Source organism: Trachurus japonicus, chromosome 22 (genome assembly GCF_045865225.1).
Source record: "Trachurus japonicus isolate A0001 chromosome 22, Traja_1.0".
In the NCBI taxonomy this organism is placed as follows: domain Eukaryota; kingdom Metazoa; phylum Chordata; class Actinopteri; order Carangiformes; family Carangidae; genus Trachurus; species Trachurus japonicus.
In genome coordinates, this window is record NC_140928.1 from 17,870,146 (window position 1) to 18,158,503 (window position 288,358).

General features: G+C 42.1%; 9 protein-coding genes across 12 annotated transcripts; 3 read left to right on the forward strand and 6 right to left on the reverse strand.

Annotated features, from left to right (window-relative positions):
- Positions 1 to 2,749: 2,749 nt before the first annotated feature.
- On the reverse strand, positions 2,750 to 45,165 carry LOC146963881 (transcription regulator protein BACH2-like). Its single transcript, XM_085766477.1, has 5 exons — positions 45,037 to 45,165; positions 20,626 to 20,905; positions 12,576 to 14,009; positions 5,993 to 6,199; positions 2,750 to 3,348 (listed from the first exon to the last, which is right to left on the reverse strand). The coding sequence occupies exons 2-5, from the start codon at positions 20,887 to 20,889 to the stop codon at positions 2,908 to 2,910; spliced, it is 2,346 nt and encodes a 781-aa protein (XP_085622603.1). The 5' UTR covers positions 20,890 to 20,905; positions 45,037 to 45,165; the 3' UTR covers positions 2,750 to 2,907.
- Positions 45,166 to 47,359: 2,194 nt separating this feature from the next.
- LOC146963882 (mitogen-activated protein kinase kinase kinase 7-like) lies at positions 47,360 to 62,445 on the reverse strand. 2 transcript variants are annotated; one of them, XM_085766885.1, is made up of 14 exons: positions 62,241 to 62,445; positions 59,617 to 59,727; positions 57,682 to 57,747; positions 56,728 to 56,773; positions 56,394 to 56,532; positions 56,106 to 56,230; positions 55,842 to 55,970; positions 54,980 to 55,110; positions 53,988 to 54,072; positions 53,728 to 53,858; positions 53,508 to 53,646; positions 50,653 to 50,714; positions 50,293 to 50,408; positions 47,360 to 48,683 (listed from the first exon to the last, which is right to left on the reverse strand). In XM_085766885.1, the coding sequence occupies exons 1-14, from the start codon at positions 62,304 to 62,306 to the stop codon at positions 48,512 to 48,514; spliced, it is 1,518 nt and encodes a 505-aa protein (XP_085623011.1). In that variant the 5' UTR covers positions 62,307 to 62,445; the 3' UTR covers positions 47,360 to 48,511. The 2 variants fall into 2 exon arrangements, with proteins under 2 accessions (XP_085623011.1, XP_085623010.1); XM_085766884.1 differs by having other exon boundaries at positions 53,728 to 53,864.
- Positions 62,446 to 64,921: 2,476 nt separating this feature from the next.
- On the reverse strand, positions 64,922 to 87,988 carry daam1a (dishevelled associated activator of morphogenesis 1a). Its single transcript, XM_085766943.1, has 26 exons — positions 87,492 to 87,988; positions 77,648 to 77,865; positions 77,189 to 77,278; positions 77,023 to 77,094; positions 76,715 to 76,809; positions 76,416 to 76,635; positions 76,135 to 76,248; positions 75,261 to 75,371; positions 75,069 to 75,172; positions 74,856 to 74,922; positions 74,425 to 74,542; positions 74,217 to 74,355; positions 73,269 to 73,327; positions 72,881 to 73,080; positions 72,541 to 72,798; positions 71,432 to 71,539; positions 71,165 to 71,262; positions 70,064 to 70,148; positions 69,735 to 69,841; positions 69,151 to 69,239; positions 68,895 to 69,063; positions 68,000 to 68,107; positions 67,472 to 67,532; positions 67,252 to 67,386; positions 66,004 to 66,174; positions 64,922 to 65,911 (listed from the first exon to the last, which is right to left on the reverse strand). Exons 2-26 carry the CDS (start codon positions 77,831 to 77,833, stop codon positions 65,714 to 65,716), a joined length of 3,162 nt encoding a protein of 1,053 aa, XP_085623069.1. The 5' UTR covers positions 77,834 to 77,865; positions 87,492 to 87,988; the 3' UTR covers positions 64,922 to 65,713.
- Positions 87,989 to 101,508: 13,520 nt separating this feature from the next.
- gabrb1 (gamma-aminobutyric acid type A receptor subunit beta1) lies at positions 101,509 to 156,719 on the forward strand. Its single transcript, XM_085767522.1, has 9 exons — positions 101,509 to 101,991; positions 102,081 to 102,172; positions 102,258 to 102,325; positions 135,962 to 136,182; positions 146,189 to 146,271; positions 151,626 to 151,769; positions 153,727 to 153,879; positions 155,025 to 155,278; positions 156,194 to 156,719. The coding sequence occupies exons 1-9, from the start codon at positions 101,912 to 101,914 to the stop codon at positions 156,533 to 156,535; spliced, it is 1,437 nt and encodes a 478-aa protein (XP_085623648.1). The 5' UTR covers positions 101,509 to 101,911; the 3' UTR covers positions 156,536 to 156,719.
- Positions 156,720 to 163,490: 6,771 nt separating this feature from the next.
- commd8 (COMM domain containing 8) lies at positions 163,491 to 168,600 on the reverse strand. The gene is made up of 5 exons (XM_085768339.1): positions 168,464 to 168,600; positions 167,002 to 167,157; positions 165,972 to 166,124; positions 164,907 to 165,062; positions 163,491 to 163,751 (listed from the first exon to the last, which is right to left on the reverse strand). Exons 1-5 carry the CDS (start codon positions 168,506 to 168,508, stop codon positions 163,731 to 163,733), a joined length of 531 nt encoding a protein of 176 aa, XP_085624465.1. The 5' UTR covers positions 168,509 to 168,600; the 3' UTR covers positions 163,491 to 163,730.
- Positions 168,601 to 169,079: 479 nt separating this feature from the next.
- Positions 169,080 to 207,197, forward strand: atp10d (ATPase phospholipid transporting 10D). 2 transcript variants are annotated; one of them, XM_085768340.1, is made up of 23 exons: positions 169,080 to 169,194; positions 175,919 to 176,280; positions 177,484 to 177,678; positions 182,981 to 183,185; positions 184,018 to 184,103; positions 184,415 to 184,521; positions 185,437 to 185,568; positions 185,667 to 185,779; positions 186,971 to 187,223; positions 189,043 to 189,260; positions 191,307 to 191,492; positions 194,948 to 195,605; positions 196,522 to 196,628; positions 197,890 to 198,016; positions 198,159 to 198,343; positions 199,814 to 200,120; positions 200,779 to 200,855; positions 201,889 to 202,014; positions 203,095 to 203,295; positions 204,368 to 204,448; positions 204,568 to 204,672; positions 204,755 to 204,936; positions 205,976 to 207,197. In XM_085768340.1, the coding sequence occupies exons 2-23, from the start codon at positions 175,994 to 175,996 to the stop codon at positions 206,172 to 206,174; spliced, it is 4,137 nt and encodes a 1,378-aa protein (XP_085624466.1). In that variant the 5' UTR covers positions 169,080 to 169,194; positions 175,919 to 175,993; the 3' UTR covers positions 206,175 to 207,197. The 2 variants fall into 2 exon arrangements, with proteins under 2 accessions (XP_085624466.1, XP_085624468.1); XM_085768342.1 differs by lacking the exons at positions 169,080 to 169,194; positions 175,919 to 176,280; positions 177,484 to 177,678 and adding an exon at positions 180,677 to 181,212.
- A 936-nt stretch (positions 207,198 to 208,133) lies between these two features.
- On the forward strand, positions 208,134 to 220,385 carry dapp1 (dual adaptor of phosphotyrosine and 3-phosphoinositides). 2 transcript variants are annotated; one of them, XM_085768344.1, is made up of 9 exons: positions 208,134 to 208,310; positions 210,527 to 210,649; positions 212,405 to 212,538; positions 213,444 to 213,574; positions 215,046 to 215,093; positions 215,232 to 215,294; positions 215,378 to 215,463; positions 218,578 to 218,665; positions 219,650 to 220,385. In XM_085768344.1, exons 1-9 carry the CDS (start codon positions 208,252 to 208,254, stop codon positions 219,671 to 219,673), a joined length of 756 nt encoding a protein of 251 aa, XP_085624470.1. In that variant the 5' UTR covers positions 208,134 to 208,251; the 3' UTR covers positions 219,674 to 220,385. The 2 variants fall into 2 exon arrangements, with proteins under 2 accessions (XP_085624470.1, XP_085624471.1); XM_085768345.1 differs by having other exon boundaries at positions 219,656 to 219,688.
- Positions 220,386 to 221,399: 1,014 nt separating this feature from the next.
- lamtor3 (late endosomal/lysosomal adaptor, MAPK and MTOR activator 3) lies at positions 221,400 to 226,126 on the reverse strand. The gene is made up of 7 exons (XM_085767520.1): positions 226,012 to 226,126; positions 225,731 to 225,773; positions 224,764 to 224,798; positions 224,608 to 224,666; positions 224,367 to 224,500; positions 223,412 to 223,475; positions 221,400 to 221,751 (listed from the first exon to the last, which is right to left on the reverse strand). The coding sequence occupies exons 2-7, from the start codon at positions 225,737 to 225,739 to the stop codon at positions 221,678 to 221,680; spliced, it is 375 nt and encodes a 124-aa protein (XP_085623646.1). The 5' UTR covers positions 225,740 to 225,773; positions 226,012 to 226,126; the 3' UTR covers positions 221,400 to 221,677.
- Positions 226,127 to 235,928: 9,802 nt separating this feature from the next.
- Positions 235,929 to 238,024, reverse strand: rdh14a (retinol dehydrogenase 14a). Its single transcript, XM_085767452.1, has 2 exons — positions 237,679 to 238,024; positions 235,929 to 236,835 (listed from the first exon to the last, which is right to left on the reverse strand). Exons 1-2 carry the CDS (start codon positions 237,919 to 237,921, stop codon positions 236,218 to 236,220), a joined length of 861 nt encoding a protein of 286 aa, XP_085623578.1. The 5' UTR covers positions 237,922 to 238,024; the 3' UTR covers positions 235,929 to 236,217.
- Between the last annotated feature and the right edge of the window lie 50,334 nt (positions 238,025 to 288,358).

The following is a 288,358-nucleotide window of genomic DNA, read 5'->3' on the forward strand; positions in this document are numbered from 1 at the left end:
GATGTTTGTCTTATCTACAGTACGAGGACAGTGTAGCTAAATACATGATTGCCATAGGTATTAAACACTTAATCCTTAATAAATTTAAGACAATAAATAAATGGGTGACAAAGAGCACTTATGATTTTCTTTCAATGACCAAACCAGCATGTTGAAAATTTAGCCCATTTAAAGTGGATCATATTTACTTGACACCACCACCATCCATTTTCCAAAGCATAACGCAGTGTTTTAGAGTTCATCTAGCTGCTGCTTTCTGTTCATTTCACCCCACATACAGTGGCTTCAGAGGGGATTCAGATCGCTCTCACACCTGTATTTTAACACTTTACTTGATGGGTGGGTGCGTAGCACATTCATCATACATCGGGTTACGTTGCTATGGAATAACAAACTGAAAAATATAAGCACCTGGAAATACAGGAACAAAATAACCCTGTTCAGCGTTCTGTTACAATGGTTCATGAAGGCCTCATAAAACAGTCACAAATGCATATGTGTGTTACCCAGATATTTCATCAAAGTCCCTTTATTGTACCTGGAAGTAGGCCTACTGGGACAAAATACCAACTCGTATAAGGGCTTCATTAAAGTCATGTATGCAGAATTGATGCAATGTTTGCTTTGTTCCTGGCACACAAAGTTGCCCAGACACCGAACCTTTCCGGTGGTAGCATCATTTGTAATTCAGTTATGAATTCTTCGCTACCTAAAGTGACATGCAAAGTAACATTCATTAACCATCCATGAAAGATTTACAAATAACTCTGAGCCTTTATGAAGCCTGATCCGAATCCATTACAGTAGAATGCTGAATAGGGGTGTTTTGTTCTTGTATTTTCAGGTGCAATATGGGGACTTTTATTTTGACAAAAATTTCTAGTTCATTATTCCATAGCAGTGTAACTCGATGTATGAGCCATGCCATGCCTTATGAAACCGTTGTGAATGCATTACGAACACCTTATAAAAGGTCTTAGTAATGTGCTATGCACCCCACCGTCAAGTCAAGTATTACCAAATAGGGTGTAGTTTTACTGTAAATGAAATCAAGAGATAAAATTGGTAATTAAATTGTCAGACCCTAGATCCAGTTCTTTGTGCCCCCCCTTCAGCAGCAGGTACAGCTTCACTCTTCTTGGGTTTCTGTTAGTTCTCCACACCTGGATGGGGGCAGTGTATCTCCCTCCATAGATGTGTGGTTGGGTCTGGGCTTTGGCCACTTGGCTGTGGTCTTGGTTTCTGGTCACGGTCGTGATGACAGGGGAATTACTGGCCCAATCTGTAGATCGGTGCACTTCCCGGACAAAATATAATTTGCAAAAGGACATTACATGGAGAAAATCATGACGTTTACTCCCAGTTCCTTTTTTCCAACTTGATAAAATACTGTAGAATGCTTTGGAAAGTGGTTGGAAGCAATGCCAAACTGGCACTGGTACTGTCCTCTAATGGATTTGGGCAGGCTTGCTCAGGTTCAGTGCCAGACATGACCTCTCAAGAGGAGCTGGGCAGTGCTTCGGTTCTGTAGCCTTCTCTTTTAGGACAGATATGAAAAAAGGCAGAAGAGAAACGTGTAGAAACATCCATCTGAGTACAAGAAGAAGTAGAGGTGAAGTTTTTCAAATGAAACTTTGCATAATGAGAATTCATTTGAGCTTTTTCATCTAACTTAAAATTTCTACAAATACATACCTTTGGTTACATTTTACTTTAAAGTCCTGCTGAGTGACTCACTCAACAATTACTGGATCATTTGAGATGTGATTCACATCACAAAAGGTGGGTTTGGTAAATTTTGTACCATGTACTGAATAATTTTAAGGATTAGTTCCACATTTTGGAAAACAAATTAAGAGGAGGTGTGTTGAGTACAGAGATGAATCAGGACATGGTTAGCCTAGCTCAGCATAAAGAGCAGAAGTGAACTACACCTCTAAATCTGACTGAAGAACATGTTAGATCTCCGTTGTTTAACCAGCTACACAATCGGAACAGAACAGAAGCTCTTTCTGTCACATCTGCCTCCCGGTGAAAACTACTAAATTAGCATTCACAGGGTAGAAGCTAAATCTACATACTATGAATTCAATACAATAAATCCTAACACTTAATGTGGCTAACGTGAAAGGAGCTGTGCACAGTGTGGATGTGGTTTCACAAGTTAACAACAAATATCCAACCTGACAAAAGTCACTCATTCTCCTAGGTATGCTAACATCTTAGAATCATACCTGAATACAAACACTGCAGTTCTGCTAACACTGTGAGAATGCTGCACTACTGTCAAAGTGAACCTGCACATTTGAACCCGAGACTAAAACCCTGACTGACCCTGTCTGGATGGAGGAATACTGTACTAAGGCTGCAGCACAAGCTTTTACATTTCTCTTCATGTTTTGTGTATATAATCTATGTTCAAAGTTACAGCTAGCTGCTGTTAGCCAGCTTCCAGTCGTTATGCCGAGGTCAGTCAAACATGTTGAGTCAGCGCTGAACACACAGACTTCCTCGAGACTAAAATAAATGTTAAACTATTCCTTTAGTCGACTCAAATATGAATTTGTGTGTGCCAAAGTAATTATTGAACTTGGACAGGACTCTAAAGTAAAGTGTGTTAATGTGAACAGGGACATGACTGAACATTCTGTGGAATTCCTGAGTTTAACCTCCCGTGATGCACGAGAGAGCTGGGGAAGTTGACAGGAGGAAGTCAGGATGATAGAGAGAGAGGGAGAGAGAAAGCTGCCAGTGTTTCTGTTTTCTACCAGTCCACAAATATCTGTTGAACAGTATTGCTGATAAGATAATGCTTGTGTCATCCTTTACAAAAAAAGAAAAAAACTTCAAATATCAAGGTATAGACAAGACGAAGTGTGCCATAGACCAAACAATTCACCAACGACTTTAAGGACAGTCCTGTCTCTTTTGTTCCTCTGTCGTGCATTTCTCAGTCATTTCCTGACAGAAATCCACTGTTACGGTGGGGCTACGTGTTCCCTCAGTGGACCCACGCAAAGGTGGACGCTTTGCATTCTTTTGCCCCACATCCGACACCTCGACCCTCCGCTGCCTGTCCTCCCCTCCCCGACCGAGACCCACATCATCAGAGAGACACGCGGCTCCGCTTTGCTGCGACGCGGGCGACCTCGGCCGGGACGAGACGTCATCGGAGGAAGGCGACGGCGGTATGGAGGTGAGGTCGATGCTGGCGGAGACGGGGGGCGGCTGGCTGCCCTGCACCTCTCTGCACACTTGCTGGGAGAGGAAGGAGAGGTTCTGCCACAGCTCCGACATACAAACCTTCAGCTGGTTGCGCTCGCTCAGCAGCTTCTCCTTCTCACACATCTGGGTCAATAAGACAAAGGTTTCATTCAAGACTGTCAGCACCACAGAAACAACCGTATACAGTATGTGCCTGAGGTCACTGTGTTGATACAGTAACACGCTTCCTCAGACTATAACAAACATGTGTACAATGATTTCAGACTCATTCATCTATTAGTCAGTGAGTCACTGGTACACTGCAAAAACTCAAAATCTTACCAAGAATATTTGTCTTATTTCTAGTCAAAATGTCATTTCTAGTCAAAACAAATCTCATTCTACTTAAAATAAGACTCATCACATTAAAAAGTAGCTTGTTTTTAGACACGTTTTACTTATTTAAAGCAGATTTTCACTTGAAATAAGTAGAAGAATCTGACAGTGGATCAAGTTTTTCTCTCCTATTACAAGCACAAAAAACTTGCTTTGACTGGCAGATTGTTCTACTTATTTCAAGTGAAAATGTGTTTGAAACAAGTGAAAATTATCTAAAAACAAGTTCATTGTTAGGTGATGAATCTTATTTTGAGTGAAAAGAGTTTAGTTTTGACTAGAAATGAGACAAATATTCTTGGAAAGATTTTGAGTTTTTGCAGTGTACCTGTAGCCACAGAGACACCAACAAACTCCACTACATGAAAGAGCTGCTGTTGACCCATATGGCCACCAGAGGGTGTCACCTCACCTACCAGCTTCACTGAAACTAACGGGGTGTTCCCACCAAACGCGATGACGCTTCATCGCGCGTCGAGATTACATGTAAAGTCAATGCAAACACGCGATTAGTCGCGTCATCGCGCCGGGCGATGCGATGGACGCGATAGCGCGGCGCGATGGACGCGTTGGCCGCGAAAAATCGCCTCCATCGCGTCGCCCGGCGCGATGACGCTTCATCGCTCGAGTTCAAATAATTGAACTTTTGCGGCGAATTCGCGTGAAGACGCGCCGCGACAGCCTATCAGCTTTGAGATCGTCACCGACGTGCTGACGTACGGACGTACTGGTGTTCCCTTGGCAGTTTAGTCAGAGCGAGTCTATTGACAATATTAGAAGTTTTCTGGTTTAGATTAGTTTATTATTCAGATCCCCATTAGCGGCAGCAAAGCCACAGCTCTTCACTGTTGCTTTTCCGGTTTGGAGATTCGGACCTGAAAGCCCGTTATCACTGCTGTTTTCAACCAGCGGGCGCTGCGAGCCGGCCGCCCCGTCCCAAAGCACTCAACAGGCGGTCAGTCACACAGTAGTTCACGGAGCTGTCTCCTCCTCCTCCTCCTGCAGCCAGAGACCCACACCACTGGTCCTGTCCCATCTACAGGGACAGGACCAGTGCAGCGACGGTGGTTATCTCAGCCAGAGAATGAAATAGTGGGAGAAATGTTGTTGTTTGGGCGGGCTCGTCGCGCGACGCGATGCCGCGACGAGGCGTTTTTTGCATATTGAACCAGCGTCAAAACTGGAGCGTCTAGCGCGACGCGATTTCATTTGACGCGCGATTCAATCGCGTTCATCGCGTTTGGTGGGAACACCCCGTAATGGAATAATTTGTTTTTCTCAGTCGCTTTAGTACATTTCTCGAATCATCCTCAACATTTGCTAAACAGTGCATTTCTCAAAACACTTTGTACAAATAACAAAACGCCATGGATTACCTGCAAAAGACAGTCTCTTGCTCAAAATCCTTAGTTCATCTCTCAAAAGTAATATCTGTGTCGATGAACATGTCAGTGCCATCAGAATGACAAGTCATTGTGGCATTGTGTCAGATAAGACAGTCAACCTGCTTAGTCATGTTGTCAGTATGACAGTGTGCTCTGGAGGGATGTTCTGATGTAAACCTTGGCTAAAGTTTTGATACTGTACTGGTACTGTAGTTTGTTGACAGACCGTGTCATTAGGAAACAGAAAGGAAAAGACAGCACTGCATAGCACAAAGAAATAAAACAAGTAGACATGTGAACATGTCTACAATCTCCTTAGGAAAAACTGCACATGCAGTGCTGTAGTCCAATTCCTTGTCCTTCCATTGTCAAACATGGTAACATACGTATTACCATATATACCTATGTAAATAAAATTGCCTTGCCTTGCCTTGCCTATACTTGCCAGTTGATGGTTGATGAGATGCACCTTTAAGCTATTTCAGAAAACTGGTTCATCATTGGTTGATCTAATGCTTCACACATTTCCCTTCATCAGAGAAAGTCAAGATTCACTTGGGAGCAATTTACCAATTCAGGACAGATTAAAGAACAAAAGCCTGGAAATGGAAATGCATAGAAATATGCTTGACATTATGACAACTTGTTCAACCATTTTGCATGTAAAGACTTAAGCGATGAACTAATGCCTAAATGTTTGACCCATTATACTACATTTTGATCAACATGACATAAGCAGTTGATGATGTAGGAAACAGAGAATTGTACATAATCATTTGCATGGATGAACCAAAGCATTTGCACCTTGTTCAAAGAAATGGGAAACTGTTTTTTTTGAAGATTGAACAAGTAGTTTTGAGAATTTTAAGTCTGATCTGAGAAATGTACCAAAGCCACTGAGAAGAACTGTAATAATAAATAATTAAGACCTGCTAAATTACTCTAATTTGTGTGTGTGCATGTTTGTTTGTGTGTGTGTGTGTGTGTGTGTGTGTGTGTGTTCGCACCAGTTTGCAGATCTCGCCCTCCAGGTTCTGGATGCAGTCTAGCTTCCTCTTGCGGCAGCGCTGTGCGGCGATGCGGTTCTTGCTGCGGCGGCGGATGTCGTGGATGAACTCCAGCTGCTCTGAGTTCAGCTTGTGCATCTTGATGAGGATTTGGAAGTCGTTGCGTGGCAGGTTGGTTATCTGGTCCACAGGGAAGGGCAACTTTACCTAGAGGACCAACAAAATCAAAAGGTTCCACAGAGATGTCGCGCAGGTTAAACACTGATATGTGACTGAATGTTGTATAAAGTCATATTTCTATTTTTAAATCCAATTTACTATAACATTTCTGGAGACACAGTGCCTTGTTCCATTGTAATGTCCTAATGTGACTGATATAAACAAATACACTTACTTATGCAAACTTTTAGTAATGCACTTGCAATGGAGAATTTCTATTGTTTAATGAAGAATTTAAAACTTGTTATGAAAAAGTGCATTCTGCATTCAGTAATGTGGTTAACTTAACATTAGTTTAAAGCTGCCTAATGGACAGCAGTGTGGTGTAACATCCACCAGGTGTCAGTGTTGAGCAGCTGACTAATCCCACCAGCTCTGACACAAAGAAAACAGAGGACCAGCTCTTTGTTTCAATCTGGAGCTCATTTTAGTGAGAACTGACACGTTTAACACTGTCTTCCTTGTTATCCCTGTTTATAATGTATTTCAGTTAGATTATTAAAATATTTATACTTGGGTCTTCATTTTTGCATTTATTGATCTAAGAATGTATTGATATCTTAGAGATATTGCTGTACAAATACAGTAATGCGAATTTGCTGGACCCTTTCTTTGTCATCCAGTCTTTGACTTGTTGATGTGCTGTGCATATGTGTCATTTAATTGATTCACTTTTTTTTTAGCTGTGGCCCTCTGAAGCTAGGTTCTAACTTTTTTAAATCTGGTTGATTTTCCGTATCAGAGCGCTGCTGAGTGAACACTGTTTTTACTCTGTGTTCCCTCGTGTTACGTTGCATCAGAGCAGTCTGCTGCAGCAGATCTGAGCTGTTTTCATCATACCAAGAGTGTTCAGTGCAGAGTTGCCAGTATACAGCGATGACATCATTCACAGAGCAAAGGGATGTGTGTGTGTGTGTGTGTGTGTGTGTGCATGCGTCCGGTTTTGGTGCTGCCTGTCCCTTACTCTATAGATGTCTATATATAGCTCCATGACTCTCAGCAGTCACATAATAAGGTTGGAATGACAAAGTGAGCTGTGGATGGTCGTAAATCCCTCAACCAATCTCTCTCTCTCTCTCTCTCTCTCTCTCTCTGTCTCTCTCTCTGTCTCTCTCTCTCTCGTGCTCTGGTTTCCATTTTTAACAGTGTGTGTATCCTCGGAAACGTTTGGTCCATCACTCTATGGTACTAGGACAGAAATTTGTTTCACATGCTCAACATCAACACTTTACCACAGGATATCTGTAAGAGTTCACGAGGACTGTTGTTGAGTATAATAACTGATTAACAGGATGTGTGAACCTGCAGAGGAGGATTAGAGCCCGCATGAGTTCTGAGATTAGTCTACAAGACACACAGACACAATAATCCCAGTGACACTACAGCCATTAGAACGCTGCTATGGCCACAGGGATGAATACTGGAATAGTTCAGCATGGGCATCCAGTGCGTTGAAGTATCCCCACCACCACTGCTAACTTAACTTTGGCTAACAACTTAACTCATGTTTAGATGAAGTATTATACTGGTATAACATTCAGCAGTAGCTGATCAGCCAGAAGCAGTGGTTTCTCTTTTTATAATCTCTAAAATAGATGAATGCATGAATTTCAATTTAATAACATTAATGTTTGATTTATGCTATCAGATGTGTTATTGCCAGTCTCTAACTCTCCCCTTCACTGCTTTTGTTTAGATCTTATATGACTATATCTACTTGTGTAATTTATTTATGTATTTTAAATGTAATGTTATTGTTTATCTGTCTGTATTTCGTTTACTTACTTTTTTTTAATCAATTCCTTTTTAATTATTATTATTTATTTATTCTTTTCTTTTCTTTTCTTTGTCTTTCTGATGCCTTTTTTTTACTTTTGGGGTAAGGACAGTCATGAGCTAAGTTTACATTTGGGTTTGGGTGGTGGCTTGTTTTTCTTTCTGTATTGATATGTGAATACTGAGAGCACTTGTATGTTGTCGATGTTTTGTTTGATAAAAATCAATAAAAATCTATTGAAAAATGAAAAAAAACCCAACAACATTAATGTTTTCAAGAGGATGATGCCTGACTAAAGTAGTAGGATGCCACAGAAGGTTTTTTTTCCTGAAAAATCAAATTTGAATCCCACTCTCTACAGAAGGGTTAGGGATCACTGAGTGACAACAGAAACACGCGTTAACCTCTGAGGCTGACAAATAAGGCCAACACTAAAGGGCCAATGCTGCAGTTCCTCTGCTGACCCCTGGAGTGTGTTTCCAACAGTAACAAGGCAGGTTTGAATACACTGGTTCAGCAGTGTGATCAACAGTGTCTGGTGTGTTGGATGGAGCACACGGGTCAGCCTTCTCTCCCCACGTGTGGCCGCTTCACCACTCTTCCTTCCTTGGACCACTTTGATAGATCCTGACCACTGCAGACCGGGAACAGCCCACATGAGAGACCCAGTCCTCCTTGGAGAACTGGATCAGATCCTGACACTGAACATTGTTCCTGCTTCTAACACATCCACTTTGAGGACAACATGAATGATGCCTGATATATCCATCTACTAACAGGTGATGATGAAGTGTTATTCACTGTTATAAACTTCAGCTGTCAGGGGTCAGAACGTTAGGCCTGATCGGTGTAAGTTCACAGTTCTGTGCCTTTGTCTTTCTGTGGTACTTTCATCAAAATCTCATCTGCATGTTGAAGTCAACATGATTTTCACAGTGGTTTAAAGTTTCACTGGTATAAGATTTATCTGTTTGGTTTGTTTAAACTCAGTATCTTTTACTTCACTTTGTTGTCCCTTTTGCTGAAAAGATCAAAATCTCCCTTCAGCAGTGGAAATATACAACCCTGCAATACTAATGTTGTGAATACCATAATATAAATAATATTTAGAAAAGAAAATTAAGAACAATTTTAAAAGAAAAATTGCTAGGTTGAGCAGAGAGAGGGTTTCAACAGGCTGGTCTAATTGGAGCGGTCAGATCTGGGGTCAAGAAGAACAGATGGTGGAGGGAACATGGCGAGGACACCGTCCACCTGCCTACAGGGCAGCCTCTATGGGTGAGACAACTGGGTCAGGGCAAAGTGGGACAGACCACACATACACTCACATATGCACACAAAAATACATACAAAGCAGTTATATGTGATGTGGGTCTACACTCATCTAACACTAAATTAAAACAAAACTAAAACAAAACAAAAATACATAGCTGAGCAGCTCCGAACAGTGTCAGCTCTGCTAGGAGAGTGATGCACCTCCAACACAGCTGCAGTACTTTTTTTTGCTGCAGTGTTGCAGTGGTTAAGGCGGCCGCCCCATGTAGAGGCTACAGTCCTCAACGCAGGCGTTTTCCCGGTTCGAATCCCGTGTCGGGCAGACCTTTCCTGCATGTCATTCCCCCTCTCTCTGCTTCCCCCTTTCCTGTCTATCCCTTCTATGGCTATCAAATAAAGGCATAAAAAAAGCCCCCCAAAAAGTGAGTGTTTGGTCTGAAACACGGGTCTGTCAGTCACTCTGCTCTGCTGTAAGCCGAGGAGAAAACTTTCCTTGTATCCTACAACCTTTATCCAATGAGGAGAGAGAACGGCATAAAGGGGCGGTCCTCTCTGTGTGTGCAGCCAAGGGGATGGGCGTGAATGTGGCGACGTAGGGACGAGGGCGGGGACTGCTAACTCCATCAGCTGACAAGAAGTTAGCCAAAACACCGGATCGCTTACTTCTGCTTTAATCAAAAAGTCATCTCAGCCTCGTTTTTTTAACACGACAGCAACTTTGGTAAACTTCAGTTTCTGCAATAATGCAACAGAAAAAAAACAATGGCAAAATCCTGTTGTCTTTGTGTGGAGGGACTTTAGGGTTGGTCTGTATTAGCAGAACAGCATTTGAAATAAGTGGTCTAGATCTGTAGTGTCAATCATGTTGTATAGGGGAGAAAGGTGATGATAATTCTAGGGGCCCAGTAGGGCCCACAGAAAACCCCTGTGGTCTAATCTTTGTATGACTGCACTATGCTGCACAAGACCCTGACTAATACTCATAGTAATGCTGCATTAGCATCAAAACAAAGTAGGCTAAATAAAAAATGATAATATATACGTAGTAAGAAAAAAAGTGGAGAGTCAGGGGATAGGTGCCCACTTTAGTATTCTTTCAGGGGCCCCAGAATTCCTACCAACGGCCCTGGTGTCAATTCCAGTAACTCAACTCTACACTCTAGTACTTCTCTTCACCAACAAGTTGAAGGAGAAAATGTTGGACCTTTATTCTATAGAAGGTAGAAAGGTGCTGCTGTTGTGTCACGTCCCTGATTTCAAAACACTGACATGGTGAAATCACACACAATCTGTAAACAAGCAGAGCCACATAACAAGGGACCTTAACGGTAATGCAGTGGGATCTTTGTTGACTCATTCACAGGCCAGAGGCCACAACCACTCAACTCTAATAAAGCTTATTTCCTGTGTGTGTGTGTGCGTGTGTGTGTGTGTGTGTGTGAGGGAGCGAGGGAGAGAGAGAGAGAGAGAGAGAGAGGGTATGCAGTACGAAGGTGAGCTCATGTCTCTTCAGATATTGTATATCCTTAGGCATCACAATGACAACCATACAGTTTTTTTTCTCAGTTCTGCTGAGAGGAAAACTGTCTAAGAATAGTTCCAGGAGTAACCGCTGCTCTGGTCACGGGAACATTTAGGCCAGTTATTGGTCAGAAATGATCAATACTTCACCACCGCCATGTAACAATATGACACAGAAGGAACGTGAGTGTTGAGACTAGATTCTACAGAAAGCATGAATAACTTGCAGGTATGTTGATGGGTAAATTCTAACTAGTCTGGGGCCATGCTAACAGCTAGTTAGAACTATATTTAGACGGATGCTTTGGGCTCAGTGTTAACACCAGCATCTCCAAAAAGTACAGTTTTACAATGTTTAGCATCTGTGGTACATTAGCATGGAAAAGTGAAGCAAACTGAACCTATTTTTGTTGTTTTCAGTTATGAAATATCAAGGCTCACCAAATATATTAGGTTATTTGTGAAGTGGTAGGAATGAACAGTTTGTGGCAAATAGAAGAAGTGTGAATTTAATGCAGGGAGAAAAGTCTAGAAATATATCATCTCATCTGGGAACCATGGATACATTGACCAGAGTTTGCATCCATTGATCAAACAGGTCAGATACAGACCTGTCGTGGCAATAGAAGAAATGTAAGGTAACCTAAGCTGGTCCCAGGTTTCATGAAACTCCGTCCAGTGGATTTGCTAAAAACAAAGTGGTGAACCAACAGGAGCGTTTCCCATCAACCCTCTGGGTAAACAGGATGTGAAGTGTTGCCATAGAGTCAGTAGATGAAACAGATTACACTGAGCTAGCTTGTATTTGTTTCCATTCTGGTAAGTCTGCATCATGATGATGACCACATCAGCTGCCAGCTGGTGATTTCAGGTGTTACTAGATTTAAACATGTTTGTCCTGAATGGACAAGTTATCCTGATACAGTGGCTGTTTGATGTGTGTGTTCTGACTGAACTGAGTTACGACAAGGTGGGACACACTTTGATGTAAAATGATATAGATCAGATACTAATGGGTTAAATAACTATATAAATAATATATTCTCCCTCTTTTTCTGGACTTAAAGGAATAGTTCACCCAAAATTGAAATTTCACTCATTATCTACTCACCCTCATGTCGACTAAGGGCTGGGAGAAGTTTCAGAGTCCTCCGTGGCTTCTCTGAGTTACAGGGGGTCTCGGCATAGCAGTGCATGTCCATATAACGGTTGCAAATGGATACCAACTGTCTTTGTAACAAAAAGACACACCAAAAAACATCCAAATTCATCCATGCTGCTCGTATGTAATGTCCGTCTTGTATTGAAGCCCCGAAATGCGGAATTGTCCCGAAATTTTTTTTGGACGAACCAGGGTCTGTCCTCTTCGGGAAGAGGAGCTTCGAGAAGCTTCTGCTACAAAACAAGCTTGAAATATAGACTTATTTAATTTTTTTCGGGACAATTTCGCATTTCAGGGCTTCAATACAAGACGGACATTATATACGGGCAGCATGGAGGAATTTGGATGTTTTTTGGTGTGTCTTTTTGTTACGAAGACAGTTGGTATCCATTTGCAAGACCCCCTGTAACTCAGAGAAGCCACAGATAACTCTGAAACTTCTCCCAGCCCTTAGTCGACATGAGGGTGAGTAGATAATGAGTGAAATTTCAATTTTGGGTGAACTATCCCTTTAAGAAAGACAAACATGAATATAAATCCCAAACCATGATAACTCTAGCTAAATGAACACAGACACAAATGCAAATGATACAGTATGCTGTTTAAGAGAGAGAGAGAAGCTCACAAACCTCAGGGCCAGAGGCTCTCGAGATGCCACTTTCACTGTCTCCCTCTGAGAAAGAGCCTGATTCATCAGTGGAGTTTCCACCACTGGCACCAAATCCCTGTTCACTTTTGATCTTGGTGCAACCCTGAGAGAAAACCACCTCTCCGCTGTGGGGGTTCCTCTGCTCCATCACCCCAGTCAGGCACTGAGACAGTCCGGAGATGGAGCCTGAGTTGGGGGACGAGGAGAAGTCAAACTGGGGCAGGCTGGAAGGTGAGCTACTACTACCAGCGTCCTCTGGGTACGAGAATGAGGAATGAGAGCTGGAAGTCTGGGTCCGGGGCTCGAAGGGAGGGGGGGAGTGGGCCGATGTTTTGATGGGAACGGGGCAGCTGCTGGTGAGGGACGATCGACCGGAGGAAAGAGGCTCCACCTGCATAAGGGTCGAGACTTTTTCTCGGAATTTCTCATCCACGTAAGACTGGGCCAGCACTTGTCGTTCACCGTCTGCCGAGGAGAAAATGACGCTGCGTCTGTCGAGCTCCCCCTCGTGTTTAGAGGACGAGGCTTTGGACGCCGGCCTGTCCGTGTTCTCGCTGGTACCGCCCAGTGCTGCTGGTATTGCATCTGCGAAGCTGGTCTTGAGATCTGCTTGGCCGACAGGTTCTCTCTTGTCCCTCTGCCTGTCTTTGACCAGTTCCCTGTAGTGATTAAGCGACAGTCTGTTGGTGAGGAGCTGCTGGATGGTGGTGCCGGGCACGTGGCTGAGGTCCAGGCCGCCTCTCTGGAGGTAGGAGCGCAGACAGGAAGAAGGTGAGCCTTGGCTAGGCGAGTGCTCGGCCGCTACTGGGACTCCTTCGACCTCCAGCTCCATCTCCAGGACTTCCTCGGTGCACAGCTCCGGGTTGCAACCGTCGCTTTTGTCCCCCTCCTCAAACACCAGGGGCTCCTCTTTGATCCTGGAGGGTGCAAGTAGAGTTTGCGGAGCAGCGCTGTCGTCTGCGAGCTGCGAGCTGGCAGAGCTGACTGAGGTACAAGCGGTGAAGATGACATCGTCGCTGCCATGATGGTTTTCTCCATTGATGTGGTAGTTGTGGTACTTCCTGTATTTTGAACCTTGAGGAGGCGGCGTGATGCTTGCTACATGATGCCTCGTGTCTTCAGACTCCTCCACAGACGCCGTCTCAGCAAACACTGCATCCTTGGCTGTGATATCATCATCATCATCGTCGTCGTCGTCGTCGTCATCAACGTTATCATAGTCCACCTTGCCGTTACTGGCGTGTAGGCTGTCGTTCTGTAGCTGCTCCTGAAGGAACCGGAAGCAGGAGTCCTCCAGGTTGTGGACGCCCAGGAAGTCGGCGCACAGGATGACATCATGGATGTTGTCACGACTTAAAACCAGCTTGGCTGTGTAGGCAAACTGTAGCAGTGGAGCAAAACCTTTGGCTGTCACCTGCGTAGGAAAATAGATGACAATAATGAATGATAATGTAACAACAATTTTTATTTTTAACACCTTACTGTTCTTAGTTTCCTTTTTCAATGAATGAATGAATGAATTTAAAACAGGGACAATGCACAAAAAACATTAATCTTGTAAAACAAGAAGAGATACTTTGAGCCAGGTTATAGCAACAATTGCTAATTTCCGCCTGTAGTCCCTGGGCAGGTAAAGTGGGAACAGATACAATATTAAGATTAATTGAAATAAGACATAATAACCATAATATTTAAAAAATTGACAGAATGCACTAATAAAAGCAGGGAAACAGGAGCGCCAAATCATAAAGTGCACAATAGGGACTAATAACAGCACATACACTCTCTCTCACTCTCATCACACATTCAAACACATACACATTCAATACACAGATAACAATCATCCTCCTCTAATAACCACACTCAAAGCCAGACACATACACACACTCACATAATACTCAACAATGTGTGCAAACTTGCTTACTTAGTAACCAGCGCTTTGACAAGCATGAGAATGTGTGAGGATTTGTACATCGAATAAGTTCTGTGGGAAGGACATTTCCACTGACTCATGGCCACACAGGAAAAAGAAGAGCTGCCAAACTGAGTTCTACGTTGAGGAATACAACACTCACCCCTCGTAACAGATGTAGTTAGACGTACTATGTTCAAGACAAGTAGTTTTCTCTCATCCCTTTTTGTTGACGGTTTCAGCGTTTTCTTCCGCCTTCATCAGAACTGTCACCGTGATGTCAGACGGTGACGTGCTATATCAGCTGGTGTTACGGAGGCGTGACCTTCCTGTCGGGTTTGACAGGTGGGTCACACCTCCTGCTGTCGGGTTGCGGCTGCAGGACGGTGCTCCAGGTGTGTGACAGTGTGTAAGCCCCCTCGTCCCGTTTCATGGTCCGGTGGGCCCGTTTCCTAATCTCCATAATCCGCCTCCATAATCCATTGTTGATATCTATTGTCAACGATGGACAACGATCACGCCTCTGTAACACCAGCTGATAAAGCACGTCACCGTCTGACATCACGGTGACACTTCTGAGGAAGGCGGAAGAAAATGCCGACTCCGTCAACAAAAAAGTATGAGAGAAAACTACTTGTCTTGAAAAAGAAAAAAAGGAAACTAAATATTCCATACGGACATAATGAACTTTCACAGTACCTTACTGTTCTAATCTATGACCTTTACACCCTAAAATGTCTAAAAATGACCAGACCTAAGTTCTATAATTGAGATATTCCATTATCCCAAATGTTTCCATCAACCAGAGTTTCATTGGATTGCCTGTAATGACATTATATTGAATAATTATATATATTTTTTATATGTCAAACAGTTTTTTGGGTGCTTCAACCTGTTTTTAAGATGTATAAATGATGCCTCTGCAGAAAACCACTACTGGTGATGTGGTTGTTACGGTGGCCTGGAGGTGCAAATCAACATTACAAAACATAAAACACTTTTACAAATTCTGAAACAAATTTACATTTCAGAAAACAAAACTACAAGTCTTAAAACAAAGTTACATTTCAGAAAACAAATTTACATTTCAGAAAACAAAATTACATTTTAGAAAACAAAATTACATCTCAGAAAACACATTTACAAGTTGCAAAACAAAATTACAATTCAGAAAACAAATTTACAAGATGCAAAACAAAATTACATTTCAGAAAAAAAAATTACAAGTTGTAAAACAAAATTACATTTCAGAAAACAAATTTACAGATTGCAAAACAAATTTACATTTCAGAAAACAAAATGACAAATAACATAACACTTTTACAAAGACCAAAACACTTTTACAATATCTGAAACAAATTTACATTTCAGAAAACAAATTTACAAGACACCAAACACTTTTACAAACACCAAGACACATTTACAAGTGGCAAAACACTTTGACAAACTGCAGAAACAAATTTACAAAAAGGCCAACATCAACCGGAAAGGGAATGTACCAACCCCGGGGTTGACCCGGAAGTGAACGAGGAGCGGTCATGACATCATCTCCGTTAGCTTCTCCATTGACGACGAGAACTCGTCATGACCGCTCCTCGTTCACTTCCGGGTCAACCCCGGGGTTGGTACATTCCCTTTCCGGTTGATGTTGGCCTTTTTGTAAATTTGTTTCTGCAGTTTGTCAAAGTGTTTTGCCACTTGTAAATGTGTCTTGGTGTTTGTAAAAGTGTTTGGTGTCTTGTAAATTTGTTTTCTGAAATGTAAATTTGTTTCAGATATTGTAAAAGTGTTTTGGTCTTTGTAAAAGTGTTATGTTATTTGTCATTTTGTTTTCTGAAATGTAAATTTGTTTTGCAATTTGTAAATTTGTTTTCTGAAATGTAATTTTGTTTTACAACTTGTAATTTTTTTTTTCTGAAATGTAATTTTGTTTTACAACTTGTAAATTTGTTTTCTGAATTGTAATTTTGTTTTGCAACTTGTAAATGTGTTTTCTGAGATGTAATTTTGTTTTCTAAAATGTAATTTTGTTTTCTGAAATGTAAATTTGTTTTCTGAAATGTAACTTTGTTTTTAGACTTGTAGTTTTGTTTTCTGAAATGTAAATTTGTTTCAGAATTTGTAAAAGTGTTTTATGTTTTGTAATGTTGATTTGCACCTCCAGGCCACCGTAGGTTGTAGCCACATAGCGCTCCCAGTGATCAAAGATCTTATCTACTGATGCTTCAGGAGGCAGCAGGAATCTTCTGGGGAAAAAGGGAGCTGCCTCAAATTCCCAGAAGAACACTGAGAAATGATGCCTTCCTCTCTCTCAGCTTGGCCTGGCTGAACAAAGCTGTCCAGGTTTCAAGGTGCCAGTTACAGCCCTCATCTCCTCTGTTCCTCTGTCCAGGCAGAATGGATCATACTTCATTCTTAGATGAGTATGCAATGGCCTGCATGATATAAAGTTCATCATCAATGGATGTACATGAGTGCAAATATTCATTCCTCTAATTAGTTGAGTCAGTGCTAGACTCAACCACAACAAGGGCGCTAACTTCTCTTTTCTGGCTGAATGTTTCAGGACAATATTGTGTTTGACCATAGAGGATAAAGAGGTGGCCAGGTGGAAATGAACAAAATGTTCCTTCCTTCTCTCCCTCCCTCAACCCTCACCTCTCCTGCTTCAATCTTGTTCACTACATGCAGTGTGGCTTTTGTGTGTGTTTGCATGAAAGTGTGTGTGCATGTTTTCTCATATTCCTTTGCAGAAGCGCACCTACACTTTGCTCGGTGTGACTCAAACAGCTGATCAGCTAATACAGTGGACACCATGTACTTCTCTGTAGTAATATCCTAGTTCGAAAGTTCAAAAACTGTAGGGTTAGCCCTACAGCTCTAACCCTAGTTCCAGAGGAACATGCTGTTTGGCAGCAGACAAAGCAGTGCAAATTAAGAATAAAGTGGCACTTCAACTGATTGTAGCTCTTTAACTCTAACTGGGAACTGCCCTGAATCTACTGCAGGTAATACACTGAATGGAAGTACTCACACAGCCCCACATCAAATGACCTATCACTTTAATATAGAGCTGGATTTAGTTTTTTTTTTTTTTTAATTGTGAAAAAAAAACACGACAGACAATACAGTGAACATGCATTGATGACTTACATTGACATAAAAGGTGAAATTCTGTGTGTGTGTGTGTGTGTGTGTGTGTGTGTGTAAGCCAGTTATAATATATTATATAAATGGTGATCATACTAATGATGAAAAAGAAAATGGGTGAATATTGGGGTAATATTGACCTTGGTCATAATAACAGTATTGGTGAAAAAAGTAATACAAATTTAAAAAATAAATGAATAATAATAATAAAAATAAATAAATAACAATTGTGACAGCAATAACGACAAAACCAACCAAACAAACAAACAAACAAACAGAACAAAAAAAGAATAATAGTAACAACGATTATTCTAAGTACAGGGGAGAGATAAGAACCAAAGGTACAGGAGCAGTGTGGGAGTGGAGGATAAATTAATAAAATTTTTGGACAGGGAGGAAAAATAAATAAATGAAATATAAATAAATGATAAAGTAAGTAATGATAATAAATTAATTAATTAATAACAATGACAATAGTGGTAACAATAATAGTAACCATAATAATAGTAATAACTAAATAAAGAGAGAGAAAACATCAATTTGATCAGCGGGGCATGGATTTAGTTTAACTCGAAGCAAAATGGCTTTGAGTTAAGTATAAATTTAAAAAGTTTAAGCATAAATTTAATTAATAAATAATGAACATGTGTTTGCAGCCTGCAGTTCAATACATAATTGTTCTCATAGAGGAAGTTCACTAATTCTAAAGCATCTTAACAGATTCCAGAGCGGGTGAGTCGATGGACAACAGAAAGGATCACTATGGGATTGAGTTTGATTTGTAAAGTGGTGCAGGCCAGTGTGAGTTTACTGTATGAGCTACAGCAGAGACACATTCATCAATATGACACATTTGGAGCATTAGAAGGTAAAGCAGCCCCTGGGATCAAGAGCTGATCCCTGATCAGCCACAGTGGATAATGAAAGCAGCAGCAACTAGCAGGGTGATAACATTAATATTAATGACCAAAAGATTTTCATAAACAGGTTTGTGTTAACCATGCCCCCCCTCCTCTTTAACTTTATTTATCAAAAGAAGGTCGAGGTATCTGAGCAGTCTTTCCCCATGTCCCCCCATGTTCTGCTCATGGACTAGAGTGGACCTCAGTCCAGCTGGATCTAAAATGTAGTAACCTACAGTATACAGTATTTCGGTCTAGGCAAAGTTCAGTTCTGTTCCCTATATCCCTATAGTCTTAGCAGTAGTTTCATTACCTTTAATTAGTGCAAGCTGTTTTTAGATCGGCGGGGCAGAGACGTGTGCATGTTACACAATTATACGTTATTATTTCATAGCGTGGTGAATGTGCAGGTCATAACTTGTCCACCAGAGCGTTTTGGAGTTGTTGGATTGTGTATTTAGTTTGATGAGGGAAACGTGGAAATACAATGAGCCTCTGTTGCTCTAGCTGATCAGCTCGTGCCTCTGCCCCGCCGATCTAAAAACAGCTTGCACCGACAATTAAAGGTAATGAACCTACTGCTATGACTATAGGGATTATGGTGAGAGGAGAATTTACCAAAATGTTGAAATATCCCTTTCAAAGAAATAAATCACAGCATCCCTGTAGTGTAGAACACACAAACAACACAACCAAGAGTTTGTGCACTTTCTAAAATTCTTAAGGTATTTTATGTATTTAGCTACATGACAGTTTAGGTCTGTTGGCAGCATTCCCAGTGGGGTAACCATCTCCATGTCTTTCATACTGAAATGAGACCCCTGCTTTGTTCTGTTGCCCTGTAACATTTATATTTTTGAATGACCTCAGCAGGGCCGTCGCTAGGAATTCTGGGCCCCCTTAAAGAATACTAAAGTGGGCCCCTCCCCCTAACTTTTCCTTTTTTTTTCTTAGACTACGTATGTATTATCGTTTTTTATTTAGCCTTCTTTGTTTTGATGCTAATGCAGCATTACACTGCAAAAACTCAAGTATCTTACCAAGAATATTTGTCTTATTTCTAGTCAAAATGTAATTTCTAGTCAAAACAAATCTCATTATACTTAAAGCAGAAGTAAGTGATATATTTGTGTTAATATAAGTCTTAAATAGTTATATCTTCCGACAGCAATCACTTACATAGAGTGTTTGGACTGAAACACGGGTCTCTCAGTCCCTCTGCTCTGCTCTGAGCCGAGGAGAAAACATTTATCGTATCCTACAGTTTTTATCCAATGAGGAGAGAGAACGGCATGCAGGGCTGTGTGTGCAGCCAAGGGACGCCGTGAATGTGGTGACGTAGCGACGAGGACTGTTATGGTGCGTTCAAGGAAACTCGTATTTTTCCGAGTGGCCGTTATAGTGACTTTCACCGGTAAAACAGGTCGGAAAAACACGAGTGGGTTGTCTGGAACGCTACAAAGTCGTAAGTTGTGACTTGAAGCTGTAATTTACGATTTCAAAAGCCTGCCTGGAACGCAGCATTAGCGAAAACGACCGGACCACTTACTTCTGCTTTAAAATAAGACTCATCATATTAAAAGTAGCTTGTTTTTAGACACTTTTTACTTCTTTCAAGCAGATTTTCACTTGGAATAAGTAGAAAAAATCTGATAGTGGAGCAAGTTTTTCTTCCTTATTACAAGCACAAAAAACTTACTTTCACTGGCAGATTTTTCTATTTATTGTGAATTTAAGTGAAAATGATCTAAAAACAAGTTCATTTTTAGGTGATGAGTCTTATTTTAAGTGGAAAGAGATTAGTTTTGACTAGAAATGAGACATTTGGACAAGAAATAAGACAAATATTCTTGGAAAGATGTTGAGTTTTTACAGTGTACTATGAGTATTAGTCAGGGTCTTACGCAGAATAAATCAGTCATACAAAGATTAGACTACTGGGGTTTTTTATGGGCCCCACTGGGCGCTGGGCCCCTAGAATTATCATCACCTTTCTTCCCTATACAACGGCCCTGGACCTCAGACCGCTCCACATGGATGTGTTGGCGTGTGCTCACTGTGCTCACCTTGTGTGGCAGACTGATGATGGGCTCTGCTTCACCGGGCATGTTGTGGCCCAGGAGGGCTTGCAGAAAGTAGTGGCTGCTGGCGGCGAGAACGGCCCTGTGCGCCCGCACCTCCCTTCCCTCCACCAGCACCGTCACATCGCAGAGTATGCCCTGTCGCCGCTGCTCCTCCAGGCTCAAGAGAACGTTGGTGCAGTGGACCTTGGATTCATACACATACATGGGCGCTGCCGCCTCACTGTCCTGCTCCTCGCCTGCCAGCATCACTCCCTCTGAGATTCTGTAAAAGGAGAAAGAAGGACACCACATCAGCCTGCTGCATGGCTACTGTTCACTGTGTCAGGTCTGAAGAGACACAACGCACTGAACCGTACAACATTATTGTTAGACAGTCTCCAATGAGGTGTTTCAACATAGACAATCTGTCTACCTGTCAGTCACAATATTAGGTACAGTATGATAATTTGTCATACATTCTGTGACCACTAACAAATTTAATCAGTTGTTTAGAGACCACACAGATGTTGAGATATTTGAGTTTGAAATGTTTTTGAACAATTTGTGAATTTACATCAAGTTAAAACTTTGAAATATCATGTAAAATGGATGATATAGGTATAAGGCAACTCCAGTACTACTGAGCTACATGCTGTAGCCTACTACAGAGCAGTGACTGATCAATTAATCAATTAGTCAGGCAGAAAATAAACTGTCAACTCAGATGAGATTTGATATTTAGTAAAGGCCAAACACTGTCAGTTTGTCTGTCGTTCTCTTAGTCTCACAGTGGCACAACACCATAGACTGTAAAACACATACGTAGCATCCGTGACATCACCCATTGGTTTTGGGGAGTTGTTTTTGTGACTCAAACATGGCGGCCTGAACAGCGCCATGTTGGATTTGGGTGGGCGTGTACTTTCCATATTTGAAGGACAGGCGGTAACTCAACGGGTCAACCGGCCGAGAACCCGTCCACTGGCCTCGTAGCAACTGCCAAACTGAGCTAGCCCTGCTCCGGACCTGTCACTTAACGTTTCCATGCCCTAATTTATGCGAGAATTTGAAACCTAATAATAGTAAAACGGTAGAGTTAAAAAAAAAAAAACACCCCCCTCAGAGTGTGTGCGGGGGTAGAAACTATCAGTTGAGAACAAAACGCATGATGACACCAGGCTTTGATCATGTTTATTGAGGATGTAAAGTCGGCGTTTTTAACATGGGGGTCTATGGAGAATGCTGCTTTCTGACACCAGCCCCCAGCGGCAGCCATGGTTGCAGTTTTTTGAACGCAGAAGTGAGCTTAACTTCTCAGACCGACAACTCCCCCCTCGCACAATACCTTTGGATTCATGACTGATGATCAAGGATCGAATGAACTAGAATTACGACAAGACCTAGGCCTACATTTTGTGACTGTTCATTTGTTGTAGAAATAAGGAAAAAACACAAAATTAGTCAAAGCCAGTTTAGTTCATCAAGGACTCAACATCAGGAAAAGGAACATTGCTAAAATTCAATAACAAAACTGAAACAAACACCCATATTACAATGGAATTTTTGTTCTAAGTAAAAATGTTAGAGGTTTAGAAAACATCTATCCATCTTGAACATGCCTGTATCACAAATATGCATAGAGTGTTTTGGAGTTGTTGGATTGTGTATTTGATGATTTTGATGAGGGACTGTATGTACTGTTAGCTGAGCGGCTCGCGTCTCTGCTCTGTGGATCTCAAAACAGCTTGCACCAACAATTAAAGGTAATGAATCTGCTGCTACGACTATAGGGATTATGGCAATGGGCCAATTTGCCAAAATGTTGAAATATCCATTTAACTTAAGTATAATATATGATATATATTCCTAACCCCATTAATAGTCCTGGAATATTTTGAAGTTCACTGATCATGAATTTAAATACTTCTTTACATGGTGCTGTCTGAATGTTATCTGTTGTATGATTTCTGTTGACAGACATATAAGAAGCTCCACACTACCTGCTGCAGCTCTACCCTGAGGCTTTTCATTGTGTTTTATTTCAATACTGCAGAACATAAAGCCACAACACAGACAGCTGAGCATGCAGTCTGTCTGTCTCATCAGCCACAGGCTCGCTCTCTCTCTCTCTCTGTGTGTGTGTGTGTGTGTGTGTCTGCAAGAGGAGAGGGGGCTGCTTTCTGCTGATTCATGACTTTTGAATAGGCAGAGCCCAGCACTGGGGGCTTGCTGAAGTAGTGTTCTGGCTTTTCTCCCAGTGGCCCCGGGGCCAATCATCTCAGTACTGTAGATCATCTTCTGCCTCCCCTCAGGAGCACTTCAGGCTCTGACCATTCTCCCCTATTTTTTTTTATGGTGCTTGCAAATTATTTACAACCTTTGTTTTCTGGCTTCTCTGCTCTGTCGAGCTGCTAAGAATGAAAACTAAAGATCCACTAACACTGCTCATCATCTGTTCCTCCAAGAAGTCACTTAGTTTTACCACTGCAGCCTAACTGACCTGACAAGTCATCTTTGTCACACATTGGTGAAATTTTGGATCATCATCATCATCATTACCCTCATAATTGCACGCCTAGTACATCATATCAAAATACTGGATAAATAAACATAAACATTTCCCACTTTCCATAGTTCCCCCATGTCTCCTTCTCAATCAGCAGTCTGACATATAAAGAGGTGTTTCTCCATGTTTTTGTTTTCTTCCTTCCCAGAACCACTGGGTAAAGAGAGACAGTTGAGGGCTTTTAGTAAACAAGATGTTGCATGTTCTTTCATCATCTTGCCTGTGCTTTAATATGTGTGGGAGGGGGCATGTTGGAGTATCAGACAGGCTCACTGCTCACTGCCTGTCACCCAGTTATCCATTATATATAGACATATATTCTTTATATGTATGTATGTGTGTATGTATCTACTATGTATGTACAAGCACATTCTTTTTGGTTTTAGGCTAAAAATTTGTCATTATCATCATCATTATAAAGCAAAAACTACAAACTAGGGATGTCACGATTATAGATTTTCTTGGTACGATTATTGTCAGAGAAATAATCATGGTATTACGATTACCACGATTATTATGCATTAATACATTTCACAACACTATGAATGTTTAAAATCAAATATAGTCAAAATATAATTACATTACTAATCTCTAGGACCAGTTATTAATCCCCAGCGGGAAGTGTTTGAAATATTTATGTCATTTAATTGTCCTCTATACCAAATGTTTACGTTTATTTTAATCATTTTTTTCACAATACAAATGACACGCTAACATTTAAATTCCTACTAATTGAGTGTTACTTTAGATAAATGGACCAGTATCTGTGCATTTACCTTTACTTTGGCGCACAACTTTAGATATGGTTCCAATATAATCTTTTTCAGAAAGTGACGGTATTTAGGAATCTTTACGATCAATTAATTGTGGCGTTTAATACCACGATTAATTGTGAAAACAAGTAATCGTGACATCCCTACTACAAACCAAATGAAAAATCCCTGCAGAAACTAAAGTGAAAACAAAAGGTCATACCAAAATACAAAACTTATATAAATTCAACCTTGTGTCTAGAATTGTCTCTGTTGTGTTGAAAGCTTTTACAGCACATGTTTCTAAATGTGTGTGCTGTGTGTTTGTACTGTGTTAAGCCTTCATGGACCCAAACACAACACTATCAACCACCTCCAAACCAGTGTCTAAATAGAGATCTCAAATTCACCATCAAAAGATTGAACCCCACCGGAGCAGAGCAGCAGGAGCGTCCTCCTGTCCAAGTGGCACGGCTACTATTTCCCATAATGCAGCTCACTGTGGCCGCTCAGCACTTTCTCCTCATCAGTCAGTTGCTCTGTTAGCCTACATTCAACCCAGGAGCACCATCAATCACACATACCCATCTAAGGACTTTTAAAGCCCCTGAGACACTAACACACACATACTTACACATCTGTCTTTGTGGGGACTCATCATTGACATAATGTATTCACCAACCCTCCGCTACAACCTGAACACAGCTGTGTGTCGGCCCAGTCTGAACCCTCAAACCGCCTTTAAAGTGGTGTCCCCACAAATGTAGAAACACACACACTCACACACACACACACACACACACAGTGCATCCCAGCAGGCAGTGTAGAAACATCCAGGAGTGAATAATTCATCACAGGAGCAGCAGAGCCCAAGGTCAGGCAGGGATCTTCCCCCAGAGCTGCAGCTCCACTCACAAATATTAATTAACAAACACTAATAATTCACCAATTCCACTCCACTGTGTGTGTGTGTGTGTGTGTGTGTGTTGATGTATTTCTATGGCCTACTTTCCTCCACACCCCCTGCCCTGATTATGTCTTGTGTTCATGTGATGGTGTCTATGGGGTATTCTGAGAGGAGCTAATTCCATCAGTACAACAAAAGAGTCATGTTCACAGCTCCCTCCGCAGCACCGCTCCAACATCACACATCATTTTCTGAATGCCTTGCCTTCTCCTCGGATTTTTTCTCCATCACAGCTAAATTAACATCAGTCACACCTCCCACATCCTGTACACTTTCACATTAAAGATTCTGTACGGCAGAAAATTGTCAAGAGTTTTTAATTTGTCTCAAAACAGAAAAATGAACCATAAAACACCATGCCGAATTTGAATGAATAAAAATATCACCAAATACATAAAATGGTTGGAAACATAAGTAGTATTCCCCCCTACTGGAACGCTGGGGGTGTGTCGACTGAAGGCACTGAAACCACACCTGATGTCAGGGACCGTTCCACATCCCTGTCAGTGAACCTCATGCTAAAAGCTAAACCTGACTTTTCTCAGTCTGTGACAGATTATTACATTTTTTCCTGTGGCACCCAACACAGGTGGAGCAGCAGGTTCTCAGTCAATCCCACCTGTAAGCGCCATTTATTATTGTTTTGCTATTTACGCTCAGGGCCGGCCCTAGGATTTTGGTGGCCCCCTAAACAAGATTTTCGTTTGTGGCCGAGGCTACTCTAAGCACAAACACCAAATCACTGGTTAAAACTGAATACAGACATGTTTATCCCTTCTGAGGTTTGAGGCCATTTTCTCAACTTTTACATATTTTCTTAAATTTATCTTTTTAAGATACTTGCAGATGTAACAATACTCAAGTGTTTTATGTCTAAATATTAGAACCTCCGCTGTAAGCACTCTGAGGCCAATTTCTCCTAGAACACTGTATAAAGAAATAATTCAGGCCAAATGCTGGAAATTTGAGGTCTGCTTTTTGAAAAAAATTCAAATCCCTTGTGAAAACACTCCTTCAATCATGAGAATAAACTGTTTTGGTTCTTGAAATAGGATATGAATACAGTAATAGATAAGTGTAGAAAACAAGTCTAAAATTAAATTTTGTAAGATTGTTTTTTGAGCACAAATGTTGTCATTCTGCCGTTCTATTTTCACCAAATGTCTCAAATGTGAGATAAAAGAAGCTGAATATTGACTTCAAATTACATAAAGCTCATAGCGTGCACATGCAGACCTCAGGATGTTTAAATGACTTGAATGAACCCCAGTACCTTTCTGATCATGTGGCCCCCCACCTAACGGCTGTGGCCCTAAACAACCGCATAGAGTGTTTATGCCAGGGGCCGGCCCTGTTTGCGCTGATTTATACTGACAAGGAATAAGTTTTGAGTGTGCTTTGAGTTTTGAGCCATCTGTGTTACGGTTCGGGCTTATTCGGCTTCCGTAGAGAAAGCAGGAAGTGAAGTGTTGTTGTAAAGAAATGAGCATGATCCACTCCCTTCAGAAACTGTCCAACATGTCTCTCCAGATCTAAAACCCCATTGAGCATCTGTGGGACATCCTCAAATGGAAAGTGGAGGAGCACAAGGTGTCTAACATCCACCAGCTCTGTGATGTCATCGTGGAGGAGTGGAAGAGGTTTCAGTGCTGGGAAAAAAAATGGTAGCCACACAAAAAATTGACACTTTGGGCACAATTTGAACATTTTCACTTTTGTTGCCAGCGGTTCAGACATTAATGGCTGTGTGTTGAGTAATTTTGAGGGGACAGCAAATTTACACTGTTATACAAGCTTTACACTGACTACTTTACATTGTATCAAAGTGTCATATCTTCAGTGTTGTCCCATGAAAAGATATAATAGAATTTTTTTTTTTTTTAATGACAGGGCTGTACTCACTTGAGATGCTGTATGTTCGATCAAGCACAGAAAGTGAAACTGATGGCAAAATCATGGTGCAGAGCTCTAGCTCCAGAATGGGGGGCTGCTGCTAAATTTTGGAAGACCCTCAGATTAAATTAGCATAACATCCCATTACTAGTTAGAATCTTGAAGTCAAAAAAAGTCATATTTTTTAACCAATATTGGCCAAAATATAGCAATACAATAAAAAAATGCTTTTTCAATTGTTTTTTTTAATCCATTTCCCTAAATATAAAATCTTGAACGTTGAAAAGTATGCATATAAACTGTACATTTTGACAATTATTGTGACCATATGCATGAATTGAGTATTTGAATGTTATAACGCTTTTAGTGGTCACCAGCAAATCCAAGATGACAACACCCCTATTATTCCTCCTAGGGGTTCCTTCTAACAAAAAATTAAGGTTGGCAAACTTTACCCAGAAGCGTGAGCATAGTTAGCAATCTTAGGTGTTTGCCCCCTGACTAATTGAAGCCAAACTCAATCTGCTGCATCCTCTTCTCATTATTTGAAAAATGATACATCAGTGTTAGTGCTGTCACATCCAGGGAAGACACACTTTGGGAGAGAAGTACTTGGTTGTTATTTTTGTTAGTTTTTCAGAATAGTTGTGTAATGAGGAAGGGTCAGTACATGTGGAAATGTAGCTTATTCAACATAAAGAGAACAAATGAACACAATAGTTGCAGTGAGTTTGCAATAATCAGATGAGAAGAAAAACTGTTGATCTGGAAGAGGAACAAACACATGAACCACGCTAGACTACTTCCACTGAGTAATGTTTGAAATATTATCAACACAAATAGTGGTAAAGGCTGTTAATTAAATTAGATTAGATTAGGTTTTAGTAAACACACCCCGTTACTCTTTGTTTTTATTTTGTCTCATCTCTCCTCTGACCGGTGTGTGTGTGGATGATGATGATGGTGTATGATGCATCATCAGAGAGGCAGCTCTGTCTTATAACTCTGTGCTGCAGTAACACACTGATACTCATGTTTTTTTTTATGCTTCTCTGGAAATTCAGTTCCCTCTTGCATGGACCTGCTGATCTGATGACCGCGTTTACTTGGCAAGCTGTGCCACTAGGTAAGAACTGGACCATTGTGCATTCAGGAGGTCATCAGCTACGTAATTTATCAAGATTTCATGTGGATCCATTTGATACTTTATGAGATGTTTTGCTCATCTTAATCTCGATGCTGGTGCCAGAGGAAAAATCAGAGGTCTACACAGATGAATACAGAAACTTTATCTCAGGGACAACATCACTCTCAGCTAAAGACAATGCTCAGTCCCGGCTGCGTTGCTGAGGCCTTCCCTTGGGGCTTCATGAGCTCCGGAAATACACCACCATGACATCAGTGTCTCCCATTCAACAATGAGGCTTTGTTGAGAGAAGCTCTCACTTGCACTGTGGTTATTGACACCCTGATAAATGACCTGAGGTCAGTGGCAGACAGAGCAGCCGTGCATCACTGCATGTGTGAAGGGCAACGGGCCTGCTGCTGGAGAATGGACTTGTGGGTTCTGTACGACGGATACGTGAGTCTATGCAGCAGTGTGTGTGTGTGTGTGTGTGTGTGTGTGTGTTTATCCAGTGATTAAGTTACAATCCATAGATGCTGAATAGCTGACCTCAGTGCTTTGTGTCTTATCACTCTCCATCAATATGTTAACCTTTTATCCTATAAGTGCACACACACACACACACACACACACACACACACACAAACACACAGAAAACTAATCTGTTTAATCAGGAAGCCATTTGTGGGAGGAGTTCCCTCCCTAACATGTTCATGGAAATCGAACACAGATGTTTGACAGCTTTCACACGCACCACCAGACCAGAACACTGCTACAGAGGGATTCTGTCAAACTAAGGTTTTTTAAATTATTATTATTATAATGATTACTATTAAGGTAATAATAATGGTTCATCCAAGCAATATCTCTGTGTGTTTAACTACAGGGTAGGTTTGGTTGGGTTGGATTGGTTTGGTTTGGGTTAGGTTGGGTTAGAGGTGGGTTAAAGGTACATTGTGTAAGAATTCCTCCCATCTAGCGGTGCGGTTATAGATCGCAAGCAACTCAGTCATATTTTTCATGCTGCATTCACGTGAAATCGGTTAGACGGCAGACGGACAACAGCCGCTGCAGGTAACGGCTTAAAGCAGAAGTAAGCGATCCGGTCGTTTTGGCTAACATCCTGTCAGCAGATGGAGTTAGCAGTCCCTGCCCTCGTCCTCATGTCACCACGTTCAAGCGCATCCCTTGGCTGCACACAGAAGCTGTGTCTCAATTCAGGGGCTGCATCCTTCGGAGGGTGGATTTGAAGGCCGATTACGTCACAGCGCTGCGCGAAGGCTGTCCCAATTCATCCAAATTCGAAGGCTCCTACAAATGCGTCCTCCTTTCCCCTGCATTCGGAGGATGCATCGCTACTATCCTTCGCGGCCTCCCGTATCCCAAGATGCTTTGCGGACCGTTGTTGTTATTAGCAACCTAGCCGCTAGCTATTGAACGGTAGCAGCTCTGTGCTGTAGCCACGGTAACCCGGCTCTGCGGCCGGCTCGGAGGCGCGGTCGCTCGCTGAGCCGGGCTCTGCTGGCCGCACAGGTGAGGAGCAGAGGCAAAGCATCTGACTCAAATAATAATAAAGCTATGAAAACATATCACTCTGCTCTTTATTCTCTATTCACTTAATAGCCTAGCCCCCTTGGCTGCTGTTCAATTGTTTGTTTATTAGTATATTAATGATAACTGCCCTTGTATTTATTCTACTTATTAAAAAAAAAGAAGTGACAAGCGGAGAAGCGGAAGAGCCGTTGCAAGTGTCACTTTCAAATGTTTAACGTTAGCGTTGGGCCCTCCGAAGGCTGCAGCCGCTGAATTGAAACACAGCTACAGAGAGGACCGCCCCTTCATGCCGTTCTCTCTCCTCATTGGATAAAGGTTGTAGGATACAAGGAAAGTTTTCTCCTCGGCTTACAGCAGAGCAGAGTGACTGACAGACCCGTGTTTCGGACCAAACACTCTATGTAAGTGATTGCCGTCGGAAGATATAACTTCTTAAGACTTACTGTATATTAACACAAACATTCTGCTTACTTCTGCTTTAACACAGAACGAGGTGGTTGTCAGCAGCAGTGCAATTATAGCCCAAAAGCAGCGCATTATTCCAAAAAACGAACCATAGGCTATTATGAATCTTCTAACGTTAAATGCTATAAAAATAAGTTTTATGCAACAAGACAGGTAGGCTGTAGTGCAAACAGTCAGTTAAACAGTAGCTACAGGTGCAAGCAGGGGCGGTGTGTGTGTGGGAAGGGGGGTGGGGGGGGTCCACTTCATTCCCTGTAATGTCTGGCAAAGCAGATCATTCAGGGAACGAATATGAGTCAGAGCCTGACGCCAAACCTGCTGCAGCCATATGCTATCCATGCTGTGCTTCAGCTTGCTATGCTTGCGCTCAATAAGTGATTTCTTCTCATTCCAGAGTTGTCTGATTGAAGTGACACTTGTCAGCGGCACAAGTCAACAGTTAATGTAAACTGATCTTTTTACTTCCTTCTCCACATGACAAACAACTGCATCAACCACTCACCAGTCCAACCACACAAAGATCACTGTGCTTTTGATTTTGAACAGGGGCCACTGTAAACACACAGCATCTATTATGGGCTACAGTCTGGTCCTACCTGATGCAGGGCTAAAAACTGTAATAAATGAATCCGTTTGAGAGCGAGCAAAAGCCCTCAGATGCTGAATGAGTCATAAAGGCAGAAATGTCGAGCACAGGATTATTTCATCTACTTCACAAGGCAACACAGTGTAGGCACGAAAATGAAAGTGCACATGTGGGGCTGTTAGACGCCCACAAAATTTTCCACAGAGGACAACTGACAGACTAACATCTCCCTGATGAAACACACTGAATTCTTTCAGTGTTTCTGACATTGTGGAAGAGCAGATTTATGCTGTTGGAATTACAACACACAAAGTGGAGTCACAGCACAGTGAGATGTTTTCAGTGACTCAGATGTTGATGTCATCCATTGAATCAGGGCTTCCCTGAATATCCTTCTCCATATCTCTGTGCAATATGTTGGTATATTAGTCTCTTGACAACACTTCGGTGACGCCACTGCCCTGACCGACCCACAAACCATTGACGAGTCGGACTCAGTCCACAGGATTTTATTTCACCTGCTTGACAGTTACGGATGTAGCAGATATAGACCCTCCCTCCCCGAGGGAGCTCCTCCATGGTCATCTGTGTTTCCTGACACTTCCACTCCCTCCTTTCAGCTGGGAGGCTGGACTGACATCACTTTGCCTTAGGCTGCCATTGAAGCGTAAATTGGATCAGGCTTGTCAGGTTTCAGGGAAAGTGAGGCTGGGGTTTGCTGTGTGAGTCATGCCCAAGAAGAATACTGCAGAAATTAAAAAGCTCTACACTAGCAAGGAAGCCAAATCATACTCAAGTAATAGGATCAAAACAAAAGGAAAGGAAGCGCTTTAGCCAACAGCCATTCAGCAACAAGGAACAAGTTTTGACTGAGCTTCAGACACGTCTTTTAATGAACACTGGTCTCTGTCAGAGAAATCACACAGCTCCTCATTTAGAACTGCTGTGAGGTGGAAGACATGTGTAGATGCTGACTCTGAGGGTATGTCAGATGGAAACACCACAAGGCTAGTTGTTTATATTGTACACACACAGATTGATATTTGTAAGGCATCCAAATGATCCAAATTCATCCTATTTGCTGATAATACAAAGTATGGCTACTACATACAAAGTATAATATTTGAAATTGATAAAGAAAAAAAATCTAGTTAAAATCAGGATTCATAAAATTGTATTTGAATGTTATTTGAACATTTTTTTAACAGCAATGAATTAATTCTATGCTAAAAGCTTTAGAGAATATCAAATGAGCTTTTACTAATTTCCTTCTCTTGGTCCTTGTACGTGTGACACTGGAACTCCCAGTCTTACCTCTTGTTCAGGTGTGTACAAGAGGTAAAGCTTCTTCCTGTTTTAAGAATTACATGAAGCTGCTGCTTCATGTAACAAGAAGGTGGGTGGAATCTACAGCTTCAACCTATTGGTGGGTTGGTAACAAGGGTCCCTTAATTAACGTTAGTTAGTACATTATTAAGCATTAATAATAAACTAATGTGTTAATTAATGCTAACTAATGCATACATAATGATAACTAATTACATTATTCAACTTTTAATTTCTTAATTGACTTTGAGTAGTAAACATTAATTAACTGCTTACTAATAGGCTACATTAATTAATGTGTTTCCTAATCCTAAGTAATACATAATAATGATTGTTAATATATCTGTAAACAGTTAATTAATGCTTAATAATGTACTAAGTAACGTTAATTAAGGGACCCTTATTGTAAAGTGTTACCGGTGGGTTTTATTTCTGTTATGTTTTAATGAGGAACACAATTGGGACAAAACTAAGGGTGACTGAACAGTAGTGGAAAAAAAAGGCATCATTCTGACTATGTGGCGGTGCTCACTGCTGGAACATCTGATTTTACATAGAATTTCATTGTTTTCTAATAATTCATGGTATACAGTCTATTTTGACACAAACATCAGCCTCATTTCTGTTAATAAAAAACTGACAATGACGTGTGCTTTTATTACACATGAATAAGTGTGTTTTTACACATTGGACCAAGGCTGCACACCAGATGCAAAAATGACTTTCACATGTTTTTTTTTTAAATGGTCTAATCACTGCACTTACAGAGTGTCATGTGTTATGACGACTGACCAGAAAAAGACACGTGGTATGTCATGTTTACAAGGTCCAGGCAGTTGGAACGGATCGAGGTCCAGCCGTTTTCACATAACAAACGGACTGCACCAGAGTTTGACTGGGCCTGACTGTGACTGTGTTCACACTGAGCCAACGCACCACCAGTGTTGAATTACATTTAACGCCGTTACGTAATTTAATTACAAAATTTGCATAATTGTAATCCGTTACATTACTGTGGGAAAATGTCTAATTAAATTACAGTTGCTTTTATAAATGTCCATGATTACAATTTCAGTTGTAATGCGAAATGCGAAATTGTCCCGAAAAAAATTAAATAAGTCTATTTTTCAAGCTTGTTTGTAGCGGAAGCTCCTCTTCCCGGTTCGTCAAATTTGGACGAACGAGGGTCCGTCCTCTTCCCAGTTCGTCCAAATTTGACGAGGAAGAGGAGAAGCTTCCACTACAAAACAAGCTTGCGCATTTCGGGGCTTCAATACAAGACAGACATTACATACGAGCAGCATGGAGGTATTTGGATGTTTTTTGGTGTGTCTTTTTGTTACGAAGACAGTTGGTATCCATTTGCAACCGTTATATGGACATGCACTGCTACGCCGAGACCCCCTGTAACTCAGAGAAGCCACGGAGGACTCTGAAACTTCTCCCAGCCCTTAGTCCACATGAGGGTGAGTATGAGTAAAATTTCAATTTTGGGTGAACTATTCCTTTAAATTAAAAAAAAAAAATGAAATCATGCATGTCAAGAGAGAAGTTTGATGCATTATTAACCAATGTGACCGATGTTGTTCTGTGACCTGCTCTGAGTGGGTTTCGATACTAACCGTTTCACCAAGAGGTCAATGACCACTTAGCAAGTGGGTTAGCACGTCTTTTATGGGTGAGTGAGTTTAACTTCAGTACAGCTAACCGCCACACGCTGTCACTTCTCCTTACTGGTACCTCGTGACTGTGACTATACCCGCAAATATACTGTAGGCTTCTGTTTCAAACAAGTTCAAACTGCCATGTGACGTCTTGTACAACAACAAAGCATTATATTTTCATCCTCTACTTAGAAATTAGAAGTGAGTAGAATTCCATCACTATAGCACATTCCAGAATGAAAAAATGCTTTCCTAAACTGTAAGAGTTTGCTGACATGATTGTTTCACAACCTGAGACTCAGGCTGCCGACCTGAGGACCTGTCAGAGGTGTGAGGCATTAGCAGTTCACTGATTAACTCTGTAGTAGGATAATCACGGCCTGATAGAGGAGGAGGAAGAGGATCCTGAGCTGAAGATTAAATGTAATTGTAAGCATTGCAGGGACATGACTCCACCATAGCACCCTGCACTGTTCTGCTCTGGTTCTATATTCTATCCACTGCTGTAATCCTTCATAGCGCACAAACCCTAATTGCATCACATCAAAGCCACATCTGTGTCTTCCCTCAGCAGCAGACATGGAGATGAATGTGAGAGCCTGTTAATCTGTCTCGACAGGTGGAACCTCCACAAGATCCTGCAGCTTTTGCAGCTATATTGGCATTGTTACATCAGCCCACAAACAGCTTCAGTGGCCCACACAGACCAGAGCACCATCAAAGAGAGTAAACAGGAAACCATTAATGCTACCTAGTCGAGGAGGGGGGGGGGGGGGGGGGTTGTAAATATATATCTTTACAACTACAAGGATGTATATATAACCTGTGACATAACTACAGAAGTGTCAGGATGAAGACTGGCGTTCTACTGTACACAGTAAAACATGTACATTTTTCATCTCTGCCTAGAAAAAACACATTATTTAGAGTAAAATCTGCCTTTGAATCATGGGATAGTAGCCCAATGAATATAACAGTTGTGAACCTGAGCAATTTTACAGATGTTTTATCACAGGTAGGTCCAGGCAGAATTTGACCCTTCTCTGATACCAGACTGGAAAACTAATTATATTTAACCCCTATATGTCATAATGGTTATTCACTCCCTCAATATACAACTGTCTTTGTCTCATTTTAATTTCACACAGACCTCTTCACCTTTCCCCATTCAAATAAGATCAGAAATGAAGTTTGACTCCAACTGGAGCAGATATTTTACTCATAAAAAATATGCATCGATATTTGAAATATGTAAATAAAGTGAATATATAAGCATAACATAAACCCAAATTTGCAATAACTAGGAGTAGATGTATATTTGTAGTGTCAAACTAAGGCAAAACTGTTTATTTATATATATATATATATATATATATATATATATATATAAACATATATATATATATCAAGGGGGCAGTTGTCGGTCTGAGAAGTGAAGCTCACTTCCGCATTCAAAAAGCTGCAATCCCCTGGGCTGTCGCTGGGGGCTGGCTCCAGAAGGGAGCAACTCCAATTGAGCCCCATGTTAAAATAGCCGATTTTACAGCTTAAAAAAACATATTTACAGCCTGGTACATTTTATTTTTTTGGTCTCAACCGATAGTTTCTACCCCCGCACACACTCTGAGGGGGGTGAATTTTTTTAAAACTCTACCGTTTTACTATTATTAGGTTTAAAGTTCTGGCCAATTAGGGCGCAGAACCGTTGAGTGACAGGTCCGGCGACCGCTGCTACGAGGCCAGTGGGCGGGCTCTCGGCCGGCCAACGGCCGCACCGCTCCAAATATGGCAAGTAGAATCCAACATGGCGCGGCTCAAACCCCCGTAGTAGCGGCACAAAACAGACTCCCCCAAACCAATGGGTGACGTCACGGACGCTACGTCCATTCTTTTTACAGTCTATGATATATATATATATATATATATAAATATATATATATATATATATTATATATATATATATATATATATATATATATATATATATATATATATATATATATATATATATATAGGTAGGCCTAACAACGCCACTGCTGCTGGATCCTGCTGAGGTTCCACAACATAAAATGTTATCACTATGGAGATCCCTCTAAATCCCTTTTTTTCTCCTGATTGGCTGGACCACACTGAGCGTATCAGTGAAACCACTGCTCTTCTCATTATGCCCCTTTTCACACTGGGCAAAACCACACCGACACCTGCTAGTTTCTGTGGTTCACTGCAGCAGTGTAAGGTATCAATCAGCTGCAGCTCTGAGGACGTCACACTGATCTCTGCTCCCACATGTTTCAGAGCATTTGCTTTCAGACATTGTGAACTCGCTTGTCGTTGGGTTGGTCTGGGTGTGAATGAACTGCTACCAGTAGAAAAACATAATGAGATTTCTCAGACAGCTTGTAGTTATGACCTTATTACAAGTTTCTGTTAAATATTCTATCAGCTTCCTTTTAATACAACAACATTGATATGTATGATTCAATATCAGGAAGATTCCAACCAAGTCTTTAATATTAACACTAGCTTTAGACCAGGGCCGTTGCTAGGAATTCTGGGCCCCCTTAAAGAATACTAAAGTGGGCCCCTCCCCCTAACTTTTCCTTTTTTTTTTCTTAGACTACGTATGTATTATCGTTTTTTATTTAGCCTTCTTTGTTTTGATGCTAATGCAGCATTACACTGCAAAAACTCAAGTATCTTCTTAGCAATAATATTTGTCTTATTTCTAGTCAAAATGTAATTTCTAGTCAAAACAAATCTCATTCTACTTAAAATAAGACACATCATATTAAAAGTAGCTTGTTTTTAGACACTTTTTTACTTCTTTCAAGCATATTTTCACTTGGAATAAGTAGAAAAAATCTGATAGTGGAGCAAGTTTTTCTTCCTTATTACAAGCACAAAAAACTTACTTTCACTGGCAGATTTTTCTATTTATTGTTAATTTAAGTGAAACAATTTAATTTTTAGGTAATGAGTCTTATTTTAAGTGGAAATAGATTAGTTTTGACTAGAAATGAGACATTTGGACAAGAAATAAGACAAATATTGAAAGATGTTGAGTTTTTACAGTGTACTATGAGTATTAGTCAGGGTCTTACGCAGAATAAATCATACAAAGATTAGACTACTGGGTTTTTTTATGGGCCCTAAGTGGGCGCTGGGCCCCTAGAATTATCATCACCTTTCTCCCCTATACAACGGCCCTGCTTTAGACAACAGGATCCTTTGGTCAGATTATCAGTTCAGACTAGTGCAGGATGGTTCAGTCATGAGTGGCATATTGGACCTAAAGTCTTCCTAATACTCCTCCAGTTGAAGGCCAGCTTAAATTTTATACAGTCTAACAATGCAGGAAAAAACCAGCCAGTCATGGGTACTGTATGTATCTGTTGCTTTCATCTGTTCATCTCATTCTGCATCAGCTGTGTCCAGACACTCTAAAGCTCTGTAGGTTAAACAACAGATTTAGCTTTAGCGTGTCCAAATCTACACGGAATATGTTGACTGAAGCAATGCCCAAAACAGCTGACCATCATCTCACCATCTGCCCCTCCCAACCCCAGTCTGCACTAATGACCGCCAGCCATGCCAGATGGGTTGCCAAATCTGTGGCGAGATTATGCACCAGATAAACCAGAAACAACAATTCAGGAATTCAATGTGTCTCTCCGGAGTCCAAACAACAGCTCCTCAAATCTGTTCAAAGACACAAATATGCGTCACCTCACACACTGGGATGAGATGATCGTTTTCTGCCATGACACTTTTCCTGGTTTCTAGGTGTGAACAGATGGTTCCATCAAATATTGAATGAGCACTGGCATTGTTTCCAACATGTAGGCCAGGCCAATTTCAAACCAAAAGTTACATTTTAAATAGTTTAGATTTTTAAAATTAAATCTTAATTAATAGACACATTCCAATCTGCTGCCCTATTATCTCCTGAACAGCGTACAATCAAAATGTAGCTTCAAAAGCACATGGCGGGCAGAAAAGAAACTAATCCATAATATATAGATATTTCAAAGGCTGGTTTAATGAATCACAAAGTGATCGCAGTCTTTTTCAAGTGGTAAATAAATAAAACGAGACGAAATGGAGGATGAGACAGAAACCTCTGGTTCACACCAGAACACACAGAAGACACACAACTGCATAAAATGTACACAGCTGATGGAGAGAGATGAGTAGACAGAGGGAGGTATGGACAAAAGACAGACAAAGAGAGAAGGAGATCCACCAGACAGTCTAAGCTCAGTGTCTCTGTCTGCCCTCGCGCTGTGCTGTGTCTCCTGGGACAGTCAGTGCTCATCACCTGTGCTGAGGCACACGGTCAGGCTGCCCTTCATCAGTTCCTCTCCCCTGCACACAGATACAACCAAGCCGTTGGTGTGAATTATGTAGCAGTTTGTCTTCAAACAGCCTCCTACACAGACAGCAGCAGAGGAGAAGAAACCCACCGGTCTTCATCTAACTGAGCTGTGTGTGGTGGATCAGTTTGGTGAAGCAGACCACCGTTTGCAGAATAACAAACAATCAAGTACAATACATCCTTAATGTGCTGGCTGAGTATTGATGCTGTGATCTGCATCACTTCATTCACTCCGTTAGCCAAGGTTAATCCATCTGCTCCTTATTGGTTATTACACGCTGCCATAGTCTGTACACCCTCCCTGTGTACACTGCTTTACTGACACAGCACGTCCTTTTCCCTGATTCAGTTCCTCTGCCACGTCCACCTCTTGCCTTGACAATTTATAATACTGCCACTTCCTTTCCTGACAGGAGCAGTTCCTACAGGATCCTAACAAGGACAAAGGAGTTACAGTGACAAAAAAGACTATTGTTTTTCTGTGTAAGTCTTGACATGTGTCCACTCTGGTTTTAAAACACAGCTTGTAATTAAAGCAGAAGTAAGTGGTCCGGTCGTTTTTGCTAATGCTGCGTTCCAGGCAGGCTTTTGAAACCGTAAATTACAGCTTCAAGTCACGACTTACGACTTTGTAGCGTTCCAGGCAACCCACTCGTGTTTTTCCGACCTGTTTTACCTGTGAAAGTCACTATAACGGCCACTCGTAACTTCCGACCCGTGAACTCGTACCAGATCGAACTGGTACAACTTCACAGGTCGGAAAAACACGAGTTACAAGTTGCCTTGAACGCACCATAACGTCTTATCAGCCGATGGAGTTAGCAGCCCCCGCCCTCGTCATGGATCCATTGGTCCTCGTCCCTAGGTCACCACATTCAGGCGCATCCCTTGGCTGCACACACAGCCCTTCATGCCGTTCTCTCTCCTCATTGGATAAAACTTGTAGGATACAAGAAAAGTTTTCTCCTCGGCTCAGAGCAGAGCAGAGTGACTGACAGACCCGTGTTTCGGTCCAAACACTCCATGTAAGTGATTGCTGTCGGAAGATATAACTATTTAAGACTTATATTAACACAAAAATATCGCTTACTTCTGCTTTAACAGAGGAGAGCTTATCACAAAATAATAGGGATGAGGAGGTTCATGAAAAATGTGCATCGTTTTCTGTTTGTCTGTCTCACTTTGGGTGATGTGTTGTTCAGTGCTGTGCAAAAAAGTCTTGCACCAGTAAACCAGAGATGCTTTTTTTTTTTTGACTGGCACAGAGGTGGAGGAGTTCCGTGTGGAGTGCAGCAGCCAGATCAGATGTGGGAGCGGGCCCAGAGGTTGATGAGAGAGACAGTGTGTCTCAGTCTGCTGTGGGAGAGCATGCTGGATTTACTGCAACCACTGATGTTGACGGCAGCGGGAAAAAAAGTAGTGGATAAAACCTATGACACTAATGGCTCCGGCAACACCTCCAATATACTGACTCGTTTACAGAGTGTCAAATTCTAGGTGTCCTGTCCAATAGATGCAGGCGGCTTGCAGGGCAGGGTGTGTGTCTGTGTGTGTGTTGGCCGTGCACACAGAGACAGAGTGGTGAGTAGAAGTAGAAACAATAACCTGAACATTACCAGAGTGGATGGGAATGGCGCTCGTAGTTACTGCAAGTACAATAAAACCTTTACATTACATGCCAAGGCCAAAACTTCATCAACAAGATGAGACAATCTAATACAGGGTTCCTACACATTTGAAATTTCCAAATTCCATACTTTTTCCAGACCCGAGTTTCCAGACTTCTCGGTAAAAAATGCAAATAATTTGTGACATTGAGTAAATAGTTGTGCATTATATAAAAAAATCATGCAATTAATCATTTGTTTTCATTATTCTGAATGTGTATGCCATTATGTAACCAAATCATTTCCAGGAGATTGTAGCTATAGGTACAATAGCGCATACAAAAATAATTAACCCAGATAACTTCAGATAAGACCAAATCCAGATAACTATTAAGATAAATATATTTCCATACAATAATTTCCATATTCCATACTTTTCCAGACCTGGAAATGTACAAAATCAAATTCCATACTTTTCCATACTTTCCACACTTGCGTAGGAACCCTGCTAATAACAGGCCACAGAGATGCTCACTGTTTGTACTGACTAATGCATTCTATCATATTAGAGAAGCAGCACTATCTTTACTTTAAATAAGATTGCAACCTCATTGTAAAACCATTTGTGATACAGTTTTTGCATGACTACAGACTTTTAAAATTGTAATGTAGGCGAAGTATCTATGTCTTTATCCATCTGTATCTATATATCTATTTTATCTGGCTTAACTGATGCATTCAAGTCCATACGACTGCATGTTTGCTGGTCCAAGAGCCAGTCTAAGTCAGTTTATGTGTGTGTGACGCGGCACTAGTCTTCCCAAGCACAGATCATAAAGCAATTTGCTGTAGGTCACACAGTCCATCAACGTCAAGACAGACATGACAAGATTAGCAACATTCAACAGGGACAGGTACAGAGCTGCCCATGGCACCCTGATGTCCGTGGGGTGGCCTCAGCGTGCTCACACACACACACTGGGTTATTGTGCAGCTAATAAAATGAGTGGGTTGACCTACAGTAAGGTCCCCTATGTCAGAGACAGAGACCTGAGACCCCCATAGCCCTGGTTCAGGTTGAGCTGGTACTTGGTTGCTCCATTGTCTCTGTCGGCTGTGGTGTCTCAGTTGTAACACTCCCACATGTCCCTGCACCTGGCTGTCCATCCTGAACTCCTCCACCTTGGGATTAAGTGAATAACATCATGTTCAATGTTCTTTAGCTGCCCACCTGTACTGGTTTCTTAGTCTAATAGCTCTGTGATGGCCCTCCTCGTCTGATCCTGCAGGGGACTCTGTCTTCACCTCTTTGTAATGTTTGGTATTGTCTCATAGTTGCTGGAACTGGCAGTGTTGCATGGCATTAAAGGGATAGTAGCATTTTTTTTAAAGTGGGGTTGTATGATCTACAAATAGCCCCTAAGTACTTTAATTGCAGTAGAAGACTCTCTGCACTCCTCCCGTTAGCAACGCCAGCCCATAGCCCTGCCCCGAGATTTACAACATACATTGTTGTGAATGGACCCAAAGAAACAGCCTATTTTCGTGGCCTAAAAGAGGTTTTACCTGAAAAAAAATACACAGTTCCATTGTTCACTATAATACAATTTTTTCCAGCCCCCCAAAGTGCAGGAAAACCGCAGTTTTTATTTGGACCTAACCAACTCACGTATCCCTCTGGCCCAGGGTTAGCGCCCGCCGATCAGCAGTTGGTTAGGTCCAAATAAAAACTGTGTTTTTCCTGCACTTTGAGGGGCTGGAAAAAATTATATTATAGTGAACAATGGAACTGTGTATTTTTTTTCAGGTAAAACCTCTTTTAGGCCGTGAAAATAGGAGAGTCTTCTACTGCAATTAAAGTACTTAGGGGCTATTTGTAGATCATACAACCCCACTTTAAAAAAAATGCTACTATCCCTTTAACATATTTTCAAACCTTTATTCAGGGGAGCCAATTGAGAGCAGGCTCTCTTTTTCAATGACACCCTGATTGCAGCGATAAAAACAACAACAACACAATTATAAGGTCCTCCACACATACATGATTCTTGCAAGGACTTTGTCCCCTGCTATGAGGACTGTAGTATTGTTTTCCCCTGGCAGCGCCCTCTTTGATTGTCCTCATTTTCACAGGTTTGCACAGCTTCATGGGGGTGTCACCTGGAATGGTTTTCAATTTACAGGTGTGCCTTATCAAGTTCATTTGTAGAATTGCTTGCCTCAGTTTGCATTTAGTGGGACTATCATTTGTTTTTCAACAGGACAGTGACCCAAAACACACCTGCAGGCTATGTAAGGGTTGACGAAGATGGCCTATACACAATCACCTGACCTAAACCCAGCTGCGATTGTTTGGGATCCTTTGGACTGCAGAGTGAAAGCAAAGCAGCCAACCAGTGCCCAGCACCTCTGAGAATTCCTTCAAGACTGTTGGAAAACCGTTCCAGGAGACAATCTAAAGCTGACTGAGAGAGTGCCAAGACTGTGCAAAACATTTTAACACTTTGTTCATTACATAATTCCATATGAGTTATTTCACACTCAGTATTAACCTACAACTAAGAAAAACTATAGAATGAGAAGGTGTGTAAAACTTTTGACTGGTACTGTGTCTCAATCACATATAGGCTGTAGTCTTTCTATTTATTTCATTTAGAGTAAAGATGGTCATGCTTCTCTGTCATAAGTTTGACTGCATTTGTTGATATGTGCAGTCAGAGGGATGAAGCAGCAGTGGTCTGTCAATGTCATCACATTCAAATATCTCCTTCTGCATGTTCACATTTCTGCAGGGTGTTTACGGTACTGACAGTAACAATGGGCATCATTCACATTAACTTCAGTAGTTTTCAGGTAATCTGTTTCACTTTCACTACCTCTGTGATGCAATACACCCTACAACCCTGCACATGAGCTACACTCAATGCACGTGCAAACTTGATCCACTGCAGTTAATAACTGATGCAGTCTATCATACTAGAGAGAAACATGGTTATTTTTACTTTGAATTTAATAAAATAAATAAATATCTTACTGGTATTGGTATTTCTGGGCAAACCACCAAATTGAACCAAAATCTGTGATTCCAAAACCTTGTTGCCTGATTGGATTTTGTGTATCATTATATCTCTAGTTATCATTAGGTCGCACTACATCCAAACTGTCCCCACACTGTAGAGTGAGCTACTGGTGGACTCTCCTCTAACTCTGGGCCTCCTCCAACTTTTCCACAACTGACCTGGCTGCTGTACTCAACTCTCAACCCCTCTGCTCATCCAAATGTAAAACACTGGCACAAGGCTTCTTTACACACACTCTGAACTGAACAGATACTATACAAACCCTACGGGATCGATTTATACTGTCATACTGTTCATGTATCATGTGATGCCTCAGATGTTTGTATTAAGATGAAGTTCAACACATTTTATTGTATCTTGTGCAGTGACAATAAAGGCATTTTATTCTATTCATTCTATTGATTCACAGGTGCGTAAATGCACCTTTTCCAAACCCACTCACTCACACACACACACAAACACACAAGCTCTGCCCTCACCAAACACAGTAACACATTCACTAGTTTTCCTGTTTGCAAACCTTGTTTAAATGAGTCAAAATCCAGATGTAACCAGCACCTGGTTAGGGTTAGCACTGATATCTTATTTCTGATTACCATTTTTATTATGGACATAAACACAACCATACATTCATGCATGACAAGTAAAAAAATGTCTCTCTTCACTTCCATCCACTCATCTTTACAGTCACATCTTTACTTGAATCCATAGCAAGATATCTCAGCAAATGACCAGCTGCACTCCTCTCAGATATGGCCGATTATCTGAGACCTCTTCTACATTTACTATCAACAAAGCAGTCACAGTATCACATTACTACTAGCCTACTAATAATAAAGTACAATCATCTATTTAAAGCCACCATTTTGTGTCTTTATTCTTACTTTGGTGCCATCCAGAGGCTGTAACAAAAATGACAATTAAATACTGAGCATGTTTTGTTCTTTTAACTCAGTGACGGATTGTGATTTAGCAGTGGTTCTGCCTTTTGAACCCCAGTGTGGGTCCATGATGCTGCGTGCTACTCTTCCCACAATTCACATCAAAATCATATTTTACCTGATCTTTCCCAACAAATAAATGTCTATTGATGATCTGAGCTAACCATGTTGGATTACTGGATGGGTTATTTACTGAGAATGTAACAAAGCTCCACAAATGATAACTGGTGCACGTTGGTGTGTCCGTATCATCTTTGTGTAAGTTCAGTGTGTAACCTCTTTCTGCTTTAAAACCCTGAGATCTGTCTTGTGTAGCTATGCCTGGTCTCGTCTGAGCAGCAGAGCCTTACACATGCTGTGTAGGAATATGTTGTTATTCAACCAATATTTCAGTGATCCTGGCTTAAGAGCTGTCTGCAAACCAAAGTGCTGCTGGTAAATATTTCATCTGCCTTAGTCAACTCTCATCTGCTGTGTACAGCTGAGCTGTGTGTGTAAACCCTGAGAGTGGAGGTCCTCCCACCCATCACAACCAAGTGCTGCAAACACTCTCATTTCCCCCCATCAGAGGAGTAGTGGAGTGGGAGAGAGGGGAGAGGGGCTTCAAGGCCTGGAGGATAGGAGGGTAACAAAGAGCTGAGGTGTTGGCAACAGCCATTGTCACAAAGGATTAAACAAGTCCCACACACAGACACACACAGTCATCCAGAGGATCGAACCGAGGCTATTTGTACAACAACATCTTCCTGTAGCCTAACACTGCTCAGAGCAGCGCAGTTATTCACGTGTCACATCACGGAGCTCGGCTGATGGAGGTGAAAGGCAGCTGATTCAGACGCTTCATCATCATCATCACCATCACCATCATCATCATCATCATCACCCCCTCCATGTCCCGAGGTGGGTGTTTACTGAACCGATTGTTCAGCATCTGAGGGCGGGAATAAGGGGAATGCGAGGCTGGCTCCTTTGTCCCTCTGCAGCCCCGGTTGTGACAGCGTTTATCTCCCATGCAAAACATGTGCCACCCCCACCACGCGCGCACAACACACACACACGCGCGCGCGCGTTATCCGTCCGTCCGCAGCTGGGGGAGCGTGATGTAAGGTTCGCGAAATGATACAAAGGAAGGGAACAACTTCCACTGGAGCAGACGTGTGTGTGTGTGTGTGTTGACACATGGCAGCGCAGCGGCCGGACCGGGCCCGTGGCACCGGGGCTGCTGTGTCTCCATGTGTCTTCCTGTGTGTCTAAGTTCGCCTCGGCTCAAACAAACACTCCGTTACATTGCTGTCTCGTCGTGATACCGAGACACCTTCATCGAGCTAACAACGGGATAACCGTGAACCTGAGCCCCCAGCAGCAGCACGCAGCAGCACGCAGCAGCACAACAATAACCGCTGCCACCGCGGTGCTTTAACCCGACCAGTGGTTCATGAACCTGCGGCTGCTGACAGGTCGGCTTATCCAGGCGTAGTAAAGAGCGATAGGAGCTGGTTCATTGTGACTCACCCTCTTCCTGCTCTTCTTCAGAAACAACAGCGGCTCCACATCGTGCTTTTCTCCCCGCAGCCCTCCCTCCGACTGCCGCCGCGACCGCTACTTCTCATGGACCGTAGGCATCAGCCCCGCGCGTGCTGCTGGATAGGTCCTCCTGTGTGTGCATGCGCCTGTGTGCAGGCTATGTGCGTGTATGTAAGCGTTGTGTGTGTGCGTGTATGTAAGTGTTGTGTGTGTGTGGATGAGAGAGAGAGAAAGAGAGAGTGTGTTAGGATGAAACGCCTTCTCTCCTCCAGGAGCTGCATTGTTGACATTGGCTTTCTGACGTCATGCTGGCCCTCATTCACAACAACGACTACCCCCCCCCCCCCCCCATCCTGTCGCCGCCCCCGCCTATGCAGCTGAGATGTTTGTATTTTTACTACAGATTTACTACACAGTTCATCTTAGATACATGCATTATATCATGTATATCAAACACCAGTTCTACTGCTGAGGATTTTACACCTCTTCTACACATTAATGAAAACAATCTCTATGTTGTTCATAATACTCTTCCAAATACACAAAGTACGTATTGCATACAGTGTTAACATCCAATCCTGTATCTGTGGAAAATATTATATTATATTATATTACAGGATATATTAAGGACCAATAAACAGTCAAACATAGCAATGAATAAAAACAATAACCAGAGCCACATGTCACATGGAAGTTCAGCATAAGGTTTTTCAGTAAATGTATCCATTCATACTGACTCATGTGTCTGAACACTGCAATACACAACATAAATTAAAACAGAAAAATCTAAGACACAGATTTGAACAAAGGTCAATCACTCACAATGAGAGCAGCACAGTCAACAACCAGCAGCTTGTTCCCTCCTCATGGCAGGTGAAGCTCAAACAGACAGTTTGTGTTTATCTATTTTCATACCTATCTGACATCCTTTGACACAAAGCTAAATTAAGCCCGGACTGGTCCAGAGCAGACTTGTTCATCCAACAGGTTACCCTGGTAACTCAGTGGGGAGTTAGCCAGACTTAAAGCCTGTCCTTTATCCTGCTTCAGGAAACACCCCCCTGCTCACCTCTGGATGTTTGATAGGAAACAGTGTTGAGTGTGTTTAGACGAGCACATGCTTACCTTTGAGAGTGGGCAAAAAGTTCTTCAGCATCAAGTATGGTGTCTGTTGTTGTTACCACCATGGTCACGTTTTTGACAGATTTGGCAGGTCTGCATTAACTCAAACTGCTGCAGTTTGTCCACCTTTGGTTAGGAGTTAAAGCCCCAGCCTCAGCTGACAGAGGAGCTGTACTGTCTGTTTCTAGATCCTCACCTGATATTTTGGGCATCAACAGCCTTTTGTGTAGTTAACATGGACAAATTGTACCAGTGTGACATTGTGTAAATGCCCTGCAATGCGTACAATACACTTTTGACATACAGGAATAATTTTAGGGATTAATTTTTTCTATGTAAACCCACTGTATTGTTGCCTAAGTGCTCAAATAATCTGTGCCACCATTGTTTCACTAGAACAGCAGAAGAAATTCGAAAAAATATGAACAATAGACAAAATACTACACATTTTTTTACTTTCTAAAAGTGTATAATTACAGTGTGAACATTTTAAAATCACCAGAATTCTACGGCATAAATTAAAAATATCCATGAAATGAACTGACAGAAAAAAATGAGCTGTACAGGAACTAATATAATAATAACAGTAATAACATGATATAAGGCAATGTTTGAACAAATGCATTGAAACATCCACCCATCCCAAAGTAAAGAGAGTCTACTATACATGCTGAAGATTTCATCTGACCCAAATAAGTGCAGTGCAAAAGAATGTTAATATAATTCTGTGAAATGTGGCTGTGTGCAAAAAGTAGCTAAAGAAAACAGAAATTCAACAGATTATAAAAACTGTGCCAGGTTCATTATTCTACAGTTATTTCCATTTCAAACAAAGCTTTTCTTTTGCTCTTAGGCAGCATGTCTCTGCAGCAGAATGCCTTTGGTAACACATGTATTCACAGTAAAACTGGTTTCAAATGGTACAGCTCACCCTGCTGCTCTCTTTTTATAAATCATAATCAAAAGTAGCGATAAACTGCAGATATAAAAGTTGTTTACAAATTACAACTGATAGTACTTTTTAACAATCCAAAAATGAAAACACAACAAAACAATCCTCACTGGCTCACCAAGCTTCTGTTTTTATAAGTCCCTTTCATAATAAAAGTCCCTGTTACCTCTCCTGTCCCCCCACCCCACTCCCCCATCCCAATGGAAACAACTGGAATGATTGGGACTGAATAATCACGGTCAACTCCATCACTAAACGTATGTAGATCCAGAGAAGACAGGGTAGCTATATTTCAGACCAATTATCTCATGACTTAAAATCTCACTAAAATTCTGTTTTTAGGAAATGTGTTTTATAAATATCTAAAATAAAGCATCAAAAACCAGAAATGTTTATTATAGTAATACGTCTGTTGTGCTGGTTAGAGTTTTATCATATACATTTTTGGCACAGGTTTATGATGCTCGTATTGTTATTTAATTGGTGTTGGCTCTAAAAAGTTGTATTGCTTATTTTCCAACAACCTAAACTGGAAATTTGTGTGAACCAGTGTGGGGGTCCACTGGTGTTCTCAGTCAGTCCCTTACATGACCTCAGCGCTCTCCTCACTATGTAATTCACATCACAGAATCAAGTTCTGAGTGTGGTCTTGATGGTCACTGCACACTGAAATGTAGTCATTGTGTTTGCAAGTGAAGCTTACTCGCTTCTGCTTCAACAGTGGAGTGCTGGAGTATTGGTCGTCCTCACAGTGAGTCAGACAACCTTTGTATTAATCATCTTCTGCAAACATGGCTGCTGTATATCAATGCTTACTGTGCAAGCTTTGGCTGACCACAGTTAGCTAGAGGAGCTAATCTAGGGAACGACTGTGCTGCTCAGATCAAACATAGAGACTAATGTCTGAAATGATTTATGTAAAACTGAACCTTAATTGGAAAACTGAAGGAGGCACGCAAGGTTTTTTGCAGAGAAGTTGTACAAATCTCTACAGTGCACGTAATACACAGCCAGAAAGGCCACAATTATTAGATTACCTTTAAACTACAAGGCAGGTGCTTTCAATAAAGCTCCCACTCAGTCATGTCATGGAAAAACCCACTCGGGTGTCAAACGTGGCTGTGACAGCTGCCTCATTATAGTTTCACTGTCATTTCATTACACACAAAATGACTGAATCATCGTTTATATTTCAGTCACACTTTAACACTTGTAATTCAAACTAGTGATAATTCTACTGCCATCTTGATGGTAGTTTGCTGGTCACTTAAATGTCTTGTTTTCTCAGATGATGAGCTTCCGTACAGTATAGTGAGCTGAGTGTTTCCCTCTCTCCCTTCAGAGAAACATGAGAGATGCAGACTGGTTGCTGTGGCCCGGCCCCCTGTCCTAGCTGTGGTGCTGGTTCTGACTCTTGATCAGGCTCAGTTTGCTCTTCAGGCCCTGGTGGTAGGCCGACAGGTGGCTGTTGTCCTCCAGCAGCTTGCCGTGCTCCTGGATGAGTCGAGACGAGGTCTGCTGCTCTCTCTGGTCCTGCTCCAGCTCAGACATCAGTTCCTGTCTGGACAGAGGGACCAGCACACAGCTGCTTTTACTGGCAGTGTTACACTTTCAATCTGTGCTGCTCATCAACATCAACCTCTCTCAGCCAAAACTCCATGAGCTTGGTCTGAGTAAAAGTCAAGACAAGACCCAGAGTGGATTTCCAGTGGATTTTTTTTTTTTTGGGCTAACTCTATTTCAAATTATAAGAAGTGCTCAAGTCCAGCTTTCCAATGAATGCCACCAAGAATACAGTGGAACTAGAATTTGCTTCTTGTTTTAAGGATTTTACAATACATCACTATTTCAACTAACTAAATGGAATTTCATTCTAACAAAATATTAAAGCATTTGGAAACGAGTTTTCTCATATTAGACCTCTGTGCTCTTCTTTACACTGCAGGCCTTGATGCCCAATTCTGATTTGTTGCCTATATCTGATGTTTTTGACTGTCTATTTACATGTTCTGTTGTTACATGACGGTGACAGTTGTGCCACCGTTCGATGTTTTTCCTCTCTTGATTTCTTATTGGCTCAGTTCAGTTTTTGCCGGTAGGAAAACGTGAAATCTGGCGTTTATCGCGCGCTCCCTTTTCACACTCCTGCCCTCGATCTGCATAGAAATTAATATTAGGCCTACTATATATGAAAACAAGAACTAGCGAGGGGGAAAAAACAGACGCGCGGACACCACAAAAATGAAACACTGTAACTCCTGTGACAGTAACTAACAGCTGGCCACGGTAGCCCAGGTCAGCCCCACGTGTCAATCACGGGCTACAGAGGTTCAGCGCAACGTGTGGGCATGTGAATTAATATTATCATTGCCATGCGCATTTGTCCCGTTTACACATTCATGTTACAGATCCGATCTGAGCCACTTGAGAGGAAAAAATCGGAATTGGGCCACTTGAACCGTGCAGTGTAACGACAGCCTTTGTCTTTGTGGCACAGCACACACACAGTTGTCTTTCACTAAAGTCCGAAGAAACTTTTTCCCATTATGAGTGAAATATTGTACATTTTCATGTTGTGTTGTGGAGCCTCCTCCACTATGGTTTGGTACAAACTCCCAGGCTGTATTTTTTATTTATTCAACCAGTACTGGTTTATTTCCTGGTGCTTCCCTGTCTTCTTTTGCAACCCACACTGTGGTCAAAGATAGACTGGCAGCTTGAATGAAAGAAATAAAGTGGCTGTTCTAGATTCAAAGCAAATCATTAGCAAGAGACTAATATCACCAGTATGGAGAAGTGGTGATTCTTGTTTTAACAAATTGCAGTCATTACAGCCTGAAGGATCCAGTTATCATTTTAGAAACCAGAGATGGATATTTGGGGGGAAGTATAGGATTAGCATAACATAGCATAAACAATCATGCTCATCTTGTCCAGCCATCCTGATAAAAGTCAAGACAAGCAAAGAATTGTGCAATTCACACGTCAGACCAGACTCCATTCAGACTCGCTGCCCCGCGCATGCTCATACACGTCACCATGACTACCAACTGTTCAGCAGCTAAATTTAATGAACAACATCCCTGTCAATGATGTGCATTGGTAGAGAGGGATGTTATTCATTAAAAAATAAAACAAAATCATGACACACTATGTGTGAGTTGACTTACTTCCTCAGTACAAGGTGAGCGATCTCAGACTGGACCTTGAGGTACTCCTGGGCCATCCTGATATGCTGCTCAAACACAGCCATGGACTCTTTGGAATTTGGACATGGAGCCAGAGGCTGAAAACACAGAGACTGATCAGTGATCAATACACCAATCAAAAACACCCATCAACAGAGTAGTTATGTGAAAAGTTAATCGTATCAAATAAAACAAAAAAAGGCCAGTTTCCAGAATCGTGACCCAGCGATACACACAACAGTCAAAAAAGTTGTCGAATGAATAATAATAATAATGAGTACAATACACACTAATATACACAGTGTAAGAATGAATCAGCACCATGGTTTATTTTCACCTTACCTGTAACTGATGATCCAGTTTCAGGAAGGCCATGGAGATGGAGCTGTCTAAACCATTGGTAGCTTATGACACACAGACACAAAGAGACACACACACAGACACACCACTATCAGTGTTGCAGCGCTGAACAACATACAGTGGTAGGTTGCGCTCTAACGCCCTGCAGTGGTTCATAGTGGACAGTGCAACACGACTGTGTTGTACGGATATGGACACAACTGTTAGTACCATTCTGTTAAACAAAGAAAAACCCACAACTGTCACTGAAATGACTGGAAACTGACAAAAGCAATAATCAATCAAAACTTAACCAATGAAAATCAGACATTTCTTTTGAATTGTGGTGCAAGAGAATTGTTTTAAAAAACAAACTAATGAAACTGGCCTGGACAAAAATGATGGTGCCCTGAACTTCATCTGAACTTAAAGCGAAATTCCGGCGTAAGTGTAAACCATGGTCAAACACACCGTAACACCGAGTTAGACCCCCCCTCGAGAGATCAATTTGCCCGACCGCTACATTCACGAGATCCACCAACTTCAGCAAATACCGCAATATCGCCACACACGGCGCTGTCCGGATCCACTGTCTGACCGCAACCAAAACGCCACCATTTGCCCAAAATAATGCTCAGAACTGCACCAAATGTCATCAATAGTACACACAGGGTCCCAGCACGTAGTACGAGTTGTCAAACATCTGCTAGCTTTGCCTGTTTTCTTTAGCAAGGAGATGCAACTCAACTCACCTACTTCTCCACCGCTTGTTGGTGAGGAAGCCCTGACGAGTCGATCACCGAGTGCACCGGAGTTCCGCAGCTCAATCAACAATTACCTCATGGAAATACAATCAGAGTTTTTTTTTTTTATATCTTGCATATCACTTTATAACTATTATTATCGAGTGCTGGCCACGATATAGGCGCAAATGAGCATTTTTAAGAGCTGCGGAACTCCGGTGCACTCGGTGATCGACTCGTCAGGGCTTCCTCACGAACGAGCGGCTCCCGGAGGAGAAGTAGGTGAGTTGAGTTGCATCTCCTTGCTAAAGAAAACAGGCAAAGCTAGCAGATGTTTGACAACTCGTACTACGTGCTGGGACCCTGTGTGTACTATTGATGACATTTGGTGCAGTTCTGAGCATTATTTTGGGCAAATGGTGGCGTTTTGGTTGCGGTCAGACAGTGGATCCGGACAGCGCCGTGTGTGGCGATATTGCGGTATTTGCTGAAGTTGGTGGATCTCGTGAATGTAGCGGTCGGGCAAATTGATCTCTCGAGGGGGGGTCTAACTCGGTGTTACGGTGTGTTTGACCATGGTTTACACTTACGCCGGAATTTCACTTTAATATTGTGTTGCACAACCGTTTGAGCCCATCACTGCAGTCAGGTGATTTCTGTAACTCTCAGTGAGACGTCTGCACCTGTGGACTGTGATCAGACTGCTCCAGCTGTCTCAGGTTTGAAGGCTCCTTCTGCAGACTGCCTGTTCCAGCTCCTTCCACATGTTCAACAGGATTTAGAGCAGGGCTCATAGAAGGCCACTTCAAAACAGTCCAGTGTTTTGTTCTCAGTCATTCTTGGTTTCTAGCTGCTATGTGTTTTGGCTCACTACCCTGTTGGAGGACCCCTGACCTGTGAACTGGGCTGCACATTTGGCTCCAGTTGCCTTGACAGTCTTGAGATTTCATTGTACCTGCACAGATTCAAGACCCTGTACCAGGTGCAGCAAAGCATCCCCAGAACAGACCCGAGCCTGATCCATGTTTCACAGTAGATACAGTGTTCTTTTCTTTGCATGCTTCATTTTTGCATCTGTGTACGATGAGCTGATGGGACTTGCCAAAAAGCTCCAGTTTTGTCTCATCTGTCCACAAAACTCCTGGGAGAACGTCCTTTGGTCCTTTACTATTGTCAGTTTCAAGTTAGTGGCAATTGTGGGTTTTTCTTTCTTTAACAGAAGGTTATCTTGTGTGTCGGTGTGTATGGTCCCACTGTGAAGCACTGGTATGACAGCAATACCCAGAATGAAGAAGATGTTTTATTATTGTTTGAATATGTAGAGTTATTAATAGCAGATCTTTAAATACTGTATGTTCCTGGATTTAAAGGGATAGTTCACCCAACATTCAAATTTATAAAACAAATTTATAAACATTATCTACTCACCCTCATGTCAACTAGGAGCTGTGAGAATTTTCAGAGTCCTCCGTGGCTTCTCTGAGTTACAAGGGGGTCCACGCAGCAGTATTTGTCCATATAATGGATGTCAATTGATACCAACTTTCTTCATCCAAAAAGACACACCAAAAAACATCCAAATACCTCCATACTGCTTGTCTGTAATGTCCCTCTTGTATTGAAGCCCCGACATGAGAAATTGTTCCACCAGTCAGTGCAAATCACGCGAGATTTGCACTGACACAGGAAGAGCAGTGAACTGAGACACTGGGAGCTTCCGCTACAAACAAGCTTAAAATACAGACTTATTTAATTTTTTTCGGAACAATTTCTCATGTCGGGGCTTCAATACAAGAGGGACATTACAGACGAGCAGTATGGAGGTATTTGGATGTTTTTGGTGTGTCTTCTTGAACGAAGAAAGTTGGTATCCATTCACAACCATTATATGGACAAATACTGCTGCACGGACCCCCCCGTAACTCAGAGAAGGCACGAAGGACTCTGAAAATTCTCACAGCTCCTAGTCGACATGAGGGTGAGTAGATAATGAGTTAAATTTGAATTTTGGGTGAACTATCCCTTTAAATGGGGTGTCACTGAGCCTTTTCTCTGTCCAATTTGGACCCACCCAGCTCTACTAGAGCTGGCTCCTACCATGCATGTCCCACCTACCTGGGGGACTGAAGGTCATCCTCAGTTCTGACTGGCCGGTGTTGGTCACAGGGTTGGTGCAGTGGGTGGGGCTTTGGGAGCATCCTGTTTGACTGTCCATGCTGGACACCCTGGACACACCGGTCCTCAGTGTGGCTGTCTGAGGGGGACAAAGGCAGGTTAGCACCCTGAGGCAGGCAGTGTGATGCTGCTCCGTCGGTCTTCTACAGTTTTCATTCACCTTCACTGGTTTGAACTGGAGAGGAAACTTGGCCTCAAAGCTCTTCAGTGTTTCCTCTCTGCCCACTGAGTTCCTGCGTTCTGTGTTGTCGTCACTTCTGTTACTGCTGATGGTGTAGTCAGCATATGACCCTGCAGCTGGCAAAGACACACACACACACACACACACACACACACAGACACACACATCCACTTAATCCATCTGTTGACAATAAACAACAACCATTCATTGACAATAAAAGCTGCAGAGCTGATAGTTACCTGTGCTTGTGGCTGATGAGGAGCCACTTCTGTTGGCTGAGGACTGGTGAGGGAGCTTAAGTGGTTCATCTGAACCTGGAAAGTACTGGAAGACCCAAATACACAGACCATAGTTACATCAGGGGTCCGTTTCACAAAGCAGGTTTAGTGAAAACTCTGAGTCTGTTAACCCTGAAATGAGGCAAACTCTGGGTTTTCTGTTTCAGAAAGGGAGGTAACTCAAACCAGGAAGGAGGAGTAACTCCAGCCCGTTTCACAAAGAGAGGTAACTGAAGCTCGGAGTCAGTTACTATGGCAACACGCTCCGTGAACCTAACCTGGTCGGGAGCAGGTTTTCTCCAACTAACCTTGAGTTTCTCCTTTTTATCCGAAGCCTGCAGACTGAAAGCAGCGGCTGACAGGGCGTGGAAACTCCCTCAACTGGATGTTTTATTCTCTATGAGGATTTGTTTGATCGTTCCCGTTGTTCTGCACCGTCAGTTTATCTGAACAACCCTCACATGACACCACATGGACACTTCTCTCTCTCTCTCCCTCTTTTTTTTTTCGTTCAGTTCAGTTCAGTAAACTTTATTGTCAATCACACAATGTAACTGACAGTTACACAGGGGATCGAAATTACGTTTCTCCAAACTCCAAATGTGCAATTTAAAAACATAATATAATATTATATAATATTATATATTATAATATAATATTATATAATATTATATATTATAATATAACATTATATAATATTGTATTATATTATATTGTATTATATTATATTAATTTTTGTCAACAAATTGTCGGGTTGGGCACAGTGAATAACAGTAAAATGTCACTTCAAAGTTATTTATCATGTCTGGCTCATTTCATACATTCATACAATAATGGTTCTATTAAATCAGAAGCCCATGTTCTTTTACACTGTGACATCTATGCTGACATTGGCGCTGAACTATCCAGGATGTAGTTAGCCTGCTTTATTACTCAGATGACAGCTACTGTACCTTCATGAGATGGCTCATGGTGTTCTTGACCTCCTCCATGGACGGCCTCCGACTGGGATCCTTGTCCCAGCAGTGGGTCATCAGAGTCTCTATGGGTTCTGGGAGGTCTTTGATCAGCGGGGGGCGAGTACCTGTGTCACAGGAAACACCCCGTCAGTCAGAGACCTGTGACTAGGGGTGTCACGATTATAAATTTTCTTGGTACGATTATTGTCAGAGAAATAATCACGGTATTACGGTTATCACGATTATTATGCATTAATTAATTTCACAACACTATGAATGTGTAAAATCAAATATAGTCAAAATATAATTACATTACTCATTGTTTACACAAAATATTTCAAGTATCTATTAATATATGACCAATTCTTAATCCCCAGGGGAAATTTTTTAAGTATTCAGGTCATGAATTGTTATCTATACCAAATGTTTGCATTTATTTTAATGTTTTTTTGTTTCGTTTTTTAATTAAAAACGACACGCTAACATTAAAAATTCCTACCAATTCAATGTTACATTAGTTAAATGGACCAGTATCTGTGCATTTACCTTTATTTTTGCGCACATCTGCCAATAAGGTTCCAACATCAAAGTTTTGTGAAAGTAACGGTATTTAGGAATCTTTACGATTAAATAATTGTGGCGTTTGATACCACGATTAATTGTGAAAACAAGTAATCGTGGTATCCCTATCTGTGACACACATTCTACTTGACCCATAGGACACAAATCATTGTATTGTTCTGGTTCATTATGGAGACGGTCATTGAACCCAGAGACACATTCAGGCGTGTCAAACTGTTGGACACTCCCCTCATCACTGACAGACAGTTGTCATGGTTGTGGTTGGTGCTCTCACCTCTGTGGACGGCCCACATGATGCAGAACGCTGAGCCACCGATCTCGTCGAAGGGTTTCTTGCGTGTGATGACCTCCCACAGGATGATGCCCCAGCTGAACACGTCACACTTCTCACTGTAGTTACTGCCTGAGGACACACACAGCAGCACCACACTGAGACCGTTGCCTACATCGCTGACACAAACCCTTTTCCACTGCAAAAAGGACCTTTTTTTGACTAGTGCAAAAGGACTGCAAAAAAGAGCTGTGTTTTCTGACTCACCTTCAAACACCTCTGGAGCCATCCACGCTGCGCTGCCTTTATTGTTGGTCATGTACGTCTGGATATCACAAGCTGTGCCAAAATCGCATATCTTCAGCACCGTGCCCCGAGCCACAAGCAGCAGACTGAAACGTTGCAGAGGAATCAGAGTTTTAATACAGACTAATACCTCTGACCACATCTGGATATTCTGACAGACGTAGTTGCAATCATCTTTTCTCTGTAGCTCTCCACACCTGCCCAGGTTCTCAAAACTTGAACCTGAGCCTGAACCATCAAGAGCCTTACTTTGGTGGCTTGAGGTCCCGGTGAATTAAGGCCTTTGGCTTCATGGCGTGCAGGTAGGCAACTCCCTGGGCACACTGCAGACACCAGCTCATGGCGTGGGCTGCTGTGTAGTGGGGTTGAGGATCTGGACTGTGCAGGACTGGAGACACAAGACACACACACAAACACACACACACACAGTACTTTCATTCTACTTTTGCTGAATGCAGATGACATCAGTGTGTACTGTAATGTATCAGCTCGTGATCATGGTTACTGTAAACTGTGCTGTACTGGATCACAACACTGACTTTGGAAAATATGTGTTGTTTCACACATACATTAAAAGACTTACGGTTGTATAAAGAACCACATTCTGCATATTCCATCACCAGACACACCTGAGAACACAAACAAGAAACACCTGTTCATCTTTTGTTTTCTCTAAAGCAGTGGCTAAAATAATGTATAATAACAACAACACATCCACCCACATGGATGAAATTAAATGAGTGGACATTAAGGCATCTGGACGCATCCCAGACGTCCAAGGGGATGAACAAAGAGAATGTGGAGTGGAAACCTGTATGTTTCATACACGTTGTTTACTTCATACACATCTTTCAAGCTTCATGAACATGTCGTGTTTCAGTATGAAATCAGAGTCTGTAGAGACTCAACCAAGAAGTCAAGTTATTGGAGACTCTTAGATATTAGAATAGATAGAAATGTCAGTTTCTGTTGGACTTTAAATGACCGCAAACATTGCAAAAAACGTGTTTCCTTATTGATATTTTGGGTTATTTTTCTATTTGACATGAAATACACAACAAAATCAGCAGAAAGTGGTGGGTTGTAAACACTTTCTGTGAAGTTGTTTCTGTTAAACTGGCATAAGAACAGATTTGTACTATCATGTGGTTACACCACACAAGAGCAGTTGCCACCACTACATGTAGCTCTGGTCCTCTGTCATCTTCTCTGGCTGTCAGCTGAAGTGCTGTCTGACAGCATGTGACAGACAGTTAGAGAGTCTCAAGGAGGGAACAGTGGCACACTTTATAAAGAATACTAGTAGGCTAGGCTCAAGTCTTCACCAGATTGAATATGTTGACGCATTTCAGCCAAAAGACCTTCCTCAGGGCATGCAGCACAGCTAGAGGAATACCTCTTTTTATGTAGCATATGACAGACACAAGGCCTTAAATCAGGACAACTTTAGAAGGGCTCTGAAAAAACCTTTCCAAAGATCCTGGTGAATACGCTGCTGAATTCATTGTGCAAGGTTTCTGTCCTTTTGTTCACTTACTGGATTGTCACAGGAACCGTACAGCTTCACAATGTTGGGGTGATTCACCCGGGAGAGCTGGCGCAGCTGTGACACAGGTAGGAAAATTATGTTACTACAAATTCATACCTTAATGTGTTCATGCACAGTGCAGCAGTCTATAGGTGCAGTGCTGTGCAAAAGTTTGAGAAACTCAACAAACACTCCAGACACGTGTCAGATGATCCACATCACAAATGACCTGACCTAGAGCTGAGCCATATGGATGGAATCCATGGAAAACTGAGGAGGAATACATTTGCAGGAATTTCTCTGTCACAGTTTTCAGGCCGGAGCCTGTTATTTAGTTTTTCACTGTTTAAAGGAGGAGCCTGATCAATATGTCAGATTGATACTAAGCTAATAAAAAATCTAAACATTTCTTCGGAGTACTTATTTATATTGGAAGGATATCTGTGTTCTGTTATTGTGTTTATAACATTTACATAATTAAAATAAAGTCTTGATTCTAGAGCTGTTTGATTTTGCCCAAAAATAAAATCCAGATTTTCTCCTCTCAAAACCCGATTTCCGATTACGAATTCTTTATGAAATGACAGAAGGCAAAGAAATTATTTCAAATATGCTATTATTTTTTATTGAAATAAGTTTGTTGTGCTATGATCTTCAACTGCCACAGACTTCAGACAGACTTTTACCCTAGTTAAAGTGAAACATTGTTTTTACGATTAACATGTTTTTAACATTGTCCTGACTAAACAATATGATTACGATTTAAAACCAATTAATCAAACAGGTCTACTTGATTCATTAATTGATTGAAAAGGTCAACAGTGTTTCTTGAATTGAAAAGTACAATCCTTCAGCAGACATAGACAGTCATAGAAATGAATGTTAAAAGGTAAATGCTCTTTTACTTTTTAAGTCATCATTTTCTAGAATAGTAGAAAGTCAGCATTCAACAGTAACTGAGGCATCTGCCAGATGTCTGGGCATCCTTCACTTCTCTCAGCTTCAGTAACTCATTCAAACGTCAGAGACTCATTACATCTGGTCAGGGGGGTCAGGAACTGTCATAAGGAAAGTGTCATTTTCTCTGACTCTCCAAACCTTGGAACATCAACATCCATGGTCTCTGACTGATGATCTGACAGGAAGAAAACAGAGGCCTGAAAACATCTGGCTCAGTCGTAGTTATTTGAAAAACCAGTTCTGTGGACAACTGAAGTTACAAGTCAGCCCTTTAGTCATAAATTCAAAAAAGAGGTTTGTTTGGAGGAGAAAGCTTAAACACTTTGACAGCTGTTACCCATTACATGAAACTGGCAGTTGTCATGGTGGAGTTTTATAGAATTTGTAAACTTTTTATTTTTCCTCTTTCCACAAGGGGGCAGTAAGAGTGAGACTGTTGTGTTGAAGGCTTACCAAACACAGAGAGGTTCAAGCTGTTATGACAACGTGTGGTGGAGTGAGAACCATTTGAATATTTATGGCAGCAACGTAATGGACATCCGACGTACCCTTTGACAAAAACTCTTTTGAACTAACTTGGATCACAAAGGTTATAAACGAGGTTGACCAAATTTGAAGTTGATCAGATGCAGTCTCTATAGGAGATACTAAAATGTTGAGATCAGCTAATCCTAAGAACGGCTCCAAAACTGTATATATAACTCAAAATGGCCAACGGACTGTTTGTTTTAGACTATGGCTGCCTGGGACTTTTTTCAAGGTTATATAAACTCATATAGCCTACATACATTTTCACATATTTATCAGTAAATGGCATTGAAGGCTGCTCTCAACCAACCAAATACACAAAAGCAACTTTACAATTTAAAGTTGGTTATGTTTGTTAATTATTCCAGGTCTAAACAGTCCCTGTACAAAATCTGCCCCTGAAACCCAGCCAGCTGAGGCAACCCCCAAAAGAAAAACAAAAGGTGATCACTGTACCTCAACAAGAAAAGCGTTCCTTTCATTTTCACTCTCAATGGTCTTGATTGCTACATCCTTTCCTTTCCATACAGCCTTGAAGACAACTCCGAATGTCCCTCTGCCGACAGCCTGAAGAGAGACAACATACAACATAATGCATGTTACAAAGGTGATAACCAAAGTGGATGTGTGTCCTGGTAGGTCAAAATCGTATATAAAGTGATATAAGGCTACCAACATTTGGCCATTCAGAATCATCTTACCCTGCATGGTTTCAATCTGAAATGACCTGCTATTGATGCTTTCACCAAAAGTAGTGGAGGTGCACAACAGTGAGTGTGTACTGTTGTTTTCAAAGATCTCGATGTTTCCCAAGCATCATCAGAGGTTAGAAATACTGGAGGTTTCAAAAGATGAGCAATGAGTCAGTCCTATACACTCCTGTGTTAAAGTGTCCAACTATATAACATCTTTACAGCCTGGTACAAATGATAGTTTTAGTCTCAACAGCTACTTTCTTCCTTCATGACAACTGTATGACTCCAGCCATAATGTGTTGCAAACTGCAACAATGTGCACATGGGGTCTCCTCCATGTTGCATTTATGAAGTTCTCATCTGAACAGATTTCTGTCATTCAAACAACTCCAATTTTAGTTTCATTTTTTTATCATAACAGTCAGCGTTATAGTAAAGTACTGGGTTTGAAATCAGGCTCAGGCCCCTAAACACAGAAACTGGGATGGGCCAGGCTAACGGGCAGGCTACTGCAGAGTTTTCTGAAATCTAATTGATTTACAGATTGCTTGAAGGTGTAATGGAAATTTTTATGTTTATGACCCGTGATTGAACTTTGAAGATGTATGGTCATGAACTTTAGATGAACTTTGAAGAAAGCGCAAGTTGCACTTGTCTGCTGTGCATGAGGTAGTATGCAGGTGTCCGACTTGGTTCCTGTTATTTTATGATGATTACGCTTAAGCAAGCAGTTTTCTCCATATCCAAAACCACAGTAAGATGTCAATGAAATGTCAACATGCCGAAGTGTGAAAAAACCACAACAAACCTTAAGTTACAGACAACTACTAGCTTACTGCCTTTACATATGAGTTAACCTTATAATAGTCCAGTGACATGTCATGAGCGCTAAGTGCAAACTTGTACTATGCAAACTTATTCTGCAAGAATGCAATAATGTTATTGGACAATGTATGATGTCGACTCCAAAGAGGAGCACATGGCTCCTTCCTGCTCTTGTGCCTATGTAACCCGACGTTACCAATTTTCAGTGTGCACTCTCATACAGACTTTTGTGTGTATGACAGTCCACCTCTTGCAAGATAAAATAAAGTACTTAAGTGAAACCTCAATTTGCTGGACTTATGATTTTCTCTCTCACAAGTTAAAGGAAATTTCCACAACAAAGGTCACACCTGACTTTGTCCACACAGTATGTTCACTGTTCAGCAGTGATGGGAAGAACAGCGTCATAAAATAACAGCGTTACTAACGAGTTATGTTAAAAGTTACTGTTTCCCCCGTTATAACGCCGTCACTGTTACTGACAATAAAATGCGCTGTTACTTGACTCAAGAAGTCCCGTCACAAAATAATAATAAGTATTATATTATGCACATTTTTCACCAACACAAGCTCCGCAATACGCAGCCTGGAGTTGGTTAGTTCCAGATAAACAAGATGTTAGGGTTGTGGTTAGGGAGTTAAAGGGTTAGAGGGTTAGGGGGGTCAGTCCAAGTAATTTGACATATTTGAGCATTTAACACGATAGTTAATTTTCCTCCGCGTCACGGAGCCTGCTTGTGCGGAGGAATACTGAGTGAGTTGGTTAGTTCCAGATAAACAAGGGGTTAGTGTTATGGTTAGGGGGTCAGGGGGGTGAGTCTAAGTAATTTGGCATATTTGAGCATTTTATATAGCTATATAAAAAAAAAGAAGTAACGCAATAGCCTAGTTACTTTTCCCAGTAATTAGTTACTTTAATAATGTAGGCTTCATTATGCAGTTACTAAATCAGTTACTTAGAGGAAAGTAACTTTAAGTAGGCTAGGCTAATTCATTTTTAAAAGTAGGCCTAACGTGCCCAACAGTAATGTGAGCGGCTGGGCAGAATGAGACAGTGACAGTCAGGAGGGAAACAACACAAACACAGGGCACAATGCACAGACAGGGGGCTGGGGCAGTTAACAGGGGTCCACCCACTCATTTTAGCCCAGGACCCCCCAAGCATATTACTGTGGCCATGGTAAACAGGACGTCAGCCCCAGAGTGAGAGAAGAGTTATAGGCTACATATTAAACTGTCTTTGTCCCGTGTATCTCCCCGGCCCGTCCTCCCGCTGACTGTAGCCACTCAGTTTAACGAGCAGTGTGTCCTGTTCAAACCGGGGCCTTGTTACTCTTGTAAAAAAAATGCCTTCAGAGTCTCTCAGTGTTTTAAAAACGCTGTCATGTTGGATGGTATTTTTAGGCCTCGGTGGTGCATTAAACTCTCAGTGTGTTTCTCATCATGTGCAGTGTTTCCTGTCTTTAACCAGCAGCGTTCAAACCCCTCACAGGAAAAATGTTCAGAGCTAACGTTTCAGAGCGTCTGTCTGTTGTTGCTCAATGCTCACTATAACTTTACCGCTTCAACTTGAATGTCCTCGTATTGGATGTCTTCAAACAGACAGACGGCTGGAGCCTCCACCATCGCGGCGGAGCGGCGAGCCTCCTCGGTGCTGCTGGTTCTGAAAGCCGGGGTTCAGCCTGCGAGCGGTCCGCTTCGGTGTCTGCACTGCAGGCTCCAAACAACGCTCTTGTCTTCATCTGTTGCTGTGAATTCAGGAAGTAGAAGAAGCAGGCAGCAGCACTGTTGACTAATGCTGCTGCTGCTGTGTGGGCTCTGTGCTCTTGAACGCCCCTCCCTAGTCCGTAGTAGGCTACTTCCTCGGACAGTCTGGTCTGGTGCCCAGAGAGAAGAACCGAACCGCACGGAGCAGCTGACAGACCTGGCTGTCCGACCTGAAGCTCCTCACTTCTGAGATGAAGAGTCGGTGTTGGTTTGACCATGCATGATGTGAATGTGTTTGTCATCCAGGGCTCTGCTGCTCTGCTGCTGGAAAGTCCGACGGAGGCTCTTGAATGCAGCTTTGTTTTGTTTCTGCAGTTTCTCCACAAGGGGCGACACAATGTTTCCATTCCAGGCTACTGATACAGTACAGTGCGCGGGTACACACACACACACACACACACACACACACACACACACACACACACACACACACACACACACACACACACACACACACACACACATTATATTTCTTCCTAACAACACCCAAGCAGCATCATTCTCACATGTGTTTTCTGACACTTTACCTCACAATGGGAGTTAGTAGATTTCTGAATTAACTTTCAATAATCCACATAGCCTACACAAAACAAAAATGAACAGACGGAGGAAGTAGCAGTCCGTTATAACCCAGACATCCCACGAAGCTGGGAACTGTCACACCACAGCACATACAACTTTAGACACATGTTCCCTAATCTGAGGGAAGACAAATGTGATGTTCTGAATGGTTCCAGATCATTTAAATCTTCTCTTCACAGACACAGTTGAAGACTGTTGAGTCCAGTCTTTCCCTGAAGATAAATTAATGACACGGTGGACATTTGGTCCATATCAACCAACCAGGAACAATCAAATATCAGTTTTTCTACCAAACCCATTAAAGTCATTAAAGGACACAAGGATGAGCTTCGGTAGCAGCAGCTGAGCAGTAATCCATGTTGTAGCACTCAGTTCTTGTTGTGGTTTATATCACACTTATTCACACAATATATAGCAGTATTAAAGGGACAACAAGGAGTTTGTATTTGGTTATAAAAGAGTCTCATACAGTGGCGTCCCTAGGCTAAAACATTCGGGGCTAAAGCCCCGGATGTTTTTTAATTAGCCCCGAATATTAATTTTCAAAAAAAAAAAAAAAAAAAAAATGTTTTTTTTTTGTTAAGATCACATCCTCAAACTACGGTTATCTTATGTTGATGCTTCGATAAAACAGTGTTTTTTGACAGGTTTGAGTAACAATTAATTATATTTTTAAAAAGCCACTACTTTGGCTTTGGCACACAAGTGGTTAACACCTCCAGGTCGCACTTGACGTCATTCACCCAAAACAGCGGCGCATTTAACTTGACAACAAATACCTGACAGCAGGCAGGTTTGACAACAGCAAGCTGCAGCTGTCTTTTGGTAGCTAGTAGCAGCTAAAGTGTATCAAGATGCCACAAAAAAGATTTCCATGTTTTCCCCCAAAGGTGGTCAGCAATCAAAAAGGTAATGGGAATAGAAATTATGTAAAAATGTATAATTTCGAAAAGAGTGTTGCAGCTGGAACTACAAGAGGGTAGTACAGTAGCTAACGTTAGCTAGCTAGCAGCTAGTTGATATTGCTCTGGTTGATATTACATGAGAAAAAAAGCAATCTGTAATTATTGGCATCTGTAAATGCAATTGTAGGGTGTGAGAATTGTGTACCTAGAAATAACTAAGTTTGGGCTTCTTCTAGAGGGGAAAGTTGCTGAAGTTGATGTGCTATAACATCGAACCATCTTGTTTATTTTCTTTTTCATGCATGATAGCAGCTAGTTAGCAGACAGGGATCCCGCACAGCCTGCCTCTTTTACTGTAGCTGCTAATGTGTTAAATGGAAACACAATGTGTTGTTACGTAGCTAGCTAATGTCAGTACATAGAACTAAATTCAAAATGGGTCATTCATTTGATGATCTGTGGATTGCATCGTTTTCACCTTTTTCACCAATGATGGAGAATGTCTCTATGCCTAAAAATTTCGGCGCGCGCTCTGCGCACGCATATATTGCATGTGTCACTCTTCCGGGCTAAGCCCCGGATGTGTCAAAATCCTAGAGACGCCCCTGGTCTCATATTAATGTGGATGAATCTACGTTACCCACTTGTTAATGGGTCCATTTTCGATAAATATAGCCTATCGTTTTGTCTTCATCGTTATTTTGTTATTATCATTTGCGTCCGCAAGACTTTCGGTTTCACGAACGCTGCCTAGTGGGTCATGGGAATAGCGCTGCTGAATCGCCGTTTATGGTCGGAATGACGACGGTATCTGACGTCTTCCAACCTCCGACTTTCATTCTTGATAAATGAAAACATTCTTGACAAATGTTTTTGTTTTCATCCGTCTTGCACCAGTCCAAGAATTTCACCGTGCGCGCAGAGGCTCATGGGAAATTTAGTGTGAAAAGGCTTTCCAAAACTCCTCATTGTCCCTTTTATACTGATTCTCAATAAAGTACAAATGTAATTATTTTGTAAGGAATAAAAGTTTAAGTGTTTTGTTCAAATTGTACAAATTAAATTCATGACACAATAACATAAGTAACAAGTACAAATCTGTGCAGATCTTTACATTTAAAAATGATAGAATGGATAAATGGACAAGTGTTACAGCAACAAAGACAAAACAGAATAACATTAGTCGGTTTTACTATATTTAACAGGGGTTAATACATGTTTTAGAGGATGAACACATTTTCTTCCTTTCAGAAAAGGAATTTACATTAATAATTAAATCAAAGCTGTGCAAATACACAAAAGATGCCTGAAATTTACATTTTATCTCAGGGTGTGTGTGTTCTAAAACATTAAACATTCAGATGTGGTCTGAGGGAGTTTTCCAGTTATCACTAATAACACAAACTAGGCTTCTGCCTCATGTCAGTGCATCAAACACACACACACGTACACACACAAACTAAGTTAACGTGACTCAAAACACAATCATCCACATCCAGTCTTTCCAATATTATAAAATGATCTTATATATTATGTGATATTGTGCAAAACATCCTGTTCATATACATTATAAGAACAAGAAAAAGGAAGTCAGCAGCACTTATGACACACAAACTCACACATAAAGTAAGTTCTTATGTGTAAGTGCATTTCTCAGCATTGATTCTCCATCATGCAGGGTCAGAGATTGTTCTTTCTCACTGTATCTACATATGCAACCATGACCCATAAGATCGTATTTAGCCTTCATCAGTCTCAGTGAGGTGTTGCTGAGTCCTGTCACTGGTCCAGTTTTGCTGCAGGTCTCTCTCTGCTGCTGTCGAACATGTTTTGTTTCCGCTGTCTTCTGCGGTTCATTTTGGACAGGTCGCTATCAAACACCTCTCCGGAGCGCAGAGCAGACACCAAGTCATCAAACTCACCGCCGCCCTCCTCCTCATCTGCTTTGGCCCTCTTCTGCTCCCGCTCTTTCTTCAGCTACAGACAGTGGAAGTGAGAGGTGATGTAACTGATGTCAGCTCTCAGAGGTTAGTATGAAAATGATCTGGGTAAAGGTATCATCTGCTGACCTGTGCCTCCATGAGCGCCCGTTTCTGCTCCTCCTCCTTGCGTCTAGCCACGTTGAGGTTGTCTTGTTTGGCCTCAGAGAACACCGTCAGGAAAGTGTCAAAGATTCCGAAGAATTCATCAGGCTGCAGGTTGGATGTGTCTTCTCCAAAGTGTTTCAGTGCCTTTACAAACTGCAACAAGAGCCACAAAGAATCAAGCTACTATTTCATTTGGTGAGGATAAACAACAGAGTCCTTCTGACCTATGAGGAATGAGTCCCTGACATGCTCCCTGGTCCTGAAGTCTCTGGTTCTTTAAGTGTACTTTCAGTTGGATGGCTGAAATAAGGTCTGTGTTAACACAAGCCCAAGACATTTTAATGTTTTATTCTACAACATAGAACGCATTAGTTTTTATATCTCTTGAAAGGCTGCATCACTGTGGCAGATGTTGGAGCGACGTTCACACACTGGTTATCAGGGCCAGCCCTAGGATTTTGGTGGTCCTAAACAAGATTTTTGTTAGTGGCCCTGCACTCTAAGCGCAAACACCAAATCACTGGTTAAAACTGAATACAGACGTGTTTATGCCCTCTGAGGTTTGAGGCCATTTTCTCAACTTTTACATATTTTCTTAAATTTATCTTTTTAAGATACTTGCAGATGTAACAATACTCAAGTGTTTTATGTCTAAATATTAGAACCTCCGCTGTAAGCACACTGAGGCCAATTTGCCCTAGAACACTGTAGAAAGAAATAATTTCGGCCAAATGCTGGAAATTTGAGGTCTGCTTTTTGAAAAATGTCAAACCCCTTGTGAAACCACACCTTCAGTCATGAGAATGAACTGTTTTGGTGCTTGAAATAGGATATGAATACAGTAATAGATAAGTGTAGAAAACAAGTCTAAAATGAAATTTCGTAAGATTGCTTTTTGAGCACAAATGTTGTCATTCTGCCGTTCTATTTTCACCAAATGTCTCAAATGTGAGATAAAGAAGCTGAATATTGACTTCAAATGACATATAAAGCTCATAGCGTGTGTGCCCACCTCAGGATGTTTAAATGACTTGAATGAACCGGTACCTTTCTGATCATGTGGCCCCCCACCAAACGGCTGTGGCCCTAAACAACCGCATAGTGTTTATGCCAGCGGCCGGCCCTGCTGGTTATTGTTGGAGTGATGGTGTATGATGTTGGAAAGGCAGAAGAAATCAGAGAGAATTGACTGTGAATAACTGTTACCAGTTGATGTCTGTGTGAACTTACCAGTTCTTTTGCCTCAGTGAAAGATTCCTCAACCTCAGAGAAGCTGAAAGAGGCCACAGTGAGGAACTGATTGACCACAGAGGCAAACCTATCAGCAGTGCTGCTGGAGGACTGAGCCTGCTGGTACTTCAGCTCCTGTAACAGAGACAAAAGACATCAGCCAGAAAGACAAGACTGAGATTCGGAAAAGATTTCCAAGTGTTTTGCTGAGATCACTCACCGCCTCAACACTCTTCAGACCAGATCTCAGATTCCCAATGTCCTTCTCCAGCTCTGTCATACTGCAGAGACACATGACAGGGTGTCAGGCTGAGACGGACCTGGAACTATTTCTCCGTTTGGTGACCGCGCTTTTGCATTGAGTTGTGGCCAGGTTTATTAGCAAAGCAAGCTGCTTCAAATCAATCACCACCCGTGTTGGGCACGTTACTTTTAAAAAGTAATTAGATGTAGTTACTAGTTACTTTCCCCCAAAAGAAACTGAATTACTATTATAAAAGTATTACCAGGAAAAGTAACTATTGCATTAGCCCTAACCCTTACCCCAATATAACATGCACTTTAACAGGTGTATTATTTTGTGACAGGATTTCTTGAATCAGTGAGTAACAGTGCATTTTATTGTCAGTAACGGTAACAGTGTTATAACGGGGGAAACAGTAACAGTTATTCACAAACTGCTTCCCATTAAACTCTACAGTAGATTCTTCATCCTGGCTTATTTTACACTTTATTTACTGATTCTTACTTGACTTTAGCAGCTTCTGGGACATTCTGCAATTCTTCACTGAACACTGCCACTTTCGGGTACTTCTTCTCCAGGACGGTGATCATGTAGTGGAGCAGAGTGATGTTTCTGATGGCACACACAACATACTGTATATTTAGGCCCAATCCCATTTCACCCCTTGGCCCTACCACTTACCCCTACCCCTCCGTTTTGCGCGTTCACATGTAGGGGTAGGGGTGTCCCAATTCCCGTTAGGACAGAGGGGTAGGGGGAAGTGGTAGGGCTACATACCCCTTCAAACGGAGATTTTCCAGAGGCACACTCCAAACAGAGGGGTATGAAAAGTTTCCCAGAAGCTGTTATTACGTCACTTTATTAAGTTTTAATATTTTTTCATGCAAGAAAGTAACTGTTTAGGTCCCAAATGGGTTACCCGCAGGTTTTTAGAGGTTTACTACCGGCTTATTAAATTCTTTTTAGGAGATACATGTTGGTCTCATTGATGAAATCTAACAATTGTGGCAGTAGCATTGTTTGTTTGAATGAAAAGTGAAGCTTCATGTGTATTCTTGGATAGAAGAGCAGCCTGCCTCTGGGCTCTGTAGCCTATATGTACATTAATCACCACATTTACAAAAATAAATAAATGTTTTACAATGAACCGATGAGTCTGCATTAAGTTTTATATATATTTTAAAAAAGAGAAATGGGATTGGGCCTTAACCTTCAATCAGTTCTCTGTGGCTTTAAAAATATTTTATCTAGTGAACAGGGCTTTTTCCAAGAGACAAATAGAGTAATAACATATAACTAAATAAATAACAATAATAACATTGAAATCTGGTCTATTTGAGTGTCTACGTGACAGAGGAGCAGCGCAGACAGTGTCAGATCGACTAGAAGAGTAACCTACTTGTCAGTGCTGGACTTGGTGTCAGCTATCTTGTTGAGACTGGACACTTTAAAACCGTAGGCGTTTCCTCGTTGTCCTTTGTTCATGTAGTTCCCAAAGGCCAGGACCACTTCCAGGAGCTGACGCAGAGTCCCGCTCTGAACCACCTCCCTGGATGCAACACACAGAGCTGAGAGCGCAGAGAGGAACAGCTTCAGGTCAAGACACGTTAATGTTTCAGTCTTTGATGATCGTCTGGGACAGAACAGGTAGCTACCTTTGATTTTAGGTTTGACTTCATCCACTCTCTCAGCAAACTTTTTCTTGAAGAAAAGGGTCTGGAGTCTCTGCTGATAGTGGTTGATTCTGGGTTTGGATACAAAATAGACAGAACTAGAATCACCATCTTGTAGTTGTTAACTCCGACGAACAGCCTGAATGCAGGAAATATAGTCACAATATCTCCTTTGTTTTTCCAGGACTTTGTGAGGTCAGTGAAGTTAACCTTTGATCATGTGGATTAAACTTTCATGACTTCACTTCCAAAACCGCAATCATGACCTTTGACATGTGACCAACTAAATCTAATCAGTCCATTCTGAGTCCAATTGGACATGTACGTATGTCTCATTTTGAGAAATTAAAAGAGTTGTTACTAGACAGCAAAATGAAACTTTTTGCCTAAGTCGTTGGCCCAAGTCTGGCCCAGAAACTTCCATGTCTGGGCAGATTTTGTGTGTGTGCACCAGAATTGGTCTAAGAATACCTGAAGTTGGGGGATGGTATCATAACACAACCCATAATAAAACACGAAAAAGTACCTGTAATCATTTTTAACCCTGCAGAGGGTCAGATATGTACCTGCTCATGTCATACAGGAAGCGATCTGGTTTTGCCATACGGTCCAGCTCATGCTTGTGTTCTTCCAACAGCTCAGTGTCGCTCTTCTCAGGAACAAACTTCAGCAGCTTCACAAATAAAGACAGACACGAGGGTTTTGTATTTGAAAAGCTGCCTTTGTTATTATTGAGATATCTGATGAGCTTATATTAACAAGATGTTTCCATGGTTCCATTATAAACATGGATCCATGGACAACTGACATTAACCCTCCCACTTTATTGATACATTATGTGAAGTAGTAAATATGGAGCTACTGTGTGTTTCTTTGTGTGTGTATGTTTTGCCACCTGCTCCAACATGTCTTTGGGTAAGTCCTCCTGTTCATCCATGGTTAGGAGTGCATGATGGATCTCTTCATTGGTCAGCTTCAGCCTGTAACACACATTCACATTACACTTGTAGTTTTTGTTAAAATAATGAAGGTACTGAAAAAGCCCAATCGTATGGTCAACTTTCACTAAGCTCAAACACAATGTTGCTGCCGCTTACTCTCCTGCCTGTATGGTAAATTAAATTGTTTAGTATGCAGAACAGGATGTTTGGTCGCATTGTCCTGATTGGCTGGAGTGACAGGAGGCGGTTCTTGACTGGGACTCGGCTGTTTGGCGGCAGCTGGCCTCACTCTGCTGTTTGTGGTCTACTGATGGAGCAGTTCTGTTCTCTACTTCTTTATTTGGCCCTGTGCCACTCTTTCGGTTTACCTGTTGTTACCTTTGCCATTGTTGCCTCCATCGAATAAACTTCATTTACTATTTGTTACCGCTGTTTACATCTGGGTTTTATGTTACATCCATCCCCTCCCAAACCTAGCCGAGCCCTAACACACACACACCCCACCAGGCATGTCCTCAGAGGGCAACACAGTTCAGAGATCTAGGACACATCTAAGCAACGTACAGTTTTGTATAGAGCCACGAAACTCATTTCACATACGTGAAAAGTGAACAAATGAAAAAGAAAACACATAAAGACCCTGATAACTGTGATCATATTGTAGCTTTAGTCATATTGCAACTGTGCTCATATTGTAACTGTAGTCAAATTGTAACTGTGCTCATATTGTAACTGTTGAACAGTAGTCATATTGTAGCTGTACTGATATTGTAGCTTTACTCATATTGTAACTATACTCATATTGCAGCTGCAAAAAAAAGAAGAAAAGACAGAGCAGACAGTCTGGTGACCCCCTCTGCCCTCAGATATCAGATACAGATTGTGCACAAGCTATAAAACAGACAGAAAAAATCCCCTAAACAGCCAACAAGACTTAGCCTATAAGACTAAAATAAACAGTAAACTATGCCGACTTCTGGATGGTAGGTTTAGAGACAAGTCTCCAGGCTACTAACAACAACATTGTTTGTGTTGCGCAGTTTAGTTTTTCTGACCGTGACAGCAGGATGTTACAGTTCTGTGCTCGGCGTCCGTCGATCACCGACAACTCCTTCACTTTCTTAACAATACCATGGTCATCTTCAGTGTCCTTCTGTTGATACACAGGAAAATCATGATGATACCATGAACTTATAGCAACTTGAGGCAAATGATTTGAATGCTAAACGTTAATACAACAAACTTATGCTAGAAATAAGAGCTCAGCAGGTGGGTTACAGTAGTTCTATGACATGACGGGGGTATAGAGTGCAGTGTGTTACTTGTGGCTTTTGGTAAGCTGAGAAGGTCCTCTGGAATTCTTCTAGATCCAGAACTTTGAGGACTTTGAGATCATCAATGTTTTTCCAGATGGTTCCTTCTGTCTTGTTCTGAAACAAACAACGATGTTGTTCGTTAACATGATCTCTCTGATATGTTATTCTTGAGATCTGCTTCATCAGCTTAAAGCAGAAGTAAGCGATATTTTTGTGTTAATATAAGTCTTAAATAGTTCTATCTTCCGACAGCAATCGCCCGGCACTTTGGCACAGTGGTTAGCACTGTTGCCTCACTGTTGCCTCCTGGGTTCGAATCCCGGGCCGCCCAGGGCCTTTCTGTGTGGAGTTTGCATGTTCTCCCCGTGTCTGCGTGGGTTTCCTCCGGGTGCTCCGGTTTCCCCCACCACTAAAAACATGTCGGCTAGGTTAATCCTCCAGTCAGTGCCCCTGACCAAAGGCACTGGCTCATAATCTGGAGTTGGTCCCCGGGCGCTGCACCGCAGCTGCCCACTGCTCCTCAGGGATGAGTTAAATGCAGAGAAAGAATTTCACTGTACTAGCTGTATATGTGACTAATAAAGTACCTTTACCAATCACTTACATAGAGTGTTTGGACCGAAACACGGGTCTCTCAGTCCCTCTGCTCTGCTCTGAGCCGAGGAGAAAACTTTTCTTGTATCCTACAAGTTTTATCCAATGAGGAGAGAGAACGGCATGAAGGGCTGTGTGTGCAGCCAAGGGATGTGCGTGAATGTGGTGACGTAGGGACGAGGACCAATAGATCCATGACGAGGGCGGGGGCTGCTAACTCCATCGGCTGACAAGAAGTTATGGTGCGTTCAAGGCAACTCGTAACTCGTGTTTTTCCGACCTGTGAAGTCGTACCAGTTCGATCTGGTACAAGTTTACGGGTCGGAAGTTACGAGTGGCCGTTATAGTGACTTTCACAGGTAAAACAGGTCGGAAAAACACGAGTGGGTTGCCTGGAACGCTACAAAGTCGTAAGTTGTGACTTGAAGCTGTAATTTACGGTTTCAAAAGCCTGCCTGGAACGCAGCATTAGCCAAAACAACCAGATCGCCTACTTCTGCTTTAATCTAAGCGTACTGTACCTCAGGCAGTTTGCTCCAGTTGAAGGACTTCATTGGGTTTGGCGGCTGAGGAATATTCTTCCTCTGTACGCTTCCTAGTGGAGCTCCAGGTGGTGGTGGTGGAGGAGGAGGGGGAGGTGGAGCAAATGGAGCCATGCCAACAGCTGGTGGGCCTCCTGGGGGAGGGGGAGGAGGTGGAGGAAGAGGAAGAGAGGGAATGGGCAGGGCAACACCAGGGGGGGCTAAAACATCAGGTGGTCCTCCTGGAACAGTAGAGGCCTGGGACAGAGGACAGCGCATGTAAAGATGGAGTCTTGCATATATTAATATTTCATAAATGCACAGAGGTGATGATAGATACATGTGAATGTAGAGAGCTGAGCCTCTGCAGCTGAGCAGACAGCTCTGCCACTTGTTGTTTGGCCTGTTTGTGCTCGTTGCTCTCTCGCTCCAGCTTGTCCTTCATCTTGTTCAGCATCACCATCATGTCTTCTTTCTCCTTGTTCTTGGCTTCGCACTCCCTCTCCTTCTTTTCAAAGCGCTGCTGAAGGTTCTGATGGTCTGGAGAAAGGAGTAGGTCAGATGGCTCGCACAAACTGAGTAATTAAAGTGTGTCTCTTGAAGGTTCTGACTTCTGTTAGCTGCTTCTTGTAGGTGATTTGACAAAAAAAGAGAAGTGTGATTGAAATATATATTGTATTGCCTTGCCCATAATATTTTCACACTATGCTACAGTGGTGGCTTTTTACCTTTTCTCATTATGTCAGTTTGGTCCTTCCACTTTTTGACCTCGTTCTCCTTAACCAGCCTATAGACAAAGACACACACGTGACTACAGGCCTGTGTATATTTACATATAACAGTCTGGGAGAGGCTTTTTTGTGACTACAGATGAAGGACATCACTAAAAATTCTGTGCAGAAGGATACCTTGGTGTAAGTGCTAAACATTACATCTATCTAGCACAGTCTGGACTGAGACTGTCATGTTAAACCATATTCCTGGAGGAACACAGTGGCCAAGAAGGAATATAAAGCTTTATGACTGAATTCAAATAGATGGTGCAGACCCAGAAATCACTTTGAAGCCAGCACTAGTGACTTTAATATATATAAGCAGTTACCAGGCTCCTCTACTGTGGAACCAGCTCTCTCCATGGGTCAGAGAGGCAGACACTCTCTCTACACTTTAGTCCAGGCTTAAAACCTTCTGCTGGGGGACTGTTGGCAAGGCAAACAAACTTGCCTTGTATTGAATTAGATTAGATTTGGCCGGCCAAGACCATTTGCTACTAACTATGTCCTGGACCAAGCGGTGACTGAGTCAAGTAAGACGCTGCTCCTCAGTGGTTAGTTCCCCCTTTGTTCTTCACGTTACGTATCCACCAGATGTTGAAACTTTCCTCTATGTTGAAATAATTGCAGCACATCATCTCTGCAGATTTGTTTGAGACGACTTTAGCTTTTGCTGCCACATCATTGGCTGATCAATGACGGATGGGATGAGTTTATGTGTTTCTAATTAAGGGCTCTATTATATGTAACCATAGCATTGGAGGTGAATGGCATCTCTGATTCATTAAGATTTCATGAGTGTAATATTAAACTGATAAAGATCAATATCATTAAACGTGTCTGATCTGAGATGTAACTAATAACTGCCTATTTGTGTAACCTTTTGAATCATTGAAAACTTACATGCGTACAACATTTTTAACGTTGAAGTCTTCGAGTGGAGCGACATCAGGGTTTTCACCTTTGTCCGTCTGTAGAACCAGCTGCTGAACTATCCGGTCCAACAACACCCAGTACTGAATGGTGCTGCTGTTCTGCTTGTCTGCGAACAGAGGACAGAGTCAACAGACAGAAGACTACTGCAGGTAAGCAGAGAGACCTTCCTTCTTACATGGCATCATGAGGCAGTGGTGAAGTACAGACAGCAGGTGGGGGTAGGATCCAGTGTGGTTCAGCTTCTTCTTGATAAGCTCAAACATCTGGCTCGCACTTTTAGTCTCTACATGGACCTGAGGTGCATCAAAAGACATTTATTACATTTGATTTATATCTCCATATTTTATTTGACATCATAAAGAAAAGTAGTGCTGGGAAGTGTGAATACACTAGAATACGCCCCTCATGTTTAAACTTCCAGACTGTGTTAATAAGTTATTTTGGTTTACAATAGTCCAGAATTAGTCCTCTTGAATTTATGTTACCTGAACCAAGGACGTTACATTTGATGTTCATGATCAGAAATGTGTTACAAGAACATGGACAAACAGACAACCTGTTGCCAGCCTGGAGGTGTTAGTATAAAGTTCTGTCTGAATGACTTACGACATCAAAGCGCTTAGACATCACCAGCTCATCTTCATTCCTCAACATTTCAAAGAAGTCCAGGTGTCTGGAAGACAAAATGAACACAGAAAGTCGCTCTAATTCAACATCTATTAAAGAATAGCTAACTTTCCCCCGGCCTGTGACTGATGTCCTCAATCCAGGAAATGGTACATTTGAAAACTCCTCGAGTACACGCTGTACTTTGTCTACCTGTCCAGGGTGGCGTTTTCATGGAGACGTAGTTTGTCGATGACTGGCTGGATGCCCAGCATCAGAAACTCATAGCGCAGATGGATGCGAAACTCCAGACTGGTCTGTGAAAAACACACACGCATACAGAGAAGAAATGAAGTCACACTTTAAATCTCAACATTATAAATGAACTGATGGACCTCTCCTCACCTCTCCGGCTCCTTTGCTGAGAACAGCATTGATAAAGGACATGATGGCCGTCTTCAGATTCACTTCATCTCTGTAGCGGCCTGTAGATCGATCTAAGTCCGTCACCAAAGTCTGCACCAGAAACAGGAAATACATAGTCATTGTGGATCAGTCTGTACAGGTAGATGTTCTCAGCTGCTAATGAAGAGCAGACCGAAAGCTCACCTTAACCTGCATTGGCTACCTGTGTACTTCTTTAATTGTTTTTTAAAGCTCTTAATGGTCTTAGTCCTTCTTATCTCTCAGATTTGCTTTTTTAATTTATGAGCCAGAACTCTCAGGTCTCCAGATAGTGGCCTTTTACTATTACGTAATACCTAAAGTCAGAACTAAAACTCAGGGCGACAAGCTTTTTATTGTTACGGTCCTAGACTATGGAACAGCCTTCCTGAAGGCCTGAGAACAGCTCAGAGTGCTGACATTTTTAAGAACAAACTTACAACTTTTAGTTCCTTTTATTTATTTGGTTTGATCCAGTCTCTGGTGTTTCCTCGCAGTAAACTTTAGAGAGTAAGATTCAGTAGCAGTCTTTCAAGCTCTTTATATGAGAGAAAGTGTATGGTGTGTGTGTGTGTGTGTGTGTGTGTGTGTGTGTGTGTGTGTGTGTGTGTGTGTAGTTGCGTGACTTTGGGTTTTCATTTTGCTTTGTTTTGTTTGCTTTTATGGTGTAAAGCATTTCATTTGATTGATTGATTGATTGATTGATTGATTGATTGATTGATTGATTGATTGATTGATTGATTGATTGATTGATTGATTGATTGATTGATTGATTGATTGATTGTATCACTCCTGGAAACATGAAGCACAGACAAAGAACAAAATGAGAGCAGACCTGAAAGCGGGTTCTCTCTGAGGCGAACCTCTGGTAGTGAAACATGGCGTCTAGAACTTTCTTATGACCTCCTGGCACCAAACACACTGCACCCAGGATCTCTAACACTGCCACCTAACAGGAGACAACGGTCAGACACAGAGGGGGAGAAACAGATTCATGATTTGTTACCGTTACAGAGAGAAGATGGGGCCCCTGGCCTGGGCCCTGTCCACTCTGACAATGATGTAGTGTTATAAAACTATAGAGTACGTACAGTAATGTTACACACTTCCACCCACCTTGGTTTTAATGTTTTCAGTGGTGAGGCTCTGAGCGATGACGTTGATGCTCTCACAGTGACTCAGAACATGAGCTCTGCCCTGAGAGTTGTTCATCAGAGCCTTGATGCAGCCGATCAGCGAGGTGTGGACCTGAGACTCGGCGGTCTCGTAGTCCATCGACTTGAGGAAGTTCAGGATACAGGAGAGGCCGTCCAGCTCAATGAAGCGTGTCACGAAGCTGAGGGAGACGACTCAGAGGTCAGCGTGCTGGTCAGCGGAGCTCAGGAAGGACGGAGACGGAGTGAGACCTGTGTTACCTCATGGGCTGTGTCCGCAGAGCTGTTTTCAGGTCATCTGCTATCTTATGTCTTCCCTGCTCCTCATCATCCTTCAGTGTCAACAGAGTCTTCCTCTGGAATCAGAGCAGTGAAACTAAATAAGGCCTCACAACTTTGCACAGTTTCTGCATGGCTGCAGACTCACTGAGAGACTGGACAAACACCAATCTGTGAGTGTGCGTAATAGATAAAACAATGCATAGGGGATTTAAAAACATCAACATTTTCTTTGATAACAATAATAGTGGTTGAAGGAAGGATGAAAACATCGTTGTTGTGTTACTCACAGCAGCCATGGAGTTCAGCTGGTCAGTATAAAAATCTGGCCAGCTGGTGGCTCCTTTCTCCTCCTCTGCTTCCTGGAAGACACCCAGACAGTTCATAGAAGAGAGAGACAAATCCATGTCATGGAGAAAAAAAAAGCAATGTTCCAAGAGATAAGAAGTTTCTCACCATTTTCTTGCTGCAGTAAATCTGCCACTTCTTCTCTGCTGGTAGAGAAAACATGGCGGCTCTGTGTTCCTCTGTGAGGTCCAGCTCGTCCTGGTATAGGAGGAGACAGGAAGTGAGGATGGGGAAGACAAAGTCTATCTATCTATCTAAAAACGTGAGAGCTGTAACTGTGTAGTGGAAAAGGGCCGTTGGTCTTTTTGGCAACGAAATCCTCACTGGTCTTAGCAAAATGCCGACATGCTTGTTTACAGTGTGTGGGGAGAGCAATGGGAGAGTGTGATGGGAGGAAGGAAGCAGCAGTCATTACGATAATTCAGCGTAGCCCAGATTCATGAACAGGGGCTTACCGTAATTACCCTAGTTAGAGTAAAAAATCGATTTTTACGATTCCAAATAATCGCGATTACGATTTTAAATCGATTAATCGAGCAGCCCTAGCTGTAAGTGTGTTGAACTCACCACCAGCTCAGTGAACATGGAGTCTAGCTCCTGAGGGGGGGGCATGGGCAGGCTGGGCTCCAGTGCTGCCATACTGTGGACGTTGTCCTGGCAGTGGGTGATCTCTGGTTGGTCACGTCCATTGAAGCAGCAGGAGAACAGAGAGGACAGGCCACGCCCCTCTGGCTGCTTCACCCAGGCCGCCATGGTTACAGTGATGATGTCACCAGACCTATCGGCTGGATGAAAATCATCAGTATGAAAAAAAATAAATAAATAAAAAAATCATCAGTATGTTGTTCATCTGTGGCATCATCAGTGGTGGACAGTAACGGAGTAAATTACTTATTACTCTTACTTGAATACATTTCCAAGACAAATATTTTTACTTTTACTCGAGTTAATTTCTAGGAAGGCTGAAAAGTACTCGTTACTTTCAGGTCTGCTCTTTTTTTCTAAAATACTATTGAATACAAGCTGTGTTTGTCAAAGAAGGAAACCCTGACCCCTAAAAGCAGCACATCAGTGCAGCTGGTTTCAAAGAGTTAATTCTCAGAAACAAGAGTTAAAAGGTCCTTAAATTCATTTAGAAAAACTTATAGTAATTCATTGATGTGAAAAATAAGAAATTTACTCTTACTCTTACTTAAAGTAAATTTAAAAGCATGTACTTTTGGATACTTAAGTACCTTTAAAAGCAAGTACTTTTTTACTCTTACTCTAGTAACATGTCGGCTGAGCTACTTTTACTTGTAATGGAGTACATTTTGACCAGTAGTATTTGTACTCTTACTCAAGTACTGGGGTCAAGTACTCTGTCCATCTCTGGGCATCATAGTTGTTACATACATACAATTTACCGGTTCTGGAGGAAGGTGTTGAGCTGATTAATAAACCACCAATGCACAGGTGAGTCATGGGGGCGTGGCCTGATGCTCTTGCATCACGGACCTGTCTGAAGATTTATTCAAGGGTTTGATTGATGATAGAAACAGAGCTCTGGTATGTGGCACCACAGACACTATAGTTTCAGTGCAACTGTGCAGAACTGATACAAAAACCCAGTTCAAGGTGTGTTGTTTTTGTGGCAGGTTATGGTCATGTGTGTTTATTTGCGATGAAACTCTGCACTCATCTCTGTAGATACAAAACTTAACTACAACGGGATTACCCTGATGAGAAAAGTGCTGGTCCACCTGTCCACATGTAGGGGAGAGTGGGGTAAGTTGAGCCACTTTTTGTATTCAGGATCACTACATCAAGACAATTATAGTTTTGTTGCTAACTAACACATCTGCATATATTTCAGGATGTTTTGCATCCCTACAAATTAACAGAATGAGTGTAAATATAACTGTTTTTAAAATATAGCATGTTCAAAAAAAGTGGTCTTGTGACTCAACTTACCCCATGAATGGGGTAAGTTGACCATAGGAGTGGGGTAAATTGATCAACTCCCCCTTCTTTCCTTCCATCCATCTCCTACCTCTCCCTTTACTTAATATCTCATCTGTCCAGGCTACAGGTGAACACAAACTGCAGGGACTTCCTGCTGAGCCACCAACTCACTGAGATTTGGGGAGTTTTGCAATTACATCGCATCTTGGGAAGAATCCCAGATATTTTTCTTTGAAAGTAAAGTTTGGCACACTATAAACAACTTTTCCTGTTTATAGGAACATACTTACTGTAATCACAAACATACAGGATCTTGATTTAATCATTTGGACATATACAGCCAAAATACATTCATTAAGTGTATAGGATAGGTGGCTCAACTTACCCCTGGCCAAATGGATCAACTTACCCCACAGCTACCTTAGCTTGGGTTTATTGCTCTCACAGCTAAAATGGTGCAGTTTCATGCTAGGTTTACTACCTCATGTTGTAGCTCATAGATACCACAACCCATGTATAAAACAAATTTGCAATCATCTCTTTTGGTCTAAACACAATTCTCATGAAACTTATGATCGACAAAATTCACTCTCGAGAGTGAAAAATGATTTTTTTGGTCATAAATGTTAAACCACTTTACTCACGTGGTTCTAATCTTCACAGACTCCATGAAATGATGCCTGCCTCCCAAATATTTGGTCACATGCTAACTTTTTCCTATAGTTTCCTAGAAACAAGGGGTGGGTCAACTTACCCACTGGCTCATCTTACCCCACTCTCCCCTACGCTCCTGTGCCCTGGTACAAACTGTTGACGCCATTTACAAATGAGGTACTTGCAATACAGCATCTACCTGTGGTGACTCCAGCTGACTCCAACTGGTTTTGGATCAGTTCCACAAATATACACATCGCACATACACAAGTCAGAGAAAGAGTTGGCCTGGATTAAAGCAACACTAAAATTATGTCATTTTGATGTTTCATTGACACTCCTGCCATCAACACAGCAAGGCTGACCGGCCTGCTACTGCACTGTATTCCATGTGTAATTATATGCCTTCTATCATGGCTCCAGATCCCCAAATTGAGGCATTTGCCCCTAAAATTTGAGACAGTGCAAGTACATTTTTCATCCATTTGCGCAGGTGCAACCAGTAAATGTGCTTTTTTTTGGGGGGGGGGGGGGGGGGGGGAAATGTGGAAGGGACGACTCAAAGAATCTGGTAGGCTATCTGTCATTGCAGGTGTCAGGCCAATGTATGTGAGGATCATGAATGAAATGGAAATGTTAATATATTCATTGCAAGTCAATTTACAGTGTGCGCCCCAAAATGTTCTGCTTGTACTCCTAAAACTTTAAGTTAGAGGCCCTGTGCTCCTAGTAAAATAAGTTGGTCTGGAGTCCTGCTTCTACAGTTGTTGGTTTCTTACAGATTTTTTAATTTGTATGTCATTTATTACAATGTTGTTCATAAAACATATTTTTACCTCTTCTCATGAAATGATTGTGACAATGTGGTTTATTCCCGATAGATAAAGTGTATATCTTCTCAAAACTTTATTGATCATCTCTTCCGAACATATGACTCACTGTGATAATTAAACTACAATTAACTTTAGCAAACTGTGTATTCAACTTGTAAACTTGGGGGTACTGAACAATAGTTCTGAGGGCTTTGTTTTAATTTTTCAATTCTGTTGAAAATTACACTGCCAGTTCTGAAAACTGAATACAGATTTAAAGCAGGAAAAGGACAACATAGCAAATGTCTTGCCTTTTATATCGCCAAACAATTATTAAGCATGAACTGATTTTACCTGGGTAACTGGGACTCAGTATGTAATCACTGCACTGGTCAAAGGTGATTACCGATGTGTATCAATAGGAGTCTGAAAGTCTGTGTCTGAAAGCAAAAATATCCCAACTTTATGGGCAACAGTGTATTTGTGTGAGTATTTTGCTCATATGCCATCTCATCATCATAATTCCTGGGCTCAGTCTGGAATAATGGCTAAAAAGTTCTTTGTGTGGTCACACTGACCTCTATCTTTGACCACAGACATCTCATCAGGTCATCCTTGAGTTCCTATTCACATTTGTGCCAAATGTGAGGCCATTCCCTTGAACAGTGTTCACAAGTCACACAGGGATGTGGCCATGACCTTTGACCTTGCATGGACAAACAACCTAAAACCAATAAGTCTCCAGTTTGAATACTTCATTAGACAGGCTAAGGTAACATCTATAAGGAGAGTAATTAAGTGTTCCATCAATTTCCTGTCTGGTGTAACCCTTAATGAAATCCATAAACTTGTTGACCCTCGTCTTCAGTTGTGCTTTCTCCTCTAACTAAGCGGACTACTCCCTGGTAGGAAATCAGAGCTGGCACCAGAGCCAGCATTACATAACAGGGTTGAGGCCTGACCGGGCTGATGGGTGGTTCAGGAGAGGCTCGACGGTTAAGTGAGGTGTGGCAGCTCAGTGACAGGTGGGCAGAGACACTCCCTCAGCTGATCAGGACAATGATGCAGTCAGAGGTTATCCAGCTCTAGATCTAGATTCAGATCTAGAAGGATTTTTAATACTTTGAAATGAAAATGTGAAGCTTTGCAGGTGAGACTCATTTCAAAATATTGTATAGCGTTATAGTTATAGTAATAATCATGTTCAGAAACACTTTTTTGTTATGTTATCCTGAGAGTAGTCAATACATCATGTATTCAGAAAAAGGAAGGAAAATAATCAGACCTCTCTCTGACACAACTCTGACCAATCCATGCTTTTCATTCCGAAAAGGAAAAACCAATCAGATGCCTTCATGTCTAGTTCCGTCTACGCCCAATCAAGCTGCCGTCTCTCTCTCTCCTCCTGCCTGCGCGACCAGAGTCTTCACCTACGTCCTCGGTGAAGCCACACTCCAGTCTGATGGGTGGCAATGTAGCTCTGACTATGTGCGTTGGGTGTCTTCATCTATGTCCGCAGAAAGGTGGAGGCGTGGCTTCAGAGAGCAGTCTGAGGAAAGGGGCTGGACTTTTGACATTTGTGTTTTTTTAAATGTGGCCTGATAGAACTGATTTTCCAGAATCTCCAGCTTTGAAGTTGTGGCAGGACAAAGGATGGCCCGGGCGGGGTATGAACCCTATAGTCTCCCGGGTAAGAGTCATGTGCACTGACCATTTGACCACAGGGATAACCCCATGGCCAAGTAGCCAGGGCACATGATCAATTGGAGGCATAGTGACAGGACCGTCAACTGTCACATAAGAGATCATAATAGGACTTAAAGGAGGATGAAAGTGGATCATAATGACAGTAAACTGTTCATACAGAGAAGTTCAGATCGGTAGCATCAAGACATGAAAATCCTCCAGTACTCTTCAATTTTATTTACTACATTTTCACAGGTGGGATGGTGCAGGTTCATAGGTTATGCTTGTAGTGGTCTTTGTTTTTTTGTTTTTTTTAGGAATAACACAAATTAATAATGGAAAAAAAGAAAAGGAAAAAAGGAGAAAAAGCTCCATTACACTCAAAATGCCCCATAACCTGTCTGTCAGCTGGGCAGGTATTGGAGCTCCACATAAACTTCAAGATTCTATAAAATCTTCAGTTTGGATAAAGAGTTCCTTTTGTATAGGACCCCCCCCACACACACACACACACACACACTTTGATGTTTGTGTTCATTTATACTGTAATATGAGGCCTATATGACGCATTATTTGTATCTCTGACTTGGACACTAATAACTCCAAATAAAATTCAAATTCAAATCTGTCTTTCGATGCTTAGTGGTAACATGTTCACAAGCTGGGCAAACTTCCTGTTCTGTGAAGATGATCCAAAAACATTACAGTTTTTCTCAGTTGCTAAAACACTAAACCCTGTTGTCTGAACCAAATTCTCAGTTGCCTGAACCCACTGATTGAATCAGTCTCTTTTGGCAAAACCATCAGCACTTTTCACCTGTTTAGACACAACTTACCAACACATTTTCATTGTGATGCACCTGTGTTGCATAATGCTGAGCACAGGTGGCAAAAGTCAAACACAAGTAAAGCACAAGTTTCACCGGTTGAACACAACAACTCAAAATTGATCACACTTATGTCCAATGATGTGAGGGCACATAAACTGTAAGCTAGTTCAGGATGAAGTCCTGTGGCCTGATCCAGTACAGAGAAATGATGCTGTGGCTGAGTTGTGCACTTCTCATTTCTATACTTTTGTACTTTATTTTTACGTAGGTTTACTGCATACAAGTACTAAATGCACAAGATTTCTGTTTGTTTTTGTACTGTACAAGTACTACGTGTAAATGCACAAGATTTCTGGTTTTTGTACTTTTGTGCTCAGTAGTGTTTTTAATTTTGATTGACTCGGGGCACGATTTGACAACAAAGTTCAGTTTTGGGCACAGATTGAACTGTTTTGAGGTGAAAGTTTGGTTTTGCAAGAAGAGTCTGAGGTTTTGTGAATGTAGCTTGAAAATTGGGGTTTGTGTTCACAGTTTAGAGAAAAGGAGAGAAGCTTTAGAGAAATGTGTCTTAGCAATCGAGAAAAACTGTAAGTGTAAGATGTAAGAAACACTTGAACGGTTGATCGGTGATGTTGCAATGTCACACCTGCAGCCTGGTAGTGTGAAGTAGAAAGTGTGGTGTCTATTTTTTTTTATGTTTTTGTTTCTGTCATATAACATTTTACATAACATCAAATCGGTGGTGGCTGCAGGACTCAGATAATGATCAGTACTGTGTGTGTGTGTGTGTGTGTGTGTATCGATGATACAGTGTTACAATTCATCCTGATCAACCACTCAGCTTGGATTTCGCAGGGTTAATCAATACTTCATTGATCTCTGGAGGGAAAGTGTGTTTTTCCACGGGGTGCAAAGGTCAGTGCTGGAGGTGACCCACTGTCTCACTCAAGGATATTATGTCAGTAAATGTTTTCAGAGCGTGTGTTCTTAACGCAGCTGCTGAACATCTGGAGAAGAATGGAGAAGATGAAGAGTTCGGAGCTGAGGAGATCTGGAGTTTGTTCAAGAACTTACTGAAACAGTCCAGAGACATCAAGCACTGATGACATCAGTTCACAGAAATAATGAAAATAAACTATTACAACCATCAACAAAACCATAGCAACTGGCTCGCACAAGTAGAAACAAACTGAGCTCCTATCAGTGTAGATGGGATGTGATTCACTTCTAACTGAGGCACACCATACGGCACGTCACTTTTTATAATGACGTCCATATTGGATCTCACTTCCCTATAAACAATATGAGTGCATGAAGGAGTTGAACATTTTCTCAATAACCTCTGTTGGTAATGTTGTTCAAGGGTTTATTACTTACATGGAGTAAAAATAATAAGAATCAAAGTCTGGTCTCCGGTTACTGTGATCACTGTGTTCAATGGCAAGGAATGTGTGAATGAATGGCTAAAAATGATGATGAGGAATTATTAGAGCTTATGACTGTTGATCTTAACCTCCTTGGTTAACACTTGTGGAGATTCCACTCACTGCTTTAGCACATTGTCTTTGAAAGTGTGCCAAGACAATAGCAGACAATAGTTAAGGTGCTGATTAGGTCTCTGTATCTGAAGGTCAGTCAGTCCATGTTGGGTATAAACAAGTTCCAAACAGAGTTTCACATGCAGTCCTACAACCAGGATCTTACTTCCCTGTGATCCTAAAGTTTCTGTACTACAACCATATAATAACAAGTGGACGTCCATCTTATCATATGTTAACAAAACACATTGCCCCCATGGGAAAAATCTCATCTGCTTTTTGAGGTCAGTGATGAAAACCTCAGGGATGGTCTATAACTATAAACCTACACCAGCTCTGCACATCTAAATGTCTGTTAAAGCAGAAGTAAGTGATATATTTGTGTTAATATAAGTCTTAAATAGTTATATCTTCCGACAGCAATCACTTACATAGAGTGTTTGGTCTGAAACACGGGTCTGTCAGTCACTCTGCTCTGCTCTGAGCCGAAGAGAAAACATTTATCGTATCCTACAGTTTTTATCCAATGAGGAGAGAGAACGGCATGCAGGGCTGTGTGTGCAGCCAAGGAACGCCGTGAATGTGGCGACGTAGCGACGAGGACTGTTATGGTGCGTTCAAGGAAACTCGTATTTTTCCGACCGTGAAGTCGTACCAGTTCAATCTGGTACGAGTTCACCGGTCGGAAGTTACGAGTGGCCGTTATAGTGACTTTCACCGGTAAAACAGGTCGGAAAAACACGAGTGGGTTGCCTGAAACGCTACAAAGTCGTAAGTTGTGACTCGAAAGTGTAATTTACGATTTCAAAAGCCTGCCTGGAACGCAGCATTAGCGAAAACGACCGGACCACTTACTTCTGCTTTAATTTGAGTCCATAATCTATCGTATGATCCACAACAATGATCATTTATGTATAGGATCTCCTTTCAGCCTTTGTCTGTTGTATCCCTTTTCATCACTTTTATAAGTGGACCACGCAAAAACAAATTTCTCCCTCCCCAGCAGCCAATGCTTCCCCAACAATGAGTGATCCCAATCCCAACTATCTCCTTTTTGTTTCCAACCTCTACCCGAAGAAGGAGAGGGAGATGGAATACAGAAAAATGTTGTTAGTTTATTTCCTTTTCTCTCCCCCTCTTGATAACTAAACATTTATAACTAAAACAGAAGCTCTCACACTAGTCACACAGATCACTCATAATCTAAATGCTACAGTGACTTAGTCAGTCGCATTACAAATTGAACTTGCCTGCCTATACTGTAAAGTAAAATACTGAATAAATGAAGAACCAATTAAATAGTATGTGATCCCTGGTCAGTTAAAGTACAATGGAGGAAAACAAGACTGCAAGGAAGCAGAGGCAGAAAAAACATTGTTGTCTCAGTGTGAATACAGTACTACACAAACACACACAAAAAACAGTGTAAAAAGAGGTGGGAGATCTTCTATGGAGACAATGACAGACTGAGGGAACACACTCCATCACTCCACAGACTACCACATAGTGACACCTACTGTAGATTATATTTTAGTGTGTTTTCAAGTGTCATAAAAATGGGTAAAATATAAATCAAAGGCTTTGTTTTGTTTTTGGTGTCATGGAGATTTGACTCATCGTCATCCTCTAACACTCAACCTGATCATTTAAGGTCAGCACACTCAAACATCCAAAACATCTGAATTGAAACTCACCTCAGACCAACAACAATCTGAGTCATGACTCAGTCAGACCAACGCACACAGACATGATAACACACATTACAGTAACACTACCGCAAAGTAACATCCACTAATCTGATCAGAAATACATCCAAAAAGGAGATTAAAACAGAAAAAATTGTCCAAAAAAACAAACAAACATCCATGGCAACATATTCCCTGACCCTGGCTGATTTGGAGTTGTAGAGTAGGGGAGAGTGGGGTAAGATGAGCCAGTGGGTAAGTTGACCCACCCCTTGTTTCTAGGAAACTATAGGAAAAAGTTAGCATGTGACCAAATATTTGGGAGGCAGGCATCATTTCATGGAGTCTGTGAAGATTAGAACCACGTGAGTAAAGTGGTTTAACATTTATGACCAAAAAAATCATTTTTCACTCTCGAGAGTGAATTTTGTCGATCATAAGTTTCATGAGAATTGTGTTTAGACCAAAAGAGATGATTGCAAATTTGTTTTATACATGGGTTGTGGTATCTATGAGCTACAACATGAGGTAGTAAACCTAGCATGAAACTGCACCATTTTAGCTGTGGGAGCAATAAACCCAAGCCAAGGTAGCTGTGGGGTAAGTTGATCCATTTGGCCAGGGGTAAGTTGAGCCACCTATCCTATACACTTAGTGAATGTATTTTGGCTGTATATGTCCAAATGATTAAATCAAGATTCTGTATGTTTGTGATTACAGTAAGTATGTTCCTATAAACAGGAAAAGTTGTTTATAGTGTGCCAAACTTTACTTTCAAAGAAAAATATCTGGGATTCTTCCCAAGATGCCACGTAATCGCAAAACTCCCCAAATCTCAGTGAGTTGGTGGCTCAGCAGGAAGTCCCTGCAGTTTGTGTTCACCTGTAGCCTGGACAGATGAAATATTAAGTAAAGGGGGAGGTAGGAGATGGATGGAAGGAAAGAAGGGGGGTTGATCAATTTACCCCACTCCTATGAGTCACAAGACCACTTTTTTTGAACATGCTATATTTTAAAAACAGTTATATTTACACTCATTCTGTTAATTTGTAGGGATGCAAAACATCCTGAAATATATGCAGATGTGTTAGTTAGCAACAAAACTATAATTGTCTTGATGTAGTGATCCTGAATACAAAAAGTGGCTCAACTAACCCCACTCTCCCCTATTGCTGTACTGATCTGCAGTATCTATAGTTTGTATGGACCATATTCTCTGAAGCTTTGTGTGAGCTGCTGTTGGCAAACTCTGGGTTTCTTACCTGTGGGTTTGTTGTCTCTGTGCTGCAATAAACACCATGTCCAGCTCCAGCTGTGGGAGTAGCATCAGCCCGGTGTCACACGAGCATCTGTAACAGAGATTGTTCACTCTGCTGTCACCTCAGCTCAGACTCCCGTGTCTCCAACACTCACATCAGCTGACAGTCCCTCTGAGTTGTCTGCTGAGAGTATACCTTCACTTTACAGAGATGATGCAAACGTTAGGTCTCAGAGTTTTGAACTGAAAATATGGCAACAAACTAAAAAGAGACAAAGGCCTGGAAGTTACAGTAAGTCAGCCTCTGGAATCAAAAGGTTCAGAGTCCACAGTCATAATCCACGGGATGTTTTGAGTTGGATACAGAATCCACAAGACGGTGATTCATCCGGAGCTGGTCTCCTCCAGAGGAAACCTGCAGGTGTCCGTGGAAATTGAAATGTTTGCTACAAACGTCCACACACAGTGTCTCTTCCTGTGTCGATGTCACCAGAGTCTGGCAGAGAAACTGACGCATCAGTCTGCAAAACACACACTACTACATTCCTGGTGGAGGCGGTCACACCCAGACCTCACCCACTGCAGTGTGTGTGTGTGTGTGTGTGTGTGTGTGTGAGTGTGTGTGGGGGGGAGAGAGAGGGAGACGCAAAGAGAGAGGGAGGGAGGTGTGACAGTCAGAGCAGTTCACTGGCAGGTGACGCAGTGATAAAGAAAACATGATTCACTAGGCAAGGCAAGGCTATTTTATTAGTATAGCCTGTTTTTACCAACAGTTTGTCTCAAAGGGTTTTACATGGCATCATAACAACATCCTCTGACCTTAGACCCTCACATCCACCAAGGGAAAACTCGGTGAAAAACCTTTTATCTAGTGGATGTTCACTAGTGAGGCTCCTCTGTAGTTATGACAACCAAGAAGTCTGATATGCAGATCAACAGACAGTGGTGGACAGTAACAGAGTAAATTTACTTGAGTACTGTACTTAAAGGGACAACGAGGAGTTTTGGAAAAGCGAAGCGTTTTCACACTACATTTATGAGCCTCCGCGCACCATAAAATTCTTTGACCGGCGCAAGACAGACTCATGTTTTCATTCATCAATAATTAAAGTCAGAGGTTCAAAGAGGTTCACATACCGTCGTAGTTCCGACCATAAACGGCGATTCGGCGGCGTTATTCTCATGACTCGTTGCGAAACCGAAAGTAAGGAAACGCTGGTCGGCTCGACCAGCATTTCCGCCACCACTAATAATAACAAAATAACGATAGAGACAGAACGATATATTTATCAAAAATGGGCCCATTAATAAGTGTGGGTAGCGGAGATTCATCCACATTAACGTGAGACTTTTTTATAACCGAACAGAAACTCCTCATTGTCCCTTTAACATATCCAGAGGATTTGTACATTACTTGAGTATTAGATTTTCCTTGGTACTTATTATTCTTACTTGAATACATTTCCAAGACAAATATTTTTACTTTTACTCGAGTTAATTTCTAGGAAGGCTGAAAAGTAGCCTCCTCGTTACTTTCAGGTCTGCTCTTTTTTTTTCTAAAATACTATTGGACACAAGCTGTGTTTGTCAAAGAAGGAAACCTATCACAGTGCAGCTCTCCACTGGGATCTACGTAAAATCAGAACTACGTCATCCCTCCCCATAAGGATACCGCCAAAGTAGCCACACTATCGACTGCGTTTGTCAATTCAAAACTAAACCGCGACAATGGCTGCATCAGGACACAGCATTGAATTGTGGACAAAGTCATGTCCCCTCCGTGAGGGGGAGATAGAAAATGCCTTGCCTGATGTGTGTGTGGGGGGGCTGGGGGGTGTAAAATGTGAAAATGACAATTGCTGTCCTCTTATGATCCCATTCATTGTATTTGTTTTTATAGGTGTTCTGCAGGTTTTTATATAACATTGTGGTTCTAAAAGCAGCACATCAGTGCAGCTGGTTTCAAAGAGTTAATTCTCAGAAACAAGAGTTAAAAGGTCCTTAAATTCATTTATAAAAAAATATAGTAATTCATTAATGTGAAAAATAAGAAATTTACTACTCTTACTTTTACTTAAAGTAAATTTAAAAGCATGTGCTTTTGGATACATAAGTACCTTTAAAAGCAAGTACTTTTTTACTCTTACTCGAGTAACATGTCGACTGAGCTACTTTTACTTGTAACGGAGTAAATTTTGACCAGTAGTATTTGTACTCTTACACAAGTACTGTCCATCTCTGTCAACAGGTTATCATTAACAATATGACATAGTGTTGTTCAGTCAGCCAGAACCAGTCTTACTGACAGTAACCTCCATCAATAGTATTGTTCCTCTCACATGATCAGACTGCAGCTGACCAGAGTTATGACGGAAATGATCGACCTGTTGAAATTGGTTTCCCCTCAGTGGGCTGGAGAGTGTGATGGAAGTTAAATACTGGAGTCATGATTATCTTTCATGACAGTCAAACCAATTGAAATTCTCCCAAAGACAGTGAGGTGTGATTGAAGCCTCCAGACAGAAAAAGTAAATAGGGAAATTAGTTATAATTATGAAGTAACCAGACGATTCAGTTTGCTTCCTTCTCCAAAATGTAAACAGCCATCCATGGCAACATATCCCCTGTTCTTTCATAAAGTTACCTTGATGTCCGTTAGCTGCAATCACGGCAGATGCCTTGTAAATAAACCAGACATTTGACTGACAGATCTGATTTGGAGTTGCAGAGGTGTGTGTGTGCCTGTGTTTGATTCCGCTACATTAAGCAGAAAGAAAGAAAGACAGTGATATGTGAGAGGATTGAAAGAACAGAAAGTCAACACCAAAAAGAGTTACAACTCTGAAGAATTATCCTGAGCCAGTCCGACAGCTCTCTCCCCCCCCCCCAGGCTCTCACCCCCCAGGCCACTGCAGGGAACAGCTATGGCTGCTTTGCATTCTGCTAATGATTCCTCCTCCCACAGCGTGCTCACCAAACAGCCTGAGCAAAGTCCTTGTCACAATTACTGAAGACACATAGTGTTCCATAATATCTAGACGACGATGAAGAAACAAGTTTAAGTCACACATATGACTGATGGTAATTACACCAATAAAGTTAATGTTGTATAGAGCAGACATACTGTATGCAATATGGTGAGAGGAGGACAGACCAATCTAATGTAAGAGACAAAGGGATTAAAGGACAATTCTGGGCAAATTCAACTCAGGGCTGTATTTTCTTCATTTTAGGTCTAAAAAAAGGATTCTGAAGATGTTCAGTTTAATTGCTCCTGTTTTGCGGTTGTTGTGTCTGTCCCCGCATCGCCACGGCAGCAATGAATGGGAGCGGATTGAAGTTCCGCTGTTTAGGCTGTTTACATCCCTCAAAGACGCAACGTTTTTCCACAGACATCGTCAGGTGGCTACTCAAACATGCACCCAGAAGTTTCTTTACTTCAAGCAAGTCAAGAGTTGATATTTCTGTGTTTATTACACAAACAGGAGCTTCTGACTGCATGTGAACAGTACACCGAGCGTCAACTTGGGTCTCGTGCGAGACTTTGAATTAGATCTAGTTTTACAAACATGTCGGCTTGCTTTAAGTAAACAAATTTCTCGGTGCTTGTTTGAGTCGCTATCTGACGCTGTCTGTGGAAAAACATTGTGGCTTTGAGGGATGTAAACAGCCTAAGCAGCAGAACTGCAATCCGCTTCCATTCATCGCTGCCGTGGCGATGCGGAGACAGACACAACTACCGCAAAACAGGAGCAATTAAACTGAAAATCTTCAGATTCCTTCTTTTAGACCTAAAATGATAGGAAAATACAGCCCTGAGTTGAATTTGCCTGGATTTGTCCTTTAAGTTGGTGTCGATAATGTGATGGAGAGACTGATCGGCCTGGATGAATAAGAGTTCAGTCTATCCACCTTTTTCCGAACGTCAAAAACGCCTGTTTTGCCGGTTTTGCTCTTCCGGTGGAATTTTATGTTCACGTTTCCATGGTTTCGGTAGTTGCGGTAAATGCATGGATTTTTTCTTTTTTTTTTTTCAATGAAAATCTGTAAAACGTATGGATCATTACACCAGCTTTTAACAGTGGATATCACACAAATTGACATCCGTGTTAAAAGCCAGAGTTAATAGATCCATGCGTTTACCGCAACTATGACAACGACTGAAAACCATGAAAACGTAAAGGTATAATTCCACCAAACCGGCAAAACCGGAAGCCGGTTTTGACCATACACCTATGACGTTCGGAAACTTGTGGATAGGAGTCTGCAATGTTGATTTTGTTGATAACGATAACTGATGATATGATTTATCTAACAGCTTCATTTTTTACCCGTTAACTAAAATGCACAGTTCTTATTTCTATGTGAGTGCATTCTCCCTCACTCCCTCCTCCACTGTTGGTATCAACACATTATCAGATATTGGTACTGAGGCACACTGGAGGACACCAGGGTTATGACCTCACACACACACACACACACAAACCAAGGCGCAACACCACTTTGTTCCTGCTCATGTTCAGTCTCTCATGTGCCAACAGTCACTGCAAGTCTTTCATCGTGTTTGAAAAAGCAGCTGAAACCCCGGAGGTAAGAACAGGTCACTGTTATCTCACTCTTACATCACCACACTGAGATCTGATGTGAAAACCCACTGTAGCCTACGTGTGTGTGTGTGTGTGAGAGAGTGTTTGTTATGAAGCAAGGGGACATTCCAGCACTCACCTGGCCACTCCTTATCAGTCAGGTGATGTTCCTTTGTCTCCATGTCACCTTCACTTCGATAAACCATTATTTCTGAACCTGTCACATAACAGTTAGTCTCATGTGCAGCCTTGCAGATGGTGCACTGACTGGAGACAGTATCTCACACTCTCTGCACTGCACTAGTAGCCACAGCGCTACCACCTCCTCCAATAGTGAACAATCTAAACCTGTGTTTCCACCCTGAAGCATCTGTGACCGAACTAAAGTTACAAAATCACCCACTTCTGAAACAGATAAAAACACACTTGGGTCTGCAGTGGTGTTGTGGTTTGTGAATGTGAATCAGCTGCAGAGCAGACGAGATGAGCTGCTCTTGTTTCTCTTTGCACTAAGACTAAGACTCTGTAAAGCATTTCAATAGTTTTGCTGTTTTTTTTTTAGTGTTTACAGTGCATAATGGCTTGACAGCGCTTCTCCTAATCCCTATAGTCATAGGGGTAGGTTCTTTCTTTCTTTCTTTCTTTCTTTCTTTCTTTTTATTTATTCCAACCAAGGCAATTTCACAATTTGACAATATCATCACAACATTTCTTCCGTTGGTTGGAAGGGAGCAGGGAGAAGATACATCTTATATTGCCTGCCCCTCACTCAATATCCAGTTTTCCAAGTAATCTGTCACTGAGCAACATTCTTGATATAAAACATACAAAACAAAGGAAGCAAAATGACAACAACAACCAATCACCATAAAATAAACAAAACAAAACAAAACGAAACAACCACAAAAAACATAAACAGAACTTAAAGTTGTCTTATCTGTTAGTCACTGAGCACACTGTGGTCTTACGATAATGTAAACAAGACAATAATGAAAACTAAAAACAGCATTATAAGAATCATTGGCTACATTTATCATAATTTCTGATTGCTATTTCCTTAAGCATTTTCTTGGCTTGGAATACATTAGTACAAGTCTTCACTTCATTACTTTGAGAGTTCCATAGTTTGACTCCAGCTACAGAGATACACATTTGTTTCAAAGTTGTCTGAGCAAACGGGTGTTTAAAATGAAACTTCCTCCTTTCTTCTTCATCCTCTGATCTAAGAACAAACAATTGTTGTATACTTTCTGGCAATATTCTATTTTTTGCTTTATACATCACAGCCAGTGTTTGTGTTTCTACTAAGTCTTTGAATTTCAGTATTCCTGATTTAATAAACAATATGTTAGTATGTTCTCTGTATCCTACATTATGAATAATTCTTACTGCCTTTTTTTGTAACATAATCAGTGGTCTTATGCTTGTAAAGTATGTATGGCCCCAAACTTCCACACAGTAGCAAAAATAAGGCAAAATAAGAGAACAATACAGTAGTTTCATTACATTACAATTCAATACAAATTTTACCTCATTCAAAACAAAAATATTTTTCGATACTTTATTTTTTATATGAGCAACAGAACCTAGAACCCAGAACAACATGGAGATCTACAGAGGTGACCTGCCAAATGTTGCAGCTTTAAAGCTCACAGACACAGTGACTACAGGACTGTTCCCACTCCCACCAGCAGCTCAGGGCCTCAGAAATGTTGACACGTTGTGGGTACTGATTGTTGTATGCACTTATATTCCTGACATCTCTGATAACATGACACATGTGGTTGTTGATTTCATCTTTATTTGTTGTGATATTTGTCATATACCGTCATTGCAATTAATTACCATTGTCATGGTGATAGCACAATTTTCATGTTCAAACTCTGTTTCCAATGTCAGTGAAGAGAGAGTTTCTGTCAGACTTGTTTCCAAAAGAGAAACTCAAAGTGAATGAGGGGAATGACCAGTCTGCCTTCCAGAAAGAGGGAGGAGAGAAAGGAACTTGTGGCATCCTGCATACTGAATTTTTATACATGTGCAGAAAACACTGGGCAGAGTCCGGCTGATATTTTATAAGGGGTTGCAATAGAGTCAATAGAGGAGTGCTGGTCCATATAGCTCCTCAATAAGATGATTCATTTCTGCTGGGAATAACAATAAAAGTAATTGAATAAGTACATATTTATTTATTGTTTGATTTGATTTGATTTGATTTTTATTTGTCTCAAACAAGCACATCAAAAGACAAAACAATCTATGTAACAAGAAACAAAACAATAATGATACTGTGCAAGTTTGAGAAGGGGCTGAAGGAAGCAAAGCTTATCAAGTTCAGCCCCCCCTTACATTGTGATTCATGTCATATACAGTACATCTGTAGTTCCATTCAGAAGATTAAAAACATATTGCTTTAATATGAAATAAGATCACGATTATAAATAAAAAGAGTAAAATTAGCTGTCAAGTTCTTTATAGCTGTCCAAGAGTGTATGTTTGTACTTACTTTTAAATTGTTTTAAGTTATTGCACATTTTTATCTCCTCATCTAGTCTATTCCACATTTTTACACCACAAAAATAGATGCTAAAACTTTTCAGGGTAGAATGGATGGTAGATTGTTTAAAGTTACAGTTCCCTCTTAAATCATATATGCTTTCTCTGACCATAAACATTTTTTGGATGTTTATTGGTAGCAACCTATTCCAGGCTTTAAACAAAATCTGACCTGTTTTGAATTTGACTAGGTCCTCAAATCTTAAAATACCCGATTTTAAAAACAACGGATTTGTATGATCAAGGTACCCAGCATGATGAACCATCCTTATGACTATTTTTTGTAAAATGCAAATCTTTTGTAAAGTGCTTTTATATGTGTTTCCCCATACCTCAACACAGTAAGATAAGTACGGATCAATGAGTGCATAGTACAGCATTTGAAGTGACTTCTGATCTAAAACATGTCTAGTTTTACCCAGAATTCCAATACTTCTGGATACTTTGGAGCACAAATATTTCACGTGAGATTTCCAGCAGAGCTTGTGATCTATTAAGACACCAAGGAACTTACTTTCGTACTTGCTTGTACCTGAATTATCTTCTTGCTATGGAATCTTCACTCTGCTGCCAGTCACAACAGGTTTTCTTGTTATGACGGGCAGTGACAGTAGGCTGGTATCATTTTCACTTCTCGTGTGTGTTTGTCATCAGATGCCTGCATGAGTACCGTGTCTGTTAGTGTGTCCTAACAAGCCTTAGCATATGTCTCCACCTACTGGTAAGAAGTCCAACTCTTTCCAGTAGACAAACAACACACATAGACACTGCTCCAGAGAATGAGCCAAACTGATAAACAGATAAAGATGTGTAGTATATTATACTCCTTAACGTTCTTAGCTTTAATCGTCATGTATTCTTCTTTGTATGTACAGTATGTGTGCCTTGTTTGGAACTGAAGGAGTGTGTGGACAGATGATCTACTCCATGGGTTCCATAATTTGCTCAGAAGTCATTTGACCTAATGGGATATGTATGGTTCAATATGACTGAATGATCCTGTTGTCTTCTCTAATGGGAAAGAGACATGAGAAACAGGGCATTGGGTTCGTTCTAGCCTAAAAGTTAAAAGGTCAAGGGCCATCTAGACGGGAGGTTCCTCTCTGGCTGGAGATGGGGGAGTCAGAAAAGGTAAGTCAGAGCTCTGGGCCAGTCGCGAGAACTTCTCACATTGACAATAGAGATGTTCCAGGATTCGGCTTTTTTTTTTACACTGTTCTTCTTCTTGTTAATAAACTTGCTTTTTGAATACAAGAGAAGACGTGTCAGCGGTAGGGATGTCACAATTACTTGTTTTCACGATTAATCACGAAAAACGCCACAATTATTTAATCGTAAAGATTCCTAAATACCGTCACTTCCCAAAAAAGATGATGTTGGAACCATATTGGCAGATGTGCACCAAAATAAAGGTAAATGCTCAGATACTGGTCCATTTACCTAACGTAACATTGAATTGGTAGGAATTTAAATGTTAGCATGTCATTTTTAATTAAAAAAAAAAGCAAAACAAAACAAAAAATGATTAAAATTAATGTAAACATTTGGTATAGATGACAGTTTATGACCTGAATATTTCAAACACTTCCCCTGGAGATTAATAATTGGTCATATATTAATAGATACTTGAAATATTTTGTGTAAACAATGAGTAATGTAATTATATTTTGACTATATTTGATTTTACACATTCATAGTTTTGTGAAATTAATTAATGCATAATAATCGTGATAATCGTAACACCGTGATTATTTCTCTGACAATAATTGTACCAAGAAAATGTATAATCGTGACATCCCTAGTCAGCGGTGATCCCTTCTTTTCATCAACACATCAATATACAGTACCACAGATGAAAAGCCCAAATAACGAAGACAACCCTATGCTGTCTGACGTGAAATTTTGCTTCTGTATTACCTACCTGATACAAGGAGTAACCCATAAGAAAAAATCATTATGTGATTGACCATTTTCATGGTCTTGTCTGCACTTGATGAACAGTGAGCCTCTGTGTGTTCAGTGCATCATCAATATGATAATATATATAATATATAAAATATCACACCACAGTCACAGAGTCAGTATGGGACACATTGTTCATTGACACTGACTGGGAGACTGGGGTAAGTTGAGCTACCCCTTGTTGCTAGGAAACCATAATAAAGATAGAGCATGTGACCAAATATTTAGGAGGAAGGCATCATTTCATGGAGTCTGTACTGTAGTTAAGGACCATATATGGTAAGAACCATAAGAACCACATGAGTATGTGGTTTAACATTTATGTCCAAAACATTTTTCACTCTCAAAAGTGAATTCAGTCGATCATAAGTTTCATGAGAATTATGTTTAGACCAAAACAGATAATTCAAAATGTGTTTTACATCCGTTGTGGTATCTATGAGCTACAACATGAGGTAGTAAACCATGCATAAAAGTGCATCATTTTAACTGTGGGGACTGATTAAGTCAATATGGTAGCTCTGGGGTAAGTTGAGCCATCTGCCCAATACACTTAAAGCAGAAGTAAGCGGAATATTTGTGTTAATATAAGTCTTAAATAGTTATATCTTCCAACAGCAATCACTTACATAGAGTGTTTGGTCCGAAACACGGGTCTGTCAGTCACTCTGCTCTGCTGTAAGCCGAGGAGAAAACTTCTTGTATACTTCCTTGTATCCTACAACCTTTATCCAATGAGGAGAGAGAACGGCATGAAGGGCTGTGTGTGCAGCCAAGGGATGCGCGTGAATGTGGTGACGTAGGGACGAGGACCAATAGATCCATGACGAGGGCGGGGACTGCTAACTCCATCGGCTGACAAGAAGTTAGCCAAAACGACCGGATCGCTTACTTCTGCTTTAATGAGTGAATTTTGTCTGTAGCTATATGTCCAAATATCAAATCATGATTCTGGATGTTTATGAGCACAGTTAGTAAGTTCCTGAGAAGAGGCAAAGCTGTTCATGGTAAACCAAGTTTTACTTTAAAAGAGAAAGATGAGGGGTTCGTCACAAGATGCCATGTGATTGTAAAACTCCCCAAAGCTCAGTGAGTTGGTGGCTCAGCAGGAAGTCCCAGCAGTTTGTGTTCCCCTGCAACCTGGACAGGTGGAATAGTGAGTAAAGGGGGAGGTGGGAGATGGATGGAAGGGAAGGAGGGGGGGGTGGATCAACTTACCCCATACACAGGGTAAGTTGTGCCACAAGACCACTTTTTTGGACATGCTATATTATCAACAGTTATTGTTTACACTCATTCTGCTTGTTTGTAGGGATGCACAACATCCTGAAATACATGAAGATATATTAGTTAGCAACAAAACTATAACTGTCTTGATGTAATGATCCTGAATATAAGTGGCTCATCTTACCCCGGTCTCCCCTAATGCATGGCTGTATTGACGGGCTGATGCCAGCATTCTTGAGGTGCTCACCTGCTGCAGGGCATAGGTGCCGCAGGGTCCGCTGCAAGTGGGAGCCACTTGCCCGGTTGAAGAGCGTTAGCTGGGCTGCAGCTGCCTGCCCTGCTGGAGCCACCTCAAACAAAGTTTCCCTTTAAGAATCAGAATCAGGAATACTTAGTTATAGGCTTCATTATTGCTAGAAAATAAATAAAAAACTGTGTGTCTTAACACAACCAGGCCCAAGAATGGCTAACTTAACAGCTGGAATCTGCAGTCAGTTTTCTAATGTGCTACTCATGGGCTTATTAACATTCAGTTGAAATCTACCCTCTCTCCATACTGATGAGCTGCTTCACAAACCTACATGACCACACTATAGTTTTTCTATCAATAATCACAATATAAATGTGCCCAGAGCAGTTTCTGTCAAAAGACCTAAACAGACAGTTGTGTAACTATGCACACTCACTCTCCATCTCTGTTGTATCATTCTTGCGCACTGCAGGGACTCTACCTCACACATGGGGCAATATTATGCTGAGCTTTTCCTGATTATCAATTCATTGGCCATCATAAATTATGAGATATTCATGTTAAAACATAACTAAATAATGAATCTTATATGTTGAGCACCAGCCTGAAAAGAGCTTTGGAAAATTGGAAGAGTCATTACATTTAAATAACTATAACTATAACCAAGAATGAGCAGATCAACAGTAAACTGAGGTTGGAGGAATGGAGCTGGGTGTAAGGACCACCCAGCATGCAGGCGGTGGCCTGCCTTCTTAAGCTCTATAGCTCAATTTTTATTATTATCTTATTCTTATTTTTCTTATAAGGATTATTTATTGTGACTAATTTAAGGAACTTATTTATTTTGATAAACTTAGCAACTAAGACATTGCATTATTTGTTACTTACAAATACTGCTACGTGGATGTATTTTCATTCAATTTCATTGTGTCGTTTTATCAGTACAACAATTAAAGACCCCCTCCCATGAAAATCGTATTTTTCGTGCTTTTCACATGTTCCTGTGGCATTTCTCTTGTGTTAGAGGACATATCAGCAGAAAAAGAAGTGCAAAATTGCATTTCTGAGTTTTTCTGCCTTCAAATTGCTGTGAACCAATGGCAGACGCAAACTGGCCGTTTCAGGGAGACTGGGGTTGACGCGTCACAACCCCAGGGGAGGGCACTAGTGCTACAAGCTCCCGCCCCGCTCTGCATCTGGCTCAGAGGTGAAAGGCTTGACAGCTCGGTGTTGCTGTTAAGGTATAACAGGTATAGCTCACCTGGTAGAGCAGCTTGCACTGTGACCAAGGGCTATGTTCCAGTCTGGGATCAAATCCCAGTGTGCAGTTTTACGCTAAACACGCTGAATCTGTAATTGTACAATGTCCAGCTGTCAGGGTGCGAGGGGTTGACTGGGCAGGTGCAGAGCAGCGCAGTCTCACCCTCCAGAGGTGCATCGCTAATGAGCTGCTGGTGCTGTGCAGAAGACGATCCCTGGGAAATGGCACAGGTTTTGTGATTTTGGCTAAAAACTTCATAATCACAATTTAAAGACCACAGAGAATTGTTGCTGTAGACTTACTAGAGAGTAGAACTGTGGATCAAAATGGACTTGTGTCCCCGAGCTTGGGGCCTCTCTGGGTGGAGTTTGCATGTTCTCCCTGTGGTTAATGGGTTCTCTCTGGGTTCTCCAGCTGCCTCACTGTCTCAAAACATGAACAGCAGGTTGATTGGAGACTCTGAAATACCTTGAGTGTGTGTGTTCATTGTATGTATGTCACTCTGTGATAGACTATAGCAGCATGTCCAGGGTGTACCCACCCTCACCCTATGTCTGCTGGGACTGACTACAGCCCCCCAGCGACTCTGCATGGATGCAAGCAGATTAGACAATGAATGGATGGATGAATGGTTGGATGGATTGTTTCTCTGTTTATATTGTAAATAAATCTTTTGAGGAGTCCTGTCAAAATTGACATGTTAAAGGGACAATGAGGAGTTTGTATTTGGTTATAAAATAGTCGCATATTAATGTGGCTGAATCTACATTACCCACACTTGTTAATGGGTTCATTTTCGATAAATATATTGTTTTGTCTCTATAGTTATTTTGATATTATTAGTGGTCGACTCACCCAGCATTTCCTAATTTCGGACCTGGACGCTGCTTGGCGGGTCATGGAAATAACAGCGCTGGATCACCGTTTATGGCTGTCTCCTACTGTCCTATGGGGACAGAAAGTTACAGCAATGCCAACAACTGTGGTTCATTTGGTGAGAACCAAAGGATGTTTTATCAACCATAATAAACACCACTCTTCTGTGCCAATATTCCATTCATCAACCACAACCTTGTAATCAATAACTGAAAGATGTGTTCTGTTAGCCTTTTGTGACCTTGTCCTGTATGTTTGAGAATCACTTCAGTGGGAGATAAACTTAGGAGAAATTGTAGGTGATGAATAATACAGACTATTGACTCTGGTTGATTTGAAGAAGATAGAGGGAAACCTTCTGTTCTCCCTCAGTTATGCCAAATTCAAAAATTGATAAAAAGTGTATATTTTCAATCGATCAATCTCTTCAAACATGTCACTGTGAAAATTAAACCACGATTAAAGGGACAATCAGGAGTTTTGGAAAGCAAAGTGTTTTCACACTACATTTCCCATGAGCCTCCGCGCGCACTGTGAAATTCTTGGACCGGCACAAGACGGCGTCTTGCCAAGAATGAAAGTCAGAGGTTCGAAGATGATCAGATACCGTCGTAGTTCCGACCATAAACGGCGATTCGGTGGCGTTATTCTCATGACCTGCCGGGCAGCATCCGCGAAACCGAAAGTAGGAAACGACTTGACCAGCATTTCCACCACTAATAATAACAAAATAACAATGGAGACAAAATGATGTATTTATCGAAAATGGGCCCATTAACAAGTGTGAGTAATGTAGATTCATCCACATTAATGTGAGACTTTTTTATAACCAAATAGAAACTCCTCGTTGTCCCTTTAACCTTTAGAATATAGGAATAAAAAGAAGAATGTCGGAAAAGAAAAGTATCCAAACTTTATGGGCAACTGAACTGTGTAGTATATATGGGTGTCTGAGCATACAGGAGGACGTATAGGGCCTGGTTCTGATCAGGGATCAGGTTCTCATCTGGTCCTAAAGCACCAGGGGGTGAGCAGGTCATTTCATTCATTGAGCTGTGATTCTACACTGTGAAAACAACTGACTCGGAATCAGCTGAGTCTGACTAATCAATGTAAAGAAGAAGAGGGAACAGCATTTGGGGGAGCCAGACCCCCCCCCCCCCCCCACACACACACACACAACTTTCTATCCTTCCTTTTTATCACCCCCTCCCATCTCTGCCGATATGCTCTCTCTTTCCTCTCTCTCCCTCGCCTCCCTCCCTCTCGCTGCTCTCTCTCCCCCTCACTAAAGGTGACCGTAGAGTCGGGATCAGCGCTCACTGTTTAAGCTCTTCAGGTTGCGCGGCAGCGGGCGGGAAGACCGGCTTGACGCAGGCCAAGTCCGGACACTGCGTCTGCAGGAACAGGCTGAGAGGGGCGCCGGAGGGGGGGGGGTCTGTGTATTGACATCTAGGATGCTGGGAACCTATATGTGCTGCTTGACGCGCCAGCCTGCTTCCTCCAGGTGAACTCCTCGCCTATAGACGGTTTTTTTTTTTGTTCCTGCAGATTTTTTTCCTCCGGACCCGTGTTGTCTCACCTCGACACCGACGCTTGGATGTTGGTGAAACGACGCGCATGCGTTGCCGTTGGAATAATTTTACAGTCTGAATCTGAGTCCCTGAAGCCTGGTGTCAAAGTCGTCGGAAGGGTCGCAGTAGGTAGTGATGTGGACTACTATGGACCGCGGATGCTCGGGGGTGTTGTGCCTGTCCCTCCTGGTGGCGGGGGTCTTTGGGGCGCAGAGGTGAGCTGTGATGGTAACATAATGTGTCATGTCAGACGGGCCAGTGCGGCTCCTTATCTCTCAACTGAAATGTGTTTTTCTCGCCTCAGCGCCAACGAACCTAGCAACATGTCCTATGTGAAAGCCACTGTGGACAAGCTGCTGAAAGGATACGACATCCGGCTGCGGCCTGATTTCGGAGGTAAGAAGAGCCGCCGCTACGGTCTCTATGATGCTCGGCTCGCGCCTCGCTGCTTACTAATGCCCCTGCATCACATTTTCCACAGGCGCCCCCGTGGACGTTGGCATGAGCATAGACATCGCCAGTATTGACATGGTGTCTGAAGTCAACATGGTGAGTTTCCTCCACTCTGACTGCAGTATGAGACACACACCGCCTCCACGTGACGGCTCTCCAGCAGACAGATGGAGAGGTTAGAAACCGGCGTCAGTCCGGCTCACAGGGCTGCTTGGTGCAGCACCGCTCCTGAAGGAGACACACACACACACACACACACACACACACACACACACACACACACACACACACACACACACACACACACACAGCCCAGCTCTCTCTTCAGTACCATGGAGAGATCCGCAATGTGTCAAACCAATCCGTATGCATCAAGTACTTCCCCGCGGTGTCACAGCGGCGGAGGCAGAGAACTAACAAGAGCGAGAGAGCGAGAGAGAGAGAGAGAGTGTGTTTAGTGATTCCACGCACACACTGCTGGCCCAGCATGTGTGTGTAGAGCCGGTGTCAGAGCAGAGCCTCCGTCAGGTGCAGCAAACAGACCAGAAAGACGCGCTCAGTCCGTTCACGCCGTTTTTTTTTTTTTTTTCCCTCCTTGCCTTAATGCAGTAATTACATAACGGCTGTCAGTGAGTCAACAGCAGGACGGAGGCCCAGAGAAGCAGAGTGTCTGCAGAATGTGATGTGACCACTTCATACAAGCTGTGGTGCAGCAGCAGCAGCAGCAGCAGCACCAAGGTGCCCAGGGAACACGCGCCATCACAGAGGAACCATCTGAGAGGCTGGCGCACGTGCATAGAAAGTGAATGTGTGAGACAGTCAGACTTAACTCAGGCTGTAGTTCTGCATCTATTAACACACACTGCTGCTGCTGCTGCTGCTGTACTGCAGCTTACATAGGCCATCCCAGGGTCTGTTATATATACAGCTACACAAATCTGCCTTTGTATAACTACTGTTACTGAAACTTGCCATCTTAGAATTAAAATGGCATCGTCCTCAGTCATTTAATATAGTAATATTTGAGATGGCTCTACTCGGTTGTGTCCTCTATGTATAGTTCCTATTTTAAAAATGGCTCATAGACTCCCTAAACTGTCTGGGGACATTGCCAAAGTATCAGCACTACCGATACTAGGTCTTGTTTTGAATAGTTTTTGTTGAGTATTCTGGTCTTCATAGAGTGTTGGTCAGTGTATTGATTAGGGATGTCACGATTATACATTTTCTTGGTACGATTATTGTCAGAGTAATAATCACGGTATTACGATTATCACGATTATTATGCATTAATTAATTTCATAACACTATGAATGTGTAAAATCAAATATAGTCAAAATATAATTACATTACTCATTGTTTACACAAAATATTTCAAGTATCTATTAATATATGACCAATTATTAATCCCCAGGGGAAATGTTTGAAATATTCAGGTCATAAATTGTCATCTATACCAAATGTTTGCGTTTATTTTAATCTTTTTTTGTTTTGTTTTGCTTTTTTTAAAATTAAAAATGACACGCTAACATTTAAATTACTACCAATTCATTATTATGTTAGGTAAATGGACCAGTATCTGTGCATTTACCTTTATTTTTGCGCACATCTGCCGATATAGATCCGACATAATCTTTTTCGTAAAGTGACGGTATTTAGGAACCTTTACGATTAATTAATTGTGCCGTTTAATATCACGATTAATTGTGAAAACAAGTAATCGTGACATCCCTAGTATTGATGTGATGCTATATCTGCTGGATCAGTGGCTATCAACTGCCCTGTTAACAAAAATATCAGTTCATGTTTAGAATCAACTCCTCAGCAGAGCTAGCCTAGAAATCTAGACGCACCCTAGCGGCAGCAAATCTCTTTGCTCCGTAGGTGGGTCTAGAAACGAGCCATAGGAACTTTTTGAGTCTCGAACACCGTTTGTGTTCACCAATCAGAGCGCTCTATCTGTTTAGAGAGTCGTTGGGCGGGCTTAACGCGATGACGACATACATTTTAATTGGCTTGTCAGGCTATCGTCATCCTGCTCTTTGCTCTGATTGGTCGTAGCGCTACCCTATTGCATGCAGAGGCAGTTTGAAAGACAGCCTTCATCCCGCCCCCTGGATTGAGCCGAGGTCTACCGGTCGCTGCCAGACTATACTGTACATTTTAATGATATAGTCTGGCTTGTCAGCAGAGCTCTAGTCTGTGATAGTGGATGCATTATGTCACATTTTAAAAGCTAATTAACACCATTACTGTTTATTGTTGTGATGTGTATTTACCTTCTTGCTGATGGACCTGGATCCACTTTCTCACTTTTTAAAGTCTGAGCCCGCTGAGTGTGAGTGTGTGGAAGTGAATGTGTGCAGACTGAGAATCATAGTTAGTTGTTCTTCACTTCTAAATAATAAATGCAGCTCTGCTTATCATATCCCTCACATTCCTGCAGCTGGAGGACTGAGGTGTAGGTGTGGTTGATGTAGATCGTCGAGGGCTGGAAGTGATACCAGGACCCGTGTCTGGAACTGTGGCATTTCTTCGAATACGTTCAGTCTGAAAACACAAAACTGCAGATTCACAACAGAAAGAAAGGGCTGTTTACACAAGTTTTACATTCATTAGTGCAGGTAAATAATATATTTTCATTATTCCACTTCATTTCGTTTGATTATTTGTCAATTATTTTCTTAAGAATTTTAATACAATACAGTACAATAGAGCTGAGTGACGTTTTCAAACTTTAAAATAAATTATGATAATTGATCGATTTCTATGGTGATTATCAGTCTGTCTCTCTTTTTGGGAAATGATATTTTCATATCCTTCAGTGTGAGTCGTTCTAGGTGATTAAGCTGATTGGTGGTGTTATATTTGATCTGTGTCCATGTTACATTCACCACTGTCTGATACAGTAGTTGTAGCTGATAAGACCCAGTCACGAGGAGAGTCAGGTGTAGTCCGTCTACCCTCAATATGAACAATCACAAATAACAAACAATTGCGTGTTCATCATGTATGTAGCTTAAGCTATAGGTCCTTTAACCTCTTGAAATAATAAATACACCAAAAACTCTCTTAAAATTAAAATGAATTATCATTTACATTAGGTATAAGGAAAAATGAAACAATAACTAATAATAACTTTAATTTTTGCCCACCCCATCCCAGCAACAAATGCTTAACTTACATCACAATTGCTCTACTAAACCCTTTTTTGATTTCTAGTTTTAAACCCAACAAATAATTTGTTCGTACCTTTCACTTTTAATTGGCCTTTGTGACTCAGAAATACAGTGTACATCCCACTAATCACTTATAGCAAGCCAGCAAGATAAAATCAAATCAAATCATTGCCAAGCAGGTCGATGCTTGTGAATGTATGAACCGAGAACTTAGTGGTTGCTTAACCACTGGGTGAGAAAAAACAACCATAGGAAGCTTAGGAAATATAATATAATATAATATAATATAATATAATATAATATAATATAATATAATATAATATAATATAATATAATATAATATAATATCACTCCACATGCATCTGTCCATAAGCAGGATGACAGCAATGAGGCATATTCCCAGGGCCTTGGGGTTATCCTGCACTGCCAAGCAGTCCCAGAGCTCCAGTCTCCTAGATATCTGTACTTAATACAGTGAATTCCTCTAATGACCTGATTGACAAGATACAGTATAAGCAAAAACAAATCTTCCACTGCTCATCTTCAGATGTTCACTCCACATTCCATTGTAAATGTCTACCTAGCTCTTACCCCTCCACTCCAGTTTCTTCTCTATCACTCACTGCATGCACAAACAGCTTATGTTCCCACATACACTTCTCCACAAAGCTACCATCATATTATTTAAAGATAAAAGGTGAAATACATTTTAAGATGTTTAGCATTTTTAACATTTGCAATATTTTTACTTGTGAATTTCGCATTCAAACATATATTGAAATCTATATATTTTAACCATTTTACTTTTTAAATGAACCCCATTTATCTATTTAAAGCAGAAGTAAGCGATCCGGTCGTTTTGGCTAACTTCTTGTCAGCCGATGGAGTTAGCAGTCCCCGCCCTCGTCCCTACGTCACCACATGCATGCGCATCCCTTGGCTGCACACACAGAGAGGACCGTCCCTTCATGCCGTTCTCTCTCCTCATTGGATAAAGGTTGTAGGATACAAGGAAAGTTTTCTCCTCGGCTTACAGCAGAGCAGAGTGACTGACAGACCCGTGTTTTGGACCAAACACTCTATATAAGTGATTGCTGTTGGAAGATATAACTATTTAAGACTTATATTAACACAAACATTCCACTTACTTCTGCTTTAATGATCATATATAGCTAATGATACATATTTCTAACTGGGGTACACAGGTGTAATAAGTGTCAAAATCCAGGGGCCATATCCTTAAAAGGAGGAGGTTTACCAAGTTATAATGGGATGTAAAGCCCTTTGAGACAAACTTTTTGTAAAAATGGGCTATACAAATAAAATTGCCTTTGCCTTGCCTGTAACCATAGTAGACTCAGCGGTGGCATTTGGGTAATGGCCGCAACAGTAAACAGGACCACAAGGAAGCAAACCGAACAATGCTGGCTGCAGGGGAATTAACAAACCTGCAAAAACCGGTCTGAAGATTCACCAGAGTAGATCCAAATGTTGAAGGATGGCGACTGAGGGCAGTGCACTAATGCAGTATCTGGTAGGACGAATGAGAGCCCACAGCCAGGAAGCACCCCACGGTGCTGTCAGTCTCTCAGCACTTGAGCTGCCCCATCTGGATCACCTTTTGGTTTCCCTAACTCATTTATCAAGGAAAGAGAAGATCAAGTGGCCCAGATCATCAGACGGTTCTATATCGACGCAGTTCGATGATGACCTAGTTGGCATCCTTGAATCATCCTTGGCAGGTCCCATTCGTAAAAAGATGGATGCACTCTCAGCCATCGTGTACAACCTCGCACAGGTATGGTTTAGCTCGAATGGGCAGAGCAGCCAAATAGGCATCAAATAAGAGGGGAAAGAAGAGCCAGCAGTTTAAAACCAGCCCACCAACTGGAAACAAAAGTATTAATGTCCTAATCAGCACACTGCAGGAACAGCTTTGCAAAGACAGAAGAAAGAGAAAATGTGAGCAAGCACCTCTATGATCACCCAACTAAACCAAGAAGCCAAGCAGAGGGAAGGCGACCTAACCCCTAATCACACCAAAAGTCACAAAGTCTAGATGTGCACAACGATATGATCACCAACTACCTGTGGTTTAAACTAACCCTAACCCTAGCTGGACCTTCCGGAAAAGGGATCCCAACAGGATGCACAATTCAAGTGAAAAAAGTCAAGTTTGGTGATACGGAAGGACACAATCACAAAAAGGTACAGACTCCAAATCCAGGTCATTCCATCAATCTAGGACAACCTGACAGAATGCTTGGGATAATATATAGTCTAGGTCAACACCCTTGGTCCATACCTCTTGCACTGTCATTACTAGAAGCAAGACAAACATGGCTGTTTCACTCCCAGTAGCTGAGAATCAGTGAGCGGTAGGCTAGGCTGGTGTGCAGGCTGCACTCCAAGGTGCTGTTCCACCAACACTAACGGTAAGTGAGGCAGTTTTAACTCATTAAGTCATTCTAGAGAGAGTTACTGTTGGTGACCAGAGTGACTCAGATGCCCCCCAAGGTTTTTCTGATTCACAGTAAGTATTTGTCTAGGTAGGTAACCTCAGTTACGCACAACTTAGTAAGTGGATACTGGTATCAAAGTGACCACTCTATACTATGCTAATATGTTAAAATGTAATTTCACAGATAGCTAATGTTAATTTGATCTCTACCCTAAGTTTGAGTCTTTCCACCTCATCTGACAGTTAAAATATCGGCTTTTGTTTCCGGTTTCCACGCCACAGGCACATCCACCAATTCCCTCAGATACTTCCACAGGGCTCCCACTCTTTTCTTGAAATCACTTTCCACGACTTTTTCAGCTGCTACAGTATGACATACATGTTATTACATCAAACACTAATACATCCACGGTACTTTGGACATTGGAGGCATGAGTGGACTGGGCTCGGGCTCATTGACCTCAAGTCACATTAATATTAACTAGGGCTGTCAATCGATTAAAAAATTGACTAATTAATTGCACAATTTTCTGTAATTTATCACGATTAATTTATCGATGAATTAAAGCAGAAGTAAGCGATCCGGTCGTTTTGGCTAACTTCTTGTCAGCCGATGGAGTTAGCAGTCCCTGCCCTCGTCCCTACGTCACCACATTCACGCGCATCCCTTGGCTGCACACACAGAGAGGACCGCCCCTTTATGCCGTTCTCTCTCCTCATTGGATAAAGGTTGTAGGATACAAGGAACGTTTTCTCCTCGGCTTATAGCAGAGCAGAGTGACTGACAGACCCGTGTTTCAGACCAAACACTCTATAAGTGATTGCTGTCGGAATATATAACTATTTAAAGTCCCCCTCCCGCGACCCTTTTTGGTCATTTTAAAACCAGCTCATTAGCAATGCACATTAGCAATGCACCTCTGGAGGGTGGGCAGAGACTGCGCTGCTCTGCACCCGCCCCGATGACAGTTCAAACTAACAGGACCACCCATTGGTCCGACCTCCTATTGGTCCGACTTGTGGTTGATTTTGTCGGAGGAATGGGAGATCGAACCAATGGGAGGTCAGACCAATGGGCAGTTCCCAGTTGAACACAGCAGCTGTAACTGCCTACTGCTGTTTCAGAAGTCTCGCAAACATGTCTGGATGAGATTGTTAAATGTGTGATGTCTGTTTTGGCAGAGCTCACCATCTTGCTTTTCACAAATACAGATGTTGTAAACCTTTTCCCAATGACATTTAAAATCATGCACAGATCATTATCTGCTGTTCACTGTAATTCAGTTACACGTACGTTCAAGTCTAAACTTACCTCATAGTTCTTGAAACCATCAACCAACTGATCAAAGCAGCTGTCACTGAATGAGTTCATGGAAGTATGTTGCATTCTGCACAATTCATATTTGTTTTTTGATTTGGAAGACCTGCGATTTGCTATCTTCATGAGTCACATTTCATTCCCACCCATCACACCTTTATACCTTCTTCTGGGCCTCTCTCAGTTCCATGCTAGCTACATCATCTGGAGCGATAGTCATTGTTATCATTAAAGAAGGTAGACCACCACAAGAAAAGTGAGGGGAGGACTGGAGGCTCACCACCCTGGACCATAATCTGTCCAACAGTGTGGTACACTCAATTCTGCGCTTGGGAAATCTTCATTCTTGGATCGAAACCATTTGGAGATCCTAGGAAAGAAGGACAAAAAAGAATTGTGCAAAATTCAAGACCCTGTAAATACCATAAATATTACATTTCCATTTGAATATTTTACATTTCAAGTGAGAGTGGAAAATATAAATATATATTATATAAAAGCATGTTTTAAGGGAAAGGGCTATTTCCATGTGTAGTATATGTACATTTACCAAATTTTTAGGGCAATGTCAAAATACAAAACAGAACAAAAAAAAAACTAAGTACATTTAAACACCACAGCACAGTAGTCCATTTAACATTTAGTACCTAACATTCAAATGTTCCACTGTCTTTATAGCTAGCTTTTGTGAATAGACTGAAAAGTTCTGGGCTGGTCCCCTCATGGTCTTCTGTTTCTTAACCGGTGTCTTCATCAGCATCAACCAGTGCATCCCAGGGCAGGAGACAGATGAATAATAGGTAAGGAAAGAATGCTGGAGCACACAGTCAGTTTAAACAATTTTTTAAGGTGCAGTTGCTTCCTCAGAGCAAACAGATCAATTTTATGAATGACAGATTTAAATAGTGTGCCACATCATAAAAAACAGCTCATGTGATAGGCTACCACACAGTACAAATGTTACAAATACAATACAATGTATATGATTCAATACAAAATAACACATAGAGGCAACAGAAGCCACGTAGGGCACCAGTTATAAAAAAAAACAAGACAAATTCATTTCCTTGTTGAGACCATAAGGCTCAAGTTGCCAGTCCTCACTAACTGAAACATAAGACTCCATTGACACAGGAATAAAAAGTTGCCCTGACTCCACTAGCTTTTCTCACTGGCAATGTGATCTTGGCTTTGGTTTCATAGTAACTTAGGAGCAGGTGTTTTTTATGTGAAGTGGCTAAGCGACAGGATTTTGTGTTGCGGCCCCATCGCACTAAACGGGATGAAACCTGGTGTTGTCCATGATGGAGTACATTTGTGAAGCCTTCCCTATGAAGGTGGTCGTTTTCTTCCCTTTCTCAGAGTTGGGCTGGATTGTTGACAGAGTCACACCAATTATTGGCTGTGCTGGGTTTTAATTTTAATGTTGTTGTCAACAATACAGGGTGGAAACAGCTAACTAGCTCGCTGGCCCCATCCCAGTTGCTGTTGTTGTGTCCTTGGGTAAGACACCACCTACCTTGCCTTGTGTGAATAATAATATACTACTAAATACTACTTATTATACTATTATTACTATTACTTCACACACTTTTCCAATACACAGCTCTACTCGGCTCAACTTTTCCATTACAGCTGAGCTCTTCATAGTTGCTCTTCAGCGTTGGTGGGGATCACGGCGGCTATGGCCATGTCGTCTCACTCTCTTTTTTCGATCCTTTCATCAGCTCCAAACTCAGTCATCTGCATCTCAATTACAGACCACAGCGTGGTTTTACACACAGCAGTCATTTAACTCATGTGAAAGAATAACAACAGTCTCAGTACAGATCAGTGTTGCCGGTGTGTTCTTAAAATTAGCGGGATTCCCTCAAAAGTGTCTCAGTCTACTGGGAGTATCAATAAACAACGTTGACAATATTGTCGCCCATAAGTTGGTACCCTTGTTGTCAGTACGCCATAATGTCGCAATCGAGGGTGGGGGTGGTCTGCTACTGTATCAATGAATAATCGTCTGCATCTCGATGCATATGATTCATTTCAACACCTGTAGTCAACAACACTTAGACACTGTGTGCTTTTAGGATTCTATTATTTCATCTTTGCTCAAAGTTCTTGCAAAGCTTCAAAACAAAACTATGAAAGCAAAATTTTGTGGTGCACCAAGTAAGATATTAATTAATTACGTATTCCTTGAATTCTTTTCTAAAGTACTTATTATTAACAGTGAATTTCATACAGGTGAGGGAACCTGGGGATATTGGAGGTGATCCTTGGTTTCATCAGTTTCTTATACCACATGATGGGGCTCAAAAACTCAAATGGGAATGTCTGATGCTCTGGTAACCCAAAAGCTCCTCTGAAGCCAGCTGTTATTTCGTCTCTCAGTTGGTCCTCAGACCATTCTGTGGAAAATGACATCTTTCCAACAAGGTCAGCATGAACTAACTTGATCCGCGTATGGGTATAACAAAAACGGATGCTTGCACTAAAAAGGGCAAACATACAACTTTGTTTGTACATGTATGTTTTGACATGTCTTCCATGACCAAGACTTTTTTTATTAAACATGTGTGTGTGTGTGTCTTGTGTGCAGACGCAACTGACAAATATTTAGGCTATAGACAGACAAGCAACAACTTAATTAATCATCATTTTATTTATTTTATTTTGAAAACTGACCGGATTCTCTCGCCTTTTCTGTGCCCGACTTCCTATCTGGTACGATCTGGTCTATCCTGCTTGACAGACGGCGCTCTCGGCGCTCGCGGCTCGCGTGAAAAATAGAACAGACGGCAAACTGAAGCGCTGCAGCCGCACACACACTGCGCTCCACAGCGCGAGATGTGCGACCAGGCAGACCGGTTAACATGTGCGCCTATCTGAAACTGCCTCCGCTCCAGGGCGCTGCGCTTCGGTTCCGCGGGCAGTGGGTCCGGGCCATAAGCGTCACATCCTGCTTTGAGTCTGACCAATCAGCACAGAGTAAATCTCAAGCTCCACCGGGACTTTTTCAGGGCCGATCCGAGTACCCCAGGCAGGGACTCCATTCGGCCCCATAAAGGTTCCTGTAAATGGCCCTGTGGGGGAGGGTCCTGCAGTGGAGACACGTCTATGTTTCCCGCAGTACACCTTGAAAACGTTGTAATGGTCTGAGGCCTGAAGTCAACAGGTCAGAGGTTTTCAGACCATTTCACCCCATTGACACCATGAACGAGGAGATACTGATTGTAAAATCACTAAATAGGCAGATCAACAGGTCAGCACCGAGTTGTTGCATGGGACCAGAAGATCAGGATGTTTACGATGCTACGCGCCGGTGCTCATGGGAAATGGGGTCTTCCTTCAGACAAAACACTATGCTACACAAACGCTTTGGTCCACTGGCGCCGTCAAACTCAACCAAAACTGAAAGTTCTTAAGTATTGTTTTAACATTTAGACTTATATTTCATGTATAGACATTATAATTTATACATAACATATTGTTTTACATGAATATTTGTCTCAAATGAGTTAAATGTTAGAAAAAAAAGCTAAATACTCAAAAATACATCAGCTTTAAATCTGTAACCAAACCATAAGAGACTTGTTGCAACCATGAAGAGCTAACATGTTTTAGCACTCACTCCTGCATAACTATGTAACTACAGAGGTTAACAAACATGTTCTATGGTCAGGTTAAATACTTTGTCAGTGAATGACTCCACAATAGACGCCACATAAAGAACAGGGTGATTTGGTGAAGCTGACTGCAGGACAGCACTGACTCTCTGACTGTAATCTCTGTGTTAAGGGCTTTATTGAATGATTGTGTTTATTGTATGGGGACAGAGACTGTTGCTCTGTTTACACTCACAGCTCTCATACATAAGTCATCTGTATATGAGACTGTGAGATTGCTCAAGTAAATAGAGACAGTGTTTGTGGAGTTAATGATGTGCGTCATTGTGAGTCCAGGTTATGAATTGTTTATTAGCTTTACTTGGAGCTGTCACAAGTTTTGCTGGGATGTGGAAGGACTCCAGGTATGTGATAACTGTGCTACCCATGCTGATCTTCATGGGGTCAGACTCAACGGGAGGTGTGAGTGTAAAACTATACTATAGAATTGTTTTTATGTTTTCCCCTGATTTATTTGATACATATTATGGCAGTATTTATCAATATCAATATATAAAACATGTTGTTGAAAATCTTTTAAAAACAGTGGCTCTCTAAATCAAGGGCAGAGATTTGGAACGTTTTGGGTCACAGTCGTTTCAGCTCTTTAGAGTGGTTTAAAGGAGCGATTGGTAAGTTTTGCTCCTGTTACATAGCTAACATATTGAAACTGTTTACTGACCAGTCAAAGGTCAAGGCCATTGTGACTTCACCAATCATGGCTTGGCCTTGTGAACATAACATCTCAGTATTGCATTGAAGGATCAAACCAAACAATCTTTTTGTGGCTAGAGGTTAAAGGTCACTGTGACCTCACAAAACATGTTTTGGCCATTATCTATAGAATAAAATGACCTGCTGACATTTCATATTAAACTCAGGAAGACAAGGCTGTTTAGTGCAACGTGACTGGTTGGCAGGGACAAAGAGGATTCTAGTTTTTACTACATCGGGACACACACACCAACACTCTGCTCCAGCACTGCATCAGACTGGAGCAGCTCCCTGGTCAAAGCTTTGTTTCCTAAGACTGTTTGATGAAAGTCATTTTACTTGAATAGGTTTAATGCCCTAGAGGCAACAGTCAGAGATGAGAGATCCAAATGCACCTCAGCCAAGATTCAACATATGTCAGTAGGTGGTAAAAGTAAACATGGTTTCTGTAGCTGTAACAATGCCAAACTGTGAGCCAAGAAAACACTCCCCACACTATACCACCAACAACAGCCTTGACTGCTGACACAAAGCAGGTTGGATCTATGGTTTCACATCTGACCCTTTTCTGTCTCAGCACAATTCTAGCTCCAATTATTTAACCTCACACATCAATTCCAACTACAAACAAGATCAGTAAACATGGGGTTAACAGAGTTTTATTACATGAACCATACATTCACATTAACTCTGACATACCCACTCTGTTCTGCTTCTATTGACCTTTGTTTTACAGCCACTCACAGACAGAGCAGAGTCAGACCAACACCTACAGACAGAGGCCACGGACAGACACCTGACTGCACTGAGACTTATTCATCTAAACTCACATCTCCACTAACTGCCAGACCACACTGACAGAATGTAGTAAAATATGCACTTCATATAACTTTGATCAGATTTGAACTTCCAAAATTAATTGTAATCGTTAAAACACCACAGAAACAGCCAACAATATCAAAAGATTCCAACCATAAGACATCTTCTAAGGAGACTTGCCCTCGCCATTGGGGTTACTTTGTCGTAGGCAGACGAAATTTGGTACACACATTTATCATACTCAGACACACAAAAAAGTCTCTGAACATCATGGTAAAATCCCAACAGGAAGTCGGCCATTTTGATTTGAACTTTCACTGATGGCGTGATTTTGGCCATTTCCACCCGATATATTAACTTCTCACTTAACTTATAGCGCCCCCCCGGTGGTAACAGGAAGTGACCAGTTTTTACTTTTACATGAACTGATGACACATAGGTGACCCCATCAACTTCATTCCACTTCTAAAACATGCAGAACTAGTTGGTGAAGCTACATGATGAATGTTGTGCAGCTACGAGTAATGGCGTCCGTGTGGCGTTGCGGCGAATATCGATCCCTCGCCAAGAAAATATGTTTAGCTTTTTGATGGCTTTATTGAACTCGTATCATCATGAAGTTTGATACACACGTCAACGGTGGCAAGGTCTTTGATCTGATAGGGTTGACGCCCATGGGCGGAGCAAAATGTCTCTATAGCGCCCCCCTTTAATTTTTTAAATACCCCTCACCATAGGGCTTTTTTGGGCTAGGAACATGAAAATCGGTACACATGTGTAAGTTAACCAGACGAACAAAAAAGTCCCTGGCATCAATGGTCTACTCCAAACAGAAAGTCGGCCATTTTTATTTTGACGTGTCATTTTGGCGTGATTACCACATGTTGTATTTGAATAAACTCGTCCTAGGGATTTCATTCGATCGTCTTCAAATTTGTTTTCCAGCATCGAGACCTGGTGGCGTGGGTGAGCGAGGATCCGTCATCGCCACTTGCGGCTTTAATTATGATTAATATTATTATTATCGATAGTAGTAGTAGTAATAGTAGTAGTAGCAGTCATATAGCCTTGTACATGAAAATGTATGGTTACTATTTACTTCACAATGCCAGTTTTTTATATGCTAAATTGACATTTAACATATCTGTACAGTGGTATGTCTGTTGTCGTGGTAACCACTAACGCCGTACCCTCTTCTGTGCTTGTATGTGTTTTTAAAGACATATGTTCTGCTGCTGCCAGAATCAATCAATAACATCGGCAGTAGTGATCAGCAATAATCAGCTCATCAGCTGTTAATGAAAACGCCTGCACTGCCTTCAGCCCCATCAGCATCCATCTGTGCATCACACTGACAGCCAGCTAATGAGATATTAGTCAATGATCTGATTGCTTTGTCTATTAGCACTCATTGAATCCATCTCGATAACAGTTAGTGACCAGCCTGGGAGGCCTGGCTGCAGCTACATTCATCTACAGGTGTCACAGATTTCTTTGTTATTAAAGGCCACTCATATATTCTTGATAGTTCATATAAGTTGAAACCATCCCACAAAGCTTTGTTGAGTCTTCAGACAGAGCTGTGTGCCCTGGTATTGATCAGCTTCCAGACTGGTATGTTGGCACTAGCTCAGGATGAGGATTTATGAGGAGCTGTGCAGATGGTGCCTCATCTCTGCAGAGAGGTGACCGGCAGACACAAATCTAGTGTTTCAAGTTGAATATCAGATGCTCAGGTCACTTGTAGATGTATCTGGTCAAGCAGAGAGTTCAGCCTTAACTCAGAGTCTGCAACGTGACATCTGAAAAATTAAACAGTCTTCCTATTATACCACAGACTACCATACGACTGCCATTATCACCTCAGTATTGGGCTGGTGTGTGTGGTTTGGTTTAGGCTTCTTAACTTAACTTAACTACCCACTACTGGAATGAACTGGTCTAATGGTTCTTTCAGTTCCAGAGAGGCCCACCTATGGCCCAGCGTGCCTGACTGAAGATTTTTTTAGGCTGAATGTTTTAAATAAAGTTTGAGCATGACAACCTCAGACCAGGTCTGTTTGAGCCCCCACCACTGCCCTAGGTTCTTGTCTCATGCAGTAAACAGTACTCCAGGGGGCACTGTGATCTGTTTGAGCTGTCATTGATTTCACTCCACTGCAGTGAATTTAGCTGCTGTGTATCAGCCTGTCTGCAGGACTCACTATTCCTTCAATAAGAAAAGTCCAAACCAGAGCATCTCTGAAATCACTTTCATCAAGACCCCTCTCCCTCTCCTCAGTGTAATCTGCCTGCGTGGCAGGTTCCTCTTGGCTCTGTCTGCACCTCCACACATGTCTTCAACAGGATACATAGAAGGCACTATAGAAATAAAAACAGACCAGCAGACTTTAAAGAGTTAATTTACTTCATCATCACCTCTTCCTGTCAGTCAATGTAGATCAGACTTTTAGACTGCAGCAGCATCAGCTGAGCCATGACGTTTACATAGGAATCCAGCAGCAGGTGAATCAAGTGATCCCCCCAAAACTGACTGACACTATTATTAATGAGTAGCTACTGTCCAACTGTTTTGACAGGATGAAAATCTGCATAGACCTCCAAATTCTTTTTTTCCACACATGAAAGTCGTGGAAGATTGAATGGCACATTATTCTCATATAACTGGCAGTGAAGGAACCCTGTGATTCTGACCAGTTGCTGACTTTTCCACTTGTGTCACTGTGATGCTCACATTTTTTAATGTTCACCCAGATGTCCTGATACAATTCAACGGCCATCGAATCAGCTGCAGATGTCAGTTGCCCTCGGGATAAAGTAAAAACTTTGGAAATCCCTAAAGTTTCCCATCCCACCACTATTTGTAATGACAATACTGCCATAATTCTGCAAAGAATTATTTAATTTTCAATTCATGGTTTCATATACCAAACCCTCTGAACTTCCATTTTATTTGGTTAGAAACAGATTTCATATCAGAATATTCAGAAGATCTGTGGCTTGTAAGAAGTGAATTCTTTTAATCAACCATTTTCAGCAACACACTGATTTAAAGGTAGAGTCTAGAGGTTTTTGCTGAAAAATAAAGGCTAGACTTATACAAATGAGATCTGTCTTAATCGTCACCTATAGGCTTCTAGTCCTGTGTGGTGGTGTCTGCAGAGCCCCCCTGCCTGTATTTTGGTCTTTTGGTCAACATTGACCATGTTAATTTACTGTCCAACATAATACCAAGCAGTTTTGTCACTTCTACCTGTTGGACCTATTCCTTTAACTGAGAAATTTAATTGAGGCTTATTTTTCAATGCAATATTTGACCCAATGATTTTTGATTTTGATAAGTTGAGTGTTAACCCATGTTATAACAGACTGGAATTCTGAATTCATTGTTACTGTTAGATTATTGACTGCTTCTGCTGGTATGTATAAGGTTGTGTCATCTGCATAACCGCTGATGTATGATTTAGAAAAAGTGGCAGGTCAATTGTAAAAATTAAAATAAAACAGGTCGGAGGCAGCTGCCCTACGATAGCTACACCACACTGCAGTTGTCCCACCTGTGAAAAACTGTCATTATAAAAAAAAAACCATAGTGTTTCCTGTTTGACAAGTAGCTTTTAAACCATTCAATGGAATTATGTGTCGAATTGTAGCACCTGAGTCTGTTCAGTAATATGTTATTACAACAGCTGGCTGCTCATGGGCCCAAGACTCTTCTTCATGTTTTGAACTTAACTAACTTCAGGTGCTGATTTCAGTCACATGTAATGTTCATGTATATGTGTATGTGCAGTGCCCTTGTCTGCCATAAAGTTACACCACTGTTGTAACAGCAATGTGCACTACTTTAGTCCTGTGCAGGAGCCTTCCAGCTGCACTTGTTCAGGGCAAAGAGCGAAGCCTTTGTTTAAGCAGCACTTCAGGTTTTGGTTACAGTTTGAAACGTGTTAGGCAGCATTTAGTCTCCCATCTGGGACTGCCCAGCTTCGTCTGAGCCTTTTAACAGCTCCAGCTCTCACTCGTTAGCCAGTCCAGACAGACAGAGCCATTAGACAGGAGGTTAATGGAGCTTCATGTGATCACATGCTCAGAGATGGCATTTCTGAGAAGAGAGATGGCTGACCTTAACCGGGCAGGGAGGTTGGCCGGCTGAGCAGCATTGAAATACAAGGTTGCAGACAACAGGAGGATGTGGCTGAAATATGAGCCTAAAGGTTTTACAGTAAGTGTTATCCTGCTCTATGAAACATCTACTATCAAGCATATTTAAATTCATCAGTAATTGTTGGAGAGCCCCGTATTTCTGTGCATTGTGCTCATACTGGCTGTTTCGGTCCTTCAGGATAATACCACACTTTGACGAGAACAAGTGGGAACTCTGACTGTCCTATGAGGAGACATCTGTCAGAGAACCACTGCTAAAGCTGTCCTCTCCACATGTCAATTCTTCTTAAATATGATGCTTAACCCCAAACTGTCCTTGATGTAACATCAGTGTGTGTAGTAAACCGCTATGTATGTAGAAAAAAAAGCAATGTGTGTATGTGTGGAATGGGAGAAGTAACAGGTGGTGTGAAATGCTATTCTTTTTTCTAAGAACAAACCAGAGTGGACACGCACATCACACCAGCGAGGGCAGGTGCAGAGTACAAAAAATAGGCAAAATAGAAAAAACATTCCTTTTTCTACTCACAAAGGTTGTAATGACCGTCACAGAGCTACAACTGTAATTTCTGTCAAGTCTGGTCAGAGGTTCACCCCTCACTCCGCTGCAGCCTCCATAAGGTCCCCTATGTGTCAGAGAGAGAGACTGCAGCCTGACACCAAAACATGTCACATACAGGACTAATAAGTAAGTGAAGTCCAATTACTATTGCCACTCTTTCCCTCTGAGAATGGTTTCATATTTGTCCATTCCTGTTGTTTGAAGCCCCAGTAGGGATGAAGTGTAATTCTACAGTTAATATTCCAGCAGTCCAAGATGAGACAGTTGTCCTTCCATGTATCTATCCATCCTCTAATCATCACAAAGAAATTAAACATGAGAGGTGAGACAATCAGACAGGTTGTCAACAAACCGCCAGGCCAGAGAGAGAATATAAAGGCCAACATTACAGACATTTCCTGATTTGGCTGACTGTAGCTGTTTGTTTTTTAATAAAGTCGAAAAACAATGGCAAGAAGTTAAAATATGAACTTGATAACACATGATCAATTAGGTATGCAGCTGTTCAACTTCGGAAACCCACTCTTACTGTTACACTCCAAGGATGCAAAGTCAGTTGTAATCCACTCCTAATTTGATGGACTGGAGAGAAAATTTTTACTTCACTCTTGACAGTAGTACGTTTTTTCATATGAGCTTTTCTAATCTGTCACCCAACAAAAAATGTTACGCATAGACACCTTACACACTGAGTATGATGTTTTATTACTATGTGTTTTTTTTTTTTTAGTTTCAAATTTCAGAAAAAGAGACATAAGTCATCAGCAGTGAGGATGATTTTATGAAATGAAAAGAGAAAAATACAATTTTGTCCATCCAAACCTGAGAGGACATCAAGAGCAACAGGACCTGTTTGTAAATGACCTGATCCCCCCATGACCTTCCATACTGCCGTTTATTTCAGGATGTCAGTGGTCCACTTTGTTTAAAAAAAAAAAAAAAACAGACTTGGTGTACTAGGCCCTTAACACTCTGCTGTACTGCCAAAGACATGTAAACAAACCACGGAGTAGATCATTCAGCTGTGAACAGTCATTAGGTTGTTGCCACACTTCTGTAAAACAACTCCCGGTGTGGCAGGACGTCCTGGGTCCTGAGTTGTTTTCGAGGCAAATGTGTAGACAGAACTACATTCCAGACACGGCTGCTGAGTATTTGCTTCATAAGTCGTAATGTTACATAATACGTTATTATCTCATAGCGTGGTGAATGTGCAGGTCACAGCTTGTCCACCAGAGTGTTTTGGAGTTGTTGGATTGTGTATTTGATGAGTTTGATGGGGGAAACCCGAAATCCCCCGCTGATCTCAAAACAACTTGCACTGACAATTAAAGGTAATGAAACCGCTGGGGGGCAACCGGCATTCCGACATCCCTCCAGTTCGACATAGACCTATAATTGTCCAAATCGCAACATTTCATTTTAATCAATCGGAATGATTTTTTTTAAACATCTTGCCCTTCCGACAATTGCTTTGATAGCGTATTTTTTCGCCAAAAGATTTTGCACTAGTTGGGCAATGATGAAAGGAGTTGGTTAAGTTTAGTAAAAAGACCAGGTAGAGGCTGGACAGGCCAGATAGAGAGAGTCCAGATAAGTAGGAGGGAGTCGCACATTTCCTTATTGAAAGCCTTGTCCGAATGGTGGGGCGATGGCATGTCGGAATAGCGGTATGTCGGAATGGTGATATTTATAAATGGTGGGATGTCAGAGTGGTGGGATGTCGGAATGACAGCATGTAACACCTACTGCTATGACTATAGGGATTATGGCAATGGGTCAATTTGCCAAAATGTTGAAATATCCCTTTAAGGCTCTTTCGAGATCAACGGTGGATATTGATGTATTTCTGACGGGCGATGTGGAGGCAGAGATACAGGTTAGCACGGGTGGTGGAGAGCGAAGCTGCAGGAGTTAAGCAGCTGTGTGTTGGAGTACTGCCACTGATGATAGAAAACGAAGGACGGGGCTGTCCAGGCAGCACGGTCCATATAAACACACACACCGGGCAATCTGATCATTTATCAGTCTGGCCAGGGCAGTTTGATACTTTGCAAAAGTTTGTAGTGGCAGAGATCAGACTGCAGAGGCACAGGAGCCAGTTACGTAAAACCAGTAGAAGGTTGAAGAGCAGAGGCAGCGTTCACTTAACTGCAACCAAAATAATAATTGACTGAAGGGACTGTTAAAAATTGCAAGGGGTGAAATTCTTTTCTGTTCTGAAAATGTTGTAGCTCATTTCTAGAATAAATCACACACACACACACACACACACACACACACACACACACACACGATTATGTGCTACTGATGTAAATCTATATCTATCAATATATGGATTTATTTATATAAAGTACCTAACCTATAATATACACCATGATGCATCACATGGAGCATGAAACTGCTGATTCATGTTCCAAGCACATTCGAGCCCACACACTCATTTTAATCTTACATCAAACAACTGTAGCTTATAATTAAATATAAATTCAGTAGTGATTGTGACACAGAACCAGGTTGAAACCTGTCAATGCTGCGAATCTTATGCATGACGGGAGAATAGAAATGATAACTTGGAACAGAGTAGACACAGCAGTCAAATTCTAATGCTCTTCTCCTTTCTTGTTACTGGAGTCCTTCCTTTCATCCTCCCGTTCACTCCTGCTAGAACCTTGGCTTGTATTGAATTGTCACTCTCTACCTGTATATGAGTGCATGCAGGGGTTGGCATGGAAACAAGAGGAGGGATGGGAGCATGCTGGTTGGTTTGGAAACAGCAAACAGCAAAAAGGCCCGAATGGTGCCAGACGACAGAGAGTCAGCATCTTTACCATTGTGCATTGTTGTGTCATCGGTCGCTGTTATTGATTTTACATCATCACATAAATATGTACAGCCCGCATGATGCAGTAAAATTACACCTGTATGGATATTAGAATGGACACATTATTCTGCTGAGTCAGATGGACATGTTGTTCTACATCATAATAACAGCATGGAATAACTTGTTCTGATTGGCATGCGGGTGTCCCTGAAAGCTTACATCAGGAAACAGCTCTGGTCGATGGTTTAATCTAGATTTAAGATTTAAGGTATTCTGCAGGTAACCATAGCAACAGTTCTGATGGATCACATTCACAGATACTCATGTGGCAGAGGCTTTTATCCAAAGAGACTTACATGAAAGGGACATCACTGAAGCTTCAGTGCAATAGGAGATCTATTCAATTCTGAGGACATCAGGGAGGCTGTCCTGCAGTAAGTAAACAAGCCCATACGTCATGTGTGTCAGGTTATTACAGTATGACCCAAAGTCAGGCTTTTCTGTTAGGCAACATTTAGTGGTCGTTATGATTATGACGGAAGTGAAGGGAAAAGTGACATAGTCAAAGAGAGACGAAGTCCACGTAGGAGGAGGTGGTGGTGGAGGAATATGACACAGGAGAACGGTGCTTCATCCAGTGTGAAACTACGTTTTTGTTGACTGTTGCACAAAGTCAGTCATGTTGTGATATTTGTAAATAAGTTTAATTTCCTCTAAGAATTAGAAATGACATTTATTTATTTATTTTGAACAAATGTCTTTATTGATATTTCAAGCTTTACATACTTAAAAGCTTTAAATTCTTTTGTTCCATATCTGAGTAAAAAAGTAGAAAAGGCCAAAAATAGGAACAGCATGAACAGAGAACCTATCGGCAAGGTTATTCCATATTCTTATGACAGTGTCAGAGGTCTGAAAGTTAAAATAAATGGTTGAATAGATAATAAAAAATATTGATAATTATATAAAAATCAAATTGAGTAGAATTTCCATGGTGATTGATACTCAAGAATAATAAAAACAGAAATACACCCTTTTACTTTTGAGGGTCCAGGCCTGTAGGTGTCTATGCTGAATCATCTAGGTGTCCTGTAATGTTACAGTAGTCCAAAGTAAGTAATTAGTGGATTCCACCTCTTCTTGAATAAGGCCATGTCAAGGTTGAGCTTTGCTGTTATTTTTTCCATTGTGTATACCCTGAGAAGTCTTTCTTTCCATTGATCAACAGTCGGGGGTAATGGCTTACACCAGGACATAGTTATCATCTTTTTTGCCACCATTATGATGACTTTGAGTAGATACATTTTTTCTTTACATAAAAAGTCACAGGGAAGCAGTCCAAGAACAAAGATCAGCGGGTCATTCCTTATACTAGTTTGTAAAATGTTAGAAATTTCCGCCCAGATCCCCTCCCAGTACATTTTCAGTTTAGGACAATCCCAGAAAATGTGTGTGTGATCTACAATTTGTCCGCATTGTCTCCAGCAAAGATTTGTCTTTGTTTTGTCAAATTTGGAGATGATAAATGGAGTTTTGAAAAAGCGGAGATTCACTTTCCATATGAATTCTTTCCATGTGGGGCTGCTGGTCAGTTTATGACCATTCTCACACACTTGTTCCCAAATTTGGTCCTCAATCACAACATTCATTAGAAATGACATTTAATGTGACCTTTTTTTTTTATAAAAGGTATAGGCTTCTACTCATGTGTGGTGGCGACTGTGTCTGGATGCCGTCAAGCCGTGAGAAATTGCAGATACACATTTGCCAGCAAAGAAAAGGAAACAGTCAGAGTGAAGCGCTGGAGTGTCGGGCCCTCCCATCACTGGCTCGAGGTCAAGCCACTACAGTACCATCCACGGCGGCTCCACCTGGGCACAGCCCTCAAGGCTCCCGTTGCCGGCGACAGCCTATTCTTTCATTTTCCGTTTCTTCGCTGGTAAGTGTGCATTCACCATTTCTCCAGCCTTGATGGCGTCCAGTCTCTATCTTGGTGGTAGTATAGCAATTATTGTGGAGAAGGGTTCAATGTGAACAGCAGTGGAACATGGGTCAGTCCTGACAACTGCTGTCAGGGGCAGGGGGCGTGGCAGTTGAAGCAGAGAGCAGGGGCCAGTTTGAATATTGTGTTTAAGACTGCAATGAATAAACCTACAGACTCTACCTTTAAAGGTAGGGTTGGAGATCCTGGAAAAACGGTTCCAACAGGCCGCATTTTGAAAACACACAAGTCAAAAGTCCAGCCCCTTTCCTCAGACTTCTCTCTGAAGCCACGCCTCCACCTTTCTGCGGACGTGGGGGAAGACAACCAACGCACAATGTCGCCCATCAGACTGGAGTGTGGCTTTTCCGTGGACGTAGGTGAAGACTCTGGTCACTCAAGCAGGAGGAGGAGAGAGAGAGAGAGAGTGAGACGGCAGCTTGATTGGGTGTAGAAAGAACTAGACATGAAGGCATCTGATTGGTTTTTCATTTTCGTAGCGAAAAGCATGGATTGGTCAGATTAGTGTCAGACAGAGGTCTGATTATTTTCCTTCCTTTTTCTGAATACATGATGTATTGACTACTCTCAGGATAGAAGGACCATTTCACCCAGTATAACAAAACGTGTTTCTGAACAGGATTACCAACTATAACTTTAAAAAGGAACTAAGAAGGATTTCTCCCGTGGCTATGCTACATTAGTTCTAGTCACTCACTCAAAATTCAAATTGCACTCATTATCTACTCACCCTCATGCCGACTAAGGGCTGGGAGAAGTTTCAGAGTCCTCCGTGGCTTCTCTGAGTTACAGGGGGTCTCGGCGTAGCACTGCACGTCCATATAACGGTTGCAAATGGATACCACTTTTCTTCGTAACAAAAAGACACACCAAAAAACATCCAAATACCTCCATGCTGCTTGTATGTAATGTCTGTCTTGTATTGAAGCCCCGAAATGTGAAATTGTTCCGAAAAATATTAAAGAAGTCTATATTTCAAGCTTGTTTGTAGCGGAAGCTCCTCTTCCTGGTCCGTCCAAATTGGACCCAGCAAAGTGTGTTTTGTGTGTCGCCGGAGCTCTGGAGGTGAGGCTGGCCGGTTGTGTGGCCCAGCATGGGGCGCTAATATAATATTATATAACCTTCAAGCAACTCCTTAAATAAACATATATCTATCATGTCTGACATTTGTTACTGTAACCCAGGCCGTGCGAGCTTACGCCTCCCTACACCCGAGACTCTGCGTTGTGTTAGTGTTGTTGTTGTTGGGTGCGATGCGAGGGATGAGTCGGACACACAGATGGTCAGGATCGTGGCTGAGACCGCCCGGTTTATTGAGTGTCGATGCTGGCGGCTCCTTACAAACCATAAACAAACACTGTGCATCAGTAAAGATAAGTCATATAAAAGTAATTGTACAGTATTCAAGATAAAGCGCTGTACAGGTAATAAAAATATTGGAACATTTCTGTCACGACGAAATTCTAGTGCAATCCCTCAGTGGCGTGACATAAAAATCAGCATCAACATGTAAAAAAGACAAGATAAAAGATGACAAAACATATCAAAGATGATAGAATATATTGTCAAAACAATATTGCAAATATATTGCATACTATATTGCACTCATTAAAATCTATTGCACAGCCCCACAGGACTGCACGGGTTTCATATATTGTGGAGTGTATTCAGTTATTGTTCTGCTCCTTGATGGCACAGGGGTAGAGGCTGTATAGAAGCCTGGAAGTGCAGGCCCTCAAGCATCTGAATGGCCTTCCAGAGGCCAACAGGGGGAAGAGCTGATTTCCTGGGTGGGATGAGTGTTTTATCATGTTGTTGGCACGTCATAAGCATTAGGACCTGTAGAGTGTAGACAGGGTTTCCACTAGAAAAAATTGGTACCAGACATTGAGACCAGCAGGTTTTCAATTTACCAGACAAATGTTTGAAATTCTGATTAATTTTTTTATCTGAATTTATTGAGCTTAAAATGATAAATGATATGCAGACTATATAAGAATGATATCAAGGCATCTTTTTTAGTGGTGCAACGGATTGTTGTTGGATCGCTCTCTATAGATCGGCACGCAAGTGGTCCGCTCATCTTTTTATGAAAAATAAAAGTAAAAAATGTTGTGCGTAGTGTGGGAACACTGAAGCGCACCGCCACAGCCAAATAAATGGGTAATTTAAAAAACTGCTGCATGGTGCAGCTTTGTCACAGTAAATTAAACAAATACGTTAAGTTTAGTTCAGCGTTGACTTTCTGACAGCTTTTTCTCGCGGTTCATAACAGCCCAGCATCCAGCTCGGAGCTACATTACCACCTACTGGACTGTGTGATATACTGGATACTGGCGTTAGCGTTACTTGTTGAAGACTCTGAGCAGCGTGCCGTTAGTGCAGGAAGAGCACTACGCACAGATGAGGGAGAGCGGGACAGAGGTGGCAGCTTGATTGGCACATCACCATCCAATAGACCTGAAAATGATGTTCAAAATGATTGGATGGTGTTTTTACAGGATTGTCCGTTTAGGTGACTGACTTTTCATTCTTGTGAAAAAGTATTTAATTAATTGGTTAAGATGAAAAGACAGGCTATATATAGGCTATAATAGGCTGTAACTTATGATTGGAAACCAAGGAACTACATTTCTGCTCAGTCTAGAAGAAGTATTTTGAGTTTTGTGTTTAAGTTGTTTATTATCAGCAGGATAAACCCCTTGAGTTGTCGCAACTCGTTTTCGAGGGGGTCCTGCGCAGTTTGCCATAGAACATCCCTTTACTAAACAACATCTGTCTTAGGAGGTGGAAAAAACTTCTTTTCTTTACTGAAGTCAGTGTGACAGCCTGCTAGCCCTGTGTTCACTCTCCTTTAGCTCAGTGTTTGGTCTCCACCAGTTACTGACAGCAACACCTGGCACTTAAAGCAGAAGTAAGCGATATTTTTGTGTTAATATAAGTCTTAAATAGTTATATCTTCCGACAGCAATCACTTACATAGAGTGTTTGGACCGAAACACGGGTCTGTCAGTCACTCTGCTCTGCTCTGAGCCGAGGAGAAAACTTTTCTCGTATCCTACAAGTTTTATCCAATGAGGAGAGAGAACGGCATAAAGGGGCAGTCCTCTCTGTGTGTGCAGCCAAGGGATGCGCGTGAATGTGGTGACGTAGGGACGAGGACCAATAGATCCATGACGAGGGCGGGGGCTGCTAACTCCATCGGCTGACAAGACGTTATGGTGCGTTCAAGGCAACCCGTAACTCGTGTTTTTCCGACCTGTGAAGTCGTACCAGTTCGATCTGGTACGAGTTCACGGGTCGGAAGTTACGAGTGGCCGTTATAGTGACTTTCACAGGTAAAACAGGTTGGAAAAACACGAGTGGGTTGCCTGGAACGCTACAAAGTCGTAAGTCGTGACTTGAAGCTGTAATTTACGGTTTCAAAAGCCTGCCTGGAACGCAGCATTAGCCAAAACGACCGGATCGCTTACTTCTGCTTTAAACTGCAAGATGCTCCACTGTGTGCAGCTGCTCTGTGTCTGCGGGTTTGGTGTTGGACAGTGTGCCCTCTGCTGGTCTGTGATGACACCACATGATACTGGACCACAACAGTGAAGCTCTGAGCTAATGAGGCCAAAACAATTAAAGCAAAAGAGGCTAAAAATCTTCTGCACAGTCGGTGGGCGGGATGCTTTGGATGCGCACACTTAGATTAACGCGCATGCTTGTCTCTCCAGCTGAATGAGCTCTACTGCAGTTTCAGTTTTCTCACATCTGAAGTTGAAGAGGTCTGAAAAGGACTGCATCGCCCCCCCCTCACATACCACCTAACCCACCCCCTCTCTTATGATGTGTTCCAGGCTGCATGCAGAGATGGCTGAGGATAGGGAGGAATTAGGTCAGACAGCAGCACACTGCAGTGGTGTGAGAATGGCGTAGGTGCCCATGTTCTGCAGCGCTGCCTGTTTGTTTGCAGTGAAATTTGGACAGAAAGAGGAAGATAGAGAGAGAGAGAGGCAGCACAAAGGAGATTACACATCAGATTCACACAGAGAAACAGGAAAACACAGCGGAGACATTAGCTGCACTGTTCCTGTGGGTGCCCGGAGTGCAGTACAGTGTGGTGCAGCAGCAGCAGCAGACTCTCCTCTCTGCTACGGCACCCAGCTCCAGGATGCTGCATCTGAGAAAGGAGCTCACGTTCAGCTCACGTCGCTCTGCTGAGGAAACACGAAGCTGCCACAGTGATGATGGCTGAGCAGAACAGCTGCTTCTAATAATAGACTCCTAGAAAGTCTTCATCCCAGAACTGTACACACACACACACACACACGCAGAGTTTTATGAGGCAGCACTTTCTCACTGCTGCCTCATTAGAGCTGATATCTGCATTTTATTACCACCCACTAACAGTTTCAGTGGCTCCGAGTCAGATCTTTACAAACTGGTCAATCAAGTGAAACTGATAAACAGCTGCATTGTGAACAGACCTGGAGCCTGTTTTCTTAAGACATCTAGAGTTGACTGAACCCAGCCACATCTGTTAGTGTCACTGCTGTGAAACTGCAGTGCATGTACTCTCACTGTGTAGAGCCACAAAGGAAAATGTATGTCAATAGTAAATCAATTAAATCAGTATTTATGTGAAGTATTTTATGAGCTGCAGATTTTTTTGAATTGACATGAGACCATAAATAAAGCATTGTAGCACTTCAGCGATGCCCCAGCCAATAGAACATAAAGGAACATGTGGTTTTACAAGACCCAATTAAAAAAAGATATCAACATCTTTATATATTATTTTAAATTAATATGGTTGACATACTTCGCTGTACTTGAAAGTGGTGGACAGTCTGGACACAGAGGCTGGTGTCTCTGTTGTGCTGTGAATCCCGGTGATGTTGAGTTTAAACACCTGTTTGTCAAACACCTTCCTGTGAGGCTGTGACTGCCCCTTAGAAGCAGCAGAGTTGGTGGTAACCAGCTGGTGTAACCACTTTGGTGTTGTGTTTGTGTTGTTCTGTGACCACTGACGTGCCTCTGGTACACGCCTGTCTTTTTTTTCTTTTTTTTTCAGAAAGTTTCTTCCCTCCAGGTTGTTGAAATGCTGCATAAGCATCTTGACAAACTGCAGTGAATGCTGGAAACAGAGTTGAGAGCTGAGTGGAATGTGAAATGCAGCCGAGTACGTCACGTGAACTTGATGGAGCAGCGGTGATGCAGTTTTTTGTCCATGTTACCTGAAAAAGTTCACCAGAACACCCGTGGGGACTTTAGAGTGGTTCTTTTTTTAATGTCTCCTTTATATTTATCACCTCAGTTGTTTATTTGTTAAGTGATTTTGAGCAGATTCTTAGACCTCCACCTCCTGCTGTCGTGGTTGCTAATGATGACACTCGTTCTTGTTACTCTGGACTCGTCCTTGTCTCTTACTCCACCTTCAGAGCCTGGAGTTTATGATGGTTCAATCTAACATATCAACTATATTAAAGCAGAAGTAAGCAATATTTTTGTGTTAATATAAGTCTTAAATAGTTATATCTTCCCACAGCAATCACGTACATAGAGTGTTTGGTCTGAAACACGGGTCTGTCAGTCCCTCTGCTCTGCTCTGAGCCGAGGAGAAAACTTTTCTCATATCCTACAAGTTTTATCCAATGAGGAGAGAGAACGGCATGAAGGGCTGTGTGTGCAGCCAAGGGATGCGCCTGAATGTGGTGACGTAGGGACGAGGACCAATAGATCCATGACGAGGGCGGGGGCTGCTAACTCCATCGGCTGACAAGACGTTATGGTGCGTTCAAGGCAACTCGTAACTCGTGTTTTTCCGACCTGTGAAGTCGTACCAGTTCGATCTGGTACGACTTCACGGGTCGGAAGTTACGAGTGGCCGTTATAGTGACTTTCACAAGTAAAACAGGTCGGAAAAACACGAGTGGGCTGCCTGGAACGCTACAAAGTCGTAAGTCGTGACTTGAAGCTGTAATTTACGGTTTCAAAAGCCTGCCTGGAACGCAGCATTAGCCAAAACGACCGGATCGCTTACTTCTGCTTTAACTTATAAACTCATTGCTCAAACAGAATGTCTTACTGATTTTGTCTCTCACACAGTGAACACTGAACAGCCTCCATCTGACCAGCAACTCTATTTACCTCAGCTCCAAAACATAACTGTATTATTAGATGCAGGTTTCTGATTCTCTCTGTTTGATATGTAGAGTTGAGCAACGTGGTATAAAACTTGCATTTCATGATAGGCTAGTACAAACTCAACACTAATTGTTTCAAACTAAAAGCCCCCTAACATTTCGGTGCACATAAACAATTTATTTCTTAGCAGTCACTCATATCTGTGTGGTGTTGGTTCTGTTGTTTCTTTATGTAGCAGTTACCGATGACTTCTCTCTCCCCCTTCTTTGCTGTTTTGATCTTATGTTTAGTTCTTCCTCTGCCTCCTTATATGATAATGAACGGTTACATGTAATAAGTAAAAGTAGTTTATTTGCTATATGCAAATCACAGTGTACTGGAAGTGCTCCTCCACTTCCACTTATCCATACAAGGGACATTTCAGATGATAAGGCTGGCCTTGCTGTTGTGTTCCGGCCAGAAAATGATTATGAACTCACTGCCATTTATTGCTGATTTAGCAGTTGTTTAAGCAGTTGTTAGATATCCCTGGTTGTATTACTCCTGGAAGCTGGAAAATCAAAAATCTTGGCGTCATCTTTGATTCTTCTCTGATCGTCCGGTCTCAAATCAAAGCTGTTGCCAAGACAATATTTTCTTCTTCTTCATGATGTTGTAGCCTATTCTATCTCTCACATGGTGCTGATGACACAGTGTCCGAAAATCCACTTCACTACAGCCAAAATAGAAGCTATATTTTCTATGCTGGAATCACAAATCAAGGAGAGAGTTCTTTATAGTAAAGATGTCAACACGACGTTGGCAAACACCGCCAATGGGTATGACATTCTAAACTTTGTCAGATGATTAGAATGAATGACTTGACTGATTTTTCCTTCAGAGGACACTGAACAACGGAGAATAGCTGTGGAGAGACAAAACGTATTTGCTGAATGTATGCAGGCCATCATAATGTGCTGTGACACAATGCATTTCACACTGTACAGTGCTGTTATTGAATTCTACTGTGAGAGCAAGCAACAGCAGCATAAACTCATGTCCCCCGAGGCCCAGACACACACAGCAGCTCGTCAGTGCAGCAAAACAAAAATACACAAAGAGACAATTCAGCATAAAGCTTTCACTTCGAGCTGCTGAGAATCTGCTTTTGTCCTTATTTTGTCTCCATGGTTTGAACTTAGATCCACCAGTGTATACTGGGTCTGTACCACACACTGTACTCTGCAAAAAAAAGAGTTCCACAATGTATGACTGAAACGATGTCTATGTGCCTGTAACAACATCACACGTGCTGACCACACGAAGGAAGGAAGTCCGACTGATGCAGCGATAACAACACAGAAGCCTGTGTGTGATTTAGTGGAATATGTTTGCACTTCTTAGCTGTTATCTGTGTCTGTGCTTCTTTTTATTATTATTATTATTTTTTTATTATATTTTTTAAAATCTTTTTAATGCTCCTGATACTCCTGCACTTTATTTGAGTTTTTAATAGTTCTCATCAGTACTTTTTATCTACCATATTTATATGTATTTGTGTGAATGGGAGAGTTGTGTGTATGTGAGAACTGTGCGAAGAATGTCAAATGTACTTGGTTTTTTATCTGTTTTGTGTACTTATGTAATGCAGTTACTTGCGGCACATGACTGTCCATGACAAATTTCCCTGCAGGGACAATAAAGTTGTATTGATTGATTGATTGATTGATTGATCTGCACTCACCATAAGTCAAATGTTAGCTCGTACCTTTCGGTCACCGGCCAGCACTGGGTTGTTCTTGGGCAAGATACCCTGCTCTGTTAAAGGTAGGGTCTGAAGGTTTGTTCGTTGCAGTTTGTAAACAAAACATTCAAACTGGGCCTCTCCTCTCTGGCTCAACTGTGCAGCCTCCTGCCCCAGACAGCAGCAGTTGTCAGGACCGCAAAGGAAAGGAAATACAGTCTGAGTGAAGCGCTGGAGAAGCAGACCGATACCCGGCCGTCGCCGGCAACGGGAGCCTCGTGAATTATGCTGTAACTAGTAAGAGGGCCACTGTGTCGAGCTGGGAAGCGAGTGCTAGCGGCGGATGGGGGACGGCTCTCCATTCCGACACACCGCTGTTCCGAACGTCCCCCCGAAACACCGCTGTTCTGTCAATTATGCACATGATCCCAAAAAGGAAAAAGGGATCAATGCGCAGCCTCCGATTCCTTTCTGATTGCGTCCATCTGTCCGTTTGGAGTGTGTGTGTGTGTGTGTGTGGGGGGGGGGGGTTCGCTGGCTTGTGCTGTTCTGGTAGGGGAATATCAACTGAGAAAATCCAGCCTCTGTACAGAAGAATGTTTAACTATCCTGCTCTAGCTGGATGCTAAGAGCTGCTACACCGGCAGGTAGCTGTAAATTCTTAGGAGACTCCAAGAAGTTTTTCCTATAACACTAAGGGCTCAGAGGTGACGTATCCGCGATGACACAAATATGCAACAGACGCAACAATTGCAGTTACTACATGATTGGTCGATGCATTTAGTCAGAAAAATCAACCTCATTCTGGAAAAAAATGATGATGCATATGTCACTGTGTGCCATTCATGACATGCAAGTTACCTACACAAAAAATACATCTCTTTAGACTACAAATTACAAAGACAACCACACTAAGATTTTCCACTGCAAGAACAGGTCAGTTTTACTCAAATGCAATGTACCAAAATAAAACTAAGCTTTTTCCTGGTGAAAACATCAGCCTTGTATCTGCTCATGGTCAGTTTGTTAAGTGTAATCTAAGTTTGATTGTGCAGCACTGACACTGTAGTTAACAAAGAGGATTTGTTGTCTTGGTAACACAAAGAACATTAATACTGGATGGTCATTTGAGCTGTCATAAGGTGGTCCAGTCCTGTTGGAGTTTGGTGATGCAGGGATCAGCTGAGCACTGGGCTGCAGCAGGGACAGCTGCAGGGTTCAGGCTGGAGGTGAAGGAGGGAGACCCAACTCTCCGAGGAGCAGAGTGGAAAATTGGAGTAACCAGGCCGGTGACTGTTCCTGCTGCTTAATAAGAAGTGACATTTCAAAACATAATCCATCTCAGCAGCCTGTGCTCAGACTGGAACAAGTTATTTTTGAATAGAAGGTAAAGACTGCATGAGAAGCTGCAGCACTCTGCTCCTGACAGCCCAGACTGTGAATCATGGCTAACAACTCAACACAACACAGACCTTCTTCCTCTCACATGGTGCCTAACGCTGAGCATCCTCACTGCACAACCTCCACTGACCCACAGAGATATTTCTCTGTTTACGTCCTGGACTATTTTCCAAGGCAGACCTGGTAAACAGTAGGTTACTACCTGCCTACCCCTGTCTCGCTGTGGTTGAACATTACAGTGAATTATTATCCATAATCTGGAGATGGGGAAGCACAGTGGTTGGCAGGTTTGATTCCCAGGACTGGTGTCCCCATGTGGCTTCTCTCTGGGTTCTCCAGCTTCTTTCTACAGTGTGTGTGTGTGCAGCCTCCTATCAGCGTCTTCACCTTAGCTGGGAAAGGTTGACATACTGTGTCTATGACTAAACTGTGACAAACTTTAAAGGGATAGTTCAACATTTTGTCAAATTGGCCCATTGCCATAATCCCTATAGTCATAGCAGTAGGTTTGTTACCTTTAATTGTTGGTGCAAGCTATTTTTAGAACGGCGGAGCAGAGCTGCAAGCTGCTCAGAGCTACGCTACGGAGGCTCATGGGATTTCTTGGTTTCCCTCATCAAACTCATCAAATACACAATCCAACAACTCCAAAACGCTCTGGTGGACAAGTTGTGACCTGCACATTCACCACAAAATGAGAGAATAACGGAACGTTACCAGACAGAGTTGTTTCTGAGGTAAATTCATGCAAAACAGCTGATGTTTGTTCCTGTCAGGGGCAGTTTTTCAGCAAGCAGACTCTGTATTTACCTTGAAAACAACTCTGTCTCATAACGTTCTGTTATTATTTCATAGTGTCGTTCAGCACAGCTCATGGCTCCGTTCCACCATTCTAAAATAGCTCACACCGATAATTAAAGGTAACGAACCTACAGTACTGCTATGACTATAGAGATAATGGGCCAATTTGCCAAAATGTTGAACTATCTCTTTAAATTAATGGGCACCTTTAAAGGGATAGTTCACCCAAAATTCAAATTTCACTCATTATCTACTCACCCTCACGTCGACTAAGGGCTGGGAGAAGTTTCAGAGTCCTCCGTGCCTTCTCTGAGTTACAGCGGGGCTCCGTGCAGCACTGCATGTCCATATGACGGTTGCGAACGGAGCTCACTTTTCTTCGTCCAAAAAGACACACCAAAAAGCATCCAAATACCTCCATAGTGCTCGTCTGTAATGTCCCTCTTGTATTGAAGCCCCGACATGAGAAATTGTTCAGAAAAGAATTAAATAAGTCTATGTTTTAAGCTTGTTTGTAGCGGAAGCTCCCAGTGTTGCTCTGCCGGAATCTCGCGCGATTTGCGAAGCCGTGAACTGGGTGTCAATGCAAATCGTGCGAGATTTGCACAGACACAGGCAAAGCAGTGAACTGAGACACTGGTAACTTCTGCTACAAACAAGCTTAAAATATAGACTTATTTAATTTTTTTCAGAACAATTTCTCATGTTGGGGCTTCAATACAAGAGGGACATTACAGACGAGCACTATGGAGGTATTTGGATGTTTTTTGGTGTGTCTTTTTGGACGCAGAAAAGTGAGCTCCGTTTGCAACCGTCATATGGACATGCAGTGCTGCACGGAGCCCCGCTGTAACTCAGAGAAGGCACGGAGGACTCTGAAACTTCTCCCAGCCCTTAGTCGACGTGAGGGTGAGTAGATAATGAGTGAAATTTGAATTTTGGGTGAACTATCCCTTAACCCGTAATCCAGCAAACTAGGAACAATCTAATTGAATATACATAAAATGACAGTGACGTTACCAGCTAACTAAATGTATCACAAGGTAAAGTAGTAGACGGAATGTAACAGTATCAGGTGTTAACAGAGTCTGTGTCACTGGAACATGGTACAGCCATCCCATCACTGCTTCACTTCCTGTATAGGGCGTGAACGACAACGGTCAGAAACTAACTCTGTTGTCTGTTTTGTTTTGTCACTGGTCAAAAACAGCAGTAAGATTGAGAGGGACTATATTAAAATGTAGCTTCAGTGAGTTTCTGTCATGATTAGGGATGTCACGATTACTTGTTTTCACAATTAATCGCGGTATTAAACACCACAATTAATTGATCGTAAAGATTCCTAAATACCGTCACTTTCTGAAAAAGATTATGTTGGAACCGTATCGGCAGATGTGGCGCCAAAGTAAAGGTAAATGCACAGATACTGGTCTATTTATCTAAAGTAACACTGAATTGGTAGGAGTTTAAATCTTAGCGTGTCATATGTATTGTAAAAAAATGATTAAAATAAACTTAAAGATTTGGTATAGATGACAATTAATAAATATTTCAAACACTTCCCCTGGGGGATTAATAACTGGTCCTATAGATTAATAATGTAATTATATTTTGACTATATTTGATTTTACACATTCACAGTGTTGTGAAATTTATTGATGCATAATAATCGTGATAATCGTAATACCGTGATTATTTCTCTGACAATAATCATACCAAGAAAATCTAGAATCGTGACATCCCTAGTCATGATCCTCATCAAAATGTCATCATGACCGTTTTTGCAACTTATGCAACTCATGTTTACAACAGGAAGGTTTTATGTTGGTCTGTAGCTAATCACAGATGTTGCACCAGTTGCCAGTGATGAAGAACATGCACAGGAAATACATCACCGGAAAGATGAATGAGTCATTGGGCTGTTCATGTTAATATGCTAACCTTCCCTTCACACCATGTCTTTCCTGCAGGACTACACCATCACCATGTATTTCCAGCAGTCTTGGAGAGACAAGCGTCTGTCCTACACAGGCATTCCTCTCAACCTCACCCTGGACAACCGAGTGGCGGACCAGCTGTGGGTCCCCGACACCTACTTCATTAATGACAAGAAGTCGTTCGTCCATGGAGTGACGGTGAAGAACCGGATGATCAGACTGCACCCTGACGGAACCGTGCTCTATGGTCTCAGGTGAGAGCTGCTTCTGCTCTTGGTGAATCTGTTCACCTTCATTAGCTGAGGGGTAAATGATACAGCAGCTGGTGGAATCAATTAATCTGATGCTTTGTTTTTAGTAGTGTAAAATATTATTTCTTTAATTTTATTTTTAATTTTAAGACTGGCACCATTAACAAAGTTTCACCAACTCAGTGACAGGCTCATTGTATTTCCTATTGCTGCTTCACAGTACAGTAAAAGCTATCTCTGGTGAAACAGCAGCAGCAGGAAGTCTCATTAGCAGTAACTACTGAATAACTGGTGATGAGACATACAAACAATTACACTTCAGAGGAAAACACACTGAGAGCACTAAGAGCTGAAGATTCAGAGACAGATGAGCATGTGCTGATGCTGAGGTTCGATGCATGTGGCATGTTTGGACCACGCAGAGCAGCTCAAGGGTGGTACAGCACTCGTTGAAAGGAGGAAAACTGCTCTTTGCAGTTCCTGTCAGCCACCGGTGTAAAGTTGAGTAAGATTAAATCTACCCTCTAATTAGAACATGACTTTGGCCATGTGTGCATATACTGTAAGAAGCCCTACAGAGTTGATCAGCTGATTCCTCTGAGGCTCAGTAGAGGGTGAAGTCTGCTCTGACTGCTCACGGTGGAGCTCTGAGGGAGAGCTGCTTGGTGAATCATTTATGGAGCCTCTCCTGGTGAACACAGTGTACACAGTCAGGCTCTCTGCCGCAGAGCACGGCTACGACCTGGTCAGCTTCATGGACTTAATTAAGGAAACAGTGGGTCCACTCACTGTCAATAATTCAGTCCTCTTGAGTTCAGAAGCATTCTGGGAGTTTTTAGATGAGAGATGTGGTCAGCTCTGAAGCCAAGCTGCTCATTGTAATGCGCCTTTAACTTGACTAACCATACAATCTCACATGAACGTTCTACCACTGGAAATGATACTGGAGATCAGAATAGATGCTTTCTGTGTTTAAAAGCGGGAGAGGATGGGAGGAGGGGTACAACATTAGATTCTTAAAGGGATAGTTCGACATTTTGGCAAATTCGCCTATTGCCATAATCTCTATAGTTTTAGGAATAGGTTTATTACCTTTAATTGTCAGTGCAAGCTATTTTTAAAACGGTGGGGGAGTACGCGAGCTGTGCGGTATTTCCACGTTTCCCTCATCAAACTATATTTACACAATCCAACAACTCCAAAACGCTCTGGTGGACAAGTTGTGACCTGCACATTCACCACGGTATGAGATAATAATGTATAATGAATACACATGAAGCAAATACTCTAACTAACGAACTATTTTGCTGTTGAAATCACTCCACCCAGCAGCTGTGTCTGGGATGTAGTTCTGACTATGCATTTACCTTGAAAACAACTCTGTCTGATAATGTTCCATTATTATCTCATAGCGTGGTGAATGTGCAGGTCACTACTTGTCCACCAGAGTGTTTTGGAGTTTTGGGATTTAGTTTGATGAGGGAAACGTGGAAACACTATGCGCCTTTGTCTCTCCCTGCACGATCTCAAAACAAAATGCACGGACAATTAAAGGTAATGAACCTACTGCTAAAACTAGGGCAATTATGGCAATAGGCGAATTTGCCAAAATGTTGAAATATCCCTTTAAAGCTACTGGTATTTCATTGTTCATTTCCAAGCTGAGCACCAAAAGCCAATGACTTCCAGCTTGGCATACAACTTTTAATCACCAATATCCACTCAGTTGGCAATTTATTAAGAACACTTAGCTAAGACTGCTGCTGTCAGGTACGACACTGTGTTTGTAGTACAGTTGGAAACTGTGTAATCATCGGTATTACCATGGACTTAAGATGCTGCTTCTCATAGAATTAGCAGCAGAATAAAGCAGCAGGAAAACAGAGATGTACAAACATCATAAACTCCACAGCAGCTGCAGCCAACACAGATAGAGTAAAACTCCTACAGTCATTTCTGAGCAGCTGCTCATTTCACCTTTTCTCTGTTAATTATTCACCATCATGTAACTGTCCCTTTAACTGAGTTTGCATCAGTTAAGAAATTAAATTAAAAAATACAAGTACACACATACGCAGAAACAGTTACATTGATGTGAGTACATGTTCTCTTTGGATTCACCTCAGAGACTAAAGACAGACATTTAAACTCAGGGGATTTGGTCATATAGGTTTTGGATTCTTGAACATTTTTCCTTTCTATTTCCTCATGAGTCACACCTCTGACTGAATGCATTAAATGAGGAACACATCACTATGTGTTGTAAAGTAATTAGTAATTTCCTGGGACACTAACATACTGAGAATTGTTTTTTTTAGTTTTTTGCCTCAGTAAGCACATTGTTTGAAAATATGCACTGTTTAACAATACTATAGTGTAGTTTTGTTTTGTATAGAAAATGCAAAATCAAAATAGACACAATTTATAGATTTATAATGAACAGAACCAGCACCACAAGAGAAGAAAAATACACACTTGCTATATTCAATATTCAAACTCAGTCTTGTCAAACCCAGAAGGTGAGTTACCTGGATTTAATCTCACATTGATCTCCACCTGTAACAGTCTCGACCTGATTGGTTGCCAGACATCAGACAGGTTGGTTGTATGTAGCTCCAGGAGAGAGAACATACAGAGCAGTGTATCAGGACAGAGAGCAGTGGCTGGATTAGTCCAGAAACAGCAGTGTGTGGCCCCGCCTTCACGGCTCAGTGAGCAGCGGCCTGGTGGGCTGCCCCCATCACTTCCTGTCTCCTTCAAGGTAAACATGTCTGTGTGTGTCAGGGCCCCGTTCTCCTCAGCAACATACCTCTACCTCCTCTTCCTCATCATCTAAACCCCTGGTTGCTTTCTCTTCTTTCCATCAACTCCTGCATCTGCATCTTCATCCTCATCCCTCTGAGGAGAGAGGGAGTGCAGCTCACTGTGTGTTCATGTTAGCTTCATGCCACAGTACCCGCTGGCATCTCCATCTGCAACTCATGATAGAGCAGATGTTTATATACTTCCACCATCAGCAGACAGATCACATCAGCCCATGTTTAACGTTTTACACCACAGAGAAGACAGTTTGGACTCACACAGCCACCAGAGGACACTGAAACACACAAACATGGCTGCTGTAAATCTCTTTGTCCCTGTTCTTCAAACTCCTCATAATTACAAGTCTGCTGTTTGATTAAATTGCTCAGTGAAAAGTTATAATCTGTCACTTTTCCATGTTAACATAGGTGATGTAATCTTTATTATCTGAGGGGCAATACAGTACAGTATGTTGCACAGTCAGCAGAGATTAAATACAGTAAATACTACGAGAGACTGAGACATGTAATATCCTTTTCTCACATACACTACCATACTCTCACACATTTACTATTAGACACTCACACATCCACTACTATACTATATACTTTCAGACATACACTACTGTAGGCTACTCTCACATGTACACAGGTATACTACACACATACAGCATACTATCACATATGCACCAGTATATTGTCAGACATACACCACTATACTTACACATACACAACTATACTTGAATGAATAGCATATGTTAGAGAAATAAATGGTGCACATGAATGCAAATAATCATGTGTATGGAACAACATGATAGTAATGTAATGTATGACAGAATGACATGCATGGAGCTATTTTACTGCCGTAATGATAAATAAACGATTAATCAAATACACACATAAATACATTAATGTAACAGATAAATAAAGGATGAAATAAAAATCATATTTAGGTCAGTTATTTTTTTCCCTTCCATGTTTGTTTATATATTTATTTGTCACCTTATTTTTTCCCTATTTGTCTCCTGATTTATTTATTTTTCTATTTATTTATGTCCTTATTGATCCATATCACATTTCCTCAACCATTCAGTGGGTGTGTCTTCCCCACTCAGGCATTAACCCACATCACAGCTCTGTGGTGCCAGTCACAGGACTCTGATTACACACAGTACAGTACAGTACAGTACAGTACAGTACAGTACAGTACAGTACAGTACAGTGCAGTACAGTATGTGGTTCCTTTACTGCCAGACAAGCTTATCTAGCATCCACCTACCTCATCTTATCCAAGTAAAGTGCGCACAGCACAAACTGAGCACAATGCATGTAACTTTCTGCTGTAGCCAAAAGCCCGAAGGTTGAGGGAGCGGAAGAACCTCTGAGGGCGACAGTGTTATCTGTACATTCCCTGTGTCAAACTGAACTGAGTGCAGGGTCGGACAACAATGCATGGATATTACTCACATGCTACAAATGCTAGCATCAACTGTTTTCAGAGTCACACTAGGCAAGATCGTAGGCAAGTGAAGAGCTATCTGGATCAACCTGCGACTGTGTTCTCTTACTTCGGACAGTGTAGAGGGAATCAGCTGGCGGGGTATACAGCCAGTCCTGTCCTGGCAGTCTATGCCCAGGGGACAACTGGACCTTACAGAGATATACTCTGCACTGCAGGTTTTTTTCCTGAGGCGAACATATCCACTGACATGCCAGAATTTGCTCCACAATTTCTTGGAAACATTTCTAAGACATGACGATCCATGAGTGACAAAAGGAAATGTTTCAGGGAGAGAAACAAGACTGAAAACTCTACACAGTTTATGTGAGATTGTTGGACCTCTAACAGATCAGATCTACTGCCTCTGTCTGACAGACTCGGAGCGCTTGGCCTCATTACGCACAGGGTCCAGTCCATGGGAAGTCTCCCAACGTTGGAATTCCCTCACGTGGAAGCGGCCGAAACTGAATAGGAGGATGCCAGATGCCATCAAAGAGAGTAGCCTAAGACCAGATCTGAACTAAACAGAATTGTGTAGACGAACGAGTCTGACACGCTCTGAAAGTCTTGTACACTCTGGTGAGGGACAAGCTGTGAAAGACACTGAGTCCAGAAACCGTCCCAGAACGATTACACTCTTTGTCTAAGAAAGCATGCTCTTCTCTGTGTTTATCACAAAACCTAAATTGAGTAGTTGGTGAGAATACACGTGTGCGCTCTGACTTCCCGTCTGTGCCAACAGCTGCCAGTCGGCCAGATACGTTGCCAAGCGGTTGCCGTGGCACCTCAGTGAAGTGATGGCTGCTTCCGTGCACCATAGGAACCCTTTCAGACTCAGAGACAGGCCAGAGTGCAGACAGAGGGACTCGCCATATACAGTAGCCTATCTGGAAAGTGAATCTGATATCCTACTTGGAAAAGAAAAACTGCACATCTTCCAGGTTGATGGGAGTGAACCAATGGTTTGTATTTCCCAAGAAACTTGATCAGAGCCCACATGTCCAGGAGCTGACCCTCTGGGCCTGGAAATGAATTACGTCAGAGAACCGGGGAGGGATGATGGTGAACTGAATCCTGTTTCCCCACAATATCCTGTACAAACCCCAGGTGGTGCGAGCACACTCCATCTGTCCCATTTGAGGGAAAGAGGAGACAGACACACTGCCTCTGCTCATTTTCTGTTAAGTTTGCGGATTATTCTTGATGAGTCCGCCCTCATAGTCACACTAACTAAATTTGTGTATAAAACAGATAATGATATTAAATTAAGGATAGTATTTAGTTTGTCTGAAATATGTTTGTAATCATTGGACATCTGGATCCTAGGTTACTCAAGAAAAAGCTGATTAGATGTTCGACAGCTCAGAGATCTGAAACCTCTGGGAAGAATTCATCTTTGGGTCAAAACCTCCAAAACTTCTGACACTTTCCAAACCAGGTGTGATGGTGGGGAAGACAACAACTCCCATGGGGGTCATGGGTGACACTCCTCCCCGATGTCACCCAACACCTCTTTTGCTATTGTTTTAATTGAGAGACCCTTAGAGGCAGAAGGTACAGACTGTGTGTGTGAACACTGTGTTCATTAAATGGATCAGCAGCAGATGTGGACCAGTGAAACAGACGATGACCTTGTGACTCACAGGTTATGGATTCTGTCGGTCTGACAACCTGATCACTATAAGTGATTATTATTTTAAATAATGTTGATCGTAAACTCTCAAAGTGTTTGTTGATCATGTGATTAAACCCTGGGAGGACAGTAGCTCCCCTTCACTTTGGCTTCAGACTTCTCACAGTTTCTGAAGGAGGGAAGATTTATTTCACAGTGCCATGCTGCAGAGTCATTATGCCTGCCGGCTCCCACAATTATTCATCCAGCGTGCTGCTCACTGCTGACACAATAGCTATATTTAGGTTTCCCAGAATGACCTCACCACAGACTGCATGTTGGTTGTAAGTAGCTCTCAGTTAGACAAAGAAGATGTACAACACACACACACACACACACACCACACACTGTGCATGCACATTCAGCAGCGATGATGATGATGATGATGATGATGATGATGATGATGATGATGATGATGATGATGATGATGATGATGATGATGATGATGATGATGATGATGATGATGATGATGATGATGATGGTGGAGGTGGTGGTGGTGGTGGTGGTGGTTACGATGATGATGATGATGATGATGATGATGATGATGATGATGATGATGATAATGATGATGACAACTGCCCTCACTGACAAAAAGAAAGAGGACGAAGCAGGTTAAGCTGTGTCTGTGTGTGTAAATAACAAAAAAGTTGACATGGCAATTAGAATCCAGTTTTTGGACATTTCACATCTGTAATGACGGGAAGAAAGACAGTTGTTCTTTGCTAAGACATGAGGGACAATCATGAGAGTGTCCAGGGCTGAAGATCCCCTAAATTTAAGTCTAAGATGGATTATTTGTACATGCAGTATGTCCCACTCTTGAGGACAAACTATGTCAGTAACAGAATGATAGATCTTTGTAAATACAGCACAAACATTCACTAGGACCAAAGATGAATCACAGTATTGATTTTGATTGCCAAAGGTCAAATGTCAAGGTCATTGTGACCTCACAAAATAATTTGAACCTTGTGATCTTAGAACTTTTGTGCACATGTGCATTGGGACTTCAGGATAAACAGATTAGACGTTGGTAATTTAAAGGACAATTCTGGGCAAATTCAACTTGGGGCTGTATTTTCCTAATATTTTAGGTCTAAAAGAAGGAATCTGAAGATTTTCAGATTAATTGCTCTGGATGAATGTAACCTGAAACTAGTCTGAGTGGCAGACTGACAGCGGTGAGGCGGTGTTTCTGGTCCCCATAACAGAAGTGAGGTCATGAGTCTGTGAGGCAGAATGTGACTCTGTCCATATTCTGACTGTGAATCACAGGTTAGCGTTCGGCAGCCTGTGATTGAAGCTGACATGAGAAGTGTTGCAGTTTATGAATGAGTTCATTTGGTATCTTCTGCCTGTGTGTGTGTGTGTGTGTGTGTGGGGCAGGGGTGTGTGTGTGTGTGTGTGTGTGTGGGGGGTGCTCAGAGTCAGAGCTGCGGGTGCAGTGACCACATCCTGAGATCCTGTGGAGGAGAGGAGAGCAGGTTCAGCACGTGTTTGTTTCAGAGCAGGACCAGTTAGTACGATGTGTCAGATACACAACACAACTGTATTCTTAAACTGTAACACTGCTGAAATATCCATTAGTAGTAGTGTAGACCAGACCAAACACACTCTGGCATCACACACACTGCTGAGCACAACGCTACTCCTGTCAGAACATTAACCAGACTGGTCTTAATGTTATTCCAAAGATATAATTGATGTTTACACTATACAGCATGTGATAATGATAGGTTAGGATGATAGGTGGGGCCATCACTCATATATATTGCTCATAAAATGGTTAAAATGTTGAATGTTTCATGTGTAAGTGTTTAATTTAAATATTTTGGTAAGGATGAAGAAGCCATGGAAAAATGATTAAAACAAAATATCAAGTTTTAAATGAAATTACAAATGGTTCAGAATGAACTCTTCAAACTGGCCACTGATATACACCAATCCACCTCAACAATAAAACCTGTCACCTGTTTCAATGCTGTGGCTGACTGATGTATACAGTATGTGCTCACACACACACCAGTCACAACGTTCTCCATCAGTGGAGGGTAAAGCAAGGGGACTCCTTCTATCTGCTCAGTGATTCCTGTTATGGAACATAACCGGGACAACCGGGAAACTCTCATCTCAGAGTGGACACTACAGCACTGCAGGTGTTTCTTTTTTGTTTGTTTGTTTTTTGTTTAATCTTGTGAGTCTGTGTGTGTGTGTTTGTGTGTGTCAAAATGTGACACCTACTGTACTGTACCTGTGGGCTGACGTTGTCAACCTGCAGGATACAGTCAGAAAGTGGAGCTGAGATCACCATGACGCCTGGTGATGGTCTGTCCACACCATCAACGTGCTCCTGCTCCATTATTCATCCAGGAGCTCCTGATGTGATGAATATTTCTAGTACAGATATGGACTGTCCCACAATCTTCACCATGAAACTAATGAATATTTATGGTGAAGGGCTTTTTACATGAGGTGTGTGTGTGTGTGTGTGAGAGAGAGAGAGAGATGTGTGTGGCTCCACACTCAGCAGAGTGAAGAGACATGGTCAAGCATAGCATTATTGTGTTTCTCTAGGCTTCCATGTCATCACTGTTAATCCTTTTCTCTACTACTAAATGTTTGTGCATACTGTAGCATTATTTACTATAATTATACAAACGTATAGTTTCCTCTAAACTCTTCTAAATATTTCTACAGCTGTGCGCTCTGCATAGCTGTGGTCAGACTGCAGAGCAGACTCATTATTAAAGATGCAGGTGATATCATACAGATACACTTAAAGTGCATCTCCACAGCACCTGTGCTGAAACCAGATAAAACCATCTACTGGAGCTAGTTTAAAGTGAGAACCTTTCACTTATCTAAGACTGCATTAAGAAAAGATGTTCCCCTGGAGAACAGCATCGGTACTCAGTCCATTCTCTCAGTGCCTCCATCATGCTACAGAAAAAAGCAGCAGACCAACTCAGTTATAATCTGGATGATATACAGTAGCTATAATTTGGATTCGATCCACACATGAAACTGAAAATGTGTCATCTACTTGAGTAAATCAAGTGTTTTGTCTTTAAAGGGATAGTAGCATTTTTTAAAAGTGGGGTTGTATGATCTACAAGCCCCTAAGTACTTTAATTGCAGTAGAAGACTCTCTGCACTCCTTCCATTAGCAACGCCAGCCCATAGCCCTGCCCAGAGATTTACAACATACATGGACCCAAAAAAATGGCCTATTTTCGTGGCCTAAACCTAACCAACTCACGTACAGTATCCCTCCGGCCCAGGGTTAGCGCACGCCGATCAGCAGTTGGTTAGGTCCAAATAAAAACTGCGTTTTTCCTGCACTTTGAGGGGCTGGAAAAAATTATATTATAGCGAACAATGGAACTGTGTATTTTTTTTTTTTAGGTAAAACCTCTTTTAGGCCACGAAAATAGGCCGTTTCTTTGGGTCCATTCACAACAATGTATATTGTAAATCTCTGTGCAGGGCTATGGGCTGGTGTTGCTAACAGGAAGAGTGTAGAGAGTCTGCTACTGCAATTAAAGTACTTGGGGGGCTATTTGTAGATCATACAACCCCACTTTAAAAAAATGCTACTATCCCTTTAATGTCAAGTTGTGGAGGGACAGGTCCAAACCTAGTTCATGACTCGGCTGTGTTTGTAGTTGAAGATGGTTGGTTAAAAGCTAGTTTCACTGGATGGAGCTAAAGCTGCTGGAACAGACACTAGATGATGTCTTTTGCTGATTGGCATATCCATGGAGTCATCATGTTGTATCATTCTGTCCAGTATTAGTTGGTGTCAGTCTAGTATCAGTGGTAACCAGGACACTGTAAACACAAGCCTGGAGTCTGTAACCAGGTACCAGGGGACTAACCAGAAGGCAGTTACCATGCAGGAGGCTGAGACCAGGAGGCAGTTGCCAGGTGACTGTACATGTAGATGAGGAGGTTGTTTGTGGTGTCTCCTAGTGGAGGGTCCAAGTAAAGACAGTGTGTTTTATGATGAATTCTTCTGAAACCTCCTTCTTTCAGGATCACCACGACAGCTGCCTGCATGATGGACCTACGCAGATACCCATTGGATGAGCAGAACTGTACCCTGGAGATAGAGAGCTGTAAGTGTAACTGATGTTGTGTGTGAGAACAGTCACAGCTACAGAAGACAGTTCTGCAGAAAGCCACTAAATATTATTTTCACCCCTCACCTTGTCTCGTTCACACCTGCAGCCCAGTTGGGTCACACAAACTGGGGAGACAGTGGTGGATGGATGAAAAATTAAAATATCTGTTTAAACATATTAACTCAAACAAAAACAAATGTAAATAATTTCTACTAACATAATCTTTTCTTTTTGTCAGGATCTATCATCCCAGAAACACATTATAACAATTATAGTAAGAATACTAAGTTTAATAAGTGTTGGAATATACATTTTGATTCACACTGAGAAGACAGGTCACAGTAGTTGTACTGTACATCTGACCAGTTAAAGGGATAGTTCACCCAAAATTCAAATTTCACTCATTATCTACTCACCCTTATGTCGACTAAGGGCTGGGAGAAGTTTCAGAGTCCTCCGTGCCTTCTCTGAGTTACAGCGGGGCTCGGCGCAGCACTGCATGTCCATATAACGGTTGTGAACGGAGCTCACTTTTCTTCGTCCAAAAAGACACACCAAAAAACATCCATATACCTCCATAGTGCTCGTCTGTATAATGTCCCTCTTGTATTGAAACCCCAACATGAGAAATTGTTCCGAAAAAAATTAAATAAGTCTATATTTTAAGCTTGTTTGTAGTGGAAGCTCCGAGTGTCTCAGTTCAGTGCTCTGCCGGTGTCAGTGCAAATCGCGTGAGATTTATTTAAAGCAGAAGTAAGTGATATATTTGTGTTAATATAAGTCTTAAATAGTTGTATCTTCCGACAGCAATCACTTACATAGAGTGTTTGGACTGAAACACGGGTCTGTCAGTCCCTCTGCTCTGCTCTGAGCCGAAGAGAAAACATTTATCGTATCCTACAGTTTTTATCCAATGAGGAGAGAGAACGGCATGCAGGGCTGTGTGTGCAGCCAAGGAACGCCGTGAATGTGGCGACGTAGCGACGAGGACTGTTATGGTGCGTTCAAGGAAACTCGTATTTTTCCGACCGTGAAGTGGTACCAGTTCGATCTGGTACGAGTTCACGGGTCAGAAGTTACGAGTGGCCGTTATAGTGACTTTCACCGGTAAAACAGGTCGGAAAAACACGAGTGGGTTGCCTGAAACGCTACAAAGTCGTAAGTTGTGACTTGAAGCTGTAATTTACGATTTCAAAAGCCTGCCTGGAACGCAGCATTAGCGAAAACGACCGGACCACTTACTTCTGCTTTAATTTTTTTCGGAACAATTTCTCGTGTCGGGGCTTCAATACAAGAGGGACATTACAGACGAGCACTATGGAGGTATTTGGATGTTTTTTGGTGTGTCTTTTTGGACGAAGAAAAGTGAGCCCCGTTCGCAACCGTCATATGGACATGTAGTGCTGCACGGAGCCCCCCTGTAACTCAGAGAAGCCACGGAGGACTCTGAAACTTCTCCCAGCCCTTAGTCGACATGAGGGTGAGTAGAAATTTGAATTTTGGGTGAACTATACTTTTAAAGTTAGGGTTGGAGATCCTGGAAAAACGGTTCTATCAGGCCACATTTTGAAAACACACAAGTCAAAAATCCCAACCTTTCCTCTGACTGCTCTCTGAAGCCACGCCTCCACCTTTCCGCGGACATGGGTGAAGACACCCAGGGCTCTAGTTTCGTAGACCAGGCATAGTCTAGGCTCAGCGCAGTTGTGCAGCGCCAACGGGGTGTGTCCAGGCGCATTTTGCAAGTTTCATGCGCTGCGCAGTCCGGCGTAGACCGGCGCAGGCACTCCGTCCTCATGTCCCTCCTACCGGCACAAGTGGGAAAGGAGGAGGAGAGAAGGTGTGGAGTGGGATTAACACAGCCGATTCAGATCTTCACCAATCAAATGAGCTCCTCTCCTCACCTTTAACTGCGCCGTGGGCGATGCGCACTGCAATTTAGTAATTTTATACTTGGACATGGACAGAGGAGACAGCGACACCAGAGGCCGAACCTCTCCCAGGAGGAAACAGGTGTTTTGGCCCGGAGGTCCGAGCTCAGAGTGGCTGAATAATGAGTTTACTAATATCGGGTTTGATCAGGTTTGACCTAATACACTGAGAACCGCTGCCCAGTGTAAAAAAACAAAACAAAACACACACACCCTTTCCACTAATAAAGACACTCACATTTAGTAACCCATATTTAAAACGCTGTGTAACAAAGATGAGAAGTGTACACTGATCACAACATAAACAGAAGCATCTCAGCTTAAAGGATACATTGCCAAGTGTCTCTCTGAGAGAGATGGTAGTTATTTCGTTTTTTTAGTTTTTCGTTACTTTCATCACAGTTTCAGCTGTGTTAATTCAGTCAGGCTTAGTTTCCATTACGTGTGCCAACAGCCTTTGATCTGACGTCAGATGTGACGGGACAATCTATATAGATATAAATTCACGTGTTGATTCCATTAGTTGCATTAAATAGTGTTTGTTGTGATTATTTATTGCATCTAAGTATGCCTGGAACTGTGGAAACCTGCCTGTGAGGTCTTGGTGACGTATGCGCACTGCAGGCCAGTCAGTCAATCTACCACTGCACCGGCTGCACTTCGCCTTGCGCCGAGAGTAGACCAGGTTTGAGGTGGCGAGCTTTCGGCGCACTCTCGGCGCGGCTTTTTGGCACGAAACTTCCACTGCGCCAAGCTGAATCTGTGACACCTCCCCATGCTGCGCCGCCACACCCATCTCGGCGCAGCGCGGCCAAACTGACCGTGTGCCGGGCTGCGCTGGTCCAAACTTACACTGCGCCACCACCTTGCGCTGTGGGGCCCGCAACGCGCATTGCCAGAACTACACTGTCACCCGTCAGACTGGAGTGTGGCTTCTCTGCGGACGTAGGTGAAGACTCTGATCGCTCAAGCGGGAGGAGGAGAGAGAGAGAGAGACGGCAGCTTGATTGGGTGTAGACTAGACATGAAGGCATCTGATTGGTTTTTCCTTTTTGGAGTGAAAAGCATGGATTGGTCAGAGTTGTGTCAGACAGAGGTCTGATTATTTTCCTTCCTTTTTCTGAATCCATGATGTATTGACTACTCTCAGGATAGAAGGACCATTTCACCCAGTATAACAAAATGTGTTTCTGAACAGGATTACCAACTATAACTTTAACTCAAAGATGTCATTGTTTCAAATTCTGCACCTGTGTTCAAAGTATATCAACATCTTTTCTCACATGAATGGATAAAAAAATTATAAGAAATCATAATGAAGCTTTCTCATAATGAGAAGAAGATAATTCCCTTAAATCCAGCTGCCTTAAGATAAGATGACGAGACAAACTACTCCAATTAAACAGCTCTAATTAGTGAAGGGGCAGCAGAGGTTCACTTCACTGTGGTGCAGACTGTGGACACAGAGACCTTGTACAGTATGTAAAGGCAGATTTTATATTGTTCAAGTTTAGCTAGAGGGAAAGAGGAAGATGTTCAACAGAGATGAACAGAAAACCAGAGGAAGAATTCCTACTTTATAAACGTGGGTTTATTCAATATATTTCAATATGACCCGCTTCATAATCCAAAAGGACGTAGTAATCTATTTACTTAGCCTATCCCCTACCAGGATCAAGTGCCACACCCCGTATAGGGTGAACCAGAACCAGAACCTGAAATCAATAATGACAAAGCCCACTGAGGCCAACAAAGACTAATGGTTTTAACTAGGATGTCATTTAGACTGCACAAAGAGGGATCACACACCTGTACTATAAGTGTCAAGACCCAGGAAGGAGCTGTAGAGGGGTAAAGTGGTCACATGACCTACGATGATAATCTGATGGAAAACATGAGGTCATTTCAGACTTCCATCCAGCCCATCCAACCAATCCAAGATGATGATGATGATGATGATGATTGTTGCTCCAGAAGTGCAGCCCTAAACAGGGTTGCTGAATGAAGTGTTTACCTGTTTATTGGTGAATTTAGGTTTAGCCTATGCACACACTGCATTAGAAATTCTCTGCAAGACTAACGAGTATTTTTCTGGAGGAGGATCAGTTGCTCAGAGCAGTGTGCAGACCTCAGGCCTGGGTAAAGCAGGAGCTGGTGATGGTCTGGACCCAAGAGCAGAGCCTGGTTTACACTCTCTCTACAACAGAGCGTGGAGCTGCTGCTGATCAGCCTGACTTCATGCACGCTCCCCTCCAGCAGCTCTTTGCTCTGCTGGCTCCAAAGTTCAGCTGAAGCTGCTTATAATGTTCAAGTGGACCCAGGTGCAGAAAACACTCCGTGATAAAGAAGAGAAACGCATTAACTTTATTAACCAACTTAATATTTCTTCCTTTGTTCAAATAAAGATGGTTACAGACAGGAAAAGGCAGCTAATTAACTGAACTGACCTCAGACAGACACTGAATTAAGTGACTAAATGACTCTTCATTAAGTAGAGCAGCACTGGACTGAGGGGACACTGTTCTGGCTTCTCCAAGGTTTAGGTGCAAACTGAGCCACACAGGTGACGGGTGAGGCTCAAGTGAGGCAGACTATGGCTGTCAGTCCCTCCCAGAGTAACTCCAGTCCAACATGATTAGCTTCAGTCTCAGGACCACAGACAGCTCCTGCAGGTTTGTGCTTATTTGTCATCATTAGTGTAAATAAGCACACCATAATAATAATAATAATAATTCCATGAACACAAACTCTAGGTATTTGGCTCAACCTGTGGAACTTGAAGTGTAACACATATATACACATTACACATACATACAGTACAGCTAGTAGACCCTGCAGCACCACATTATGTAATAATGCCGCATTATGTAATACAATTCTTGAACACAATGTGTAATATACTTTGCCGCATTTTGTAATAAGATGTCACTAATGCACCAATTCTGTACATTTTCTTCATAAAAAAATGCAACACCTGCATTTTTTAATAATTTGGTGCATTATGTAACAACTTATTACAAAATGCGTTAAAGTTTATTACATATTGTGTTCAAGAATTTTATTACAAAATGCGGCATTATAACATCATGAGGTGGAAATTTATTACATTATTACGTAATGCGGTGTTATTACATAATGTGGTTCTACAGATCCACATATCACTTTGCTTGTGATGAGAATCCCAACCAACTGCTTTAAACACCACCTCTGTCAGCTAGACCACACACTTTCTATGATTGCAGCATCCTCACCTGTCCAGAGGAGAAAACACTCCTCAGGTCCAAACTAAACAGGGCAGGTGAGAAAGCACCCCGAGTCTGTGTGTGTCATGATGCACACACTGTATTGTGCCTGGATTTATGCATGTTGGACGTTTTAGTTGAAGTGTGACCTGTTGTGTTCCCCTTGCCTCCCAAGATGGATACACCACTGACGACATCGAGTTCTACTGGCAAGGAGGAAGCAATGGCGGTTCTGTTACTGGGGTGGAGAACATCGAATTGCCCCAGTTCTCAATCATAGACTACCAGACCCTGTCCAAAAAAGCTGTGTTCGCCACAGGTATCACAGTCACACAGTCACAGGTTAAGTCTCATTAGCACTAAAGGTACACTGGGTAGTACCGGACTCCACTGACACATACACACACACACAGTGTATGTTGCAAGAATAAGTATGTTTTTGTACGTATGGTGTAAAAATGGCTCTCCATAGCAGCATGTAAACATCATGTCAAAGGTGAAGTACGGTGAAGGGAGCATCATGGTTTGGGGCTTTGCTGCCTCAGGGTTAGGGTTAGGCCTGGACAGTTTGCCATCATCAAGGGCAAAATGACTTCCAGAGTTTATCAAGGCTGTCAGGGTGGCTGTCCACCAGCTGAAACTCAGCAGGACAATAAAGTAAATCTACTAGATCATCTAGAGTAGCTTCAAAAGAAGAAAATCCACCTTTGGGAGTGGCCCAGTCAGAGCCCAGACCTGAATCCAATAGGGATGCTATGGAATGACCTCCAGAGAGCCGTTCACACCAGACATCCTATAATAACATGGCTGAGCTAGAGCAGTTCTGTCTGGACCAATGGTCCAGAATTCATCCTGAGTGTTGATCAGTTGTGATCTGCAGCTACAGGAAACGTTTGGTTGAGGTTGCTGCTGCCAGAGGACCTTCAACCACTTATTACAGTAAATCCAAGGGTTCACTTACTTTTTCCACCTGCACTGTGAATGTTTAATGGATATATTTAATAAAAACATGAAATATTATATTGGTGGTATCAGGTTAAGCGCATTGTGTTTGTTTATACTTGTGACTTAGATGTAGATCAGAACACAATGCAGAAAACTAAGAAATCCCAAAGGTTCACATACTTTTTCTTGCCACTTGTAAATGGAAAATATATCAGTGTCTGGCAATATTGTCCACCTGACATTCATGCCAATAAAAGCATATTCATATTCAATTGAAACTAAGCAGTGATCAAGCAAGGTAGAGTTTGAATGCAGAGAGGGGGCAGTAAAAACAGTTTCTGATTGTTTTGCAGCAGATGTGTTACATCACACCCTGCGTGCTGTGACTAGGTGGGAGCTACACTACCCAGAAGCTGATGCCCAAACCTACTAAACACATACAATTAACTTGTGTGTGTCTCCCAAAGTTCATCTGTGTGGTTTATTTCAGGGTCTGTTCCACACACAGCTGTGCTGACTATAAAAAGCAGAACAGACTAATTTTAGCTTCAGTTTGAGCCTCTCACACAGAGTTGCTTGTAATGTTAGCATCCTGAGAACATGAGAACGTTCCTCTCCAACACAGGGCCAACAAAACATTTAGGGACAATACCCATATGCTAACAATGGCCTACAGATACTCATGGAACTACTAACTACTCCAGGTACAACACTGGAAACTCCATTCTCTCTCACTGCACTGTAAACACAACTCTATTGACCAGCCTCCTTGCCTGTGCTACACTAAGACCCTCGTTATACTTGCTGTAAACTACGCGTACGCGAGCGCATCATGGCTGCCACGCGTAATCTGCGTCCGTTTGATGCGTCGGCTGCAACCGAACGCACATATCGACGCGAGGTGACGCGACGCAGGATACGCGTGGCAGCTTGCGTACGCGTAGTTTACAGCAAGTATATCTCGGCCCTAAGTCACCGGGTCAGACTGACTCCACTCCGCATGATGTTACTAGTTGTAAATATTTAGCAACAACCAAGTTGAAGATTAGAACTAGTTTGCATTGATCTAATGTTTTAAGTAAGCTCTACTCATGTCAGAGAAGTAAAACTCTCTCTCTTTTTTAGCATCTATGCTTCATTCTGTAGCTACAACACAAATAGAAAGGGGTGTCAGGTGGAGTAATGTACAGGAAGATAGATACAGACTGAGGTCTGGAGAGAAAATGAAGATGGGCCGAGGGGCCCAGGGAATCAGATCAGGTGACAGTGCCTTGTGAAGATTGATTCAAGTTGTATATTGTACAGCCTCCCTGTTTCTCCCTCTCTTACAGGCTCATATCCACGTCTGTCCTTGAGCTTTAAGCTGAAGAGGAACATTGGCTATTTCATTTTGCAGACCTATATGCCCTCCACCCTGATCACCATCCTGTCCTGGGTCTCCTTCTGGATCAACTATGACGCTTCGGCTGCAAGAGTTGCCTTAGGTCAGTGATGTTTCTGTTCTTTACACATTAGCTGCTAGATACAACTTTCTGTTAGAAAGGTTCTGGGCTCCTGACTGATTGTTTTCTAGTGTGGGACATGTCCATGTATCACACTGACCTTAAACATCACACTGTCCTCACATGGACTGACCAGCTCATGTTAACCATGCTCACCATGTCATTATGTTAGCATGCTAACATTACAGTAATTACAAAATGTACAGCTGTGTGCTTATATATCAAGCTAATGGACAAATGAGCATTGTGTATACACTGCTGTTTTAAAATAGAACATTAGTTTTTTAATAATCCATGGTGGATTCTCAATGCCAAAAACAAGATACATATAAAACAATGCTGTTTTGTATACAACAAATATGATGCTTGGACACAGTCCATTCTGTACTCATGTTTGCATCTTTGACAAGAACTGTTGAGCAATCAATCATCTCACCTCCTTATATTAAAAATATATATGGGTGATTAATTGTGCAGTATCAGTGCCCAATAGCAAAAAGCCACAATATAATCCTGTTTTCTATACACAGTACATTCTGTAATACACACATGTAGAACCTTTACCTGCGTGTCAAGTATGTTGGTCATCAGAAAATGGCTTGCTCCTTTTTTGGCAACTTCGTGAACTGATGCAGCTGGTTAATACATGGTCTTTACTTTGTAGCATGAAGCTTTGTAACTCTGTGTGTCTCAAAGTTATGGTCTTACAACAAACTAAGCGTAGCATGGACTTCACACGTTATACAGTTTATTTATTACAGGTGATGCTCACACAACTTAGATCGTTTATGCGCTCAGCGCTCGCAACACTCAGACATCACTCATGTCAATTGTGTGACCGGAGGAAGCAGACTTGCACTACATGGACGTTTCAAAATAAAAGGAAATTTAGTCTGTGTCATAGACTATCATGGTGACTGGAAGCTATTTGAAAACATGAAGCTGCGGTCCAATTGAGGTAGTGTTGTCAGTGGTTATCTTTATAACACTGAGATGATGTCACTCCATGGTTGGACCAATAAAAATGTGAATGCATTTTCCAGTAGCTATGACGACCCTTCAGAGTGCTGTCAAGCTGAAAGACCTCGATCTGACTGACCTTTCCCACCACATGTGCTCGTCTGCAGGTATAACCACGGTGCTGACCATGACCACCATCAATACCCACCTAAGGGAGACTCTGCCCAAGATCCCATACGTCAAGGCCATTGACATTTACCTCATGGGATGCTTTGTCTTTGTATTTCTGGCCCTGCTGGAGTACGCCTTTGTCAACTACATCTTCTTTGGCCGTGGTCCTCACCTGCAGAAGAAGGTTGCAGAGAAGGCTGCCAAGTCCAACAATGAGAATAAGAGCAGACTGGAGAGCAACAAAGTGCAGGTGGGAAAAAGGTTTTGTTTTCTTATTGACGTCATAGATCCAGATACAAAGATATGATACAAATACGATAAGAATGACTTTATTAATCCCCAAAGGTAAACTAATGGCAGCTCATCTACCATTTGCAGAAGAATTTAAAAAGCCTGATGGCTGCAGGTACAAAGGATCTTCTATATCTCTCCCTACTTCAGCAAATACAGACATTTTGATTTGATTTGTAGTGTACATGAATATATTTGAAACACATCCTCCAAGTAACGCACTGTGAATAAAAACAACATCACATCTGTGGTGTCCACAGCTGTCCCTGTATGATGTCCACAAGCAAGTATAACTGAGGCTTGAGGCTGGATTTTCTGCTCTAATTCTGGAAGTTTCATTCACTCACCCATACTCAAAGAAAACTGCATGTGCTATATGTTTAACCAAGTATTCTTCAAACTAACTAGGTCGGAAGAGCTTTTGTATGACCACGTTTTAATGGAAGTATACCACATCTCAATGAAAAGGGAAGGGAAATGGAAAATCTTAAGTGCACTAGAGCGAGATAGTGTAACATTCCAGCACCTTCTAAGTAAATAAGTCTGTGCGTCTAAAATTAGAGCAAATCAGATAAGCACACACACACACACACACACACACACACACACACACACACAGGATCATCACACGAGGTGCTGGTCCTTTACATTCAGATGAAGTAACACCCTGCCGCATAGAAAGCTGTCATGAGTCTAGGATGAATCAGATGTTGACCAGTGGGCTCATGGGTACATCCCTGTGTGTCTTAGGTTAGTGTCATGAATAATTCACTCACCTGGATAAAATGCCTTTTGTTTTTAGGGACACAGCCTTTGTCTAATTGGCCATTTTGTGTACAGAATGAATTTAATCAAATTTGGTGACCTCCCTTAGGTTGATGCTCATGGCAACATCCTCCTGACCAACCTAACGAGTGAGATGGGTGGGGCAGATATGATGGGTGCTCTCAACGACCCTCGGGCTACCATGTTCTCCTACGACAGTGCCAGCATACAGTACCGCAAGCCCATGGCCAGCCGAGACCTGTACGGACGACCGGCCCTCGACCGGCCAATAGGCCATAAGAAGGGCCGCTTGAGGAGACGGGCCTCGCAGCTCAAAGTCAAGATCCCCGACCTCACAGATGTCAACGCCATAGACAAATGGTCCCGCGTCGTCTTCCCAATCGCATTCACCTTCTTCAACCTGGTCTACTGGCTTTACTATGTCCACTAGGGCGGCAGCAGTGAGCCTGTGTAGCAGCACCACTGCTAGTGATTTGAAATGCTACCTAGGTCTTGTACAGCCATTTATATAAATGCTGTTTTGGAACGAGTAAAACTGGACGTCTTTACAATGTAAATACAATTTACTACATACATACATATATATATATATACATATATATACATATATATATATATATATATATATATAGTATATACATATACATATACATATACAAATACACACACACAGTGGGGTCCAAAAGTATGACACCACTTTAGGACCCCACTGCTTATATGTGTATATATAGTATATATATATATATATATATATGTGCGTGTGTGTGTATATATATATAAAACAGAGGTATAATTTCTAAAAAAAATAAATAAATAAATCTATCACTTTTACTGTACTCATCCATACAAAATAGATATAGAGAAAAATAATAAGACACAATAGAGGTATGGTATTTCTAAGTCCAAGCTTGCCAAAAAGACTTTGGTGACCCCAACATTATGGGCAATTATCTTCATTTGTTCTTTCTCTTTTTCTGACCTTCTGTTATCTCACTTTTTGCATGTGAATGGAACACAACTTTAATTTGCTTTTAAGGTTAAAAAAAAAAGGAAGACACAGAAGCCCAGTGCAAAAACAATGGGTAACTAAACAGTTTTCACTTGATCTTGTGACTGTAGCTCATCCAGCTAACAAGCAGAAGACATTGGGTGAATGCCATCATAATAAGGTAGTCCTCCTTTGCGGTACTTTTTGTGGAGTTGGGTAAGTAGCGTTGTGTTGATATCCTTCTCTGACAGCCATCTGTGAACTAATAATCATGTTACATTGCTTTTCATGAATGACATGATTTTGTTAGGACTGTGCTGAGTGCATGTGCATTAATCTGCTTCTGCACTGTAAACCAAATTCACTTTCCTTTCATATCTATTAAAAAAAAAAAGCTTTGCATGGCTCAAATGGGCCACTGTATTATAATCATTATATTGTATGCTTTTTAACAATCATTGCATTTTAGATAAGCACATGGTAGATGGTAATTGGAACTCCACTAATCTAAAAAAATATATAATGTCAGATTTGTACCCAAGGTATTCTCACAGTGTCTGTGAGCATGTACAATGCAATTTTCTTTAAAAGAAATCAGGTAAAGAATGACCAATGATGTCACCATGCTTTCAAAAACCACATTCAAAAATGTCAAGCCCTGATAAAACAGGCTGCTGGTGTTGAAATGCCCAGTGCCACTGTCTTTTAACCATTACAGACCAATATTGGACATTTTTGTCAGTTACCGGACGTTTTACTGTATGTCTAGAATTGTAGTATACCTTCCCCCAAGTCAAGTGATCTAAAGGCCTATTTGAGGTCAATATTTGCTTATTATATACAGTATATTTGATGTCCCAGCTCCAATCCCAAATACAATCTATAGAAGAGAATCCGGTAATGAGGACAGAGGGGCAAGTGTGCCCAACAAATCACATCCCACCAAGTGCATGCAGTGGCCAGCCCACTGGTCCGAGAAATAACATCCACATTCGCCGATTCTTCACCTCACAAATTATGTCCCAATGCCAATGCATGTGCCAGTGCAAGAAGCAGTGTGTTCTTTACATTATACAGGGCAGCCAGATGGAAGGACAGAAGATTAGCCAATATCAAAAAGAGAAACGACTAAGCTATCGCAGACCCTAGAAGAACTATAAAAATGACACAATTAACTAAAATATTATATGTCATTTATTGGTAATGAAATGACAAGTTAACATTGACAATAAGCCAACATCTGTTAGCAAAATTGTAAGCTCAAGGCAAAGTTAGAAACTAGGTGTGGCAGGACGAAGGAGGGCCCGGGCGGGGTTCAAACCCTAGTCTCCCGGGTAAGAGTCGTGTGCACTGACCATTCAACCAAAGGGACATCCCTGTGGTCAAGTGGGCACATGATCAATTGGAGGCATAGTGACAGGACCGTCAACTGTCACATAGCGTTGTGTCTAAATTTACTGCTCACTGTCCAGGGAGTTCTATGCGCATTGCATATGGTATATTATTGCTTGGTTGACTGCTGGTTGGCCACTACTTTTCACAGTGCATTATGGGAGTCCACCAATGTTGGACAAAATTATCATAATACATTTGGACAGCACAAAATAGTAAACTCCATATGTGGTGGACGATAGGGAGAGGTGGATTTAGGACACAGCTTAGCTAATACTATTCAACTAAACTGTAAGTCAAGACTAGAAGCGAGCTGACATTAGCTTTTCAACCACTATACTATACGCATATTCTTACTAGTACAACAACCAAAGTCTTTGTCACAATTTGTCTTTGTCAATTTCTGAAAGGGGTGGTTTCCCCCATTTGACTGGTGCTGCATGTTGCCACTGAATCTTTTATTGGTACCCAGTACTGCACTGTGCCGGCCTACTTTTACTCTTGGCTATTCTCAAACAAGCAGGAATAATTCCCCTGACACAAGATGTGGTTGAGATGAGGGAAAGACTTATGGCTGCTAAAATATTATAGGCCAAGAACACTAAAAAGGTTAGGGAAATATCTGGTTGGAGTTCATCAAAGGTCACTGTTAATTGGGAAAAGTTGGCTGATTTCTGAGCTCTTCACTTTCAACCTGGAAACATGAGGGACACAATTCTTCCTGCATCTGCACTGATCTGAAACTGGGTGTCTCCTGTCACACCTTCAGTAACAGAATAGAATAGAATAGAACAGAATAGAATAGAATAGAATATAGTTTATTAATCGGGATGCGGGAAATTCTTTCGTCACAGCGCTCCAGTGTACAAAGGCAAAGAATATTGTAGCAGAATAATACAATACAACAACTTAAAATAGGAGAAAAAGATAAATTACAATTTAAATATTACAAAAATTACAAAGTAAAATATTACCAGAATTACAAAGTTAAAAACTATAAGAATAAACCCCAAAATTTGCCCCTCCCCCCATCTTAACAATATACACAGAAGAAAATATAAGCATACAATAAATAAGACTCTGTTGAGGTGATATTGCACCTAGAAATAAGCTGCTTCAGTGTACAGGCCATAGTGAGCTATTGTACAGAAGAATTGTACACTTTAATGGCCACTGTGGTGCAGCGTGGTGGAATGAGTCTCTTGCTGAATGTGCTTCTGTGGCTGGCCAGCATGTCATGGAGAGGATGGAGAGGGTTGTCCAGTATGGACCTAATCCTGGACAACATCCTTCTCTCTGATACTGCTGTCAGGGAGTCAAGCTCCTCTCCAACAACATGGCTGGCTTTGCGGTTTGTTAAGTCTGCTGGCATCCCGCACCCTCAGTCTGCTGCCCCAGCACGCCACAGCGTAGAGAATGGCACAGGCCACCACAGACTCATAAAACATCCGCAGCATTGTCTGGCAGATGTTGAAGGACCTCGGCCGCCTCAGAAAATAGAGACGGCTTTGGCCCTTCCTGTAGAGTGCGTCTGTGTTTTTAGTCCAGTCCAGTTTATTGTCCAAGTACACCCCTAAGTACTTGTATTCCTCCACTAAGTCCACGTTAACCCCACTGATGGAGATAGGGGTCACTGGAGCCCTGGTCCTCCTCAGGTCCACCACCACCAGTTCTTTAGTTTTTGCCACGTTGAGCTGCAGGTGGTTCTGCTCACACCACGTGACAAAGTTGTCCACCACACCCCTGTTTGTATAGTTCTTTGTTGCAGCAAAAGTGATTAGACCCACGTTCTGCGTCTACGAACCACTGCATTCTCTGCTGTCTGCTCATTTGTAAAGTGGAACTGTATTTTACAGAGACATGCAGTTAGAGTGGGTGAGAGATCCCCCACCCCAACCCTAACCCCACTCCGCCCCGGGCCTTTTGTTTCAACTTTACAACAATTTGGACCTTGCGTTCGCAGCTCTGTCTGTCATTTCTATCAGTCGTATTAACACATTGCTCACTAGTTAAAGACTAAGATCACAGCAACAAACAGACAAGCAACTAACAGTCATGTCATAAACAAACAATGACATCTCACCTGGAGTGCTGACACGAAGAAATTACATGTGATATTCCCCTAAGTCTTTCGAATCTTTGGACCCCTAACTGTCTTTAGCACTGTAAAAATGTCCTTACTCCTAGAAATGATGGCCAGAACCACAACATAGTAATAAACCAGAATTGTCCTTCATTGGTATATAATATAGAACATAGTCAAAGTCAATAAAAACAATCAGATATAAACTGTCAAGCATTTGAGGTGATACCTGTTCTCTTTTTTACAGATTGCCCAGGTCAGGACAGGTGGCAGTACGACCACAGACGCCTGTCTTATCAGGGCTGTAACAAAAAAAGCAGCAAACAGACAGGCTTGTACAGGATACAATAGCAGTGTGCTCTTTTCTCATGGCTGAATATTGTGCCTTTACCGAGAATCTCAATATTTTCACAGGGTTTAACTTCTATCTAGTGAGTAGAATTTAAAGCAAATCATCTTGTACTTTTTTTAGATGAAGAAGAACCAGGAGTACCAGAAACAGACATGGACACTTTAAGCTATTTTCTGAGGCTCTGACGTACAGTACCATTATATAAGCGTAGATTGTAGTAAGACATTCCAGCATTACAATGACAATCTTTTGAATTCCGTCTCCTGGGACTCTCCTCTGAGTCTCCTCCATGCTGTCAGTGTTGGTGTTTGTGGACAGATGGGAGGTGAAGTAAAGAAACAGCTGGTCTTTTTTTCACAGAAGACAGACCCACGTGTCCTGTGGACTACGGAGCTAATGGAACATCTGGTTTGCCCGCAGGCTGTGGACATGGAGGACATGTGCTGGACTCTTGTTGTGTAAAATTACTGTACAATTTTTCTCTCATGCTCTATATGTGCTCTCAAGTGGAACGGGAGGTGGGTGTGCTTGTGTGTGTGTGTCTTGCTGCTTGTCTTAAGACAAACAAAGATACTGTACAGTAGTGTGTGTGTGTGCGCGCATGAGAGAGGCCGGAGGGAGAGGGAGCATATGGACATGTGGGAGAGGGAGAAAACACAAAATAAAATACTTTGTGTCAACTTATAGAGACTTCAAAAAATAGAATTTAAATAAAACTGCTGAAATCTCTACCAACTGCAGTCACTGTGTGTTTCTGTTGCTTAGAGACAGGCAGTGTTGTTTGTTACCCAGAGGTTTAAAGGTGGACGGGTCGACCTTCTAACTAATTATGGTTGAGGTTTAAAACTAAAACTAGCTCTACGTTTTTGTTATAGATCTCCTTCAAATAACACTGAGGTCAGGACTGAGTGTTAACTGGTTTATGAAACTGTTGACATCATCTAAAATATGCAGATTTATACCAGTAATGTCAGTCTACATGAGCTGAGTCAGAGCAGGAGACATGATTAACGGGACATTTAAGGTCCCATGCTGATCCATAATAACATTTTTTATTTTTTATTTTTTAGACAAATACATCAGAGTGAAGTTTTAAATCTCCTCTCTTGGTCTTCTCTCAAGCTGTAGTAAAATCAGGTCTGTGTCAGCCCATCAGAAGAGAGGAGGATCTGAGCCTGTCTTCTGATTGGCTCAATTTCTCATTTTTTTCCTGAGTGACTGAACAAAACATGGCAAATTTAAAGTAAAACAGAGTATCAGAAGAATTTCACTGTGAAGCTCCGATACCTTCACAGTATTACCACAGAACCAAGACCTGATTTATTATCACACTACACTCGGTCATCTATAGGGACCTGGAGTTGTACGTCTGCAAGCAGCAGCTGTTATACAGTTGTTGTATTCGACAGTGGCTCCTCTGTTTCATGGAGGTTACAGTTCACTGTCCCCTGAGGTGGATTTTCCAGGATTGTGTTCAACAGTTACCTGTAAAAAGTGGTACAGTAGGTCCTCCAAAGAGTTCCTCCTGGTAACACAATGAGCCCTTTGAAACTCACCATATCTACCTGTTAAACTCTGAAACCATCTGAGACCATAAATGTGCACCAATGTCACTGTTAACTCTGCCAGCTGAACTGCAGCCTCCATCATATTCAGCTGCTTGTGGACTGCAGACCGGAGGAGGGGGGCTGACGTCTTTCAAGACACTGAGGATCAGGAGTGAAGCTGGAGGAGAATGCCATTAGTCCAGTAAGCATGTCTGAAGCTGTCAGGAGCCACACTCATTCCCATGATTAACGTGGAGCTCTGCAGTGAAGACGAATGCCATTAGCACATTTAGCATGACAGTGTCTGTCGGCAGCTGTGCCCCAGTCTTATTATTAGACATCAGACATGCAGCTGTCTGATCATCTGCAGGAGCTCCACTCAAACGTTACCCTGGATGAGCCAGAGACTCTCCGACTCTGTCCCCAGCTCTAATTATTTCATCTATCCTTCCTATCTTCATCTGTCCTCCGAGTGCTGCTCACACTATTGTGAAGCTCTCCTTGCAGGACGGGCTTTAAAACAGTACTGAGCTGACCATATTTACAGTAAAACTAATTTGGTTCACTGTTAGAATAATTACTTCTTTTCATGTAAACCATTTAGTGTTAAAAGTCTTACCAGCATAAAGAGAAATGAAGGAAACCGAGTTTAAGAGATTTTACAGAGTGTAGACTGGTGAAGAAAAATATGTATATTAAACTGACACATAACGACAACATGAGAAACGGTGAAGATCTGACTTCCTGAATGAACTCTGTGTCTTCTCGAGTCCACAGGTCCAGCTTTTATTTCACACAATATTTTAGAGCTCATGTTTGTTGTTTTACTCTGGAATCATCAATGTGTTGTTGCTCTGCTCCACTAATAATAAAAACAGCTTGATACCTGCTCTGTTATATTATATATAATGTTGTGTGATGTATGATGGACCCACTCATCATGAAGGAAGGAGCCAAAGGCAGCTATCAACACACCGCAGTGTCTCACTTCATACACAGTGGATGAATTAAATTCAATGAAACTAAAAAGTGAAGAAACATTTACTTCTGCATGTTCATGACACAACACAATTCATTATAAAAACATACAGTGAAAGCTGCTCAGAGACATGACAGGAGCTCCTTGACATTTTCATGATCTTTGTCAACAACATTCAAAATTACACAGTAGAAAATCTCTAACTTCTGTGATCACATGACTCCACAGACTGGACCTTCCTGTGGTGGGGGGCTTCAGTGGGATCAGTGGTCCACAACCTTCCATCATTTCAACTGCAGCATGACCTGCAACAGATTGACACAAATAACATAATGTAACTGAGATGAATTAGAGGTGCCAAATCAATTTAATATCCTGAGGTGATGTTCTTAAATTCTGCCAAGTGGCCAAATAAAGTAAGTTCTGCAACTTTAAAGGGGCGTGCTGGGGTTTTTCTGTCTCACGGTCAGAAAATATCATCAAACAAACACTATTTTAGTTTCTCTCTCAGTACATCCAGAGCCCCAGATTCAGAGTATTAATACTTTGGGGTTATTTTTCACTTGCATGCTTATCGACATGCTCCAGAGCAACAATGAATCAACACTGTAAACCTGTCACTGTCTCGCCTCTCTGGATTGATGCAGATTTAAACTGAACTAACAGTTGTGATGTTTGACCTGGATTAGCTCGCATTACTGATGATGTTGGGAGCTGGTGTAAACCTGGAAAATCCAGCTGCAGCAGACACTGTAACATAAACTCTGTGGTCAGGCCTGTGGGGGGCAGCACTGACCCTTCACATCCAGTCTGGTGACACCTGAGAGGACTGAGGTCAACACAACTGATCCGGGTGGTCATGGTTCAGAGGCCATACCTGTTGCTAAAGAGCGTCCTAGAAAGAACTTATTGACAACAGCTACTGCTTCTGGCTGGAGGGGCGGGACTTGGTCACTCCAACCAATAGAAAGTCTGCATTTCCTTCTCTTTCCAATGACAGCTGATCCGACTAAAATGACTTTAACTGATATATTATTTAACCAGTAAGACTAAGCCAGAGCAGGGACACAACACCATAAGTAAATGTGTGAGCAAAATTTATGAAATACTGAATAAGTAATAAAAAAACAACTAAATAATACCATACAGCCAATTCTATACATGGTTACATATCATTTTGCACTATATTACATCTCCAATGGATCAGGTAAAGTTAAATACTAGGTTGCATTTGTTTTTAATTGTTTAGTACAGTAAAATGTTTTTTTATAGTGAAGACACACACACACACACACACACACACACACCACACACCACACACACACACACACACACACACACACACACACCACACACACACACACACACACACACCACACACACACACACACACACACACACACACACACACACACACACACACACACACACACACACACACACAATTCAGTTGTGTCTACCTTATTAGCAGCCTCTAGTGAATTAATGAGCACATTTAACTCATCTCTATTCATCTCCATGGTGACAGGCCGGAGGGCTCCATCCTCTCTCACATCCAGACTGAGGCTGAGCAGAGGGGTGTGGAGGGACGAGATCTTATCACTGGACAGAGCTAGCTGCAGAGAGACGAGGGAGACGGGAGGAGGAAGTCAGAGAAGGTGACATTTAGGTGTCAGACCTGCCTAAATCACTGACAAGATGTATTCTGCTCACATGCACAAGTAGTTTCTGAAAACTATATCAAGTTTGAAAATGAAAGATGGCATAAATTACATTCATGTGAGTAATAAGGGGTCAAACGTCCTCACACACACGGCATCTGAGTAAAATACGGCCTCTTGAATCTCTTCTAAAGCATGGATGTAGCCTACAGGGCTGTAAAAAAGTCCCCCCTTCCTGAATTCTTATTTTTTGCATATTTGTCACACTTACATTTTTAAGATAATCAAACAAATGTTAACATTAGACAAAGCTAACCCAAGTAAATATGAAATGCAGTTTTAAAATGATTAGTTGATTTATTAAGAGAAAAAGATATCCAAACCTACCTGGCCCTATGTGTAACAGTAATTGCCCCCCTTGTTAAATCATAAATTAGGCAAGGCAAGACATTTTCATTTGTATAGCCCGTTTTTACAAACAGTTTGTCTCAAAGGTCTTTACATGGCATCACAACAACATCCTCTGTCCTTAGACCCTCACATCCACTGAGGAAAAACTCCATGGAAAACCCTTTTAACAGGGAAAAATTGGAGAAACCTCAGGGTGAGCAACAGAGGAGGGATCCCTCACCCAGGACGGACAGACGTGCTGATGTTGTTACATACAAGAAAATAGTTTATAGTTTATGACACAGAATGTGGGAAACATGGAAAAATGTGGGAAACATGGAAACTAACTGTGTCATAACTGTCAGAGCAGTTGAATCAAGAAATCACTTCAGAAATCTCAAACAGTAACACATCAAGCCACAATCTAAAGAAATTCAAGAACAGCTGAAAAACCTGAATGGTTCATTCATTCACCTTTAGCTGCCAGTCAAAGTCCTGTAGCGTAGCAGAGGACATGGAGTTGGTTCTGTCCAGCAGGGCACGGCGGATCTCCTCCTCTCTGGCTCTCAGCACACTCAGCACAGCCTCAGCGTGTCCACTGGCCACACCTGACAGCCCAGCCAGCACCTGTCCACAGCCACAGGAAGACACTTGAGAATCTGACCAGAGAGAAGTCACTCAGCTGCCACCACAACCAACACATCCTGCTGCTCACGGTGAAGCAAAAATCTGGACACGTACACTGTAATGCTGTTAATAATGTATTGTAACTTGATTTGATTTGATTTTTATTTGTCTCAAACAAGCACATCAAAATACAAACAATCTATGTAACAAGAAACAAAACAATAATGATACTGTGCAAGTTTGAGAAGGGGCTGAAGGAAGCAAAGCGTATCAAGTTCAGCCCCCCCTTACATTGTGATTCATGTCATACAGTACATCTGTAGTTCCATACAATTCAGAAGATTAAAAACATATTGCTTTAATATGAAATAGGACCATGATTATAAATAAAAAGAGTAAAATTAGCTGTCAAGTTCTTTATAGCTGCCCAAGAGTGTATGTTTGTACTTACTTTTAAATTGTTTTAAGTTATTGCACATTTTTATATCCTCATCTAGTCTATTCCACCTTTTAGCACCACAAAAATAGATGCTAAAACTTTTCAGGGTAGAATGGATGGTAGATTGTTTAAAGTTACAGTTCCCTCTTAAATCCTATGCTTTCTCTGACCATAAACATTTTTGGGATGTTTATTGGTAGCAACCTATTCCAGGCTTTAAACAAAATCGGACCTGTTTTGAATTGGCTAGGTCCTCAAATCTTAAAATACCCGATTCTAAAAACAACAGATTTGTATGATCAAGGTACCCAGCATGATGAACCATCCTTATGACTCTTTTTTGTAAAATGCAAATCTTTTGTAAAGTGCTTTTATATGTGTTTCCCCATACCTAACTAATGGAAGGCAGCCTTGAACCGGCCCATGTTGTTGTCTCACCTCCTCATCGGAGCTCTTGTTACCCACTGCCAGGCGGAAGAGGGCCGTCAGGGAGCCGAGCAGCTCCAGCCACTCCTCCAGGCTCCAGGTGGCACTGTAGTCCCCCCTCCGAGGAGGCTCCCTCCCGCACAGCCCATCCACCACCCTGTGGCACAGCTACACACACACACACACACCAGGAAGGACTGTGAGCATTGGAGCTCTGTGTTTGGATAAAAATCAAGATACTGACACTACCAAGACCCTGCTCTCAGTCTGTGGATTTCTGTCTGCAGAGCCTCAAACCTGTCAGCTGGTTATAATCTTTACGATAATAATAATAATAATAATAAATTTTATTTGTTGGCGCCTTTCAAGAACCCAAGGTCACCTTACATATAAGAATGAGACAAAAACAAGAAACAAAAACAGGTATAAATACAATAGCACATACATGAATACAAAGAAAATACAGTGTGGCTAGAAACACAGATAAGGTGGATAAAATGGTTAGGGGACAGAGCGTTATAGGGAGTAGGATAATTTAAAAAGGTGTGTCTTGAGGTGGGATTTGAAGGTGTCGATGGAGTCCAGAGTGCGTATGTGTAGTGGGAGTGAATTCCAGAGTCTAGGTGCAGAACAGCTAAAAGCCCGAGCACCAAGTGTGGTAAGTGAGAAAGAGGGGGTGGAAAGCAGGGCGGCGGATGAGGATAAAGGAGGAAGTGTGCGATAGAATATGATACATTCAGTCACATCCACCTATTCATATTCTGCATTGTGCATAATTATGTTTCCCCCCCACAATCTTTGTATAAAAATCTACTTGAAATGCATTTACATGAATGTTAAATTCTATTTGCAATGATAGATAGATAGATAGATAGATAGATAGATAGATAGATAGATAGATAGATAGATAGATAGATAGATAGATAGATAGATAGATAGATAGATAGATAGATAGATAATTTATTAGTACAGACTCTGGGTCCAGTTAAAAATACAACAATACTACAACAGACAACAACAACATACGGGGTAGCCTAGCAGCCCCTTATTAAAAGACACTTATACCAGTGTTTCCAGAGCAGAGCATGACTTCAATGCTACTTCATCTTTCTCCATCTCAGCTTCTCTACAGTTGTTCATCATAATAACCCAGAGCATCAAACCAAATTCCTTGCATGTGAAACCTACTTGGCAACAAACTAAATTATTTCTGAATCACTGACAAGGATTGATTTATGTATTGATTGATTGTTGCCTGGCAGTGACTGTTAGTTATTTACAAATTGTAGCCTATACATTTGGAATAGATGACCCAATACAGCTTCAGATGTAGTCACAGCGTCCGTCCTAGATTGTTCCACACGCAGCTCTCAGTAAGAACCATCACTAAAACTACCGGTATGTGAGTGAATGAGGACGCGCTTAGAAACCTGCAGTGTTGATCATTACTGATGAATACAGCGGTGGATCGTACCTTCAGACTGTCCGCCACAGCTAGCCTGCTCAGAAGGGCCACCATGTTCTCCTACGGTTCCGCCTGCTGATGATCAGCTGATCTCAATCACACGATCACGTGAGTTGCGTTCACTGCAGCTCGGAAAAATGAACCGCGTTGCCTGTAATAATAGTTAACTGTGCGCGCGGAGCAAAAATACGTGTTCGCTACATGTTATTGTTGTTATAACGTATACCTCAGCTTGTCTGTCACAAAATGTCACCAGGAATTGTACAGTTTATTGTTATCTCAGACGCCGAACTCCTTTTCCAAAAGCCGAAGCTCTAGTGTGACCTTGATGTTTAACACAGCAGCAACATGGACAGAATCTGTTATTTTGCAACATGTATGAGGAGTCGAATTTAATGCAAAGTTACAATAATTCATACATTAAATCTGCTGAAAATACAGCAGGCAGAAACTGGAGTGAAAGTGTAAATAATGGGGAGTCTTCGGTGGAGCTGAGTTGGACGGCGCTCCGGGCGAAAGCGGAACGTCTCACAGCCTGTTGTCTCACTGACTGACTGACTACTGTTTCACATCCTGGTTTACGGAGCTGAGCTGGGGATAGTCGGTGGCTGTCTGCCTGCCTGCCCTGCGGTGCCGTGACCCCCCGTCACCCGCTGCTCGGAGATGTGACCCGACACAGACACACACAGCCGCTGTCGTTAACGTAACGTGGACACGGACAGCGCATGGACGCGGACACGGTGAGTGTTTTTACCGCTGTTGGCTACCTGCCTGCCGCGATGGTGCTCTGCTCATTCATTTCGGCCATGGTGAACAAAACACAGACAGAGCCGAACAACAGCGTCCCTCCGGGGCCTGGCTGGCTTCAACCGACCGGCTGACTGCAGCTGCTGGGGCGACGGCAGCACAGACAGACCCTGTAGTGTGTCCTTCAGGTGCTGTCCACACCTGAGGACTGAACTGAGGACAGGTGTGGTGCTCATCTCTGCCTCTCTACTCGGGTTAATGTTTAACTTTAACTGTCCGTTAGACCAGCTGTGTTGAGTAAGTTACTTTTAAAAGTTAATAGCCTACTCGAGTAGTAGGCTACTTTCCCCAAACTGAGTTTCTAACTGAATAAAGTAGTACCAGAAAGGTCAAGGCTATTATTGCGTTACCTGTTATAAAATGCTCAAATAGGCCTATTAGTAGGTACTTGAATTCGCCCTAACCACTTGCCTGTTTATCTGAAACCAGACTGTAACCTGTGCGGAGGAATACTGAGTTGGTTAGTTCCAGATAAACGTCTTTTTCCGACCACTAATCGTTGATGGACTGAAATAAAAGTGTATAACAGAGACTAAGGGCGCATTTAGTGTTCAGTAACATTAACGGCGTTATAACGCGGAAACTTAACTTTTTGATTAGGCTATTCCTTAAAAACATAGCCCTTAGTAACGACGTTATTCCCATCACTGTAGGAAAACAGGCGGGTTTACCAGGCCATATAACCTGGCAATACTAGAGTGGATTCACACACTGCATGAAGTCACTGCATAGAACTACTGTAGCTATACCATGAAGGAAGAGTAGGCTACTGTATCCCAGAACAGAGGCTGGTAGATCCACTGTAAAACATGAGGCTACTTTACAAGATCACAGCTAGGAGAGCAGACCAGATCTGAGACAGAATCAGCTTCATTGTTCAAACAGGCTACAGTTCATTTACAAATGCTGTAATGGTGCAAACTGATTTCCCCTCATCAGTCTGCACTCAGAGCTCCTAATGTTAAAGTGAGAACAGAACTGTAGACATTTTGACAAGTGCATGAAAAAGTAAGAACTGAAATATAGCATAGGCCTATTGCATATTACAACACTAAACTGTCACACTAATGTTTTTAGCTCCATGGAAGTTTAGTGTTGGTGCTAGTTACAGTTCAGTGGTGTTAGCCTACTGCCTGATTAACTGAATATCAGGTAGTTAAACACTGACATCACAGTCTGTAGCTCTCAGACTGGAGCCCGGGGACCTGCAGGGATCCTTCAGGGGTTTGCAGCAGTCTCCAGCTAAAGGTTGTCATACAGTATCCCACTACAATATCATCTGCTGCTAATAGGAAGTGCTAGTATACTGTCTGTAACTGTTAACACACAGTAAGATTCAGCTAGGATAACAGAAGGGTTCTTGGTCTCAGTGTTACCTGGAGGAACTGGCTCACAGTCTATACGATCAGAGATAGTGATCGTATTTTGTGTTGTGAATTTAACACTTTCACTTTGTCAAATAAGATCCAACCATCTTCACTTCTGCAAAATCACGTTGAAGTTGTTGTTGTAATTATTAGGAAGTGTGGGAGTTGCTGTGGCCCACATAAGCATCCTGTGACTTCCCCTACTTGTTAGCAGTCACATCAGGGGATTCAGCAGAAAGTCACTTCCCGAGTTCAACGTTTTATTTTATCTTCTTAGAAATCAAACATGGGAATGTCTTGACCCGTAGAGAGCACCCGATACTGTTTCAGGAAGTGGATCGTGTGCAACAACCTGTGAATCAGGAAAAGAAGCAAAGATTTATTTGTCTTCATCATTGCTGACTGAGCAGCTGAGCCAATATTTACAATGTGCACTGTATCTTTGATACTATAAAATACACATGCAGCAGCTTATCTACTATCACTCCACACCGCCGGTATGCAGAGAATGAAGGTCAGCAGGTTAGACATGTCACAGCTCTGTGACAGAGCACTGTGCTGTTTGAGGAGGGGGCTTTGAAGGGGTCTTTCAAATCAAACAGGCGACAGCTTGTTGAATATTTGTACTTCTGCATCCAGAGCATATTTTTATCAATCATTTCATGGATTTTCATGACATTCATTGTGTAAAAACTTTCATCTTTGAAGTTTGGTCCTCTGAAATAAATGTTGGGCCTCACTAGTTGGATACTGGTAGTTAACAAAAGATAGATGAGGGAGACCACTCAGTAGACTGGTTCTTGATTCCTGCTCTGCATGCATCTGCATCTCCATGATATGGAATATGGAATATATTCCAGCTCCATTTTAACTGGATTATTGATATTCTGTATACTTGGGCCTTCCTCTGTCTTAAAAGGGTATTTCAACATTTTGGCAAATTCTCCTATTGCCATAATCCCTATAGTTTTAGCAGTAGGTTCATTACCTTTAATTGTTGCCGCAAGCTGTTTTTAGATCGACGGGGCAGAGACGTGAGCTCTGCACGGTGCGCTGTATTTCCACCTTTCCCTCATCAAACTCATCAAATACACAATCCAATAACTCCAAAACGCTCTGGTGGACAAGTTGTGACCTGCGCATTCACCACGCTATGAGATAGTAATGGATGGGGAAGTGATTTCAAAAGAGCAAGTAGTTCTGAGTATTTGCTTCATGTGTTGTAATGTTGATTATTTCATAGTGTGGTGAATGTGCAGGTCACAACTTGTCCACCAGAGTGTTTTGGAGTTGTTGGATTGTGCATTTACTTTGACGAGGGAAACGTGGAAATACAGTGCAGTTCACATCTCTGCTCCGCTGATCTAAAAACAGCTTGCACTGACAATTAAAGGTAATGAACCTACTGCTAAGACTATCGTCATTACTAAAATTAAAACGTGACAGAGGTTTTCAGTGTACTGGACTCAGTGTTTTCCATTAACTCATTAGAGTGAAGCAGGTGTCGAGTCGGTCAGGTGTCTCCCTGTCAGACCAGCTGCAGGAGGGATTATGTCACTCACATGTCCTGTTGTTGTTGTCACACTTCCTGGTTTCTCTGCCTGAGGGTCAAACCTCCTCACACGACCACTACAGAGGCCTGCTGTATCATGTGCTCCACCATCAGCCTGTTAACTGTGTCACAGTAGCCTAGATGTGCATTCCTCTATGGTTCAGGTTGCCACGGGCACTCTGATATGGACTCAATGGAGTGTCCTGCAACAATCAATCAAACCGCTTTCTTTCTAATCCTGTGTACACTAACAACAGACCAGTGTGATCCTTCAGAGCCTGCTCAACAACATTTTTAAATCCAACGTTTACTCCACTTTATATGCAAGTTGTGCATGTCAGTTACAGTCTGGCTACAGTTGTGAGGGGTATCATCAGGGTTCTTACGGATCCTTAAAAAGTCTTAAAAGGCATTGAATTCATTAATCTAAAAACAAGGCCTTAATTGGCATTAAAATGTCTTAAATCAATTTTTCAAAGGTCTTAAAAATGTTAACAGTGGTATTTTATGATTATAATTAGTCTCAAATCTCAAAATAATTGGTAACATTCCGACATAGAGAAGTTTTAGTGGCGGCCGTCAACGCAAAATTTCTCACTGCCTCCAGCTCCCGAGTCAGTGTTTTTTTTCCCGGACTTTTTATGCATTGCATTTATTTTGAAAGGACAGCTGGAAAGAGACACACTCCAATGTTCATGTAGCAGTCACTTTACCTTGGAAGTGGGTAAAATTGTCCCTAACCCTATGTAATTGATGTGGTGTTTTTTTTTTTTCTCTGCATTTGTGTTTATTGTGAAGTTGGTCTTAAATTTCATTTCAAGTGGCTTTAAAAAAGTCTTAAAAAGTCTTAAATTTAACTTGGCTTAAGCTGTAGGAACCCTGATCATGGTTAATGCAAATACGCTGCTACTGTTACAGCTAACATCTATTGCACGTCTGCCCGTCCTGGGTGAGGGATCCTCCTCTGTCTCTCACCCTGAGCTTTCTCCTGGTTTTTCTATGGAGTTTTTCCTCAGTGGATGTGAGGGTCTAAGGACAGAGAATGTTGTTATGATGCTGTGTGAAGACCTTTGAGACAAAATGGGCCTAATGCTTTGCCTCACTTTAGTATTTGTTTATTTATTAAGGTCCCCATTAAAGGGACAGCGAGGAGTTTTGGAAAAGCGAAGCGTTTTCACACTACATTTATGAGCCTCCGCGTGCACCGTGAAATTCTTTGACCGAAGCAAGACAGACTCATGTTTTCATTCATCAAGAATTAAAGTCAGAGGTTGGAAGACGATCAGATACCGTCATAGTTCCGACCATAAACGGAAGGAAACGATGGTCGGCTCGCCCAGCGTTTCCGCCACCACTAATAATAACAAAATAATGATAGAGACAAAACGATATCGAAAATGGGCCCATTAACAAGTGTGGGTAACGTAGATTCATCCACAATACCTAATATGAGACTTTTTTTATTGTCGCGGAATTTTTCGTTCTGCCGATGGAGAAACTCCTCGTCCCTTTAACTATTACTCCATTGTCAGAGGAATGGCCATTCTTCCTGGGGTCACCGCACACACAATTACATACAGAGTAAAGACAACAACCTGAAACCACACCAAGCATTACAAATTTAGGGCTGACCCAAAAAAATCGAAGCTTCGAAGCTTCGTTCGTTGCCATGGAAATCGATCTTTAAGTCTGTGATCGATTGTTTTTTTCCTTCTTCCTTTATTCCTTTTTGACACCGGTTCTCATCGGCAATTGTTACATTATGATAATCGGGTCAGCCCTACAAATTATCAAGATATTGGAATAAATAGTTACACAGTTTCAAAGTAAACAGCAAACACACAAAACTAGGCTTATGAAAAAAAGAAAAACCAAAAAAAACAACAAAACAAAACAAAAAGGAACCAAGAAAAGAAGTTAAACAACTTTATTTGTTTTTAAAACTACTTCTGCTTCCCAGTGATCTAGTCTACATGTAGATGGAACTGAAGTCTACTCTTGTTTCTATTTCTATGTCTATCACATATTTTCTTCTACTGAGGGCTTGCTTTGTTTTCCCTGGGCCACTGTGATGTCTACTCTGTCAGGAAGAATTAGCCTACACGATATAACCACTTGTCTTGTTAACACAACATAACAATAACTTACAAATAGTTGGGTCAAAGTTAGTCAGGTTTTAGACAGGTATAAGATGATCCACCCTGTTCATTTTATTTAAAAAATTTAATTTTAAAGGCCCCTGTCGTAGCAGGGTACAATTAAAAAATAAGAATGATCTGACAGTAGTAGTTATGGGTATTCACTGAGAAGTTTTTTAACTCGGCTCAATGATGTTTTTTTTTTACTCCATCTGTTGTTCTTCTTGTTTTACCAGCTGCATTAACTTCCAGATATTCTCCCATGTAGCACTTCTTGTACCTCAACTTCCTCTTCCTCTAAACATCAACTCAATCAAATTAAATGTTGTGTCTGTTGCCATCTGGTGTCCCATACAAACTCTCCATGGTGGAAAAGGTTACTACACACAATACCCTCATTAAAATACTCCTGTTTGTACCTCTTTTCATTTATGCAGTTATTCTGAGTACATTACCCAACAAATTAATGTGCAAATGTTACCACAAATAGGCAATTGAGCCCTCTCCATTAGGTCATTAGGAAGTCATTGTGCTTCTCCCAATAAACCTACCTCAGAAAACCTCAGCAAACTATTCATGTCAGTCATGTAAGACATCTGTACTGTCTGATGGAATTTCTGTCTGTTATGTGTTAACAAGTTTTACTCGTTCTCTGAAGCTGTACTGTAATTATGGACGTTCTTATGTCCGCTCCAGGAAAAGCAGCTGCTAAGTCTCTGCTCATGTAACTCATGTGATCCCTCTGTCTCTAAGCTCACTGTCAGTTTACAATTCCACATCACTGCCTGTCTGTGTTTGGTATACACCGGCCAAGCATCGCTATCAGACGCTCTGTATGGCTGTGACATCACCGGCTTCAGCCAATAAGAATGCCACATTCTTTTATTTAAACTGACGCATTTCACCATTTATTTAACCTTCACCCCATGAGTTGTATATTTATTCAATTTTTTTCTTAAGAAACTGCATGGTGATGGTGGGGACGGTTTTCCAACCTCACCTGCACATTGTCTTTTATATAATTCACTCTTTATACCCTTTCATAACCGGAATATCAGCAATAACCCAGTTGCGCACGGCCATGTAAACACCAATAACCCAAATATGCTCATATTCTGGTTTTTAAAAACCCGAAAATGACCCCTGGGTTACTCCTTTTCTAACCTGAATATTTGGTCATGTCATGTATACACCTATCAGGGTCCCCATTGAAAGGAACATTCATTTGTATTCTGCACATGTTCCATTCACAAGGAATCTTTGTCTTTTGAGTACAGGAACTACTTGATTTCAATTGCCATGTATGCAGTGCGCGCGGAGGCTCATAAATGTAGTGTGAAAACGCTTCGCTTTTCCAAAACTCCTCGTTGTCCCTTTAACGGGTTATTCTGAATGTTTCAGAAACCGGAATATTGACCTTAACCCGAATGTTGACTTCATGTAAACGTACTCAATGAGTTGCATCATAGCACATTGTTTTACAACGTGTTGAAAGATAGACTTATTGTTGGTTTGAGTCTTCGTGAAATTTGTTGCCAATAAGAAAAATACACATTAACAGCAGACTGAACCTTTAAACTGCTCGGTCTTCTCTCTGCAGAGGAAGGACATTCTGAAAGTCCAGCGTGGAGCGCAGAGGGAGAGGCCCGGCCTCTCTCACAGCCCAGCTGTGTAGATGGAGCAGCTCCACTGGGTGCGACACCGCTGTCGGGCGCTGTTAGCAGACGACCGGGGCCGAGGCTGGTACTCTCCTGCTGACGGCCTGCCCACCAAAAGCTCCCCGGACGCCCGCTCCTCTAAACACAGACCCGGTGGGACGAGGAGGACGGTGTTTGCCCGACATGGACCCCACCAACACGAGCACGAAGCCGTCTGCAAAGGCTACAAGGGCAATGCCATCCGGACTACCAAGTACAGGCTCCTGACCTTCATCCCTATGAACCTGTTCCAGCAGTTCCACAGGTCAGATCACATCACAATCATAGAGAGCCTAAGCGGAAGCAGGAAGTAACGGTCACCATGGGACCTCAACTCTGAAAAACTATCCATGCAAGTGAACGGGACTGAAAGTTTTATTTCGTGATCCGATTGAATTGCGCCATGAGAAAAAAATATGACCTCTACCTGTTCAAAACATCACGTTTCATGCCGAGAAATCAGCCGTTTAACATAAAATGGCAACAGAAGAATGTATTTTGTGTAAAGACCGCTCCACGGACTACAGATCTGTGTCCCACAAAAAATATGTCACCAACTGACACGGGAAAGGGCGGCAATTGGTGTGTGACGTTGCCTACGCGACCTGTAGTCTTTCTGGTTACAAATTCTTCTGAATTTTATTTTACAATAGTTTTACAACAAACTGCTGATTTCTTGGGATGAAACGTGATGTTTTAAACATGTAGAGGTCATATTTTTTTCTCATGGCACAATTCAATCGGATCACAAAATAAAACTTGGACTCCCGTTCATTTGTATGGCGAGTTTTTCAGAGTTGAGGTCCCATGGCGACGTTACTTCCTGCTTCAGCTTAGGCTCTCTATTTGAGATGAGAATTCCATATGGAATGTAACTGCACTAAACTGTTGAAGGACCACACTGAAAGAGCTGTGAGGTATGCACGTGTACTTCTAAGAATACAATGTGTGCACGTGTTAGACTGGGTTTCTCATGACGGCCTTTGGTTTCCATAGTGATGAACCACCCGTATAAATGTTTCAGTTCACTATAGATTATGTTCATGCAGGTTAAACCTGTCCAGTGTGTTAGAGTGTGTTGGTGTGCAGCCTGCCTCTGTGACCTTCCTCAGGGAAAAGTGTATCATTTTTGGGATTAACTCGAATATAGCTGGATGACACTACCCTTTGCAGTTAGATCACCATGGTAACCTAAGCCCTATTCTGTGCTGTGAGCCTGTGACAGTGCAGCACCTTTAAGTAACTCATTCAGTTGAAGGGAAATTCAACCCTGAGTCCCACACTGACACAGGAAGTGTGAGCTGTTTTATGTATTCTGCACTAATACAGTAATGGAGTTATACAACTTAGCCAGTGTTGACACTGTTACTCCATCGGTGCCAGTCAGAACAACATGAGGAGACTGAGATGATAACTCTGTTCTCTTCTCCCGTCCTGTCCTCTACTGTCCCTGGTCTTTCCTTTGCAGGGCTGCCAACCTCTACTTCCTGTTCCTGGCGTTGTTGAACTGGGTGCCAGTTGTTGAAGCCTTTCAGAAGGAAATCACCATGATCCCTCTGGTGGTGGTCCTCACCGTCATCGCCATCAAAGACGCCCTGGAGGACTACAGGCGGTATCTGTTCGACAAGAAGGTCAACAGCAACGTGGCGCAGGTCTTCTGTGGGTGAGTGAGCCTCTGGCAGCTCCAGAGAACAGCTGCCTGGTGACTCTGCAGCTGTCAACTGACTGACTCATCATCATTTAGTTAATTTGGCGTGTGTTTACCTCAGCAGCAGAATGTACAGAATCAACAGCGACATGTTAAGATTTATTAACATGTGGTTCAGAAAGCATCGAGGGAACTCACTTTGAATTCATCCATCATCACCACTTTACTGATGACTGGATCATTGTTTCCCAGAGATACTTTTGTATCACTTAGTACAGTGGTTCCCAAACATTTTAGGCCATGCACCCCCTTCTGCTTTTTCCCTTCTTTTTAAAGGCATAGTTAATTTTTTAATTGCATTTTGGCTCTATGTTTTTATTTAAATTTTTGGTAACACTTTAGATTAGGGAACACATATTCACCATTAAGTAGGTGCTCATTAATATGCAAATAAGTAGCTTACTAGCTCCTTATTAGTAGTTATTAAGCACGTATTAACACCTTATTCTACATAGCCTCTATTACACGATGAATTAAGAATTTTCCTGATATTAACTCCTAATTATCGCTTCACTGTAAATTGATGCATTGTTGTTTCTGAATAATGATGTGAATAGCCAGTGGGTTATTTGGGCCTTGTACAGGGGCAGTAACATAAGAACAGTAATTCTTCCTTTGGTAACACTTTACAGTAGATTAGGAAACACATATTCACCATTAACTAATTTTTTGTATTAAAATGATTTACTGAAACGTTTTTAATTCAGGTTCACAATTTTTTTTCTTGAATGTTTCTATTTACACTGTGAGAACCCCATTTGAAATAATTAAATAGTTATCTATTTATTTGTTGCCATTACCCTTTTCATGTCACACAGCCCTTAGCAGCAGCTTACGCACCACAGTTTGGGAATCACTGACCTAGTATTTTTACACCACTTTATAAAACCCTTCACAGTATTACCTCAAATACTTAAGTGATACTTTAAAACATCAGCTCACATCAAATCACAGTGGGACTGTGGTGTTCCTCTGTGAAAGACTCTCAGGTGTCTCCTCAAGTGTAAAGGTGCCGCTGCATCACTTCATGTTTGTCATGCACTGACTTCTATAACAACACAGTGTTGAATGGAAGGTATTGCCTCAGACGTATCAGGTATCACCTTCAGGTATGATGACCTCTAGTGGTGATCAGGAAGCTCAGGCACAGTTGATGACACAGCAGATTTAAATCCAGCTTAAATTGCAGCAGTTCCACTTTCCCAGCATTCAAGCCCAGCTCCACACTGAGCACCAGTCCTCCATTGTCGAAGAGTAGTGGCACAATAAAGGGAGACCTGGGCACATGAAACCCAAACCTACTGTCTGAGCAGATAAACAACCCATCTATCTATCTCCATCTCTATGCCTGCACATTTCTGCTTTGCCACCATAGTCACTCAGCTGAATCAAACAAACAACATCTATGAATTATTGTTCTGCAACATTCAAAACTTTAGTCCCATATTAAACCAGCTCGGGAAGCTGCTGCAGCAGTTCTGTAGAAGCTGGTTTAGATCGGGACACTTGGGGGGAGTCACTGACTTCTCCTGAAGCGTCAGGTCATTGTGGAGCTGAATGGGGAACTCTTGCTCCAGTCTCAGATCTCCTCAAGTGTGGATGGACTAGGGGTGGGCGATATGGCAAAAATATCATATCACGATTTTTTAAAAATGAAGTCACGATTTCGATTTCATCACGATCTTAAATCGAAAAAAGGAAAAATAGACAATTTAGGCCAAAGAACCTTTCTGAACAGATTTTAATCTAAATAGTTGCAGTTTTGCCAACATGTGCAAACAACGTAAACATAGTAGAAGGTAAACAACAACACTATGATAAAGTGGACTCTTGCAACATAAAAGGTAGCTTTCAATAAACATGAAAGTAAAATATCAATGAAGACATTACTGTTTGTTTTATTCAACACAGTCATTTTAACAGGATTTTAAGTGTATCAAAACACTAAATAGCTGATTGAAAAGGGTCAAATAAAGTAACTGTTGTTATCTCTTTTAGCAAACTTTGCAAATGTCCTTTGTTTGCGCTTTGCAGCATAGAACTAGCCTGGCTCTCGCCAGACCCTTGTAGTTCCGCAAAGCTACACTGAGCTCCACACAAGGGTCTGGGACTGCTCCATAGGCGATTCATTTCAGAAGGCGGGGCCTTGTAAAAAAATCTTGTATGTGATTGGATAAACCACTTGTCCGTTATCTTGAATGACGTGCTACTTCAGCCACTCACATCGTTCTCTGTTCATCTTTCAAAGAATTGATATTCGATAGATTCGACAAAACAGTTGAAATAGCAGAATCAATGCCAACGCACGACTCCTCACTGCGAGCCGCCATTGTTGTTTGACTCAAACAGTCGCTTCAGCGCTACGTCACACCTCAGAAAGTCCCGCCCGGCGATCCTGATTGGTTCATTATTTTTTGCTCCGGGGAAGAAGTTTGCATTGGCCTCGAGTCCAGACCCTTGTGTGAAGCTGAGCGTAGCGCCTCTGGTGGTGCTTTGCGGAACTACAAGGGTCTGGCGAGAGCCAGGCTAGCATAGAACTGCAATTTATAGAATGAGCCCCAGACGATCCTACGATCTCTGCACTTTGGCAGATCGTCTGCACACTCTAATCCTTCAAGATCTAATATCGCCATATCGCCCACCCCTAGGATGGACCTCTGTCTCATTCATCCTTCATCAGGCCTGTATCTACTCAGAGAAACCCCCACTCCAGAGCAGAAGAGACATCAGACCATGTTGTTCAGTTTTCTAACATGAAATCAGTCATCATGACACTGATGACCACCTCTCCCTGGCCCTCCCTTGTCCTACTTGGTGTTACACAACCTGTGTGAGCCGGTTGTAAAACCTGAACCTTGAGTTTACTTAAAGCATGAGGGCTTGTAGAAGAGGAGTGCCACTTCTTTCACCAGGCAGTAAATGATCCATAGCCCTCACAATCCCGGTTTTATCTGAATGGTCAGTATGAAGACGGGCAGCAGGGACATGGAGGACGAATGTGGACAGGATCTCAACAGAAGAACAGCAGGTAGGTAAGGCTTCCGTAGGAAAGGACATAGGCCGGCATGTGGACCTGAAACCCCAGGACCCTGGACTCATGTTCAGCTCGAAGCGTCCGTGCCGTCTTCACCCCACCAAGAAGAAGCTGCTGAAGAAGAGGACGGTGGTAGCTGTCTCTACAGAGGACGAGGAGCTGAGTCGACTCCTGAAGTCTTATAAGAGCAACAAGATCCGAACCTCCAAGTACTCCCTGCTCTCCTTCCTGCCCAAGAACCTGTTTGAGCAGCTCTACCGTGTAGCCAACATCTACTTCATCTTCCTCGCTGCTCTCAACTTCGTCCCTGTGGTGGAGGCCTTCCAGCCAGAGATCTCTCTGGTTCCCATCCTCCTGGTGCTGTCTGTGACAGCTGTGAAGGATATCATAGAGGATTACTGCAGGTTTAGGTCAGATCGCCTCATCAACAGGCTGCTCTGCCATGTTTACAGCAGGTAGGTTGATGCAGCAGTGAACACTGTCGCCTGTTATTGTTGTGGCTGTATTCTCTTTCATATTGAAAGAGTTGGTTCAAGGTTCTCAGTCCTGCTCTCCTTATACTCCTAAAGGAATGAAGTACTTATATACTTTATAACCGATCACCTGCAATCGAATGGAGTCACATGATGAATGACTAAATATGTACATATGTGCTCTTTAACTTTACACTTGAGTTGTGTCTAGCAGTGACGTCACTTTGCTGTCAAAGAGCAGTGTTTTCTCAGTGTTGATGAATCACAGTCACTGCCTGGAAAAGGTGTTGGAGTGTAATGATTAACCACTGACTGGATTACTGTGTGTTATAGATACACAGTCTCCAAATACCTGGTTAACTAAGAGTTAATATTGTGTAGTTTTATAATGACATGCATCTCTGAGCTGATTATTTATTATGTTTATTCTGTTATTCACTTCTTTACTCCTAGAAAAAAGGGAAGCATCGAATACATGATATTCCATTAGCCTTTTCCTTAATGTTATCAGTGTGAGTAACACACTGAGCCGTTGAGTAATACATAGACTGTCACCGTTACTGGCATGTCTAGTCCTGAACACAATACTTTTAATTTTACTACATTCAAAATCCAGTTTGTACTTGCAAATCTGCTCCAGTTATTCAAAATGTAAGTCAGGTAATTAGGACATATAGAAGAGTAATGGCCCAAGGTAACTCCTTTGGGCTCTCCACACTGTAATTATTACAGGAAGAAAAGCATCATTCACTGTCAGTACAAGTTGCAGATGTTTGCTCATGCTCAGCATATATAATAATGTTGTTGACTTTTCACTACCTGAGCAAGGTTAAAGATGAGTGCAGTGTTGCAGCTTTTTTCTCAAAAGGCATGAATCCAATAGCCAATCTAAACTGAAGTCACCAAGGACGAATGTTCCCTTGCCAATATCCGTTAGCTTCATTATTGCAGGACACAATGTATCCACAGTACATAGTTTACATTGTACATTTGCACTTTGTGTCTATAGACATAGCCAGCTACAATCGGTTTATGCAAGCAAGACAGACGCCCAACCTCAACACTGGGAACAGGTCAGGACTACAGTAACTTTGATGGGAGTGTGATTTTGCTTATATATTGTTACACCACCCCCAAACAAATTCCTACCTTTTCTAACAATATTACAGCCTGGTATGGCGGACCCCATGTCTTTTGGTCAGCATGGTCTACACATTGGTCTAGATATGTTTGTGAGGCAGCAAGTACATTGATATTTTCACTGTTTATTAAATTGGTTATTTCATGAAGTTTATTTTTTTTTAGCTATAAGCTATCAGCTATTCTCCACCTTTTCTGTGGTAAATCTAGAACCATACTTCTACCCAGTTGATTAAGCATGACATTAGTCAAGCTGATGATAGGATAATTTCCTCTTGCTCCTGTCCTAAAGCTGTTAGCATTAGGCCTTCCCAGATTTAGCTGTTTTTCCTTAAAAAGCAACTAATTGATCACCACTACTCTTGGTCGTCCACCACCAGTCCAACATGTTTTACTGGCTCTTCAAGGTGCTCCTCAAGGTTTGAGCCTTGGGGAGCAATGGTATCCAGCAGTGTGTAGGGTCTCCTCTGAACTCTGCAGAAGAACGTGGAATAACAAAGAAAAACCCAATACTCCAATGAATGCCCCCTCTGGTCCCTGTAATCTTCTGTACAACTCAGGTTGTGAGGCTGCTGTCATGTGATGCATCGTCTATTCTCCTCCTCCACAGCGACCAGAGAGGCTACACTGAGCACTGCTGGAAGGATGTGCAGGTGGGAGACTTTGTGCGTCTGTCGTGCAATGAGATCATCCCTGCTGACATGCTGCTGCTCTACTCCTCTGACCCCCGAGGGGTCTGTTACATTGAGACGTCCAACCTGGACGGAGAGACCAACCTGAAGCAGAGACAGGTGGTGTCAGACCTCCAGCTGCAGGTAATACAGATACTGATACCGATTTCATCACATATTTCCATACAATATATTTCACCTATGAATGTACCACATGTTTTTCTGTTTGGCACAAATGTGCCATTACTTACTTACTTAGCATTTTTTTAAAGTGGGGTTGTATGATCTACAAATAGCCCGTAAGTACTTTAATTGCAGTAGAAGACTCTCTGCACTCCTCCCGTTAGCAACGCCAGCCCATAGCCTTGCCCAGAGATTTACAACATACAGTGTTGTGAACAGACCCAAAGAAATGGCCTATTTTCACGGCCTAAAAGAGGTTTTACGTGAAAAAAAATACACAGTTCCATTGCTCGCTACAATATAATTTTTTCCAGCCCTTCAAAGTGCAGGAAAAACGCAGTTTTTATTTGGACCTAACCAACTCACGTATCCCTCCGCCCAGGGTTAGCGCCCGCCGATCAGCAGTTGGTTAGCTCCTAATAAAAACAGCGTTTTTCCTGCAGTTTTTGCCAAAAATGTGTTTTGTGAGGTCACTGTGACCTTTTTTGTATGTCCCCGCCCAAATGGCCATAACAAAAGGGAAACATGCCACAGTAAGGATACAAGTCAAAAACAAACAGGATGTGAAGCCACAAGGAGACCACATCTTGTTACACTTTCAACTTTGACCATTGTCCATCGAAACTGAATTGATTATAACCATGTTTTTTGAGGTCATTGTGACTTCAGATTTCCTCTGGAGCTGGCTGTGGCCGGCAAGGAGGCATAAAAACACAGTCACCATAAGAAAACATAATAAAGATAATTCTAAGTTGTAATAATAAAGTTGTGTGTGTGTATTTTACAATTTCAGGGAGCAGAGTTCACCCCTGAGAGCTTTCACAGCCGTATTGAGTGTGAGAACCCCAACAATGACCTCAGCAGGTTCAGAGGTTACATGTAAGTGTTTTTATCTGACATTGGTTGCCACACAAGAAAGACACAAGATAGTCAGCAGTTGTCAGTCCACATCCTTCTGTACAACCAAGAAATCAGTATATGCCTGACACATCTATTTCTGTGTCTCCATCACATTTATATTAAAAACTGACCATCTAAGAATCATATAGCAAATAACATGATATTATAATGTTTCTATTTCTGATAGAGTGAGACTGCGAAACAGTGTGAAATCATTAATGCAGACTTAATCCACCTTGTATTAAAACAAGCTTTTTTCGTGTGTGTGTGTGTGTGTTTTTTGTCCATAGGGAGCACTCCAATGGGGCTCGTGTCGGCCTCCATAACGGCAACCTCCTACTGAGGAGCTGTACCATCCGCAACACTGAGAGTGTGGTGGGCATAGTGGTCTATGCTGGTAAGATCCCTGATGTTTACTGTCCTCTCTGCTCCCTGCAGCTTCCTGTTTGATGAATTCAGTCACAGATAGAGTTTGTTTTCCATCCTGTCCTCTCAAGGTGCTCTGAAGTGACTCACTGCCCCTCAGGACTGTTGTCAAGTTCAAACAGACAACGTATTGACTGTACAGTTGTTTCACTCTCTGTCTTTGTCTCTTCACCTTCATGAACTTGTCCTAACAGATTATTAATTAGCATGATGCTCACTCCTAAGAAACTCGACACTAACCCCTCAACACAGAGATGAGCAGTTCCCAGGTGACTTCTATGTGTCAGCTGAACTGTTGTTTTGCAAGTTCTGCAACATTCTGTTGACTGGAAGCTTAAAAATACATGCAGTGACCACCTATTATCCAAAAGCCATGAGAAAAACAAGGAAATTATTTAACTTCTTTACTCCTAGAAAAAAACGAATATAATTTATTTTACTGGAAACAGTTTAAAGCTCAAGCATTAATATTTTGTTGGTACTTGAAGTACTTATAGTGCAGTGGTATGTTGCATCATGCAGTATTTGTTCTTAAGGTATGGAGGAAAAGTGTTGTTTTTTTGTTACCTGAATACATTTAAAGTAATTTCTATTTAATTAGTGTACATTTTAGTCATTAACATTAAAAACACTCTTTTTGGTAGGAAAATAAGAGTAAAAGGGAAAAAAACTGAATTCCCTAAAATTAAAACGGGAAAAACGTAATTTGGGAAAAAATAAAACAGATTTTATAGGGGCTATGTACAGTGGGCTTTACTGAGCTGAGCCTGTGCTGTAATCAGTTGGCTTTCTTGTGTACGTCTTGCTGTAGTTCAGGATTGGAAAGATTGTGTAAACGTAATGATGTGATTGTCATGCATCTGTGTCTGTTACTGTGTGACTCTAGGTCATGAGACCAAAGCCATGATGAACAACAGCGGGCCGAGGTACAAGCGCAGCAGGCTGGAGAAGCGTCTCAACACAGACATCCTGTGGTGTGTGGTCCTGCTCATCATCATGTGTCTGATTGCTGCTATAGGTGTGAACAGCACTGACACCACACAGCTCTCACCTCACCACACAGTCACTTCAATCAGTGTTCGGTGGTCGGAGTAAGAACATCCTGGTGTTTTTCAGGTCACGGCCTCTGGCTGAAGGACCTCAGAGACCCCGTGTTCCAGATCAATGGGGAGACAAATCCTGCCCTGGCTGGATTCTACGTCTTTTGGACCATGATCATTGTGCTGCAGGTCTCCTATCAACCATTATACACTCTGATTGAAGTACACACTGGCTGACTGACTTGTTTCTTGCTGCTTACAGCTTGTAGTCTTATGATGCTCTGAGTGATGTGGGATTGTTAGTTCACATACTGATTAGATAATGAAGGTCACGAGTCGGTGTGCTTGCATGTGACTGGCCAATGTGATGTGTTGCTAGATGATGTGATATCACTAACACAGTGTTTTGTGATGTTGTCAGCTCTACTGCACCACCACCATTGAACCCACTGAAATGAATGTGGATCATGCAGTGTTTCCCCTAATTTTTTTCAGGCCTGGTGGTACCCACGGAAAAAACTCTAAACAGACGAGGCGTGTGGGATGGCTTATATTGGCGCAGTCGGGTTCGGTCAGGTGGCGCAGCAGTCTGTAATTTATATCGGCATTCAAATACTGTATAGGATAGGATAGTCTAATGGCAGATGTTGCCCCCACCCCCCTTCTATTAAGTGCACGTTTATTGGGGGCAACGTGACTATTTCTAGGCTTTGAGCAAATCTCTGGTGGTCTTGTCGTCACCGTGACAGGCACAGCTCATGCACAAGAGCTTGTTCAGCAAACAATGCTCATGCTTGAGCTTTACACCGCTGACTTGTACAAACAGACATGTCCTGTGATTTTCAGCCTACAGTGGGAATGACAGCTGAGAATATTACTCTTATATTACCCCCCACCCACACACACACACTCAAGGAGGCTTAAAAAACCCATACTATGTCTGTTCTGATGATACAAGTCAGTGGTCTTGAAATGTGTGTTTCTCTTCCATAAAACACATTCTACATCTCGTCACAGAAGTCTTTTCACATACCGGCGTCCTTCACTTTTCAAAAAGAGTAGAGCGCCGTCCGTCGCCCTCGTTATATTTTTTCTTTATTTCGACTGCCTCATAGTTAGCTTGTCACAAACCTTCAACATCCCATAATGAATGGATACGTCACTTATTTTTGGCATCTTAATTTTTTTTTTTTTTTTTTTGCACTGGCAGGGGCTCTCGTTGTATTATACAATTGTTGGGGAAACACTGTTATGTTTCTCCGAGTTGACAGCTGACATGAAAACAACATGACGTTGACTTGTTTCTCTGTGTATCTGTGACATGATCAGTCACAGCCGATCAGTCTATAGTTTCACATGGACTCTGTTTCTGTCCAACAGGTGCTGATTCCCATTTCTCTGTACGTGTCCATTGAGATTGTGAAACTGGGCCAGATCTACTTCATCCACAACGACTTGACCTTTTACAACGAGCAGCTGGATTCCAGGATCCAGTGTCGGGCCCTCAATATCACCGAGGACCTGGGGCAGATCCAGTACCTGTTCTCTGACAAGACGGGGACTCTCACAGAAAACAAGATGGTGTTCCGCCGCTGCAGCATCTTCGGGGTGGAGTATCCCCATGAGGACAACGGTAAGCTCCGATCACGTCGCTCACATAGGAATCATCCAATCAGGCCAGAGGTCCAGCAGCAACGTGGAGAGGTGCCTTAGTGCAGATTAGGGATGTCACGATTATAAATTTTCTTGGTACGATTATTGTCAGAGAAATAATCACGGTATTACGATTATCACGATTATTATGCATTAATTAATTTCACAACACTATGAATGTTTAAAATCAAATATAGTCAAAATATAATTACATTACTCATTGTTTACACAAAATATTTCAAGTATCTATTAATATATGACCAATTCTTAATCCCCAGGGGAAATGTTTTAAGTATTCAGGTCATGAATTGTTATCTATACCAAATGTTTGCATTTATTTTAATGTTTTTTTGTTTTGTTTTTTAATTAAAAATGACACACTAACATTTAAATTCCTACCAATTCAATGTTACATTAGTTAAATGGACCAGTATCTGTGCATTTACCTTTATTTTTGCGCACATCTGCCAATAAGGTTCCAACATCAAAGTTTTGTGAAAGTAACGGTATTTAGGAATCTTTACGATTAAATAATTGTGGCGTTTGATACCACGATTAATTGTGAAAACAAGTAATCGTGACATCCCTAGTGCAGATAGAGAAGTCATAGCTGCTCTCTTTGACAGCAGCTCAAGTGTACGAGTGCATGAGCAGGACTCCTGCCACCCAGCAGCATCCATGGCCTGACTGTCAGCGCCATCAGCTCCAGTGACAGGTCTTATCAGCTGATGCTAATGGCTGTTAACTCTGCCAGGAAGCTGATGACAGCACAGAAACAAAGTGTCAGCTGTGGAGTTGGTGTTTGTCAGTTCATCACAGTGACAGGTCGTCTCTGGTCAAATGATCAGCTGATCACTTCACATCAGAGTCACAGTCACACTCTCTAGGTAAAGAGGAGAGTGCTAGTTTTCAGTCTTACAAGAGACGTGTGAACAGGACACTCTGAGCTTCTGATGTCATGAAAACATGATGATTAAAACTAGATGTATCAACCCAGATGTGTCTTTTGGCTGGACCATCTGAACTCTGAATGGTCTTTTCCCATTGGCTGTTCTTTCAAAATTATTCAGATTAAACAGTATGTGACATCATTTACATTGGATCCACATCAGTTTCCAACTACTTAGTGAGGTCTAGTGTGGGACGGGCTTTATTTAATCTCCTGAATAATGTTACAGAGGCAGGTTACATAGAGGAGACACTTAAAGTCAGATAAACCACTGGCTTGACAAAACTGAAACGACATCTTACTCTGTCTTAACAGCAACATGACAATGTTTATGATGATAATAAATGAATAAAATGAACACATCCTGTCCCAGACCTGTGGACAACCTCAAGGATGAGTTGATTTTACATCACAGATCTGAAGTCAGTTTGTAGTTTGTCTGACCTTCCTCAGCTGGTTGACCTGATGGTCCACAGCTCAATGACTGTTGGACATTTTAATGCCACACGATCTCTGGTCCGGTTTAGTTGAGGTGTTTCATACCTTTCTGTACGGTACATTCTTTCACTTTTTGCCTGAAATAAAAAAAACTTGGTAACACTTTATAATAAGTACACGCTATTTAGCATTAGTAAAGCATGAATGACTGTATTCATCATTTATAACACATAAATACTCATTAGTGTGTAGTTTGTAATCACAGTTAAAAATTGATAAGCACTAACTGTATTCATAAACTATATACTAATGAGTATTCATGTGTTATAAATGAAGAATTCAGTATTTATTAATGCTTAACTGATGCTTAATAGTGTGTACTTAGACTGCTGGGCATCTGTGTGTGTTGCAGCTCGGAGGCTGGTGATGTACGAGGAGAAGCAGCACAGGTCGGCTGGTCAGTCGGCCACTCTGAAGTCAGGCTGCAGTGGGAAATCTCTGAGCTGTCGCTCCCTCAGCTGCAACCGCAGCTCCGTGTCGCTCCACACGCTCACTGCTGAGTCAGAGGAGGAGGACGACCAACTGTCCAATCACGTCCAGCCAAGGACCAGTGCCTTCTGCAGCCGCATGGTCAGACACATGTTCACCTGCACCACAGACACAGCCATTTTTACATTTTACAGATGCCATTTGAATGGATTTTGAATGGATTTGGGACTATTTCAGTTTTTTCCAATTGCTAAAACACAATCTTGCAAACTAGGCTGGTTTTATCAAAATACTTAAAGCAGAAGTAAGCGATCCAGTCGTTTTGGCTAACTTTCTGTCAGCTGATGGAGTTAGCAGTCCCCGCCCTCGTCCCTACGTCACCACATTCACGCGCATCCCTTGGCTGCACACACAGAGAGGACCGCCCCCTTATGCTGTTCTCTCTCCTCATTGGATAAAGGTTGTAGGATACAAGAAGTTTTCTCCTCGGCTTACAGCAGAGCAGAGTGAAAGTGGAAGATATAACTATTTAAGACTTATATTAACACAAATATTCCGCTTACTTCTGCTTTAACACAATTTACAAAACCACACACCAAACTGCAGAATACCTCTTATATCCTGCTAAGTGAAGCACTGCAACCAAAACTACATATCATTATCGAAATCAAACGTTTGCACCAAACACACTTCATTCATATTTCCAGATTTTTGTCCAACCAACTACACACTGGTGGGCATAATGAAAAACACTCTCATCTCTTTGCCATAATACTAAAATAGTTGTAATTGTAGAGAATTCAAGACAAGTCAGTGCAACATATGCACAGCAGATTACATTGGAGTGAACAAAACTACGCTCACAAAACAGTAAACTGAAAAAGAAAATATAGAAAAACTTCCTCCCCCTCTCATTCTCACCCTCCCTCTTCCTCTTCCTCTCTCTGCAATGTCTTCCATTGTTGTTGTAACAAAAAAAGTGCTTACCTGTGGTCTTTCAGTTTAGCTTACTTCCTGATTGAAGTGGTAACAATTAACCATTGAGGTGTTTGACCAGGGCATGTAGTGTCATTATGAATGGCAGTGTTTTGAAATGACAAACATGTGACTTTATTTTAGAGTGTTGTGTCTTATGCAGACAACTGTGTTCAGTGCTTTAAAAAGAGCCATTTTGAATTGTGAAATGTGTGTAAAGCAGAAAATGTGTTAAAAGTTTTTGGGCCTTGAGAAGAGGTTTTGCTCTCTGTGTGTTTATATACAGGAAGCGCTGCGATCTACTTCTTATATCCAATATCAAACAAGTGTCATATAACTTAGTATGTTTGGTTCATGTAGTTAGACTGAGACAGTAAACAGATATGATTTAGATGCTGGTGTTGATGTATAATTAATTCAAATATCATGACAAGGAGAGTTTGAAGGTGATCTGTGACTAAATCTGACGTTAATTCCCATCTACTGATTACCTTGTTTTAACCAATCAATGACAGGCCTCCTGAGGTGTGTGTATATTAACCTACACCTGAAATACACAGCATCATAAAATATGTATGCACTTAAACTTTTATATGAAATAACAGGGTATCCACGGGGTCTTAAAAAGTCTAAAATTTGAAAATCTCTTAAAATGTCTTAAATTTGTTGAATTATTGTGTTCAAGTCTTAAATAATTTTAGACAGGTCTTACATTTTCTTATGCCCACCATGGGCGAGCATTTCACTCGCATTTGCCCCTAAAAAAAAAAATACATGTGTGAGCCAGGAAAATCACAAAAAAGAAAGAGCACAACCTGCGATTGGTCAAAAACTACAAATCCCACAATTCTCTGGCCTCAACAATAACAGTAGTTAGTGTAAGTAAGGGAGAGTGGAGCTGTCGGTGAAAAGAGGAAACAACGCCACGTCTGGTCCTGTTCTATGTTGTTCGTTCACACCGTAACCGTTTATTCGTTACGTCCGCGGTGTAAAAGGCCGTGACGCAAAGACGCGATTAGGCGCGCGACGCGGTATACGCGACTTTTTTTTTTTGCGACGCAATACACGCGATTTTTTTTGGGCGACGGTACCATCGCGTCTTCGTCTATTTCATCGTGTTTGCTACATGAACTGATCACTGACCTGACCTTCTGAGTCAGAAGAAGCAGTTTTCCTTTAACGTGAGCTCTTTCCTGCTGTGTCTGTGTCCAGGAGAAGGAGGTGGTCCCAGACCCCGCGCTGCTCAGGAAGTTGAACTGGTTCTGCTCTCCTGTGCTGAAGGAGGGCTCCTCCGGGACCCCGTCCACCCTGGAGCTCACCTACATCACTGACTTCTTCCTGGCTCTGGCCATCTGTAACAGCGTGGTGGTGTCGTCGCCCAGCCAGCCTCGACACGCGGTGAGTCACAGTGAAGGTCGGTGAGCCGCTGTGTGAATCCTATACAGAGGAACCTTCACTCTGCACTGCAGTGTGGTCAGATTCTATAAATGTCATGGAGAGAGACATCAGAGCTTTCTGTCTCATCTGCTTTCTAGTCTTCAGCGTAGTTTGACCACCACAAACCCTCAGGAATGTGACATGATCCAAAACCTGGTCTCATTGCTTGAGCTCCAGATCCACGAATACAGATTTCTTCACTTTCATGTGTGCACTTAAAGGGATAGCCCCTAAGTACTTTAATTGCAGTAGAAGACTCTCTACACTCCTCCCGTTAGCAACGCCAGCCCATAGCCCTGCCCAGAGATTTACAACATACATTGTTGTGAATGGACCCAAAGAAACAGCCTATTTTCGCGGCCTAAAAGAGGTTTTACGTGAAAAAAAATACACAGTTCCATTGTTCGCTATAATATAATTTTTTCCAGCCCTTCAAAGTGCAGGAAAAACACAGTTTTTATTTGGACCTAACCAACTCACGTATCCCTCCGCCCAGGGTTAGCGCCCGCCGATCAGCAGTTGGTTAGGTCCAAATAAAAACTGCGTTTTTCCTGCACTTTGAGGGGCTGGAAAAAATTGTATTATAGTGAACAATGGAACTGTGTATTTTTTTCAGGTAAAACCTCTCTTTTAGGCCCACGAAAATAGGCCGTTTCTTTGGGTCTGTTCACAACAATGTATGTTGTAAATCTCTGGGCAGGGCTATGGGCTGGCGTTACTAACGGGAGGAGTGCAGAGAGTCTGCTACTGCAATTAAAGTACTTAGGGGCTATGTGTAGATCATACAACCCCACTTTAAAAAAATGCTACTATCCCTTTAAAATCATGTTGAATTTCTAGTTAACAACATCACAATACTAACAATGACTACAAATAAATGTTCACTAAATACACTAAGGTTGAGTTTTCCCTACTGTAATGCCAGGAAACTATGTACCTGTATCTAAACCGCATCTAGCTCAGTTTTTATTTACAGTTGTTCACAAGTTAAAACAGTTTTTGAACCTCCTGCCCTTTTCTCACAAGTGTATTACAGTTGTTCTCAATTGTTTACACACAATTTCTGGTACTTGAGACACAATGGCCTCAACATGTAACTCATGCACCGACCCCCTGAACCAATTCTGCTAAACTACAAGCACAATTCCTGCTTTACACTCAAATTGCAGTTCTAAAACACACTTCTTTCAAAACACTACACACAATTCTCTGCATTTGGCTCAATTTTCATAAAGAAAATCTCTTGTTTTCACGAGTAACACACTGTTATTCAAAATTCTAAAGTTAGTTTTCCTACTATGCACACTGACTCATCACATGGGTAAACACCTGTCACACAGTTTTACAATTAGCAATCAGAGCTTTAGCATAAAAGGGAAACAGGCAGTGATGAACTGGAACCAAACAGAGAGAGGCCACACATAACACAAACACACACACACACACACACACACACACACCGATATATATAGCAGTGATCATAATGATGATGAGAAAAGGAAATGCATTGATCACCAAAATGGCATGTTGATGGAAGGATTCGAACAAAGTCTTTGACTACAAAGAGAGCTACTCTACTAGGTGAGCTACATGTTAGCGTCATCCCATCAAAATTATTATATTTGAGACTAAAATACTGAAGCATTTTGAGAAGAAATAACATTGTTTTGAATGTAAAGTTCCATTTTGCAGAAGAAGTGAGGGGTTTTGCCCATTGTGTGTGTGTTTTTGGATTTGTGCGTAGAGTTCTGAGAGTATGAGGCATACTTTCAGAAAATGTGTGTAAACAATCGAGAAAAACTGTAACACAATAACACAAAACTCTTTTCTCACACTACATTCACTGTGCTTACACCGGAACAGTGTTTTCAGATCTTGCACTTATCAGTCAAAATAGAAACACTGCTGGGCGGTCATTACACACTACACCAGAAATGGACAGCACAGTGTTCAGGGCATGGAGCTCATGGAGAAATGTTTATTGATCACATTACAGTATAGCACATGCATTTTCCGTCTCCAAAAGTAAAGTAAAGATTTCGCAGTTCAGTGGATGATGGTGGACACAGAGAATCTGCTGCCTGTCTCATTGTCATTCTGTGCACAAGGACACTGGTCTATGGCAAAAGCCTGAATCTCATCAGAGACGACCACTTCCTCACATATTGGTTTCACATCATGAGAAACAAGTGTGATGATCTATTTTGAGTCGTTGTGTTTAACAGATGACACGTGTTTTATTTGTGTTTATGTGTTGCCACCATTATGCATCACAAGTGCATCACAGTGACAACTGTTTTTTCTTGCATGAGAATGTGTTAGAGTTTTGCAAAAGGAGTGACTGAGATTTGCAAATAGTGTTTTACTAGGTGAAGCTAGTTTATGGTTTTGTCAAAAGGATGTTCAATTCAGTGACTGATTCCTACAACATGAATTAGTGTTTGAGCAATTCAGAAGAACAGTAATAGACATTTTAATAGCTCAACAGTTTCTAGTTGTAATTTATTTCTTATCTTATTTCAACATTTATGTCCATTTGCTTTGTGTTTGACTGTTTATGTCCATGGGTCATAAATAGTTAGGTTTAAAATAGGGGTGGGCGATATGGCGATATTAGATCGTGAAGGATTAGAGTGTGTAGACGATCTGCCAAAGTGCAGAGATCGTAGGATCGTCTGGGGCTCATTCTATAAATTGCAGTTCTATGCTGCAAAGCGCAAACAAAGGACATTTGCAAAGTTTGCTAAAAGAGATAACAACAGTTACTTTAGTTTGTATTTTTATTTGACCCTTTTCAATCAGCTATTTAGTGTTTTGATAGACTTAAAATCCTGTTAAAATGACTGTGTTGAATAAAACAAACAGTAATGTCTTCATTAATATTTTACTTTCATGTTTATTGAAAGCTACCTTTTATGTTGCAAGAGTCCACTTTATCAGAGTGTTGTTGTTTACCTTTTACTATGTTTACGTTGTTTGCACATGTTGGCAAAACTGCAACTATTTAGATTAAAATCTGTTCAGAAAGGTTCTTTGGCCTAAATTGTCTGTTTTTCTTTTTTCGATTTAAGATCGTGATGAAATCGAAATTGTGACTTCATTTTTAAAAAATCGTGATATGATATTTTTGCCATATCGCCCACCCCTAGTTAAAAATAAAATTAGTGGCGATAGTGTCTAATTAAATCTCCTTAATATTTATCCTTGACCTCCCTGTGATCCCTCAGCATCATTAAACCACCACTGAGTCTGTTACTTGATGTGCATGTAGCCTTCAGGTGCATGGTTTGTTACCTAATGTAATGTAATATAATGTATGTGATGGGGCTTCTGCATCATGAACATGGTGTTGAAGCAGTTCCACATACTGTACAGCTCTTTACACAATCTTGGTTTTCCTTCCTCTTCTTCTCCAGGTGCCTGAAGCTCGTACTCCTCTCAGGTCTCTGGAGGAAATCAAGCTGATGTTCCAGCGTTTCAGCTTCTCTCCGTTCTCCACGCTGTCCCCTCCCCAGACCAAAGGCAGCCCTCGCAACTTCACCAGCCGGCTGTTCACCTGGGGGAAGGCCAGCTCCTACGCCGTCTCCTCGCCCCCCAACAGCAGCGCAGCAGATGGCTCGGACCCGTCCCCGGATGGACCCCTGGAGCCCCCCCACCCGAAGGAGTCGTCTCCCGGAGAAGAGGGAGGACACGGCGGAGCGGCAGAGGCTCGAGGGACGGACGAGGATGAGGACATAAAGACACAACCTGACGTTCCCAGGCAGGGTGCGGAAGTGGACTCTAATAACGACACTGACGACGAGCTGCTGTACGAGGCGGAGAGTCCGGACGAGGCGGCGCTGGTCCACGCCGCCCGGGCCTACCGCTGCACCCTGAGAGGACGCTCCGCGGAGAGCCTGCTGGTGGACCTGCCGGGGATCGGGTCTCTGGCCGTCCAGCTGCTTCACGTCCTGCCCTTCGACTCCAACAGGAAGAGGATGTCGGTGGTGGTCCGACACCCGATCACAGGACACGTGGTGGTTTACACTAAGGGGGCTGACTCAGTCATCATGGACCTGTCTGAGACACCTAAAGGTAATTTACAGCAGGAGCATGAATGAAGGGAGAGCCCACAGGGTGCTGACTGAAGACCTCTGTTGTGTGTGTGATGAAGAGAATGTATTCTGAGGGTACCGGAGGCAGGACTAGATGGGTGGGTACGGAAAGTATTCAGACCCCTTTAAATTTTTCACTCTTTATTTCATTGCAGCCATTTGCTAAAATCAAAAAAGTTCATTTTATTTCTCATTAATGTACACTCAGCACCTCATCTTGACAGAAAAAAACTGAAATGTAGAAATTTTTGCAAATTTATTAAAAAAGAAAAACTGAAATATCACATGGTCATAAGTAACCCTTTGCTGTGACACTCATATTTAACTCGCATGCTGTCCATTTCTTCTGATCCTCCTTGAGATGGTTCTACTCCTTCATTGGAGGTTACAAAAGAATTTCTGCAGCACTCAAGGTTCCTAAGAGCACAGTGGCTCCATAAACCTTAAATGGAAGAAGAATGGAAGACGACCAGAACTCTTCCTAGACCTGGCCGTCCAGCCAAACTGAGCAATCGTGGGAGAAGAGCAAAAATTTAAAGGGGTCTGAATACTTATGACCATGTGATATTTCAGTTTTTCTTTTTTAATAAATTTGCAAAAAATTCGACATTTCTGTTTTTTTCTGTCAAGATGGGGTGCTGAGTGTACATTAATGAGAAATAAAATGAACTTCTTTGATTTTAGCAAATGGCTGCAATGAAACAAAGAGTGAAAAATGTAAAGGGGTCTGAATACTTTCCGTACCCACTGTAAGCTATTGCTTCTCCTGTTGTCCCTTTCGGCCATGTGACTGTATGACTTGAGAAACTGAGATGATGTGTGATGAAGTCTGATTTAACTAACATGTCCGAAATGAATGAATAAATAAATAAATAATAATAAAAAAATGTGTTCAGGTGCAGATCAGGCTCTGGATATGCACGCTCACATCAAAGAGCAGACCCAGAAACACTTGGACAGCTACGCCAGAGAAGGCCTCCGCACGCTCTGCTTCGCTAAGAAGGTAAGACTCAGCTCAGAGAGGTTAGACTATCATTATTTAACATACACAGCAGTGATATACAGGCCCATGTGCTTTTGCATACCTAAGTTATTTGAAATTTCTATCTTTATCTGCATTTTGCTCTGGAGCTCTATGTATAGGTATTTTTTTCTTTCTTTCCATCTAGAACTGCAACATTAATTGATTAATCACAACAATAATTGATTATTAAATTAATTGTCAACTGTTTTAATAATCGAAGTAGTTTTTTGTTTTTTTGTTTTTTCAAATTCTCTGATTTCAGCTTCTTAAATGTAAATATCTCTGGTTTCTTTGTTCCTTTATGACAATAAACCGAGTTTCTAAGGACGTCATCTGGTTTGGGAAACACTGATTGATTGATATTTCTTACATTTTATTGACCAAACAACTAATCGATTAATCATTTAAATAATTGACAGATTAATCATTAGTTGCAGTCCTACTTCCATCTGCTCTTGGAAAAAGCAGTTGCAAAATGTTTTGGCTTCAACCAATGTCACTAGTCCAACCCTCTCTCTAAATCACTCTAACCTATTTCAGTGATATAAGACAGGGACACACACAGGTGGATCTGTAGTTCATTGACCAGTTACACTGAAGGTCGTATACAATTCTGTGGGCCACATCAGATTAATACGAATACATATTACTTTATTAACACCATTAAAATCAGAGTTTTAATTTCCTAGGAGGCACTGTGTGTCTTCAGGTTGATACTCAGATGGAAGATGAAATATCAACTTGCTATAACTCTGATGTCATGCACAGTGTTTCTCATGTGGGACAGACTGTACGCTCATTGACCTCTTTTCATAGTTTTAAATATTCTGTGTCTTCTTATTTTGAGTTAAATTGCACATGTTTCAGATGATTTATATCTTTTTTTTTTTTTTCTTGTAACACACTGTAATTTTTAATTTGAATATTATGTTATTATTTTACATTTCTCTTAGTTTATTTAGGCTATTGCTATGGCCATTTGCGGCCATCGAGAGGTTGTGTCCATTCTTGTACTCATTTCTTTTATGTCTGTGTTGATGTCTGTTGTCTTTGTTGTTGTATGTTTGTAGATTGTTGATTGTGTCTTGTCTCTTTTTGGTTTGTAATGTATATTAGGACCCCCTCGAAAACGAGAGGATTCCTCTCAAGGGGTTTATCCTATTAAATAACATTTCTGAATGAAAAAGACTGTCCATCTGACAGTGGGACAGGGAGTGACTGTGTGCTGCTGTCATGGCAGGTCCTGGAGGAAGAGGAGTATGAAGCATGGATAAAGCGCCACCTGCTGGCAGAGAGCAGCATAGAGCACAGAGAGGAGCTGCTGCTGGAGTCGGCTCAGAGACTGGAGACCAACCTGACCCTGCTGGGTACCAGAGCCTCACCGCAGCTCACACCAGCACCAGCACTGACCTGCTGCTGCTGCTGCTGCTTTCATACCTGACAGCAGGAAGCAGCACCACTCAAAGTGTGTGTGTGTGTGTGTATGTGTGTGTGTGTGTGTGTGTTCAGGTTCCACAGGGATTGTTGACCGGCTGCAGGAGGAGGTTCCAGAGACCATCGAGGCTCTTCAGAGGGCTGGGATCAAAGTCTGGGTCCTGACCGGAGACAAACAGGAGACAGCCATCAACATCGCCTACGCCTGCAGACTGCTCCATCCCAGTGACCAGCTGCTGACGGCCAACTGTGGCAGCAGGGTCAGTGTGTGAGGGCTGCAACCTCTGCTTCTGGCTTATTAAATGTATCTAACGCTGATGTCATTTAAGTCGTTTTAATTGGTTTTATCTAATTAAAGCAGAAGTAAGCGATATTTTTGTGTTAATATAAGTCTTAAATAGTTATATCTTCTGACAGCAATCACTTACATAGAGTGTTTGGACCGAAACACGGGTCTGTCAGTCACTCTGCTCTGCTCTGAGCCGAGGAGAAAACTTTTCTTGTATCCTACAATTTTTATCCAATGAGGAGAGAGAACGGCATGATGGGCTGTGTGTGCAGCCAAGGGATGCGCCTGAATGTGGTGACGTAGGGACGAGGACCAATAGATCCATGACGAGGGCGGGGGCTGCTAACTCCGTCGGCTGACAAGAAGTTATGGTGCGTTCAAGGCAACTCGTAACTCGTGTTTTTCCGACCTGTGAAGTCGTACCAGTTCGATCTGGTACGAGTTCACGGGTCGGAAGTTACGAGTGGCCGTTATAGTGACTTTCACAGGTAAAACAGGTCGGAGAAACACGAGTTTCGGTTTGCCTGGAACGCTACAAAGTCGTAAGTTGTGACTTGACGCTGTAACTTACGGTTTCAAAAGCCTACCTGGAACGCAGCATTAGCCAAAACGACCGGATCGCTTACTTCTGCTTTAAAATGAATTCTATGAAATGCAAACTGTACTTAAAGGAGAATTCCGGGCATTTTTGACCCCTAAATCGTTGTCCTGATGGTCACCCAGTGTTGGGGGGGCAAATAACGCGACTAAAATAGATGCAGGCAAACCGGAGTTACAACATGGCTACCTGGCACTCGGGATGGTGACAACGCTAACCCATGGGGGCAATTCTTTCAACCACAACAAACACTCAAAAAACAATCAAACATCTATGGTACATGACTGGAATCCATATGAAACACCAAGCATCGAGCAGTGCAGTGGTAATGTCCATAATATCGCCGACCGTTTATCTTTGTATAGAAATCATCACGAGAAGGAAAAAGTGTTTGTTTCTGTGGCGGGGAGAGCAGGCGCTCTGTGATCAGATAGTAATGTCTTTCCAGGATGTTTCAGAGTTAGGCTATCTGAGGTGAGTGACTACATGCAAAAACACAAAGTTTATACTGTTAATACTGTACACTATATGAGTTCAGTGGTGTGTCATAAGGATTCCAGTCATGTACCATAGATATTTGATTGTTTTCTGAGTGTTTGTTGTGTTTGAAAGAATTGCCCCCATGGGTTAGCGTTGTAGCTATCCCTAGCGTCGTCTCGCCATGGTGTAACTCTGGTTTGCCTGCAGCAATTGTAGTCGTGTTTTTTGCTCCCCCCAACACTGGGTGACCATCAGGACAACGATTTAGGGGTCGAAAATGGCCAGAATTCTCCTATAATTGAAGCTCTGAAAAAACAAATAAATCACAAGTGCATTTGCCATATAATTGTTGTCTTCCATCAGGAGGCGTGTGCAGCCCTTCTTGAGGAGCTGAGGCTGGAGGTGCAGGGTGGAGAGGATGGTCTGACTGAGCCGACTGCAGCGGGGACAGAGGAGGAGACGTCCTCCTCATCCAGCAGCACGGGGAGCTTCATCCTGGTCATAGACGGACAGACACTGGACTGGGCCCTGCAAGAGGAGCTGCAGAGCCTCTTCCTCCAGCTGAGCTGCAGGTGCAAGGCAGTCATCTGCTGCAGGTCCACTCCCCTGCAGAAGAGCCAGGTGGTCCGGCTGATCCGGGACCATCTCAAAGTCATGACCCTGGCTGTGGGTAAGGACTCAGGCTGTAGTGGGAAACACGCGTTGAGTCATCCAGTGTTACTGACTAGGGATGTCACGATTACTTGTTTTCACAATTAACCATGGTAATAAACGCCACAATTAATTGATCGTAAAGATTCCTAAATACCGTCACTTTCACAAAAAGATAATGTTGGAACCTTATTGGCAGATGTGGCGCCAAAATAAAGGTAAATTCACAGATAACTGGTCCATTTAACTAACATTAACATTGAAATGGTAGGAATTTAAATGTTAGCATGTCATTTTTAATAATAAAAAAAAAGGAAAACAATACAAAAAATGATTAAAATAAACGCAAACATTTGGTATAGATGACAATTTATGACCTGAATATTTCAAACACTTCCCCTGTGGATTAAGAATTGGTTATATATTAAAAGATACTTGAAATATTTTGTGTAAACAACAAGTAATGTAATTATATTTTGACTATATTTGATTTTACACATTCATAGTGTTTTGAAATTAATTAATGCGTTATAATCGTGATAATCATAATACCGTGATTATTTCTCTGACAATAATCGTACCAAGAAAATGTATAATTGTGACATCCCTATTACTGACAGACTTATCTTCAGACAGTAAGTCTTGGAGGACAGTGACACGTGTCTTTTGTCCCGTAGGTGATGGAGCTAATGACGTGAGCATGATTCAGACAGCTGATGTGGGCATCGGGATATCTGGTCAGGAGGGGATGCAGGTGAGGCCCACTACACCAGACCAGCTCTTCAGAAACATTTTATTTTTCATTACAACTACCTCATTGAGCTGCAGCAGTGAGGACTGGTGTCTGCTGCTGAGCTCTACATTGACTTTACAGACTGCTAGAATTAGGATGTACTGTATGTCTGATTTAGTTTGGGTAAAAACATCGAGTATGTGTCATTGTCTCCACATGAAGCTAATGGAATGGTTAAATATATATATTCAGATTCCGTCTACACACAGACAACATTAATGGTATTATGTCAATATGACATGATGATGTTTGTGACTTCAGGCTCATTGACACAACATATCAGAATCACGTTTATTAGCCAAGTATGTGCAGACATACAAGGAATTTGACTCTGGTTTATCATCACTCACGTGTACACACATACATATATAAAGACATATACGTATAATAACAACTGAGCAATAACACAATACAACAGTGAACACGTACAAGTACAAATATAATTGTGTAAAGTGGCAGGTGGATTTAGGTGGACAGTTGGTAGTGCAATGAGATAAAAATAAATAAATACTGGATAAATATATATACAGTATATGTATGTGATTTACAGCAGGGTTGTATTGTAATATCTATAGTAGGCAGGATATGGCAGTGGGACATGAAATCATTCAATGATGAGGAAGTGGGTGGAATGATATCAGTTGGTTATTGACCATCATGTATGACAGAATCGGGTGTTGAACAGAGTGACGGTAGAAACTGTTCTTGTGTCTCGTTGTGTTGGCATACATGTCTTTATATGGAACATAAATAAATATAAAAGCAGCAATTTTCCAGGTTATTTAAATCAACATCTTTTTTTTTTTTTACCTAAATCTGAGAGTCTGAAGGACACACGTCTAACTCTCCACTCTGATTGATCTATGTGTCTATGTGTATTATCCCTGTGGGTTCATCAGTCTGTGGCTAACACATCTGTTGTGTGTGAAGCAGTCAGAGCATCTCTTCCTGAGCACTGTGGTATGTTGTATGTTGTGTGTGTGTGTTTCCTCAGGCTGTGATGTCCAGTGACTTTGCCATCTCCAGGTTTAAACACCTCAGCAAGCTGCTGCTGGTCCACGGTCACTGGTGCTGCTCTCGTCTGGCTAACATGATCCTCTACTTCATCTACAAGAACGTGGTGAGTCACCATCCAACTCTGCTTTCATAGCTACACACTCACAGCATTAGCACACAACTGTTGTAATTACACTTCTAATCACAAGTCACATTCACAGCCCTCTGTCATCAGACACCATTTTGCCCAGTACATTTCCTGTTTTTGTGACAGAGCTATGGAAGCACTAAAAGGCAAAAGAGATTTTTTTTTTGCCAGGATTTTTCATTTGTGAAAACAATTCTGGAAAAGCAACTAACAACCATTCTTTTTTATTATTATTTAAAAAATGTTTTTGCTTTCTTTTTTCTTTTTTCTTTTTTGTTATCAATGATTTATTTGTCTATGGACCATTTAACAGTTGCACACAATAAACATAATTTCATTTTTTGTGTACATAGAATGCACAACGTAAATAAGTAACAATAAAAGAAAAAAAGAAAAGTCACCGCAGTGCAGTGAGGGGGAATGGAGCATTACACTGATGCTGCATTCACATGCAGTCAGGCAGACGGCCTGATATACGACATCGCCATGACAACATTGTCACGTGTATTGTTTTGCCTCGTGCTGACGGACCACTTGTTCACATAGAGGCTTGTTTATGCCGTTACGTGCAGCGGCTGTCGTCCGTCTGCCGTCTGCCCAATTTCACGTGAATGCAGCATGAAAAATACGATTGAGTTGCTTGCGATATACACCCGCAGCGCTAGATGGGAGGAATTCCTACACAATGCACCTTTAAATCATGTCTTTGAGCACACCTGCAACTTGAGACCATTTATTAATGTTCTTCTCATTTGCACCATGTAGTCGGGCGGTCAATAACTCCATTTATACAATATCCAAAACAGTAAGAGCCCATGGTTTTCCACCTATAGCCACTCATTTCTTTGCTGCTGTTAATCCAGCAAAGACAATCTGAATCTGTGCACTTTTCAAATGCAAATAGAGATATCATTTAGCAAGAATATGGCTGGGGATGGCAAAATATTGAGGGATAGAAGCAATGAGAGTTTAGAAGTGAGCATACTCCAAAACCCTGAAACCTCTAAGCATTCCCAGAGGAAGGAGAGTCCTGATCCCTTGTCTCTCTCTCGGCAGATGTATGTGAACCTGCTGTTCTGGTATCAGTTCTTCTGCGGCTTCTCGGGGAGCGTCATGACCAACGCCTGGGTCCTCATTCTCTTCAACCTGATCTTCACCTCCGTCCCTCCTCTCGTCTACGGCGTTCTGGACCAGGACCTTCCTGCAGACACTCTGATGGCGCTGCCTGAAATCTACCAGAGCGCACAGGGCTCCAAGGTGACTGCACACACACACACACACACACACACAGTCAGCCGCAGTCACAACTGTACAACACTTCCTACAAAGCTTTAACCGCAGGGCATCGCTGTCTTTCTTTGGGTATTGGCATGTCTTACCACCGGGGGGCAAACACTATCACCTCATGTGTGTTCAGACACTAAATTTAATTTCATTTCATTTATTGTTTATTTTTCAAGGACAGCGCACATTAATGAACAATTTAACGCCGTGGCATCTTGTTAAGTGTGCCGGATTTAGCTCAAAGCTAGTTTCCGTCCGTCCAAATTCATGTTTGCCATGGCATATACAGTATAAGAGTGAATTATATGCTAATGCATGAGTGTCAATTCATTGTAATATCAGCTGAGCCACTTGTTGAGGACTGAATGTGCTGTTTGTTTTGACCAGATGATCAGGGAGAGTTTATTGTCTTTGAAAATGTCAAAAAGATATTTGCCTTGTTTCATTGTTATCATTGTCAATGTTGTTGGTAATATTAAACTTAAAGCCCCTACAAGGAATTTTAAACTGGATGTGCCAAAGTCTCTGGTTTCTGCTGATGTCTCTGTGTGACCTACAACAGCAAATGAGCCCATTGGTGTGAGGATCAGCTGTTTCTAAATAGTGAAACCAGGAGGCAGTGGTCGGGTCGGACCACAGATGAAACGATTTTCTGCAAGGGGCTGTTCTAAAGTATTTTAAATACTTTTCTAAAGTAATTTGCCTAAAACTGCCGACAAAAAAACGTTAGTCTGAGCCAGATAAACGTCTTTATGACAATACGCGCTAGAGCTCATGGGAACTTTAGTCTTCATTCTGGTAAAACACTACTGCTTTTGTCGCTAAAATCAACACAAAATGAAAGTTCTTTGTAGCGGCTTTAATCTTCTCACCATTTAACATCAGCGTCTCCTGCATATAAGCAGTGAGCTGGGACCGGCTGACTGTCATTGTAGGACTCTTTGTTGTGTGTAGGTGCTGCACTCTGGCTAAGTAGAGTGGAGCATTAGACAGAACGTCACTTGGCCTGTGTTGACACTAACAGATGGATCCTGTGTTTGTGCAGGTCTACGTCCCCCGCATGTTCTGGATCACAGTCCTGGATGCGTTTTACCAGAGTCTCGTCTGTTTCTTTGTCCCATACTTTGTAAGTGTCTGATCAGTCGTCTTTTATTCCATGTGCAGATCAGCTGATGTAGCTGCGTGAAGAAACACTGACGGCCCATCTTCACCTCACACAGTATAATGCAGTGTTGTTTGTTTCAGGCTCTTGCGGGTTCAGACGTCGGGGAGCTGGCCTTCGGTTCTCCCATCAACGCCTCAGCTCTGTTCATCATCCTGCTGCACCAAGTCCTGGAGAGTCACACTCTGGTCAGACACACACACATCTGCACCACAACCTGTGTGACTGTGTGTCCTGGACCACAGTGTGACCCTCTGTCTTGTCTTGCAGACCTGGATCCACACGCTGGTGCTGGTTCTCAGTGCTGGTTCTTACTTTGGCTTCGTGCTGCTGTTCAGCTGTGTGACCTGCAGCCCCCCCACCAACCCTGTGGGGGTGGAGACGCTCCAGATGTCCCAGCCACTCTTTTACATCATATGTGCTGTCACCACGGTGACAGCTCTGTTACCCAGGTACTGTACACACACACAAACACCCTCAGATACTGTACACAACTGTAAATGTGCATCCAACCACACACACACACACACACACACACACACACACACACACATATTAACCCACCCTCCCACACAGACACACACCACTGCTCCCTGGTGTGAGGAATGTGTCACAGCTCACCAGGTCTGTTTCCAAAACATCAGCCTCATGCAGCTGCTGCCTCACACACACACACGTGTCCTCTGTGTTTATCAGTGCATGAGATGATGAGACAACATGCAGGTACCAGGGGCCAACACCAGCAGCAAACAGCCTGAGGAACTGAAGCAGAATTGAATTGAAATCATATCATGACAGACAGACTGATCTTGACAAACATCAAATCCATAGAAATTGGAAAAAAGTTTTTTGGCACCCCATGCATCAAGAATCACTTAGCAGTGTTTCCTCTACATTCATTTAGGAGTGGCGGGCCGACCTTTGCTTTTTGTCGCTGTCGCTCGTATCGCTCCAAAAAGATCGCTCCGTCGCTGTCGCCCGGAGCCCCAGCAATTTTTCGCTTGAGCGATTAAACGCTTAGTCGCTCATTTGCATTGACTTAACATGTAAACTCGTTGCCAGCGACAAAAACAAAAGGTCCGGTGTGAACGCAGCTTTAGGATAGGTTAGGTTAGGTCTTCAAGTGCAATTTCTTTTAGTGCAGTCAGATCCAGAATACTAAACAAATCCTAAAAGAGCCATTAAAACTTCAAATTGATTGGTTCCATAAAATTACATAAGAAACTTTGAGTATTGGCTCATTTTTGTCATTATTGTCAGTTTGAGTATTTACAGCATTGATGAAGATGTTTTCTGAAGATGACAAAAACCTTACACTGCAGCATCAGAGCAGCAGAACATTACTAAAGCATTTTTATCTGCTCAATTTATTTAGACTGGTAGATGATAATGTGTGTGTGTCGTTCCACAGCTTTAGAAACAGAATCAGAATCAACTCTGTATGTTGGACGTGTCCTCTTTGTGGTTTGTGACACACTCTCTGTCCTGCAGGATGTTGTGTCGAGCCGCCTACAACACCGTCCACTACTCGGCTGCTCCGGCGTCGGCTCGGAGGGACGACGTAGACTCAGAGGAGTACCACAGGAGGATGATGCGCTGGAACATGAAGCACTCTAGAGTCAACAACAGGCTGCCGGTGTGTGCGGACAACCCGGGCCTGGAGAGCAGCACAGCCTCAGTACTGTCCTGACCACACACACAGATGCATCTTGGCCCAACAGTCCAGAAGAAGCTGGATTTAGCAATATTCTATGGTGCAATAAAAAAGTCTCTACATTCAGTCTGTGTTGTACTGTTCACAGTCTGCAACAAGTCAACAGCAAAGGGACTCGTGGCAATCTTCATCTAAGAAACCCATGTTTTGCTGTTGAAGTACGATAGCAGGTGTTAACACCGGCTCACAGTGTGTGACTGTCCTGTGGGTCCACGTCCACCTGTGATGTCAGTCACACTACAGCTGAATGGAATCAATTTGAATGTTACGTCTTAGCCTTCATCTGCCTCCCGTGGCCTTCTGGAGTGGATGTAGAAGCTGCTGCTCTGAGACAAAACAGGGCTGTAGTATCTGAGTGGAGGAGGTAGACATGTACCAGTACCACTGCTGTGTGGGATCCAGGTGTTACCACTGAGCTGATCCTGAAACAGTCTGTTCATCTGCCGATTGTTGTGTTTATACCAGAGAAAATGAGTTTGTAATATGGTCCTACTGATTGTGTTTGTGTTTTTAATATGTTAACGCTGGATGGAACCAAATGAAAGTGGAGTGTGGTTCGTTATTTATTCTGCAGTTTAACCTGCAACACGTCACTCACCCACATCATCACTGTACCACCCTCCATCACCACTCCTCATGTTTACAGACTGTTGTCATGTGACACAGTCGTCACCATTGGTGACTGAAACTAGATCAGTGAGAAACAGGTCTACTGATGATGGGACAGAAAACCTGAGCACTTGAGGTCAGCCAGTTTAGAGAAGTGGCCTTACTCCCTCTGTCTCTGAGTCTCAGTGAACAGGGGAGGAAACTAAACCTTAACTTTGACCAGAACCCTCAAGATCTTTCCACAGAAGATGTGTCCACAAGCCACTGATGAGCATGTTTATGATTCAGATGATTTGTTGGATGTATGATGCATCAAAACTCTGGGACCAGTTTGTACAAATGTTTGTGTCAGACTTTGCAACAATGAAATAAAACCTTGTTCAGACTTTGTGTGATCTGTGCAGTGTGTGCCGACTGACCTGTGTCCATTTACCTCCTCTACCACTTTACTACTAGAAGAAGCATCTGATGGTCAGGTTTTACATCTTGACCTGGGCCAGACTCAGACTGTGGAACCAGGTGTATACTGGGTCAGAAAGAATAGCAGTAAAACTGCTGTTCCTGTCTGAGATGTGTAATGAAGTCATTGTGTTGGGTTTGAACCGAAGAACCAGAAGATTACACCACATACTTTAGACCTTATTAAAGGGGGAGGGGGTTCAAAGTAAACTGATGCCCTTGTGTTTAAATATAGGTTCTGACAAAGTCAAAAAGCCTTGATGCAATAAACAAATTCATGTGGTACTTTTATGTATTAAAAACCTAAAAACGGGTCCGTGGCGACTCTAACACAAGAGGAAGGTTAAAGCAAGTAGCGATTCGGTCGTTTTGGCTAACTTCTTGTCAGCCGATGGAGTTAGCAGTCCCCGCCCTCATCCCTACGTCACCACATTCACGCGCATCCCTTGGCTGCACACAGAGAGGACCGCCCCTTTATGCCGTTCTCTCTCCTCATTGGATAAAGGTTGTAGGATACAAGGAAAGTTTTCTCCTCGGCTTACAGCAGAGCAGAGTGACTGACAGACCCGTGTTTTGGACCAAAGACTCTATGTAAGTGATTGCTGTCGGAAGATAGAACTATTTAAGACTTATAATAACACAAACATTCCGCTTACTTCTGCTTTAAAGACAAATATGCAAATGTAAAGTATACCAGGTTACATTACCTCAGCCCTCCACCACAACGGTGCAAACTAGCCTGTCAAATAGAATGAAAATCTTTATTCAACATTTGAAAAATACAGACAATAAATAATCATTATGTACCCTCAGAAAGAGGAAAACACAGCAGCCCTTGCAGAAGGCAGAAGGCAGAAGGCAGTGCAGCACCAGCCGTGACAGCTGACTCTTCCTGGGCGTGTCAGCAGCTTTCACTTCCCTCCGCTCCGCTGCAGCTCAGACGGACGCGGACACCGACACTGACACTGACGCTGGACCTGCGGACATGAGTTTGTTCAGTACCTCGTCTGTCGAGGACCCGAGCGACGAGCTGGAGACTCTGGGGTAAGACCGAGACACTGTGACGTCAGCCTCACCTGGTGTGAGACACAGGTGAGGGCTTCTGACGCCAGACTCAGTGCAGGCTGCAGGCTTTAGAGGCTTTAGACGTGAGAATCGGTAGTGTTCATTAAACAGCAGATTGTCAGTGTGTCTTAATCAGAACCATCCATCTCCATTTACTGCGCTGCTCAGCTCATGATGACCAGTTGAAGGCAATTTACTTTTTACAGTCAAATATAATGAAACCAAAGGAGAAGGTGGGGAAACTGAATGACACTGGTTCACTGACTGTTGTTGGACCCTCTGGTCACTGAGATCTTTGTGAGAGGCACATCTGGATTGTACCTTCATGAGGTTTATTTTGTATACAGAATCTACAGTTCTTCACAATAAAAGAGCCGTGTCCTTGCTTTGGTCAAGATCAAAGACCATTAGCCTACCTACACTGAGGATAGAACTCTGTGATGTGAACTGTCCAGATGTGTCAGAGCATCCCCACCATCTGTTACAGACTGGACTGAATCTGTGAGGCAGGTGCCCAGAGGAAATCAGTCTGTGAGTTTTTATCAAGGTATTTCATTTTTTTCCCTAGTTCATACCTGAACCAGGGATGTTTTACTGCAGTGAAGTTAGTTTTAAGTTGGATATTTGACAGACATTCGCTCCTTCTCAATACATTAAAAATTCATAGAAAATATAAGATGGGAGTTATTGAGCTATAATGCTCATATTTACTGTATAAAATACATACAACATTCATATAAAATATTATTTGTGTTTAAATGCTATTAAAACAGGTATGTGTCATAGAGGAGACTTAGATCTTCTGTCCTGTGTTGATTTTGAGTCAACAGGTCACATGACCTAGGAGTTATTGAGCTCTAACGCCCATATTTACTGTATAAAATATATAAAAAATTCATGTGACCTCTTGGCTCAAAATCAACACAGAATGGCAGAGGTGAGCCTCCTCTATGACACACACCTTGTTTTTATTACATTTAAACACATTTACTATTTTATATGAATTTTTAATATATTTTATACAGTAAATATGAGCATTATAGCTCAATAACTCCCAGGTCATGTGACCTGTTGGCTCAAAATCAACACAGGATGGTAGAGCTAAGCCTCCTCTATGAGACACACCTGTTTTTATTGCATTTAAACAAATGTAATATTTTATATGGATTTTTGATTTATTTTATACTGTAAATATGAGCATTTGAGCTCAATAACTCCCAGGTCATGTGACCTGTTGACTCAAAATCAACACAGGATGGTAGGGCTAAGCCTCCTCTATGAGACACACCTGTTTTTATTGCATTTGAACACATCTTATATTTTATATGGATTTTTAATGTATTGAGAAGCGAGTGAGTGAGCGAATGTCTGTCAAATATCCAACTTCAAACTAACTTCACTGCAGTGGATGTTTTGTGGTCTGTGACATACTAGCACAGATCATATCATCAATATATAGGACATACATTTGTTTCATTCAACTGTTGCTCACTTCAACTTTAGTCTGTAGGTGAGAGGTTCAGAACAATAGGTCATCTGTTCTGACAAACGGGTGTTAACGGATACATATTTGATTGAGTTTGAGTTTTTCACATCCTCAGTTACTATTAATGCAAATATGTAACTTTCACATCAGCTTCCTGGTTTTCTTTGCATCTGTCTCAAAGTCTGTGGTTTAGTTTGACAGAAATATCATCCATCTATCCTCTGAAGAACTCTGCTCAGGTATGTTCTTTCTGGCCAGTCTTTAGACATGCAGCCCCTGGATGCCTTAGACTGTGAGTTGAGTGTCAAGCAGCTGATCCATCCTGCAGGGAAATACAGTAAACCAATATGATATAATGATATGATCATACATGTTAATTGTCTTGTCCAGACTAATATTTTAGAGCAAACTGTGAAGCAGAGCTTTTCAACTGATTAACTCCTGGTCCTTGTTTCTTTTGATGCTTCTTCAAACCGGTGTCTCTTCAGGCTTTAGAGACACTGGGCCTGTCCCATTTCTCCACACTTGTGCGCTTGGCTACACACACACTTTTGTGATGTTTTGCCATGTGGAACGGACATTTGTTTATAGTGTGCAAGCGTATATGACCCAAGCATGCAAGTGTGCATAATTGGACAGGGCCATTGGTTGACTACCAGACTAGCAGGTCATGATGGTGAATTATCAGCTTGTTTATCCTTTGTTGAAGGTGGTACCACTATGACCTGTCCCGCCATGCTGCAGAGGCCCTTCTCTTATCCAATGGGACTGATGGAAGTTACCTGCTGAGGAACAGTAATGAAGGCCCAGACTGCTTCGCTCTGTCTGTCAGGTCAGTCACTTGGTCTGCAGGGGATGTACATGACGGTGGTGGTTAGTAGTACATAAAACATTTATGTTGCAATATAAATGTAATCTTCAATCACCAGTTATAGGTCATTTTTGATGCAAATGTTTATATAGCTTCTGTCAGAAAACATGTGGAAAACCTTTAATGAAACCTTTATCTTCTTTTGTTAAATATAAAAACAAATCATAATCTATATATGTTTTTAGATAACAAGGGATGAACAGCCCTGTTCTCTAACTATCAACCTCTGATTAAAGTGCTAAAGACTGGAGTTCCTGTACGTTATTTGATTCATGTTTAAAGTTATTTCGGATTGAGGGTGTGGTCTCTTTGAAACTGTGCGTATGTTCGTCACAAACCGTCATGCTTAAATCTAGACCCAAAATAGAAGTAAAAAAAACAGCACACACATCCTAGTTATCAAATGTTGGGTGGGTGCTGGATCAAAAAGGGTAACACTTAACAATAAGGATCCCTTAATTAACGTTAGTTAATCATTATTAAACATTAATTAACTGTTTACAGACATATTAACAATCATTATTATGTATTACTTAGGATTAGGAAACACATTAATTAATGTAGCGTAAGCAGTTAATTAATGTTAACTACTCAAAGCTAGTTAATAAATGTAAAAGTTGAATAATGTAATTAGTTATCATTATGTATGCATTACTCAGCATTAATTAACACATTCGTTTATATATTAATGCTTAATAATGTACTAACTAACGTTAATTAAGGGACCCTTATTGTAAAATGTTACCAAAAAAAGTAACATAAAGGTAAAGAAAAGTCTGCAACACCAAAGCAGCTACAATACAATAATTTATTAGAGCTACATGACGTTTCGAGCACCACCAGCTCTTCTGTCTAACATCTGAGGAGGAGCCAGTGGTGCTCGAAACGTCATGTAGCTTTAATAAATGATTGCATTGGAGCTCCTTTGGTGTGGCAAACTTTTCTTTACCTTTATGCTACAGTAAGTCTTGACCCTACATCAGCCTGCTCTCTGCCTATAGATGGCTCTGGGCTCTCCTTCTGCACCTCTGCTCTCCCATAAATGCAACACAGCACTGTGTGATTTCATTCTTTTTCATCCACATCACATAGTCATGCACATTACTAACCAAAAGCTATTAAGAGATCTTAACCTGCCAGTCTCAGAACAATGAGAAACAACATTTAGATTTACATGATGCTGTGGTAAAATGAAAATAAAACCTCGCAAATGCAAAGTCAGCAGTATGCCAGAAATTACAAGACAGAACTTTAAATTCACACATTTAAAGAGCGTTGCAGCATTTCTCCACACAACTTCCTCTCATCAGTGTAACCCAGCAGTGTAAGGCTGGGGCGAGGAGCCACCAGACAGGAGAGGTACAGAAAACGTGACGTCCAAATAAAGCTAGTCTGCCCAGGAAACATAAATATAAATAAAAAATAATAATAATAAAAATCACACATACTCAACAGAATAAATTCTGTGATTAATAAAATTCCCCAACTTCAATTTGTAAAGAATAGTTAATAAAATTCATTTTTCTGCTGACATTAGCTGGGAGGTAGGGGTGGAGCCAGCTCAGTCTGACCTTGAAAACCCTGACAACAGCATTCATCTTTATTTACAGTCTATAGGCTATGCCCCCTAGGGGAAATGCCCCACTCTAGATTACTGTGCAGGCTAACATGTTACAGATATGAAATTGACAAGATAAAATGTGGTTTGTTTGCCAGGGCCAAGGATTCAGTGAAGCATTTCCATGTGACACGCAGAGACCACGGCTACGCGTTTGGCTTTAATGAGTTCACAACGCTTCAGGACTTTGTGAACCACTTTGCTAACCAGCCTCTGCTTGGCAGTGACACAGGTATGCAGACCTTCAGTTTTACAATCACAGGTATTGTATTTTATTTTGGAAGAAGTCCAAGGCCATTATGCTGTTCATTCCATTTTGGTGGATAAGACCTGAAACTGGTTCTCCCGGTATGCCCACATGAGGGACTGAGGCTTCAGCAGCGACTGGAGTGTGTACTGTCAATAAATTAAAAGTGTCAGGTTTAAAGCTTTAGCAGTGGAGCTTTCTCAACAATTATGAGCTGTTTCCTCTTGACTCTAACAAGCTCTTATTCATCACAATGTTCCCTGCCTGCTTCTCATTATCCACAAGTTTCCGAACGTCATCTATGGTGACTGGTGAGCCGGTTTTGCATTTCCAGTGTAATTGTACGTTTATGTTTCCATGGTTTTCAGTCATTGTCATAGTTGAGACAAACGAATGGCTCTATTAACGCTGGCTTTTAACACTGATGTCACTTTGTGTGATATCCATTGTTGAATCTGATGTGATGATCCATGCATTTTACAGATTTTCATTGAAAAAAAACCCCCAAAAAACATGCATTTACCGCAACTACCGAAATCATGGAAACATAAACAAAAATTCCACGGGAAGAGCAAAACCCGCACACGTTTTTGACGTTCGGAAAAAGGTGGATAGTCCGCTTATTTCCATTATAACCACGCCCACTTTATGATATAGCCACACCTACTTACAATTATAGCCCCACACAGTTATGGTCCCGCCCACTTCCTGTTATAGCCCCGCCTACTTTTTAATTTTAGTCCCCACGCTCAGTTACGACTCTGCCCACTTTCCTTTACAGCCAGTAAAAGTACATTTTACAGAGAGAAACTACTCACAGTGTTGTTGTTGGGTGTAGCTACAATGTCAGTCCTGTAACCCCCACTCCCTCTGCCCTGAACTTTGAACAGGAACCTTGATTGTGCTCAAGTGTCCGTACCCATGGCGTGTAGAGGAGCCATCCATCTACGAGTCAGTGCGAGTTCACACAGCCATACAGACAGGACGCACACAGAACGATCTCGTGGCGAATGCGCCATCGGTAAGAGATCTACTGCACACGCGCCTGTCAGCTACTGATACCTCAGTGATGTCAAGTGACCAGTGTAACTCATAGGAGCCTATCTACTGCCTCATGTGTCTACAATATGAGTGTGGTTGTAGTTTTGACTTCACATGTAGCAGTCCTACATGATATGCAACCTGACCTGAGAACAATAGAACTAACTTGACAGGTTCCATCATTAACATACAGTAACACCTTAACCTTCCTCTTGTGTTAGAGTCGCCACGGACCAGTTTTTATACGTAAAAGTACCACATGAATTTCTTTATTGCATCATGGCTTTTTGACGTTGTCAGGAACCTATATTTTAACAAAATAAAACAAAACAAAATTTTTTTCACAAAATTCTAAAATTCTCCGGGTTACAGTTATGACATTTGTGTTGTTAGGGTCGGTTACATCAGAACAATAATGAGAGTTAAAGCAGAAGTAAGTGGTCCGGTCGTTTTCGCTAATGCTGCGTTCCAGGCAGGCTTTTGAAATCGTAAATTACAGCTTCAAGTCACAACTTACGACTTTGTAGCGTTCCAGGCAACCCACTCGTGTTTTTCCGACCTGTTTTACCGGTGAAAGTCACTATAACGGCCACTCGTAACTTCCGACCGGTGAACTCGTACCAGATCGAACTAGTACCACTTCACGGTCGGAAAAATACGAGTTTCCTTGAACGCACCATAACAGTCCTCGTCCCACACACACACAGCCCTGCATGCCGTTCTCTCTCCTCATTGGATAAAAACTGTAGGATACGATAAATGTTTTCTCTTCGGCTCAGAGCAGAGCAGAGGGACTGACAGACCCGTGTTTCAGTCCAAACACTCTATGTAAGTGATTGCTGTCGGAAGATACAACTATTTAAGACTTATATTAACACAAATATATCACTTACTTCTGCTTTAAAACTGAAATCATAAGTGCAAAACCATCCTTTTCATGGATAAGGAATCCTAACAACATAACCAAGAGATGAGAAACAAATTGGATCAAAAACATGTTTTTAGTGTGTTTTATAGCTGATTTAAAACACGGAACAAAACCTAACTAAAAAAATAAAAACCTTAAAAAGCTAACACAAGACAAAGGTTTAGATGCTTGTTATCTGTTATCCTTGCCATGAGAGGAAGACTGTTTTGGTATATTGCATCAACATAACATCAAATAGGGTAGCAATAGTGAAGACTACACCAGTGATGCATCAAGAAAACAGGAGGATCTTCACTCTAACAACAGAGATTACCACATAGTTTTTTTTTATGGGAGGACTGGAAAGAAGCAACCTGATCATAGATGAACCGGCAGCTTCATTGACTGAGGAAGACCTGCGAGATGTGGCTGAAAGCTCCAAAGAGCTGGACTTGATTTTGCCCCAGATCCAAGTTGTAGTAGAGCAGAATGATCTTTTAAAGTGAACACTATGATGTTTGTACTAAGACTACTGTGTTTTCAGCTGGGCACTAAGGAGGGCTATCTGGTGAAACAAGGAGCCTTTGTGAAGGTGAGGACTGGTGCACTCCTCAGTGTGTCTGAACATCGGCTTTTACACACACCTGATTTCACTTGTGTCTGCAAGGGAAATGTTATCTGACTGAAGAGGAGCGCACCGGCTCTAACACTCTGTTGAACATCTTTACAGAACTGGAAGCAGAGGTGGTTCACGCTCAACAGATATGAGCTCAAATACTTCAAGGACAACACGGTGAGAGCTTAATCTGCTGTCGTGAGGCTCAGCAGCCCCTGACCACATGTTGTTGTCAGCTGTTGTGTGTCTGTGTTGTCTAGACCGAGGATCCCATCCGGACCCTGGACCTGAGAGCCTGCTCTGCAGTCCAGTTTGACTACTCGCAGGACAGAGTCAACTGCTTCTGGTGAGTGATGGTCAAGCACTGATCAGAGCTGAGGAGACAGACGTAGGTGTGTCCTCTAAAGCTGGGAGGATTTAATATGTGAAATGTTAAAACTAACCGTACGTGAAAGTTTAATGATTAAGGTGATACTGAGTTGTGGCTCAGACCTACACAGCATGGTAGTGTTTCAGCAGAATAGAGGACATCTGTCATGAATCTTCATGCCCTATTATATGAAGACACTATGTTATGTTCAAATACACTAGGACTTTTGGTTTTATGTTCAAAGTTCAAAGTTATGATAAATTATAATAATAATAAATTTTATTTATAACGCGCTTTTACAAGTGCTCAAAGACGCTTATCTTTATTGTCCCTGTTGGGAGATTGATTTGCAGCCAGGAGGTCTAAAACACATAAAGACATCCAATACCCATAAATACACATAAAACACACAGAGAACTGGGAAGCTCAACTCAACTCAACTCAACTCAACTCAACTCAACTCAACTCAACTCAATAACTTAAAGCAGAAGTAAGCAATATTTTTGTGTTGATATAAGTCTTAAATAGTTCTATCTTCCAACAGCAATCACTTACATAGAGTGTTTGGACCGAAACACGGGTCTCTCAAACACTCTGCTCTGCTCTGAGCCGAGGAGAAAACTTTTCTTGTATCCTACAATTTTTATCCAATGAGGAGAGAGAACGGCATGAAGGGCTGTGTGTGCAGCCAAGGGATGCGCGTAAATGTTGTGACGTAGGGACGAGGACCAATAGATCCATGACGAGGGCGGGGGCTGCTAACTCCGTCGGCTGACAAGAAGTTATGGTGCGTTCAAGGCAGCCCGTAACTCGTGTTTTTCCGTCCTGTGAAGTCGTACCAGTTCGATCTGGTGCGAGTTCACGGGTCGGAAGTTACGAGTGGCCGTTATAGTGACTTTCACAGGCAACAGGTCGGAGAAACGCGAGTTGCGGGTTGCCTGGAACGCTACAAAGTCGTAAGTTGTGACTTGAAGCTGTAATTTACGGTTTCAAAAGCCTGCCTGGAACGCAGCATTAGCCAAAACGACCGGATCGCTTACTTCTGCTTTAACTTAACTAGCCATTTAAAATGTTATGATTAACACAGTCCGTGAGGATCACATGACCGTGAGACTATGTTACTAAAGAGGATTTCCTCTGATCCTCAGCTGCCGTTTCATTGGTGGAGTAATCATCACTGACGCACAGTGAATGTGGCAGATGAAGGAGGTACTCATTGGGTCCTTCAGTACCTAGGAAACAAAATACACTTTTAAAAATGTGACAGCCTTGTTTCACTGCTGTGACACAATCACTCTCCAGATGCAGCCTGTGAAGGATGTGGTCCCTGGATTGAGACACAGCTTGTGTTTGCTAACAGCTAACGTACTCACGAGCTGCTGGACAAGGGACTCAGTGATCTAGACTTGTTCAATCACAAACCTGACTTTGTGTTTGTCCAAATACAAGAAGGGTGGTTATGTTCAGAGACAGATTTATATCTTTGTATTATCTGAATATTGTCAGTTGTACAACACACAGTGTCACAGGATGGTGTAAAACTTTGTGACGTCCAAACAGTCCCAACTTACCCAAATGTCCCAACTGTCCCAACTCGTGGACAACTTACTGTCTTACCATGAGCTTTCATTTTCAGTTCATGGTATTTATTCCATACTTTGTTTATGTGATGAGACCTGAGCTATCTCTTTCTGCCGATGGAGACGATGAGGTCTGCTTGAAGAGCTGAGTGACTCCATGGGTCAGAATGAAAATGTGTTGAGTCCCATCAACTGAAGCTGAGAGTAGGAGGAGAGATTTCACAACACACATCAGACCGTATATGTTTTAAAAGCAAATATTTAAATACTCAGTAAACTCCCTTTGTCATTTAGAAGAAGACTGCTAATAGTTATTTGTTCCAACAAACAGAACATGAGATATAAATATTTCAATATCCACTCTGTCTTCAGGTTCTGTCATAGTAACCTGAAACTCTGTAGAAGATGTTGTTGGGCATTTTTTTGACATTTTATAGACAAAATGATTGATGAAAAACGATGAATATTACAGCTCTTGAGAATCACATCTTTAGAAAGAAAGAGAGAACAAGCAACCACTGAAACATGGTTGTTATGTAATAAAGAGCCAGTATGAATGTAATGTTGTCAGTAAAATATGTGTAAACATGAAGAAAGCGTCTGTACCAGATAAGCAGCTGCTCTGTGTGTTTTTAGCTCTACTTCCTCATGGCAGCAAAATCTGACATTTGAGTAGTTTGAAAAAGAGGAAGTGTGAGAAGGGCGAGGGGGGAAGAAGTGCACATGTGCTGAGTGCAGTAGAAAGTACAAAGGCAAAGTGCAGTATATGAATTTTTTCAAAAAATAAATTTTTTGACCAAACCAATCTCTTCAATCTGGTAGAATTTGATATTGGTACTGCTAAAATTTCCAGAGTTATTGGGCTTTTTATTTTGCTGTCCATCCAAAAAAGCACTGAAACCAAGGCAAAGTGCAGTATCTGTAGCTAATACCAAGGCAAAGTGCCGTATCTGCCATAAAACGGTCAAAATTGGTCAGAAAGACAAACTACAAAATACATTTCATTCAGTCCACCTTTATCTAATCAATTAGAGACTTGACAATGAAAAACACAAAAAGCTGTTTTTCTCAGTTTGGTATTTTTACAGATACTGCACTTTGCCTTTGTAGGGCAGCACTGACACTGATTTTACTACATTTCAAAAACTGCCCTACCACTTATTACAAGGAGAATACCAATGGCAGAAAATCTTCCACCACAAGTGATAAAAAGTACACACACCGCTACGGTGAGTCAGTGAAAATCAGATGTTGTTCTGATGTAAATGAAACAGTTTTGGAAGACCTCATCTTACAGTTCAGCTGTGCTGTGTTACTATGACATGACAGTCTGCTGACAGAGAGTCCACAAACAGAGTGTCCTCTGAAACGATACAGTCACGGTCCTGTTCTTCAGTGTCTAAAGGCAAACAACAACGCAAATGTCAACCTTCTAAAATGATCACACATGAAGTTCATGCAATATCCTTTCCTGTCTCTCCACTGACTCCGTATCTGTCTGCGTCCACAGCCTAGTGTTTCCTGAGAGGACGTTTTATCTTTGTGCAAAGACGGGGGTGGAGGCTGATGAGTGGATCAAGATCCTGAGGTGGAAACTGGTGAGTTTGTTTTCACCAGTGGTTCAGAGGCTCTGTGGGTCTTCACCATAGACTGTAAAACACATGGACGTAGCATCCGTGACGTCACCCATTGGTTTTGGGGAGTCGTTTTTGTGACTCCAATATGGCGGCCTGAACAGCGCCATGTTGGATTGGCCGGCAGAGAACCCGCCCACTGGCCTCGAAGCAGCTGTCCACGGAGCTGCTCGGACCTGTCACTCAACGTTTTTGAGTGACAGTTTTAATCTAATAACAGTAAAACGGTAGAGTTAAAAAAAAATTCACCCCCCTCATTGTGTGTGCGGGGGTAGAAACTATCGGTTGAGACCAAAAAACGTTCTGACACCAGGCTTTGATCATGTTTACTGAGGATGTAAAGTCGGTGATTTTAACATGGGGGTCTATGGAGAATGCTGCTTTCTGACACCAGCCCCCAGAGGAAGCCGAGGGGATTGCAGTTTTTTGAACGCGGAAGTGAGCTTCACTTCTCAGACCGACAACTTGGTCTTCACTGAAACTCTGTATGATAGAGTCATGACTGTTGAAAAGCATTCTGGGAAACAGGTTTAGTTGAGGCAAGTTGATGAAAAGTCATGACTCAGAAACAGCAAATCCATCTGTGTCTACGCTAAGGGAAGACACAAACATGTAATGTGTCATACAACCTGCTAGCTGTTCATTTCCAGGATACATTTTGACATCACTGTTGTCACCTACATGATCAGATCTCGTATATATATATTTTTTTATCATAATGTTTATCAAGCGTTTGTATTGCATTGTACTACAATGTTAAATCATGTTAAACCATGTTTGTATTTAATATGTATGAACAGTTTTTGTACTTCACAAATGTATGCTCATTATCTTAGAACTGTAGTCGGAGAATGCCACCCCACAAGCCCCTGGAGGGGTTTTTTTTTTGCAAACAAACTGACAGAGAAAGAGGTGCTTTTATTCAGTTGTGTCTGTGTTTGTTCCCAGTCGCAGATAAGAAAAGGTCGATGAGTCAGAGGATACACAGGAGCTGGACAGGAGGCCCACCTGCCTGCAGCAGCTCACATCAGGAACAATGGAGGAAACTTGACAGACACCGAGATTACGGATTGTACATATGACTGCAGTCTGCTTTATCGTGGCTCTCCAACACGGCCCCACCAACGGCTCAGACAGTACATTCAAACCTTGGACGACCTCACTTCACTGTTTCCAGACCAGCCACATGATCCAGTAGCTGTCAGCTGTGTTTCAGTGTTCTGTTGGCTACCAGCAGCTATTGGGGACATTGTGACGTTTAAAGTAAAGTTTTCACTTGATAAAATGAGCTATGCTAAGGCAGACAACTTTTAATGTTGTTTACATTTTTAGAATTTGAGCACAGAGAATAGTAAGTTCCAGTTTGCTGTGCATTACTGGATGATCACTGCGATACAGGAGAAAACACACTCCTTCTGAATGTATGTGGAGCTTCTGTTTTCAAATCCTAAACACAGCAGGTTTACTGTAGGTTGGTTTTTGAAGCTGCAGTAAGTTCCTGCCACATCTTACTACACTAGAGTTTCACAAATATCACTTAAAACAGCAGGAAACAGCAAATGTTGGGGGCTACCTTCAGTCACAGATTAAGTCATATCTGGTGCCATGGTGTGTTTCTGGTGTGTGTGTGTGTGTGTGTGTGTGTGTGTGTGTGTGTTAATAGTTAAGAAACATGTCACCCACTGCAACAGCCTCTTTTTTGTTTGGACAATGATGAAGCTCTATGGCTCAGAAGAAGAGGATAGCAGACACAGCAATTGTTTTACAGTTTGATCATTTAATATGTGTATTAGATGAATGAATGAATGAATGAATTATTTAGTCAAGAGTGTCGTTCACTTGTGTTCCACCTGACAGGATAGTCAGTCCAGCAGCCAGGTTTGTGCGTCCTGAAGACGAACACGCTGAGGTCCAGTGTGACATCACGTTCTGTACCCTGCTTAGTGCACAATGTGTTATTAAACCTCCTGGATCACTGCTATTGTGTCCTTCATATTCTACAGCTGCAGGTGAGAGCAAGAGTTACACTGAATTTATCACACCCCATAAAACTGAATTTTTATGGCGAATGATCAAACCTGGCGGCACAATAACCATGTCCACAGCCGTCGGTGTTCTGTGAAGCTTTTCACCGCAAAGGTCTGAAGATGAGGCTGAACAGAGGACGTTGATCAGATCAGTTCTGTTGGAGGAGTTGGTTTCAGCATGAGGCCACATGACAGCACCAAAATTGTACATTCAAATCAAATGGGCAACTTCTTATTTTTCTTTGGTCCATCTTGATGTGGTCTATTAGCTCACCATTTTTTGCACCTGTAGGTAAAACCTTGAGCCTCTCCTCTCCTCCTTTTCTATGGAGTTTTTCCTCAGTGGATGTGAGGGTCTAAGGACAGAGGATGTTGTTGTGATGCTGTGTAAAGACCTTTGAGACAAACTGTTTGTAAAAACGGGCTATACAAATAAAATTGCCTTGCCTTGCCATTGCCTTACTTGACCACTTATAGCGCTATAAAGCCATATTGCCCCTGACCATGTGTTAGACCTAGAAATATACACACTTGACCAGGTGGGACATGTGCAAAGTTTCATGAGTCTTTGAGCACCTTTAGCCATCAAAAAAGCAACTCATTTGTCCTAAGAAGAGGAAGACCTAACAATGTGTTTTACATTAAAACAATGAAAAACACAGGGACATCAGTTCAGGTGCTACAATTAAATATTTATTGAGACAAACTGTCTTAGCAGTGAAGATGAGCAATGACGAAGAGCGCCTGAAGTCTACAGAAAACCACAGGAAGAAACATCATCAGACAGAGAGCATGAAGTTCAGCTCTGAAAGATGTCGACAATTCCACTCATCACATTGAATTGACAGGTTTTCCCATAGAACTTGAATGCACCACTAAGGCTGGCTAAGACAGTGAGAAGATGATCCAGACTGGTGGCCTTCCTGGGGATGATCTGGTATCCTGGAGCTTATGTCACCTCCACCACTTGCCGCAGCTCCTCTATTAGTGGAGCCAGCTCCTTCTCCAGACTCATGATGATGCCTACAGACACACACACACAGTGCAGTTACTGACAGGACTCAGGAGAACACACAACGACCCTGCATTCAGACACCTCACTGCTACAGGAGGCGCATTCACATCGAGTGGACAGGTCCTCTGCTCCTTACTAGACCTACACGAAGCTGTCTCTTTACACCTCTGTCCTCAGATGTCCCTAAAAGAATTATTTAGTAATATTAAAGCAGAAGTAAGTGATATATTTGTGTTAATATAAGTCTTAAATAGTTGTATCTTCCGACAGCAATCACTTACATAGAGTGTTTGGTCTGAAACACGGGTCTGTCAGTCCCTCTGCTCTGCTCTGAGCCGAGGAGAAAACATTTATCGTATCCTACAGTTTTTATCCAATGAGGAGAGAGAACGGCATGCAGGGCTGTGTGTGCAGCCAAGGGACGCCGTGAATGTGGCGACGCAGGGACAAGGGCTGTTATGGTGCGTTCAAGGCAACTCGTAACTCGTGTTTTTCCGACCTGTGAAGTTGTACCAGTTTGATCTGGTACGAGTTCACGGGTCGGAAGTTACGAGTGGCCGTTATAGTGACTTTCACCGGTAAAACAGGTCGGAAAAACACGAGTGGGTTGCCTGGAACGCTACAACGACCGGATCGCTTACTTCTGCTTTAAACAGGGGTTGAAATTCTGCACCAAGTTCTTGGTTTCAGTACTTGCTGACCATGTTTCCATCCACTTGTCGATTGAATTATCTGAAGATCAATAAAAATATCAATGTGAACAACGCCGGTTCAAGTGCGTTTCCATCTCAGACCTTTAAACCCAATAAAAAGTTGTGTGTAATGACATCATGTGCTGTTTGGTGATCATATTAGTGTATCAAATTGTTTTCTTGCAATTTAAGATGTTTCCATTCATTTTGTACTAAATCTTAGCCTGACAAGCCAGACTATATCATTAAAATGTCTAGTCTGGCAACAACCGGTAGACTTCGGCTCAATCCAGGGAGTGGGATGAAGGCTGTCTTTCAAACTGCCTCTGCACGCAATAGGGTAGCGCTACAACTAATCAGAGCAAAGAGCAGGATGACGTTAGCCTGACAAGCCAATTAAAATGTATGTCGTCATTGCGTTAAGCCCGCCCAATGACCCCCGGAGGTGTCTGTTGACAAAGATTCTGGCCCTTCAACAAATATAGTTGATGACACCTGTACTACAGGTTTGTGAACAGCAGTGCTTCAAACTGTTCTGGGAGAAACCAGTCTGTCCTGTACACCTGCATCTTTCTTTGTTTACTCCACTGTGTCTTTGAACAGCTGGAATACAGAGCTGGATTGACATAAAACATGATGCAACTCACATTTATCCCACAAAGAACTGTTTCCATCAGCAGTAACTTTGTATCGATCAAGAGAGAATCCAATGAGATCGACCGGATTTACTTTTTATCGATATTCATGATATTTAATCAAATTGTTTGTTGTTTCCATAAGGAATTTTTAATTCAATATTGCTCAATGTGAATAAAAACGTGTGGACGGAAACATGGTTAGTGTTTCTGATTCCCACCTCACACTAGATTACATATCAGAAGTGATCTATTATAAATCCTCAGTTTAAATGTTGTAACATTTGAGGGATGTTGGTCTTCTACAGCTGTTACAGTGGACCCAGGTGGAGAGATTTTACCTGTGTTAGCGTTGCTGCTTGCGATGAAGCTGATGACCAGTGGTAGCCGATTGAACTGCACAATCTGTTCAAGACAGGGAGACAACAAATGGGTGAGGCCCACAACCAGATGGACTCATGGGAAATGAGATGCTTGAAAGTTTTCAAAGACACATTAAAGGGATAGTAGCATTTTTTTAAAGTGGGGTTGTTATGATCTACAAATAGCCCCTAAGTACTTTAATTGCAGTAGAAGACTCTCTGCACTCCTCCCGTTAGCAACGCCAGCCCATAGCCCTGCCCAGAGATTTACAACATACATTGTTGTGAATGGACCCAAAGAAACAGCCTATTTTCGTGGCCTAAAAGAGGTTTTACCTGAAAAAGAAATACACAGTTCCATTGTTCGCTATAATATAATTTTTTCCAGCCCCTCAAAGTGCAGGAAAAACACAGTTTTTATTTGGACCTAACCAACTGCTGATCGGCGGGCGCTAACCCTGGGCGGAGGGATACGTGAGTTGGTTAGGTCCAAATAGAAACTGCGTTTTTCCTGCACTTTGAAGGGCTGGAAAAAATTATATTATAGCGAACAATGGAACTGTGTATTTTTTTCCACGTAAAACCTCTTTTAGGCCGTGAAAATAGGCCGTTTCTTTGGGTCTATTCACAACAATGTATGTTGTAAATCTCTGGGCAGGGCTATGGGCTGGCGTTGCTAACGGGAGGAGTGTAGAGAGTCTTCTATTGCAATTAAAGTACTTAGGGGCTATTTGTAGATCATACAACCCCACTTTAAAAAATGCTACTATCCCTTTAAAAGGCATAGCTTGTTCAGTGACGTCAGTGAGGGAACGGTGAACACAAGCTGTCAGCTGATATGGGAGTTTAGTCTGTTGAGCTGTTGAATATAGTTTCACTTGTACATTTCTGTGCCTTCTGTTCTGACTCATGATGCATGGACTCTGTGTCTGACCTGGTAAGTGTTGTAGTAGCAGATGATGCTCTTGTTCTTGGAGAGACCCAGCTTACTCCCCTGATCTGTGGCCAGAGCAAACGTGGACAAGAAGCCGGGTCTCAGAGCGTGGACCGGGGCGTTGTCATTGGCAACTGCAAACACATAACAGAAAAAAGTGGAAAATGAATGGCTGAGCAAAGTTGTATTGTGAGCACAAACTTACAGCAGGCAGGACTTCAGGGGTTAATAGGACTCTCACCTTTAATAACTGGGACACCGTCCCTATCTGTCACAACTATAGCATGAAGACCTTCCACACTGAGGGACAGGAGACAAAAGACGTTCATTCACATGGTTCCACTGTCACATATTATAACCTCCTTTAACTCCTAACTGGAACTGCAGTCATATTCACCTTTGCAGCTGTTTGTACAGGTATCTCTTCAGGTCCTACAGAGACATGACAGCAGGTAGAAGAGTGAGGTTAGGACTGACAGAGACAAAGGTGGACATCATGAGTCTTAACGGGGTTGAGGTGTTTGTCAAAGTAACTATTCAACTATTTGCTACTATTTCTATTAACACATCATGTTACAACCACAACCTTAAATGTCTTTTATTGAGATTTTATGTGATAGACCAACACAAGGTCATTGTCATTTTTGTATTGAATATTTGACAACTTGCATGTCAAGATTCTCCCTGGGGAGGAGAGCAGCAATTGATCAGGCACCACAGAAAGTCCTTTTAAAAAAAAAAGAAAAGAAAAGAAAATTGCTCATTTTGATCCAGTTTGTCTAGAATGAACATACTGTAGAGTATCATTGTGAAGTGGAAGGAAAATGATACAGTGTTCAAGGTTTTTACATATCAAAGACCAAAATTGAAGCTTTTGGCCAACATCCAAAACATCTATGCGTGGTGGAAACACTGCAACATGAACCTGAACACACCATCCCCAGTGTGAAACATGGGAGGCTTTTCTTCAGCATGGACAGAGTTGATGGGAAGATGGATGGAGCTAAATCCAGGGCAAATCCTGGAGGAAGAGCTGTTAGAGGCAACAAAAGACTTGAGACTGTGATGGAAGTTCACTTTCCAGCAGGATAACCTAACCACCCTAAACACACAGCCTGAGCTAAGTCCAGACCTAAATCCTACTTCAGGAGAGTCTGTGGTAAGACTTGAAAACTGCTGTTCACAGACGCTCACCTGCTCCCTACATTGTGTTGGTCTATCACATAACATCCCAATAAAACACATTTAAGTTTGTGGTTGTAACGTGACAAAATGTGAAAAGTTCCGGGGGTGTGAAAGTAGCCTAGTCTCCCATAGGAAAGACCAGAGCTAGCAGGGTGTGACCGGTCACAGACTGTACTCACATCAGCCATGGCGGCGGGTGTTGCTCACCCAGACTCTCTGCAGCTGCGGAGACAAAATACAAACTTGTCGATCGACATTGTGTCTCATACTTTGTGTTAATGTAACTTATGCCATTTTAAAGGACAACATGCTAACGCGTTAGCTACTTAGCAAAACAAGACTGAGCTACTTCCTCATGATTCGACCGCCGAGATTCGACTTAAGCTACAGAGAAACATTAACATAACATTTCTAAAGGAAATAATAAAACAAAAACATGACGTGAAACAGCTCCATTTACCTTCTTTAAATCCCTTTACTCAACCTCACAGCCAGCTGCTACATAGCAGACAAAAGCAGAAATCACATGACGCTTGTTTTGCTTCCGGCTCCTGTTGAACCGCTCAGGAAGGTCAGAGCTGCGCAGCGCGGACGCAGCGGCCGCAGTTATCCATGGCTCACATGCATGTTCAGTACAGAAAGTTACAGCAACCAGCCGCTGGAGTGCACTCTGTTTTCCATTGGAAGAGATTTTACATGAGCAATACACAACAGTTTTCTTTGGTGTATTTTATTTTCAGAAGGGTTTCAAAAAAATTTAAAAAAAAAAGTAAATTCTGTTCCCTAGTTCTTCATTCTGCCCTGTGCCACTCTTTTGGTTTACCTGTTGTTACCTTTGCTATTGTTGCCTCCACCAAATAAACTATTATTTAGGCCTACTATTACTGCTGTTTACGTCTAAGTTTGATGTTACCTTGGCCCCTTACTTCCCCCCATCCCCTCCCAAACTGACCCAGGTAGTATGTCTTCATTATAGTTAAATAGCCTAGTCTAAATCAGTTCATCCAGTTTTGCTTCATAGATTTCCGGCTATCAGTTGGTTGTGAAACATGTTGTTGTCCTCGTGTTTTTGGCACTGAGCTTGTTTTAATATTTGGCATATGATTGGATTTGATTTACTGATATCTAACTCTCCTCTCTTTTATGGACAGCCCTGGAATAAATTCATGATATGGTTTATTCTTTTTTCTCAGTTTGGATTCCTTCAGTGTCTGTCAGTGGTTCAGAAAATTAATTGGAGTCTGATTAAATTGTTGCAAAACTTTGTTTTCAAACTTTCTTTGATCATTTACAAACCAGATATCCCAAAGGTTTGTAATGAGACCCCATAACATTCATAAAGGGAGTTGTAATTAAAAAATCTGAGATTCACCAACATTCTTCAGCTGAACCCACCAGCTAAGCTAGTGATTGGGACAATAACTCAACACAGAAGTGGTCTAGTTGTATTTAGGCAACCATTAATCAGTGATCAGATGTGGATGACGTCCAGGGCGGGTCTGAGTCGTCAGGGTTCAGACTCTGTGAAACAGGTGTCAAAGTTCTGTGTTGTGTGTTTTACAGTTTGTTCCAGCAGGCGAATTTGATGTGATGTGGGACAGATGAAGAGCTGCAAAATTAGTTCCTTAGCGGCCCACATGCTGGACACAACACACAGGTATAAGTTAAAGCAATGATAGTGTCATCTTTCACTCACTTCTGTCTCACTACAGTAGAGGGAGCCACAGCATCACGGTCTGGAATAAGAACTGATCCACTGACCTGGGTGAATAAAGCTGACAGGAAGTTGTTTATGGTACTAGTTCTCTCCTCTGTGTTACTAATGCACTCACCTGTCCCATTTGACTAGTTTTCAGGTCTATTATTATGATGCACTAATAAGTATTGAATGAAAACAGACTGTGTGAACAGAGTAGTGTGTGAACACAGAGCTGTGCAGCAGTCAACTCTTTCCTCACACAGTCTCCATGATGTATGAGGGTCTGAGCAGAGTCTGACACCAGTACACTCAGTGATACTCTGCAGACTGCCTGCTTTAAGAAGGACAGGGGCAGGAGGGAGGGGGGCATGTCAACAAAGAGCAGAGTGACATTAACAACAGCTCACTTCTAAGGTTCTGGTCCAGTCAGTCAGGTGGATCTAGTCCCTCAGGGGCTGACAGAGTCCGAGGCCATGATCTCTGTGCACAAACACAGTATTTATTATCACTGCTGTGTGCAAACAGTGTTGTTTTATCACTTCGGTCTGCAGACAGTGGACAGTCCTTCACTGATCCTTCTTTAGAGATAGATTCTTACAGGTTGGAAACAAACCCGTGTGACAGAGAAATGAGAGAAATTAAGAGTGCACATAAAACTAGGGTTGCTCTTGTTGTTTCCTCCTCCAACCACTAAAGATACAGGAAATACGGTCACAGTCTCTCATTCCTACAGGACTGAATAAGAGGTGTTTCTGCAGAATACCATACCATACCATACCATACCATACCATACCATACCATACCATACCATACCATACCATACCATACCAACTTTATTTATAAAAACTCCAGACCAAAGTGCTGTACAAAATTACACAAATATACAATCGGCATAAAACACAAAATGTAGGCCTACATAAAACGAAACAATAAAAATGCATTAAAATAACACTATATAAAACCAATAAAACTATGTAAAACATAGCACATAAGTAAAAAAAATTAGTCAAAAATGAATAAATAAATTAAAAATAGCAGATTAAAAGACATCAATTTAAACAGAATCAAAGGTCATGGAGAACAGAATATTATGATGTCACTATGAAGCTGACCCTTCATTTCATTTTATAACATTTGAGTTAAATAGTGTCATTATGAGTTGGTGAGTTATTGGTGAGGTCACAGTGACCTCTGACCACTAAAATCTAATTAATTCATCCTAAGGTTCTTGTGAACTTTGTGCCAAATTTGAAGAAGTAACGTCAAGGTGTTATTGTGTCCATGAGAAGGGGACAGATGACTGACATCAGTACGCCGTAAGCTCTGACATAATAAAATGATGCAGCACAGTTTACAGACCCACTTCCTGCTTTGACTTTGACCCACTGTGCTTACTGTAGTGGGACACACAGACAGCTTTACTTTGACCTTTAGTCTGACAGTGATCCGTCTCTATTTGAAATTTGGACTGTGTAGCTCTGTTGTGTTTTGCAGTTCAGTTTACTGCCATTATGTACGACTGGAGCGAACAACAGGGTGGACGACTAAATTCTGTGAAGCAGAAAAATATGTAACTTTTGAGTTTGTCACAACACAGAAAAATGGGCAATAAAACACCATGCCAAATTAAAATATATGAAAATGTGGCAAAGTGAAGAGGGCCCAAGCAGGCTTCAAACACCAGACTCCCGGGTAAGAGTCATGTGCGCTAACCACTTGGCCAAAGGGACATCCCCTTGGCCAAGTAGCCAGGGCGCATGATCAATTGGAGGCATAGTGACAGGACCCTCAACTGTCACAAAAACATTGTCAAACGTATAAAATATGGTCTGAATGTGAAAAACAGCTCCACTGAAGGTACTGGAACAACACCTGGTGTTGTGTTGGGAATGGTTCCACATCCCTGTCAGTGAATTTCATGCCAATATGACTTCATCCAGAAGCCGTATCAGCAAAATACATCCACACATATTCACGCCTCCAGAATCTATTCCAGAGTCTCTGAAATATCCTGAACCACAGGGACCAGGAACCGAGTTTCTCCGACTTTGCAACAGAATGCTTGTGGCGCCCAGCACAGGTGGATACTCCAATCGCTTCAACTCTGTTCTTCAGCCTATTATCAGTGAAGCTAGTTGTTTTTGGAGCCATTTGAAAGAAAGAATAAGAAAGAAAAATGCTGATTTGGTTTAAAGCTCCGCAGCATTTTTATGATATTTAAAAACCAATCCCTGTTAGTAGGCCTACTGTCACATCCAGATGCATTTTGGCTGGCATAGGCGTAGCTGACTAACAATCCGAGTAGCAAACTAACAAGCAGGAAGCTACTGTCATTTTTGTGTCTGGGCCCCTTTTAAAAGCTCTTGAGCTTCTCAGGGTGTCCCATTTCACATATGAAATTACAAATATTTTAATGATTTTAATACCTTTTCTATATATGTGAATAAAGTGAATAAAGACACAAAAGCGATTCATCAAAATGATAACATTTTCTAGCAGATTTACTAGATCCACACCTCTGTTTCAATCTCTAAGTATTCTTCCTGTTTTTGCTGTAAATACTTTTCAAATATGTATTTTTGTTTATCAATCTATTCACAAGTTACTCCCAATTTGTTTCCAAACTGTATTTCAGTTCAATTCCCAGATTCATAATTTCAACACTAGATCAGCAAATAATCTTCATCCCACCTTTTTTAAGTCTACTTTTTCTCAGTTCTCAATCAGATTTAGAGGTCCGCATTTTTGGAATGCACTACCAATCCACCTTAGAAACTGCACAAGTATAAATTCATTTAAGAAACAAATAATTCACTTTCTATTGGCCCAATTGAGCGATTTATAATTCCACATACTTTTTACATCATTTTTGTTTTTCTCTTTCTCCTTTTCTAATTGTTTTGTTTTTCACATGATGGTAAACTGAACTTATTCTGAATGTCAAATGTTTATCCTGAATATCCACACAATATTGATTTTCTCTTTTTTAAATTGTTTTATGTTGTTTTTTCATTCTGTAAACTAAATTTATGTTGAATGTTTGTCTTATGGAGGACCACTTGACAAGCCCTTAGGGGTTTTTTTGGTTTCTCCTGCACATTTGCTTTATCTACTGTATACTTTGTATGTCTCTTGTCGTTGTCGTTCCACTTTTTTATTATGCTGTTTTATACATCTTTTATGTGCTAAATAAAAATACAAAAAAAAATACAAAAGATGATGATGATGATGATGATGATGATGAGTGCCGTACTACCGTTGTCAGAGGAGGGGACCTAGTACACACACCTTTTTTGGGACCTGCTCATCAAATCCTAAACTGAGAATTGTTACAGTTTAACAATCAAATTTAGAACAAGTTTAAGGCCTTTTTTTCCAGGAATAGCTCTGTAATATATCGTGTTTTTGTAAACAAAACTGCAAAATGCTTCACAGGATCTTTAATCTGACTAAGTTGAAGGACTGACAGAACAGTGTTTTAAAACAGATTCCCCAAAAGACCAATCAGTGACCAGGAAGTGGAGACACAGGTGGATCTTACAAAGAGTGTGATACACTAATGAGGGTGCAAGCTGGGAGGTGAACAGGTCAACATGAATGTGAGAGAAAACCCAAAGGGCACCAGTCCAAGGAGCTGAGCTGACATCACATGCTCACCCCATGCACTGCTGCTCTCTCACCTGTAGTCCTTTCAGAGCTTCACTTTGTAAACTGCTCCTTCTTCACCTTGTCATCCTTAAACTAGACCCATTCACTTTCTTTCCCAGTGCATCTCCTCACATCACATTCACTGTTTTGGTTTAAGTTTGATGTGATGTGATGCCTTCGTTATACTGAGCAGACTGTACGGAGGGAATATATGTGTGTTTGACAGAGGGGGAGGGGAGTGAAAGGACAGATCCACAGAGGGACCAGGTCCAGTCCGTCTCATGACTTGAGTGGTTAAAGCAAACAGATCCTCTAGCTGAACAGTCCTCTGAAGACAGACTCCTCCTGGGCCCCATGAGGCTCTGCTGCTACTTTAAACTCTTCCAGATGATTAATGGCTCTGTGCTCCCAGAGACTCTCCACTCTCACTGTTGGTTCAGCAGACTGACTGTGAACCATCATCAGCCAGGACTCTCCCTGTGACACCCACACAGTGTGCTGCAGGTTAGAGCTTCTTCTTTCCACTGTGGCCTCTGCATCAGCTCCATACACGCTAATGTTCATTTTGTTAAGGAGGAAGTTAAACTGGGATTAACTTACTTCTGCTGTCTTCATGTACACAGTCGGCAGGGTTTAGGAACCAGACCATTAGTGATGGCCTTAGACCAGTGGTGTGGCTGATAAACAATGACTCTGTCAGCACTGTATCTACAGCTGCAGAATGTCAGACCCTACAGTTGTTCTATATCATTTACATAATTTCCTTTATCAATAAGGGGCTGAATAACTCAACCACATCTCTGTATACTAAGAGGTGGCACAGTGGTGCAGTGGTTAGCCTCTCTGGGTTTGATTCTCAAGCCTGGAGCCTGTCTGGGTGAATTTTGATAGTTCTGTTTGGGTTCTCTCCAGACTTCCTCCCACACTACGTGGACTTGTCCATAGGCATGAATGTATCGTAGACCTGTCCATTAGTGACAGTTTGTCATCATTGCTGCATGGAGACCTGAGTTTTGCATGTGCAAATGTTTTGTGTGACCTTTGAACTTTGACCACCAAAATCGTATAGTTCATCCTTGAGTCCAAGTGGGCACAACATTTGGAGAAGTTCCTTTAAGGAGTAACTGAGATATCACCTTCACAAGGCTATAATGATGTGTTGTCGGTTCACTTGAACTTTGACCCATACAATCAAATCAGTTTGTCCTTGTCTCCACAGTCCATATGAGTGTTTGTGCAAAGCTTCCACCAAAGTGTTAGTTTGGTATAATGTCCATGAGAAGGGGATGGACGGAGGTGGAGGCATAAAAACAACATACAAAGAAAAAACTAAAAAGACAGACAAAAACAGATCAACTGACAAAGACGACTGGGAGCAAAGAGACTACACTAAAGGGGAGCAGGTGCATCAGGGCGGAGCAGAAAACCCAAACTGATGAAAATGGACTAGGATAAGAAGTAAGAGGTTATGTAAAATATTGACTTGTGTGGTGAAGAGACTGGTTCCTAGTTATGGTGGACCAACGTAATGGGTTGTTGGTTAAAACAAGGCACAAACACAGAGGATCCAGTTCATCATCATTTATTGTTTAAGCTGGTTGTGTTGTGATGAAAAATGAGAAAAAATTAAAGAACAGCAAAATATTAATCCACACAATTTAAACATAAAGATCAACTAACAATTGAACAAAAGATATGTAATCTAAGCAAACACAGCTCAAACGTAATTAAAGGGACAACGAGGAGTTTTGGAAAAGCGAAGCGTTTTCACACTACATTTATGAGCCTCCGCACCGTAAAATTCTTTGACCGGCGCAAGACGGACTCATGTTTTCATTCATCAATAATTAAAGTCAGAGGTTCAAAGAGGTTCACATACCGTCGTAGTTCCAACCATAAACGGCGATTTGGCAGCGTTATTCTCATGACTCGCCATGAAGGAAATGCTGGTCGGCTCGACCAGCATTTCGCCACCACTAATAATAACAAAATAACAATAGAGACAGAACGATATATTTATCGAAAATGGGCCCATTAACAAGTGTGAGTAGCGGAGATTCATCTACGTTAATGTGAGACTTTTTTATAACCAAATAGAAACTCCTCTTTGTCCCTTTAACTGTTAAATATAGTAAGAGAGTGTGGAACAGAAATGAACAACTCACAGATATACAGCTCAACAATCGGGGATGAGTGAGGATGAGGATGAGGCCAGCCAGCAGGGAGAAAAGGCTGCCTATAGACTCCAGGGCTCCGCCCTCCATTGAGGTGAGGTGGGGATTTTTCACAGGTAATACTCAAGGAGAGAGAATGCAAAGTGAAAGAGGAAATGAACAGAAAGAGAACATGAAGAAAGTCTGGTCACAGGACACCATGATACTTCAGTTATCAGGCGGCCTGATGCACAGGGAACTGCAGGGCCTCTGGCAAGAACATTTGTAGGATTAGTTCAGTATTTTGAGGAGACGGTGAGGGTGAGATTAGATTATAGATATCAGTCTCATGTTCATTTGTTCTATGCAGAACTGGAATCTTGATAGTTCAAAAAAATAAATATTACTGTGAGACTACTCACACAGCTACACTAACTCAAATATAGATTTAACTTAAAAAGATAAAACGGGGACTGCATCCTACTACAACAAACCATGTCTCTGTGTGGAAATGCACATTATCACTGACCAAACACAGGCTTTCTACTTGTATGATAAAAGCCAGCTCACATTAATCTGTCGTGTATTTTGAAGAGAGGGGGAGTTCGGCGTCGTGCTCCGAGGCCACAGCAGCACTGAACACATTTGGATGAACTGAGCCAAACTAAACAGTCAGCTGTTTTCCTTCAGCCTGGTGCTGCTCCAGCTGCTGTTAGGAAACAAGGTGAAAGATAAAGAAGTCCTATTGAAAATAGAGAAGACAAGAGCAGAGACCTGAGAGCGCTTCACATCACCAAACAGGAGCAGCTGAAAACCTGATCATCTGTACTAGTAGAAGAGGCCGTCCGCACTGTAAAACCCTCTCTCCTCTACACCATGAAAGCTGGGGGGGAGCTGGTGTGGACTTGGAGAAAGTCATCAGCTTTATGAAGTAGGAAGCTAAAGCCCAGCCCGATGCAAACCCAACCACCAGATCCTGGAACAAGAAGGCAGATGTGGGAAGAAGGCAACCGTTTCTACAGGTGGGGCACACAACACTTTGCACACATGGAGAAGAAATCTGGTTGAACTGACAGTGTCATAGGAGGAGAGTTGTGAAGAGTCCTATGAGAAAAAGACCTTTACTGTAATAAGTAGCAGCCCAGGTACCAGGAGCATCTACAAGGTAACTGCACATGAATGACACTGGATAATCCCAAAATCAATTTGATGAGAAGTGCTATAGGGATGTCACGATTAGCCTACTTGGTTTCACAATTAATCATGGTATTAAACGCCACAATTAATTAATCGTAAAGGTTCCTAAATACCGTTACTTTCCCAAAAAGATTATGTTGGAACCTTATCGGCAGATGTGTGCAAAAATAAAGGTAAATGCACAGATACTGGTCCATTTATCTGACGTTTATTTTATTTATTGTGTTTTTATCTCATGTTTAAACTGTAATTGAAATTGTTTTAATTGTAAAGCTCTTTGGTTCAAGGTGCTGTATAAATAAACCTGACCTTGACCTTGACGTAACATTGAATTGGTAGGAATTTAAATGTTAGCGTGTCATTTTTAATTTAGAAAAAAAGCAAAACAAAACAAAAAACGATTAAAATAAAGACAAACATTTGGTATACATTTGGATAACAATATTTCAGACATTTCCCCTGGGGATTAAGAATTGGTCATATATTAAAGGGACATTGTGTAACTTCTCCTGTTATTTATTCACGAAAATCGATTATTTGGTTCAAAAGTATGTTTTTCAGGTAAGCTTGGTGCTGGCTGCCATGTCGTGTCGCCATGTTTTTACATCTGGCTCAGCGGCGTGTGGAAGAGGTGGTGTACTTAATGGGAATTTGTAGCTCATACAACCCAACTTCAAAAAAGCTGAACTATCCCTTTAATCATTTGAATGCTGCATGCTTGTGATTCAAACTAACATCTACTTTTCTGTTATTTTACTCCCCCTCCCCATACCTAGAGCCAGGCCCTTGTGAATATCACCACAAATGATTACCAGAGTTACTACTGAATATGAATGTCTGTTCCGAACATCATGGCCACCCATCCTAAGCTAGCTGGATATGTCAGGCTAGACCACAAGGGGTGACGCTGTCAGGTCTACACATCAGGAGCAGTTTACCGTGGCCGTTCATTCAGCAGGCCTAACAGAAGCCGAGAGACGACAGACTGATACTGTTTTAATCGAACCATCGTGTGTTGAAGGGAAGCAGCCCGACTGAGGGCCTCACTTCTACATTAGCAGTATCAATATTACTGTGCAGATAAACAACATTAAACTCTGTAATTGCACTAATTGGAGTTATTTGTAAAACAAATAGTATGGCGCTGCCATTAAAACGCCCCAGGAGCATTAAGTGTGAGATGGATTTGATAAAGAAGCTGCCTCTGTTTTTCCAGCTCTCCATTAATGATCCAGAAAATGTTCTAATGAAGAATACAGGTGGGAAAATCATTATGTGTCCCGGGGGTCTCACTACCACTTCATGTAGGGAGAGGTGCTCTGTTTGTGGGTGACTGGGAAAAAAAACACTGCCAGCTAATGACCTCTTTCGGAGCAACCAGCATGGCTGATTGAGGCCTAACGAACCCCGGACCAACTGATTTGATTCAGGGGTTCAGTGGTTCAGTAGTATGCTGATTTGCACCGCTGCCTCCCTTCTGGGTTCGATTCCCGAGCCTGGCCTGAGGCCACTCTTATTTGCCTGTAGGTGTGAATTTCAGCGTGTTAGCCCAGCCAGACTGGTGACCTGGTCCAGGGTGTGCCCTGCCCTGCCAGCGCCCTATGGGATGGGCAGGGATTGGCCCCAGTCCCCAGCAACCGACTTCAGGGGAAATAACACCAGTGCTAGATCACTTTACTGTTCTTTATCATAGACATAGACGGTCTGAGAACCTGAGGTCAGCTGCACAAAGAACCTGTAGATTAGATTCAGGTCGATACAGGGGTGCGGTGGTTTACAGAAATGACACAGAAAAACTTTTAATCACTTTAAAAAATAAAATTTACTAAATCTCAAATTTGAAAATGACAAAAAAAATGTTCATCTTTGGAAGGGACCATTAGCAGTCAGTGCAAGACAAAGGCTGATTCAGAACCTGCATTCCAGTGTGTGACTGTAGTAAACCACCACTTGGAGGTTGATCTGATTCTCATGTGGTGATGCCCACCATGACTTCACTGATGTCCCAGAGTTTAGTGGCCACGTCCCGGTCTGTAGCCTTGTCCAGCAGGACCTGAGGCCGACAGTCTGCGAAGCACTGTCCCTGCACACCGTCTACCTCTGAGCTGGAGGCCAGATACACCGAGGTCTGAGCTCCTTCCTCTGGGCTCTTAAACAGGCCCCAGGACAGCAGGCTGAAGAGGGGCTTAGCCAGCACCGGGACATGAACATGCCTCCCCAGGTTAGTCCTCACTATACCTGGAGTCAGAGCGTTCACCGTCACCCCGCTGCCCTCCAGCCGCTGGGCCAGCTCGCAGGTGAACAACAGATTGGCCAGTTTGCTGCGGCTGTAGGCGAAGGCCTTGTCGTAGCTGTGGTCACTGTTCAGGTCCTCAAAGTCAATGTGTCCGTGCTTATAAAGCTTGGAGGAGACCACCACCACGCGGCTGGGAGCGGATCGTTTCAGGAGGTCCAGCAGCAGGTGGGTGAGCAGGAAGTGACCCAGGTGGTTGACTCCAAATTGCATCTCGAAGCCGTCCTCTGTCCTGGTGTAAGGACACTGGTAGATCCCAGCGTTGTTGACCAGGACGTCCAGCCGAGGCTCCTCCTGTCCAGCAGCAAGGAGGAGGACATGACACATAGTTAGAGACAAAACTTATGAGTGGTTTATTAGGTCTGTTAATAAAGGCAGTGTCTTGTTTTCCATGAAATTATAAAACAGGATATATGGATATAGGTTAGAATTAGCAATTAATACTTGAGCTTTAACAGTTCAGCCGTTCACTAGAGGACTGGTGTATTCTGCCAACTATTCTCTCTGTGACCTCAGGGACACTACACTGGTCTTATTCTGTCATGGTGGAGATCTGGGTAAAAACTACACAAGTAATAAACAATACAACAACTACAATGGTGAATAGATGGAATGGCACAATGAATCTATTACTGTCTGTATATGCATGCACAAACTTTAAGAAGTTAATTTAACTGGAGTTTGACATTAAGTGAGAACTCCTTAAACCTGCCCCTGCAAATAAATCAAGGAACAGATTATATCAAAGTTAAAGCCACTTTTGTAAACTGATGCGTGTTGGTCACCATAGCACAGTTAAAAACAACAACAGCAGCAAAAAACCTATGAGAAAGCTGTGAGGACAGGAACAGCAGACGGACATAGTTCACAATTATAGCTATTATATTTGTGAACTAACTATAATATGCCTACACAAATAATTGTGAACTAAAACCTATGCCGAATCAAAGAGGGGAGTTTCTTCGTTATGAAAATATATCACGTGTTTCTATCGCGTGTACATTCATGGATTGCACAGGTCAGATTTATTAAAATGTACACTTTCAAAACGACGTCTGGTCTGACGTTGTAACGCTGCTAATAGACTCACAACACAACACAACACAACACAACACAAAGCCGTCAGTCAGAAGTTACCTTCACTATGTCCTGGCAGAAGGTGCGTACAGATGTGAGCGAGGCCAGGTCCAGCTGTTTGAGGACCAGCTGTGAGCTGTCTGCCCCGGTCTCCTGTCGGATCTCCCGGGCCGCCTCCTCGGCCCTCCCCGGGTCTCTGCAGGCCATGATGACCCGGGCCTGGAGCCGCAGCAGCCCCCCGGCGGTGGCCTTCCCTATCCCGCTGTTGGCCCCGGTCACTATCACCGTCTTTCCCTTCATCATCTTCACTGTTCGTGCACCGCTGCTGCTGCTGCTGCTGCGAGAGTCCAGAACTTAGAGGCTATAACCCGCTACATGACAGCACAACAACACTGAAACACTTCATTACCCACAATTCACAGCGGGTCACGGGTCCCTTTGTGCCTGCTCGTACAACAAACTTTCCACCGTTCAGATGAATGTGTGCGCTTTTTATTCTTGTTTTTTGGTCATTCTGGCGGTGTTCATGTATATTACGAATTTTAGCAAGAGTGTACAAAGCTCAAACCCATTCAAACTTTTTTTTTTTTTCATCTCACTCCTAGTAAGGAACAATAGGCCTACTAATGTGGTGCAGAGAGTAGTAAAAAGCTTCATGAGAAGTTTTGGCACTGAGAAATCTGGCATTCAAAGGGTTAAAATCTTCCAACATTAGTAAACACTTGATTTGTATGATTCTATTGGTTTAAGCCTAAAAACAAGATAGATAGATGTATGTAGATGGTAATACATAATAGATGTATAACAATAATTATATATACTGTATATATGCGTTATATGGGATGTGTATGTATATGATATGTAAATAAATATGATATAGTAGCCTAGTAACCATCCACAGCCTCACTCAGCATTAAGTGTGCTTTGGGGTAAAAGCTGTTTTTTTTTTTTGTTTTTTTTTGAACACTTTATTTATGGAAATTTTCAGATTAAATTACACCAAATAAGAGACAAGATGACAATGACCAATACATAAACAGTAATAGATAATATAATAAAAGACCAACAGTGACGCAGACATGTAAAATAAAAAGTAAAATACAATAAAATAATAAAAATAATGATAAAAAAAAAAAAAAGAGATTGTACTGACTGTGATTGTCCTGTATCTCCTGTAGCTGCATGGCAGTAGCTCAAAAAGACAGTGACCTAGGATGTGTTTTCTGTTTGTTTTCATCTGAATATGGTGGCCCCCTGACAAAAACCTGGCATTCAGAAGGCGAACATTTTAAATAATTGATTAGTAATTGATCAATAATTAGGTCAGATGTGAAAAAGAAATAGCTCGATTAAAGAAGAGTATAATATTTTTTATAGCTTGCTTTTAAAAAGTACAAGTAGTACAAGTACAGTATGAGTGTGAGTTACCCCCCCCCCCTCCCCCCCCACACACATATATATATTTTTTTATGTATATACAGTCTATCTAGCTATGTATCTTTATTTATATATTATTATTATTATTATACATTAGCATTCATTTTATATATATATATATACTGTATATGTATAAAAAATGAATGCTAATGCATAACAATAATAATAACATATAAATAAAGATACATAGCTAGATAGACTGTGGCCTGCAGCCAGTAGAAACAGCTCCATCACCACCAGTACTGAGGCTGGGCTGCTGTGGTTCACTTCACAGCTGGGGCTCAACCAGCAGCAATAATGTGGCAATAACATCTGTAACATCTGGAAAACATTGGAGTTAAAGCTGATTTTGTAAATGACAAGTGAACCTGGGTCCAACTCTGCAGCTTCACACCAGTAGCTGCTGCTGCTGCCTACAGAGACAAATCTAAACTCTACATCCTCACTCTAACAGTTATAAAACACAATCATGTCTATAGCACAGAATTACAAAAGGAGCAGTCCAACCTTTTGCAAAATGATCAGTGCCGTGACGTCCATGTCAGCTCTATAGGAGCCTATCTCAGGCCTGAACACAGGAGGGATCTTGTGAATAACATGTTGTAATAAAGATATTGCTCTCCATTTAAAAGTGCAAACACAGGTGCAAACTGTGACTGAAGTCTTCATTCCCCTAAACTGCTCCAGGACCAGAGTCCTGGTCTTATTCATGCTGCTCTCTGTAATAGGTCAAAACTGACCACAGAAGTCTGGGTCTTCATAGCTGTTACAGATCATGAAGACTAAACTAAAACGAGACGAGACTAAACTACTGCTGAGTCCATTGCAACCTAGTTTCTTACTTTTTTGTGTCATGACCAAACAGAAACACAAAATGGCCAGAAAAGGTGCATCTCTAGATCAGCCCAGTGAAATGTCCACAGATTAAAGCAGAAGTAAGTGATATATTTGTGTTAATATAAGTCCTAAATAGTTATATCTTCCGACAGCAATCACTTACATAGAGTGTTTGGACTGAAACACGGGTCTGTCAGTCCCTCTGCTCTGCTCTGAGCCGAGGAGAAAACATTTATCGTATCCTACAGTTTTTATCCAATGAGGAGAGAGAACGGCATGCAGGGCTGTGTGTGCAGCCAAGGAACGCTGTGAATGTGGCGACGTAGGGACGAGGACTGTTATGGTGCGTTCAAGGAAACTCGTATTTTTCCGACTTTGAAGTGGTACCAGTTCGATCTGGTACGAGTTCACGGGTCAGAAGTTACGAGTGGCCGTTATAGTGACTTTCACCGGTAAAACAGGTCGGAAAAACACGAGTGGGTTGCCTGAAACGCTACAAAGTCGTAAGTTGTGACTTGAAGCTGTAATTTACGATTTCAAAAGCCTGCCTGGAACGCAGCATTAGTGAAAACGACCGGACCACTTACTTCTGCTTTAAGGTTCAGGAATAGAATCCACTAAACAATGACCAGGTGAATTTCTGTTCCCTGGTTTTTAGACAATTTTGCTGTGACCATACCAAACATGATGGCTTTTTGCAATAAGCAGGAGAGAATAGGACAAAAAAAAGATGATCTAGACTTGCACTTATCACAAATGACAGAGACAGATGTGTGCAATGGATCTTGGGAAAGGTTGGTTCATGAAAGATCCATGTATTAGATCCATTGCTGCTCAGGGAATAGGCTGTTTTTCTTGGCTGTATTTAAAGGACCGTTGAAAGGGCAGCCTGGTCACCTCTTTGTGAAGCAACTGGTCCTCAAATGCTGCCTCTGAATGACTGGCCCCAGACTGGGACACAGCCTCTGTCATGGCTGTAACCTCTGACAGACACACAGAGGAAAGACTGGTGACATGAGATATTTTGCCATTTTAATTGATGGACAATCAGATAGATGGTTTTAGTGTTTAAGCTCATCATTACCAAGACAGTGTTAGGTCACCAACAGACTAGATTATAAAGGTTTACATTGAAACATCCTGATGGTGACTTCTGACCTTCTGCCTCAGTGCCACACACTGATGATGAAGCAGTTTATTTATCATGAAGCTTTCTATGTTACATGACCTGGATCCACATCACTGTGCTGTCAGCTTCCTGTATATCACCACATTAACAGCGCGCACACACACACATGCTCTGAGACGTTCACATTGTTTCGTCCAAACACAGCAACGGTCTCCGTTCCCATGTTCAGGCTCATGTTTTCTCACATGAGGAGAGAAAAATAACAAGACAATTAAAGGACTATCTGTCATCCAGCTCATAAGAAATAGCTTTAACTGACATAATGTATGATCTAGACGACAGCTCCAGTCCCAATGTGTCACCAACACAGGCCAACACTCAGCTGTGATGAATGGAGGTCGGAGCTCAGTGTGGAGGTGAGAACATAGGTACAGGTCTGTCTGAACTGTGGAGCTCAACACTCGGAGCTGAGCGCTCCCAGGACACTGACACACAGACCAGTGATGATTACCATCAGAATGAACATAAATCACTTATCATATATGTATCATTTATCATGTATTAGATGACTAAGACTGTTGTATCAACTTATTTGATTTGATTTGATTTTGATTTGTCTCAAACAAGCACATAAAAAGACAAACAATCTATGTAACAAGAAACAAAACAATAATGATACTGTGCAAGTTTGAGAAGGGGCTGAAGGAAGCAAAGCTTATCAAGTTCAGCCCCCCCTTACATTGTGATTCATGTCATATACAGTACATCTGTAGTTCCATACAATTCAGAAGATTAAAAACATATTGCTTTAATATGAAATAAGACCATGATTATAAATAAAAAGAGTAAAATTAGCTGTCAAGTTCTTTATAGCTGTCCAAGAGTGTATGTTTGTACTTACTTTTAAATTGTTTTAAGTTATTGCACATTTTTATATCCTCATCTAGTCTATTCCACATTTTAACACCACAAAAATAGATGCTAAAACTTTTCAGGGTAGAATGGATGGTAGATTGTTTAAAGTTACAGTTCCCTCTTAAATCATATATGCTTTCTCTGACCATAAACATTTTTTGGATGTTTATTGGTAGCAACCTATTCCAGGCTTTAAACAAAATCTGACCTGTTTTGAATTTGACTAGGTCCTCAAATCTTAAAATACCCGATTTTAAAAACAACGGATTTGTATGATCAAGGTACCCAGCATGATGAACCATCCTTATGACTCTTTTTTGTAAAATGCAAATCTTTTGTAAAGTGCTTTTATATGTGTTTCCCCATACCTCAACACAGTAAGATAAGTACGGATCAATGAGTGCATAGTACAGCATTTGAAGTGACTTCTGATCTGAAACATGTCTAGTTTTACCCATAATTCCAATACTTCTGGATACTTTGGAGCACAAATATTTCACGTGAGATTTCCAGCAGAGCTTGTGATCTATTAAGACACCAAGGAACTTACTTTCGTAGACTCTTTCAATTTCCACATTTTCAGTTTTCAAACATACCTCTTGCTTAATTGGACGATTTCCGAATATCATGAATTTTGTTTTGTTTAGGTTTAATGATAATTTGTTTTCATCAAACCACCACTTTAATTTTAGCAATTCACTTTTGACCATCAATAATAGCTGCTGCAAATTTGTGTTGTATTGTTGTTGCTGTCCTATAATAAGGTACATGCAAGCAACTGCAGAGGGCCCTGAGCTGACAACATGTTGTTGCTAATGGCTGTGTACACAGAACATTGTGCATAGCATACAATAAGTTGGTGCTGCAAACGCCAATGCATTGTTGTCAAACACTAACACTGATACCAAGATCAATGTTAGCATTTGTTATTAATTTGTATTTGGAAGAAAACGCTATGTATCTCCTTGAATTTTCTGGTATAAACAAAATGTTCACATGAAGCTTTGTTAGTCCAAACTTGAATCATCGGTGGTTTTGGATTACCCCTACATAGATGTACATGTCCTCCTCTCTCCTCAGTGTAATATACATGCACAGTCCATGTGAGGGCAATGTCACCCTCCGACGCTCCAACACATGCACCATATTTGTGTTCATGCGCTCACATGAGACAACAGCGAAGTATGCTGTTCTTTAAAAAATAACCCTCTTGATGTGAAGTAGTTAAACCAAACTAATTCCACCTCCATGCATTTAGCTGATTAGTTTCCTGTGCTACAGTTCTTCTCAAATTGGTCTCAGACTTAGCCCCAGTAGGACTCAGAAATACTTTGGATTCTTGGCCCTCAGAACTTCTCCTGGGAGCCACGCTGACAGTCCTGACCTCAGCTGACCCTGCTGTGATTACCATGCAGTAGGAAGAGGCCCCAGAAACCTGAGAGCCCACTGTATGCTGAGGACTCAGAGAGAGGAAGATTAGGCTGATGTTAGCGAGGGCGCTGGGTTTGTGTTCACTGTTTAAAGAGAATCACTCTGTTTGTTTGTCTGCTACATTGTTGAGGTTTCTAACATGTCTACCTCTGTGCATTTCATAGCTCTCATCAAACACAATTCAATCCTCTTTGTCTTCTGTTTTGTGCATGTTCCAGATATTACTTAATAATTAGTGTAGAGATATAGAGATAGAGGATCCAGCCAGTTCTCCCTGCTCACACTAAAGCACCACAAGTGCAACAGACATGTCTTTGATACTCTCAGACTGACACTGTTTTCCCACCTACATTGTGTAAAGAGTTACCAAACTTGTGTGCTATTTAAAAAAAAGTTTATTATTATTCTAATGTATTATCAATTATATATTTATTTATAATAAATTATTAAAAATACGATTGAACAGAAAATCATGATCACAGTAAAACATATCTTAATGACAACTGGAGTTTTGTACTCTTGTCACATCTCATGATCAAAGCTTTTATGCTTCCTAATAATGAACAAATACATACATATGAACACACACAGCTTACTACATGATGCATCAAGAGGTAATAAATGTTACAGCAGTCACATTACCCCCTAGTGAACTTCTCCTTGGCCAGGTCCACTTGTTTCCCCCTGTTGATCCTCTTGATAACAAAGGATCTTGGGAAATTCTTTCTCCTGGGCAGCTGGTGACTGAAATATATGACAAAAAAATTCACCAGGAATGTAATCAGTGTTTTTTTTTTGCATTTTCACTTTATTTCTAAACCAAAAGTAAATCTAGACAAGAAATTCAGTGTAAAAGGAGAGAGGGAGTGAGAGGAACAGATGTATCACTTTACCCAGTTTGTTAGAAGCGTTAGAAACTCTGTGGGACTGTGCATTGACGTTGTGAAATAATTCACTTTTGTCTTTGTTTTCTCTACCAATAGGTTTGACTAACCTTTACCACCCATAACAGAGGGTCTCAATCAGGATTCATTCAAACACTGTAATCATCTGACTACTCATGTCTCTTAAACGCTGTAAGCTCAGGCTTGATCTTGTTCTGATGGCAAATTTACAAACTTATAGGACCCAAGTTGTGGCAGGACTGATACCTCCTTATGTTTCATCACATTTAAATTGAATAAGAAATGAATTCCCAGAGTTAAACTTAAGGTCCTCCCTCTGTTTCCCTCATCAAACATCAGCCCTGTGTTTATCTGAGATTAAAGCTACAGTGATACATTGTCATGCACTTTGCAGTGCACAATTAGAGCAATGTAATTTGCCAGGTGCACTAATCCATCTTCTGGGTACGTACTGTCAGCCTGGTCTACATCATGAGCTGCAGCATTCACCCAGATCTCTCCCTCTGCTCTCATTGATTTGCACTTATTACCCCACTCCAGAGTCATTGTGGGGATATGTAAACAACTTAACGGCGGGCATGTTTCTGTACCGTGTGGGATGACTGATTACGCTTGACTGACTTTCATGCAACACACGTTGCCATGGTCCGCTGGAACCCGTCCCCGGTGGACTCTGCGAGCTCCCACCCTCCCCTCTCCAGCTCGTTGTTGGGGAAGTGCGACCCAGTGGAAAGTGTGGTAGGCATTTTCTGCATTAGCACTCTGACCCACATGCTCACTGTTGGTTCTGATGTTAATCAGGTAAATAGGCCAAGGAGAGAAAAGGGGAGGGAGGGTGTGGGAGTCCAGGAGAGTGCAGACTGTGTGGTGTTTGATGGAAGTCTCCACACGCAGTGAGGAGATCACATCATGATTCACAGCTCTGTGGTTGGATGAAACAGTAAAGGGTGAAATACTGGGATACTGGCAGGCTCCCCTGAACTCTGTGTCGACTCCCTCAGTGCTGCATGTCCAGCTCTGTTTATAGCACTCTAAACTTGGTTGTTTTGGCACAGCCAGTGGCTTAAGCAATGAGTTATATGTCTTATATTTTCTCTCTGGAGCTCACCCACTTGATTTTCAACTCCCTCATGTAACCAGTGCTGCTGTCAGACTGGCATGTGCCATCTGCTGCAACACAAACATCAGACTGTATCATGGCTCTTCATAGAAAACTGAAGACAGATGACTGTCAGTGTGACCCGTGCAGCAGGCAGAGAGCTCCTGGTGCTGTGAGTTAGAGCACATTAATCATCAGGTGCGCAGCAACACTTACTGAGACATAACACTCAAAGACCACACCAATGAAAGTAGAGTGTTAAACATTATCCATGTGTTTTTTTTATATATATAAAATACAATCAATGCCATGAGTGAAATAATCTGTCAATACCACAACTGTGAATGTCTTCTACTGTGAACTCTATTGAACCAATGACTTATAGTCACATAAACAAAGATTCAGGGTTTCATATGTCACAAACCTGAGGAACATAATCCAGCCCCTTGTTCCCACTAGGGGGTGCTGTAAATAAACCTAAAAGAGTGACAGTTAGCATTACCACAAGCTCTAACATCAGGTAAACAGCTAAATCAAACAATAGTTTCGCCTGGATGGAATCTTTGACTCTAATGAAGGCTGATGAAAGTATGTCAGATTAGTTGAATGGTCTGAATGCCTTTTTAGCTTTTGTTTGCAAGTTGTATCACAGAATCTATCCTTCTCTCTTTCTGAGCGTTGTGCAGTGAGGCTGCAGCACAATGAAGGTCATCAACTTGAGTGTAACGGTGGCTGTCCTCTATTGCACTAATCATGGCAGTGGATTAAATACTAATGGAACACCTGCTGTACAATCTATTAGGCTACTGCGAACTCCATGGTGTTTTTGTGGCTTGTACTCTAATTTCTGAATTTTTCAGAATAATTAAAATATTGACTTCTCTTTTTCTTTGTTACAAAGGATTTTATAGAAAGTGGAAGGCACAGCTTTAATGGTTATGTTTGGATTACAATGTGTAGTAAAACATTTTTATGTTTAGTCCTGTGGCTTCAGTAGCCTTGGAAATACATTCTTTTAAAATTGGAGCCCAGGGTATTATATAAGCATCTATCATTGCATTTGGATTAAACCCAAATCAAAGCAGAGTTCAGTCCAACTGGTGTATTTCTCTCAGAGGAGTCATATCATAGATTAGACATCTACACTTAAAGTACACTGTAACCTCTATCAGAGCTAACACATGAGGCAGCAGTGGAGTCATCTGGCTGCTCTCTTGGCTGCAGAACAAGGGCTTGTAACTCAAAGTGTTGTAACTCAGTTCCTTCACTCATCTGAGCGTCCTTCTACAGCCGAGCGGCTCAACATACCAACAGGGTCTCTGGGAACTGAGGTTGAGGTGTTGAAAATCCTGTGGGTGGCCGCTCCAGCACATAGCCAATAAATAGATGAATCATCGCTATTGATTAACAACCCTATCAACCTGAGCAGACATCTGATGCTCATTTAGAGCTGTGAGCCAATAAAAACCTGATTAACTGTGTCATTAACAATAAACCTGACAGCTCAGTTTGGACCTGAAGGATCCACTTTGGATTCTTTGTTTCCTTTGCTCAGGAAAGTTTGAAGGAGCCTTTGATATGGGACAGCGTAGCTGCTGCTGTCATGCTAATGTAGGCTCTGAAGAATGAGGCGTCTTCCCATAATGTACAATTTTGCAAAATAATCTGTTAGCTGCCGGGAGCGTGTCCTATTATTCCTAGTGTTAGCATGTAATTTCATTAATGTACAGTGAAATGTCAAATGCGTATCTGATGTGACAGTTTAACCATGTTACCACTTCTCTGTGCAATGATGTGGAGATCAGATGTGGCTGAAAGTCGATATGGAAATAGCCAGATTTCATGAACATGTCATAAACTTTCTCCGGGCTCCAGCAGATATCTAGTTTCAGTCTTGGTAAACACAACTAACAGCGTTTTCTTTTTGTCAGTCTGAAATCTGACATTTGCAAAATACCTTGAGTTGTGCAGTGGTGTGCAGAAAAGCATTCATATAGAAAAAGGCCTTTATAAGGAGGCACTTAAGTCATTTGCAACAGATAAGTCGTATCTGATTCTTAGATGGAGGTCTCCCTCAGTCTAATAGAGCTGGAACGCACCATTTCCTCACCCTTGTTTCCCATGTTACCATGCCAAGTGTTTGCACCAACATATCTGATGTAATAACAAGTAGAGGGTGACAACATGGCAGAGTGATGTGGAGTGTGGAGACCCCACAATATACACTCATTTGATGGGGAAACTTCCACCGCTTCAGACATGAAGGTAAATTGTGAATCTGTCCCTACATCACATTTTACATAACTTTTCATCAGTCATGTCCCATTATAAACCCCCAGTGAGACATTTTCCCACTGGGCTGACTCTGTGTGTTTGGCTTCAGGTTTAGTTTTGTCAGGCTGTTGGCCTCAGCAGTTCCTCTGTGAGTAGAATGACTTCAGAGAATCTGGCCGAGAGAGGGAGACTGTTGGACAGATGTAGATGTTTGTGGACATCCCTTAAAAGGGTAGTGCAACATCTGGCAAACTGGCCCATTGCCATAATCCCTATAGTCATAGCAGTAGGTTTGTTACCTTTAATTGTCGGTGCAAGCTATTTTTAGAACGGCGGAGCAGAGTCGTGAGCTGCTCAGAGGGTTAGGACCACCATTGCCAGTTCCATTCCACCAAGCTGGGCCCCACCCAACCTGGTTCCACCCCAGGCCTTGGTTGAGGTGTCATGGGTGGATGTTAGGTGTGTGCATTGGAATGTGCACAGATATCCTATTGTGCCATTAGTGGTAAACTCCTACCTAACACACTCGCAGAACTTAATTTTTGGGCACAGATTAGCCTGAGTTTGTTTGTTTGGTGGGGGCTGCAAACACAGACTTTAGCAGCATGGGAAGTGTTTGCTGTGAAGTGATATGTGAGGAGGAACCAGTGGTGCCTTCTCAGGAGACAGTGCAGGTTCTCACGCTACCCTCCATGGAAGATTTTGCACTAGAACAGTCTTGTGATGATACTTTACACTCTGTCTTTGACCAAGTGATAAACATATCCTCCCTTTTCATTGACCAGGGACAGAAGATGAATAACACAGTTGTTGGTTCCAAAAAGCTGTTCATATTTTGTTTGTAATGAAACAAGCTCATCATCGTCATACCTCAAGAGTTACACCCAGAGTCCAGCACAGCTGAATGTAGTTCTTTACCTTCAGAGAGGCTGATGAGTCTCCATCAGATACATGGTCTTAGTTGTAAAGGTGGTGGTGGTGAGGGGGGGGGGGGTTGTCTATGTGATCAGTAGGTGACTGTACAAACACAGCAGCTCAGCAGCTCTGTGTCAACATCAGATGGCCCACTGAGATGAGAGAGTGGCTCATGTGTGAGAGGAGCTGCCTGCTGTTTGCTTCACTTTAAGATGAAAGACGGACAGAGCTCCTTCCTACCTTCAACCACCACCTCCACTGACTGAGAGACACTACAGACAGTGTCAGCTCTGTGTGCTGGAGAGTTAACCAGGTAAAACCAGGTCATCATTTATTTACCAACACCAGTCGGTCCTGATGCAACCATGAACCATACTTGTGTAAAAGTGAGGTATAGAGAGGTCACAAGTATGGATATGGATATATACCTGTTCATAAACTTGCGTTATCTGTCCATGTATCACACTAAGAACAATGTTAACCCTTTATTTTGCATGACAATAGAGCATGTGTGTTGGTTACCCATAACTCTTGTGAGAACTCCATCTACAGGAGCCAAGTTGTAAACTCTGACACTTCAATCTTAAAGGCAATTTGCCTTTAACAAGGGACAACGGATGAAAATCAGCCAACACTGGCTCACATGCAGTTTTTTTAAATTTTTTGTACTGTCAATACTGTTGCATTGTCCCAAAATAAAAATTACAGTCGGATCTATCCAGCCATATAGCACAGACAGGTGTAGTAGCTTTTCAAGATGGTCAACAGTGTGGCAGACCTGGCTGCAGAGACAGATTAGAGGTGGGGCATTAACAGACTCATTTCACAGAGCTTTGTTGTGCCTGTTGCACCAACACACGCTCTGGCTCGGTTACAGACAGAGTTGAATCTGACCATTTCTTCCTCCCCTGAAAAGATGAGCTGAGGGATTCAGTCTGTCGACCGATGCACCTCCTGCAGGTTTTTTTTGCTGGATTTACAGATGAAATTGCATTAACTTGGTAACACGTTCAGAGTTGTCTGCATTGAACGAGCCACTTTGCAGACAGCGTCATACCACTTCCCTCATACACAACCATGAATAGTGGGTAGCCTTAGTGTGTCTTTGCAGATGTGCTCTGATAAAGCACAGGGACCAGACCGACTGAACCAGTGAAGGAAAAATAACATTTTACTACAACTCAGTGGAGGCGGAAATCTAATGAATTATGATCATGCACTTATAACTAACATGAGGAGTTGGGGGAACTCGAACACTCATTAGAAATAGTTGCATAGCGTGTGTAACCATTTTGCTAACAGTCTGCAGCCCTGTTTCATTTGCTTCAGCCTCGACAGCGGCACAGTGGCTTGTGCTCCAGGGCGAGCACAGCTGACTCAGTGGGTGAGCACGGCCCCCCCAGCCCAGTGCCCACCGAGTCTGCAGCTCAAGCTCTTCTTCATCTTTGTTCCTGAAACACATGGTCGTCACTGTTGTTCTTCTTTCAAAGTCTCCGTCTCTTCACTCACGGTCACATTTTCCTGCAGGTCAGTTTAGGCTGATTTATCCTTGTTCAACCTTCTTCTTGTATTAATCACAACCAGACTTTCTTGTACCCACAGACAGAGTCCTGCACCTACAGACAGAGACCTGCACCTGCAGACAGAGACCTGCACCCACAGACAGAGTCCTGCACCTACAGACAGAGACCTGCACCTACAGACAGAGACCTGCACCTACAGAGACCTGCACCTACAGACAGAGTCCTGCACCTACAGATTGAGTCCTGCACCTACAGACAGAGACCTGCACCTACAGACTGAGTCTTGCACCTACAGACAGAGACCTGCACCTACAGACTGAGACCTCGACCTACAGACTGAGTCTTGCACCTACAGACTGAGTCCTGCACCTACAGACTGAGTCCTGCACCTACAGACAGAGACCTGCATCTACAGACAGAGACCTGCACCTACAGAGACCTGCATCTACAGACTGAGACCTGCACCTACAGACGGAGACCTGCACCTACAGACGGAGACCTGCACCTACAGACTGAGTCTTGCACCTACAGACTGAGACCTGCATCTACAGACAGAGACCTGCACCTACAGAGACCTGCACCTACAGACTGAGACCTGCACCTACAGACGGAGACCTGCACCTACAGACGGAGACCTGCACCTACAGACAGAGACCTGCACCTACAGACTGAGACCTGCACCTACAGACAGAGACCTGCACCTACAGAGACCTGCACCTACAGACAGAGACCTGCACCTACATACTGAGACCTGCACCTACAGAGACCTGCACCTACGGACTGAGACCTGCACCTACAGACAGAGACCTGCACCTACAGACTGAGTCCTGCACCTACAGACAGAGACCTGCACCTACATACTGAGACCTGCACCTACAGAGACCTGCACCTACAGACTGAGACCTGCACCTACGGACTGAGACCTGCACCTACAGACTGAGACCTGCACCTACAGACTGAGACCTGCACCTACAGACAGAGACCTGCACCTACAGACTGAGACCTGCACCTACAGACTGAGACCTGCACCTACAGACAGAGACCTGCACCTACAGACAGAGACCTGCACCTACACACTGAGACCTGCACCTACAGACAGAGACCTGCACCTACAGACAGAGACCTGCACCTACACACTGAGACCTGTACCTACAGACAGAGACCTGCACCTACAGACTGAGACCTGCACCTACAGACAGAGACCTGCACCTACAGACAGAGACCTGCACCTACAGACAGAGACCTGCACCTACAGACAGAGACCTGCACCTACAGACTGAGTCCTGCACCTACAGACTGCTGACAGAGACCTCGACCTACAGACTGAGAACTGCACCTACAGACTGAGTCCTGCACCTACAGACTGAGTCTTGCACCTACAGACTGAGACCTCGACCTACAGACTGAGTCCTGCACCTACAGACTGAATCTTGCACCTACAGACTGAGACCTGCACCTACAGACTGAGACCTGCACCTACAGACAGAGTCCTGTACCTACAGACTGAGACCTGTACCTACAGACTGAGACCTGCACCTACAGACTGAGACCTGCACCTACAGACAGAGTCCTGCACCTACAGACTGAGACCTGCACCTACAGACAGAGACCTGCACCTACAGACTGAGACCTGCACCTACAGACAGAGACCTGCACCTACAGACAGAGACCTGCACCTACAGACTGAGACCTGTACCTACAGACAGAGACCTGTACAGTGTGCCGGTGCAGCAGCATGGATAAAAGTCAGTGGATGGAGTCAACACAGAGAACAGCTGCTCAGGGTTTGACTGGTATCTGGTCGTAAACCAACAATAAAGCTTTGATGTGCTGATGCTGTGAAGTGAGGACAGGTTCCTGTGTGACAGTTTGAAGCTTCATCACCCTGTTGGTCTTTATGTGGCAGAACGACGAAGGGCCCGGGTTTGAACCCCAGTCTCCAGGGTAAGAGTCATGTGTGCTGACCAAAGTAGCCAGGGCACATGATCAATTGGAGGCATAATGACAGGACTGTCAACTGTCACATTTACACTTCATCACCTGCCTTCCTTTTTGCTCCTTCAGAGGTCACCTCACATTCCAGCATCATCCTGACCTGGCTCGTTCTGACAGGGGGAGTCTCCACGTGACCTCTGTCCATTTTTGGATCAAGCAGTGTTTTCCTGTTTTTGTGGTTATATATAGGAGAGGAAACAGTGGACATCAAAGTAAGAGTGTATTTTTTTGAACCCTCTCCCTTTGCAGAGGGCACGGTCTCAAGTCAGATTCTGGTCTGTGGACCTGGTGCAGAGACCACAGGGGCTGACAGGATGCATGTGCCTGTGTGACTCCACTTTTAGGTTTACACTTAACTCACTTGACTTACTTAAACAACAGCATCAGTTCTCTATGAACTTCCACATGTCACCTGGATCTCTCCAGGCCATGCCCCCCTGCCTCACACACAGGATACGGTCCTCAGGGAATGCTTTGGATGAGAGGAAGCTGAGTCAACATGGAGGCTGTGACTCCTGTCAGTTTCCTAACACCAGAGGCAGAGGAGCAGGTGGAAAAACTTGTATGACTCTCAGCTCCCAGGAGGAAGTGACATGATGCCCCACAGAGACACTGGGGGAGGGGGAGGGGGGACTGGAGTGTTTGTGTATATTCTCCACGAGGCACGACTCCTGTAGTCCAGTCAGTCAACCCTAACTGTCTGCCCTGTCTCTGGTGACGTACAAGTGTGATCAGCTGCCACAACGAACACAGATCTGCTGTGTGTGTGTGTGGGTGTGTGTGTATGTGTGTGTGTTACACTGACTCTGTACATCAGTAACACAACTCTGCTGTCTCTGACACTGAAACACTGACAGAGACTGGATTAAAGAAAGGCATAAGGGCTGAACATGATGTAATAAGCATATTGTGATCATTTTGACGGATATTGATACTGAAACGCCTTGGGGTCCCCCCGGAAGAGCTGGAGGAAGTGTCCGGGGAGAGGGAAGTCTGGGGATCCCTGCTCCAATGGATGGATGGATGGATGGATGGATGGATGATACTGAAAAAATTTATATAATAAAAATCACACCGTAATCCTTTTAGGTTACTATTACAGGCAACTAACGTAGTAATGAAACATCATATTATTAAATACCATTCCACAGATATAAAAAAAAAGAATAAATGAATGAAGGTGTAACAAGACAGAAGCCAGAGGAGTTCAGAGGCTTGTGAGGGTTTTCATGTGTCGCATCTTCTCTTCTCTGTGTGTGACGAAGGCAGAACTACCACACCACAGACTCTTGTGTTGCTGATGGTCACTGTGTCCCAACACACAACTCTCAACACCGGCCAGTTGGTCCTGGAAACCTACAGCACAGTCACACACTGCACACAGGACATTACACACTGTGTGTGTGTGGTGTATGTGTGTGTGCATATGGCTGATTAAATACTGCAAAGTGGAGGTCACACCCAAACACATGTGTACACCATCACCCCCTAGGCAAGGCAAGGCAATTTTATTTGTAAAGCCCGTTTTTACAAACAGTTTGTCTCAAAGGGCTTTACATGGTCATAACAACATCCTCTGTCCTTAGACCCTCACATCCACTGAGGAAAAACTCCATGGAAAACCCTTTTAACGGGGAAAAATCTGAGAAACCTCAGGGTCAGCAACAGAGGAGGGATCCCTCATGCAGGACAGGCAGACAGGCAGTGCAATAGATGTTGTTACAGACAAGAAAACAGTTTATAACACAGAATGTGGAGAACATGGAAATGTTAACAACAGCTGAAGGAGGCAGCCTCTGATGGGAGGAAAGGCAGGGAGGCCCTACACCCACATACATATTGATCAGTGCATTTCAGGTTTATCCTGATCCTTACAAGTGTGTTGCCTTGAACTTTGACCTTTGCCAATCAGAAGGTAATAATTATTTAATTTTGGAGTTCGGGTGAATGTTTGTGACAGATCTAAACAAATGTCTTCAAGGTGGACTTGACGCCAGATTCAAGAGGCAATATGCATATTTTGTGAGGTTACTGTGACATTGACCATTGACTGCTGAACTCAAAAATGGAATAGCCTAATTTCATCCTTGAGTCCAGGTGGACATTTGTGCCAATTGTGAAGTGGTTCAGTTGTGGTGTTACTGAGACATCACGTCCATGAGGACGGGACAGATAGAGACAAGCCTCTGCTTTGGAGTCAGTTAACCTCAGGAGGGGAGAGTGATCATGTGACCTGCAGCAGGCTCAGGGACAGCAGTGCTGTCTTACTGTAACATATCTTACCTGTTTGCTTGGTCAGGGTGTTAATTGTGTGTGTGTTAATTAGGACCAATCAGAGGCCAGAGAAGGTGAACAACAGTTTGAGTGTCGCTGCTTCGTCTCCCTTCACTGTGGACTTGTTTTTCTGTGTTCACCACTGAGCTGGACTCAGAGCGTCCCAGGCAGTAACCCCCCCCCCCCCCCCCCCCCCCCCTGAGGGTTTGGCTGGAGCACATGCGCCCCAGAGGATTCAGCTGTCGACTGCTGGACACAGTCTGACACAAAGGCATGTGGCCCCCCCATGGGAGGAGCAGCTTACTGATGCAACTGAAGAAAACAAAGGCCTCTAAACACAAATAAACTTAAGTAACATCTGCAGATGGAGAGACAGAGAGGGAGGGGGGGTGGGGGGGGCAACTGCTTCTGCCTGAGCCGCTGAGACTGAGCGGGAATCATGTGACCACAGAGTAAATAAAGCAAGCGGCATGAGGCGGGGATGCAGAGTGGGCTTCAGACCCCTCGGGCAGACGGATGCTCTGCCTCCATGGTAGAGGTCTGTCTGTCAGGAGACCACAGCACCACAGCTGTGTTTTCATTCTGTTTGTTCCTGAGGGCCACATGAAGAGGCTCCAACAACACACACACACACACACACACACACCTACACACACACACACACACACACACACACACACACACACACACAGAGATCTGAGGCTGATCCAGCTCATTAAAGGATCAATTCACTAATATTGTGGCCAGTCGATCAATACTAATAGGATAAACAGTACTATTGGCAGCCAACAGACTGACAGTCATAATGGTAACAGACTGCTACTGACAGCAGGAGGAGACCTTGTGCAATATAAACCTTTGGGTAGAGCGGTGATCAGTTTGCACACAAATCCTCTCACTCAGCCCCTCAGAGGTGTTTCCATGTGACAGTAAAGTGGGGGGGCAGTGTGCTTCACCTACATAGAGGTATGCTTCTATGGTCCATGTGTTTCCTCGAGTTGCAGTGTGATGAGCTCTTAGGATTCTGGTGTGCAGCTGGAACACTGGAGCTGTTTCTTTTTTTTGTTGTTGTTGCTCAGAGGGTGATGATGATGATTATTACTGATGCCACTTAAAGCACAAGTAAGCGATATTTTTGTGTTAATATAAGTCTTAAATAGTTATTTCTTCCGACAGCAATCACTTACGTAGAGTGTTTGGACCGAAACACGGGTCTGTCAGTCACTCTGCTCTGCTCTGAGCCGAGGAGAAAACTTTTCTCGTATCTCTATTTTTATCCAATGAGGAGAGAGAACGGCATGAAGGGCTGTGTGTGCAGCCAAGGGATGCGCCTGAATGTGGTGACGTAGGGACGAGGACCAATAGATCCATGACGAGGGCGGGGGCTGCTAACTCCGTCGGCTGACAAGAAGTTATGGTGCGTTCAAGGCAACCCATAACTTGTGTTTTTCCGACCTGTGAAGTTGTACCAGTTCGATCTGGATAAGAGTTCACGGGTCGGAAGTTACGAGTGGCCGTTATAGTGACTTTCACAGGTAAAACAGGTGCAACAGGTCGGAAAAACACGAGTTACGTGTTGCCTGGAACGCTACAAAGTCGTAAGTCGTGACTTGAAGCTGTAACTTACGGTTTCAAAAGCCTGCCTGGAACGCAGCATTAGCCAAAACGACCGGATCGCTTACTTCTGCTTTAACTGTAGAAAGGCAATAATCTGAAGGGTTGCTGTCAGCTGGACCCTGTCACTTTACCAAGCACATCAACAGGAACGGGAAACAGTCCATCTTTTCAACAGCAGACCGACACATTTAATGTCCCAGAGTTTCTGAGCAGCGGGACAGTGTGTGTGTGTGTGTTTGTGTGTTCATTGTGATGGAGAGATGTGTGTATGTCTGACTCAATAGTTTCTGGGAACAATGACAAGGTGACTGTGTGAGAAAGAAGTGAGTTGTGGTCTGAGTTTGAACATGTTGAGAGAAGAAAAACACTGATCACTGTACTACTTTAAATCCGTTATGTTATTATTATATACTCCTTATAGAAGTTATAATGTAATGTATCATGAGAAAAAAAAAAACAACAACAATGATAATAATTATAATGATGATGATAATAATAATAACCACATGCATAATCATAATAATCACAAGCATAATCATCATAATAATCATAATCATATTATTATTATCACATTGGCTTGTAGTGATGGTTCATCATGTGGAGACGTTCAAACAGCTGATGGCAGCCTTTCCCATATTTTGAAGGCTGCATTGGAATAGAGCTGAAACAGTGCTTCAGTTCTGTCTCTGTCCACAGTGAAGAGTGACACTGTAACTGTATCAGAGTTGAAATCATGCACTGAATGTTGTGTTGTGATCCAAACTGTGTTGTAGAGAATGAGCTCTGTTGATGTAGGGGACAGTGAACTCTGCTACTCCTGTACAGTAGTTTACTGTTGATCAGTTATCAGATGGACCAGGATAATGACCACAACCCATCTGCCTACGTGTCTATGTAAAACAGTCAAAATGAATTAATAAATGAAACACTAGAAAAAATCAAATGATAGAAATAACACTTCTTACAAGAGTTAAAGGTACAATATATAAGAAATCTAAAGCAACTGGCCGTAAAATCCTCTTAATATGTCACAGAGACTTAGGAATAATGTTCATATAACATGATGAACTCATCAACAACAATAGTACAGCCAGAGTATTCGCATTAAAAATCTTTTTTTGCAAACTGCAAATCATGTTTATGTTTTGAATTTACGTGTTTACATGTTGCGCCACCTAGCCCTCTCTCCCAGTCACGGCGGCGTCAGTGGCATTTCAGCCTCTGGTCTGGTCCACTGAGCTGCTGCTACGACTGGGAGAAAAAATGAGATCGCTGTGTTTTGAATTTGACTGCAGTAACCGTTTTTGGCCACATTCTTACATATTGCACCTTTAACTCAACATTTCATGCAGAAACCTGATCCACAGCATGTGCATTAAAAAAAAAGTGTAGAGCAGTGAATAAAACTAACTGCTGATTGTTCTGTGAGAAACATGAAACACATGAAACCTGTATTTTATGTATCCAGGACTTCTCTGTCTCCACGATCAGCACACACCTGGTCCAGAGGAAACTCCAAGAGTCACAATAAGTTAATGTTTTAACTCAACATTTCAAGTTAAGAAGTGAAAAAACTGAGCTGGTGAAGAAGGACACGTGTGAACTGTGATCAGAAATGAATCCACTGAGGTAGAGGAAGAGAGTGAGACTTGAACTGCTCTTTGATTGATGCAGTTAACTCCAGGACGAGGCTCAGTAGCTGCAGCTGTACAACACAGCTGTTTAAAAAGTTTGATCAGTTTTGATGAACAACTCCCTTTTGATGAATGTCTATGAGTGTTTACCTGAAATCTGTTTTTTTTCTCCTCAGGCTCAAATGTAACACTGTTCTTCTACTACAGGTTGTTAAATTACTGTGTTTTGTTTTTGTTTTATGAGTTATATGCCTGCCATGCTCCTACCTTTACATCACCACTGGTCTCTCGGTGCAGTCTCCATGCATCCCAACACTCATTTCAGGGTTTTAACTTGTGTCTAATTAGAGTTCAAGTGAAAAACGCTCAGACACAGATGGATCACAGGACAGTGTAGTGTATCAGCCTCTGTGTCTCTTGTGTCCAGGTTGTGCAGTGACTGTATGCAGGATGTTTTCATCACAGAGACGTCCATCATCATTCCTGCTCACAGCCAAGAGAAACACCAGTGTGAAGAGAGACTCTTCATTTGGGTGAGTCATTGACTCTTGCCACTCTGTGATGGCAGTCTGAGTTTTTGATGTAATGTTTTTATTACTTTCAATAAATGTATTATTACAGAGACATGGCTACCTCAGGGAGACTGCAGCCCTCCCCCTCCTCCTTTCACACATCTCCATTATCCCCGTCTGTCAGGCAGGGGCGGGGTACAAGACCCCACACACTCCACAGGTCACACTCTCAACCTTGGTCTCAACAGTGGCCTGACTTTGGTGTGTGGTCTTATTACAATCTTTTGTCAAAGAAGGGGTTAACCAGTAGTGAAGCTTTTAAGCGGGTGAACCCAGTACAAAACAGAAGTGATATCATTAAACAATAATCCAGATTAAACCTCGACAGACGGGAACAGAGTTAGACTCTAACGGTGGGTAAAAGCTGTGAGTGGAGAAGTGGCTGTGTAAGTTCAGTGATCAGATAATGAGTAAGACAGAAGAGGTCTGGTGCAGCAGTAGCCTACACTGTATGTAATACTGTTACTATTACAGGCAACTAACATTATATTATTAAATACCATTCCACAACAGTGGGGCCATTCCACATTGTTTGTAAATGAAGGTTTTTAACGAACTAAAAACTCAGCAGCCTACTGACCTTCTACTGTTAAGACAAACTCATCCCTTGAAGGGTAACACTTTACAATACGGTACACAGAAGAGTAGTTAGTGAGGAACTAATGAGGAGCAAAAGAGTAGTTAGTGAGGAACTGAGGTACACAAAATCAGAGTACTGAGGAACTAGAGAGGAACAAATGTGGAAGTAATGAGGAACTAATGAGTAGCTACTGAGGAACTAATGATTAGTTCCTCAGTAGCTACTCTAATTTTGTGTACAAACTACTCATTTGTTCCATATTAGTTATTCCTTAGTTCCTCAGTAACTACTCATTAGTTCCTCATTAGTTCTTCAGTAACTACTGTAATTTTGTGTACCTTAGGTCTATGGCTTCAATGAACTAGAATGGGCTTTGGTAAAGCACATACCTACTGGCAGTATATAGTATTTGTATGTTGTAATGTTTGTAATGAGCTCTTCCATGGATCATGTCCCCTCCCATCCCCAAACAAACAAACAAACAAACAAAAAACTGTGGCTGTTGTTGTGTCATGTCTGACGCAGTGTGTCCTACTGCTGATGTGTTGATGGTGGGGCTGGAGGATACGTCGTCCTCCTTGTGAATAGGTGGGGGAGCTCAGAGCAGCCTCTGACATCCTGAGGCCGTTACTATAGGAACAAAGGTTGAGCAGGGATCAGAGCAGGTCTGTGTGATGTGTCTGTCAGCTTCATGTTGACTTTTGCAGCGCTGGTGTCACTGATGGTGAGTCCAACATGTGCCTCCATGAGTCAGAGAGTCATAAATCTGGGCTGACAGAGGAGAAAGAGAATCTTTTTTAAAAACATATCCCTGATGTTGAGCTTTGAGCTGATAAATGAACATGTCACTGCTCTTGCTACACAATGCAGATTTTTTTTTTTTTTAATGCAGCTCCAACCTTCTCATGTGTTTCTGAGAAAGGAAACATATTGCTTTCATCTCAGTGAACAGTTTACATTTCTCCTGCTCAGTCAGGCTCTACTGTGGAGGTAGATTGTGCAGTTTGTGTGATTCTGAAGCTGACTGTATCATGTTACATGACCTCTTCTGAGTAGCTGGATGACCACTGGCACTGAGATGGACTGTGATTTCTAACTCTACTGCTGCTCTTACCTCAAGCTCCAGAGGATCTTGGCAGCGCAGCTCTGACCAGTCTCTTGTTACAGAATATCCAGCGAGCCTTGGAAGGACCATCAGCCCCTGCTCCACCACCGCCCAGTGACGCAATTACCAATAATGACTTCTGACGTTTAACTATTTGTTTTGAAATCAATATTGGCCAGTTCTGCAGCCCCCAGATTGTGTGTTGGGTTGTTGATGTGATGAACACCAGCCTCCCTGACAGAGGCAGGAGGAGGGCGCTTATTCCTCCTCTTAATCATCAATGGTAACCAGTGAGAAAAGGAGTCCCAGTGCTGTTTGCACTTATGTCCTCACCACCTTCATTGTGTCTTTTCATAAATGTGTTTTCCTGCTGGATCCAAACCTCTGTTTGTGTCTTGTAGAGAAGCTGACTCTTCCCTCAGTGTATTAATATTCATACCGTTGAACATTTCTCAGACGAACATGAAAGGCCAGTGGTGGAGTGTGTTTACCCAGGTGATATCCTGTGCTGTTTTTTTTTCCTCATGAAGTGGTCATGTATGTTCACAGTCTGACATGGTATGTATGTTGATGTTGTTATTCATTTTTCTAAGGGGTCATAAAATGGAACCTAATTGAAAAAACATGTCTGTGTAGTTCTCGATATCTCTGGTCCAAGACTGCGTTGTTTTTCTAGCCAATTATAATAAAATACCACAAATGGCTGAGGGCCATTGCCGCTGAGAGCAAGACAATTTTCAGCATCAGACATAAATGTTTTCTTTTGGTTATTAACAATGGAAATTGCTGCTTGGCAGACTCCGAGGCTGCAATCAGCTCTCCTAATTGTCGGACGTTTTAGCTGAGCTCACAGTGAACACACCAAGGTGAGGCATGATCTTTTCTCTGAACTTTCTCAGTACACAGCTCCTGTCATTACCCAACATTAACAGGCTAAACGACACTTTGACTGATGCTCGTAATTTAGGAGGGTTTCTTTGGAGCAGAAACATTTGCTTCTGCTGTTGGACTGGATCCTTAATGACAGGCAGGGGACATTAACGACTTCTTGTTTTTCTTTCATCTGGAGTTTTCACATATACGACTGTAGTATAAACTGTCAAACATTGACTAACAGGTGATGATTTCATAATTTCAGGTGAAAAATGACATCATAGAAAAGCAGGCTGGTATACGATAACGACACAGGTTTATGGCACAACACAAGTACAATGACAAAAAGTTGTATAAATTCCACTTTACATCTCAATTTTTATTGTCTTTGCAGATGACAGCAGATTAAGCAGAGGGCTCCACACATCCCTCTCCCCAGCAATGATTCCCAGCTCCCACTGGGGGATTCTAAAGCGTTCAGGCCTGGGCCCGGGGGGGATATATACCATAATATGGAGGGATGTATCAATTCATTTCACTGAAATCTAGTGTGAGCTCTGTTTAGGTGAACTGTAACTCTGACCAGTGTTGTGAAACAGAAACTGATTCAATAACTGTGTAGGTCTATTGATAGGTTACAGCATGTCAGATAGGAACCTTTGTTATGATGAACTATAGGCGCGTTTCCATTGCAGGAACTTCGGGGTAATTTTACGGGGCCAGCCCCGTTGGTGCGTGTTTCCACTGCAGGAACCTCCCCCACAGGGCCATTTACAGGAACTTTTACGGGGGCCAACGGAGTCCCTACTCCAGGGTAGGTACTCGGCCCTGAAAAGCTCCTGGGTGGGGCTCGAGGTTAACCCGGATCTGATTGGCTAAAGCCAGAGCAGGCTCTGACACCACCAGAAAGCGCCAAAACAACCGGCATTTTTAAGGGCGCTTTCACACCTAATAGTCCGGACCAAGGTCCGGACTTAATTTTTTTTTTTGGTACATTGTTTCCATATAGTCCAGTAAAGTTCGCTTTCACACTGCTATTATGCCAGCGGACTAAAGGACCTACCGACATCATGACGGATGAGCGTGCGTCTGACGTTAGCGCATAGAAAGTGCTCTGAAAAAAATAAAATAGAAATATGTGTAAAAAAAAAAAAAAGAAAAAGAAAAATATAGCCTACTGCTGCAAAGCACACTGTGGTTTGTAATCGCGGTGCAGAAGAGTGAGTTTAGAGCTGATGCAAGGAGAGAAAAAAAGAGGGTTGTGCCGCGCTCTCATTGATCAGAGTGGCAGCGATCAGCGATCAGCTGTTTTGTGTAGTGGAGGGGAACACACACGCTATGCGCACACACGCGCGATCCTCCTGTCAGATGCGGCTGCATCTCTCCAGGTCACTTGTGTGTGTGAGAGAAATAAAAGCTCTGACTTGCTGGGGCAGATGTTGTTTGGTGTCACCCACTGATAAATATCCGTCTTTTTCAGACTTTTTTCGGCGGAAATAGCCTATATAAAAAAATATAGGCTACCGTATATAAAAAAATGCATGTATCGTTTGGGGATTTATATTAAACACTCTACTGTTTAATTCCGTGTAAACGTTTACAAGTGTAGCCTACAATGACACACCCATCCCTCTGACCAAATCTGGATATAATATGATCTCCTCCTCTCCCCAAGTGTTGCCGCAGCTCCTCTTTCCTTTTTTTTTCTGTTTATTTACTTTTTCGGCACGTGCGAATCTGACGTTATTTCCTGTGTTTGGTCTGATAGTTCGAACCTTCCAAAAAAATGCTTTCACACTACGCAGCAGCGGACCTTGGTCCAGGATAGTCCGGACCGAGACCACCTCCTGAGGCTGGACCAAAGACTCGGTCTTTAGTCCGGACCGTGGTCCGGGGGAGCTTTCACATCTGTCAATTTGATCCGAACTATCTGGAAAGTCCGAAAGTCCGGACCAAACGAGGTAGGTGTGAAAGCCCCCTAAAAGGGGGAGCAGAAGGGGAGCATTAGCCTAGCAGACACCGCTGTAAACAACAAGAAAACAGCAGGAAGATGTACACAAATGGACCGACGATGAGGTGCAGACATTGATTGCAGTCTACGGCACCGAGGAGATTCAGAGGGGGTTTGAGTCATTGCGGCGAAATGAAAATATCAGCGCACCTCGACGCACTGGGGATCCATCACGCCACAAAACAATGCCGTGAAAAGTAGAAAAAAAAAAAAACTCAAGCAGGATCACAATCAACCGCCATGTGCACAAACACACAAACCAGAAACGCGCCTACCGCCATCCTTCTTTGTTGTTATGATTTTTGTGCATGTGCTTGTTACCTGCCTGGGTGACATCACGGTTGAAACTGTCGCACATCGATTAAGCGGCGATCGAAACTCATGATGTCGCCGCGGGGTCCTACTCTGCAGTGGAGACACGACCACTGAGAGGGCCGAGTGAGAGGACGGTTCCTGTAGAAGTTTCTACCCCCTCCCTTTACCAGGAACTCCTGCAGTGGAAACACGGCTTATGTGGTTGCAGCTTGGACAGTAATGTGGGGGGTTGCCTTGAGACTGGGAATTAAGTGGTCATGTGTGGTAATACTCCTCATACAGTTTCACCATTGTACTGATAAACAATAGGACATGGTGTAAGAAGTAGTGTTGAAACCAGTATTCAGTTATATAGCCAGTGTATCATCAGTTATAATAGGGAGTTATAAAAGTGTCAAATTAACTGTGTGTTCACACCAAAAGCTTCCAAAGCCTCAAAAACGCTGAAAGTTAATTCATTTTCAATGAGAGCCCGGCGACCTGAGAGACCAAAGCGTCAACTGCCCCCAACCGCGCATCCAAAGCGTCACCAGACAAGAAGTTGAGGTTGGTTAACTTTAGAGTAACAAGCTATGACGCAGTTCAACGGCAACCAGTCAGAATAGAGACGTCCTTCGGCTCCCCAATGACCAGCGCGATTGAACTTTGACGTCAGTCACATGACGAGCGACCAAAGCAGCTAAAAATCGACCAAAGCAGCTAAAAATCAGTCAGGACCATTACTGAACATAAGCCATGTTTCCATCCACTTATCGCTTGAATTATCTGAAGATCGATATTGCGAATAATGCGGGCTCAAGTGCATTTCCATCTCAGACCTTTAAATCAAATAAAAAGTTGCGTGTAATGACGTCATGTGCTGTTTTGCGATCATAATAGTGTATGAAATCGTTTTCTTGCAATTTTAGGTGTTCACTTTTGTACAAAATCACAAAATATAAGGACATCCATCCTTCATCTTTAACCGACTATCAGGCCAAATGTGATGAGCTGCTGGAGTCATTGCCTGGAAACCACTGAGCCATACGCATGCCAGCAAAGTTAAGTTGGTAAATAGGGAAGTTCTAGGCTGTAGGCTGGAATGCCACATAGTCTGCGGCCGTTGACTCGCTGTTTTGGTAAGCAACCGGATCCAGGACGAGACAGACAGGCCTTTCCGAATAAAAGCACCAAGCTAATAAAATGCGCTGAAACCAAGGGGGTGGGTTCTACAAGTGAAGACCACTTCGCGGCTGTGGCTCAGGTGGTAGAGCGGGTCGTTCACTAACCGGAAGGTCAGTGGTTCGATTCCCGGCTCCCCCTGTCTGCATGTCGAAGTGTCCTTGGGCAAGACACTGAACCCACACCTGCCCTGTGTGTATGTGTGTGAATGATTATCTCCCAAAGCCTGTCTGCGAACAGTGCTGTATGAATGTGTGTGAAAGGGTGAATGCGACCATTACATTGTAAAGCGCTTTGAGTGGTCCGAGTGACTAGAAAAGCGCTATATAAGTGCAAGTCCATTTACCATTTACCATTTACCACTTCCGTGTTCAAAAAGCTGCAGTTCTTCGGCGGCCTCTGGGGGCTGGGACCGGAAGTGAGCAATTCTCCATTGACCCGCATGTTAAAATAGCCGACGTTACAGCTTAAAAAAAACATATCATATTTACATTGCGTGACAGGTTCACAGACAGTTACTGGCCGTTAATTGGTTGCTTCGAGTTCAGTGGGCGGGTTCTCGGCTGGCTAACTGTCGCACCTCTCCAAATATGGAAAGTACACTCCCACTAAAATCCAAGATAGCGCAGTTCAAATCCCCGTAGAGGCACAAAACAGACTCCCCCAAACCAATGGGTGACGTCATGGGTGCTCCGTCTATTCTTTTTACAGTCTATGGCTGAAACTTTTTAATTCAAGGAATATAATTTACAAGAAAGTCCCTGAGCCATTAAGATAACATTTTGCTTTTATTGTATTACAATTTAATGTCTATTTTATACGTTTTATGTTGGTGAACACTTTTACTTCGGTGACAAAGGTGACACTAGGCTCTTCTCCACTCTGAAGAGCCTGGTGACGCGAGGCTAAATGCCACATGCCTGTCATCTAAACGCCGCTTTGATGCAGATGCACCGCATGTTAAATAGGCTACTACAGACACCGGAGGTGGTTTGTGAACAGCAGCTCTTCAAACTGTTCTGGGAGATGGTGACTCTTCACATGAAGCCAGTCTGTCCTGTTCACTTCACCTGCATCTGTCTTTGTTTACTCCACTGTGTCTTTGAACAGCTGGAATACGGAGCTGAATTGACATAAAACATGATGCAGCTCACATTTATCTGGCAAAGAACGGTTTCCACCAGCAGTAACTTTGTATCGATCAAGAGAAAATCTGATGAGATCGACCGGATTAACTTTTTATCGATATCATGCATTTAATGGAAACATGAGAACATGGTTAGTGTCATCACACATTTTGCTGATACGGTGCAGGCCTAGTGTTCACACTTCCTTCTGAGCAGCTTATAGCATAGTGAGTGTGAGCTGCATTTGGAAATATTGTTGTGGAGTGAAGTTTTTTCGACCCCCACCCCCTCCACACACGCACACACACTCCTTATGTTACAAGTGTTACAGGAGTTGTGTAACATGGAGAGCAACATCAACCCGTGTGTACCATGGAATTGTTTCATGTTTGATCATAATTGTTTTCTGCTGAGTGCAGTGACTGATGACTGACTGAGTAATGTCTGAATGTGTGTGTGAGCGGGGTGGGGGTCTGCAAAGCCTGGGACACGGGTAAGTGAAGAAATTATAAAGAAAACAGTCATTTGGCCAGTTCACCCTCACATATGCAACTAAACAGCTCCATGTTTGCGTAGGTTAATTTCCACATTCTGATGCTCTGTGCCAAAGCTGAGCTCAGGATTGTTGACGTTCACATGGTTAACATTTCTTGGCTGTTACATGCCAGAGCTAAATTAACAATATGTGAAATTTTAAATGAATAACCCACGATACAGCCAATCATGCTTGTCATCACCACTCAGAGCAGTAATGCTCCCCAGGCTCTGATGTTTGCCTTCACCCAGGCTTTTGGCTTTGCAGACCACAGCTGGTTAACTGGGCAGGAGGTCAGCATGGCACCATTACATAAAGTCCAGAGGCTCCCAGTGAACAAACAGCATCCACTTCTCCCAGACGCTGTATCACTTTATCTGGCTGTTCATGCTGGAGGCCAGGAGTGTATGTTTCTCTGAGGATCAACAAGTGATTCATTTCTTCATCACATAGAGCTGATTTTATCATAACCTCATGGATTTTGACGTTAACTGGGTTAGTGAATGTGACAATAGACATGAACAAACTATCAATTGTAACAAATGACGAATATAAGATGAGGTGTGGAAATCAGCAAATATGTGATATTATGTACTGTGGAGGTGTTGGATGTCAGCAGGTGCAACAAATGACCCATGGACCAGCTTTGATGCTCTGGAAGACTTTGTTTTGTTTTCAACTTCAACCATGCAGTTTGATATAAAGTTATTCGTCTCCTGTCAAACTGGACTAAAAGGCCACATGCATTAGCATCAGAATACACACACGTCAACAAAACCAAAGCAGTTTCAGTCACGTTAAAAAATAAAACAAAGCAAATGTTGCTGGGTTTAGCAGATATCTATATATATAAACCATCCTTTGTAAGTCTTCATATCACTGGTAGACCTGTAAATATCCTTCACCTCCTGAAGAGGGAACCACCAGGTCAACATGAGTCAAAGAAAGAACATGCACCCAGCTTGCACTTTGTCTCTCTGCTACATTTCAAATCTCATTACTGATTAATGTGGAAAAAATTGTGGAAATTTTCCAGGTCTCCTTGCTAACATTTCAAAGACCTAGTTTTCATTTATGTTGAGCCACACACACACATACTGTACACACACACACACACACTGGAATTCACCTCCTCGCATCAACAGCTGTGGAAAAGTACAACACACTGACCAACGCTGAATGAGGTGAGTTCAGGGTCAAAGGTCAGATCATTTTTCAGCTTCAGTCTGAACAGCTGACAGATGAGTTTACTTTAAGATGAATGAATGCTGTTCTCACACAAACACACAGAGACTGGACTTTGTACAGCACTTAGCAGTACTCCTGCTGAGAGCTGTCACACCGCAACACACACACACACACACACACACTGTTTGTGTGTTTGCGTGATCATCATGGTTTATAACATGGTCTGTTTTGACTCCTTACACAGGAATAACAAGGGTAGAACATAAAGGTCTGATAGTTTGAAGATATTCGACAGAACCAGTTAAAATCCTGATGTATGAACAGTAGCTGTTTCCTTCAGATCCTGAGGGTTTTAGTCTTTGGTCGTTACAGTCTGCTAAACTACACCGGCATGACAAAGGTTTTACAGCATTACTTTTACTTTAAATGTTTTTTTTTGGATCAATCCAAGTTGAGTTATAAGTGCCAATCAAACAGTTAAACACACACATTTACACTAGAATGAGGAACTTCTGGTTTTCTGTATCAACCATTCAGACTAGGTTACATCTTTGTTTATGGAGATAATACAGATACAATATGCATTAACAATATAAAGTATGAACATTTTGTTACATCTCCTGTGTGAAAACTTGAGTTAGGACTAAAAAACATTTGTGATGTCACGCTGACCTTGACCTTGGATCATCAGAGTCAAATAGGTTCATCCCTGCATTCAAGTGAATGTTTGTAACCAAGTTCACTTGACAAGCTCTTAGATACTGCAGGATAAGGCCATGTCTGGTTGGGTCATGGTGACACTGGCCTTTATCCATCAATCAATTACATCATCTGACCAAACTGTCCTTGAGTCATGGCAAGTGGTAACTAGGCTACCATGAAACGGATGTGGGCTACCTACAGACTGACAACCAGAAAACTGTCCTTGTTGTCTCAATATCTTCCCAGAGCATGTCCAAACTTAACTTGACCTTTGTCCAATCAGCTGATCCAAGTATTCCTACCTTTAACAGCAAACCCAACGACTGTAGATTGATGTTTGATTTATTTAAGCTACAGAGACATGCTTTTATTTTACTGTAAACCAGACAATCTGACACCTAATTTTTTTTTCAAGGACTAATACCATCTACTTTATTATCTTGAGGTATTTTAAGAGACGTGTACTCAGAATCAACACAGCTTCAGCCAGCATAGCACTTCTGTAAGTGTAGCTGTGAATCTACCCAGTTATTACATCAAGATAAACTGAAGTAAACTGCTTGGATAAAATACACTATTGAGCAGAGTATGAGACATCAGCTAATGTGTAAGCCATATCATCAGCAGCAGCAGAAGAGAGAATGAACAGTTTCCTTATATCACTGTCTCAGTCTGGTGTTACAGGTCTCCTCTTTCTCATCTATATCATATTTACACTTCAATAATTGTTTTTATCTTGGCTTTTGTACGGTGCCTATAAATAAAATGTATTATTATAATCATTATTATTATTATTATTATTTGTATCTTTACTTGTGCTGACTCCTCCTGAAACATCTACTTTGTGTACTGACTTCTCCAGCAGGTGTATAAAAAGACCTGTGGACTGTATGTGATTAAACCTGCTCCAGTCTGTGTTCTTTCCTAACATGGGATCCTGCGGAGATCTGTCTACCATCCATGCTGTTTGTTGAATTAGTTAAATATGTGTGTATTTATTTATGATGCAGTTGTGTCTGCAGTAATGATCTTACAGCTCCTGGGGACACAATCCAAGCACAATGAAAACACAGGTGTGTTGGGACAAATCCAGCATACATACTTCAGACTGCTGCTTCACCACTCCAGAGGAAAATAGAGTGTGTGTATGTGTGTGTGTGTGTGTGTGTGTGTGTGTGTGTGTGTGTGTGTGTGTGTGTGTGTGTGTAGCACTAGCACACAAACAGACATTAGGGAGCCAGAGCATTTAACAATGAAACAAGGCGCTCAGTTCAAAGATGGCCCCCTGTTCTTAACAAGTAGGAGTGGTGACTCATACAGACGTCCATCTGTGCTGTGTTACTGAGGCTGCACACGCTCCCCCACACAGAACTACAACACAACATTTATCACTGTGGCCTGAGACACATAAGCAGGCTGTACATCTACATCATCATCATCATCATCATCATCATCAGCTAAATGACCTCCAGAGAATGATCCACAAACAGGACAGATCAATGATGTAAGAAATGTAAATAAATGATCTAATCTTCAAAATCCCCCACCATCACAACATTCTCAATGCAGTGATAGTGGATCCTATTGGACCGTAGGTTAGATGAGGTTAGATCCTGACGTTAGATTCTCCACGCTCAGCTCCTGCAGTAAATCTGCAGTAGTGGTGAACATCTGCAGAACCTGAGCTTCAAGTTTAAAGCAGAAGTAAGCGATCCGGTCGTTCTTGTCAGCCGATGGAGTTAGCAGCCCCCGCCCTCGTCATGGATCTATTGGTCCTCGTCCCTACGTCACCACATTCACGCGCATCCCTTGGCTGCACACACAGCCCTTCATGCCGTTCTCTCTCCTCATTGGATAAAACTTGTAGGATACGAGAAAAGTTTTCTCCTCTGCTCAGAGCAGAGCAGAGTGACTGACAGACCCGTGTTTCGGACCAAACACTCTATGTAAGTGATTGCTGTCGGAAGATATAACTATTTAAGACTTATATTAACACAAATATTCCGCTTACTTCTGCTTTAAGACTCAGGTCAAAACCGACCCTCTCACAAGAGATGGTAGCAGAAAGCTAAGAGGAAGGTTAACTGTAATCAGGATGGGACAGGTGCTCTCTGTTGTTTGTGACATTAAAGATGGCGATGGGAGCTTCATGGTGTGTTGATCTCTTTTCTGTTTTTTACTTATAGCTTTTTTCAGATCCAGCACCTAACTAAATGTTACTTCTTACTCTTTTGTGGCAGGAGACCTGTTAAAGGTTTCATGAGTTTCAATTTAAATGAAACTTCTGATTCTTTCCCAAGCATTAATGCAGTGACCAACTGAAGCAACAGTGAACCTATGTGAGGCCATTTAACAGAGTAACTGTATCAGTGGCTTGTATGTAAAGTGGAGTGAGACATTGACCGGCCTCTGGCAGCGCTCACAACGGAGGGAACGGCTGTGATGAAGAGCAGGAACAGTGAGGTTACTTATAAAGAGCTCTCTGAAGAGCTGGACATGCTTAATACACATTATCTGTCTCATTTATCACCACAGAGCTGCTGAGATGACAGGAGCCGGGCCTGTGACCCATCCCACAGGGAGAGGGAACATCTCACAGGAAGAAGCACAAGTTCTGAACCTCGTCACTGCATCTCGTTGCAGCTGTCTAATAATGACAGCTCGTCAGGAGCACAAGTGAAAACATGCATTGCATTATAAAACCAATTAGTCTTCATCTGAGACACTTTGAGAGCTAACAAGCAAAGAGCGAGTGTGTGTTCACAGACTGAATAATCTCCTGTAGCCTATGACTTTTGTGGTCCTGCAGGCACTACAGCTGATGACTGTCGGAACATTACTCTGACTCTGCTGCCCCGAAACAGTGGAGAACAACAGAGACATCAAGTCTTTGTGGACATGTATTACCATTTGTCTTTGTCACATCCTCAGTTCCTGAGAACATACAGGCTGCACAGAACCTCTCCACCCTGAAAATCCCTGAAAATCTAATTATCACAATACAACCAAGACATGTGAGGCTCCCACTCACATGTTTAACAACAGTCCATTAAGTAAGTGCTGTTGGTCCATCTGCATCTTATTCACTAAATATTTCTGGTTCTAGACCGTGTTGAATGACAAATCCTTCGCTCCACAAATAGTCATCAGTCATTGCCAAGTATAACCAAGACACACATGTGGTGGTGTGACCCGTTTTTAATTCACAACAATTTCCAAAAATATTATGAATGAACTGTGGTTTATGTGGCAGAATTCCACAGTGTGAGTGATGTTTCTATGCAAAAACACAAATAACAGGTTGATCAGGATCTATATAAGCATTTATGTACTCAACAATATCCCTGACTGATTTCAGATACGATACGATACGATACGATACGATACGATACGATACGATACGATACGATACGATACGATACGATGTGATGCGATACGATACGATACGATAACTTTTTTTGTCTCTGTATTCAGAATACAATGAAATTGCAGCATAAAACTACGCAACATAAAAGGGAAAAAATTAGGTGGGTAAAAATGTATAAGCCAGTTTCCAATACAGTATATTATCTTGTATTGTGTGAAGGAAATGCTCCTCTGATCCAGTTAGATCCAGTTACTATGGGATATGAAGTCCCACTGCTGCAGGACACATGAATGAACCAGTCTGACAGAGCAGCAGCAGCAGCAGTCAGTGGACACATCTGCAGACGCAGGGATGAACTGCAACCTGATGAGCTGCCTGTTGGCCAGCAGCCAAGCTAAACTGAGTGCATACTTACAGTAGTCTCTGTGTTTGAGGAGCATGTGCTCCAACAGGCTGGGGGAATGTTAAAAATCTGAAAATGACTCTTCATTACAATCGTTTGCCAAATGCTGCTTTGTTTTTCCACAAAGTCTTGTTCAACATCAGATTCAGGATTTGGTGACGATCCGTTCTGTTTTGTTCTGACCCCACAGAGATCTCTTGAGGGGTTGAAATCTGTTGTGAAATGCATTCTAAAATTCTCCCTACGATGACCTATTGAGGGCCTCATTTTTAAATGTCAGACTTACATAAAGCCGTCCTTATGATCCATGTAACTCAAACTTCTGGAGCATTTTTCAACATGAATAACATATAAGGTAAATACTTTGACTTACCTCTGATCCCTATAAAACAAACTGGCAGACACTGTGGTAGTGATTTGCATGACACCAGGTTCCCATTAATTTCAGTTGTTGAATGTAATTATCTCAGCAGTCTTGGAATCCTCCTCTCCTTTACTGACAGATGCGTCAGTGGAGAAAACAAAAGGACTCAGGGCTGAACCCACACACACATTTTAATAATGAATCCATCAAGTTCACAGAGAGAAGATCTGAACTATTCAAACAGTCAGTTACATTTACTATTCCAGTATCAGCAGGTTACGAAGGGAGCAAAGCTGCCTGTGCTGCACAGCACCTAAATGTTTACATCTGAAATAGTGAAGTTACTGAGTAGGTGGTGGTCTCTTAGTTCCTGGTCCAGACATGACGTTATCTACATACTTTGAGTTTGACATTGCAGCATCAAGTTGACTGACTTCACATTACTTGCAGAAGAAAAACAATGTCATAACATAGTGAAGGAAAATTAACATTTGAGAAACTGGTTCTTTGAATTTTCAGTGCTGATATAATAATAAGTCAGTTATTAAAACTTTCAATCATAGATTCAAGTCATCAACTAATCACTTCTGTTTGTGGTGAAATAATCGCAGTGACGTAAAGTGAGGTAAACAGGGGTCTGACCACAAATCTTTGCCCCCCTCACTATGAAAACAGGTCTGTGAAGGTGAAGGTTTACCTGGAATCCCACTCTGAATAAAAAGTGTGACTGCTTATGAAATAGTGATTTATGTGAAATTGTTGCGTTTGAACTCAGATCAAAGTCTCTTATTGACTGTCCTGGTTCAGTAAACCTCTTTTCACACATGTTGACTTTCTTCCCCTGAAACTCAAACATGCACAGTGAGTGAATGTCCACGCCCGGCTGACGCCTCCTCGTCATGACTCAACTCAGAGTCAGCCTTTGGAAGAGCCACAGTGAAAGGGCAGCAACACATCAAGGAGTCGTGCTGTGTGTTCAGGAGCCATACATCACTGACACTGACAGACAGGCTGTGGTCAGTGCTGTGGTTTTACTGACGGTACAACAACCAGGGAGCGCTGTCCACCTCCACCCCTTCTCAGATAATCATTTTTAATAACTGCTGATGAAAATGAAAAAAGCCTGTAAAATAAAATTTGTTTGGTTTTCATAGCCTTATAATTCTTCTTTTATATATATATACATATAGCAAAGGTCTTGCTTGACCTTTCCTGCATGTCATTCCCCCTCTCTCTGCCTCCCCCTTTCCTGTCTATCTATACTGTGTGCTATCAAATAAAGGCAAAGCAAAGGTCTTGCTTTAGAGAGTGTTGCCATCTTGCACCACCATGTTTGTACGGCAGCCTGAAGGGAAAATCCAGCCAGTCAGAGAGCACGTTGAAGGAAAGAAGAAGGAGGAAACAGCAGACATATGGTAAAATGGTTTAGATCTTTATATTTAGATCGCTCCATGCTTCTGAAATACTCCCAGTCGTGGTAAACAAGTTTTTTTGTCCTTGGAGGCCACCGTCACTTTGCCGACTGAGTGCGAGCGAGTGAGTGAGCGCTGCAATCTAGAATCTGAACACTGGATATCACGGTTTTCCACACACTGGACCTTTAATATATTCAGATTTAAAGGGACAACGAGGAGTTTCTCTGAATCTACGTTACCCACACTTGTTAATGGGTCCATTTTTGATAAATATATCGTTTTGTCTCTATCGTTATTTTGTTATTATTAGTGGTGGTGGAAATGCTGGGCGAGCCGACCAGCGTTTCCTTACTTTCAGTTTCGCGCGAGTCATGAGAATGACGCAGCAGACTGCCATTTATGGTCGGAACTACGACGGTATGTGAACCTCTTTGAACCTCTGACTTTAATTCTTGATGAATGAAAACATGAGTCCGTCTTGCGCCGGTCAAAGAATTTCACGGTGCGCGCGGAGGCTCATAAATGTAGTGTGAAAATGCTTCGCTTTTCCAAAACTCCTCGTTGTCCCTTTAATGTTGATATGACAGTGCCAACCTTAAACTTCTGAAAGTCAAACATTGTGATAATTGAAAGTGAGTTTAAAAATATGATGAGGCCATTTCACGAGTCTGACAGGACAAGGCCCAAGTGAGGTTGCTGTGATGATGCTAACATGAGCGTCACCTCCAGGTATGGCTGCCTGTGTTGTTTTACTACTTGTGTGTTTCTCTTTTATCTGACACTACATAGCCTGTTCTTCTGCTGTGTCCAATACGTGAGCTCACAAATGTGTTCTGTGAATGTCACAGTCCACATGTCATAAACTGTTTCTCACTAGAGGAAATGGTACACAACATGGTCAGAGGTCTGAGTTTTTAGTCTGAAAACAGTGGAGCAGCCCTCAGCCCTGTCCTGTGTGTCTTTAATCAGAGTAGCAGGAGAAGTCATTGTGTTGTGGTGGTATTAAGATAACATTGTTTAATGCCAAAGTCATACTCACATAGTCATTTCCATATTGAACTAGAATTGGGCAGTAATGGTCTGAGCTCTGACAGGCACGCGGGCCGGGCCGTACGGCACATCCAGCCTCCTGAGCTCATGTGTCAGCAGCAGGCGCTCAGACTCACTCTTGTGTACACAGTCCCACATTTCAAACAGTGGCTCGCAGAAGGAATTCCTTGTCAAAACACAAGGGATTTGGAGAAGGACACTGCCGGATGTTCCACAAGTGTCTTCCTTTGCCAGGAGCTTTGTGTGTCAGATCTAAAACAGGCCTGTCTCCACAGCAACTACATTTACATGACCAGAGGAATTACCGTCTATATACCCTGTTCAGACCCAGTCCACTTGACTGTCGCTGGCTGTTCATATATTTTGGACAACACAGTATACAGTAGCTGTCCTGACCAATACTGACCTATACTGACCTATACTGTCCTGTGCTGACTGAGTGGCAGCATCTGAGGCTGAAAAATAAAGCCAAGATGGAAGTACCAAAAACTGCAGACCCTCCAATGACCACTAGAGTGTAGCTATCTGTGGCCCATAGATTCTCATGTCCAACTTTACAGCAGAATTACACATGTTTACAGCCTGGTACAAAAACAGCGTTGGTCCCTACAGCTAATTCCATCCTTAATGATGACTGCATAGGGATGAGTTTTATATAACTCAGTTGTTTTATTAAGGCTCAACGCTCTGTGTAATTGAGGGTGTGTTGCTTTGAGTGACAGGTGGGTGAGTGTATTTATTGGCCAGAAGTTCAGTGGAGTCACGTGACATTACAGAGGGTACGTCCGTCTTTCTTTACGTCTGTGGCAGCTGCACTATCCTGTACTAACTTGTTTACAGGTGCAGAAAAAAAAAGTCTGCTTCGATCAATGTGTATCTATAGTAGTGAAGAGAAATAAATGACATGTGCATTGATTTATTGCTCATTCATCTCTATGCTATTAAAATATTTTTTATTTCTAAATAACTAGTAAACATCTGACATCATACCTCTCCTTTATTATTCTATGTATGTAGTTTCTCTTTGTTCCCTTTTTAAATCTAGTTTCATTGTGACTGGTGCATGGTCAGCTGTACTTAGAGGTGATATCTCACTTTTTATTACCTTTGAGATCTCAGTTTATATCATAAAATAAATAAACTAATCTCCAGTGTACCTCATGGGCTTCAGAGTAGAAAGTGTAATCCTTCTCATGAGGGTGTAGCCAACGCCAAACATCCAATAATCCTAACCCTGTTTGGGTTTTTCTCAATAATTCTGCTGTTTGTTCTGATTTATGTTTTCTACTTTGAGAATCTATTTTCTTGTTCATTCCCTTCACCTGAAGATTGGATTATTTTAAGGAGATCCACAAAAGATGAGAAAACACCACATGTTGGTCGATGTTGCTATAACTGAAAATTAAATTACCCATGTTTGTGTGACCAAATGCATGTGGGTGTGTAAGCACCCAAACAACTAAACCCACAATTAATATATTATAACAATATATATTATAACAGAGATAATGTCATAAATACTATCCCATAAAGATGTGTTGCACACCCCTAACTGTGCATAATGTTGACATATGGATATGGGGATCCACTTTAATGAGGACAAGCACCATAGTTATATTATGGGCCTCAGTCAGAGGCATGAACAATGTAATGATGATCCATGGGTTGTGTTGGCCCCAAGGTTCTGTCCTTGGTCTTGTTCTCTTTTCCATCTACATGTTGGTCAAAAACTCAATCAGAAACATAACACCTCCTAACACCGATGACACTGAGCTCTGCCCAAAATCAAATAATCATTAGAATCTGAATAGCCCGAGAGACGTACGCCAGAGGATACAAGAGGATGGCCCTAAAACTCTCCCTGTTAAACCTTTCTGGCCCATTGTCTAGACACCACTGACTAAGGTGATGCCGTACAAGAAATCTTGGCATATTCTTTGTCTCTACCTTCCACTTCAAAAAACATGATTCCTACCACAACAAAGCCCTCGTCTCCTTTACTGACATGTAAGACACCATCCTGAAATCAGCCAACCATCCTCTCCTCACCTGCAACTGGTCCAGAACACTGTGGATCAGCTTCTAATCTTCCTCACACACACCTTTAACACAGAGGTGAACATGTTTTCTCAGTCACGGCCACCAGAGTGTGGAGTTGCCTGGCCGTATCCATTATATCTCCTCCAGCTCAACAGTTACAGATCAATCAAAACTGGGTTTGTTTGTTTTTTTTAAGCATTTGTTGTTCCTGTTCATTCTTGTCCTGCTGTTTTGCTGTCTGTTGATGTTGATTCTGTGTTATGTGTTATGTCACTTTAGTCAGCTCCTTGTTGTGTGCTTATTTGCTTTTAAGGGTCAATATAACACTTTATGTATCTCACATTACTGTCATCCAGCCCCGCAACTGAGCCTCCAACTGAAACATGCAACATTAGCCCGAGCTCCTTCTTTAAAAGGCCACGTCTTCTGATTGGCTGAACTTCCAGAGGCCTGCTGAGGGGCAGCACTTGGTGCGTGTGAGCCCCTCCTCATACTCGTACTGTGGAGGTTCTGGTACAGTAGCTAACTTCAAGACAATATAATTAGTAACTGGACTAATTCCATACCTGCTCATTGAGACAGAGTGTTGGATTAAACTGCATGTGGTTCTGGAAGAATCATAATGCCTGACGGTGCAGGTGTCAGTACGGCCAAATTATATTTCAACTTCTCATCATAAATTGTGTAAAAAATGTAATGTTGTTGATCTTATCACATTGACCTGCAATGGGTGAATCTGTATTCATTTAGTAAAGCCTTTATCTCTGTGAACTGAGGATGACAGGATCAGTTTGAATCTTCATCACAGTTAGCAACAGAGACAAGCTCAAATACCTGTGTTAAACTTCAGCATTAGATCACTGAGCAGCAGGCATGCATAACTAACACAGCCAGAAGCTGACCAGTGATCAGTGAGAGGGAAACTGAGCCAATCAGGTTAGTGTGAGCAGGGCCCCACTCCTGTTCACTTCACATCATAAAGATCTTAATGGGGCAAACGTGGTCAGAGTAAAGATCATGAGGTCACAGAGAACAGGATGCTTCAGGTCACTCTGCTCAGTAGATGTTAGAGGGTTTTATACTGAGGTGGAAAAATTGGCCTGACAACACTGTCAGAATATGTTTAGAAACCATTACACTGCATAACCACAGGTTTAAAGCAACCTCCAAGGCTGAGCAATGAAGTCAGAGCAGACTGCACTTCTTCAAATCACCATGTCGCTCTGTCTGCAACAGTGACTGAAGATATAAAATAAATAATAATAAACTTGTTTACAGCCGATCTCCTGATTTAGACTTGGACACCCAATGATACATAACACTTAAGTATATCATTTACCTAAGTAAATCATCCAGTGTAAGTTGAATTAGCAAACTAGAGCTTGTTTAATACACTCAACTTTTACACATAAATGCTGATGTTAGCTGGTAACTAAGTTACAGTTTAAGCCATGTTGGCTATAGTTTTTATTTTAGCTTTAAGTTAAAGCAGAAGTAAGCGATCCGATCGTTTTGGCTAATGCTGCGTTCCAGGCAGGCTTTTGAAACCGTAAGTTACAGCTTCAAGTCACGACTTACGACTTTGTAGCGTTCCAGGCAACCCGCAACTCGCGTTTCTCCGACCTGATGCCTGTGAAAGTCACTATAACGGCCACTCGTAACTTCCGACCTGTGAACTCGCACCAGATCGAACTGGTACGACTTCACAGGTCGGAAAAACACGAGTTATGGGTTGCCCTGAACGCACCATAACTTCTTGTCAGCCGACGGAGTTAGCAGCCCCCGCCCTCATCATGGATCTATTGGTCCTCGTCCCTACGTCACCACATTCAGGCGCATCCCTTGGCTGCACACACAGCCCTTCATGCCGTTCTCTCTCCTCATTGGATAAAACTTGTAGGATACAAGAAAAGTTTTCTCCTCGGCTCAGAGCAGAGCAGAGGGACTGACAGACCCGTGTTTCGGTCCAAACACTCTATGTAAGTGATTGCTGTCGGAAGATATAACTATTTAAGACTTATATTAACACAAAAATATTGGTTACTTCTGCTTTAATGATATCTGATGCAAGTGTTGGCTTGTCATCTCAATACTATAAAATACATATTTTATAATAAATATCACAAAATGTTATATTGTGTCAGCAAACACTGTACTGTTCCATGCTGTATTCATCAGGGGAGTTGTTGACTTATCTCTGATGTAAATGACTTGGTAAAAGTGTTTTACGAGTCATGGTCCAAATCACAGCAGTTGTTTTGTAGAGTCTGATGTGGATCAGGGTGTCGATTGAGGGACCAGGAGACCTCCAAACAACATTACCTCATTAAAGTGGGACAAAGGCACAAACAGAGCTAAAACAGAGGGAGAGAAAAATGCGGATTTCCTTCTGTCTGCACTCAGTATCACTGAGAATATTTTGATGGCATTAATAAATCATAAATCTTTATCTGAGCATCCCAGAGAATTAGCAGCCGTCACTTTGACGAGCTGACTGTGGTGAAAACAGTTGGGTGTGTTTCTCTCAACAGCACATTCCATCACAGAGAAACAGCTTAACCACAATACAACTCCTGTTCCTGAGATGAAACAAAGGAGTTTTGTGCTGTCTGTCTGTCAGGGAGTCAAACCACCGGAGGCAAATACTGCACTCGGCTGACGCACTGTTACTGTTTATACAAGCAAATACAGAGGAGCTGCAGGTATGACTACTGGCACACGGGAGGCAGAGAGGCAGCACCATGCTTCTGTGAACACATATATGAAATAATAAGGATCAAAACAAAGCAAATGAAAATATAAAGAAGCTTCATTTTTCGTTTTGCTGTGGCAACTAAACGTGCTGCAGGTTGTTCCAACTGTCCATGCAGAAAACTGAAGAGCTGCCAACACCTGAGTTTCACCTGATGGGAGTGTCTGACAGTTGAGTGCAGACCTGAATGCACTTGCTTGTGATGCTGAGACGTCGTAATGACGCCCGCAAATAGAGGAGGGAAATATATCTGGCATCTATACTTTCCCAGGAAAAGCCAAAGAACCTTTTCTTTCTTTCTTTTTCAGTAACGTTCACACTGACTGAGAACAGGAAGTGAGACTGAACTGCGTGAGGTAATGAGCCGTCCCGTACAGTCCTGGTGTCGGCCCCTCTTGGCAAACTAAATCAGCAGGTTCCAAAGATGATCTGTCAGTGATCTAAGGATAGTTTGGTTCAGGTATGAAAACTACCTGATTGAGTTCACCAAGATTACACACAAACCAAGGTTGTCATGGAGACACAGGGCCGGCCCTAGGATTTTGGTGGCCCTAAACAAGATTTTTGTTCGTGGCCCACTCTAAGCGCAAACACCAAATCACTGCTTAAAACTGAATATAGACGTGTTTATGCCCTCTGAGGTTTGAGGCCATTTTCTCGACTTTTACATATTTTCTTAAATTGATCTTTTTAAGATACTTGCAGATGTAACAATACTCAAGTGTTTTATGTCTAAATATTAGAACCTCCGCTGTAAGCACACTGAGGCCAATTTGTCCTAGAACACTGTATAAAGAAATAATTTAGGCCAAATGCTGGAAATTTGAGGTCTGCTTTTTGAAAAATGTCAAACCCCTTGTGAAAACACACCTTCAGTCATGAGAATGAACTGTTTTGGTGCTTGAAATAGGATATGAATACAGTAATAGATAAATGTAGAAAACAAGTCTAAAATTAAATTTATTAAGATTGCTTTTGAGCACAAATGTTGTCATTCTGCCATTCTATTTTCACCAAATGTCTCAAATGTGAGATAAAAAAAGCTGAATATTGACTTCAAATTACATATAAAGCTCATAGCGTGCACGTGCAGACCTCAGGATGTTTAAATGACTTGAATGAACCCGGTACCTTTCTGATCATGTGGCCCCCCACCTAACGGCTGTGGCCCTAAACAACCGCATAGAGTGTTTATGCCAGTGGCTGGCCCTGTGGAGACATACACACAGGTAACCGTGGACATCATCTGAGACTCAAGTGTGTGTTATGGAGAAAACAGGAAGAAGCTTCCATGGTCACATGTTACTGCTTCAACAGTTGATCAACTTCAGAAGACTTTCTAACCGTTGTACTGACATCATCGTTCTCTCACCGTGTCCTCCTGTTCAGAGTTAGCTGAGAGAACAGCGTCTGATTCCACATGTGTTTCCAGGTTTCATTAAAGCAGTTAGCTGACTGTGTGTTTCAGTCCTTTGCCAAACTAAAGCTCTCCTCAGCTCCAGTGGTCTCTGCAGTCAGAGCCAGGACAGGAGGAGAACAGGACTACCTGATTCCCCCAATATGTCTATGAGCATCTTGTTTTACTGATCAACTCTGAGTTCAATCTGTCACACAGGAGTTTGTGTTTTCTTATTACTTTTATATGAGTGAAGGATTTAGGAAAATCCACAGTGATGAATTCTCTCCATGGACTTCACCAGCACAAATCATTTAAAGTGTCAGTGTCAAGCAAGATCATCTGAGACACACACACACACACACACACACACACACACACATACAGAGTTTTCAGGAGCTATCTGACAGTGGTAAGTCTTAGAACAACAAACACCTGTATGCTTCCTCACAGAGCGTCACTGTGTTAGGAACCTGTTTGTCTTATTCTGCACGACTCAACATGCTCAGTTCTCCAGGAAGAACACAGAGCCCAGTATGGAAACGATCTCTGTTCGTGCACACACACACACACACACACACACATACACATACACAGAAAACTCACTTGGACTTAGAGCGGCAATTATGAACTACACTTATGCATGAGTCTAATTCCAGTCCAACATACTCGCTGCATCTGTGAGTCTGTCCTCTGGCTGTGTCTTATCTTCTGTCTCTATCTCAGAGGTGAAGACGCAGAAAGTCAAACAAAAGCCATATTGTCTCAGCCTGACAACGAGCGATTCCAAAACGTGCCAAAAGAATGAAAGGTGTTTTCCGAAAGCATCTCTTTGACAAATAAGCATTGTTTGAAAATTGGCAGCTGGAAGTTGTAAAGTATTCCTCTCTACAAAACATTCTTTCTTATTGTCACCAACACCCAACACCTGACTTCAGCTCCAGTCCTTATTAAACCAATAAATCATTGATGGCATGACACAGAAAAACATCAACCATCAACCATCAACCATCATCAGCAGCAGCAGCAGCAGCAGCAGCACCACAGGGATGAAGCTGCTGTTTCTCCTGAGACCTGCTGTCTCTGCCTGAGTCCAAATGTGTGTTTGTGATCATTGTACCATGAAAGGACCGTCGCTTTGAGAGAAACACATAAGGAAGTGTTTCTGGGGCAGTTCAGATCTGTGTTAACTCATCTACTGCCACCACAGAGGTCACACACATGATGAGGTGTCGTGATGACACAAACACAGCTCTGGAAAAAATTAAAGCAGAAGTAAGCGATCCGGTCGTTTTGGCTAATGCTGCGTTCCAGGCAGGCTTTTGAAACCGTAAATTACAGCTTCAAGTCACAACTTACGACTTTGTAGCGTTCCATGCAACCCACTCGTGTTTTTCCTTCCTGTTGCACCTGTTTTACCTGTGAAAGTCACTATAACGGCCACTCGTAACTTCCGACCCGTGAACTCGTACCAGATCACCATAACGTCTTGTCAGCCGACGGAGTTAGCAGCCCCCGCCCTCGTCATGGATCTATTGGCCCTCGTCCCTACGTCACCACATTCAGGCGCATCCCTTGGCTGCACACACAGCCCTTCATGCCGTTCTCTCTCCTCATTGGATAAAACTTGTAGGATACAAGGAAAGTTTTCTCCTCGGCTCAGAGCAGAGCTCTGCACTCTATGTAAGTGATTGCTGTCGGAAGATATAACTATTTAAGACTTATATTAACACAAAAATATTGCTTACTTCTGCTTTAAGAAACCACTTCAAAATGATCAGTTTCTCTTCTTTTACTATTTCAAGGTATGTGATGTAAGTGAACACTTTTGCTTTATTCTATAAACTATTGACAAATTCAAAAATACAAATATTGTCATTTAGAGCATGTATTTGCAGAAAATTACAAATGGTCAAAATCAGATAATAAAAAAAACAGTGTTCATACCTGGAATAATGAAAAAAAAAAACAATTTCACATTTTATAATTTTCAGACAACACAACAATCAGTAGTTTTTAACTTAGGAAGAGTTCAGAAATCAACACTGGTTGAATAACCCTGAAGTGGTTTTTATACTTGTCCCCATAAATATGACTTGGTTCAGGTGATCACCTACAGTAATTAATGCCTCATAAAGTACAACGATATGTTCTTGTGATGACAGACACTGGAGGAGACTGTGCCAAGCTGTGATATAACGGCGGGTCTCAACCATCTTTCTATGTTGCCGGTACACAGCAGTAATAAACACACAGGTGGAAATAGTAAAAACTGAACATGCTTAATAGTTGGAAGAGCTGTAGTCTGCTCAAACACATTGGAAACTGACAGCGGAAGCAGTGTTACGTAAAGCTAGCTGTAAGTGGGAGGTAATGGAGGTGTCTGAAGCAACGCAACCATGGTGACGTTTGAAAATTTTGTACATATTATAGTGTGTGTGTGTGTGTGTGTGTGTGTGTGTGTGTGTGTGTGTGTGTGTGTGTGTGTGTGTGTGTGTGTGTGTGTGTAGCCAATCCCAGCTGACACAGGGTGAGGGTGGGGTACAGGTCACTCTATCATAGGCACACACTCACATCCACATCCACATTCACATCTACAGGCAGACTCCAGTCCCCCTACAACATGTCTTTGGCCTGTGGGTGTCAGGTTGGATAAACTGGACCCGAATGCAGACACGTCACGGAAACTAATAAGGTACAACAAATTATGGGGAGATTGGGCAGGAAACAAAAGCACAAGCATAGAGGTTGACTGCAGACGAACCAACAAAGGACAATGGGAAAAGTGACTCTGAGGTAAAACACCAGAGAGAAAGGAGACACAGGTGGTGCAATCACACACAGGTGAGACACATACGGTAATCACAGGAGGGCGCACACAGGAAGACAAGACACTGAATTTCAAAATAAAACAGGAACTAAACAGGGGACAAGAGACACAAACCATGAGGGACCAGGGAGAGCATGCTAAGGGCCAACAGGGCTAACCAAGGTGCCACCATGCTGCCCAGAGTAGTAGCCACTAGCCAGCAATGAATAGTGAAAAAAAGTTATTATTACATTTAGCAAGATGAACTGAGATCTTTAGCTAAAGTGAATCCCAGTGTTCAGGTGGTTCATCGCAACATCCATAAAGTCTTCTGGCTCCCTGAGCGTCATTAGAGCAGCCAGAACTAAAAGATCAGTTCAAGGCTGAACATCTCTCCAAGGCCATCCAAGAAGCCAATACTGGTCAGACTGTCCTGAGAGGAGAACGCTCCGAGCTAATGGTCGGGGTCAGATTGATTTTCGCAGGCTCTTTAAAACACAAAGTTAAGCTTCTTGTTGTGTGTTTAGTGGATCATTTCACTCTGCTTTATAACACCTTACTGACTGATAACATGAAGGAAGGTAGGAGATAAAAGGAGGAAAAAGAAGTAAGGCAGCAGCGGAGTGGGCAGCAACCTGCAGAAAGTCCCTGCAGCAGCTGAATGGGAGTGAGTTGACGACTGAAATGTGCAAAAATGTGGCTTAAAAATTATGAATTTATGTGTCCATGATTTATACAATAGGTCAGGAACAGGTTTCCTAAGAAAAAAGTCAAAGTATGAGAAAATTGTTGAACGGCATCTTTTTAGAATGAATCTGGTCGTATGTATCAGTGTTGCATGAGGCTGAGAGCAAACGCGTGAACAGCACAAGATGTGGTGAGCAATCAGAACTCAGTCCAGTCTCACAGTCTTCAGAGCCCACAGCAGGCCGCACATGTATAACTGATGACATCAGCTGTGCACACAGCTCATTCCCTGTCAGTCAATCCCAGGACCAGGTTTGGGACTTAATCAGTTCAGCATGGCAAAGATATTTAGCTGTGTTTGTTTTGGCACAGTTTGTTACCCACATCTACTGTAGGCTCCCACACCAGCACAGAGACTGTAGATAAAACAGGAGGTTTCACACTGTGGCCAGTCAGCTGCTGCAGGGAGTGTATTATAATGACGATACAGCCTAATCACCAGGAGTATGGGGCTCATAACTACAACAGAAAACACTTAAGCTGCTTGGACTGCTGTGGACGCACATGGTTTATATTTCCAGCTCCTTTGTTCCATGCACACTGGGAAATGTTACTCTGAAGTTAAAACCCACCCACTGGACCACATGTTTTTATAAACCACAATCTTTAGAGAGGCCACATTTGTACCAGAGGTGTTCCATAAAACCATATATGTTTACAAAGCTATTTGCATGTATTGGCATCTGTGAGTAGAAGGCAATACACCATTATTTCTCCAGGGTACTGGTCACATCTCAGAAGGGGAGGAAATAACAAGATGTTAGCGTGTTCAGAGAAATGCAGTGCAGTGTGATTGGACGGTGTAATTAGGGTATTATTTAGAAGTTATAAATGATTCATAACCTTCACCTTTCTGTGAGAGTTTGTTTCAACTCTGACTAACAGGTGTTATACAAACAAACCCAGGTATCTGAGATTAAAAAGGGAATTATTTTAAACTGAATTCTGTGATGAGGTTTTCCTGTCTGGCAGGGGGCAAACAGTCACAACAGGTGGGTCAACCTGCTGGATGTGTCTGACCAGTCTGATGACCAGAACCACATACTGTCATGTACATATTGGACCTCTCTAAACGCAGAAGACACACTCACGTTTGAGGCTGCATTTTGAGCAATATGAGCAAATTACACAGTCGATGCACTGTGCAACATGAGGCGTGAAGGGCGCCAAGTCAGTACAAGACAAGAGAGCAATGAGAGATAGATAGATAGATAGATAGATAGATAGATAGATAGATAGATAGATAGATAGATAGATAGATAGATAGATAGATAGATAGATAGATAGATAGATAGATAGATAGATAGATAGATAGATAGATAGATGCGATGTAGAGTATGTTGTTGACATTAAAATGTAAAACGTTGTCCACATAAGTACCTTAGGAAATGTAAATTAAAATTGAATAAAACTGAATTCTGCTTAGGGCCCCAGTCTGGCCCTGTTGGACGGGCTGGGTGTGTAAGAACTTCCAAGGCTCTCCACAGGTTGGTAGATTTTCTCATTATTGATTCAGACGGACGTGTTTTCATTCCTGACTTCACTTACTAGATTAACAGACTGTGGGACTCGGCTTCCCTTTTCTTCCAGATCCAAACTTTAAGTCTTTTCAGGAGCCTGGGGATGGTTGTAGTGTAACAGCATCACTTTCACCAATAAGGGATAACATGAGAGTTATGTGATCAATATCATGTGTACCCACTCGGCCTGATCGTGCATGTGAATTTGCATGGCTGTGTGTACAAGTGTAGGTTTTACAGCCAAAAAACATTCTTTTAGGTAAGAAACTAATCTTTTGGACCAGGTCTGAATTTAGTACCGATACCGTTGACATTTGAATTAGATAACTTGTATAAGATGAAAGAGCAGGTTCTTGTGAAAGTGAGTCATTTCATCAATGTTTATTTCAAACCACCATGCTGGTACAGCTGGTCAAACAGTGGCTGACAGGGGTGGGGATGGTTGTAACACCTTTTACCTTTGTTGTTTTATCCTGAGAGTCGTCAATATGTGATCAGAAAAAACGTCCGCAGAAAGGTGGAGGCGTGGCTTCAGAGAGCAGTCTGAGGAAAGGAGCTGGACTTTTGACTTGTGTATTTTCAAAATGTGGCCTGATACAACTGATTTTCCAGGATCTCCAAACCTACCTTTAAAGGGATATTTCAACATTTTGGCAAATTCGCCTATTGCCATAATCCCTAGGGGTAGATTCATTGCCTTTAATTGTCGGTACAAGCTGCAGGGCAGAGATGCGAGCTGTTCAGCTAACACTACAGAGGCTCATGGTATTTCCAGGCTTTCCCTCAAAACTCAAAAATACACAATCCAACAACTCCAAAATGCTCTCGTGGACAAGTTGTGACCTGCACATTCACCACGCTATGAGATAATATTGGAACATCTCAAGGCAGAGTTGTTTGAGGTGAATGCAAAGCCGGTGAAAAGAGACTTTTTGCCGAAAACCGACTGCCCCCAACAGGAACACACATCGACTGCTTTTTTTTTTTTCAAACATATTTTTATTAAACTTTTTCTTGCAAAGCAGATCTGACAAAGACAGCAGAAAGCGTAGCACTGGTGACAGTGCACAAAATCAACAAAACAAACAAACAGACAAGGAAAAAATAATAGAATAACAACACCACTAAAAATAAAAATTCAAAATAAAAGTAAAAATAATAATGGAAAATAAATAAATAAAATAAAATAAATTCTACAATAAATTCAGGGTGTCCAGCGGAGATGTATTAAATACTCAATTTTGATGGTCAAACATACTACGGCTCTGTATCTTTTTCCCAGGCCAGGTCTACAAGCCCTGACCTCACCCTATGAGACGCGGGGGTCCCCAAGTAGTCCAAGAATGGATTCCAGGTCCGGTAGAATACATAGGGTTTGTCCTTTAGCGCTGTGGAGAAAGCCTCAAACGGAATGATTCCAGTCACAGATTGTTTCCACTGATTGAGAGTGGGGGTTTTGTCCGAGATCCATAAGGCCATGATACATTTCCGAGCACAGTGCAGCAGGATGTGTAGCAGGTTTCTGTTGCGAAAGTCCACCGGCAGCTCGTCCTCTAGTCCCAACAGACAAGTCCTTGCAGTTAGATGTAACTGTCGTTTGAATATTAGGTTCAACTGTTGAGCAATTACATTCCAAAACTGCTGTATGTGAGAGCAGCTCCATAAACAATGAATAAATGACCCAGCATGTAGTTGACATTTATTACAGAGCTCTGACAGATTAGGGTTAAATCGGTGTCTGTCTGCAGGAGTGATAAAAAGCCTATGTAAAATCTTGAATTGCCTCTCCCATGCCGAGTTAGACACCAGAACCTTGGAGGGCTGGCCGCACAGAGTGTCCCAGACCCCAGAATCTACTGCACCCACATCAGATTCCCATTTGCCCTTTACTTTGGCAGAATTATCAACATTAAGATTACAGAGGATCTTGTACAGTTTCTTACTGAAGGATTTGAGTTGCATGTTATTTACCAGTAGGGATTCTATGGGAGATATAGCAAGACCCCCAGGGAAATCTTTCAAGGTACTCAAAATAAAGTTACGAATTTGCATAAATTTTAAAAAATCCTTATTGGTGAAACCAAATTTGCTTTTTGCTTGTTGAAATGTGAGGATTGAGCCACCCTGAATCAAGTCTCCAACAACCCTGATGCCCTTGAGCTTCAAATCAGCAAGGCCGCCCTGTAAGCCAGGTTGAAAGTCAGGGTTTTCGTGTATAGGAGTCAACAAAGAGAAGCAATTACTGTGCCCCTCCAATTTTCTGACTTTATGCCAAATACTTAGCATATTCTTTAAAAGCACATTGTCTTTTACTAATGTTGTCACTCTGCCAGGAGATATATATAATAAGTTCTGTAAGGGGATGTTCTCCAGAGAGGCAGACTCGCAGCTGAGCCAGACAGAGTCAGGGTCATCAATGAACCATTCCAACAGAAACTTAAACTGTGCCGCACACATATAATATAAAAGAGAAGGTGCTGCCAAGCCACCGTTTTTAACAGGTAGGCAAAGAAAACTGTATCTCAACCTGGATCTCTTTTTACGCCAGATAAATGATATGATAGCACTATTAAATTTTGTAAGGACTTTCTTTGATAACATAATTGGCAGCATCTGAAAAAAATACAGGAGGCGCGGAAGAATATTCATTTTGATCAAATGAATTCGACCCAGGAGGGACAGGGGCAGGCCACACCACCTATCAAGGTCCTGTTTTATAGTTT

What these genes read in the sequence shown, in the direction of transcription:
- dapp1 (XM_085768344.1), top strand. Translation starts at nt 208,252, where the DNA reads ATGAGTTTGTTCAGTACCTCGTCTGTCGAGGACCCGAGCGACGAGCTG. An exon ending in GACGAGCTGGAGACTCTGGG is followed by an intron (nt 208,311 to 210,526) that starts GTAAGACCGAGA and finishes CCTTTGTTGAAG; the next exon opens with GTGGTACCACTATGACCTGT. An exon ending in AGATCCTGAGGTGGAAACTG is followed by an intron (nt 218,666 to 219,649) that starts GTGAGTTTGTTT and finishes GTTTGTTCCCAG; the next exon opens with TCGCAGATAAGAAAAGGTCG.
- commd8 (XM_085768339.1), bottom strand. Translation starts at nt 168,508, where the DNA reads ATGGTGGCCCTTCTGAGCAGGCTAGCTGTGGCGGACAGTCTGAAG. An exon ending in CTGTGGCGGACAGTCTGAAG is followed by an intron (nt 167,158 to 168,463) that starts GTACGATCCACC and finishes GTGTGTGTGTAG; the next exon opens with CTGTGCCACAGGGTGGTGGA. An exon ending in CACTAGAGGCTGCTAATAAG is followed by an intron (nt 163,752 to 164,906) that starts GTAGACACAACT and finishes AATCTGTTGCAG; the next exon opens with GTCATGCTGCAGTTGAAATG.
- daam1a (XM_085766943.1), bottom strand. Translation starts at nt 77,833, where the DNA reads ATGGCGGCCTGGGTGAAGCAGCCAGAGGGGCGTGGCCTGTCCTCTCTG. An exon ending in GTTAAAAATGTTGTACGCAT is followed by an intron (nt 73,328 to 74,216) that starts GTAAGTTTTCAA and finishes CTTTGTCTATAG; the next exon opens with GCTGGTTAAGGAGAACGAGG. An exon ending in TCACTGAGGCAAAAGAACTG is followed by an intron (nt 66,175 to 67,251) that starts GTAAGTTCACAC and finishes CTCTTGTTGCAG; the next exon opens with TTTGTAAAGGCACTGAAACA.
- LOC146963882 (XM_085766884.1), bottom strand. Translation starts at nt 62,306, where the DNA reads ATGGTGGAGGCTCCAGCCGTCTGTCTGTTTGAAGACATCCAATACGAG. An exon ending in GGCTCCAGAGGTGTTTGAAG is followed by an intron (nt 55,971 to 56,105) that starts GTGAGTCAGAAA and finishes GTGTGTCCTCAG; the next exon opens with GCAGTAACTACAGTGAGAAG. An exon ending in CCATGAGCCATCTCATGAAG is followed by an intron (nt 54,073 to 54,979) that starts GTACAGTAGCTG and finishes TGGGTCTTCCAG; the next exon opens with TACTTTCCAGGTTCAGATGA.
- LOC146963881 (XM_085766477.1), bottom strand. Translation starts at nt 20,889, where the DNA reads ATGCTGGCAGGCGAGGAGCAGGACAGTGAGGCGGCAGCGCCCATGTAT. An exon ending in TCATCAGTCTGCCACACAAG is followed by an intron (nt 14,010 to 20,625) that starts GTGAGCACAGTG and finishes TTTCCTACGCAG; the next exon opens with GTGACAGCCAAAGGTTTTGC. An exon ending in CGAGAGCCTCTGGCCCTGAG is followed by an intron (nt 6,200 to 12,575) that starts GTTTGTGAGCTT and finishes TTGGTCCTCTAG; the next exon opens with GTAAAGTTGCCCTTCCCTGT.
- lamtor3 (XM_085767520.1), bottom strand. An exon ending in CTGTACAAACAGCTGCAAAG is followed by an intron (nt 224,667 to 224,763) that starts GTGAATATGACT and finishes CCTGTCCCTCAG; the next exon opens with TGTGGAAGGTCTTCATGCTA. An exon ending in CGGTGTCCCAGTTATTAAAG is followed by an intron (nt 224,501 to 224,607) that starts GTGAGAGTCCTA and finishes ATGTGTTTGCAG; the next exon opens with TTGCCAATGACAACGCCCCG.
- gabrb1 (XM_085767522.1), top strand. Translation starts at nt 101,912, where the DNA reads ATGTGGACTACTATGGACCGCGGATGCTCGGGGGTGTTGTGCCTGTCC. An exon ending in GGGGTCTTTGGGGCGCAGAG is followed by an intron (nt 101,992 to 102,080) that starts GTGAGCTGTGAT and finishes TTCTCGCCTCAG; the next exon opens with CGCCAACGAACCTAGCAACA. An exon ending in ACCGTGCTCTATGGTCTCAG is followed by an intron (nt 136,183 to 146,188) that starts GTGAGAGCTGCT and finishes TCCTTCTTTCAG; the next exon opens with GATCACCACGACAGCTGCCT.
- atp10d (XM_085768340.1), top strand. Translation starts at nt 175,994, where the DNA reads ATGGAGCAGCTCCACTGGGTGCGACACCGCTGTCGGGCGCTGTTAGCA. An exon ending in AGAGCGCACAGGGCTCCAAG is followed by an intron (nt 203,296 to 204,367) that starts GTGACTGCACAC and finishes GTGTTTGTGCAG; the next exon opens with GTCTACGTCCCCCGCATGTT. An exon ending in GTTTCTTTGTCCCATACTTT is followed by an intron (nt 204,449 to 204,567) that starts GTAAGTGTCTGA and finishes TGTTTGTTTCAG; the next exon opens with GCTCTTGCGGGTTCAGACGT.
- rdh14a (XM_085767452.1), bottom strand. Translation starts at nt 237,921, where the DNA reads ATGATGAAGGGAAAGACGGTGATAGTGACCGGGGCCAACAGCGGGATA. An exon ending in TCTGCCAGGACATAGTGAAG is followed by an intron (nt 236,836 to 237,678) that starts GTAACTTCTGAC and finishes GCTGCTGGACAG; the next exon opens with GAGGAGCCTCGGCTGGACGT.